At 38.8% G+C, this 233005-nt stretch overlaps 1 protein-coding gene and 1 long non-coding RNA gene across 2 annotated transcripts; one reads left to right on the top strand and one right to left on the bottom strand.

Annotated features, from left to right (window-relative positions):
* Positions 1-23559: 23559 nt before the first annotated feature.
* On the bottom strand, positions 23560-47673 carry LOC115895508. Its single transcript, XR_004055708.1, has 4 exons — positions 47642-47673; positions 46693-46826; positions 31425-31469; positions 23560-23805 (listed from the first exon to the last, which is right to left on the bottom strand). It is a non-coding gene; the product is annotated as an uncharacterized LOC115895508 (long non-coding RNA).
* A 967-nt stretch (positions 47674-48640) lies between these two features.
* ROCK1 (Rho associated coiled-coil containing protein kinase 1) lies at positions 48641-202928 on the top strand. Its single transcript, XM_010354888.2, is given in 34 exon segments — positions 48641-48799; positions 88587-88668; positions 102309-102409; positions 102961-103018; positions 103021-103097; positions 106395-106570; positions 107651-107735; positions 109014-109158; positions 109493-109631; positions 112183-112274; positions 124892-125051; positions 130392-130452; positions 134116-134204; positions 138447-138495; positions 145933-146068; positions 147291-147382; positions 147486-147732; positions 161338-161444; positions 163287-163437; positions 167531-167691; positions 170394-170578; positions 172087-172156; positions 174914-175008; positions 184220-184385; positions 185534-185627; positions 185878-185966; positions 186805-186993; positions 187673-187832; positions 194798-194868; positions 195081-195169; positions 197084-197162; positions 197285-197546; positions 198529-198736; positions 201272-202928. Coding segments are annotated over 34 exon segments (4062 nt in total). The 5' UTR covers positions 48641-48706; the 3' UTR covers positions 201276-202928.
* Positions 202929-233005: the final 30077 nt, after the last annotated feature.

Below are 233005 nucleotides of genomic sequence, written 5' to 3'. Positions count from 1 at the left end.
ACGGGGTTTCACCGTGTTAGCCAGGATGGTCTCGATTCCAGACCTCATGATCCGCCCGCCTCGGGCTCCCAAAGTGCTGGGATTACAGGTGTGAGCCACTGTGCCCAGCCGAATAAAAATATTTTTAATATCCTTTGGGGGCAGCAGTTTTGCCTTCCTTCCTTTTTTTCTTCCTGTCATTTCTGTGTGCTGATGTGGCTAATTTTTTTTTTTTTTTTTTTTTTTGAGATGGAGTCTCACTCTGTGGCCCAGGCTGCAGCGCAGTGGTGTGATCTCTGCTCACTGCAAGCTCCGCCTCCCGGGTTCATGCCATTCTCCTGCCTCAGCCTCCTGAGTAGCTGGGAGTACAGGCGCCCGCCACCACGCTCGGCTAATTTTTTGCATTTTTTAGTAGAGACGGGGTTTCACTGTGTTAACCAGGATGGTCTCAATCTCCTGACCTCGTGATCCGCCCGCCTCAGCCTCCCAGACTGCTGGGATCACAGGTGTGAGCCACCGCACCTGGCCTGATGTGGCTAATACTAGTTTGCATTCCCTGAGCACAGAGCAGATGCCAAGGTTACTTGTGATGAGAAGTGAACTAATATTGTGCTGAAAAAAATTCACCTGGAATGTCTGCCTCATGTGTTTTCATCATAAGAACTTACTTGGCCTACCTTGATAATTGGATGCTATTTTATTCTACATATGCCATCTATATTGGGCCTTCAGCAATTGATGTTGACTATTTAGCTAAATAGGAACAGAGACTGGACCTCATTCTACTCATCATTGCAGCCTGAGAATTTAGCAGAGTATGACATAGAGTAGGCATTCAATAAATATTAAGGGATGAAGTGACTTTGGTTTAGTTTTTCTCATCATTTACACATGCAAATGAATAAAGAAAACTGCATTGAAATAGTTCATGCTAAAATTAGTTGCCCTTCCTCAAACACACCATGTTCTGTGTATCTGCCTGTATTTCCACCCATTGTTTACTCAAGTAGAACTTCTTTTAGCCAACCTTTTACCTATACCTTCCTACTTTAGATTCCTACTTAGCCCTCAATTTTTAGATGAAACAAAATTGTGATGTTTCTTCCTACACACGGTGCACAGCATCTCATGCAGACTGCTCTCTTATGACATTGTGATGGCTTATTGGCCTAAAAGGATGCTCTCTCTCTAATCTATTCATACCTTAAAGGAAGGTGGGATGGTTAATTTTATATGATGGCTTGACTGGGATACAAGATGCCCAGGTAGCTGGTCAAGCATTATTTCTGGGTGTGTAGAGGGTCTATCTGGAGAGATTAGCATTGGAATAAGTGGACTCAACAAAGCAGAAGGCCTTCCCCATTTTGGGTGGGCATCAGCTAATCTTGAGGACCTGAATACAACAAAATTGTGGTGGAAGGTTGAATTCATTGTCTGACTGACTGCTTAGGCTAGGACATTTATCTTCCCCTGCCATCAGTGCTCCTGATTCTCAGGCCTTTGAATCTGGTCTGGAATCTACACCATCATCTTATTGGCACTCGGGATCTTTGAACTACACCACTGGCTCTCCTGGGTTTCCAGCTGGTAGATGGCAGATCATGGGGCTTCTCAGTGCCCATCATCACATAAGCCAATTCCTCATAATATATTTCTTCAGCTGGGCGTGGTGGCTCACACCTGTAATCCCAGCACTTTGGGAGGCTGAGGTGGGCGGATAACCTGAGGTTGGGATATCGAGACCAGCCTGACCAACATGGAGAAACCCCGTCTCTACTAAAAATAGAAAAATTAGCTGGGCGTGGTGGCACATGCCTGTAAGCCCAGCTACCCAGGAGGCTGTGGCAGGAGAATTACTTGAACCCTGGAGGCAGAGGATGTCGTGAGCCAAGATCGTGCCACTGCATTCCAGCCTGGGTGACAGAGCGAGACTCTGTCTCAAAAAAACCCCCAAAAAACAAACAAAACAAAACAAAACAAAACAAAACAAAACATGGCCGGGCGCAGTGGGTCATGCCTGTAATCCCAGAACTTTGGGAGGCCGAGGCGGGCAGATGACAAGGTTAGGAGTTCGAGACCAGCCTGGATATGGTGAAGCCCCGTGTCTACTAAAAAAAATACAAAGATTAGCTAGGCATGGTGGCACGCGCCTGTAGTTCCAGCTACTCGGGAGGACTGAGGTAGGAGAATCTCTTGAACCCGGGAGGCAGAGGTTGCAGTGAGCCGAGATCGTACCACTGCACTCTAGCCTGGTCGACAGAGTGAGACTTTGTCTCAAAAAAAAAAAAAAAAAAAATGCATTTCTTCGTATACGGATTAACAAAGATATATTCTATTGGCTCTGTTTCTCTGAAGAACCCTGACTGATACAGTAGGAAACGTATCTTTTCATCATTGTATAGTCCCAGTCTTAGTTTGGGTCTGATTTGTTGAGATCCACACCATTTCAACAGAATAGAAATCCATTTTCTTTCACATTCCAACAGGAAAGTCAGATACCTTAATCAATCAATTGGGATAAAATGTGACACATATTATAGTAGAAATATAATAATTTCCATGGGAGCACAAAGAAGGGAATGGTTATTTCTTCCTGGAGATTAGGATTAGGCTATATACAGGAGGTAACATTTGACCTGGCCTTGGGACCTTAAAAAAAGTTCATCAAGTGGATATTCTAGAAGAGATAACAGTATAAGCAAAGAAAAGAAGATTTAAAACTACTTAATAAGGCAGTGGAATTCTGATTCCAGCCAAGATGGAGTAACAGGAAACAGATTTATCCTCCCACCTGAAACAACTGAAAAAAAAAAAAAAGACAAAATATATGAAACACTGGTTTGAAGATATTAGACACAGGTAACACAGGACAGTGATTGGTTCAAGATGGAAAACAAGTAAGATGAGCCCTATGATTGTCCCAGTTTACCTAGAGAGAGTTTCCTGGCCATGGCTCGGGATGAGGGAACTTAGACAGAGCCCATTGGTCTTCCTGAGTGGAGGAGACTCCCTTATCTGAGAGTCTCAGGAGGCCAGGATTGTAGAATTTACAAAGAAAAGTACCGGGGCTGCAAAGAGAAAGAACTCCAGGGCCCGAATCCCAGCACTTTGGGAGGCAACCATCAGACGACCCGATGATAAACACATCCTGCCTGCCTCTGCCAGCATCTGTACATGTCATTTGGGGGCGTGGGGATTAACCCACACTCCTCACTACCACAGTCACCCACATGCACAATCCAGGGGCCTGAGGACAGACCTGCCTCACCCACTGCTGCCACTGCCAGTGCCCATAAGTATCATCCAGTGGCCTGGGGATTGACCCATCCCATCTACCACTGCCAGGACTTTCACATGCCTTTCCAGGGGACTAAAGACAGTCTCAGCCCATTCACCACCACTGCCGGTGTGCACCATCTGGGGTCCTAGGGATAGGCCACTTGGTGACCATGCACACCTCTTGGGGACCCAGGAACTGGCCCACCCAGCCTGCAGCCACCACCACCAGCAGCACCCACCCACACATGCCACTTGGGGGCTTGGGGACTGGCCCATCCAGTCCAGCACTGCCACCATTGGCATACCACGTGTACTTGTCAGGGGCCTGAGGGTCAGCCTGCTGTCACTGCTGCCACCACTGATGCCATGCATACTACCCAGTAGCCTGAGGATCCATCCACCTGCCTACCCCACCACTGCCACCACTGTCACCCAAGCAAGCTGCCTGGAACCCCAAGGACTGGCCCGCCCATGACTGCCACCACTGGTGCCCATGTATGCTAGCCAGCTGTGATGCTTGGGCCACTGACACTACCACTGGTGCCTGAGGACCAGACCACCTGGCATCCCCATCTTCAGCAAAGTCTTGCCACAGCCTTTATTAACCATAGCCCAAATCACTGAGGAACTCGCAGATGCCACTGACAGTGATCATAGCCATAGAAATTATATGGAAGCTATACTACCGCACCCACCAAGAATCAAAGCCAAAGCACCCTACCCAACCAACATTATAGATACATCTGTAGGAAAAAGTTTTTCTTATAAAACTGGGAGAAGAAACTGTTACACCAGATGTGCAGATATCAATGTAAGGACAAAAGAAACATGAAAAAGCAAGGAAATGTGACCCCTCCAGAGGAAAACAATAATTCTCAGCCAGGAATGGTGGCCTATAATCCCAGCACTTTGGGAAGCCAAGGTGGGAGGATCACTTGAGCCCAGGAGTTCAAGACCAGACTAGGAAACATAAGGAGACTCTGTCTCTACAGCAAAGTAAAGAATTAGCTGGGCATGATGGCACATGCCTGTGGTCCCAGCTACTTCAGAGGCTGAGGTGGGAGAATTGCTTGAGCCCAGAAGGTTGAGGCTGCAGTGAGCTATGATTGCACCACTTGTACTCCAGCCTGGGCCACAGAGTGAGACCCTGTGTCAAAAAAGAAAATAAAGGCAGGGCGCTGTGGCTTACACCTGTAATCCCAGGACTTTGGGAGGCCGACGCAGGCGGATCACCTGAGGTCAGGAGTTTGAGACCAGCCTGAGCAACATGGAGAAACCCCATCTCTACTGAAAAATACAAAATTAGCCAGGCGTGATGGTGCATGCCTGTAATCCCATCTACTCAGGAGGCTGAGGCAGGAGAATCGCTTGAACCCAGGAGGCAGAGGTTGTGGTGAGCGAGCTGAGATCGCACCATAGCACTCCAGCCTGGGCAACAAGAGTGAAACTCTGTTTAAAAAAAAAAAAAAAAAAAAAAAAGATAATTAATGATCTAAATGAGAAATTGAACAAATAAATGGATGTCATGAAAAAGAACCAGCTGGGCATGGTGGCTCACATCTGTAATCCCAACACTTTGGGAGGCCGAGGCGGGCAGATCACGAGGTCAGGAGACTGAGACCATCCTGGCTAATACGGTGAAACTCCGTCTCTACTAAAAATACAAAAAATTAGCCAGGCATGGTGGCGGGGGGGCCTGTAGTCCCACCTACTTGGGAGGCTAAGGCAGGAGAATGGCGTGAACACGGGAGGCGGAGCTTACAGTGAGCTGAGATCCGGCCGCTGCACTCCAGCCTGGGCAACAGAATGAGATTCCATCTCAAAAAAAAAAAAAAAAAAAAAAAGAGAACCAAACAGAAATCTTGGAACTAAAGAGTTTAATGAATGAAATAAAAAATACAACCAAGTGCTTCAACAATAGACTACATTATGCAGAAAAATTTAAATAATTTCTAAACTTGAAGACAATTTTTAAAAATAACCTAGTCAAGAAGAAGAAGAAATGAAGAAAGCTTGCATGACGTTACATATGAGACACTATAAAGTGATCAAATATTTTAATTTTGGAGGTTCCAAAAAGAGAAGAGATAGGCAAAGTCATAGAATACCCATTTAATGAAATAATAGCTGAAACCTCCCAAGTCACACAAGAGATCTAGACATCTAGATACAGAAAGCTCAAAGATCTCCAAATAGATTCAATTCCCAAAGGTCCTCTCTAAGGCACATTATAGTCAAACTGTCAAAAGTCAAAGACAAAGAAAGGATTCTAAAAAGAGCAAGAGAAAAGCATCAAGTTACATATAAGGGAATCCTTATTAGACTAACTAGATTTCTAAGCAAAAATCTGACAGGCTAGGAGAGAATGGGATGATATATTCAAAGTGCTGAAAGAGGCCAGGGCAGTGGCTCATGCCTATAATCCCAGCACTTTGGGAAGCTAAGATGGGAAAGAAAGTCAACAAAGATTGGATTTAAACTGTACTTTAGACCAAACGGACCTAACAGACATTTAGAGAACATTTTATCTTATAGCTGCAGAACCTTCTTCTCATTGGCACATGGAACATTTTCCAGGATAGATAATATTTTAGGCTGCAAAACAAATCTCAACAAATTTTTAAAATCAAAATCACAACAATCATATCAAGCATCTTCTCAGACCACAATAGAATAAAAATAGAAACCAATTAAAAGAGGATCTTTGAAAAGTGTACAAATAATGGAAATTAAACGACATGTTCTTGAACAGAAGTCAAAAATTTCTTGAAACAAATGAAAATGGAAACACGGCCGGGCGCGGTGGCTCAAGCCTGTAATCCCAGCACTTTGGGAGGCCGAGACGGGCGGATCGCGAGGTCAGGAGATCAAGACCTTCCTGGCTAACACTGTGAAACCCCGTCTCTACTAAAAATACAAAAACTAGCCGGGCGAGGTGGCGGGCGCCTGTAGTCCCAGCTAGTCAGGAGGCTGAGGCAGGAGAATGGCAGTAAACCTGGGAGGCGGAGCTTGCAGTGAGCTGAGATCCGGCCACTGCACTCCAGTCCGGGCAACAGAGCGAGACTCCGCCTCAAAAAAAAAAAAAAAAAAAAAAAAGAAAATGGAAACACAACATACCAAAGCCTATGGGATACCTTAAAAGTAGCACTAACAACAGGTAACAATAAATACCTTTTTGATGTAAGCAGCAATAAATACCTACATCAAAAAAGTAAAAATATTTCACATAAACAACCTAACAATGTACCTCAAGGGGCTAGAAAAGCAAGAACAAACCAAACCCCAAATTAGTAGAAGGAAAGAAATAATAAAGATCAGAGAAAAACTAAGCCACATAGAGACTAAAAACGAATACAAAGGATCAATGAAATTAAAAGTTGTTTTTTTGAAAAAATAAGTAATGGGACTTTCTTTCCCATCTCAGCTTCTGAAAGTGCTGGGATTACAGGCATGAGCCACTGCACCTGGCCTCTTTTAACACTTTGAATATAAGAAAAAAAAGAAGGAAGATCCAAATAAATAAAATCAGAGATAAAAAAGGAGGCATTATAACTGATACCACAAAAATACAAAGGATCATTAAACTATTATGAACAACTATATGGTAATAAATTGGAAAACCGATAGGAAATGAATAAATTACTGAACACATACAGCCTATCAAGATTCAACCAAGAAGAAATAGAAAACCTGAAAAATCCAATTACAAGATTAAATTAGTAATAAAAAGTCTACCAAAGTTCTGAAAATTTTACCAAAGTTATAAAAAGTTAACAACAATTCTTCTCAAAGTATTCCAAAAAATTGAAGAGGAGGTAATTCTTCCTAACTCATTCACAAGACCAGCATTACCCAGACACAAAAACCAGACAGGGACACAACAACAAAAAACTACAAGCCAATATTCCTGATGAATGTAGGTGCAAACACCCTCAACAAAATGCTAGCAAACCAAATCCAACAACACATTAAAAAGATGATAGGCCGGGCGCGGTGGCTCAAGCCTGTAATCCCAGCACTTTGGGAGGCCGAGACGGGCGGATCACGAGGTCAGGAGATCGAGACCATCCTGGCTAACATGGTGAAACCCCATCTCTACTAAAAATACAAAAAACTAGCAGGGCGAGGTGGCGGGTGCCTGTAGTCCCAGCTACTCGGGAGGCTGAGGCAGGAGAATGGCATGAACCCGGGAGGCGGAGCTTGCAGTGAGCTGAGATCCGGCCACTGCACTCCAGCGGGGGCGACAGAGCAAGACTCCGTCTCAAAAAAACAAACAAACAAACAAACAAACAAACAAAAAAACTGGAGGCATCATACTCCCTGACTTAAAAATATACTACAAGGCTATAGTAACCAAATCAGCATGGTGCTGTTATTAAAAACAGACACATAAACCAATGGAACAGAATAGAAAATCCAGAAAATCCACACATTTACAACCAACTAATTTTTGACAAAGGCATGAAGAACCTTCAATGGGGAAAAGATACCCTCTTTAATACATGGTGCTGGGAAAACTGGATATCCATATGCAGAAAAATGAAGTAGATTTCCTATCTCTCACCATATGAAAAAATGGATTTTAATGTACAACCTGACCCTGTAAAACTACTAGAAGAAAGCACAGGGAAAATGTTTCAGAACATTGATCTAGGCAAAAATTTTATGGCTAAGACTTCAAAAGTATAGGCAACAAAACCAAAAATAGACAAATGAGACTATACTAAGTGAAAAAGTTCTGAATAGCAAATAAATAGTCAACAGAGTGAAAAGACATCCCTTAGAATGGGAGAAAATATTTTCAAACTATTTATCTGACAAGGGACTAATATCCAGAATATACAAGGAACTCGAACAACTCAACAGCAAAATAACAACATGTAATAATAATAATAATAATAATTAAATTAAAAAGAGGTAAAGAATCTGAATAGACATTTCTCAAAGGAAGACATACAAATAGCCAACAGGTATATAAAAAAATGCTCAATATTACTAATCATCAGATAAATGCAAATCAAAATCACAATGACATACAATCTCACCCAGGTTAAAAAGCCAAAAAGTAACAAATGCTGGCTCGTGTGCGGAGAAAAGGGAATTCTTTTTTTTTTTTTTTTTTTTTGAAATGGAGTCTTGCTCTGTCACCCAGGCTGGAGTGCAATGGCATGGTCTCGGCTCACTGCAACCTCTGCCTCCCCAGTTCAAGCGATTCTCCTGCCTCAGCCTCCCGAGTAACTAGGATTACAGGCGTGCACCACCATGCCTGGCTAATTTTTGTATTTTTAGTAGAGACGGGGTTTCACCATGTTGGCCAGGATGGTCTCAAACTGTTGACCTCATGATCTGCCCACCTCGGCCCCCTAAAGTGCTGGGATTACAGGTGTAAGCCACCACGCCTGGCCAGAAAAGGGAATTCTTATACACTGTTGGTGGGAATGCAAATTAGTACAGTTACTATGGAAAACAATATGGAGGTTTCTCAAAAAAACTAAAAATAGAACTACCATATGATCCAGCAATCTCACTGTTGGATATTTATCAAAGGAAAGGAAATCAGTATGTCAAAGGGATATCTGCACCCCCACGTTTATTGCAGCGCTATTCACAATAGCCGAGATACAGATTCAACCTAAATGTTCATCAACAGATAAATGGATAAAGAAAATGTGGCATATATACACAATGAAATGCCATTTAGCCATAAAAAGAACGAAATCTTATTATTTGCAGCAACATGGATAATCATTATGTTAAATGAAATAAGCCAGGGTCAGAAAGACAAATATCACATGTTCTTACTCATATATGGATGCTAAAAATGTTAATATCATGGATGTAGAGAGTAGTATGATAGTTACCAGAGGCTGGGAAAAGTGGAGAAGGGGATGAAGAGAGGTTGGTTGGTGGGTACAAACATACCATTAGAAAGAATAAGCTCTATTGTTCAATAGCGCAATAAGGGGACTATAGTTAATAATATATTGTATATTTCAAAATAGCTAGAAGAACAGATGTGAAATGTTCCTAGCTCAAAGAAACAATAAATGTTTAAGGCGATGGATATCCTACCTACCCTGATTTGATCATTACACATCGTATACATGATCAAAATACCACATGTACCCCACAAATAAGTGCAACTATTAAGTATCAATAAAAATTAATTTTAAAAAGCGATTTCTTCACCTGGTACTAAACATTCTCAAACACACCACAGATAAATAAAAATGGAATTAAAAAAATGTTCAAGTAACCCATAAGGAAAGAATTTAAAAAGAAAAGAGAAACAAAAATCAAAATAAACAAAAAAATAAAATGGTAGATTTAAGACCTAAAATAACAATAATTACATCAAATGTAAATGAACTAAAACACCAATGAAGACTCACTATAAAGCTACAATAATCAGGACAGTTTGGTACTGGTGAAAGAACAGACAGATAGCTAAACAGAAGAGAACAGAGAACTCAGAAATAATCTTTATAAATATAGTCAGTTGATCTTTGATAAAGGAGCAAAGACAATTCAATAAAGAAAGAATAGTCTTTTCAACAAATGGTGCCAAAACAGCTGAATATCCACATGTTAAAAAAAAAAGAACGTAAACATGTATCTTACATCTTTCACAAATAAAATGGATCAAAGATGGCCGGGCGTGGTGGCTCACACCTGTAATCCCAGCACTTTGGGAGGTCAAGGCGGGCAGATCACGAGGTCAGGAGATCGACCATCCTGGCTAACATGGTGAAACCCCCTCTCTACAAAAAGAAATACAAAAAAATTAGCTGGGCATGGTGGCAGGTGCCTGTAGTCCCAGCTACTTGGGAGGCTGAGGCAGGAGAATAGTGTGAACCCAGGAAGTGGAACTTGCAGTGAGCCTAGATCGTGCTACCGCACTCCAGCCTGGGGGACAGAGTGAGACTCAGTCAAAAAAAAAAAAAAAAAAAAGGATCAAAGACCTCAATGTCAAATGCTACAACTATAAAACTCTTAGTGATAACGGGGCAATGGTGGGAGGGGAGGGGCAGAATCTAGATGACCTTTGATATGATGATGATTTTTAGATACATCAAAAGCACAATCAACAAAGGAAAGAATTGACAAAATGGACTTCATTAAAATTAATGACACTTGCCCTGCAAAAGTATTGTTAAGAGAATGAGAAGGTAAGTCATAAACTGAGAGAGTATCTTTGCAAAGCAAATAACCGAAAAAGGACAGATATTCAAAATATACAAAGAATTATTAAAATTCATCAATAAGAAAATAAACAACTCAATTTAAAAGTGAGCAAAAGACCTGAACCGGGTGGGTGTGGTGGCTTCACATCTATAATCCCAGCACTTTGGGAGGCTGAGGCAGGCAGATAACTTCAGGCCAAGAGTTCAACACCAGCCTGGGCAACATGGTGAAACCCCATCTCTATTAGAAAAATATGAAAATTAACCGAGTGTGGTGGTACTCACCTGGAGTCCCAGCTACTCTGGAGGCTGAGGTGGGAGGATGGCCTGAGCCTGGGAGGTGGAGGTTGCAGTGAGCAGCCATCATGCTACTGCACTCCAGCCTTGGTGACAGAGTAAGACCCTGTCTCAAAAATCAAACAAACACTGAATGGATACCTCACCAAAGAAGACATGCAGATGGCAAGTGAACATATTAAAAGGTGCCAATATCATGTGTTATTAGGAAAATGAAAATTAAAACAACAGCAAGATACCTCTATATACCTATTAAAGAGCCAACATCCAAATTCACAACACCAAACGCTGGTGAGAATATGGAGCAACAGGAACTTTCATTGGTGGGAATGCAAAATGGTATAGACAATTGGGAAGACAGTTTGGTAGTTTCTTATAAAGCTAAACACACTCTTACCATACAATCCAGTAATTGTGCTCCTTAGTATTTACTCAAATGGGCTGAAAACTTATGTCCACACAAAAGCTTGCACACAGATGTTTACTGCAACTCTATTCATAATTATCAAAAGTTGGAAGCAACCAAGAGATCCTTCAGTAGGTGAATGGACAAGTAAACTGGTATGTCCAGACATAGGAATATTATTCAGTGATAAAAAGAAAAAGAATAGGCCGGGCGCGGTGACTCAAGCCTGTAATCCCAGCACTTTGGGAGGCCGAGACGGGCGGATCACGAGGTCAGGAGATCGAGACCATCCTGGCTAACACCGTGAAACCCCGTCTCTACTAAAAACTACAAAAAACTAGCCGGGCGACGTGGCGGCGCCTGTAGTCCCAGCTACCCGGGAGGCTGAGACAGGAGAATGGCGTGAACCCGGGAGGCGGAGCTTGCAGTGAGCTGAGATCCGGCCACTGCACTCCAGCCTGGGTGACAGAGCGAGACTCCGTCTCAAAAAAAAAAAAAAAAAAAAAAGAAAAAGAAGGCCAGGCTGGGTGGCTCATGCCTGTAATCCCAGCACTTTGGGAGGCAGAAGCAGGTGGATCACCTGAGGTCAGGAGTTCCAGACCAGCCTGGTCAACATGGTGAAACCCTGTCTCTACTAAAAATAAAAAAAAAAAAAAAATTAGCCAGGAGTGGTGGGGCGCACCTGTAATCCCAGCTACTCAGGAGGCTGAGGCACGAGAATCGCTTGAACCAGGAGGCAGAGGTTGCAGTGAGCCGAAATTGCACCACTGCACTCCAGCCTGGGGCGACAGAGTGAGACTCTGTCTCCAAAAAAAAAAGAAAAGAAAAGAAAAAGAAATCAACTGGGTGCAGTGGCTCATACCTGTAATCCCAGCACTTTGGGAAGCCGAGGCAGGTGGATTGCCTGAGCTCAGGAATTCAAGACCATCCAGGGCAACATGGCAAAACCCCATCTCTATAAAAAATACAAAAATACAAAAATCATTAGGGTGGCACCTGCAGTCCTATCTACTTGGTCCAGGATCATGCCACTGCAATCCAGCCTGGGTAGTAGAGTGAGATAGTTTAAAAAAAAAAAAAGGGAAATCAACTATTGAAAAACAAAAACAAACAAAAAATAGAGGAGGCCGGGCATGGTGGCTCCCGCCTGTAACCCCAGCACTCTGAAAGGCTGAGGTGGGTGGATCACCTGAGGTCAGGAGTTTGAGACCAGCCTGACCAACATGGAGAAACCCCACCTCCACTAAAACTACAAAATTAGTCGGGCTTGGTGGTGCATGCCTATAATCCCAGTTACTCGGGAGACTGAGGCAGAAGAATCGCTTGAACCCAGGAGGTGGAGGTTGCGGTAAGCCGAGATGGCGCCATTGCACTCCAGCCTGGGCAACAAGAGTGAAACTCCATCTCAAAAAAAAAAAAAAAATATATATATATATATATATGTGTGTGTGTGTGTGTGTGTGTGTGTATAGAGGTATCTCGCTGTTGTTTTAATTTTCATTTTCCTAATAACACATGATGTTGACACCTTTTAATATGTTCACTTGCCATCTGCATGTCTTCTTTGGTGAGGTATCCATTCAGTGTTTGTTTGATTTTTGAGACAGGGTCTCACTCTATCACCAAGGCTGGAGTGCAGTAGCATGATTGCTGCTCACTGCAACCTCCACCTCCCAGGCTCAGGCCATCCTCCCACCTCAGCCTCCAGAGTAGCTGGGACTCCAGGTGAGCACCACCACGCCCGGTTAATTTTCATATTTTTCTAATAGAGATGGGGTTTTCTAATAATATGTGTATGTATGTATACATATATGTATATGTGTATGTATACATATATGTGTGTGTATATATATATAGAGAGAGAGGAAACTTAAATGCATATTACTAAGTGAAGGAAGCCAACAATCTAAAAAGGCTACGTACTTTTTGATTTCAATTATATGACATCCTGGAAAAGGTAAAGCTATGGAGATAGTAAAACAGATTGATGGTTGCCAGGGGTTTGTGGGGAGGGAATAATAAATAGGCAGAGTACAGAAGATTTATGGGGCAGTGAAATTATTCTGTATGATACTAAAAAAATTCCATAGAACATAAAACATTGAGTGAACCTTAATGTAAACTATGGCTGATAATGTGCAAGTGTATGTTCATTGACTGTAATAAATGTGTCATTCTGGTGTGGAATGTTGATAGTGGGGGAGGCTGTGTATGTTGGGGAGTGGGAGGGGTACAAGGGAACCCTTTGTACTTTTTGCTCAATTTTGTTGTGAATATAAAACTGTTCTGGCTGGGCATGGTGGCTCATGCCTGTAATCCCAGCACTTTGGGAGGCCGACGTGGGCGGATCCCAAGGTCAGGACTTCGAGACCAGCCTGGTCAATATGGTGAAACACCATCTCTACTAAAAATACAAAAACTAAAAATAAAAAAATAAGCCAGGCGTGGTGGCGCACACCTGTAATCCCAGCTACTGGGGAGGCTGAAGCAGGAGAATTGCTTGAACCTGGGAGGCAGAGGTTGCAGTGAGCTGAGATTGCACCACTGCACTCTAGCCTGGGCGACAGAGGGAGACACCATCTCAAAAAAAAAAAAAAAAAAAGTAAAACTGCTCTAAAAAATAAAGTCTATTAAACCAAAAGCAAAACACAATATTAAGAAGGCCAATGGAGCCACCATAAAGAAAGCAAAACATCTAGATCAAGGGACAGCCTCGTTAAATTTTAAAACAATGAGGACAAAGAAAAAAAAAATCCTAAAACTTTCCAGAGAATTAAAAAACAAAAGTGTCAAGAATCAGAACAGGGCTGGGCGCAGTGGCTCATGCCTGTGATCCCAGCACTTTGGGAGGCCGAGGTGGGTGGCTCACTTGAGGTCAGCAGTTTGAGACCAGCCTGGCCAACCCGGAAGGTGGAGGTTTCCGTGAGCCAAGATCATGCCATTGCACTCCAGCCTGGGCAACAAGATTGAAATTTCATCTGAAAAAAAATCAGAATAGCACTGGACTTCTCAATAGTAACCTTGGATGGTAGAAGACAATGGAGCAATGCCCTCAAAAATCTGAAGGAGAATTACTTCTAAATTAACATTTCATACCCAGCCAAAGCAACAGTCAAGTGGAAGAAGAGGAAAGTAAAGATGTTTTCCATCATACAAGTTTCATAGAAAAGAGACAAAGAAAATCACCAGGCAGTTGATGATTCGAGTTCACTAGGCATAATGGAAATTAGTCCAAATGGAAGTAGGAGGATAGCAGGCTTAAAAAGAGATGTCTCCAAGGGAAAGGTGAAATTGATAGATAAGTCAATGTGTGTGAATTTATCAGGGAAGAAATAATATAGGTATACAGAAAATTAAATAAACAAGGCAATAATTAACTAGAAGAAACGCAAAAAATTATGAAAAATGCAATCATAATACACCATAAATTAGATGTGAATAATTAACACAGTTTAAATACTATATATTGCTAACCAAAAATTATGTGCAGGGTGTATATTAATCCAGGTGCTTTAAGAAGCATACACCAAGAAGGAATTAGATGTGAGAGAACATGGAGAAGAAGCTGAGGGAGGCTTGGAGAGCCATCACACCTCTGTGCATGTCTATGTGAGTGAAGGAGAGGAGTTTCATAGTCTATAATCAAAATCTAAAGAAAGGTCAGCAAGCACATTGCAAAATCCTTGAACTACAGCTGTTGGCCAGAGGAGCCCTGTCTTCCAGGCATGAGCCTTCCTTAGTATGTCTGTTATACTCAGTTTTTAGTTAGGAGCAGCCTGTAGGAAGCATGGCCCCAGTGTGCATGGCAGCAATGGATTTCAGAGCCCACAGTCGACTGTCAATTATGTTCCCTGCTGTTGGAGAAATGAGAGGCATATTATCAGGGCTACTCTAGGATGGATCTAAAGACTACCATTTTCTATTTAAGCCCTGTAAAGCTATTGGACTTTAAAAATTAGATGAATGTATAGTTTTAATAAAAATAAAATATTAATGGGCACCATGGCATGCACCTGTAGTCCCAGCTACCCAGAGGCTGAAGCAGTAGGATCACTCGAGCCCAGGAGGTCAAGGGTGTAGACAGCAATGATCATGCCTGTGAATAGCTCCTGCATTCCATCCCAGGCAATATAGAAAGACCCTATCCCTTAAAATAAATGAAATAATTCCAGTCTTCCAGGTTGGTTAAAAAAAAAATAAATGAAACGTTAAAATGTCAAAAGGAATTTAAAACTGCTATTTGTGAGTCATTTAGGGTGCTTTACAGCATGTCTAAGCTTGATTTCTTAGCCACTCAGATATGCTTCAGATTTTCAAAAATTTTCATACTTCTGTCATGTATTATAATAGATGCTGTAGAAGGATTCATGTAGAAGAATAACATACTTCTATTAAGATAAAAGAACTATATTCTGTCAAGGGGGCAAAAAATAACAAAAAAGCATAGATATACTCATGAGGTATACAATGTGAATATATACACCATATGTTTTTGAAAATCCCTTAAAAGTATAAGTCTTTGGTGGCTTATACTTGATACCAGAGAAGGGAATATCTTCCTAGCTTCCTCTTTTAATACAATTAAAAATAATACAAATTCTTTACTTGTATATTCACACACACATGAATACACACAAACACATTGTGTGTATTCACAGATTATGAAGTCAGACACCCAAGTTAAAATTATGTTCTGGGCCGGGTGCGGTGGCTCAAGCCTGTAATCCCAGCACTTTGGGAGGCCGAGATGGGCGGATCACGAGGTCAGGTGATCGAGACCATCCTGGCTAACACCGTGAAACCCCATCTCTACTAAAAAATACAAAAAACTAGCCGGGCGAAGTGGCGGGCGCCTGTAGTCCCAGCTACTTGGGAGGCTGAGGCAGGAGAATGGCCTAAACCCAGGAGGCGGGGCTTGCAGTGAGCTGAGATCCGGCCACTGCACTCCAGCCTGGGCGGCAGAGCGAGACTCTGTCTCAAAAAAAAAAAAAAAAAAAAATTATGTTCTGTCACATATCTAGTTCCTGACATGGCACAAGTTAATTCATATTCTGAGGCTCAGCGTCATTATCTGTAAAATGGAGATATGTTAGTGGATTATGTTAAGTAAAATGAGATAATCAGATAAAATCTAGAATTGTACAAGGCACATAGGCTTTACTAAATCTTGATAAATATAATAAATAGTCATTAGAATTATAAATATTAACTATTAGGATTATATTCATCCAACACCTGACTCTGATGTTTTATTCAAGTTATGAAGTTTAAAATAAATGTCTAGGCCGGGCGCGGTGGCTCAAGCCTGTAATTCCAGCACTTTGGGAGGCCGAGACGGGCGGATCACGAGGTCAGGAGATCGAGACCATCCTGGCTAACACAGTGAAACCCCGTCTCTAGCAAAAAATACAAAAAACTAGCCGGGCGAGGTGGCGGGCGCCTGTAGTCCCAGCTACTCGGGAGGCTGAGGCAGGAGAATGGCATAAATCCAGGAGGCAGAGCTTGCAGTGAGCTGAGATCCGGCCACTGCACTCCAGCCTGAGCGACAGAGCGAGACTCCGTCTCAAAAAAAAAAAAAAAAAAAAAAAAAAAATGTCTTAGTGAAATACCTATATTTGTCTTTTAATTACAAAAAACATAAAAAGTTCTTTTAATTAACATTTTAAATCTTTTGGAGTGCTTCAATTTAAAAATCTGGTCATTAGTTTTTAATAGAGAGCAACTGAATAACGAATACTGATATCCATTCCGAAACTGGAATATGAATTCTCATATTTTTAAATATGAATAGTTTGTAAACTTATATGTTTATTTCTTTGTGTTTCTATCTTTCACAAACGCCAATCCTTCGTCACTATGAATGTATTTCTTCCTGTCCCAATTGCCTGTTTAATGCAAAACGTGCAAAACTCCTATTTATTTAGAGTGCAAGCAATTGAGAAAATCAAATAACTGAAAATCTCCTACACTTCATATTTGCAAGCAATCCGCCCACCTTGGCCTCTCAGGGTGCTGGGATTATAGGCATGAGCTACCAAGCCTGGATAATAAATTATCTTAAAATATAATTTGTTATATTTTAATTATTTTTGTCAACCTCACATATTTCAAAAAAACACACATACCTTATATGCAGACTTTATTATTATTTATTATTATTATTATTATGGAGTCAGAGTGCAGTGGCATGATCTCGGCTCACTACAACCCCTGCCTCCCAGGTTCAAGCGATTCTCCTGCCTCAGCCTCCCAAGCAGCTGGGACTACAGGCACGTGCTGCCACGCCTGGCTAATTTTTTGTATTTTAGCAGAGACGGGATTTCACCATGTTGCTCAGGCTGGTCTTGAACTCCTGAGCTCAGGCAATCTGCCCACCTCAGCCTCCCAAAGTGCTAGAATTACAGGCATGAGCCACTGCGCTCAGTGCATACAGACTTTAAAACTATGTTTTGCACAGACGAATTACACAGTGAGGCTATATCTGCAACTGGCCTTGTCTGCAGCTATATATATATAGCTTGCAAATATGAAGTGTAGGAGATTTTCAGTTATTTGATTTTCTCAAGTGCTTGCACTCTAAAATATATATATATATATATATCTTGAGCTACAGTGATTAGATATGAATTCTGAGAACTTCCACACTGGTATCTAGGGGCAATATATTTTATAAATAGTGGAGCAAAGATTTTTACCTTTTCAAATTTAGTCTTTAAAAGATGTACCATGTATATTCGTGGAAATATTTTGTGTACTTAAAATACCTTTAAATAAACACGGCTACACAGAAAATAATGTGGATGGATTTGATCATCTTGTTGAAAATAGAAAGCAGAGGAGAAAATATAAAGGATAAAGGACTTTTAAAAATAATTTACTGAAATGCCAACTGCCTCTCTTCATAAAGGAAACAAGCAATTGGAAAGAAATATAAGCCAAATAAACATATCAACTTTTTCAATTAAAACTAAATTATTAAGGTGAATAAATCATATTGGTGCATATAAAAAGCAACATTAACAACTAACATTTACTTAGAATTTTGCAGTTTATTAAATTCTTTCCAATCAATTATCTTATTTCTCAGAACAATTCCCTGCGGGAAGCATTATAATCCACATATGCCAGAAGAGAAATTTGAGACTCAGAAGAGGTACTCCCCATTTCATCAGTTAACATTTCTGCCAAATCTCACCAAAGACAGTGTTCTCTTTCTTTAGCAGTAAGGACTGTTTTCTGATTCGTAGTATTGAGTTTTTCTGTTTTTTTGTTTTGTTTTGTTTTGTTTTTGAGACGGAGTCTCGCTTTGTCACCCGGGCTGGAGTGCAGTGGCCGGATCTCAGCTCACTGCAAGCTCCGCCTCCTGGGTTTATGTCATTCTCCTGCCTCAGCCTCCCGAGTAGCTGGGACTACAGGCGCCCGCCACCTCGCCCGGCTAGTTTTTTGTATTTTTTAGTAGAGATGGGGTTTCACCGTGTTAGCCAGGATGGTCTCGATCTCCTGACCTCGTGATCTGCCCGTCTCAGCCTCCCAAAGTGCTGGGATTACAGGCTGGAGCCACCGCGCCCGGCCGAGTTTTTTTGTTTTTGTTTTTAAGTTTTTTTTAGACAGGAGACTGAGGTGGAAGGATTGTACACACACACACACACACACACACACACACACACACAAACAATTACCCAGGCGTGGTGGCACCAGCTCCTGGGGAGGCTAAGGCAGGAGGAACGCCTGAGCTGGAGAGGTCAAGGCTGCAGTGAGTTGTGATGGCACCACTGCACTCCAGCTTGGGCAACAGAGTGAGACCCTGTCTCTAAAATAAATAAACAAAAGTGTGTATGTGTGTGTTTTTAAGGAAAATAACAGTCATGAATAAGTAACGAGGGATACTATTTCCTACACCAATTACACAGCAAGCTATGCTGGCTTACGCTGCCTTGTTAGGACTAAAAACACCCTAACAAAACTCTGCACTATCCTGAGGTCCAGAAATAGATATCAGTTGATCCTGGCTCCCTCAGGAATTTAGGTTGGCATTTAGGGAGTGGGAGTGTGTGTACTCTGGCATTAGGGGTCACTCTGGTAGTCCTATTGATGTTTGCTGGGAGAACATTAGTTTCCAAGAAGTATAAGACAAGATAGCAGGCTAGAGGTCCCAAAATGCAAGGAAAAACACAACAGAGGGTTTTGTACAGGATTTCAAACTTCAATCTACGATTCCCACTACCCGCCATAGAATGATTTCTAAAATCTTTCTCTTTTGCTAATGTGAGAATTCCTTGTATTTGGAGGTTATATATTTCAGTCACTATACAGCTTTCCACTTGTTGTGCAAGTCAGATAGTTCTGTTTTTAGAAACATGTAAACCACTGTAGTTTCTGACTAAATTAGATTAAGATATGTGACTGGGGAATGTGAGATGGAGTACTTCCAGTTCATGAATCTGGATAGCTTATATTAAAGGAGATTTGGAAAAAGAAGTAAAGTTTGAGTATCCCTTCTCCAAAGTGTTTGGTCCAAGAAATGTTTCAGATTTTGTATTTTGTATTTTTTTTAGATTTCATAATATACACATACACATAATGAGATATCTTGGGCATGGGACCCAAATCTAAGCATGAAATTCATTTATGTTTCATATACACATTATATACATAGAATGAAGGTAATTTAATACAATATTTTATTTTATTTTTATTTTTTTGAAACTAAGTCTCACTCTATCACCCAGGCTGAAGTGCAGTGGTGCCATCTCAGCTCACTGCAACCTCTGCCTCCTGGACTCAAACAATTCTCCCATCTCAGCCTCTCGAGTGCGTGGGACTACACATAGACACCATCATGCCCAGCTGATTTTTTGTATTTTTAGTAGAGACAGGGTTTCTCCATGTTGGCCAGGCTGGTCTTAAACTCCTGACCTCAGGTGATCTGCCTGCCTTGGCCTCCCAAAGTGCTGGGATTACAGGCGAGAGCCACTGTGCCTGGCCTAACACAATATTTTACATAATTTTGTTCATGAAACAAAGTTGGGTACACTGAACCATCAGAAAGCAAAGGTGCCCCTCTTGCAGCCACCCATGTGGAAAGTCTGTAGTGGTTTGGCATCACCGTCATTCCTGACTCTGAATTCATATGCTACCAATAAACAATCATTTTCTTACGCTTATTCACACATGAGTACCTAATAGAAAAAAAAAAGACATAACATTAATACTGAAAATGATATGACATATCACTAATGGCGAAAAAATAATGTGCGTAGGGTAACAAAACAGCACAGCAGCACCACCAGAATACTTGGATCAGCTGTTCAACAACAGCATGAAAAACAGCGGCAGGCTTTCAATCTCAACCCACCATGCTGTGTTTTGACTAAAAGGTAACTGTATACTGTATTTTATTTTTTTTAGGTGAGAAGAAACATTAGAAGCAGTCAAGAGACCAGCAAGTGGGTCCTCTAGGGATGAGGAGGCATTCTGAATAGACTGGGCTGTACTCCTATGTTCTGACTGCAATCCATCCATGGAGTCAAGTGTGGAATTTTCCATTTGTGGTGTCATGTCAGCACTCCAAAAGTTTCAGATTTTGGAGCACTTCGAATTTCAGATTTTCAGATTAGGAATGCTCAACCTGCATTATTATGAATAAAGTGAAACATTGCATAATTAAAATGTGTAACACATTAAAGATGTAACAATCCTAAATGTGTGTGCACCTAACAATAGGGCTTCAAAATACATGAAACAAAAGCTAAAAGAACTAAAGGAAAAATAAAGAAATCTGCATTTATACATGCAGACATCAACACTTCTTAGAAATCAATAGAAGAATTTAATTACAAATTAGTAGGATATAAAAGAACACTACTATCAATTAAGTTGACCATATTAGCTTTTTTAAAATAATATTTTACCCAACATCAACAGATTACACAATCTTTCCAAATGTACATGGGACATTAACCAAGCTAGACCATACTCTGGACCATAAAAGAAATATGAACAAGTTTAAAGAGTTAAAAGCATACACAGAATAGGCAATTTCATAGAGACAGAAAATAGACTAGTGGTTACACGAGGTTGGGGGAAATGGTATGCTATTGTTTAACGAGTGCAGAGCCTCTGTTGATGATGAAAATGTTCTGGAAATAGTTATAATGGTTACACAACATTGTAAACTGTGCTTAATGCCACTGAGTTGTGAACTTGAAAATCGCGAATTTTATATCATGGTTATTAAAAAAAAATTCACTGAGGAAAAAAATCCATATACATAATCTATTATCTCACCAGCACAGGATTAAACAAGAAAACAATAGGACGATATCAGGAAAATCCTCAAATATTCTGAAATTGAACCACATACTTCTAAATAAACCATGTGCCAAAGAGAAATTTCAAGCATATTAGAAAATATTTTGAATTGAATAAAAATAAAAACAAATAAAATAAACAAAAACACATTTAAAAAATCAAAATTTGTGGACTGCAGCCAACAAAGGAAAACTTACAAAACAGAATGTATATATTAGAAAAGAACAAGTGTGTAAAAATAATAGTCTAAGCTTTGAGCTTAAGAATCTAGAAAAAGGATGAAATAAATGCAAGCATGTAGAAAAAATGAAATAATAAAGATAACAGTGGAAATCAATAACATTGAAAATTAGGAAATAATAAAACAATGAAATAAAAAGCCGATTCATTGAAAAGACCAGTAAAACGTATAAACCTTTAGCCAAACTGACCAAGAAAAAAGAGAACAAAGGCAAATTACCAATATTAGGAATGAAAGAGAGGCCATCACTAGAGACACTACCAACATTGTAAGGACAATAGGGGAATATAATTTAAAAATTTATTCTCAGAAATATAATAACTTAGAAGAAAAACACAAATTAACAAAGCTCCTTCAAGAAGAAACGGGTAACCTGAAGAACTTTGTATCTACTTTTAAAAATTAATTTGTGGTTTAAAAGTTTTAACAAAGAAAATTCTAGATTTCCCCAGTGAAGACTTAGGATATTTAAAGATATAACAATTCTACATAAACATAGAAAATAGTAGAGGACAGGACACTTCCCAGCTCACTGTATGAGTCTAGCACTACTGTGACAGTGAAACAAGCCAAAGGAAAGAGAAAAGAAAAAAATAAGAGAGAGAGAGAGGGAAAGCCGCACACACCCCCCACAGACGTGAGAGAGAGAGATAAAGAATATAAACATAGACACCTAAAATCTTCAAAAATGTTGGCAAATTGAATCCAGCAATTTATTAAAATAATAACACTTAATGACAAGTTATTCAAGAAATGGGATAATGTTGGTTTAATATTTAAAATGTATTTAAAATTCAATGTAATTTACCATATCAACGGAATTTTAAAAATCATATGATCATCTCAATGCATGAAGAAAAAACATTCATACTTTAATTTCTAAAAAGCCCACCAAACCCAGATGGGAACTTCTCCATTTTAATAGAGGGCATATGTAGCTAACGTAATGATAAATGACTGAATGGTTTCTCCTAATATCAAAAACAAAGGAAGGATGTCCACTCTCATTGCTTCTATTCAACACTGTACTGGAAAGCAAAGCCAGTGCATTAAGACAAGAAAAAGAAATAAAATGAATACAGATTAAAAAATGAATAATTCTGTCTCTATTGGCTGACAACATGATCATCTAAATAAAAAACTCCAAGGAACATATAAAACGTCTACTGGAATGAGCAAGTGAATTTAGGAAAATCACAAGATATTTTTTCTTTTTTTTTTTTCGATTTTATAAACTACAAAACCCATCACTTGTAAAAATCAAAGGATTTAACGTCAATATACAAACACCAATTGTACTTCTATAAACTAAGAACTGTCATATATTGAAATTTGAAGATAATACTATATATAAACAATATAAAAATATGAAATATTTGTGTATAATCTAACAAAATATGTGCTAGAAATTCCAAATTATTGATGTAAGAAATAAAAGAAGTTAGGCTGGGTGTGGTGGCTCATGCCTGTAATTCCAGCACTTTGGGAGGCCAAGGCAGGCAGATCACCTGAGGTCGGGAGTTCGAGACCAGCCTGACCAACATGGAGAAACCCTGACTCTACTAAAAATACAAAATTAGACCAGCATGGTGGCGCATGGCTGTAATCCCAGCTACTTGGGAGGCTGAGGCAGGAGAATCGTTTGAACCTGGGAGGCAGAGGTTGCGGTGAGCCAAGACTATGCCATTGCACTCCAGCCTAGGCAACAAGAGTGAAACTCTGTCTCAAAAACCAACCAACCAACCAACAAACCAACTAACCAACCACCCAACAAACAAACAGAAATAAAAGAAGACTTAAGTAAATGGAAAGTATATGGTGTTAATGGATTAGAAGACTCAATATTATTAAGATGTCAGTTCTTCCCAAATTGATTTATAGATTTAATGTAATCTCAATAAAAATCCCATTAGAGTATTTTGTAGAAATTAGCAGGTTGGTTTTACCATTTACATGGCTGGGTGTGGTGCACACAGTAGTTTCAGCTACTCAGGAGGCTGAGGCAGGAGGACTGCTGAGCACAGGTGTTTGAGGCTGTAGTGCACTGTGATCGTGCCTGTGAATAGCCACTGAACTTCAGGCTAGGCAACATGGCAAGACTCCCATCTCTAAAAATAAATAAAATTTAATTTAAAAATAAGACAAAATAATAAACAGAATGTACATGGATAAGCGAAGGACCTATAATAGCCAAAACAATTCTGAAAAATACAAACAAAGCTGCAGCAGTCACACTTCTTGATTTCAAGGCTTTTATAAATCTAGAGTAATCAAGACAGCATAATATTGGTAAAAGACAAACATATAGATCAGTTGAATAGAACAGAGAGTCCAGAAATAGACTCACACAAAATTGCTCAATTGATTTTCAATAAAGTTGCCAAAGAAATTAAATGGTGAAAGAACAGTTTTTAGCAACTGGCAATCCAATAATTTGAGATCCATATGCAAAAACAAAATGGAATTATATTTCTGTTGTTGATTTCTTTTTTTTTCTTTTTTTATTATTATTATTATACTTTAAGTTCTAGGGTACATGTGCATACTGTGCAGGTTTGTTACATACATATACTTGTGCCATGTTGGTGTGCTGCACCTCTGTTGTTGATTTCTAACGTAATTTTATTATGGTCAGTTAAAATGGTTTGTGTGGTTTCAAATTATGTAAATTTGTTAAGATTTGTTTTTGTCCTTCATGTATTTTGAAACCTTCTTATTAGATGTGTACCCATTTAGGATTATGTCTTCTCCAAATTCCTTTTGATTATTTTTTGCATGGTATATCTTTTTCTACCTTTTTACTATTTATCTATTTAAGTCTTTATAATTAAACTGGCTTTCCTGAGGACAGCACATAGGTTTTTTAAGCCAATATAGTAACTTTTATCTCTTAGTTGCCATGTTTAGATCATTTATATTTAATGTAATTATTGGAATGCTTAGATTTAGTTATATCATTATATTATGTATTTTTTGTTTGTTCCGTCTGCTTTTTTGTTTCCCTATTTTCCCTTTCCCTTTCTGCCTTCCTATTGGAATGTTTGGATAGGTTTAGTATTCTACTCTATTTTACATATTGCTTTTTGGTTCTCTCTCACTCTCACTCTTTCTAGTTGTTCTAGAGCAGGGTTTCTCACTCTTAACACTATCAATATTTTGAAACAGATAATTCTTTGTTTTGGACCAGATAAATCTTTGTTCTGCATTGTGCAATGTAAAATGTTTAGCAACATTTCTGACCTCTACCCACTAGATGACAGTCACACGCCTTTCTCCAGTTATGGCAATCAAAAATGTCCTCTCGACCCCAATTAAGAATGACTGCTCTAAGTAGTACAATAGAAATACTTAACATTTCTGGGTCTACTTAGAGTAATGTTTTACTGTTTAAGTAATATGCAGATGCCTTACAACCATAAAGGTCCTTTAACTTCCTTCCTTTATGTTATAGTTGTCATATATATTAAATCTACAGAAGCATTAAAAACCCCATAGGACAATGTTAAATTTTTCTTTCAAAATTTTTTTTTCTTTCAACAATTATGCATATTTTAGGCCGGGCGCGGTGGCTCACGTCTGTAATCCCAGCACTTTGGGAGGCTAAGGCGGGTGCAACTCGAGGTCAGGGGATTGAGACATCCTGGCCAACATGGTGAAACCACGTCTCTACTAATAAGACAAAATTAGCTGGGCATGGTGGTGTGTGCCTGTAATCCCAGCTACTTGGGAGGCTGCGGCAGGAGAATAGCTTGAACCATGGAGTTGGAGGTTGCAGTGAGCCAAGATTGCGCCACTACACTCCAGCCTGGGTGACAAGAGTGAGACTCCGTCTCAAACAACAATAACAACAAACAACAACAACAACAAAAAACAACTATACATATTTGAAAGAACTAAAAAGGAAGAAAAAGGCAAACAATCTTTTAGATTTACCCAGCTATTTACTATTTTTGCTGTTTTTCATTCATTCCTAAAGTTCCAGGTTTCACCTAGGATTATTTTGCTTCAGTCTGAAGAACTTCCTTGCACATTTCTTTGAGTTAGCTATGAGTTTTCTTAGTTTTCCTTAATCTGAGAATATCTTTGTTTCTCCTTCATGCCTGAGGATATGTTTGCTGGATATAGAATGCTGGCTCGACAGTTTTGTCATAATTTTATAGATGTTGTTCCACTGTCTTCTGGCCTCCGTGGTTTCTGATGAGAAGTCCAGCATCATTGTTAACATCATTGTTCTCCTATATAAAACGTGTCATTTTTCCTTAGCTGCTTTTAATATTTTTTTCATTACATTTAGTGTTTAGTAATTTCATTATAATGTGTTTGTGCTTTTCTCTGAGTTTATTCTATTTTGGGTTTGCTGAACTTCTTAAATCTGCAAATTGATGTCTTTTTCTCCAAGTCTGGGAAATTTTCAGCCATTATCTTCAAATGTTTTTTCCATACCAGTATCTTTATAGGACTCCAGTGTTATCAGTGTTAGACTTTTGATATAGTCCCATGAGTCTCTGAAGTTCTATTCAGTTTTTTTCCAATCTTTTTCTCTTTGTTATTCAAATTGGATGACTTCTATTAATCTATCTTTAGGTTCACTTACTCTTTTCTCTGTCATCTTCATTCTGCTATTGAACCCATCCAGTAAACTTTATTTTACTTATGCATTTACTTTGAGACAGGGTCTCACTCTGTCACCCAGGCTGGAATGCAGTGGCACAATCTTGGCTCACTGCAGCCTCCACCTCCCAGGCTCAAGTGATCTTCCCACCTCAGCCACCTGAGTAGCTGGCACCCCAGTTACGTGTCATTATGCCCAGTTAATTTTTTGTATTATTGGTAGAGACCATGTTGCCCAGGCTGGTCTTGAACTCCTGACCTCAAGTGACACGCCTGCCTCAGCCTCCCTAAGAGCTGGGATTACAGGTGTGAGCCACCGTACCCGTCCCTATCCAGTAAATTTTAAATTTCAGATATTGTATGCTTCAATACTAAATTTTCTATTTTCTTTTAAAATGATCTTTCCACTTACTTAACATGTGTTTTCCTTTACCTCATGGAACTTATAGTATCTATTTTAAAGTCTTTATCTGATAATGTTACCAGGTGTGTCATCTTGGGGTTGGCCTTTGCTAATTGTCTCTTCTCTTAAGTACTGGTCAGGGCTGGGGTTGGTGGCTCACACCTGTAATCCCAGCACTTTGGGAGGCCAAGGCGGGTGGATCACGAGGTCAGGAGATCCAGACCATCCTGGCTAACACGGTGAAACCCCGTCTCTACTAAAACTACAAAAAATTAGCCTGGCATGGTGGCGGGCACCTGTAGTCCCAGCTACTTGGGAGGCTGAGGCAGGAGAATGGCGTGAACCCGGGAGGCGGAGCGTGCAGTGAGCCGAGATGGCGCCACTGCACTCGGGCCTGGGCTACAGAGCCAGACTCCGTCTCGGAAAAAAAAAAAAAGAACTGGTCACATTTTTCCGGTTCTTTGTTGAGTAATTTTGAATTGTATTCTGGACTTTTTGAATATTAAATTGTGTGGATATGAGTCCTATCAAAATCCTCTAAGGGATGTTGTTATTGTTACTTTATGTTATCATTTTAGCAGGCAATCACTCCAGTTAGCTTCAGACTGCAAGTTTTTTTTTTTTTTTTTTTTGAGACGGAGTCTCGCTCTGTCACCCAGGCTGGAGTGCAGTGGCCGGATCTCAGCTCAAGCCTGTAATCCCAGCACTTTGGGAGGCCGAGGCGGGCGGATCACGAGGTCAGGAGATCGAGACCATCCTGGCTAACACGGTGAAACCCCCGTCTCTACTGAAAATACAAAAAAAATTAGCCGGGCATGGTGGCAGGCGCCTGTAGTCCCAGCTACTCGGGAGGCTGAGGCAGGAGAATGGCGTGAACCCGGGAGGCAGAGCTTGCAGTGATCCGAGATCACGCCACTGCACTCCAGCCTGGGCGACAGAGCGAGACTCCATCTCAAAAAAAAAAAAAAGAGTTTTAATTGCCTGGATCACTGCTACTAAGAAGTTCTGCACTTGAGGCCTGCCCTTGGGGCACAGCCACAGGAGAAAAGAGGGAAAAATGAAAAATCATTGTCATATGTGTTGCTTCTTCAAGTTTTGACTCCACATCACTATTTGCCTGTTTTATTTACTTTCAAGAGTCGTCAGATTTTTTTTTTTTTTAAATTTTGTCCTGAGTTTTTAGTTATAATCAGCAGGAGATATAGGTCATAGTGGATGTGCTCCATTTTGATCCGAATAGGAAGTCATATCCTGATATTCGATGTAAGAAAAAATTTTGGCAGGGCATGATGGTTCATACCTGTAATCCCAGCACTTTGGAAGGCTGGGGCATGCGGATTGCCTGAGCTCAGGAGTTCGAGACCAGCCTGGGCAATATGATGAACCCCTATCTCTACAGAGAAAAAAAAAAATCATTAGCCGGGTATGGTGGTGTCCGCCTATGATTGCTTGGGAGGCTGAGGTGGGAGGATGGTTTGAGCCCAGGAGGTGGAGGTTGCAGTGAGTTGAGATTGCGCCACTGCTCTCCAGCCTGGGTGACAAAGTCAGACCCTGTTTCAAAAAAGAAAAAGAAAAAGAAATTTATTTTTGAGGATATTTGTAAGGACGTATGAAATTCATATAATGGAAGGATGAAGTCTTGGAGATCACATAGGTCAGTGGAACTCCCTCAGTAGTTGCCTAGGGTAAGAAGGGGGTAAGAGTGCTAAGTATAGACAATATTCATCAAGTGTATTCTTAAAATAACTGACCGAAGTCAGAACTCAAGAATTCCGGTTATGTTGAGATCTTGATGTCTTTTCTCATACTCTTCTTTAGTGGGTAGCCTTGCACAAACACCCTCCAATGATGTCTAGGATCACTGTTTAGACATTTTGCTCCTCAAAGCTCTAGGCATTCCACGGAGCAGTTTCAGGGCCAAAACCAGTGGTGTGTGGGTGGACTTGTGTTATTAGCGCCTGCTTCAATTAGAGCAGCCCACTTTGATCTCTTTTTCATATTGGACTGCAAGATGTCATAACATGATTTACAGTGGTAAAAAAAATAACAAAAAAAAATCATAGAAAATCACCAGTTTACAGTAAAGAGCCTGGGATTGGATTGATCAGCAGCAGCAGTATATGATGTTGCTTTCCAGTTCTTCTCTGATGCTTGTAAAACAGCTGACACACTAGATAGGAAGTAGTGATGACTCTTCAGGGATTGCCTGGGACACTAGGGAAGGTTTAGAGCAGACAACATGTTTCTGTTCCCTTGCATTTAAAGCACTTGTCTGTATGCTGAAAAATGCAAAATTAGCTGTCATTGGCTTCTGTGCTTCACTCCCTTACTACCAGAGTAAACCAGTTCTGCTTGATGACCTAAAGCTATCAAACAAAGATGATACTAATTTTATCTTTTTGGAGAATATTTGCTTTTTATAAGAGACTCCTGAGAATGGTAAATTCTTTACAACACAAATAAATTGAATACTTGCATTTAAGGTATCAGGTTAGTGGGAGAAGAGACTCTTCCTTGATTACCTTATAACACACAGGTTATATAAAGTAACTTAAACAATCTTGGACCCATCTGTTAGGGCTAGGGTGGTGGCTGAGTATTAATTACACCTAATAGTTCTCCCAAGCTTCCAATAAATACTCATAAAGTAGTATCAAAAAATGAAAATGCACAACACACAACAACCTGTGAAACAAAAGATAAAAGTCAAACATAGAGGAGAATCCTAGAAGTATTTCTATTATTAAACTCTTAGTAGAGTCAAATTAAGAAACAGAAGTGCAGAGTCTTGCTGTGTTACCTAGGTTGGAGTGCAGTGGCATAATCATAGCTCACTGCAGTCTTGACCTCCCAGGTTCAAGTGATCCTCCCATCTCAGCCTGCTGAGTAGCTGGGACCACAGGCATGTGCTAGTGCACCCAGCTAGTTTTTTTTGTTTTGTTTTGTTTGTTTTTTTTTTTGTCTTTTTTGTAAACAAAGGGTTTTGCCACGTTGCCCAGGCTCAATCTCCTGGGCTTAAGCAATCCACCCACCTCGGCCTCCCAAAGTGTTGGGATTACAGGCATGATCCACCATGCCTGGCCTCATATAGCATCTTTTGAATTAGGAAAACACAGCTGGAAAATAGGTAAAAAGAATTCTCTTTTATATCTCCCCTCACTTCCCCTGAGTGCCCGTAATTTGGGAACACAGAGTTTCAGTTAATGAGAAGACTAGGCAGCCATGGCTTTCACCGTGTGAAAACTGATTTCTGAATGGTCAGAGTGTCCCATCCCGTCATTAACAGCACCTTTTAGCCAATTCAGGTTCTATAATTCTCAGTGCATAATAGGCTAGGATAAAGAGAATGGAGATCTTGGGATACGAAGTCCTCTCAAATGGAGATCTTGGGATACTATCCACCTTGAATATGAATTTCAGGTGGGGTAAAGGTAGAGGAACCATAAAGGTGATACAATCTGGGGAAGAGTTACAGTTTTCATTCACCACTCAATGGCATTAAAGGATAAATACGCTTAAAATTCTATGCTTCTCTAGGTTAAACATCTTCCTAATATAGAATTAGGAAGAGACTATTTCATTCCAAAAAAATGACACAAGATAAATGCTCATTAAGCAGTAAAAACTGGCTTTGCATGTCAAATCATGAGCCTATTAGAGAAGCGTCCATCAGTACCTAAGTTGTTATTTTTTTTTTGTTTTTTTGAGACAGAGTCTTGCTATGTCACCCAGGCTGCAGTGAAGTGGCACAATCTCAGCTCACTGCAACCTCCGCCTGCTGTGTTCAAGTGATTCTCACGCCTCAGCCTCTCGAGTAGCTGGGACTACAGGTGTGCACCACAACACCCAGCTAATTTTTTTTTTTTTTAATAGAGATGAGGTTTTGCCATTTGCCCAGGTTGGTCTCAAATTCCTGAGTTCAGGCAATCCACCTGCCTCAGCCTCCCAAAGTGCTAGGATTACCGGCATAGGCCACCGCACTTGGCCAGTACCTAAGTTAGATGTACTAAATAGCAAAACTCTGTACCTTATCTGTTTCCAAACTCTAGGCCTAGATATTTTCCCTCCAATTCAAAGACGAGAAAATAAGGAAAAAATAGTGGAGGCTAAGGAAAAAAGATCTATAGTATAAGACAGATCTCCTAAGAACTCAGAAAAGTCTTCATCTAATACTGATTTTCTACAGGCAGAGGAAGAAATTTTAGAAAGATTGTTTATTTTAAAACAAAACCTGTATGTCGACTGACAGGTGAATGGGTACACAAAATGTACTATATACATATAATGGAATATTATTCAGCCTTTAAAAAGGAATGAAATTCTTTTATATGCTGTATTATAGGTGAAACATTAAGACACTATGCTAAGTGAAATAAGCCAGACAGAAAAGGACATATATTGTATGATTGCACTTATATGAGCCGCCTAAAATAGTTATATTCATAGATAGAAAGTACAATAGTGGTTGTTAAGGGTTGCAGGGAGAGAAGAATTGAGGAGTTAACAGGAATAGAGCTTCACTTTGGAAATGTTCTGGAGATGAATGGTGATGATGATTGTACAACAATGTAAATGTACTTAATGCCACTTAATTGTACACTGAAAAATGGTTAAAATGGTATATTTTATGTCAAGTACATTTTACCACAATAAAAAATGCAAAAAAAAAAAAAAAACTATGAAAAACCAAAGAAGTCACAAAAAAGTACATACCGTATTATTCCATTTCCATGAAGTTCAAAACCAGGTAGAATGAATCTATGGTGATAGAAATCAGAACATTGATTACTTTTGGTGGGTAAGGTTTGTGGGAAGGGAAAGTGAGGAAATATTTGGGAGTATTGAAAGTGTCCTATGTCTTGACTTGGGTACTGTTCACCCAGGTGTATACATATGTAAAAGTCCATTGAGTTGAACACTCAATATGTATGTTTTACTAAATATACATTATATTTATATATATTATATGTAAATGTATTATATATAGTATATAACAGATATTATATCTAATTATATATATTACATCTGCACCTATGAAATACAAACAGGCTATTAAAAAGAGAGAGCAGTCTAGGCCAGGTACAGTGGCTCATGCCTGTAATCCCAGCACTTTGGGAGGCTGAGGCTGGTGGATCACAAGGTCAGCAGATCGAGACCATCCTGGCGAACATGGTGAAACCCTGTCTCTACTAAAAATACAAAAATTAGCTGCGCGTGGTGGTGTGCGCCTGTAGTCCCAGCTACTCAGGAGGCTGAGGCAGGAAAAGTGCTTGAACCCAGGAGACGGAGGTTGCAGTGAGCCCAGATTGCACCACTGTACTCCAATCTGGGTGACACAGCGAGACTCTGTTCTCAAAAAAAACAAAGAAAAAAAAGAGAGAGAGAGAGAGCAGTCTAAAATGAGATGAAAACAGATTGAGATTAAAAACAAAAAACAAAAACAAACAAACAAAAAAACAGGCTAGAAAAGCCTTCAAGGAAATCAAAATTTTAAAAGGCAGTAATTATTTGAGAGGCTGTGGCAGGAAGGATCACTTGAGGTCAGGAATTTGAGACCAGTCTGGGCAACATAGCAAGATCTTGTCTCTACAAAAATTAAAAAAAAAAAACAAAAACTTAGCCAGGGATGGTGGTGTGTGCCTGTAATCCCTGCTACTCCAGAGGTTGAGGTGGGAAGATTGTTAGAGCCCAGGAATTTGAGGCTGCAGTGAGCTATCATCACATCACTGCACTCCAATCTGGATGATAACATGAGACTCTGTCTCTAAAAAAAATTTTTTAAATAAAAATTAAAATGCAGTAACTCAATAACATCCATTTTGGGAACAGTTTATAGCAGAATTGCAGATCAAATCATGAAGTACAAGAGTTTACTAATAGGTAAAAATAATTTCTCAGTGCAGAAAATTAAATTCATGTTTCAGAAGACAAACTTGGAAGTCTTCCCAGAATGCAGAAGAAAAGAAAGAAAAATAAAAACAGATAAGGAGGACAGAGATAAGACCCTAAGTATTGATAACTGATGTTCCAAAAGAAGAAAATGAAATAAATGGAGCATTATCAATAAACTAATATATGAGAAAAACATTTTACTGAGGAGAAAAAAGAACCAAGTCAGAGTTCTCTCTTTCAGAAAAACGTTATAAGAGATCCACTTCTGGGATTATACCAGTGAAGTTTTTGAATTTCAGAAATACACAAAGAATCTTACAAGAGCTAAGTTGGAAAATGTTGCCTATAAAGTAGCAAAGCACAGATTACTTTTTAACTTTTTCTCAGTGGCACTAAGTCTAAAAAAGAAAATGGAAGGCCGGGCGCGGTGGCTCAAGCCTGTAATCCCAGCACTTTGGGAGGCCGAGACGGGCGGATCACAAGGTCAGGAGATCGAGACCATCCTGGCGAACACAGTGAAACCCCGTCTCTACTAAAAATACAAAAAACTAGCCGGGCGAGGTGGCGGGCGCCTGTAGTCCCAGCTACTTGGGAGGCTGAGGCAGGAGAATGGCGGGAACCCGGGAGGCGGAGCTTGCAGTGAGCTGAGATCCCGCCACTGCACTCCAGCCTGGGCGACAGAGCAAGACTCCGCCAAAAAAAAAAAAAAAAAAAAAAAAAAGAAAATGGAGCAAATGTAACGAATTTTTAGAAAACTGTATCTACCCATGTTGTCACTGATGTGAAGACAATAGGCATTCTTACCTATGCAAGATTTCACCTAAGTATTATTCATTTTAAAATTATTGAAAGTTTTACTTTAGGTTGCCCAAAATGAGTCAAAATTAAGATTCAAGAAAGCAGATTTCTAGGACTAGAAATAAACATGCGAATTAAACATACAGAAAGAAATATGAACATTAATCATAGTTTAGCTACAAATTTGAATTAATATTGTAAAACTTGGAAAAAAAGGTTATAGTGTTTTTAAAAAGAAGAGAGAAAGATAAAGTTTGAGGCAGCAAATGTGCAAAGTTTCTCATCCAAATAGAAAGTTACAAAAGTTATAATTTTATTTTTAAATTTATGATCAGAGACATGTATGGTCAACACTGCTTATGTTTCAAGGTAATTATTAGCATGCTAACAAGTAATGTTTTAATCCAAAATCCAAATCATTGCAGAAGCAAGAGGAAAATAAGGTCAATGTTACATAGCAAATTATAGAAAGCAAAAACAACAATTAAGAAGAAATTTTTTACAAAAGAAAGAAGGAGGGCAGGAATAGTGACTCATGCCCTTAATCCCAGCACTTTGGGAGGCCAAGGTGGGAGGATCGCTTGAGCCTAGGAGTTCAAGACCAGCTTGGGCAACAAAGTGAGACTTCCCTGACCCCACCCTACCTGCTCTATAAAAAAATGGAAAAAAATTAGCCCAGTGTGGTGGCAAGTGCCTGTAATCCCAGCTACTCTTGAGGCTGAGGCAAGAGGATTGCTTGAGTGCAGAAGTTCCAGATTAGCCTGGGCAACAAAGTGAGAATCCATCTCTACAAAAAATAGAAAAAATTAGCTGAGTGGGGTGGCTGGACCCTGTAGTCCCAGCTACTCTTTGGGAGGATCACTTGAGCCCAGGAGTTTGAAGTTGCAGAGAGCTATCATCGCCCCACTGCATTCCAGCCTGGGCAACAGAGTGAAACCCTGTCTAACAAATATATGTATACTATGGATATGATTGTGTACCTATGGGAAGAATAAAAGAAACTGAATACCCATTTCCTTTTGTGAAAGGAACTAAGTGGCTTATGGAGGCTTTATTTATTTTTATGGTTGCCTTCCATTTATGAAAGATGCTTTTTCATCTTCCATCATGGTATAAAGTTTTTAAGTCTAAAAAATTATACAATTAGTAGAGGAAGAATTATAATAATACTTTTCATTGTATACCCCATTGTATCTTTTAAATTTGTGTGATCATATACATATACTAATTGTTTGAATAAAGATAGTATAAAATTTTCAGAATATGGATTGGAACAAGAGACACTTCTTGATCTCTGTTAAATTCACTGTATGTGTATGATGTTGAAGTTGTTGTATTTGGTTTATATGTAGAGAAAAGTAGAACAAGTTGATTTTAAGGACATGGGGAAAATAATAAAGTAGACGTATTTGAAAAGATGAAAACCATTTAGGCTTGAAAAGATGAAGAACATGCTTGGTTCATTGGAGCTTCGCATGTCCTGGTTTTAGTCCCTCGTGGTGCCCAGCTATACTTTCTGCTGTTGCTTAAATTGGCTGAAGTTGGTTTCTGTTTCCTGCAACAACCACATCAAAATACCTAAAACCTTGGTGATACAGTTATAAATAGGAAAATCCTAAATAAACCATTCAAAAGTAGCAGTATATTGGGATGAATGTGTGTGTATTTATCTCTAGACCTACGAGGGTAACATAATATTACCCTTGTAACATAATAGTTATCCTTGTAACATAATATTGGAAACTTCCTTTCTTTTTCTTTTTTTCTTTTTTTCCTTTTGAGATGGAGTCTCAGTCTGTCGCCCAGGCTGGAGTGCAGTGGTGCAATCTTGGCTCACTGCAACCTCTGCCTCCCAGGTTCAAACAATTCTCCTACCTCAGCCTCCCAAGTAGCTGGGATTACAGGCACATACCACCACATACCACCACAAAAATCTTTGTATTTTTGGTAGAGACAGGGTTTCATCGTGTTGGCCAGGCTGGTGTCAAACTCCTGGCCTCAGGGGATCGGTCGGCCTCGGCCCCCTAAAGTGCTGGAATTACAGGTGTGAACCACTGTGCCTGGCCTGGAACTTTCTTTATATGATACATATGTCAATCATTAGCTATACAATAATGTCAACATATACCAAAAAAGCAACTGATAAAATATTAAACAAATTCCTAACAAAGCTTCAAAAGCAAATTGGATAGATAATTTTAGATGGGACTCAGCATAGTTTTAACTGCAGTGATAACATTATTCTATGTCAATTATCTCTGTAGTCTAATTACTGCCAGAAGAAAGTTCGAGTTTGGTGCACTAGCATATATTTTTAACACTTTCCTAACACTTCCTCATGTCCTTTTTTCCCCCCACTGAGCAGTTGGCATTAGGCTCAGTGCCTTTTTTTTTTTTTTGAGACAGGGTCTTACTCTGTTGCTCAGGCTCAAGTGCAGTGGTGCAACCATGGCTCACTGCAGTCTTGACTTCCCAGGCTTAGGTGATCCTCCCACCTCAGCCTCCCAAGTAGCGGGGCTACAGATGCTTGCCACCACGCCTGGCTAATTTTTTATATTTTTTGTAGAGATGGGGTTTTGCCATGTTGCCCAGGCTGGTCTCAAACTCCTGGGTCTGCCCACCAGGGTCTCCCAAAGTGCTGCGATTACAGGCATGAGCCACGGCACTCAACCAAGCTCAGAGCCTTAAGCAAGGAACAGTAATAGAATGTTACAACATTGTTTTGTGTTATTTTATTTATTTTTATGGTTGCCTTCCATTTATAGAAAATGATTATGTTTTTCCATCTTCTATAATGGTGTAAAGCTTTCTTTTTAGTGGAATTTAAATCTAAAAAAATTACACAGTTGAAGAAAAACATTAAGTAAATAAAATCATATGTTGTAGTAGATATGATGTTAGTATTTAACTGATGTCCATACATCAGTGAATAGACAGACACTGTCTTAACATGATAGCGAGTATTTATTTTAAATCAAAACTTAACATGTGCTTAAATATGAGTTGTTTCTGAGGAAAACTGACAAAAGACAAGGATACCTGTTGTCTGTCTCTACTGCTATAGTTAAAGAACTGAGACCTGAAATAGATGTGAGGTATGATTACTGGTAAGAAAGAAACCAAACCAAATGTCTAAACATATTTAGACATACATGATATTTTGTCAAATTTAAGATTTTCTTTTTCACATTGTAGACTCTCTGAAATTGAGATACATCTCAAAAATGATAGCTTGTTAGTGACCTTTCCTTTGGTGGTATGTAAAATAATTATATATCTTATAATTGATATTGTTTTACATTAAAATATGGTAGTTATCAATAAATCTTTAAAAATTTCAAAATGGGAAAATTTTATAGACACAATAAGTTCAATAAAATGGCTGGGTAAGAGATGCTAAATATATCATAATCAATAATCATGAAATAATCAAAATAAAAGTCCTTTGAGAATGACAACAAAATTTTTAGAATATCCAGAAATAATCTCAGCAAAAAATCTGTGTGGCCCAAGTGACAACATCTATAACATTTTGTTAATATTTTTAAACATTTTTGGGCTGGGTGTGGTGGCTCATGCCTGTAATTCTAGCACTTTGGGAAACTGAGGCAGGCAGATCGCTTGAGCCCAGAAATTTGAGACCAGCCTGAGTAACATAACAAAAGTCTGTCTCTACAAAAGAATACAAAAATTAGCTGGGCATGGTGGCAGGCACACGTGGTCCTAGCTACTCAGGAGGCTGAAGTAGGAGGATCACTGGAGCCCAGGAAGTCAAAGCTGTGGTGAACAGTGATTGTACCACCGCACTACAGCCTGGGTGACAGAGTGAGACCCTGTCTGAAATAAATATAATTTTTTTGAATAAAAGTTACCAATTACTGATTGGGAAGATGGAATAGCATAAACATTTCTTTTCAAATTAAATTATAATTTAAAATATTTTCAGTTAAAATGGCAGTGGAATGGGGGTATAGTGAGGAAGAACTTGAAAAGTTATTCTAAAAATCATATGTAAGAATAACAAGTTAAAATAACTTTTTAAAGAAGAAGACTAGATTTTCTGGGCTATCCAAACACACCATGTGACTATAGTTATATTACTAAACTAGTAGAATAAATATATTTACAATGAAATAGAAGAGAGCAGGAATATAGTTACACATAATTCATCCTTGTTAATGAAAGTCTAATGAATCATTAAGACAAGCTTATTTAATAGATGGTGTTAATAGAATTGTTTAGCAATTTGAAAAAGTACAACAGATTCTCACCCTATTCAATACATCAAAATATATTCACTTATAATTAAAAACAAAATATGGAAAACCAAGCCATAGTGGGAGAGTAGGGGGACAAAAGTAAATAGAAATACAAATATATTAAGCCTATGGAAAGTGGAAGGACTTTGGAAAGTGGAAGGATTTTTTTTTTTTCTTTTTCTTTTTCTTTTTTTTTTTTTGAGACGCAGTCTTGCTCTGTCGCCAGGCTGGAGTGCAGGGGCGGCAATATCGGCTCACTGCAAGCTCCGTCTCCCCGGTTCAAGCGATTCTCCTGCCTCAGCCTCCAGAGTAGCTGGGACTACAGGCATGTGCCACCGTGCCCGGTTAATTTTTTGTGTTTTTAGTAGAGACGGGGTTCACCATGTCAGTCAGGCTGGTCTCAAACTCCCAACTTCAGGTGATCCGCCTGCCTCGGCCTCCCAAAGTGCCGGGATTACAGGCGTGAGCCTCTGCGCCCGGCCGGAAAGTGGAAGGACTTTCTAAACATAAAAATAGCAAAAGAACTGCTCGCTTGGGCACATATACTATAATTGAACGATACAGAGATTAGCATGGCTGCTGTGGAAGAATGACACAAATTAAATTGTTTAAAAAAGTAAACATTTTGGTTGTCAAAAATATACTCAGAATTTAAAAATAAATAAAAACATTGGTAAAAATGTGCAATTAATAAGAAAAAGGTTAGTATTTTATTTATATTCATACAAATCAATAAGAAAAATTCTAAGAGTCAATTGATGAATAAGCACAGAATGTAAATTAACAAAAAAAAAAAAAAACCAAAAACGACTAATTGGCAAACATATGAAACACATATCCAATCTCATAATAATCAATGATATGCAAATCAATACAACAATGAGTTCAGATGTAAATACCCAGTGCTGAGGAAAAAATAATAAAAAGATGCACAAGCTGGGCGCGGTGGCTCACATCTGTAATCCCAGCACTTTGGGATGCTGAGGCAGGCGGATTACCTGAGCTCAGTAGTTCGAGGCTAGCCTGGCCAACGTGGTGAAACCCCGTCTCTACTAAAAATACAAAAAATTAGCCAGGCGTGGTGGTGCGCCTGTAGTCCCAGCGACTCAGGAGGCGGAGGCACGAGAATCACTTGAACCTGGGAAGTGGAGGTTGCAGTGAGCAGAGATCAGCCACTGCACTCCAGCCTGGGCAACAGAGTGAGACTCCGTCTCAAAAAAATAAATAAATAAAAATAAATAATAAAAATAAATAAATAAATAAGAAGGCATGCAACTATTAATAGTGGGAGTGTAAACTTGTATTACCAAATTAAACAAACAAAAAAACACTCCCTTTCTTTTGGCCAGAACCGCCATTTTCCAGTAATTCGCCAAAATGACGAACACAAAGGGAAAGAGGAGGAGCACCCAACATATGTTCTCTAAGGCCTTTTAGAAAACATAGAGGCCGGGCGCGGTGGCTCAAGCCTGTAATCCCAGCACTTTGGGAGGCCGAGACGGGCGGATCATGAGGTCAGGAGATCGAGACCATCCTGGCTAACACGGTGAAACCCCGTCTCTACTAAAAAAATACAAAAAACTAGCCGGGCGAGGTGGTGGCGCCTGTAGTCCCAGCTACTCGGGAGGCTGAGGCAGGAGAATGGCGTGAACCCGGGAGGAGGAGCTTGCAGTGAGCTGAGATCCGGCCACTGCACTCCAGCCTGGGTGACAGAGCGAGACTCCGCCTCAAAAAAAAAAAAAAAAAAAAAAAGAAAGAAAGAAAACATAGAGTTGTTCCTTTGGCCACGTATATACGAATCTGTAAGAAAGGTGATAGTGTAGACATCAAGGGAATGGGTACTGTCCAAAAAGGAATGCCCCACAGGTGTTACCTTGGCAAAACTGGAAGAGTCTACAATGTTTCCCAGCATGCTGTTGGCATTGTGTTAACAAACAAGTTAAGGGCAAGATTCTTGCGGAGAGAATTAATGTGCGTATTGAGCACATTAAGCACTCCAAGAGCCGAGATAGCTTCCTGAAACGCTTGAAGGAAAATGGTCAGATAAAGAAAGAAGCCAAAGAGAAAGGTAGGCGGGTTCCGTGGAAGCGCCAGCCTCCTCCACCCAGAGAAGCACACTGTATGAGAACCAATGGGAAGCAGCCTGAGCTGCTGGAACCTATTCCCTATGAATTCATGGTATAATAGGTGTTCAAAAAAATAAAAGACCTCTGGACTGTAAAAATGTTTCTCTTCGTTGAGTAGAAGTGTGGTGTCCTCTCCCCAAAAGAAATATTTAAAGCAAATTTTAATTGTGCCCTAATTCATTATGTAGTGTCTTCACTATTCAAATTTAATGTATTTCTTGCTGAAATATGTGGGGTAGCTCATTGTGCAACAAATTACTCAATTGCTTAGAAAATGGCTAGGTATTATGTATGAAATATTTGTACTAGTTTGAAGATAGTCCCTCTAAATCATCAAGGAAGAAATAAAATTATTTACAAAAAAAAAAACCACCCAATTTTATGTACAAAGATGTTTACAGTAGCATTATTTATAGATGAACAGAGTAATGGTTAAGCAGACTATGGTAAATTTCTAGAATGGTGTATTATGCAGGCTTGAAAAGTTACAATTAGAGTATATATAAGACTGTACGCTGTAAAAAAGTATACAGTAATTACACAAATAGCATATAAAATGAACAAACAATTGCAGAGGGAGAAAAAAGATGAAAAGGGAAACTACAAAAACATCAACAGTGATGGTAATTGGGTGGTGGGAATATGGGTGATTTTTGTTCTCTGCTTACTTTTCCATATTTTCCAAAATTTTAAAAATAAGCATGAACTATTTTTACAATGAAAAGAAAAACATGAGTATTGCTTTTAAAGTCCTAGCCTATGCCCTAGGGAATGTATGAAGCAGCAAAGACAAGAACACATAAACAAAAACAAATGTATAAATTCAACTAGCAGAGTATTTACACTGCAAATAAAAAGGGGTAAAGTGTATGAGTTATCATGGCTATTAAGAAAGAATAGAGACTGTAAGGGTAACATTTATATAAATATGGGTGGGCATAAGGAATCAGTGTCTCTCTTCCAGTTAGAGAGATTTTTAGGGAGGAGGTTACATTTTAGGAGGTATTTGAATGATAGAAGGGAGGGGAAAACAGTGAAATGTCAGAAACATTTTTCTGTTTCCAAGTGTTTGGTATGGAAGTCCGAAAGTTGGGACTGAGATGAGTGATAAAAGTTATACAAATAAAAAAGAGAAGTAGATACTGAGTGACGAGCCCGTCACTGCCAAAAAAAGGCAATTCACCAGTTTAGGAACCTTAAAGAGGAAGATGTAAGAACCCAAAAAGCGATAGGACAGAAAGTACACTTGGTCTTGGAACTCAGTGGAGTGGTGCTGGGTGGGAGGGGGAAATTTGGATAGGAAGCTGTTACAAAAAAAATGAGAAACAGTATGTAACCAGCTATGTGTATCTCCTTGATCTGGGCTTCCTTCTCTTATTATGGCCATATACCAACTATCTCAGAAATTCCACAAACATAACAGCCCCCACTCTTAGAATAAATTGTAATATCAGCCATTTGCATGCTCAGGATTGTGAGTATAACAGTAGGGTTCCAAAATGGCAATGGCATAAAGCAGGGAAGTAATTGTTTCACAAAAATCCATTTTCCTCTATTTCTTCATTCTGTTTCTAGGGTCAGTGCAAGTATTTTTGCAGTTGAATGGAATAGCAGCTTCTAAGAAATAAAAAACAGATGTTAGAGGAAGGCATTCCAGGGTGAGTCAGGAGAAGCCTTAAGGGTACTCTGTGCTCACAGCTTGCCCTACACTTTTCCTTGCTGTAATCTTGATAGATACCGGCATCCCCAACTCTGTATAGGCAGCCTCAAGGCCATAGTAGATCTAAAAATGTCAAAATACATTTACTCCCATGCCTGAATGTCCCATGGAAAGAAAAGCTTGACTGATCTCAAAAGGAGTACTCTTAGGTAAAGGAACATACTCTCTTGATTTGCTTTTCAAATCTAGGAAAATATATACAGATAAACTACTTATGGGCAAATATTAATCATATAAAACCAACCTGTTAAAACGAAATGAACTTAATTTTTTTTCAACTTTCTGTTTACTAAGGTTGTTCAGTATCAAGTGAAGTTACTCCATATGAAAAAAAAAGGTAGTGCCCTTTGGAAAGTTATATTAAACATAATAAGTATCATAGTTTCTTGGAAATGTTAGCTAGAGTTTCTATAGAAACTTAGCCACATCACATTGTTAACACGTGTGTGGTATGCATTTTTGAAATAACATGCAATTTATAGCACTGAATTAAAATTGATGTGTGATTGTACCTGCATTTTTGGTATGTTTTTGAAATAGAATAAACATGATTACCTTCTAAATTGAGGAAATAGAAAAACATAGGTAGAATGTATTTATACAAGAATATGATAATTTTGTAATAACTTAAAACACCTGAAATCATTCTTTAATTTGTTTTAAAAGCTTTTACATTTCTTTTGGACAGTTTCCACTGAAGTGAAGATTAACATGAGTTAGTCTGTCATTCCTTTACCAAGGGTCTACTGTGGGCAGCTTCCTTTTATAGTGGGTAATATAAAGAAGTATAAAAGGCATTCCCAACATATATCTCTCTATATATTTACTTATGATTAATTCTTTTCTGAAATTCAACTGTTTTGTCTTGTATTGCTGTAAAACTATGCCAAAACCGGCCGGGCACGGTGGCTCACGCCTGTAATCCCAGCACTTTGGGAGGCCGAGACGGGCGGATCACGAGGTCAGGAGATCAAGACCATCCAGGCTAACACGGTGAAACCCCGCCTCTACTAAAAATACAAAAATTAGCCGGGCGTGGTGGCGGGTGCCTGTAGTCCCAGCTACGCGGGAGGCTGAGGCAGGAGAATGGCGTGAACCCGGGAGACGGAGCTTGCAGTGAGTGGAGATCGCGCCACTGCACTCCAGTCTGCGCGACAGGGAGAGACTCCGTCTCAAAAACAAATAAACAAACAAACAAAAAAACACTATGCCAAAACCTACTGTCTCAAAGTACCAACCATTTTATTATTTGCCCATGATTCCGCAGTACGGGCAGAGGGCTTGGAGGGATCAGCTTGTTTCTTATTCTATGTGCCACCAAAGCTTGGGGGCTGCTGGAATGGGCCATAGTCTGGGGTCTCTGATCTCAAGGTCTGTAGGATTCCTTGGTTGTTTTTCATGTAATCTGCTCATGTGGTTACTTAGCTTGGGTTTCCTCACACCACGGTGATCTCAGTTTAGTCTGACTTCCCAGAGCATAAAACTGTTAGCTGCCAGGCACCCTCAGAGCTCAGGCCTCCTGCTGGCACAGTGCTACTTTTGCTGCACTGTATTGGTTAAAGCAGGTCACAAGACCCCAGCCCAGATTCAATGTGGGAAGGAATGCCACAAGGGTGTCAATATTGGAGACATAGTTCAGTGGGGGCCATCTTTGGAGGCTAGCTAACACATCAATGTTTATTAGAGAAATTCACGAACAAAATACCAAGCCTATTTCCTACCAAATGACCAAAAGCAAAGGAATGCTCAGCTTAATTGTCTTTTACTATACAGAAGTCTACACCCAAATCTTTCTGATGTTTCCATGGTCTCTCCCAAATATGCCTCATTCAAATTCTTTCAGCACTGCAGTCTCTTCCTTAGGTTCTAGTATGACTCTCATATACACTAAATGTTTCCAGATGCCCGAATTCCAAAATTCAGAAAAATTAAGACATAACTAGTTTAGTCTATATATTTACAGAGAGTTCTCAACTTTGTAAATTTTTTTTTATAATTATTTTTTTCTTTTTTAGAGACAGGGTCTTGCTCTGTCACCCAGGCTGGAGTGCAGTGGCGCTTGGTCCTAGCTCACTGCAGCCTTGAACTTCTGGGCTGAAGCGATCCTCCTGCCTCAGCCTCCCAAGTAGCTGGGACTATAGACACGTACCGCCATGCCTGGTTAATTTTTAGATTTTTTTTGTAGACATGGGGATTTCGCCATGCTGCCCAGTCTGGTTTGCAACTCCTGAGCTCAAGCGATCCTCCTGCCTTGGCTTCCCAAAGAGCTAGGGTTACAGGCATGAGCCACCACGCTTGGCCAACTTCGTAATTTTTTAATTGCCAATTAAGAACATTAAAAAATGTACCATCTACTATTACTCTTGCTTCTTAAAGGAAAGTATGTTTAATTTTTTAAAAAGTAACAGAATTTCATACTAAAGGACAGCCTTCAGTGTGAAACTGGTTACTTTATGAAAACTTACTACATATCTTTATTGTTCTTATTTTGCTGCAAGTCATGAAAATCCCACCAAGGACTGCCACTGGTTCCTGGATCCAGTGTTTGGGAATCCCTAGTCCATTCAGTGTTACTGAACATTTTCAAGGCCTTTAAAAACATTTTTTTTAAAAATTTTTTGAGACAGAGTCTGGTTCCATTGCCCAGGCTGAAGTGCAGCGACATGATCTCAGCTCACTACAACCTCTGCCTTTCAGGCTCAAGCAATTCTCCCACCTCAGTCCCCTGGGTAGCTGGGACTACAGATGCCACCATGCCTGGTTAATTTTTGTATTCTTTTGTAGAGATAGGGTTTCACCATGTTGCCCAGGCTGGTCTCCAATTCTTGAGCTCAAGTAATCTGCCTGCCTTGGCCTCCAAAAGTGCTGGTATTACAGGTGTGAGCCACCGCACCCACCCTTCAAGACCCTTTTCATTCAACCTGCTAAAATCATTTCACATCTTTACCTAGGGACCGTAATCAGATTGATGATATTGCAAATTCTGTAACTCCCTCATTTACATGGAATCATTTAAATCTGTGCTAATGTAAATAATCCAATTGTTAAATACTTGTCACTGTATTAGGACTGGATAGTGTAAACATAGCCAGTAGCTATGAATGGGGGGTTCTGTAGTTAGATTGTCTCTATTCCAATCAGGGTCTGAGTAAGTATTAACAACATATCTCTCTGCACTTCAGTTTCCCCATCTGTGGCATAGTTTTAAATTGATCATGTATAAAGTGTGTGGAGTAGTACCTAGCACATGGTGAGCACTCAGTATGTTTGTTATATTATTATATTTATACGTGGCATCAGTATTTTGTACTTACATGTAGGATTTTAACATACTCTACTTTTTTTTTTTTTGAGATGGAGTCTCGCTCTATCGCCCAGGCTGGAGTGCAGTGGTGCCATCTCTGGTCACTGCAAGTTCCGCCTCCTGGGTTCACGCCATTCTCCTGCCTCAGCCTCCCGAGTAGCTGGGACTACAGGGGCCCGCCACCACGCCCAGCTAATTTCTTGTATTTTTAGTAGAGACGGGGTTTCACCATGTTAGACAGATGGTCTCGATCTCCTGACTTCGCGATACACCCACCTCAGGCTCCCAAAGTGCTGGGACTACAGGTGTGAGCCACCGCGCCCGGCCCATACTTTACATTTTAAGGGTGATCTCAAATATCCACAATACTTTGGAAAAGATTAGTCACAATTAGACGATAGAATTTTAAGGTTGGAAGGGAACTTTATTTTGTTTTTATTTATTTATTTTTCTGAGACAGAGTCTCGCTCTGTCACCCAGGCTGGAGTGCAGTGGCGCCATCTCGGCTCACTGCAACCTCCGCCTCCCGGGTTCAATCAATTCTCCTGCCTCAGCCTCCAGAGAAGCTGGAATCTTCAGCCTCCAGAGAAGCTGGAATTAACAGGTGCCTGCCACCACACCTGGCTAATGGAAGGGAATTTTTAATATCATATGATTCCACCCTATTATAGGTGAGGATCTCTTTATTAAAAAAAGTTGACCAGGTGCAGTGGCTCACGCCTGTAGTCCCAGCACTTTGGGAGGTCGAGGAGGGTGGATCACCAGGTCAGGAGTTCGAGACCAGCCTGACCAACATGGTGAAACCCTGTTTCTACTGAAAATACAAAAACAGGCCAGGGGTAGTGGCTCATGCCTGTAATCCCAGCACTTCCGGAGGGCAAGGTGGGTGGATCACCTGAGATCGGGAGTTCGAGACCAGCCTGACCAACACGGATAAATCCCATTTCTACCAAAAATACAAAATTAGCAGGGGGTGGTGGCGCATGCCTGTAATCCCAGCTATGCGGGAGGCAGGAGAATCGCTTGAACCTGGGAGGTGGAGCTTGCGGTGAGCCGAGATCGTGACATTGCACACCAGCCTGAGCAACAAGAGTGAAACTCCATCTCGGTACAAAACAAAACACCAAAAATTAGCTGGGTGTGGTGGCACGCGCCTGTAATCCCAGCTACTCCGGAGGCTGAGGCAGGAGAATTGCTTGAACCTGGAGGCGGAGGTTGCAGTGAGCCGAGATGGCGCCACTGCACTCCTGCCTGGGCGACAAGAGCAAAACTCCGCCTCGGAGAAAAAAAAAAAAAAAGTTAATTCAGAGTCCATCTATCTTATGGCAGAAGATAACTAGTGATGTGTTACAATCATGAGAAGAGCCTTGTAGGTAAGTAAGCTATATGGACTCCACATATATTTCTAGTAGTTCTGCCAGGTTGGTTATCACTTCCACTTATATTTATCAGTGTCATTCATGTATTGTCTTAACTACCTGTATTTTTTTGTATGTGTCTAAATAGAAAGCAACATAATGTTCACCGTTCTCTGAGAACAAAATTCCTAATACCTAAAAATGGTAATAATAATTAAAAAAAGACAAGCAGGGTTTTAGGAAATTTATTTTAGGGCAACTGCTAGATTTATTTTAAGCCCTACGCTTAAAAATAAATCTAATTCACATGACCTAAAATGCTGGAGCCAAGAAAAGTCACTGCAAAGGCATTTAATGAAATACCTGGTTTGTCTGGTTGTCTTTGCTATGATTTTTGTATAAACCAAGAACGTCCTATCTTGATATATACAGTGGATTTTATATCTAAATATTTCTTGTATTTAATAAAAATATAAATAGACTTTTTTTCAAACAATATAAGATTATCCTAACTTCTGACTCACATCGTAAGGTTGGTGGACTGTTCAGATGCTGTACGATGCTTTTTATCCCGATGCTTTTTGGTTCATCTGTAGCATTTTCCATCATGGGGTAAAAGATCCACATTTTCTATTTCTAGTGATCCTTCATTTGATTTCTGAGCAAAAATAAAGTTTGATTAGAAATACATTAAGGTAGATTTCCTGCTGAAACCAGTGAAGAACATAACTTTATCAGCGGGGGTGAGTGACAAATCTTTCACCTTTCCTCACACCACAGTCAGTGAAGCAACGAACTAGGAGAAATGCCTATTATTCTCATGCCCTACGTCAGTTCTGATAAAAATCACACTTACGTTTCACTGAATGTTTTGACATTGAAACGACAGCATTACACGTCCAGGAGAGAACTACAGTGGGGGTGTTAATGAAGTAAGATAACTAATATGAATGACTTAAAAATATTGATTTTTTTCCACGGGATTATTTTCCTTTAAAAAAATTAAATTGAGCTTAACTTCTATTGACTGTATCTTCCGGAGTCAATATTTTATGGCTCCCCTGACACACACGCCTGGCGTGGGAGGGTTGAGCGCTTCGAAACTTTCCCAGTGATTCGTAAATGGGTTCAAGGCTAGGGCTCCGGAGGGCTATCCATGGAGTACCACCGAAAACCAAACGCCACCGAAAACCAAACGCCACTAAATGCTGGTACCTGCCCACGAAAAGGCTTCCTGCCTAAAGAAGAACGTATCACCCCATCCTAACAGTAACAAGGAGAACAAGCACTCTCTCGTCGTCAGAAGTCTCTGGACTGGCTATAACCCAGAGGAAACAGAGCTGGGGCATCTGCCGGGACAGCGACCAGAAGCAGCCAGAGCTCCGCCTCTGTCCGGACCTCCAAGGCGGCTCCAGAGCCCTGCAAGGCTCCTCAGAGCCGGCCAAGGCTAGGACCCTACCGGCAGCTGCTTACCCCACGTCGGCTCCTCCCAGCGGTCCGCCTTCTCCGCCCGCCTGCCCGCAAGGCCCCACCCACCTCACCGCCCCGCCCCGCCCCGCGGAGGCGACAGCGTGCGCGCGCGCGCGCGCGGGGTCCCGGCTAGTTCCCCTTCCGAGCGTCCGCGCCCCGCATGCGCAGTCTGCGCCGGCGGTCTCCGTTTGTTTGAACAGGAAGGCGGACATATTAGTCCCTCTCGGCCCCCCTCGCCCCACCCCCCAGGCATTCGCCGCCGCGACTCGCCCTTTCCCCGGCTGGGACCGCAGCCCCTCCCAGGAGCTCCCCCATCAGCAGCCGCCGGGACCCAACTATCGTCTTCCTCTTCGCCCGCTCTCCAGCCTTTCCTCTGCTAAGTCTCCATCGGGCATCGACCTCGCCCTGCCCCACCGGACACCGTAGCAGCAGCCCCAGCAGCGACGGGACAAAATGGGAGAGTGAGGCTGTCCCGCGGGGAGCAGCTCGTGGCCGAGACTGATCGGTGCGTCGGGCCGGGCCAAGTAGAGCCGGGGACGCGGGGCTAGACCGTCTACAGCGCCTCTGAGCGGAGCGGGCCCGGCCCGTGGCCCGAGCCGCGGCCGCAGCTGGCACAGCTCCTCACCCGCCCTTCGCTTTCGCCTTTCCTCTTCTCCCTCCCTTGTTGCCCGGAGGGAGTCTCCACCCTGCTTCTCTTTCTCTCCCCGCTCCTGCCCATCTCGGGACGGGGACCCCTCCATGGCGACGGCGGCCGGGGCCCGCTAGGCTGAAGCACCTCGCCGGAGCGACGAGGCTGGTGGCGACGGCGCTGTCGGCTGTCGTGGGGGCTGCCGGGTGGGATGCGACTTTGGGCGTCCGAGCGGCTGTGGGTCGCTGTTGCCCCCGGCCCGGGGTCTGGAGAGCGGAGGTCCCCTCAGTGAGGGGAAGAAGGGGGAACCGGGCGCACCTGGTGACCCTGAGGTTCCGGCTCCTCCGCCCCGCGGCTGCGAACCCACCGCGGAGGAAGTTGGTTGAAATTGCTTTCCGCTGCTGGTGCTGGTACGAGGGCATTGTCACAGCAGCAGCAACATGTCGACTGGGGACAGTTTTGAGACTCGATTTGAAAAAATCGACAACCTGCTGCGGGATCCCAAATCGGAAGTGAATTCGGATTGTTTGCTGGTGAGTAGCGCTGTTCTCTTTTGCTTGTCTGGGGTTTTGCATGTCTTTCCTTCCTCTTGCATTACTCTGGTTCGCTGCAAAAGAAAGTCTCAGGTGTGCATAATCGTCTTGGAAAACGCTAGATTTCTGTTTCCTGAAGAATCTTGGAGTACCATTAAAATCTCATGGCGTGGTCCTATTTGCCATTTGACTGGCTCTGTACTACTCTCTGAACTTTTAATTCTGACTCAGTTCATGAGTACCCGAAAGATGCTTACAAACTGCTATTGCAGGCATCCTATAAAAAGTTATTACGTCAGAGTTACTGCAACGTATGTAGTTTGTTGAATGGCAATCGTAGTAATATTAATCTTTTTGATCAGTTTGACAGTTAAATTGAAAAGACAACTTTGCTTTTTTTTTTTTTTTTTTTTTTTTTGCGATTTAGCTCCTAGGGGTTTAGTTTTTAGCCTTGAAAGTGACAACGGATAATTGATATTGAGCAAGTGATTTTTGAGCCAAAATTTCATAGGTGATTTGAGTTTGAAGGAACTTTTGGCTGAACTATTGTAAAAACCCAAGATAATTGGTCATATGTCATTACAATGTTAACTTATTATATTATTGGTTACAAAAGTACCGACCATACAGTTATTGTAACTTTTTGGTGGTGTGGCACTTAACATTGTCACTTTTAAAACATTCTAAAGAGGGTTTTATGACATGAAAAACCAAAATCCCATTTTAAAAATAGTTAAGTGGTTGATAACCTACAGTTATCTGTAAATAATTGGAATTCTTAGGTTTGATACATTTCCTCTGTAAACGAGTTTCTGAACAACTAAGGGTTATATAATATTTCTCTTTTAGTCCAAACAAAACCACACAATCTCTAAAAATAAGGTTTCAGGGAGTATGTATATGGACAGGATTTCACAAAGTCTTCAGTGAAATAATGTTAGATATGCTCAATTTTGGGAATTAAGATTAAGGAAACAAAATAATACCATTCAAAGAAATAATACAATTCAAAAATCCCATCTTGAATCAAAGGAAAATTAATGTAGATTGTTTAAAATTAACGTGCATATTTTTCCACGTGTATGGGCTTTACAAGAAGCTTCTCAAAACTTTCAGAATTGTTTTAAGCATCCCTGACCAGGAAATAAGAGTATTGTGGGTTGTTAGAAATGTCTTACCACATTATGGATGCTCTTCATATTGAGAAATAGTAAAGAAGGTTGATGCACAATGGATTTTAAAACATTTTATTAAACGAGATAAGTGGAAGGAATTAGAATATATCTTTCTAGTAAGGATTTCTATAACTTCTAAGAAGTCTGATTTATCTTTTAATATTTATCCAGTTTTCATGTATTTTTGAGTTTATTTTGCTTTTCGATCTCCTTATTACATGAGATGGTGTTATAAGGAGGGTTTTGTAGCTTTCTTTTTTTTATTTTAATCATCTTCTAGCCTCTTACTATAGCTTCATTTGGTGGGGACCTTTATTTAGATGTGGAGGATACAAGGAAATATAAGTCATGGACTCTTTCCCTGAGAGTCCAATCTATTTAATGGAAGACAAAACCTTATCTCACATATATACACAGAAACAAAGCCAAACAGTTCACAGATTGAGAAACGTGATAAATTCCAGATGATTGTTTAGATAATGTATGCTCTTGGAAATTGAGAGGAAGAAGTCACTGTGAATTGAGAGAGCCAAAGTATGTTTTATGATGGATGGGTAGGATTTAGATAGAGGGTACTCAGGAGGAGTGGAAGATAACGTGAATAGAGGATGGAGGCATGAGTGGCTATGACAGGTCTGGGGAAACAAGGAAGATAAGGTTGGAAGGAAAGATTAGGGTTAGATTGTGGAGGATTTGATTGGTAGGCCGAGGATTTTGGACTGCCTTTACAATGTTGTGGCTGTTAAATATTTATAAATAAGACCGTGCTAGGATGAATGAAGAAGATGAATCTGTTGTGTGGAAGATGGGTTAGCGTGGGAAAAGATTGGAGAGGTGGTGAGATTGGATGGTTTTAAAAAATTATTATTGTAATAGTCCAGAAATGATTGAAGCCCAAAATTGGGGCATGAGAATGAGAAAAGAAGAATTAATGGAACTTTATTGGCAGGCTTGGGGAAAAGAAGGGGAACCAAAGAGAGAGGCAGTAGTCAGATGACCCTAAAAAAGTTGAGCCTGGATTATGGGGAGAATGGTAAAAATAGCAAAGTCAGGTTTGGAAATTGCTTGGCTTTGAAGAATAGGCCTACAGATAAATTCAATTTTAGATTTGTTGTGTTTGAGGGGATAGTGGAACAATCATGAGGAAATGACCTGTAGACTGTTAGAGATACAGAACTGAGCTCATAGTTACAGATAATGATTTGGAAGTCATTTGCACAAAGGTGCAAGTTGATACGATGATAAAGGGAGAAACAGTGGAGGGAAAACGGTGAAAGATGAAGGTTGAACAAGGAGGAAGAGTGGAGGAAGTAAGCAATCAAGGCCTCTGGAGTTAGGACAGCCAGGTATCATGGAGGCCGACACTTCTAAAACAACATTTTGAAAAAGAGAGTAGTCAACAGACAGATTTGGTTGTTTTTTTCCCCTTGAAATCTTATAATCTTGTCCCCTTTTAATGTTTAGTTCCACAGCGTTTATTGATAGCTGTTACTGAAATATTATTAGCCTATCAATCTGAACTTGGTAAAGACTGAATTTTCCTTTTTTTTTCTGAGATGGAATCTCACTCTGTTGCCCAGGCTGGAGTGCAGTGGTGCGATCTTGGCTCACTGCAACCTCCGCCTCCCTGGTTCAAGTGATTCTCCTGCCTCAGCCCCCGTGAGTAGTTGGGATTACAGGCGTGCACTACCACACCCGGCTAATTTCCGTATTTTTAGTAGAGATGGGGTTTCATGTTGGCCAGGCTGGTCTTGTACTCCTGACCGCAAGTAAACTGCCCGCCTCGGCCTCCCAGAGTGCTGGGATTACAGGTGTGAGCCACCGTGCCTGGCCCAAGACTGAATTTCCTTTGGAGACAAAAAGTCCTTTTTTTCCGGTTTTGTAGTATCTAGCATGAATTTTCTTTGCATGATGTCTTATGTTTAACATTGAGCATTCATTCATTCATTCTGTCATTCAGTGTGACCTATCAGGTGACTTCAACTTTTTCAGTGAGTTTGTTCTTGTTCTCCCCTCTCTGGACTTTGGACTTCTCATATATTATAGGAGCAAAACTCCTTTTACATTGGTTGCCTTTCTCTATTATTTTGACTTTTGCTGATTTGTTTAACTGATACTTACTTATTAGTGTGTATTATGTGCCACAGGCAATTTAGTTCTAGGGTTTTTTTTTGTAATCCCAAAAATAAGGTTTTCAAATTATTTCTTCTCTACCTCCTTTACTAGATTCATGCTTAGAAAAGGAAACTTCCAAATCTTTTGGTTTCAGAAGTTTGCTGATGTATGTCCTTTTAACTACCTTACCCACTAAACAGCTTTTTTGTTGAGACACTAATGATGAATAGCATCTGTAATCTGAAATTTGAAATTCGAAGGGCTCAAAATCTGAAACTTTTTGAGTACTGACATGATGCCGCAAGTGGAAAATTCCACACCTGACCTTGTGCAGTGAGTTGCAGTCAAAACTTTGTTTCATGCACAAAATTATTAAAATATTGCATAAAATGACCTTCAGGTTGTTTGTGTAAGGTATGTATGAAACGTAAATGAATTTCTTATTTAGACTTGTCCCCATCCCCATGGTATCTTAGTATATGCAAATATTTTAAAATCTGAAAAAGTCTGCAGTCTGAAACACTTCTAGTCCCAAGCATTTTAACAAGGGATACTCAACCTGCAGTAGTGTGGAGTAATGTAGCTGGAAGAACTCTGGTAAGTGGGTATCCAACCTTTTCTGGAACACCTATAATTTTTTTCAAGAACTAAGTAAGTTCAGTCCTTCATATTATGTATAAAAGCTAAAATAGTCTGCAGATATTAAGCTATATTATGATAACCATTCGCTTGTTTCCTAGAGCATTCAAATTAGTCAGCTTTGCTTTTCTGTAAGTCATATTCTTTCCAGTGTCCTAATAGTTGTCCTTCTTACTGTCCATGTTACAGTTTATAAGGATTATCGGGAGCTATTTCCCTTTTTCTGACTTCCTTATCTTCTCATTATTTTGTTTAGGGCCTGTAATCATTTCTCAGTGATTTTAAGTACCCTTGAAAACAGAGTAAGGGATAGAGTTTAGTTAAGTCTGTTTAATCTTTGCAGAGGAAAAGATGCTTATGATTTGTAAATTAAAAAGGAAAAACAAGGCCAGGTACAGTGGCTCATGCCTGTAATCCCAGCACTTCGGGAGGCCAAGGCAGGTGAATAGCTTGAGCCCAGGAGTTTTTGAGAGCAGCTTGAGCAACATGATGAAACCCCGTTTCTACCAAAAATGCAAAAAATTAGCCAGGCATAATGGCATGCGCCTCTGGTCCCAGCTTCTGGAAGGCTGAGGCCAGAGAACTGCTTGAGCCCAGGATGGGGAGGTTGCAATGAGCCGAGATTGTGCCACTGCATTCCAGCCTGGGCCACACAGTGAGAACCTGTCTTAAAAGGAAAAACAAAAGTGGTTGGGAGGGTTATGGATATATTTGTTTTGAAGTTTGACATACTTTTCCTGAAAATACAGCTATCCTGCTTGTAGCATATTTATTAGCACACTGCTTCACGATGCCAGTTAAGAATATGACCTTTCCACTTTTCTTCTGGCTGGTGAAGGTGTAGCAATGGGTGAGTGGAGGAGATGGAAGGGAACCAATGTTAGTCGAACAGTGCATGTTGAGTTCTAATACTGTGCCGTTCCTTTTGTACATGTTTGTCACTACTATTTCTCATTAGGGAGTTGTTCAGAATGTGGAAGATAAACGTAAATGAAATTTCTGGTGTTAGTATTTGAGTTTTTCTTCCTTTAAATTATCTTCCTGGGCTCTCTTGACCTAGTGCTTTCCCATCTTTTCATTCTTTTTTTCTTTGCCTCAATCTTTGGCCTATAATGCTTACCTTTGTCTTCACTCTCTTGGAGAATTGATCCATTCTTACAGCTTCAATTACTGTTATCTCTATGCACATGATACCCAAATCTTTATTTTTAGTCTTTTGTTTCAAACCGTAAATATCTGACTGCCTTGTAAGCATCTCTACTTGGATGTCATGTTAGTCTCAAATCCCTCATATTCCAAAACAGGCTTCCTCCCATAAACTTACCTGTTTTGTCATTAATTCCACTATTGTCCCTGTCACTAAACTGGAATTTTTGTTGTGAACTTTTTTGACAGTGTTAGTCCACTCATTGGGTTATTACAGCAGATTTTGGGTAGCATTTTAGAATCTAGATTATTGCTGTCTAATTCCCGGGACGCCTTGCCAGTTGAACTGATCAGTTTTGGGGATATATTACTCTTGGAATGAAAAGACCTGAGGTCATTAAATCTTTGAGCCTCAAAGTTGTATCTCTGCCAGTGTTCCTAATTTGTGTGTTAATAGGTGTTATTAGTATCAATTGCATATCTGGTTAGTTTGGACCAGACTTTTTTGGATGTTAGTATGTTGAAGGAACTTCTTTAAAAAAAAAACAAGTTACGGGCCGGGCGCGGTGGCTCAAGCCTGTAATCCCAGCACTTTGGGAGGCCGAGACGGGTGGATCACGAAGTCACGAGATCGAGGCCATCCTGGCTAACACGGTGAAACCCCGTCTCTACTAAAAAATACAAAAAACTAGCCGGGCGAGGTGGCGGGCGCCTGTGGTCCCAGCTGCTCGGGAGGCTGAGGCAGGAGAATGGCGTGAACCCGGGAGGCGGAGCTTGCAGTGAGCTGAGATCCGGCCACTGCACTCCAGCCCCGGCGACAGAGCGAGACTCCGTCTCAAAAAAAAAAAAAAAAAAACAAGTTACTCTCCTAATTCATTTTTATTCATTCAGCAAATCTTTGTATAGGGCCTAAACTTGGATTGAAATCTAGGCTCTGCCATGTATTTGCTGAAATATTTTAGGGGGTTATTTTAACCTGTCAATGCTATTTCATCTTCAGAAAAATAAGAGGGGATAAAAGTACTAGATTGTTGTAAGAATTGAATAATACAGTCAAAACAACTATCACAGCATTTGGTATTTAGTAAGCAATTGTAATATGTCATATTTATAATATTTCTGTTAGATACTAGTCAGTGTGCTCAGTCTAGAAGTTGATGTTTATTGTCTTCTCTAAGTGCAGAGTAATTTATCTAGCACCTCAAACTGCTCATAAATTCATAATCTAGCTGTGCATTATTGACATCTAAGCCAATTGTAACTGAAAATTGAGACATTTATTAATAGATTGAATAAATGAGGAGGATCTTTTACAGACTGTTTATTTGTTTAGTCATGATTTATAACATGGTATCTACTTTGTGCCAAGGTTTTAGTTGGATATAAAAGGCAATTGGGAACTAATTTATGGAGATTGAGTTGTTATCTTGTTCTCTTTCTGTATGTATCTTTTATACTTTCAGTATGTGTTCTGTAAATAGGCCCTCTTGCACTACAGCCACCCTGTGGATGTGTAGAGAGGTGGCTCAGAGTAACAGCTGAGATATGAATTAGTTAATTCATTAATCTTTTGAGTCAGAAATGTTTTTAATCCAGAAGAAGGAACTACATGTAAAATTTTATATTGAACAAAGAGTAAATTCTCAGTTTTAGATTAGATTTTGCATAATTTTACACTAGTTTTACTTCATGATTGTAAGTTTTGGTGTTATGGATATATGGTGAAAACTGCAGATTCTATTATGATAATTGATAGAAAAACCCGCTTACCAGGAAATACTACATACAGAGTTCTATTGCTGAAGATAATCCAATAGCTCTACTTCTCCATTCTCATCCCCACTAAAAAGGGGGCATATCCATTTAGTTTAAGTCCACAGTATAGCTGTTGGATACAACACACATGTGTTCAAGAAGATGAACAGATAGTACCGCAATTCACAATGGAAAGTATTTATTCTTAAAAATATGCCATTGGTGTGGTGTTGTGAAAATAACACAGGACTGAAATTCAGAGCATAGTCTTGTTTTACTGTTAACTCTGTGTGATGAAGTACATAATTTTTCTTATCTAACCTTCAGTTTCCCTATTTGTAGAACAAAGGTTGGACCAGATAGTTGCTGATGTCCCTTGTATCTCTGAAAATTCTATTATAGGCCTGGCATGGTGGCTCACACCTGTAATCCTAGCACTTTTGGAGGCCAAGGTGCATGTATCCCTTGAGCCCAGGAGTTTGAGACCGGCCTGGACAACAGAGAGAGACCTCGGCTCTACAAAAAAAATAAAAATGTTACCTGGGTGTTGTGGCTTCCACCTGTAGTCTCAGCTACTTGGGAGATTGAGGTAGCAAGATTGCTTGAGCTCAGGGGGTTGAGGCTGCAATGAGCCATGTTGGTGCCACTGCACTCTAGTCTGGTTGTCAAAGTGAGACTCTGTCTCAAATAAATAAATACATAAATAAATAAATAAAATAAAAATTCTATGAGACTTTGTTTATTACACTTCAATTAAAACTTCAAAAAAAATTGTCATTGATTTATTATTTAAGAAATAAAACTTAAACAGTTAAATGATGTTGGGGTAGAAATGTAAGATTGTCAGCCATCTTTAGTAAGTGCTGTTTTTGGAACTAGTTCCTACATTAATTTCAATAGTTATATTTGGCATTAGTTTTTGAATTTGTAACTTATGTTCATAACTGTAGAGGTTTGAACAGAGGAAGTATAATTTTTCATTTGTTTATCTATTAAGATGTAAAGATATAGTTTTCTTCTCTAGTATACTTGCCCTCTCTGTTTGGGATTATGAAATATAGAGTATATTTTTTTTTTTTTTGAAGCGGAGTCTCGCTCTGTCGCCCGGACTGGAGTGCAGTGGCCGGATCTCAGCTCACTGCAAGCTCCGCCTCCCGGGTTTACGCCATTCTCCTGCCTCAGCCTCCCGAGTAGCTGGGACTACAGGCGCCCGCCACTTCGCCCGGCCAGTTTTTTGTATTTTTAGTAGAGATGGGGTTTCACCGTGTTAGCCAGGATGGTCTCGATCTCCTGACCTCGTGATCCGCCCGTCTCGGCCTCCCAAAGTGCTGGGATTACAGGCTTGAGCCACCGCGCCCGGCCTAGAGTATATTTTTATTACAGTTCCTAAACAATAGGAAGGTAGATGTTCAAATTAACGTCCAAAGTCTGATATGTCAGGGAGGCGAGAGGTTATCTTACACTTGTGTTGTATTTTTAAGGGTAAGCCAACCTGTGCCCCTCTTAATTGATTCTTACTTCTGATACCAGATTTTTGGCCAGAAATTGAAAATTTTCTCAGATTGTTGTCTTGAACTACTTTTTTTTTTTTTGAGACAGGGTCTGGCCCTGTCACCCAGGCTGAAGTGTGTTGGCACGATCTCAGCTCACTGCAACCTCCACCTCCTGAGCTCAAGCCATCCTTCTGCCGCAGCCTCTTGAGTAACTGGGACTACAGGCATGTGTCACCTTGCCTGGCTAATTTTTGTATTTTTTTTGGTCGAGATGGGGTTTTGCCATGTTGCCCAGGCTGGTCTCAAGCGAGCCATTGGCCTCAGCCTCCCAAAGTGCTAGGATTACAGGCGTGAGCCACAGCACCCATCCCTCAAACTAATTTTGAAACAGTGCACTGCAATTAACTTTCCCTTTTCTCTTTTCTGTTATTCATTCATTCATTCATTTGACAAATGTTTATTTGGTGTATTCTGTGTGCTAGGAATTCTGCTATGCAATGGAACACCATGGTGAATAAAAACAAACATGCCCCGCTTTCATGGAATTTATAGTGTCAGGAAAAGGATTAATTAAATGTCTATCACACTAAGATAGGTGTGGGATAAGGTGAAGGGCAGGTAAGAGATGTGATCATGACTTTCCTTTAAGGTTTAGTTTACTTGTAGTAAAGCCATTAAGTGTATAGTTTTCAGATATGAGGCTGTAGATTGTCTGTATCAGATTCACTTGAGGCACTTGTTAAAAATGGAACCTGGCATCTTGCCTAGACAAATAAAATCACAATTTTTTGGGATGATTCTTAGGATTTGCATGAGATGTGGCTTCTTAGACACACGCAAGTTTGAAAACTGTAGTTACAGTGGAAAGTGTGAATTTTCATTCTGTTTGGTAATTTTATAATGAAAAATTTCAAACTTACACAGAAGTAGGGAAAATAGGATGGTGAACTGTTACTCAGATTTTGCAGTTTTCAAAATGTCATCACATTTGATTTCATTAATCACCCTTTTTCTTACCAAAATATTTTAAAGTAAATTCCATATATTGTCATTTCATCCTTACATACTTCAATAAGCATCTTTGAAAAAAAAAAAAAGACATTTTCTTACATAATCATAATGGCCATTATCATGCCTAGCAAAATTGAAAGTGCTTTGGTATCATTAATTCCCAGTTTATATTCAGATTTCTCTGATTGTCTGAAACAGTGTCTATTTTACAGTTGCTTTATTAGAATCGGGATCCAAAGTCCAAATGTTGCTTTTCTTTGGTTAGGTCCTTTAAGAGTCTTTTAAGTCTCTTCTTAATATAGAGAAATCTCATTCCCCCAACTTCTCCAACTCCCCTCCCCCTGCATGTTGAAGGAACTAGGTCAGGGGTATTATACAGGACCTTGTTTTACATTCTGAATTTTTCTTTTTACTTTCCTGATGATATAATTTAACTTCTTCCTGTATTTTCCATATTTCCTATAGTAGGTAGATCTAAAAACTTGATTTACTTATTTCAGATTTCTAGTCAGCGGTACTTAATAGATTGTATTTTCTTTTGCCTCACATGGGGGTGCATAATGTCCGGCTAGCCTGTAGTGATGCTAAGGTTGATCATTCTGTTCAGGTGGCATCAGTCTGTGGTAACTTCCCGTAAGAATCCTTCATTAACCTCTCATCTAATGGTTCCATTCATTCATGATCTTTAGCCGAATCCCTGTTATTTCATTAGGGAATAGCAAAATAATGATTTTCTAATTCTGTTATTCCTTTCACATTTATTAACTATAATTCTTCTGTTAAAAGTAGAACTTTTACATATTAATATCAACTAGGGCTATATGTTTACCATGAAATACAATTCATGAAATACAGGATGAATGCTTCAATCTTTTCCTTAATTGCCACTTTTTATAGCAAGGTACTTTGGAGACTTATTATGGTAGATATGCCACGAACTGGGTAATTTGAGGGAAGTTTAAGTAAAGGACTGTTTACAAAGGTGTAGATAGTATTTAAGGAAGCCAAGCGGGTAGGGATAGTGCAGTACTCTGTGACTGGCCACAGTGAGGAGGAGAGTTGCGATCGCCTCTAGGCCAGCAGGAACAAGGGAAGAGGAGAACAGCTGAGGAGGGCAGCTCTATGGAAGAGGGCTGTCTGACAGGCAGTGTGGTTTCAAGTAAAGAGGAGCTTGTTGATCAGATATTAAGGGAGGCAGAGGAATATATCCCCTACCCTTATTCTCCTCTCTCCCTACATACAGTCTCCTTCTGAGGTCTCCCATTACCTGAAAAGCTAATATGCATAAGAGCCTGTTGATATGATCCACGTGAGTCACAAACAAGACACAACCAACATTTATTTATTTCGCTGTCTTTTTTGTTTTGTTTTTTATTTTTGGCATCATTATAAACACATTTAAAAATACTTTTGGTGTGTTTCAGTCAATTTATGTCATCCTTGCTGATACTCAGCTTGTTCTGTCTTTGGCTAATGGGGGCTTCTTCAGGTTGATTCTCGTGTTATTTGTATATGACCCTAATTATCTTTGATAGAGCATCCTTGTTTTTTTTTTTTTTTTTCTGCAATAAGGTACTCAGGCTCATCTTGTACATTTCTTGCCTCAGACCTGGAAATCAGCCATTCCTCCAGGAAACTCTTTCCTTTTGGTGGGGAATGCTACTCTTTACTACTGGTTGAAATTGTTTCTTGTCCTTGTTCAGTGAATAGAGCTATGATGTTTTATTTTTGAAAAGAAGAAAAAGTGCTTTATGCTGATTATTTCACCAACTTCATGTCAGTTAGACTCTTTCATTTTAGGTTTTTGCCCCCCTCCGTACTTAAAAAGTGCTTTCTTTCCTTTTTGATTTAATTTTTTTGTGTGTGTATGTGAAACATTTACATGCTTTTTGGTTGGTTTGGGTTTTTTTGTTTTTGTTTTTGTTTTGAGACAGTCTTGCTCTGTCGCCCAGACTGGAGTGCAGTGGCACTATCTCGGCTCGCTGCAACCTCCACCCGTGCAGTTTCCAGCAATTCTTCTGACTCAGTCTCTCCCAAGTAGCTGGGACTACAGGCATGTGCCACCATGCCCGGCTAATTTTTTTTTTTTTTTGAGATGGAGTCTTGCTCTGTCGCCCAGGCTGGAGTGCAGTGGCCGGATCTCAGCTCACTGCAAGCTCCGCCTCCCGGGTTCACGCTATTCTCCTGCCTCAGCCTCCGGAGTAGCTGGGACTACAGGTGCCCGCCACCTTGCCCGGCTAGTTTTTTTGTATTTTTTTTTTTTTTTTTTAGTAGAGACGGGGTTTCACCGTGTTAGCCAGGATGGTCTCGATCTCCTGACCTCGTGATCCGCCCATCTTGGCCTCCCAAAGTGCTGGGATTACAGGCTTGAGCCACCGCGCCCGGCCAATTTTTGTATTTTTAGTAGAGGCAGGGTTTTGCCATGTTGGCCAGGCTGGTCTTGAACTCCTGAGCTCAAGTGATCTGCCTGCCTCAGCCTCCCAAAGTGTTGGGATTACAGGCATGAGCCACCACGAAAACAGGCCTGGCTTGTGTTTTGAGACAGGGTCTTGCTCTGTCACCCAGGCTGGAGTGCAGTGGCATGATCACAGTTCACTGCAGTCTCTTCCTCCTGGGCTCAAGCGATTCTCTCACTTCAGTCTCCTGAGCAGCTGGGACTATAGGCACGTGCTACCACGCCTGGCTAATTTTAAAAATGTTTTGTAGAGATGGGATCTTGTGGTGTTGCCTAGGCCAAGATCAAACTCTTAGCCTCCCAAAGTGTTGGGATTAAAGGTGTGAGCTACTGTGCCAGGCCCATTTACGCGGTTTGAAAGTTAAAACTATACAGGATATATTCAGAATATTCTTACTTTGATCCACGTCTCTCTACTCTGTTCTTTTCCCTTTACTCTTTCTTTTGATTTGACATTTCAGTGTTTATTCTTATAAATATAAGCAAATATATATCCATATACAGATATACATAGATATATACATAGATATGTTTATATTCTTTTTTTATCATTTGTTTACACAAAAAGTAGCATGCTACATATTGGGGTATGATTTTCCTCATTCCTTTTTATAGCTGCATCCTGTTCCATTTCGTGAGTGTTAGCATTGTTTATTCAGTCTCTCATGGATGGACATCTGAGTTGTTCATGCTATTAGTAACTTTGCTCATAAGTCATTTTATATTTTTAGCAGTGTGTCTTTGGAGTAGATTCCTAGAAGTGAGATTGCTGGGTCGAAGACACGTGCATATATAATTTTGCTCACTGTTAAAATAGTCTCCCTCTCCTAAGAGTTGTGCTATTTTACATTTCCACTAGTAATATATGGGATTGTCTGTTGTCTTCACCAACAATATGTTGTAAGACTTTTGAATTTTTGTCCGTTTAATAGGTGACAAAGTGGTATCTCAGTATAATTTTAATTTTATTTTCTATTTTTTCTATTCTGATGTTAATTTTAATTTCTGTTCTTCTCATGAGTAAGGTTGAACATCTTTTCATGCTTTTTTTTTTTTTTTTTTTTTTTTGAGACGGAGTCTCACTCTGTCGCCCAGGCTTGGAGTACAGTGGTGCGATCTCGGCTCACTGCAAGCTCCGCCTCCCGGGTTCACACCATTCTCCTGCCTCAGCCTCCCGAGTAGCTGGGACTACAGGTGCCCGCCACCTCGCCTGGCTAGTGTTTTGTATTTTTTAGTAGAGACGGGGTTTCACCGTGTTAGCCAGGATGGTCTCGAACTCCTGACCTCGTGATCCGCCCGTCTCGGCCTCCCAAAGTGCTGGGATTACAGGCTTGAGCCTCCGCGCCCGACCTCTTTTCATGTTTTAAGGGCCATTTGAATTCCTTCTGTGATCTGCCCGTACATATTTTTCGTTCATTTTAAATTTCTTCTCAGTTTTTAGAAGCTCTTTACATGTTAGGGAACTTAGCCCTTTTTCTGTGGTAAAATGCAGATTTTTTATTTTTGCAATTTTTCATGTTTTAGACTTTGCTTCTGCATTTTGTTACTTTGCCGCACAATTTTTAAATGTCTCCAAATTATCAATCTTTTTTTGCTTCAAAATTTTGAATCATAGTTAGAAAGATTCCCCCTATGTCCAGATTATAAAGGAATTCATCCATATTTTCTCTGATACTTAACGTTTTTTTCCGTTTTTACTTTGACATCTATTTGGAATTTATCACGTATGGTAAATTTTGAGATACATCCAATTTTATCATTATTCAATAAATGGCTATCTGGTTATCTCCACAGCATTTGTTTTAAAATGCGTGTGTTTATTGGTTGGCAATGCCACTTTCTTCATATATTAAATTTCCATGTGTACTTGGGATTATTTCTAAACCTTCTATTCCGTTGGTCTCTGTTGCTTTTTCATGTGCTAGTATCACACTGTGTCAATAATAAAGGCTTTCTAATATCTCTCCAGCTTTTAAAATGTCTAGTAGGGCCATCTCCACCCCTGCCCTCCCATGCACATACACCATCATATAGAAGCCCATGGGTGTTTTTTTTTTAGGGATAACTAGCTTCCAACCCTGGCTTTGTTGTTTACTAGCCCTTGGTCCTTGGACAGTTTACTAAAGCACTGGGATACCATTTATCCCATCGCTGAAATGGGATTATGATGCCTACCTTATACTGTTGTAAGGATTACATGACACCAGCAGAACTGCCTTGTCAGGTATCTGTCAACCTCGTAGATAGTTAATATATACACCAATTTCTAAGAATATAGGCCTGGTATATATATATCATTCACTATATATAGTGAAAGAAAAACTGAACTAGGAATCTACAGCCCTGAATTCTACTCTTGATTCTGTAAACTGAAAAATTGTATTGCCTTAGATGGATAATATCTCTTTCTGAACCTTGGTTTTATTTAGGAGTATAATGCAAAATTCACTCATCAAAACCATCTCCAAGTTAATTTGTCTTTAAGTAAGAGTCTATTTAAATTCTCAACCTCTTCAAGAAGTTATAGATATATGCTTCTATTTGTTCTTCCTTTTTTTTTTTTTTTTTTTTTGAAACAGAGTCTTGCTCTGTCGCCCAGACTGGAGTGCAGTGTGGCCTATTCTCGGCTCACTGCAAACACCGCCTCCTAGGTTCAAGTGATTCTCCTGTCTCAGCATCCCGAGTAGCTGGGATTACAGGTGTGTGCCACCACGCCTGGCTAATTTTTGTATTTTTAGTAGAGACAGGGTTTCACTGTGTTGGCCAGGCTGGTATCGAACTCCTGACCTCAGTGATCCTCTCGCCTCGGCCTCCCAAAGTGCTGGGATAACAGGAGTGAACTACCGTACTTGGCCCTTCTATTTGTTCTTTAAATGATTGCTTGAATTGTATTTTCTGTAACAGAAAGAAAAATAAAATGTTCCTCTGATTTTTGTCATCTACCCTAAAAGTATTTCCTCATCTCATCCTGATTCTATTTCTTCTGATCATTTCTGATAGGCTCTTAGTTAGGGAGGCAGCGTGACATAGTAGTTAAGAGCGTGAATTCTGGAGTCAGACTGGGATTTTTGACTCCCACCCAGGTCAGCCACTTGTTAGCCCTGTGACTCTGGGTAAAGTTCTTAAGAGGAACTCAAACACATCACCTTCATATCATAGACCCTCCTAGAACTCTTAAGAATATTAAACGTGATAATGCATGTAATGCTTTGCAGAGTTCCCAACATTTAGTAGATGTTAACTGTTTTTAATCATCATTGTCATTATATATCCTTATGATTTGTCCTTGGGAGAAACTACTTTTGATCTAAGTGGATTATAATCTACCTCACAGCTCTGCAGGCCAGGTTTTTATGTAGTTGTGTAATCTTGGACAAGTTACCTAACTTTTTTGAGTCTGAATATATTTTAATCTGCAAAATGAGAATCATGATAATACATCATAGGTTTTAATTAGGAGGATTAAATGAAATAATTGATAGGTGGTGCCATAGTTACATACAAGTATTAGTAGTTAATTCTTTTCCTTGGTTTACTTTTATAGTATAGGCTTGATGAAGGTTCCACTATAGGCAAAAGTACTACTTGGGGGTAAAGTAGAGTGGGATACTTTATTTGAAATGTTCCCTGAATCTGATCTTTACTTTTTGTTACTGCTGCGCTAACCCAAATCCAAATTTTTCAACCCAACATTCTTGGATTTGTGGGACAGCCTAGCAGCTTCCCAATATAATCTATACTACATCTTTTTCTTAACTTTAGTGCTTTTTGTCATGTGGTCTCAGTGTACCTGTTTACTTAGTCTTTATTCCCAGCATTTCCCAAAATAGACTGTGCTCCACTGGATTTTCTTGCTTTCTGTAGTGTCTCACCTGCTCTTTCCTACTTTTGCTGTCATATTTCCGGGACCTACCTTTCCCCCATGTCCTTCTCACACAATTTTCTCATCTTTATAGTCTGACATAAATCACAGCTGTGTTAAACTGTTTTCTTTTTTGAACTCTTGTAGTCTCATGAAATTTAGAAATTGATCATAGCTTTCTTGTATAGGGCTATTTTGTTTGTTAATCTTACCTAATGAGAATTCCTTGAGGGCTAAGCATAGTAATTCTAGACATCAGTGTTCAGTAGGACTTGATTGTTGTGAATGATTATCTCCCCTTTCCCCGTTCCCTTGTTTTTTTCCCGTTCTTTCTCTGAATTAGTTGACCATAGCTATGTGGTATAGGGCTATCTTGTTTGTTAAACTTACCTAATGAGAATTCCTTGTGGGCTAAGCGCAACAATTCTAGACATCAGTGTTCAATAATGCTCATTAATTGTTGTGAATGATTATCTCCCCTATTTCCATTCCCTTGTTCTTTTGCTTTCTTTCTCTGAATTATTTAGGACTCTTTCAATTGTAAGTGATAGAACCCAACATAAATATTTGTAGACAGGCTGTGCATGGTGGCTCATACCTGTAATCCCAGCACTTTGAGAGGCTGAGGCAGGCAGATCACCTAGGTCAGGAGTTCAAGACCAGCCTGGCCAACATGGTGAAACCTCGTCTCTACTAAAAATACAAAAGTTAGCTGGGCGTGGTGGCGAGCGCCTGTAGTCCCAGCCACCACTTTGGGAGGCTGAGACAGGAGAATTGCTTGAACCCAGGGGGCAGAGGTTGCAGTGAGCCAAGATTGTGCCACTACACTCCAGCCTGTGTGACAGAGCAAGACTGTGTCTCAAAAAAAGGAATATTTGTAGACAAAAAATAATTTTAAAAATGCTTTATTTTACACTTTTATGGGAACATAGTAGATGTATGTATTTATGGGGTACATGTGATGTTTTGATACAGGCATCCAATGTATAATAGTCACATCAGGGTAAATGGAGCATCTGTCACCTACAACACTTGCCATTTCTTTTATTTATTTATTTATTTTTTTGAGACGGAGTCTCGCTCTGTCGCCCAGGCCCGAGTGCAGTGGCGCGATCTTGGCTTACTGCAAGCTCTGCCTCCCAGGTTCACTCCATTCTCCTGCCTCAGCCTCCCTAGTAGCTGGGACTACAGGCGCCTGCCACCATGCCCGGCTAATTTTTTTGTATTTTTAGTAAAGATGGGGTTTCATTGTGTTAGCCAGGATGGTCTCGATCTCCTGACCTTGTAATCCGCCCACCTCAGCCTCCCAAAGTGCTGGGATTACAGGAGTGAGCCACTGCGCCCGGCCAACACTTACCATTTCTTTATGTTAAGAATGTTTTGATTCTACTCTTATTTTATTTTTTTAATTTTTAATTTTTGTAGGTACATAGTAGGTGTATGTATTTATTGGGTATATGAGATGTTTTGATACAGGCATGCTGTGTGTAATCACATCATGGAAAATGGGATATCCATCCTCTCAAGCATTTATCCTTTGTGTTACAATCCGATTATTCTCCATTAATTATTTTAAAATATGCAGTTAAACTATTATTGACTGTAGTTAGCCTGTTGTGCTATCAAATACTAGATCTTATTCATTGTTTTCTAGCTAGATTTTTTTTTTGTACCCATTAACTCTCCCCCCTGTCCCTTTCTCCCCTACTGCCCTTCCTATCTCTGTCTCCATTAGTTGAGTTGTTTTGAGTTTTAGATCCCACAAATGAATGGGAACATGCGAGATTTATCTTTCTGTGTCTGGCTTATTTCACTTAACATAATGACCTTAAGTTCTATCTCTGTTGTGCAAATAATAGGATTTTATTCTTTTTTATGGTTGAATAATACCCCATTGTGTGTATGTACCACATTTTGTTTGTGCATTCGTCATGGACACTTAGGTTGCTTCCATATCTTGGGTGTTGTGAATAGTGATGTGTTAAACATGGGAGTGCAGATGTTTCTTTGCTATACTGATTTCTTTTGAGTATGTACCTAGAAGTGGGATTTCTGGATCCTATGGGTAGTTCGATTAGTTTTTTGAAGAACCGCCATACTGTTCTCCATAGTGGTCGTACTAATTTACATTCCCATTAACATTGTAGGAGAGTTCCCCTTTCTCTACATCCTGGCTTGCATTCATTATTGCCTCTTTTGGATAAAAACCATTTTAACTGGGGTGAAATGATATCACATTGTAGTTTTGATTTGCATTTCTCTGATGATCAGTGGTGCTGAGTACCTTTTCATGTACTTGTTTGCCATTTGTGTGTCTTTTTTTTTTTTTTTTGAGACAGAGTTTCGCTCTTGTTGACCAGGCTGGAGTGCAATGGTGCACTTTCAACTCACTGCAACCTCCACCTCCCAGGTTCAAGCGATTCTCCTGCTTCAGCTTCCCAAGTAGCTGGGATTACAGCCATGTGCCACCACTCCTGGCTAATTTTTTTTGTATTTTTAGTAGAGATGGAGTTTTTTCATGTTGGTCAGGCTGGTCTTGAACTCCTGACCTCAGGTGATCCGCCCGCCTTGGCCTCCCAAAGTGCTGGGATTACAGGCATGAACCACTGCGCCCGACCATCTTTTTTTTTTTTTTTTTTTTGGAAACAGGCTTTTATTTTGTTGCTCAGGCTAGAGTGCAGTGGTGCAGTCATGGCTTACTGCAGCCCTGACCTCCTTGGCTTAAATGATTCTCTCACCTCAGCCTCTTGAGTAGCTGGGACTACAGGTGCATGCCACCATGCCTGGCTAATGTTTTTTTTTTTTTTTTTTTTTTTTCTGTAGAGACAGAGTTTTGCCATGTTGCCCAGGCTGGTCTCAGACTCCTAAGCTCGAGTGATCCTCCTCCCGAAGTGCTGGGATTATGGGCATGATGTATGTCTTCTTTGGAGAAGAAATGTCCATTCAGATTCTTTGCCCTTTTTTTTTTTTTTTTTTTTTTTGAGACAGAGTTTCGCTCTGTCGCCCAGGCTGGAGTGCAGTGGCCGGATCTCAGCTCACTGCAAGCTCCGCCTCCCGGGTTCACGCCATTCTCCTGCCTCAGCCTCCCGAGTAGCTGGGACTACAGGCGCCCGCCACCTCGCCCGGCTAGTTTTTTGTATTTTTTAGTAGAGACGGGGTTTCACCGTGTTAGCCAGGATGGTCTCGATCTCCTGACCTCGTGATCCACCCGTCTCGGCCTCCCAAAGTGCTGGGATTACAGGCTTGAGCCACCGCGCCCGGCCTCTTTGCCCTTTTAAAAATTGGATTATTAGATTTTTTTCCTCCTGAGTTGTTTGAGCTCCTTATATATTCTGGTTATTAATCCCTTGTTTGCACATATTTTCTCCCATTCTTTGGGTTGCCTCCTCACATTGTTGATTGTTTAAAAAAGAATTTTGGATTCAGGAAAACAGTCTCATTAAAGGTAAAGATTCAGTTGAACTTCAATAAAAACCAGAACTTGGGCTTAAATATAAGCAAGGCTCCTTCTCTGTGTTCTCTTATGTTTTTCTTTATGTTGGCATCATTCTCTCAGATTGTAGACTGGTTTTAGTCATGTGCAAAATATGGCTGCCTACAGCACTGGAACTTTATATCTAACAGCTTCAGCTTTGACCATTGACTTCAGATCTTTGGGTCTTGAGTATAATAGAGCTCTGGAGGAAAAGATTCATTTAGTTACATTTAGGTCAGGTGCCCACTCCTTGACTAGACTGATTTTTTTTTTTTTTTTTTTGAGATTGAGTCTCGTGCTGTCACCCGGGCTGGAATGCAGTGGCGTGATCTCAGCTCACTGCAGCCTCCATCTCCTGGGTTCAAGCAATTCTCCTGCCTCAGCCTCCTGAGTAGTGGGAACTACAGGCGCACGCCACCATAGGCTCATTTTTTTGTATTTTTAGTAGAGACGGGATTTCACCATGTCAGCCAGGATGGTTCCAATCTCCTGACCTCATGATCTGCCCGCCTCGGCCTCCCAAAGTGCCGGGATCACAGGTGTGAGCCACCGTGCCTGGTTCCTTGACTAATTAATTGTGATAAGGCAGGTAGGATCACATGAGAACTGTGAGAATGGGGAGGCAGTTCACAGGAAAATGAGGGCAGTAGGGCAGGGCAGACAGTGTCGTAGGTGTACATTATGCTACTCTTTCTTCCCTCTTTGTCCTTTGAGAAGTCATATACACTCTCCTAAAGTGCAGTTTTCTCAATCTATAAAATGGAATTAACAATAGTTTATTTCATGGGGTACCGATGAGGACTAAATGAGATAATTTAGAAAGCAGCATTTGAAACTTTACAAAAACAGTAGAGTAACCTGGTGATAAGTGGCTGTACCTTGATCTTTCACCAACGTGCCCTGTGCTTATTTGGCCTGGCCCCAAAGGTTTTGCATATGATGTGACTGCAGCTGGTTTTCCAGATCTGCTTCTTTGGTGTTGTCCACCAGAGAACTTGTGGTTACAAGACAAGTGCTAGGAGCGTCCAAGACTATTTGTTCAGGCACAGTGGAAAAAGTCTTTTCTTCTTACCTTCAAATAGAATCTCTAATTGATCTGACCAACTTAGGTATTATGTACCCATATCTGAATCAATCTCAGTCAAAAGAATGGTGTGCTGATGAGCATAGGTCTGCATCATGTGCTCCAGTCTTGAAACTGGGGAAGAGCCAGCTTATACCAAGATACATTACAGTTGCATGAAGGAGGAGTGGAAATTGGAGTTCATTTACCGTTATTAAATTACCTGACATTAAAATAAATATTGCCAGCTATTTGCCAAATTTCAACTTAAGACCACCAACTGAGATAACACTTGGTCTTTTAAGAGAGGGATACCTGTGTGCTGCGTTGCCTTGATGCTGTGTCATAGTGAGCATTTCCAGATTCCTGTTTATGGATCCAACCACATTAGAACCAAATGAAGATTCTTGTGATTCATCACTGCTCCCCCGTATGAGAATTGAAGGAAAAGTCTTGCCTCCCATTTAATAAATTATTTTCTCTTAAAAAATGTGATTAAAAAATGCCAGCCTATATGAAGAGGATGAGCATTTTCTGACATTTGCTAAAACGAAGCTGTGTTGGGTTTTTTTTTTTTTTCAAGACGAGGTCTCGCTTACCCAGGCTGGAGTGCAGTGTTGCAATCATGGCTCACTGCACCCTTGACCTCCCAGACTGAAGCAGTCCTCCCACCTCAGCCTCCCGAGTAGCTGGGGCTACAGACCTGTGCCACCACAACTGGCTAACTTTGTTGAATTTTAGTAGAGATGAAGTCTTACGATGTTGCCCAGGCTGGTCTTGAACTCCTGGGTTCAAGCAATCCTCCCATCTTGGCTTTCCAAAGTGCTGGAATTACAAGCAGTGCCTGGCCGGTTTTGTTTCATTTTGTTTGGTTGATTTGATTTTTTTAGTGGGGAAGGGAAAATCCAATTTGATACAGAAGCCAAGTGAAGAGATTCCCTCAATCATCATTGTAACTCCCCCAATACCTTGTTCCTTCACCTGTCAAAAAGAATGGATTGGCTGTTTTCTTTAGTAATTTATGAAGACATTATTTTAATGTGAAGAGGCTATAAAAGAATAGTTTACAATTGGTCCATGAATAGCATGGTGGTTAGAGGTGCTGACTCCCCTAATAATTGAAAATCTGCATGTAACTTTTGATTCCCCCCCAAATTTAATAATTTTTTATTTTATTTATTTATTTTTTGAGACAGTGTCTTGCTCTGTTGCCCAGGCTGGAGTGCAGTGGCACGATCTCGGCTCACGGTATCCTCTGCACCCCCGCCCACCCCGGTTCAAGCGATTCTCAGCCACCACGCAGGGCTAATTTTTATATTTGTAGTAGAGATGGGATTTCACTGTGTAGGCCAGGCTGGTCTCGAACTCATGGGCTCAAGTGATCCACCTGCCTTGGCCTCCCGAAGTGCTGGGATTACAGGTGTGAGCCACCGTGCCCAGCCCCAAATTTAACAGTCAACAGCCTTACCAATGTAAACATTCAGCTAGCACATATTTTGTGATATATATACGTATTAATTTATTTTTTGAGATGGAATCTCTGTCACCCAGGCTGGAGTACAGTGGCATGATCTTGGCTCACTGCAACCTCTGCCTCCTGGGTTCAAGTGATTCTCCTGTCTCTGCCTCCCAAGTAGCTGGGACTACAGGTGCATGCCACCACACCTGGCTAATTTTTGTATTTTTAGTAGAGACGGGGTTTCACCATATTGGCCAGGCTGGTCTTGAACTTTTTACCTTGTGATCTGCCCACCTCGGCCTCCCAAAGGGCTGGGATTACAGGCATGAGCTACCGCACCCGGCTGTAACATATCTTATATACGGTATTCTTACAGTAAAGTAAACTAGAGAAAAGAAAATATTAGGAAAATCATAAGGGAGAGAAAAGATATTTACTATTCATTAAGTGGAGGTGGATCTCATAAAGGTCTTCATCTTCATTATCTACATGTTGAGTAGCTGAGGAGGAGGAGAGATTGGTCTCTTTGTATCAGGGGTGGCAGAGAAGGAAGAGGCAAAGATGGAAAGGGAGGCAGGAGAGGCATACTTTGTGTATATTTTATTGAAAAAAATCTGCATATAAGTGGATCTGTGCCGTTCCAATTCATGTTGTTTAAGGGTCAATTGTTACAGAAAAACAGGTATTTTCACAGATTAAAAAGGTTTGGAGGCCGGGCGCGGTGGCTCAAGCCTGTAATCCCAGCACTTTGGGAAGCTGAGACGGGCGGATCACGAGGTCAGGAGATGGAGACCATCCTGGCTAACACGGTGAAACCCCGTCTCTACTAAAATACAAAAAACTAGCCGGGCGAGGTGGCGGGCGCCTGTAGTCCCAGCTACTCCGGAGGCTAAGGCAGGAGAATGGCGTGAACCCGGGAGGCGGAGCTTGCAGTGAGCTGAGATCCGGCCACTGCACTCCAGCCCAGGCTACAGAGCAAGACTCCCGTCTCAAAAAAAAAAAAAAAAAAGGTTTGGAAATTTACTGTTCCTATGAGATTAATTTTTTTTCCCCAAATGGTAATAAATTTTGCTTACTTGGCTTTTGGGCTTCTGATCTATTGTACTTTGAGATACTGATGCTCTTACTTGTAAGCTCTGTGAGAACAGGTATCTCATTGTCTTGTTCACTGTTGTATCACTGGCTCTTAGAGCCCTGCTTGACACGTTGTAAGTTTTCAATAAACATTTATTTGTTGTTGAATTTCTAGAAAATATCTTTTGCTTGTTTGTTTCTGTAACAAAAGCCGAAGATGGTTGACATCATGTTAGGAAATAGGATATAATTGATAATTTATTTAAATGTAAACTATCTATCTGGGGGATAACATTTTAAAACTACAAGAGGTCTATATGAAAATACAGATATTCTGCTCCCCACCCCAGTACCTCTTGAATTTTGAATGAAGGACGAAAAGCCAATAATGTGTTTTTTTGTGTGTACGTTGTTTGATACAGGGTCTCAAAAATGAAGGGAATCACTTTATTTGGCTTCTGTATGCAGTGATGGGATCATGATTCACTACAGCCTCAACCTCATGGGCTTAAGTGATTCTCCTACCCAAGCCTCCTGAGTAGCTGAGGCTACAGGCATGCTAATTTTACCTGGCTAATTTTTAAACTTTTAATAGAGACAGGGTCCCACTATGTTGCCCAGGCTGATCTTAAACTATTAGGTTCAAGGGATCCTCCCGCCTTGGCCTCCCAAAGTGTTGGGGTTACAGATGTGATGAAATGTATCAACATTTGGCTACATAATTCAAGGAACTAGTATTTTCTAAGTGACCAATCAATGCGTGATGTTATAAAATCATCCATGAATAAAAGATCCATTCAAAGTAGAAGATAGACCAATAAATTTTAATGTTGCAAACTGGTGCAAAAAGTTCTGAAACCATTGATATAATTTCAGATTCCATAATGCCCTTAATCTTTAAGAAATACCACTTGTCAAATTTGATGTAGTAGAAAAGAATTTCCGGTTATCTGAAAAGGCTGTTAACGTACTCTTCCCTTTTCCAACTACTGACAATCTCAGACTTAACAATGGTTCACTTTATGACTTTTCCACTTTATGGTGGTGTGTGTAAAAGCTATATACATTCAGTAGAAGCCGTACTTTGAGTACCCATACAACCATTCTGTTTTTCACTTTCAGTACAGTATTCAATAAATTACATGAGATATTTGACACTTTATTATAAAATAGGCTTTGTGTTAGATGATTTTACACAACTGTAGGCTGATGTAAGTGTTCTGAGCACATTTAAGATAGGCTTCGCTAAGCTATGATGTTAGCAGATTAGATGTGTTAAATGCATTTTCAACCTGTGATATTTTCAACTTACAAGTGGTTTATCAGGATGTAACCCCCACCCATCATAAGTCTGGAGGCATCTAACCATATCTGTGTGAAGTTAGATTTTCATGCTTCAAACCAAGACAGTGTATTACCATAGATTGAATGCAGATGTAGATATGAGTGTCCAATTGTCTTCTATTAAGCTAGATGCTAAAGAGATTTATAAAAATGTAAGATAATGCCATTCTTCTTCCCAATTAAAAAAAGTTTTAGGCCGGGTGTGGTGGCTCACGCCTGTAATCCCAGCACTTTGGGAGGCGGAGGCGGGTGGATTGCCTGAGGTCAGGAGTTCAAGACCAGTCTGGCCAACATGGTGAAACCCCGTCTCTACTAAAAATACAAAAAAATTAGCTGGTTGTGGTGGTGTGCCCCTGTAATCCCAGCTATTTGGAGGCTGAGGCAGGGGAATTTCTTGAACCAGGGGAATTTCTTGAACCAGTGGAGGTTGCAGTGAACTGAGATCGCACCACTACACTCCAGCCTGGTCAACAGAGCAAGACTCTGTCTTAAAAAAAAAGTTTTAATAAAATATGTTATTTGTAATAACATATAATGGGAATATTTTTAAAAATTCCTGTCCTAGTTTATTTCTGCTGCTGTAACAGAACCAAGACTGGGTAATTTATAAAGTACAGAAATTTGTTTTCTCATAGCTCTGGAGTCTGGGAAGACCAAGATCAAGGCACCAGCAGGTTTGGTTCTCTGATGATGGTCTAGTCTCTGATCCCAAGAAGGTGCCTGGAAAGCTGTATCCTCCAGAAGGGAGGGGGACAGTGTGTCCTCACATGGTAGAAGGCAGAAGGGCAAAAAGGGGCCAAACTCCCTAACAAACGTGTTCATCATGGCATTAATATATTTATGAGGACTCTGCGCTCATGACCTTTACACCTCCCCAAAGGCTCCACCTCTCAACACTGTTGCACTAGGGATTAAGTTTCCAATAAATGAATTTTGGGGAACACTTTCAGACCATAGCAAATTCGTTCAGATGATCCCTTTCTAGTTTCTTGAGAAAGGAACTTAGATTATTAATTGAAAATTATCATTCTTTTTCTTTTCTTAAAAAAATTTAGTTTAAGACAGGGTCTCACTCTGTCACCCAGACTGGAGTGCAGTGACGTGATGATAGCTCACTTCAGCCTTGACCTTCCAGGGCTCAGGGTATCCTTCTGCCTCAGCCTCTCCTGGGTGGCTGGGACCACAGGCATGCGCCTTGATGCCCAGCTAATTTTTAAATATTTTGTAGAGACAAGGTCTTTCTATTGTTACCCAAATGGGCCTTGAACTCCTGAGCTCAAGTGATCCTTCCACCTCAGTCTCCCAAAGTGTTAGGATTATTGGCCTGAGCCACTGCGCCTGACCATCATTACTCTTTTCTAATCATTTAATGCTATACATTTTTTCTTTTCGCAGTGATTTAGCTGCATTCCACAAATTCTGGTGTTGTATTTTCATTTTCCTTCAGTTCAATGTATATTTTATTTCCTTTGAGGCTTTCCCTTTGACCCAGAAATTATTTAGAAATCTGTTGTTTAGTTTCCAAGTGTTTGGAGATTTCCCTACTGTCTTTTTCTTATTTATTGTAGTTTGTACATTTTGGTCAAAGAACACATTCTGTTATGATTTTAATTCTTTTTCATTTGCTGAGGTTTGACTTATGACGCACAATATGGTGATCTGTCTTGGTAAGTGTTCCATGAGCACTTGTAAACGATGTGTATTCTGCTGCTTTGTGATGGAATGTTATATAAATGTCAATTAGATCTTGTTGATTAATTGTGTTAAGTTCTTGATGATTTTCTGCCCAGTTCTATCAATTGTTAAGAGAGAAGTATTCAAGTTACCAACTAAATTGTAGATTTGTGTATTTCTCTTTGCATTTCTGTCAGGTTTTACTTCACTTATTTTGCAGTTCTTTTGTTCTGAGCATACATGGTTAAGATTGTTGTGCCTTCCTGGTGGGTGGACTCTTTTGTGATCATGTAATTTTCCATTCTGTGCCTGGCCGTTTTCTTTCTCTGAAGTCTGCCTTGTCTGACACTAATATAGCCACACCCGCTTTCTTTTGATTAATGTTTGCATGGTAAATAATTTTCCATTCATTTTCTTCCAACCTACCTTTGCATTTTAAGTGAATTTCTTGTCTGTGGATGGGTCATGTTTATGTATCCAGGTCTGCCAATCTGTTTCTTAATTTGAATTGTTGTCTAGACCATTTATATTTAATATAACTATCGTTATGTTAGGGTTTAAATCTGCTGTTACATTCTTTTTTTTTTCTGTCTTTACCTCCCTGTTTTTTGTGTCCGTGTTCCTTTTTTGCCTTCCTGGGCCACTTGAACATTTATTATAATTCCCTTTTGACTTATCTGAAAGTGTTTTTGTGTGTGTATATCTTTGTGTAGCTTTTTAAATTAGTTACTCTAGGTATTAAATTAAGCATAGAAAACATCATATTATATTGGTGTTGACATTTTGCTAGTTCAATTGAAAGGTAGAAATTTTTCCTCCTTTTTGTCATTTTACCCTTGTTTGTGATATATTCCTGTTTAATATCTTCTTACATGCATTGAGAAACAAGCAACATTATAATTTTTGCTTTAACTTTCGAGAGAAGAAAAATGTATTATCTTTTCCCATATTGTTACATTTTGTTCTTCTTTTCTGATATACCAGATTTATTTCTTTCATCATCTTCTATTTAGATAATTTCCTTTAACCATTATTTTAGAATGTATGCTTGAGACAGATCTCTTAGTTTTTCATTATCTGAGAATGTCTTGATTTTTTTTTTCAGTGGATGTAGAATTCTGGTTTGACATTTTAAAAAATTGGCTTAGATTTCTTTGGGTGTGTCCTGTTCTGATGTTTGGTCAGCTCCTTCAACCTGTAGGTTTATGTCTTTTGCCAAATTTGGGGAATTTTTAGCCATCATTTATTTTAGTCCCTTTTAGCCCCATTCTGTTTTTCTTGTTTGTCTTCTGGGCATACAGTGATACAGATGTTAAATCTTTTGTTTTGGTTCCATGGAAAATGAATGATTCTCTTCATTTTTTTTCTATGATCAAGGTCTGGTTATATGAGAATTTGTATAAGAATTTCAAGAAAATAACAATTAGCTGAGTTTTAAAAAATTATTTTCAGGCTGGTCGCGGTGGCTCACGCCTGTAATCCCAACACTTTGGGAGGTCTAGGCGGGTGGATCACTTGAGGTTGTGAGTTCAAAACCAGCCTGTCCAACGTGATGGAACCCTGTCTCTACTAAAAATACAAAAATTAGCCGGGTATGGTGGTGCATGTTTGTAATCCCAGCTACTCAGGAAGCTGAGGCAGGAGAATAGCTTGAACCAGGGAGGTGGAGGTTACAGTGAGCTGAGATCACGCCACTGCCCTCCAGCCTGGACAACAGAGTGAGACTCTGTCTCCAAAAAAAAAAAAAAAATTTCATACTACTACTAACTAAAGAATGTATGACGTGTATTTATTTTTCCCCAAAGTAACAAATTAGATACTTAAAAGAATCATTTGAGAAATAACAAACTCTCTCTCCCCAGAGTCTGAACCATCTGAACTTCTTCAGTTACTCATGCCAGGAGAAAACTTTGATTGTGTTCACCCATACCTAGAAACCTTTAAGGCAGTAGGAAGGAAATCATCCTTGATATTATCTGTGAATATATTTTTGTGACTCGTTTGGATAAATCTTTAAAAAAGAAAAAACAGTCCTGTGTGCTTGTTACTGATACTATCTTGTTTTACAGATGAGAACATTGAGGTGGTGATGGGTTGAATAACTTGCTCAAGATCACATGACTGCTAAATATTCTAGCTTGGAATATGAGACAGAACGCCATTTCTGTAGAAGTATTCTCTTACTTTACAAGGTTAATGTCTTAACTTGGTATCTTAAGCCTGTTCTCCCTTACATCTTTTGGAACCTTGTTAAATCATTTATCTTCTATAAAAATGTCTTTTCTACCTAAAAATGTTTCATCAAGTTTAAGTTTTAAATCATGCACACTTCTAATTTTTCTCATTTAGCCATTTTTCTCATTTCTTCATTTTCCATTAATTTTTCAATGGACCGTAAGCTGGTATGTGCACCTTCTCCTCTGATGAAGCATTCTACTTAAGATTAATAACGCCCTTAAAAAATTGGCAGTAAAATATACGTTAACGTGAAATTTGCCTTTTTTTTTTTTTTTTTGAAATGGGGTTGTCCAGGCTGCTCTCAAACTCCGGGGCTCAAGTGATCTTCCCACTTCACTTTCCTGAGTAGCTGGGATTACAGGTGCGCGCCACTACATCCGTCTCCATTTTAACTGTTCTTGAGTACAATTTGGTGGTGTTAAAGTACATTCACAATTTTGTGCTTTCACCAGTATCTGTTTGCACTATATCAGTCTGTTGCAAACAAACTGTGTATCCATTAATAAATAACTCTTTATTCCCTGTCCCTCCAGCCTATGGTAATCTCCATTCTACTTTCAGTTTCTACAAATTTGCCATTTCTAGGTACTGTGTATAAATGGAATTGTACAATATTTTTTCTTTTTACTCTGGCTTATTTCATTTAGCATAATATTTTCAGATTTCATCTATGTTGTAGTATGTGTCAGCATTTCCTTTTTTAAGGCTGAATAGTATTACAGTGTATGTACATACTATCTTTCATCCATTCATCTGTTGGTGTACAATTGTGTTTCTACCTTGGGCTATTTTGAATATGCTGCTGTGAACATTGGTGTACAAATATCTGTTCAAATCCCTGCTTTTGGTTCCTTTGGGTGTATACCCAGAAGTGGAATTACTGATCATGTGGTAATTTTACGAGAAACGGATACACTATTTTTCACAGCAGCTACCCTGTTTTACATTCCCCCCAGCATTGCAAAGGGTTCCAGTTTCATTGCATCTTCTCCAACACTTGTTCTTTTCTGATTTTTTTTTTTTTTTTTGAGACGGAGTCTTGCTCTGTTGCCCGGGCTGGAGTGCAGTGGCCGGGTCTCAGCTCACTGCAAGCTCCGCCTCCCAGGTTTAAGCCATTCTCCTGCCTCAGCCTCCCGAGTAGCTGGGACTACAGGCGCCCGCCACCACGCCCGGCTAGTTTTTTTGTATTTTTTAGTAGAGACGGGGTTTCACCGTGTTAGCCAGGATGGTCTCGATCTCCTGACCTTGTGATCCGCCCGTCTCGGCCTCCCAAAGTGCTGGGATTACAGGCTTGAGCCACCGCGCCCGGCCTCTTTTCTGATTTTTTAAACCAATAACTATCCTAATGAGTGTGAAGTGATGTTTCATTGTGGTTTTGATTTGTATTTCCATAATGATTTATGATGTTGAGCATCTTTTCATGTGCATATTGGCCATTTCTGTCTTTGGAGACATTTTTATCCAAGCTTTTGCGCATTTTTAAAATGAGTTGTTTTGACTTTTAGGAGTGTCCTACATATTTTGGGTAATAATCTCTTATCAGACATAGTACTTGCAAATATTTTCTCCCATTCTGTGGATTGCCATTTCACTCTGTTAATAGTGTTCTTTAGTGCACAAAAGTTTTTAATTTTGATGAGGTTTAGTTTGTTTTTTCTTTTGTTGCCTGTGTTCTTGGTATCATGTACAAGAGATCATGGTCAAATTCAATATCCTGAAGCTTCCCCCTGTGTTTTCTTCTAAGCATTTTATAGTTCTAGCTTCTACATTTTGGTCTTTGATCCCTGTTGAGTTAATTTTGGTATATGGTATATTGTGGAGACTCAAATTTGATTCTCTTGCATGTGGATATGCAGTTTTTCCAGCACCGTTTGCTGAAAAGACCGTCCATTATTGAATGGTTACGTCACACATGTTGAAATTAATTGACCATATGTATGTGTGGGTTTGTGGTCTTTTTTTTTTTTTTCCTATTCCATTTGTCTATACAGTTGACCCTTGAATAACATGGGGATTAGGGGCACTGACCACTACCCTCTCCCCATGCATTTGAAATACATGAAATACATACTTTTTAAATTTCCCCAAAACTTAACTACTAATAGCCTACTGTTGACTGAAAGCCTTACTGATAGCATAAAGAGTTGATTAACAACATGTATTTTGTATGTTATATGTAAATATATATACTGTATTCTTGCATAAAGTTACCCAGAGAAAAGAAAATATTAGTAAACTCATAGGGAAGAGAAAATATATTTACCGTTCATTAAATGGAAGTGGATCATCATAAAGATCTTCATACTCACCATTTTCACATTGAGTAGGCCGAGTAGAGGGAAAAGGAGGAGTTGGTCTTTCTGTTTCATGGGTGGCAGAGGTGGAAGGAGGTATAAATGGACTCATGCAGTTGAAACTTACGTTGTTTGAGCACCAGCTGTATATGCTTGTCCTTATGCCAGCAGTACACTATTTTGGTTACTGGTATTAGTTTTTAGCTCCAGAATTTGTTTCTTAATATAGTTTCTTTGTCTTTGTTGACATTCACATTTTGCTCATATATAATTTTCCTAGTTTCCTTTAGTTCCTTTTCTGTGTTTTCCTTCAGCTCTTTGAACATATTTAAGAGTTTTTAACGTCTTTATCAAGTCCAGTGTCTAGGCTTCTTGGGTATGGTTTCTGTTCATTTATTTCATTCCTCCCAGCCGTGTTTTTCTGTTCCTTTGTATATCTTGTGGTTTCTTTATGGAAAATTGGCCATTTAACTGTTACAATGTGGTGATTTTGGAAATCAGATTTCCTCTATTCTCCAGGGTTTGCTAGTGGTATGGCTTTGATGAGTGGAGGAACACTAGGTTCTTTGTCTCAAGTCGAATTAGAAAAAGCTACACTGGACACACGTGGATCACATACCGAAAGGAAGGAGCACACTTTTATTCTCACTTCTCTTTCTGGATGGGTAACAGATCATCTTCAACATGCACTCCCCTGGAGTGTATTTTAAAGCACTGGTGGCACGCAAGCCCACAGGGAGTAGTTCCCCAGAGCTAAAGTGGGCTCCAGAGGAGCAATCTAAGACAGCTACTGAAGTGCCAACCCTTCCCGTTCCCCTCTATTTGTACCATCAGCCCCACCATCTCCAGTATATCCTACTCTCCCCTCTTCATTCTTACCCCTCCAGGAAATGCTTGATGGGAATGATGCCATAAAGGTTCAGGTTTCCTTCTCATTGCAGGACCTTAAGCAAATAAAGGGAGACTTAGGTCAATTTTCTAATGACCCTGATAGGCGTGTAGAAATTTTCTGAAATTTAACTCAGGTTTTTATCTCACGTGGAGGGATGTTGTGTTGCTGCTAAGTCAAACCCTCCCTGCAACTGAAAAGCAGAGAGTTCTGCAAGCAGCAGAAAATTATGGAGATGAACAACATATCTCTTATAGCAGACCAAGTTAAAAAAGAGGAGAAAAAGGAAGGTGAGGAAGAGGTAGAAACTTCACTCCCACAAGGAAGGGAAGCAGTTCCGGTTAAATAACCCTAATTGGGATCCCAATAACTCAGCAGATGAATGGAAAAGGAAGCACTTTTTAAGGTGTATAATAGAAGGCCTATGGAAGACCACAGCTAAACCTCTCAGTTACTCTAAAGTGTCCATGATAGACCAAAAACCAGACAAGAATCCCACAGCTTTTATGGAAAGGCTGAGAGGGGCACTAATAAAGCACACCTCTCTATACCCCGATTCAGTTGAGGGACAGCTCATCTTGAAGGACAAGTTTATTACACAGGCAGCTCCTGATATTAAAAGAAAGCTACAGAAGCAAGCAATAGAACCAGATAGCACCCTAGAAAGCCTCCTGAGAATAGCCACTTCAGTCTTTTACAATAGGGATTGGGAGGAAGCCTGAGAAAAGGAGAAGTAGTACAAGAGAAAAACAGAGGCTCTAGTAGCAGCATTACAATCTTGTAAAGTCCAGAATCCCCAAGGTGCATCCTCTAGCTGTTATCAGTGTGGTTAGTCTGGGCATTTTAAGAAGGAATGCCCAGGAAGCAAGACGAAGCCACCTCAACCCTGTCCAGCCTGTGGTGGAGACTACTGGAGACAGACCTGCTTTGGTCTTTTGTTCTGGGTTCAGAACTAGTCTCACAGATGGTCTAGCAGGACTGATGGGTCCTGGAGCTCAAACCCCTGGCTCCAGCAACTCAGACTGCCATTACAGCACAGGTGTCCCGGGCTTTCCTGCTGGACAAGAGCTGCAAAACACCTTCCAAAGGACCCTTTTTTTTCTATCTGCCTAAAATACTTTCCTAATAACTCCTACTACACTAGGTTTTCTCTCTCCCTCTCCCTCTCCCTCTCCCTCTCCCTCTCCCTCCCCCTCCCCCTCCCCCTCCCCCTCTCCCCCCTCCCCCTCTCCCCCCTCCCTTTCCCTCTCTCCCCTCTCTGTCACCCAGGCTGGAGTGCAGTGGTGCCATCTCAGCTCACTGCAGCTCCCCGCTCCCGGGTTCAAGCGATTCTCGCGCCCTAGCCCCCCAAGTCGTTGGGACCACAGACGCACACCACTACCCTGCCTAATTTTTGTATTTTTAGTAGAGACGGGGTTTCGCCATATTGGCCAGGCTAGTCTCGAACTCCTGGGCTCAAACGATCCGCCTGCCTTGGCCTCCCAAAGTGCTGGGATTACAAGCGTGAACCACCATGCCTGGCCTGTTTGTTTTTTCCAAATGGCTATAGTCCATTTGTTTTGAGACTTTTCCAAATTGTTTTTGCAAAGACTATTCCTTACTGTGGGTGATTACTGAAGTCTTGATTCCTTTAGCTTGTATTCAGCTAATGTTTGGGCAGAGATTTCCTTGAATGTCAGGTGCTCCAATACATACCCAGAAAGCCTCAGAAAACAAAAAGAGAACCACCTCTCAGTCTTTGCAGATTTGCCCTCTGCTGGGGTACTCCTTTACCACTTAGCTAGGCTTGTTCTGAGTTCAGGATGAAACTCAGATGAGATGAGAGCTTAGGATCTTCTCAGGATTTTTCTTAGCATGCTTCTTTGCCTGGGCTTCACATGGCTTTTTAAATTCTCCTGTATACATGGCTGCTTTTGAATCATCTCATTTCCCAAAGAGTCTCACCCTGCTTCTCCTCTGGGCCTAGATGGTCTATTCTTTGTGTTGTGTCCACTAGTCCTCCCTACTTCCCCATCTTTTACCTCAGGTGTATCAGTAGGTTTTGTAGTTAGCTTCCTTGTAGCCTTTATGAGCAGCGCCTGCTGCTTTTCCTGCCTGTATTCTGAATGATGTGAAACAGAGTTTAGGTCTTGCCTTAGTCTTTCAGGTATCTCCCATACAAGATAGAATGAACATACACAGTATGGTCTTATTCTACCCCCTTGGGTTCAAGGTTTGGGGGGGTGGTAAGAGGAGGAACCAGTCTACTACCTGTTCAAGACTTAAGACTATCCTTAGCGGGTGGGACAAGAGCAAGTAACCTGCCGTAACAGTTTCCTACCATTTGGGATAGCTTTTACTTGATTGGATATTTGCTTGTTTGCTGTAAACCTAAATTTTCCAGAACTTCTGCAGACCTGTTTCTGATAGCTTGTTACTTTTGATGTTTCTGTGGGTGAAGGAGAGCTTGGAGCTTCCTAGTCCATCAATTTGCTGACATCTGATAGTGACTTAAAATAAATTATGGCTGTGTGTGTGTGTGTGTGTGTGTGTGTGTGTGTGTACCAAGAGGGGAGGATCACTTGAGGTCAGATGTTTTAGTCCAGCCTGGCCAACATGGTGAAACCCCATCTCTAATACAAATACAAAAATTTTTATGTGTGTGTTTATTTGTACACACACACGAAAACATATCATAAAACTTAGCATTTAACTGTTTCTTTTTTGTTTGAGACAGTCTCCCTCCATCACCCGGGCTGGGGTGCAGTGGCACGATCTCGGCTCACTGCAACCTCCACCTCCTGGGTTCAAGTGATTCTCCTGCTTCAGCCTCCTGAATAGCTGGGATTACAGGTGCCTTCCACCACACCCAGCTAATTCTTGTCTTTTTAGTAGAGACGAGTTTTCACCATATTAACCAGGCTGGTCTTGAACTCCTGACCTCAAGTGTTCCTCCCGCCTTGGCCTCCCAAAGTGCTGGAATTACAGGCGTGAGCCACCTAGCCCATTTAACTGATGCTAAATGTATAAATCTGTAGCATTAAATCTTTCACGTTGTTATGCAACCATCAGTGATGTTTAAATGGGAAATGATTTGGCTCTTTTGCATTCTCTATTCTGTTTGACTGCCTGAGATGTTTTAAATTCATTCTTAAGGCATTTCTGCTTTTTAAGTTCCTTCTCAGCTTCATTGGTACTATTCTTTCTGTCTTTCTTCTCTTCTCTGTGTCCTCCTCCACTGTTTTTGCTCTGTGTACTTCTTTTGCTTTTCTTCCTTTTCTTTCCTTTTTTTTTTTTCGAAACAGAGTCTCGCTCTGTCACTAGGCTGGAGTGCAGTGGCGCGATGTTGGCTCATTGCAACCTCCGCCTCCCAGGTTCAAGTGATTCTCCTGCCTCAGCCCCCCGAGTACCTGGGACTACAAGCGGGCGTCCCCATATCCGGCTAATTTTTTGTATTTTAATGGAGAAGTGGTTTCTCCATATTGGTCAGGCTGGTCTCGAACTCCAACCTCAGGTGATCTGCCCGCCTTGGCCTCCCAAAGTACGGGGATTACAGGCGTGAGCCACTGCACCCAGCCTACTTTGTGTACCTCTTAAATGTTAGTGTTTCCCAGGGTTCTATTCTTGAGTCTTTCTCCACTCTCCCTGTTTATTCTTGTTGGATAATTGCATATGTTCTCACAGATTTAAGTGTGCTCTCATGACTCCCAAATCTATATTACAGTCCCAGTCTCTCTGTTAAACCCAAACTTATATCCAGTTACCATCTAGTTATCCATGAAATGATATCCCAAAGGACCTCAGATTTAGTGTGTCTGAAATATTTGTCTTCTCTCCAAATTATATTATCTGCCTTGTTTAATGAAGTTGCTATCTACTTACATCAACTTGAAGATCATATAATCATTTTCAACCCTTCCTGTTCCTCTTTCAGTTATTCATCAGATTCTTTTGCTTCTAATGCCCCGTTCCTGTTTCCCCAGTTTTTCAGTCTTTTATCCTTTTATGCTTGTATTACCACAGTATTCTCCTAGTCACTTTCATCTCCACCTATCTCTTTTGCTTTTAATTTATCATCTTTATCATTGACAGTCTACTAAAATAAAAACCAGTCATGCCACTTCCCTACCGCAGAAATTCCTATGGTTCCAAATTATCAGAAGATAAATTCTTCTCCTGGTATGTTATACCTTTAACATTCGCTACCTCATTGTCACAGCTTTGACTCCTTCTCCTTCATCTCCTTTTCACCTTTCCCAGTCCAGAACATTCTACTCTCATTCTCTGAATTCTCCTTGCTTTTCACTTCTAGATTGCCTTGCCCCACTTCTGTCTTATTCCTTCATAATTCTGTTCTTCAAGGTTCAGCTCAAATTTCATCTTCTCTGTAGAGCCCCAACAGCCCTTTCTCTGTTTATGTAGTACCTACTACACTCGATATCCTATATTTACTTTTTCTACCTACTAACCTCTGAACTCTCAGAGACAGGAAGTATTTTCTTTTTCTGCTTTCCTGCAGAGAGGAGGCAGATTTAGAAATAAACAATTACAGTATAACAGCTAAATACATAATTTCTGTAATAGCACAAAGGAGGTCATATAACATTGCCTCAGGGCACTGGGGAAGGCAGCACAAAGTAAGGGACATTTTGAGGCAGTCTTAATGTAAGAATGTTCACATTCCAGCTGGAGAATAGAGCAGGTGCAGAGGTTCCATAGGGTAGAGTGAGCCTGGCTTATTTGGGAAATGGCTGGTAGCACACTGTGGCATAAGCCCAGCTATGTACATGTAGAGAAACAGGCTGGACAAAGGTGTGATTGGAAACTGATTGGGAAGAGCCATTGTTTGTTGTACTAGATAATTTGGAACATTATTTACTTATTTATTGATTATAAATGTCCTGGGCAGCATTGACATGGGTATAGTAATGTCACACTAGTTAAACAGATATTAATTGTATTTAATATCAGGTTGTTAAAAGTCCCTAAGGAAATTCTGTTTTCATTTTCATAGCTGTGCTTAATTTTGATGAATTATTTCTTTATGAAGTGAAGAAAGATTGATTGATCGACTGATTGGTTTTTAGAGACAGGGTCCCACTCTGTTACCCGGGCTGCGGTGCAGTGGCGTAATCATAGATTACTGTAGCCTCGAGCTCCTGGGCTCAAGCGATCTTCCTGCCTCAGCCTCTCAAGTAGCTGGGACTGCAAGCATGTGGCACCACGCCCAGCTATTATTTTTTTTTTTTTAACTTTTATTTTTGTGGAGATAGGGTCTTGCTATGCTGTCTAGGCTGGTCTTGAACTCCTGGCTTCAAGTGATCCTCCTGTCTTGATCTCCCAAAGTGCTGGGATTACAGTTGTGAGCCATGACATCTGGCCTAAGGGACTTAGTTAAAACAACATTTTACTACATATACCAAAAGCATTTTCTTTAAATGGTATATTCTCTCTTATTAGAGTTTGTCAGCACTCTTTAGTACCAGCGGTCAGTCCATTTTAGAAGTAGTTTGGTTTTCAGAAGCCCCAGTTTTGCTGCCATAGTTTTCAGTGAATTTTGAGGGTGGGGTAGTGTTTCTCCAAAAATATGTCTATTAGGTTTAGAATAATAAGCATTTAGATTTTGAAAATTTACCTAAAAATGAATGTTTCTTATAATAGTGTAACTGTCCTTTCCTTGTTAAATTCTCATGCCTTATAATGTGTTATTTTTAATGGATTTAATCCTAAGTGATGTTTTACTCCTGACTTATTTTTGTTAATTCAGATCTATCCAGAAAACTAAAGTTTGCAGTAGTGTTGAATAATTTTCTTTTGCTTCTGCTTTTGCTTCAACTCTGTTGTGGCATAACACAACAGGCCTCTACCTCCTCTTCCCTCTGCTCCCCCTCCCACCCATATCAGTGCTTCTCAGGAAATGTGAAGTGTTTTTACTTTAAAGATCACTGTAAAATGTTATACTTTTAATTGATTATGCCTGACTTTGTGTGTATATGTGAAAATACTTCTCTTATGTAACTACCTTCTTTTAACATATAACTGCTACAACTGGTCTGCTACCCTTGTTCAACTATTAGTAGCAAAGAATTTAATTACTGTAATTTTTTGACATTGATTGGCCCCTCTGTTATATATTTTCTCCTCCACATTTTTTTTTCTTTTTCTTTTTCTTTTTTTTTTTTTTTGAGACAGAGTCTCGCCCTTTCACCCAGGCTGGAGGCATGATTTTGGCTCACCGCAACCTCCGCCTCCCGGGTTCAAGCGATTGTCCTGTCTCAGCCTCCCAAGTAGCTGGGATTACAGGTGCCCACCACCACCATGCCCGACTAATTTTTATATTTTTAGTAGAGATGGGATTTCACCATTTTGGCCAGGCTGGTCTCTTAACTCCTGACCTCAAGCAGTATGCCTGCCTCAGCCTCCCAAAGTGCTGAGATTACAAGAGTGAACCACTGCGCCTGGCCTCCTCTACATTTTTAAATTGATGATTAAGCTATATGATGGACATGTTGTGAAAGTAGAGGGTAGTTTTGCTCATGCCTAAATCATAAAATTAAGTAAAGGACCAGTGGAAGTATATCCTCTGATCATCATTCCTCGTGAATTGTTTTTGCACTTGGATGAATGTTAACATTCCGAGTCCTGGTACTAGAATTTGGACTTTTAGGAAGTGTGGAAGTCTTATTCTGCATTATTTTATGGAACTTCAGAGTATTGAATAAAAGATAAGATTCCTGTGTCATTTATAGTGGAAAAGCTGCACAACATTGCTTGCATTGTGCAGCTTTTCCACTGCATTAAAATGGAAGCCTGCATCCCTCTCTCCCACCCCAGAGTCTTGACTCCCCTTGGAAACCTCAGTTGGTGTATGCTTTCGTTAAGGTAGAAGAATACATTCTTGCCAACTTTATTTCCCTAATAAAGGCACACAAGTTTTGCTTATGGGTGATGCTGAAAAGTAATAGACTATCCCGTGGTATTGTAGAATTAAAGTGTATGGTGCCACGTCCAAACACTTAGTGACCATATGTAATTAGTGGAGGCAGCTCATTTTTCGTTAACAAACACATGATCAGATACTTGGACACGCAAAACTCAGATGCCCATATGTAACAACAACAACAAAAGTACTTCAGATTACTGCACTGGGGAAGGGTTTAACATCATGACCTAAGATTTACTTTTAAGGTTTTATGACCACATGACTAAAATGTCTATTTTCTGTGTAGGTCATTCCTGTCAATAGGGAGACTAACATTGAGAGCTTTCAAATGTCAGTAACAGAAATAAAAGAGAGAGAAGTGAGACTATTAAGGTCCAGACACTTCACATATTAACTCATTTAATTCTTACAAATCTGTTATGTGTTGTAATCATTATCCCTCATTTTACTAAAAAGAAAACTGAGGCTCAGAAAGGTTATGTGACTTGTCCTCCCAACAGTATCATGTTAAATATACTGTTTTTTTCTTTAAAATGCTTTTGCCTTGTTCTTTATTTTTTTAATGTTTTGACCCATCTGGAACTGATTACATTATTAAGCATCACGCAAAAACCATTCTTTCCCATAGTGCTGTTCAGTTATACAAACAACATTTACCAAAGAGTAAGACTTTGTAATGAAGATTGCTTGGGATTATCTGAATGTTCTTCCAGTTCCTGCCATGTGGCAGGCTATAGTCTGAATAGATGCTTTCCCATTTCAGTACTGCTTGGTATACCTTCACACTGCCATGCACTTGCTTAGATAATATTTAAATATCCTCTTAAAAGCAAAAGCTCGGCCAGGCGTGGTGGCTCACACCTATAATCCCAGCACTTTGGGACTCTGATGCAGGAGCAATTGCTTGAGGTCTGGAGTTCAAGACCAGCCTGGGCAGTATGGTGAAACCCTGTCTCTACACAAAAAGATAAAATTTAGCCAGGCGTGGTAGTGTAAGCCTGTAGTCCCCGCTACTCTAGAGGCTGAGGCAGGAGGATGGCTTGAGTCCAGGAGGTGGAGGTTGCACTGAGCCAGCATTGCACCACTGCACTCCAGCCTGGCCAACAGAGCAAGACCCTTTAAAAAAAAAAAAAACAGAAAAAATGCAAAAGCTCATGTGTGTCCTTTACTACTAGGTTTACCTAGAAAGTGCCTCAAAGAAAGAAAGAAGACCCATGAAAATCCAATACATTTTTATAATTAAAAATGTATATAGCTTGCATTTGTGATTATGAGGTATCTATTTTATATTAAACCTCACATTTTATTATTTAGCTGTTACCTTGTAAAATATTTATAGTAACAAATGTAGGTTTTTGATGTCTGTGAGATAAAGATAAATGCAGTAGTAAGGAGAAGTAATGCAAAATAAAATTTCATGTCCTTATTAGGGGAAAAGCTCATGGATTGAAATCACTTGCAGCCAATCTGTGGTAATTTTCTTGCCCCTGGGCCCGCCAGACTTAGAAGGTAAAAAGAGCTACATATGAAATGAAAACAGCTTTTCTCCCAGTTCTCTCTCATCTAATCTTGTAGAGGGTGTTAAATGTACACAAGATGTATTAGGGGACATTAAATATTAAAGCATGTATTTTATTATTTCATAAAAAAGGAAACTTCATAATGTGATCCAAAAAACTAACCATTGTTTGTTTGTTTCTTTAGGATGGATTGGATGCTTTGGTATATGATTTGGATTTTCCTGCCTTAAGAAAAAACAAAAATATTGACAACTTTTTAAGCAGATGTAAGTAATTTTTTGTGGAGGTTAATGACAGACTTCATATAACTACATTTTGACTTAGATCATTCAAGCCCTTATTTTTTCTTCTATTTACTTTTTGGTGATTTCATCAATGATTTCTACATAGAGTTTAGTAGGAAGTGTGTAAGAAGCAGTTTGGATGCCTGTTAGGAGAACCAAAGTACTTTGAAGAGAAAGGGATGAAAAATAGCTAAAATAAGTATTCAAAAAACTGTGCATTGAGTTTGAATAACCGCACATTGAGTTTGAGTGACTGCTGAGATATGAGAATTTTTCTCCATGAAAGCTGTTTTATATTTAAATTTTACAGATATTCTTTTCTGAAGGCTCCTTTTTAGATTGGATATTATAATTTAAAATTTTGATTAACTTATAACTTCAAACTTTTAATCTTAAAGAATTAGTAAGATTTAGATCATAAAGTCCTTCATTTATTTCTGTTTCTAAACTATAAATGTTGATACATATAAGTTTGATTGGTTTTGGTGTTATCTTTCAATTTTGGTTACATGTGTTTTGTTACAAAGATTTTATTTTTCTAAATAGTCATGTCTTTTTGATTTTTAAAATCATTTCTATACTTTGAAATCTTGTATTAGAATTTTTAAATTTTATGTTCTTTTAGTTTTTCATTTTTTAAAAATTTATTTAGTTTTATTTGAGTTTTTGAATATGGTTCCATATTCTGAACTGAGAAGTTTTTAAGTATAAAAGTTTTAATTATTTCTCATGTCCTATGGACATATTAGTAAAATTTTATTAATGTTTACAGTTGCTTACCTCCCTACCTGACAACATAGTGAAGGAACTAAAAAGATGGAGAGGCTTGACTGTTTATCTTAATGGTAGCTGGCGTTTACAGAGATGGTGTAGATAAGGGGTAAATACTCCTTAGTACAAAGGCAGAGGGTGGGGCATTTTTTTTTTTAAAGTAATGGCTAGCAAGAATGAAATACGTACTTCCTTAAACTTAGCTACTTTGTTGCTTTCATAATGTTAAGTATGCTTGTATATTATATTTTATAAATAGAGACATTAATGCTTTAGTAGAAATAAGTAAAATAAAATTATAAATCTAAAGTAAACTGTTTTAACTGGTAAACCTGTACAATTTATTTTAATTTTTAAATTGGAGAAAAATGCAGAGAATAATATAACAAAATTTTAGGGAAGTCAAATGTAGCAGGTAAAAATCATGACCAAGGATAGTTTATGCCAGGATTACTAAGTTAGTATAAAATTCAAAAATCAATTAGTTTAATTTACCATATTAACATACTTTAAAAAGGAAATTTAGTAGATGCAGAAAAAGCGTTTGGTAAAATTTAATATCCATTCACAATTTAAAAATATCTGTCTGCAAACTAGGAACTGAAGAAAGCTTCCTTTCCCCAATAAAGGGAATCTACAAGAAACCTACAGTTCAGATTTTATCTACTTGTTTAAGACAAATGCTTTTCCCCTAAGATGGGAAAAGGCAAATCTGTCCTCTCTTACCACTTTTATTTGACATCATCTTACAAGTTCTAGACAGTGCCATCAGGTAAAATAAAGAAAAGCCATACAGATTGAGAAGGAAGAAGTAAAACTTTCTCAATTTAGACAGCATGATTTTCCGTATCAAAAATCCTCAAGATTCTGCAAAAAAGCTACATGAACTAGTAAGTTTGTTAAGCAAGGTTGAAAGTTAGAAGATTAATATCCAAAAAGCAGTTGCACATACATTTATTAATAACAAGCAATTGGAAATTGATTTATTATAACAAATACAGCACCATTTACAATAGAAGCAAAAACATGAAAAATTTAGGAGTAAATTTGACAAAATATGTGTAAACCTGTATACTGAAAACTATACAGCATTGTAGACAGAAATTAAAGAAGACCTAACAAGATATTCAGTGTTCATGGATTGGACAATTCAGCATTAAAATGTTAACAGTCCCTGAATTAATTGATCTATAGAGCCCGTATATTCTCAGAACCTTAGCAGACAGTTTTTTGTATAAAGTGACCAGCAATTCTTTAATTCATATGGAAATGCAAAGGAAAATAGATAAACTGGGCATCATCAAAATTAAAAACTTTTATTTGTGCTTCAAAGATACTATCAAGAGTGAAGGCCAGGCACGGTGGCTTTCACCTGTAATCCCAGCACTTTGGGAGGCTTAAAAATGCATTTTAGATTCCTGCATGTTGTCCGTGTTGTGTGAAGTAGTAACTTGTTCCTTTTTTCCACTAAATTGCAGAGCAACCTTCTATTGAATGGATGTACCTTGGTTGGTTGGTTCATTCCTCTGTTGAAGAACATATTTGTTATTTCCTGTTTGGGGCAATTATGAATAAAGCTGCTGTAAATATTCGAGTACAAGGTTTTGCATGAATTTAGGTTTTTTTGTTTTGTTTTTTTTTTTTTTGAGATGGAGTTTCACTGTTGTCACCAGGCTGGAGTGCAATAGTGCGATCTCGGCTCACTGCAACCTCTGCCTCCCAGGTTCAAGCGGTTCTCCTGCCTCAGCCTCCCGAGAAGCTGGGATTACAGGCATGCACCACCATGTCTGGCTAATTTTGTATTTTTAGTAGAGACAGGGTTTCTCCATGTTGGTCAGGTGATCTCAAACTCCCGACCTCAGGTGGTCTGCCTGCCTCGGCCTCCCAAAGTTCTGGGGTTACAGGCGTGAGCCACAGCGCCTGGCCATGAATTTAGTTTTAAATTGACTTGGGCAGATACGTAAATACACAGAAGTAGGATTGCTAAGTTGTTTGCTAAGAATAGGTTTAACTTCTTAAGAAACTGCCAAACTGTCTTCCAAAGTGGCTATACCATTTTATTATACATTCCCACCAACAATGAATGAGAGTTTCTGTTGTTCTGCATCCTTGCTGCATTTGCTACTGTCAGTTTTCGTTTGCATAATGTCTTTCATAGAGCAAAAATTTTAATTTTGTTGAAATCTAACTTATAAACTATTTCTGCATTGGTTGTGCTTTTTGTGTCATGTAAAAATCATTGCCAAACTCAAGATTGATTTTTTAAAGCAACTTTATTAAGTTATTTACATACTATAAAATTCACCCATTTAAAGTGTACAATTCAGTGAGCTTGAGTGTATATATATTTACAGAGTTGTGCAACCATTACCACAGTTACTTTTACAACATTTTCATCACTTCATAAAGTAACCCCATACCCATTAACAGTCAGTCTCCATTTCTCTCCAGGCTTCCAGCCCTAGGCAACCACTAATCTAATTTCTGTTTGTATAGATTTGCCAACACTATTAACTTTAAGTCACTCTCTTTTTGCCTAAGGCTTCTAGCCTTAGGCAACCACTAATCTATTTTCTGTCTCTATAGATTTGCCAGCTCTACAGAGACATTTCCTATGGATGGAATCATCAATAAAATGGTCTTTTGTGACTGCCTTCTTTGGCTTAGCATGTTTTCATTGTTCATCAGTGTTGTAGCATGTGTCGGTATTTCATTCTTTTTAATTGCCAGTAGTATTCCATTGTATGGATGTACCACATTTTGTTTATCTGCTCATCAGCTGATGGACATTTGTATTCTATTTTGGCTTTTATGAATAATGCTGCTATGGACATTTGTATAGAAGTTTTTGTGTAGACATATGTTTTTATTGTTCTTGCGTAGATACCTAGAAGTGGAATTGGTGGGTCATATGGTAATTCTATGTTTAACATTTTGAGAAACTCAAGATTGATATTTAAATGTATACTTTTATTACTTTGGAGTAAATATATGTGGCTTTTCTGTTGTTCCTGAATAGATAAATGCAGTATGTGTTTATCTCCATTTGCATATAATGTCACTAAGTGTTTTTAATATTTCAGTAGCATCAAGTACAAGTATAGTCTGTATCCTTAAGGATTGTGGGGACATACAATGTAATAGAAGAAACAGACCTATATAAACAATCCCAGTTCAGATTGTTAGGTGAAATATAGGGAAATAATGTTGTCCCAGAGAAGGGAGTCATACCTTGTGCTCAAGAGGGAATCAGGAATGTCTAAAGAGGAGGTAAAAGATTAGATCTTGTTTAATAGTAACTTGGTCAGGTAAGGTGGTGGGGGAAGTCATTTTAGGTTAGTGATAACATCTGCAAGGGCACAGAGATGAAGTAGCATGGCTTATACAGGTAATTGCAAATAACTAGGCATTGCTAGAGCATAGTTGTGGGGAGTAGCTTATGTAGAAATGTAAGACTGGACAGTCACTAACAAGATCAATTTTTTTTTTTTTTTTTGCCATGTTGTTGAGGAGTTTGAATTTAGGAGTCTGGATTTTTAATTTATATTTATTTTTTGTTAGTCTGTTTATCAAACTGGATTATTCTGTGTGTATGTGGGTGGGTGGATGCGTGCATATGTGCCTGTGCAGTCAAAATGTAGCACATCTTCCTAGAGCATGATTTTATTTGAGCATTTGGACATTAAGTAATTTTCTTAATTAAAACCGTGCTGGGTGCAGTGGCTCACATCTGTAATACCAGCACTTTCGGAGGCTGAGGCGGGTAGATCACTTGAGCCCAGGAGTTCGAGATTGGCCTGGGCAACATGGCGAAACCCTGTCTCTACAAAAATACAAAAATTAGTTGTGCATTGTGTTTGCCTGTAGTCCCGGCTACTTGCGAGGCTGCAGTGGGGTAATTGCTTGAACTCCGAGGTGGAGGTTGCAGTGAGCTGAGATTGTGCGACAGAGACCCTGTCTCAAGAAAAAAGAAAAAAAAATCAGATTTTTATGGAATTGAATATAACATTCTTGTTAATTTTTCAAGTAAGTTTAATTTGTGAGCTTTTAAGGGCTGCTTTCACTACTCTAAAAGTGTGGTGCAATGTATACTGGGCTTTTTTAGGCAGAGTAGCAGTATTCTGGTCAAACAGTACGTGGTACTTAATGTTTATTACCATATTTTACCTATTCTGACATTTAAAAAAATTTGAACATTTTTGAAATTAGAATGTGTCTTGGAATCTCTAGTGGTACATAAAGTAATGGTACATTTTGTAATCTAGGATCTCAGGCTAGGCAAAAATACATCTTTTTTTTTTTTTATTAGAAAAGCAAGAAAGGGTCATTATAAAAAACTTAAAATATATAGAAAACGTGGCAGAATAATCTGTAGTCTCACCAAACTCAGAGATGACTGCAATTATTGTTTTGGCATATTTTCTTCTGGCCTTTAAAAAAATTCATATCTGTATATCAGTATATAATTATGTTTTTAGAAAATCAAGTTCATATACTGTATGCAGTTTATTCTATTCTTTGCACAACACTGTATGCTGAACATAATTCTATGTAATTATTCAACACAATTTTAAATGTTGCCTAATACTCTATTATATGTATATGAAATTATTTACTCTTTAAAATTGTAAAAACTATTTTATTGTAGAAATCTTTGTCCCACGTTGTGTCTCATTTCCTTAGGATAAATTCCTAGAAGTAAAATTCACTGGGTATAAAGTATGATTTTTATTTATTTTCAATTTAATTTAATTTTTTTCTTGATACAGAGTGTTAGTCAGTCACCCAGGGTGGAGTGCAGTGGCCTGATCTCGGCTCACTGCAACCTTCATCTCTGAGTTCAAGTGATTCTTGTGCCTCAGGTGTCCACCACCATGCCCAGCTAATTTTTGTATTTTTAGTAGAGACGGGGTTTCGCCATGTTGGCCAGGCTGGTCTTGAACTCCTGACCTCAAGCAATCCGCCCGCCTTGGTCTCCTGAAGTGCTGGGATTATAGGTGTGAATCACAGCACCCGGCCAATTTTTAAAACAGTGTTAGGAAAAATCATCCATTTGCTTTCTTGAAAATTAGATCCAAGAGTTTATATGTGATAGAAATCCTTTTGAATTTTTGGTAACCCAGAAGCTATAAGTTAGCCTTTTTGTACCGGTCCTTTTGCTAACTTGTGATCATTTGGAGAATGGTTAACTCTAAACTACTAGCTCTAACGATTAGCTAGTTAGTGGTTGTCAAGACTGTGGTTCCTATTTATGACTCAATTTGCTCATTTCATTTCTTGCTGAATATGTTGTATAGTAGTATTTCACTTCTCTGAATCTTAGCTTTCTGCCAGCTTCACCTGACTCAATATAGTTGACAATCAGAAATTGCTAAAAGGGTCTAGGTGGTCACAACATCCTATTTGGAGGTTTTAGAATGAATGAGAACTTACCAGATTTATAATTTTGCAAGTATTATTTTGTATAAAACTAATTTTGTGAATAACAAAGAGGTCGAAATCTGCCATAGGAAAAGATAAAACAGTTTAAGAAGGATTGGAAGTTCTGAGAAGTTTACTGTTTTAGGTAAGGTGTCCAGGGGAGGCCTTGCTAAAAGGTGACATTTGAAAAAAGAGTTGAAGTAGTTGAGGGAGTTAGCCATGTGGATGTCTCAGGGGAGAGAGTGGCATACAGAGGAATAGCTAGTACAAAGGCCTGGAGGGAGGAGGAGAGTGTACCTGACCTGTTTGAGGAACATCAAGGAAGCCAGTGTCGCTGGAGAGGACTAGGCAGGGGAGAGAATTGTAGGATGATATCATAGAAGTAAGGAAATAGGGAGGCTAGGTCATGTAGAGTCTTGTAGGCCATTGTAAAATCTTGGGCTTTTGCTCTGGGTGAGATGGCAAGACATTAGAGACTTTTGAGCAGAGAAACGACATGATCTGACTTGTGTTTTAAGAACATCACCCTGTGTTGAGAATAGACACAGGGAAATCAGTTGAGAGTCTATTGCAGTAATCCAAGGAAGAGATGATGGTGACTTGGTCTAGCATAGTAGCAATGTAGAGGGTGAGAGTTATCGGATTCCAGAAATATTTCAAAGAGAAAGCCAACATATTTTCATGAGAGATATGATATGGAGTGTAAGAAAAAAAGGAGTCAATAATGGCCCCTCGGTTTTGTCCTGAGCAAAATTGAGACATCAGCCAAAGTGTGAGACACATAGGTGTAAGTTTTGGGTGAGAATATGTCTTCAGTTTTTGGCACGTTAAATTTGAGGTGTTTTTCAAGAGAGGATATATTTTGAAAGTAATTGAATATATATGTTTGAAGTTTAAGAGAGAAGTCTAGACTAGAGATAAAAATGTGGAAATTGATATGTAGATGGTTTTTAAAGCCAGAGAAGTGAGTGTAGATAGAGAAGAAGTCACCATCAAGGACTGAGCCTTGGAATGCTCTAGTGTTAAGAAATCTGAGAGAAGGGGAGGAACCAGCCAAGGCAACTGAGACTACCGAGGTTGAAAAGTAAAATCTTCAGTATTATTGGAAGAATGTTGTGTCCTGAAAGTCTGGTGAAGAGTATGTATCAGGAGAGAGTGATCAAACCGTTAAAGCCACTGATATATCAAGATGAGAGCTGAGAATTGACCATTGGATTTAGCAACATGATGCTCGTTTGTGACTTTGACAAGTAGTTTTAAAAGAAAGGTTAAGAGCCAGAGCCGATGGCCGGGCGCGGTGGCTCAAGCCTGTAATCCCAGCACTTTGGGAGGCCGAGACGGGCGGATCACGAGGTCAGGAGATCGAGACCATCCTGGCTAACACGGTGTAACCCCGTCTCTACTAAAAAATACAAAAAACTAGCCGGGTGAGGTGGCGGGCGCCTGTAGTCCCAGCTACTCGGGAGGCTGAGGCAGGAGAATGGCGTGAACCCGGGAGGCGGAGCTTGCAGTGAGCTGAGATCCGGCCACTGCACTCCAGCCTGGGCTACAGAGCGAGACTCCGTCTCAAAAAAAAAAAAAAAAAAAAAAGAGCCAGAACCGAACTGAAGTGGGTTTTAGAGCAAATAAGAGGAAAGATTTTAGTCACAGAAAGTGTAGACAACTTACGAGAAATTTTGCTGCAGTAGGGAGTTGAGTAATGGGACAGTAGCTGCTGAGAGAAATGGGATCAAGAGATTATTTTTGTTTGTTTCTCTAAGATGGGAGAGAAAACAGCATGGTGGGATCCAGTTAGGAAGGGGAAAGCTTAGTAGTAAAGGAGAAAGGGGAGAATTGCTTGAGCAATGTCCTTGAACTACAGTAATAAAAAAGGATGACATCTAGTGCATGAATGGAGGGTTTGACTTAAGATAGAAGTAGTCTCCCATAGTAAAAGGTGAAAAGACAAAATATATGCTTGTACATGCCGATAGGTAAGTGTATAAGTGGTGGTGAGTCCGTGGTAGTTTTCTTCTGTTTCGTTTGTTTCAGGGTAGTAGCCAAACAAGATCATTAGCTGTGAATGAGGATCAGTGGGAGAGCTGTAGGAGGTGTGTGAAGAAAGAAGAAAACTTGAAATATGTCTCTAGGAGAGTGGGAGAGTGACTAGAAATTTAGGATTGCCAAGTAGAACTAAAGGCCAACTTGATGTTTGTGATTATGAATTTTAAAATAGGATCAGTCATTGTGATTTTACGTATTTATCGAGACATATTTAACTGCATGGGTGCTGACATAGAGTAGTTGGAGAGTTGGATTTAACTGTAATAGAATTGTTGTTTTGCCAAACTAAGTAAAGTGAGGCAGAAGAGAGCTCATGACATTAAAGGTATATGCAAGGGAGTGATTATAATAATTGACCATGTAAGCTGGGTAGGTGGGAAAGAGAGGCTATCAGTGCAATGAGGGAAAGTACGAGTGAAGTAGGATCAATGGATCGGAGGTCCTGGTGGGGCTGGGGTTGTTGGAGTTAAGATACTAGAGGAACTAAGCAGGAAAGCTATAAGAGAGTGCTTAGAGAATGTAAATTTTCTAATTGAAATTGTGGGAAGATTGTAATTACTAGTAATGACAAGGTCTAGTATGTGACCATGGAAATGAGTGACCAAGGTAACATAGAGGACAAGATCATTGAAGGAGAGAGAAGTATAGGTGTTGAGAGGCCAAGGTACTGTAAGTATTGTCTGTGGGTACATTAAAGTTATTAAGAATTGAAACAGGAAAATATTGGAGAGAAGTTCAGTAAATCAGAAGTAAAACTGTCTAGCAATGAGACGTGGTGACCTCTGAGAGTCAGTGGATGACAGCAACAATGAGAGGTGGGAAGTACAACCTAATGAAAATCAAAGCTAGCAGATTTAAGGGTGGGGATGTGGAGATCTCCCATTTTCAGGGTCGGTAGTCTAAGGCATGTGGATAAGTAAAGGTCCCCACTTGAGAGCTGTGGGGAAGCAGTGCCCTCAGAGGGCCACTGGGTTTTATTAGAGCAGGAGGTGGTGAACTACAGCCCACAGGCCACATCTCACTCACCACTATGGCTCATGAACTAAGCATGTTTTTTGTATTTTTTTATGAATGTTTATGTATTTTTTATGATAAAAAAGTCAAAAGAATAATATATTATGAATGTGACATAATAGGAAATTCAGATTTTAGTGTCCATAAATAAAGTTTTCTTGGGATGTTGCCATACTTTAAAAAGTGTATTGTGTGTGGTGGCTTTTGTTCTACAACACCTAAACTGAGTAGCTACAACAGAGACCATATGTAATTCTCTCCTCACTTCACACTGCTGCTCAGCACAGTAGACATCACAGTGATGCTGTTACAGCTTGAGTTTTGAGTGCTGTAAGTACCACCATACCACATTTTATTTTCTATTACCAGTGCATATGCATTGTGTCAAAGCAAGAAGAGAACAGTATACTTGAAATGTTGTCTTTTTTTCCTCTCCCCTAAGAGGCTGTCGCACAGGCAGGAGTGCAGTGGCACGTCCATAGCTCACTGCAACCTCGAACTCCTGGGCTCAAGCAGTCCTTCTCCCTCAGCCTTCCAAGTAGCTGGGACTACAGGTGCATGCCACCATGGACCTGGCTAATTTTTAAATTTTTTGTAAAGACAAGTCTTGCTGTGTTGTCCAGGCTGGTCTCGAACTCCTGGCCTTGAGCAGTCCTCTTGCCTCCATCTCCCAAAGCACTGAGATTACAGGTGTGAGCCATCATGCCCAGTCCAAATGTTGTCCTTTTGAAGCATAATGGAATATGCATTATTTTTATCAAGTTAGGTGACAAAGCATTTTTTTAAATTGTGCAGTGACAGTGTAGCTGTGCTAAAGGAATACAGTGTACATTGGACATTCCCAGACTAAGCACTCACTATGATCTTCCCGACATAGGACAGCAACAGTAAGAAAAAAGAGAAAATTTTAAACGGAGTATCTCATCCCCGTAAAATTTCTTCATAAAGAAAAATGATCATGCAGGCTTAACAAAAATAAAAAAAAAAAAAAAAAAAAGAGGCTGCAATGTTATGTAAGCATACAAGTGGTGTATTCACTAGCCGAGCAGAGAAAGCTGTTCACTGATGGTATATGATTGCAGCAGCCAAACAAATGTGTACAGAAAGAAAAACTTGCCTAAGACTGTTAGCCTTTGGGCAAGAATAGCTGCTCAAAGAATTGAGGGCATTGGGAGTGGCATCAATAGTCAATTAAAAAAATAACCAATTTTGAGTTGTTTTCCTTGACTCGTGTTTATTTAAGGAATCAATGCAGAGTTTGAAGTGACTGAAGAATTAGCCTAGAGTCTCCCCTTACAGACTTGGGAAAGCTTGGTCTTATTTTCTTTAGAATATGTATCACAATGTGAAATTAAGTTACATATTTATTTATGTACTTATTATTTCTCTTTAGAGCAGCAGTCCCCAAACTTTTTGGCACCAGGGACCAGTTTTGTGGAAGATAACGTTTCTATGGACAGGATGGGGGTTGGGGGGTGGCAGACGGGATGGTTTTCTGAAACTGTTCCACCTCAGATCATCAGGCATTAAAAAAAGATTCTCATAAGGAATATGCAACCTGGATCCCTTGCATGTGCAGTTCACAATAGGGTTTGTGCCCCTGTGAGAATCTAGGACGACTGCTGATCTGACAGGAGATGAAGCTCAGATGGCAATGCTTGCTCACCCACTGCTCATCTCCTGCTGTATGGCCCAGTTCTTCATAGGCCATGAACCGGTACAGGTCTGCGGCTCAGGGGTTGGGAACCGCGTTCTAGTGCATGCATTGTTTTCCGTCTCAACGGAGCCATAAGCCTACAAAGTTCAGGCTATATAGTACCCCTAGACCAAGAGTGGGTTTCTTTCATGACTACTTTACAATAAATAGGCTTCTGTTTAAGATCCTGAGATTTGGGTGGGTGTGAATACATAGTCCTGAGTGTTTGGGAAACTAAAGTCTAATGCTTAGAATTTTACCATTAAGTTCTTGATTAATTCTAGGTTGGACCATTGGTGAGATGAACTGGGAAAACTAGGACCATAGAAACTCTGAGTTTGACGGAAAGCCATCCAAGCAGAGGCACTTACACTTACTAGCACGTAAACCTGCATTAGAACAAGCTAAAATCCAAGGCAGCAGAACATAGATCTTTTAGATTTCAAATGACTTGTCTGCAGCCTTTGTCAAGACTCTACAGCCTATTCTAGCTCAAATAGCTAGATTCAAGAATCTTTTCTCAACCTCACAGACTATTATATTATCCAGGTTCAGAACTTTCTGTCTCATCTGGGGTATTACAATACTCTTGAAATTCTCCCCACCTCCTGTTTTGCCTTTATTGAACTCATCTTCTACATATTCCCTAGAGTAGTTTTCCTGAAATGTAAGTTTGACTATGTTGTTTTGTCCACCGTAATTCCTTTTCATGGCTTCCTGCCCATAGTAGTGGTGTTTCTCAGTTCCTAGCAGATTCCAGAGGATTCTTCAGGGGCTGTAGATGAGGCTCTGTCTCTTCTCTGACACCTTTAACCTCCTTTAGAACAGAGCAAAACCTCCTTTAGAACAGAGCAGTTTCTTTGATCTATTTTATATAGAGAGCTACTTTAAACTTTAATGTGAAAACTTTAATATGTAAATAACACTTAAATAATAGTGTTATTACTATAACTACTGGCTGACAGGTAAAGTTCAAGCTCTTGAACTTATCTGGGGATGTCAGTCCTTACTACAAACTTGAGACTCCAGCAACATAGAACTTAGATATAGTTCCTCTGTGCTTGGTTTACATTGCTTGTCTGCTTATATTTGTTTGTTCTTTCATTTTTTTGAGACAGGGTCTCACTCTGTCGCCCAGACTGGGGTGTACTGGTGTGATCTTGGCTCACTGCATCCTTCACCTCCCAGGCCTAGGTGATCCTTCCACCTCAGCCTCCTGAGTAGCTGGGACTGCAGGAAACTGCCACTGCACCCAGCTAAATTTTTAAAAAATATTTTTTGTAGAGACAAGGTTTCATCATGTTTCCCAGGCTGGTCTTGAACTCCTGAACTCATACATTCCGCCTCCCTCAGCTTCCCAAAGTGTTGGGATTACAGGCGTGAGCCACCATTGCCTGGTCTGTTCTTTCTTTCATTGTCTATTGCCTAGCTAACCACTACTATTCAGTTTAGACTTGTTTCAGGTACCATCATTTACGGAGTCTTCCTACCTATCTCTCACCCCAGCAGGCTTTGGTTAGGTGTCCTCCTTAGTACTCAAAAAACTGTTTATATTCCTTATTACATTATTTTCAATTCTTTTTTTCATTGTTTCTGTTTCATTTGCTGTTTGAACTCTTAAAGAATAGGAACTACATTTTAAAGTTACCTTTATTTCCAGTGCTGTACAGCCTGATGTGTGGTAGATACAAATAGTTGTGCAGTGAATTAATTGATTATTGTTTATCTTTCTGATGCATCTTGCAGTGAATATGTAACCTAAAATTAAATGTTCTTATAACTTTGTAGAAATTTGCTCTCTGTTGCTGTATTTATTGGTCATAAAGTACACAAACACTTGACTTTAAATTTGCATTTGAAAAGGAAAACAAGAATATTAATACAGCTCTTATTAGGAGCTAGAACTGAAGTTTAATAGCTGCTGTGTATTTTATACAACTCTGAAATGTGAAGCTTTTCCATGTAATCTCATGCCAGTGTTGACCCATGTGAATTAAAATAGCCCTAATTTAATCTATGACCAAATTAGGAATTAGAGTATCTATCCAGTGGGGATTTGTGAATTACTGTAGTTTGTAGTATGACAGGTTTATATAAATAATTGCAGTGATTTTCACTGTGTGTTTCAAGTTAAAATCTAGGTTCAAATAGAGAAGTGTGATGATATAAGTATTAAAGATTGCCAGTTGGAAAATTTACTGTATTTTTTTTTTTTTGGTGTATTTGCCTTTGATATCTTAAATTACATCTTTTTTTAAAGGATCACTAAAACTGACCTTATTTATAAAAAGAAAAATTTATTCTAGCATTAAAATGTCTACTCATGTTTCCTAAATTCAGATTTGATGTGTACTTAAAATACCAGGAACTAATTAGCTAATTATTCTCAACTTTTGTTTGTAGTGTAATATTTGTTTTTAAAACATTCTATTAAGTCATATTTTGATTAATAAAAACCTTTAGTAGCTATAATGAAGTTATTCTGGAATTTGTTTTAAAAAATCTTAGCAAATTGAACATTTATCTGTTTTATAGCTTCAAGTTTCACCATATTTTCAAATAATTCTTAATGAAGTTTGTTGTTTTTCATTGTTTCTTAAGAACTCGAATGTAAAATAAGTAGTGCTAGTTGTAATACTTTAGTGATTTAAAATGATAAGCTTTTCTTTTCATACAGATAAAGACACAATAAATAAAATCAGAGATTTACGAATGAAAGCCGAAGATTATGAAGTAGTGAAGGTGATTGGTAGAGGTGCATTTGGAGAAGTTCAATTGGTAGGTTATTTTAATGAGAATAAAAAAGGACTTTATTAAATTAAAATAATCCACTTGTGTGTTTAACATATTATTTGGGAAAATACTGTTTTTATAGAATTGTTGCTTGAAGTTCCTTTAGACATTGTTGCCTAAGGGTATGAAAACCTAGTGTCAAATCCAGCCATAGTGGGAAGTGTTTTCCCCAAGTACCTATGGCAGAGAAGAAGTCTCAGGCGTCAGAAGATAAATCTTTGCTTGTAATATTAGACTAAAATGCAGTAGAATAGTAAGCTTTATAAATAGGAAGCAGCTTACATAGCAGGATGGAGGGGGGAACGTATCTTATAATATAGGAAATAAAGATTTTTTTAAAACATTACTTCTGATAATTAAGTCTTGACGTTAGCTACTTGGAATAATTTGGCAGAAGAGAAGAAATAAAAATAACTGAAACAGTAAAGTTTAATTATTTAACAAGTATTAAAAGCACTTAGTAAATTGTTCTGTGAAACCTTGAGCTTTAAATGTTAACAAAAGGTTCATTATTTTTTCCCTTTTCAATTTTAAAGGTAAGGCATAAATCCACCAGGAAGGTATATGCTATGAAGCTTCTCAGCAAATTTGAAATGATAAGAGATCTGATTCTGCTTTTTTCTGGGAAGAAAGGGACATCATGGCTTTTGCTAATAGTCCGTGGGTTGTTCAGGTATGACGTTGCTGCTCTTTCATTATTGCTCTATTAGTTTGTAACTAAACATATCTGAGAAGCTTAGTTTGTGTTTTAGAATAGTAATAGAGAATTTACTGGCAGTTACAAAATTGTCTGATTACCTTTTAAATCTTAAAGTTTAATTATATTGAATCATTTCTAGAAAGAAAGGCCAGAACAAAATAATTACGCTTCTGTAGAATTTATATATAGGAAATTTAATGTAAATGTAGAATTTGGGCTGGGCATTATGGCTCAGGCCTGTAATCTCAATACTTTGGGAGGACGAGGCAGGAGGATTGCTTGAGCCCGGGAGTTTGAGACCAGCCTGGGCAACATGGTGACACCTATGTCTACAGAAAATTTAAAAAAATTACTGAGGCATGGTGGTACACGCCTGTGGTCCCAGCTACTTAGGAGGCTGAAGCAGGAGGATTGCTTGAGTCCAGGAGGTTGAGGCTGCAGTGAGCTGTGTTCACATCACTGTACTTTAGCCTGGGCAACAGAGTGAGACCCTGTATCAAAAATAAAAATAATAAATAAATATAAAATTTAAACACAGAATTTTAAATTAGATATTTTTAAATACAGAAGATACAGAAAACTTAATCTACTTAGATTTGAGGGAAGTCATATATTATTAAAATTTAAATAGATACTTTTATTTAATATCGATTTTTTTTTTCCCCAGACATGAGGCTCTCATTGTGTTTAGCTGTCTCCTCATTTATTTGTCTCTTATTTTGTGAAGAGGAGATAATAAGGGAAAGGAAGGGAAAGTGAGAGGAAACCAAGTTAAGCTAGGTCACCAAATAATACTTGTCTTTAGGTTTTCAGTAGAAAGAAAAATAAACTAGAAGCCAGTAGTTTTAGGTCCTCGTCTTGATTGCTATAGGCCTTTCTCTGAAGCTATGGCCATGTTACTTAACATCTCTGGGCCACAGTTTCCTTGTTCATAAGTGTGAAAGTTGTCTTTGATTGGTTATGTTCAATTGTGGAGGTACCTTAGGCAAAATCATGGGGTCAAGTGGGGTTTTGGGTAGACTATAATTCTGAGTTTTCTCTCTGCTTTTATGAGTTCAGCTTCATGTTTTATCTGTCCTATGTATTGGGGTCCTTAATGCAAAATGTCATACGGGGGAAGTTAAACTGGGCTAGACCATTTCTAATTTTCTAACTTGTATTTGTGATTTATTTATTTATAATATATAATGAAATCTATCCTTAAAAAGCATAACAGTAATTGGAATTAAAAGGATATGAAAAATGTTGAAGGTTTATGCCATAGCACTTTTTTTTTTTTTTTTTTTTTTGAGACGGAGTCTTGCTCTGTCACCCACGCTGGAGTGCAATAGTGTGATCTCGGCTCACTGCAAGCTCCGCCTCTGGGGTTCATGCCATTCTCCTGTCTCAGCCTCCGGAGTAGCTGGGACCACGCCCAGCTAATTTTTTTTGTATTTTTAGTAGAGATGGGCTTCACTGTGTTAGCCATGATGGTCTCGATCCCCTGATCTCGTTATTCGCCCGCCTCAGCCTCCCAAAGTGCTGGGATGACAGGCGTGAGCCACCATACCCAGTCACCATAGCACTTTTCAACTTGAAATGTCTATGTTTTTAACAACTGTGTAGATCAGAGTTTCTCAGGCCTAATACTATTGACGTTTTGGGCCAGATAATTCTTTGTTGTTGGGGGCTATCCTTTACATTATTCCAATTACTGGTGTGTTTATTTAGGATGTTTGGCAGCATTCCTGGCCTCTACACAGGAGATGCTAGTAGCAACTCTTCCCTCCTCACACACAGTTGTGACAACCAAAAATATGTTCACCACTGGCTAACAACCACTGATACATGCATGTTCAGTGTCTGTTAGTTCAAAGATATGTGACATAATTGTTAATTTCAGGGCTATTTACAATTTAGGTATTCAGAGCTTTATTTCTCTGGAAATATTGTCTATAAATAGGGGTAAAACTGTCACCAAATTAACAATATTTCTTTATGGGGCCCAAATGACCAATTGTGTACTTTAATCTGGGATAGTCATGAAATGCCACTTTGTTGCTTATCCTTCCCTCTTCCCCCAAAATATGATTTTTACATTAAAATAACTGAGTCTTGTCCAGGTGTGGTAGTCCCAAGCCTGTAATCCGAGCACTTCGAGAGGCTGAGGCAGGAAGATCACTTGAGGGCAGGAGTTCAAGACTGGCCCCCCTACCTCTACAAAAAAATAAAAAATCAAAACAAAATAACTGAATCTATAACTACAATTACTAAACACTGTTGAAAAAAATGAAACATTAAGAAGATTTTAAGACAAACATCTGGGTAAATTACAGATTATCTTCTCTGGGGCTTATTTTTATTTTAGTTTAATTCTGAACTTCTTATATTTACTTAAAATGTTATTTTATAAATTTGGCCTTTTTATTTGATCCCCGGTCACATACTATATTTATGCCTGATATCCTCACTAATTTCACATTAGTGGATTTTACTGTTACTATTTTAGCCCTAGCGGCTGCCTTCCTCCTACTTTTGTGTTGTTGCTGCTCCTCCTCCTGACTGTTGTCATTTGTTGAGCATCTATTGCACTAAGTGCTTTCTGTATTCGGTAATCTTTTTTAACAACCCTCAACCCTGAAAGACAGTTAATCTGTTAGGTGCACTGTTACTTTATGGATTAATTTATGATTTGGTTCATTAAGCCTTTATTAAGCAATTGCTAACTGCCAGGCATCTGGATACTTGACTAAGCAACAGGTATAAAAGTTAAAGTACAGTCCTTACAGTGTTTTAGAAGAGATTATAGTCGCAGAGACTTGGGTAGGTTAAGCAAATTACTATTCACACAGCTAATAAGAAACAGCTGAAACTAAGCCAAATTTATCAAAGACTTCTTGAGCATTGTGATATTGATATAAATTTAATAGTAGACCTCACTGATGCACAAATAAGAAGTATAGTATTTCTCTGCCTAGGAGATTTGTATATTTACTGAAAATATTACAGTTTGAAAAAATTCTCAGTAAAGGAAATTCAAATAGTATAGAAAGTTATGAAGAAAGACTATCTCCATGTAACTCTTCTGAATAATCAGGTTATAGTCCTTTTGCATATACAGGGGTCTTTGTAGCATTTATGTTTGTCTTTTTTTTTTAACTAGACTTGCAACTTCTGTAATTTGATTAATTTTACTTAAATCTTTTATTAGTATTTTTGCTACTTTTTAAGTGAAACAATTTTGTTTAACATTAATGAATATGTTTTGTGTGGTTTTTTTTGTCCGTGTAGCTTTTTTATGCATTCCAAGATGATCGTTATCTCTACATGGTGATGGAATACATGCCTGGTGGAGATCTTGTAAACTTAATGAGCAACTATGATGTGCCTGAAAAATGGGCACGATTCTATACTGCAGAAGTAGTTCTTGCATTGGATGCAATCCATTCCATGGGTTTTATTCACAGGTAAAGATAAAAGTGCTTTAAATTTTCTCATTTGTTGAAGGAAATAGCTAAAAAATAACTTTAACATTTCTTACTCTCAATTCACCCATTCTTCTGTATGACATGAATGATATTTCAGAACTCAAGACTTTGGCCAAGCGCTGACTCACGCCTGTAATCCCAGCACTTTGGGAGGCCGAGACAGGCGGATCTCTTGAGCTCAGGAGTTTGACACCAGCCTGGGCAACATGACGAAACCCATCTCAACAACAGGTGGCATGCACCTGTGGTCGCAGCTCCTTGGGTGGCTAAGGTGGGAGGATCACTTGAGCCTGAGTGCAGAGGTTTCAGTGAGCTGAGATTTAGTCACTGCACTTCAGACTGGGTGACAGAATGAGATTCCATCTCAGGAAGGGGGAAAAAAAAGAACTCCAGACTTTGAAGTTTATAATTTTAGCATTTCAGTTTAATGTTGGTATAAATATATTCTTTAATATCCCTTAATCTGATCATATAGCCTTTAAATGGTATTCTGAAAAGTAAAAATTGTAAACTAGTTTTCTAAGGTATGTGCCAGGAGTTAAACACTTTGATGTTAATTTTTAAAATACGTAATTTAATTTGCTTTTAATTAGTGAATACATCATATTTATTCATAGACGAATAGTTTCATTTGTTGTACAAACACTGCTGGAATCCTGTATGCAGTTGCTGTGCCTACATATCAGGGATCAAAAATGAAAGCAACTTAGACCCTGCTCTGGGGTTTTTTATGTACTTATCTATCTCATATGTTTCAATCACCTTTTGTGTCTGAGTGTTGTATTTTTGATGGTCAGTCTCTCTTAAACGATTTGATTTTCCCTCTGAAAGAATCAAACTCTGTTTAAAAAGGAATATATATGTTTTCTTCTGAGGAATTAACATATAAAGAAGTTTCCTTGATGAAATTTAATTTATAGATGTGGTTAGAGAACGCATACAGATCCAAGATGGCCTTACCTAGATTGAGGATGCTTGACCTAAAATAACTGCCTCATACAATTTTTACAGTGTCTAATCTGTTTCAGAAAATACTGTACTATTTTTTCCCTCCCGCAGAGATGTGAAGCCTGATAACATGCTGCTGGATAAATCTGGACATTTGAAGTTAGCAGATTTTGGTACTTGTATGAAGATGAATAAGGTTAATTAACTAGATTTTAATTTAGTTTTTGCTAATTCAAGATAGATGCTTCTTTAGAAAATGGTTTAAGAATTTACTAACCATCGCTGGACTTGTCCAGAATTGATATGACCTTATTTGTTGAACTAGATACCATGGTTTCAATGTGGTATTAGTAACTTGTTAGTGATTTATTTTTTCCTCTCTATTTAGGGTAAATGTGGATTGCCAAATTTACTAAATCCTTCATAACAACTCTAATATACACTGCTGGTAACTAGGAATGGAATTAGCTTAAACGTCACTAAATACTTCTGCCAGTGTTAAAATTAGACTTTCATAAAAATTAGATTTCAGTAATGTGTGTATTTTTTAGTGTTTTACTTCTGTTAACATATAAAAAATTTTACTGCTTATTTTAGGAGTGAGTCTTAAAAGATACCCATCCTCACTATATAATACCTATCCTCACTATACAATAAATATATAATAACATACACAGCTCATTTAGCTGTGTATGTTATATTCACTGTTTATATTCCTTCACTTCATATAAACAGTGAAGGAAACACTGCATGAGAACTGTTGTGTGAGCATTTAGTTATAATTCTGTTTCATTAATACCAGCAAATATAGGTAACAACGAACAAGTCTCTCAGGTTTGGTGGGGGAGGGCAGTTAAAATTCACAGTCAAATAGATATTCAGTGTGCTTTACACTATTATGCCCTTTTCCCATACATATGCGCCCCCATTTTATATTTATACAGTCAACTTTTGTATGCTTCTTTTGTAGTTTCAAACATAGTTAAATAGCTATTTTAGTAAAAAATAAGGAAGTCAGCATTTATACCACTATGTTGTAAAATGCCCTATTCTATAAACTCCCCAGTGTATTTGCACTGGCCTGTGTACTTGTTCTCAGCAGTTAAGATGATACCATGATACTGGCACAACTCGGGGAATAATAAATGGTGGCAGTATGTCTTTCTAGTGAGCATTCTTACAAAATAATCACTGGTGTGTGTATATATGTGAATACACATATAGTGTGTGTGTATATGCATACACGTGTATACACATACATACATTATATGGTATATATGTATATGGTGTGTATATAGTGTGTATATATATGATTAAGCTGTGTTAATTTTTGTCAGGTTTCCATTAAGTTTTAATATATGATATTTTATAGCTCAAAGATTTGGAGTCCCATAGCTTATATTAATAAGAAAGTCATTTTAAATAATTGAGACTTTATATCCTAATTCAAAATTTGACCTGCCGCTCTTTTTAGGAAGGCATGGTACGATGTGATACAGCAGTTGGAACACCTGATTATATTTCCCCTGAAGTATTAAAATCCCAAGGTGGTGATGGTTATTATGGAAGAGAGTGTGACTGGTGGTCGGTTGGGGTATTTTTATACGAAATGCTTGTAGGTGAGTAAAGGAGGATTTTATGTCTCTCTATTATAGTTGTTCATCTCAAAACTCGCCACTTGGCTCTTTCTAATATAATATTTATTTTCTTAAGCAATCTTGATTTTGTTTGTGGGTAATAAACATGATCCAAACCTGCTTTGTATGTGTTTTTAAAAGCATTTAGAGGCTTAGAGCAATTTTATGATGTGTTCTTTTTATATATTAGGAATATGTTTTTAGTTTAATGCATACCTAATAATCTTTTTAAATGGGTAACTTTGACTCGTCCTTTGAAACTGACTTTTTTCAAATGTATTTCATTTTGCTTTTGTTTTCTTTGTTGATTTTTCAGGTGATACACCTTTTTATGCAGATTCTTTGGTTGGAACTTACAGTAAAATTATGAACCATAAAAATTCACTTACCTTTCCTGATGATAATGACATATCAAAAGAAGCAAAAAACCTTATTTGTGCCTTCCTTACTGACAGGTAAATAATTTTAAAATTGAGCCTGTATTAATTCTGAGGACTTCTCATCTTCTGCTCCGTTTTTAAGGTCCATATCTGAGTTTCTACGTGTAAATTGTTAGAATTTTTATATGCTGCCATTCTCAAAACCGTTAATGACGGTGAGACCTGAGATAATTTTATGATATTCTAGATGTCTTTTGTGGATCTCAGCTCACTTATCATACCTAAGAAATTGTGATGATAATATAGTCTTGGCTGATGGCTAAATTAGATGACTTTTTCTTTTATTGTTCAATTTTTAACTTGGTTAATTATAAAAATTACAGTGTATTTTATTGAATCTAAAAAATTTTTTTAACATAACATCTCTGAAATTAGAGAACATCTCACAGTCAATGGTGTGAGTTGGGAGCATTCTTTTTCCTAGTGGTATAAAAATGGTGATACACCTTATACTTTAAACCATTTTAGATTTGATGATGTATGGTATATGGTTGTTGAAAGAGTCAATAGTATAAAGCCATTTTTAAAAGTATACTACCTTTTTTCTTCTAGACATAATAGTTGGTGTTCCATCTTGTAGATTCAACAAGCATTTTAATATTTGTCTGCGTTTTTGAAAGAAAAATGACATATTATGTATACCTTTGAAGTTTACTTACGAAATTTGAAAGTGAACCAGATGTATTAGTAAGATTATACTTAATGTTTATGATTGTAAATTGTTAAATATTAGGGAGACCTAGTACTTTTAAATATGTTTCAAGTTGATATTTGCTTTAACTTGCCTCCCTTCATTATGTCCTTTAGAGCTTGAAGTATGGTTTTTCAAATGTTTACTTTTTTTTTTTTTTTAAATAGAGGCAGGGTTTTGCTCGTTGCCTAGGCTGGTTTCAAACTCCTGGGCTCAAGTGATCCTCCCACTTCAGCCTCCCAAAATGCTGGGATTATAGGCGTGAGCCACCCGTGCCTGGCTAATTTTTACATTGATTGATTGATTCATTCATTGAGGCAGAGTCTTGCTCTGTCGCCCAGGCTGGAGTGCAGTGGCGCGATCTTGGCTCACTGCAACCTCCACCTCCCGGGTTCAAGCGGTTCTCCTGCCTCAACCTCCTGAGTAGCTGAGACTACAGGTGCCTGCCACCATGCCTGGCTAATTTTTGTATTTTCAGTAGAGAGGGTTTCACTATGTTGGCCAGGCTGGTCTTGAACTCCTGACCTCATGATCTACCTGCGTTGGCCTCCCAAAGTGCTGGGATTACAGGTGTGAGCCACCGTGCCTGGCTGATTTTTACATTTTAATATAAAGAATTGTACTATGCTGTTTATTAAGTGCTAGGGATATAGTAGTGAGGAAGATACAGAGCCACTTCTCTCAAATATCTCATAGTCCTTTGGGGGAGTTAGATGAGCAAATCAGACATTTATAGTACAGACAGCTAATTACCATGAGGTAAGTACCATGTGCCAGAGAACCATGGAGAGGTTTTCTAATCCAGTTTGAGAGTTTGTGAAAGCTTCTTGGAAAAATTGTCACATGTCTAAGCCAACTTATCTTTTAGCTTATGCAGAAACTTAGAATTTAGAGTATTTTCTTTATTTATAAGCACTCTACTAGGGAAAAAAAGGTGCTGACTTTCTTTTTCCAATTCAACTAAAATCACATTTTTAAAAACTTTTTGCTCACCAGGAAAGAGGCTAGTATCAGTAACTTGTCCAGTGAAAGCTCTGAATTTTGTGGCAGTATCAAGAATTAGTAGTCACTGACTTTTGAGTGATCAGAAATAATTAATAGATTATAAATTGGAAATTCAAAATTTAAAATGTGTTTCTGGAGGTTTTTGGTAGCATCTGGTATTACTGCCTAAGTAAAGTTTTGGTTGGGGAAAAAAAAGCATAACTTTACCACTGTAAGAAAAAAATAAACATACACGCACAAACAACTGTCAAGAAAATGCATGGTGCTTTTTTCATTTTGCTAATGAAGTAAGGTGGTGATCAGTTGGGATTTTTGTTGTCAGTGGAAAAGTCATGGGTGTTTTTTGTAGTTATTCTTTAGTTTTCTTTTCTTTTTTTGAGGTGGAGTCTCACTCTGTCTCACGGAGGCTGTAGTGCAGTGGTGCGATCTCAGCTCACTGTAGCCTCTGCCTCCTGCGTTCAAGCGATTCTCCTGTCTCAGCCTCCCAAGTAGCTGGGACTACAGGCGTGTTCCACCACACCCGGTTAGTTTTATATTTTTAGTAGAGATGGGGTTTCACTGTGTTGGCCAGGCTGGTCTTGAACTCCTGACCTCAGGTGATCCACCCCACCTGGGCTTCCCAAAGTGCTGGGATTATACGTGTGAGCCACCGCGTCTGGCCTTTCCTCATTTTTCTTTTAAAAAAATTCTTTAATGTTCTCTATCTTTAACATATTTTCTATTTGGGCTGAAATTATGCTGACAATATAATTTCACCTTAGAACTGTATTTGTCCTGCACAGATTTAATATTCTGCCCACAAATAAACCTGGACAGGTTATAATAAGATCTCAAATGATTAATTACGTTTCTCCTTCTGTCTTTATTCAGGGAAGTGAGATTAGGACGAAATGGTGTAGAAGAAATCAAACGACATCTCTTCTTCAAAAATGACCAGTGGGCTTGGGAAACACTCCGAGATAGTAAGTTATTTTTTTCTTGTATATGTTAGTGAATATTTGAAAGTAGTTGTGATAATTTGTTGGAACTACATTGCTAAATATTTTTGTGTCTGATGAAAATCAGAAGCCGCAAATGCTATGTGGGAATTGTCCTAACCTATTAATTTGATAATATTGGGAAGATTATATTGTTACTCCTCTTATGTCCCATGCAGGATACCCAGATGAATTATAAATGTAATGGATTTAGACTTACCAGTCATAATTTTACATTTGATCTTTGTTGAATTGCTCTTTATTTTAGGCATTAGTTATCTTATTATGGAGGTGGTCAATAAGTAGTAATGAGATTAAAATATATGTTTTTGTGAGAAGACAAGTTATTCTCTTGTTTTTGTTAAAACCCAAAATATAAGAAGGTTCTATTATTAATTAATGCCAGAATTCAATTTAATTTTATTTATGAGTTTATAGGCTATTTTGATATACTTGATTCCCTCAGGCTTTTGCAACTTGCAATTCAGAAACAAAAATGTATTTTAAGAAGCTAATTTTCAGTCAGTTTAGAACACTTTCTTATTTTTTAAAAAAAGTTAAAATTATAAGATGATTCACAGAAAACTTTCTGCAATATAGCTGAATCAAAATTATCATGGCATCAAAGGCTGTCATCATCTTTGTGGATTTGGGAGGTAAAGAATTCATCTTTCCCCTGCTGACATCTTAGGATTTTTTTCCCTGTTCATTTATCAGAGAAAAGATAATGTATCTCAGTCCCTAACTTGCTGCCATAAGAATAGCAGTGAACAGTAACAATGGAAACGAACTCAACTACCTCGTTCTAGAAAGTTACACATTAGTTGTCTTAAGGCCTGCCTATCTAGTTGAGACAGTGAAGGATAGTACTTTCCAGAGAGAAGGAAATCTTGTTAATTCTGATGAAATAAATCATGTAGGTTTGCTAATATTAGTGAAGCATTCCAGTTATCAAATATTTTAAAAGAACAGTTGTATTGCCTTCAAGTACTATAACACAGTACTTACATTGTGCTGAGCTATAAAATTGTCTAAGGAGGAGAAAGGGAAAATAAATTCTCTGGAAATTAAGAAATTATACAAGGAACATCATTGAATGACCAGCTGTTTGAGAAGCTGTAAGAGCAGCTTGACTTTAGGAGAATTTTATTAACAATCATATACTAGGAAATAAGGAACTACTTCCTCTTCAGAATTAAATGTGACATAATTATTATCTTCATGCTGCAAGTGAAATTGTTACATGACAAAGAGATGATCAGGGAGTGAGAAATGGTTACATTGAAACACTTTTTGTGTTTTTATTCAGGTTATCTTCTTAGTAAAGTTTAAGAAGGCTGAAGATGTGCAAATATTATTATAAATCTGAATAAAACTTTGAAGGGGACTGAAGAAAATACAAAATAATCTTTTGTATTGCTTTAAATTCTTTTTTTTTTTTTTTTTTTTTTTTTTTGAGACGGAGTCTCGCTCTGTCGCCCAGGCTGGAATGCAGTGGCCGGATCTCAGCTCACTGCAAGCTCCGCCTCCCGGGTTTACGCCATTCTCCTGCCTCAGCCTCCCAAGTAGCTGGGACTACAGGCGCCCGCCAACTCGCCCGGCTAGTTTTTTGTATTTTTAGTAGAGACGGGGTTTCGCCGTGTTAGCTAGGTTGGTCTCGATCTCCTGACCTCGCGATCCACCCGTCTCGGCCTCCCAAAGTGCTGGGATTACAGGCTTGAGCCACCGTGCCCGGCCTAAATTCTTTTTCAAAGTTAAGCAATGCACAAATAATTACAGAATAACCACACAATAAATCACCCTCAAAAGTAATAAAGATATTTTTCCTTTTATGTATTGAAAAACTGATCACTTCAAAGAGGAGGTAATTTAGTCAACAATTATTTCTTGAACACCTGTTATATATTGAGCACTGTTCAGTTTCAGGCAGTGGGAAAACAGCAGTGATGAAACTAACAAAAGTTTTCTTTCTCCCTTCTGGAGTTCATAGTCTTATGGAATTAGGGAGTCCAGATCAGTGGCATTTTATTATATTGCTGTACCTCCTTCATAAAACTGCTTAAGATCTGCATTGTCTATGTTAAATCTATGTAGTCAGATTTAGCATACTTAATAGCATTTTGGTAGTTTTTCCTAATTCCAAGAGGTCCTGTTTTGTGGTTATTGGAAAAAACAAAGAAAAATTGAAGTCTGTAGAACTTATTGTTCTTTGCTTCCCTTCCCCTCTTCCTACCCTTTCTTTACTTCCCACCCCTAAAATACCAAGAATTCTTTTATTCTGAACTGACCTCTTTGACCTGCTAAATTTTTAAAAATTATGTAACAGTTATAATTCCTTTTAATTTTTTTTACTTTCCATTTTCTTTGGCAAAATTGCTTTCTAATACAAATAATAGTGGTTTTTTTGCTATTTTTACCACTTTACATGTCTCCACGTTGCAATGGCAATTAATCTTCACCTTGTGTTCCTTGGTGGTGTGGGAGCAGGACACAAAATAGCTTGATTTTTGGCAGAATTTCCTTGAGCTTCCTGATCTTGTTCACCCTTAATTCAGTGGCACAAAGTATTAAGATTGTAACACTATTTTTTCCACTCATTTGAGATAAAATTGAAGGAGTGACATGAGTAAGATTAAAGATAGGAGAAAGACATAAAAAATGAAAAGACCTAAATTACTTACTACAGGTCATAACTGCAAGCAAACAACAATGTCAAAATTCAGATCTAAGTCTCTTGACTCCAAAGCCTTTGATCTTTGAAATACCATGTACGATTTAAAGATCTTTACCTGTTCAGTATTACATAGATCAAAAATGGAAGGAATCGACGATTGTTGGCAGTTAAATTTTGGGAAAAAGAAAATAACATTTACTACATATTTAGCCTACATTATTAATAATACTGTTAGTATTTAACATAGTATTAATTTCAAATGAAATAATAAATGGCAAAGGATTTTGCAAGTTGCCACATATTTAACATGTTATTAGTAATGATTAATAATGAATAGGGCCAGGCGGCTCTATTCTACAGTGGTCTACAGTGTTATACAGTATTATACAGTGGCTCATGCTTGTCATCTCAGCACTTTGGGAGGCCAAAGTGGGAGGACCTCTTGAGGCTAGGAGTTTGAGACAGCCTGGATAATGTTGCGAGACCCTATCTCTACAAAAGAATTTTAAAATTAGCCAGGTGTGATGGCACGCACCTAAGTTTCAACTAGTCGGGAGGCTGAGGTAAGAGAATCACTTGAGCCCAGGAGTTCAAGGCTGCGGTTAGCTTTGATCATGCTACTGCATTCCAGCCTGGGCAACAGAACAATAACTGTTTCTTTAGAAAAATTAATAATACTACATTAAATATGTGGTAACTTACAACACACTTTGCCATATATTATTATCTCATTTGAAATAAGATATTGGTGTTACTTAATCCACCTGTAGCTTGTGGGCAACACACAAGATGCTAACAGTGGTAATACTTCTGCTAGCTCAAAACTCATTGTATACACACATATATATTATTCTAGGTTCTGTGGGTTAATCAAAACCAGTACCCTCTCTGTTTGAATTTTACATTCTTACGGGAGAGATTATCAGTGTGGGCTTTGTGAATAAAGAACTTAAGGCCTACCAAGTTTCGGGACTCTTTTACTTAGGAGTTTAGACTTTCTGAACATTATAATGGATTTTTAAAAAATAAATTATCTCTTTATATTGTGATAAAGTATGCGTAAGATAAAATTCCTGGGCATTTTTAACTATACAAGTCATATTGGCATTACATACATTCACATTGTCTTAAAACATTACCACTGCTGTGTCCAGAACTTTTTCGTCATCCTATACTAAACTCTTTCAGTTAAACAGTAACTTTCCATTTCCCTCTCCCCTCAGCTCTCAGTAATCACTATTCTTTCTATCTCTGAATTAGACTACTCAGGGTGTTTCATTTAAATAGATTACTGTAATATTTGTCTTTTTGTGACTGGTTTACTTCACCTAGCATAGTGTCTTCAAGATTCATTCATGTCATAGCATGTATCATAATATTCCATTGTGTGGATATACTACATTTTGTTTATCCGTTTATCCATTAATAGACACTTAAGATTGCTCTGTGTTTTAGCTATTGTGAATAACAAACAGTAGAGTACAAATACCTGCTTTCCATATTGTATTATTATTATGTATTATTCCATATTATATTTTGTATCCATATAAGTGTTATATATATGGATATTTCCGTAATATCCCTGTTTTCCATTAATTTGGGTATATACCTATAAGTGGAATGGCTAAGTCATATGATAATTAATTAATTAGTTTTGTAGAGACAGCCTTGCTGTGTTGATCAGGCTAGTCTCAAACTCCAGGGCTCAAGAGATCCTCCTGCGTCAGCCTCCCAAAGTGCAGGGAGCCACCATGCTCAGCCGTATGTTTAATGTTTTGAGGAAATGCCATAAAATTCACAATGTTTGCACCATTTCACATTCCCAGCAGCAGTGCACCAAAGTGCTGGGATTGCAGACGTGAGCTACCACGTTCAGCCGTATGTTTAGTATTTTGAGGAAATGCCATAAAATTCACAATGTTTGCACCATTTCACATTCCCAGCTGCAGTGCACCAAAGTGCTGGGATTGCAGACGTGAGCCACCACATTCAGCCATATGTTTAATTTTTTTGAGGAGACGCCATAATAGTAACCCCAACGTTTGCACCATTTCACATTCGCAACAGCAGTGCACATGGGTCCAGTTTCTCCACATCTCCAACATTTGTCCTTTTCTGTTTTGTTTTGTTTAATAGTAGTCATCCTAATGGATGTGAAGTGGTATCTTATTGTGGTTTTGATTTGCATTTCTCTAATGACCAGGAATGGTAAACATCTTGTCATGTGCTTATTGGCCATTCCTATATCTTCTCGAGAGATTTCTATTCAAGTTCTTTGCCCATTTTAAAATTTGGTGGTTTGTTTTTGTTGTTGTTGTTGAGTTATAGGAGTTCTTTTTAAATTTTGGATATTAATCTCTTATCAGATACATGGTTTGCAGCTATTTTCTATTCTCTACACTCTGTTAATAGTGCTTTCAAGCACAAAATTTTTAATTTTGATGAAATCTGGTTTATTTCTTCTTTTGTTGCTTGTATTTTTGGCTTTGTATTTAAGAAATCATTGCCAAATCCAGTGTGTCATGAAATGTCTTACCTATGCTTTCTGTGAATTTCATAGTTTCAGCCAGTATGTTTAAGTCTTTGACCCGTTGTGAATTACTTTTTATATAGTGTATAGTAAGGGTCCAATTTAACATTTTTGTATGTGGATATCCAGTTTTCCCAACACTATATATTGAAAGGACTGTCCTTTCCCTGCATTGAAAGTTGTTGGCCCCTTGTGTCAATCATTAAGCCATATACATGAGAGTTTATTTGTGGGGTTTTTGTTGTATTCCATTGGTCTGTATATGTTTGTCTTTATGTTGGTATCACACTGTACAATTATGGAAGCTTTGTAGTAAGTTTTGAAATCAGGAAATGTGAGTCTTTCAACTTCGTTCATTTTCAAAATTGTTTTGACTATTTGGGATCTCGTGAGATTTCTTATGAATTTTTAGAATAAGTTTTTACATCTTTGCCAGAAAGGACATTGGGATTTCGATGGAGATTGCATTGAATCTTTAATTCATCTTACCATCTTAACAATACTAAGTTTTCGAGTCCATGAACGCAGGATGTCTCCCCATTTATGTAAGCCTTCTTTAATTTCAGCAATGTTTTTAAGTTTTTGGTGCATAAGCCTTACATCTCCTTGGTTAAATTTTTTCCTAGGTGTTTCTTTTTGATTTTTTTGAGACGAGTCTCGCTCTGTCGCCCAGGCTGGAGTACAGTGACTCAATCTAGGTTCACTGCAAGCTCCGCCTCTGGGGTTCATGCCATTCTCCTGCCTCAGCCTCCCGAGTAGCTGGGACTACAGGCGCCCACCACCAAACCCGGCTAATTTTTTTACTTTTTTTTTTAGTAGAGACGGGGTTTCATCATGTTAGCCAGAATGGTCTCAATCTCCTGACCTCCTGAACCCCCCGCCTCCGCCTCCCAAAGTGTTGGGATTACAGGCGTGAGCCACCACGCCTGGCCTTTGATGTTATTTTAAATGGAATTGTTCCCTTAATTTTCTTTTCATATTGTTTATTGCTAGCATATAGAAGTAGAACTTTTAGGTCGGGCGCGGTGGCTCAAGCCTGTAATCCCAGCACTTTGGGAGGCCGAGATGGGCGGAACACGAGGTCAGGAGATCAAGACCATCCTGGCTAACACGGTGAAACCCCGTCTCTACTAAAAAATACAAAAAACTAGCTGGGCGAGGTGGCGGGCACCTGTAGTCCCAGCTACTCGGGAGGCTGAGGCAGGAGAATGGCGTAAACCCGGGAGGCGGAGCTTGCAGTGAGCTGAGATCTGGCCACTACACTCCAGCCTGGGCAACAGAGCAAGACTCCATCTCAAAAAAAAAAAAAAAGAAAGAAGTAGAACTTTTATTTCTGATCTTGTAACCTGCAATTTTGTTGAATTTGTCTATTACCTCTAATGTATTATTTTGTAGCTTCTTTAGGATTTTCAATATTAGGATCCTGTCACCTGCGAATAGAGAGAGTTTTACTTCTTCCTTTCCAATTTATATGCCTTTTATTTATCATTCTTGCCTAATTACTCAGACTAGAGCTTCCAGTAAAGTGTTGAATAGCAGTGGTAAAAGTAGGCACCTTGTCTGTTTCTGGTCATAGGAGGAAGCTTTTAGTCTTTCACCACTGGGTATAATGTTAACTGTGGGATTTTCATTAATATCCTTTATCATATTGAGGAAGTTCCTCTCTATTCCTTGTTGGCCAAGTGTTTTCAATCATGAAAGGGTGTTGTGTTTGTCAAATGCTTTTTGTATGACAACTGAAATGATCATATGGGTTTTTTTTCCTTCATTTTGTTTTGTTTTTTTAATAGAGTCGCTCTGTTGCCCAGGCTGGAATGCGGTGCCATGATCTTAGCTCACTGTATTGTTGAACTCTCAGACTCAAGGGATCCTCCTGCCTCAGCCTCCCGAGTAGCTAGGAACACAGTCATGTGTCACCACACCTGGCTAATTTTCTTTTTATTTTCTGTAGAGATGGTGTCTTGCTATGTTGCCCAGACTGGTTTCAAACTCCTGGTCTCAAGCCACCCTCCCTTGGCCTTCCAAAGTGCTGGGGTTATAGGCATGAGCCACTATGGCCCTATTATGATTCTTTATTTCTTTTAAAATAAATTTTGGCAGTCTGTGTTTTCCAGGAATGTCTCTATTTCATCTAAGTTATCTAATTTGTCACTGTAGGCCGGGCGTAGTGGCTAACCCCTGTAATCCCAACAATTTGGGAGGCCGAGGTAGGTGGATCACTTGAGGCCAGGAGTTTGAGATCAGCCTGGCCAACATGACAAAACCTGATCTCTACAAAAAATACAAAAAAAAAAAAAAGAACCAGCCAGGCATGGTGGTGCACTCCTGTAGTCCCAGCTACTCCAGAGACTGAGGCAGAGAATCACTTGAACCCAGGAAGCACGGATTACAGTGAGTTGAGGTTGCACCACTACACTCCAGCCTGGGTGACAGAGCAAGACTCTGTCTCCAAAAAAAAAAAGAAAAAAAAAAGTCGCTGTACGATTATGCATTGTATTTTCTTTTTACTTCTATGTGGTTGGTAGTTATGCCCCTACTTTCATTTTTTATTTTAGTTGTTTGTGTCTTCTGGGTTTTTTTCCCCTCTTAGTTCAGTAGAAGAATTGTCAATTTTGCTGATCTTTATAAAGAACCGATTTTTAGTTTTGTTAATTTACATTATTGATTTTCTATTCTCAGTTTTATTTCTATGCACTCCAATCTGTATTCTTTCTTTCCTTTTGCTAGCTCTTAGTTTAATTTGCTTTTCTTTTTATAGTTCCTTGTAGTGTCAAGTTGGGTTATTGGCTTGAGATCATTGGTTTTTAGTATAATAGACATTTATAGGTAAAATTTCCACCGGAGCACTGCTTTCATTGACTCCCATACATTTTGGTATGTTGTTTCATTTTCATTTGTCTCAAAGTATTTAGTCTTCCCATTTTCATTTGTTTCTAAGTATTTAGTCTTCCTGTGATTATTTCTTTCAGTCACTGGTGATTTAAGAGTGTTTTGTTTAATTTCCATGTATTTGTGAAACTTTCAGTTTTCTTCCTATTACTGACTTCTTGGTTCATTCTCTTGTGGTTAAAGAAGATACTTTGTATGATTTCAGTGTTTTAAAACTTTTTAAGACTTGTTTTTTGGTTCAACTTATAATCTGTCTTGGAAAATGTTCCATACACACTTGAGAAGAATGTGTATTCTGCTGTTGTTGAGTGTTCTGTACACGCCTGTTACGTCTAGTTGGTTTGTGAAGTTGTTAATATCTTCTATTTTCTTATTGATCTTCTATTTATATGTTCTATCCATTGTTGAAAGTAGGTTATTGAAGACACCAACTTGTGTTAAGCCATTTTTGCATTGCTATAAAGGAATATCTGAGACTGGTAATTTATAAAGAAAAGAGTTTTAATTGGTTCATGGTTCTGCAGGCTGTACAAGCATGTTGCTGGCATCTGCTCAGCTTCTGGAGAGGCCTCAGGGAGCTTTTACTCATTGCAGAAGTCAAAATGAGAACAGGCCCATCACATGGTAAGAGCCAGGAGCAAGAAAGAGGGTGAGGGGTACGATGACACGCACGTTTTTAAACAACCAGATCTGGCAATAACTCATTCACTGTCTTGAGGACACCACCAAGGGGATGGTGCTAAACCATTCTTGAAAAATCCACTTCTATGATCCAGTCACATCCCACCAGCCCCCGCCCCCCAACATTGGGGATTACTTTTCAACATGACATTTGTGGGGACAAGCTATAAAACTGTGTCAGACTATTATTTTAGAACGGTTTTTTTCCTGCATTCATGTCTATTTTTGCTTCTTACATTTTGGGGCTGTGTTAGATGCATACATTTTTATAGTCATTATATTTTCTTAATGGATTGAGCCTTTTATCAATTAATATGCAGTGTCCTTTTTTGCCTCTTTTGACGGTTTTTTATTTAAAGTCTGTGTTGTCTCATGTTAATGTAGCCACTTCAGCTCCCTTTTGCATGGAATATCTTTTTTCCTCCATTACTTTTAACCTATGGATGCAGGTCAAGTAACCTTTTAACCTATGTCTGTGGATCTTAGGCGAGTCTCTATAGACGGATACAGTTGAATCATTTTTTTATTGCATTCTACCCATCTCAGCCTTTTGATTGGTGAGTTTAATCCATTTAAATGTAAAGTGAATACTGATAAGAAAAGACTTCTGTCATCTTCCTGTTTTCTATGTCATATATTTCCTTTTTATTCCTCAGATAATACATTATTGCTTTCTTTTGTGTTTAGTTTTTTACCCTAGTATGCTATTTTGGTTCCTTCTTTTCCTTTTCTGTATATTTTTTAGTCATTTTCTTATTAATTAACATGGAGTTACACTTAACATTCTAAATTGATAACAATCTAGGTTGAATTGATACCACTTTACTTTGAGTAGCTTTCAAAAACTTGCTTCTATTTACATTTATCTAAATAGTTACCTTTACTGATACTCCTTTTTCTTCTTCATGTGGCTTTGAGTTAAGACAGTTTGATTATGGCATGTGATTATGATATGTCTTCATGTGGAGTTTTTGGAGTTTTTCATAGTTGGCATTCAGCTTCTTGGATGTGTAGATTTATATATTTTACCAGATTCGGAAAGGTTTGGCCATTATTTCTTCAAATAGTCTTTTTGCCCCTTTCTCTCCTTCTGGAATTCCCATAATCTGTGTGTTGGTCTGGTTTGATGCCACAGTTTCCTTAGTCTCTGTTCACTTTTTCATTATTTTTCTTTCTGTTCCTCACACTTGATAATTTCATTTGTCCTATCTTCAAGTTCACTGATTTTTTTCCTCTGCCTATTCAGATCTGCTGTTGAAGCTTTCTAGAGAAATTTTAACTTCAGCTATTGTACTTCTCAGTGCTAGACTTTCTATTTGGTTTTATTTTCTATCTCTTTCATGATATTTTTTCTTTGTTAAGACATCATCTTCTGGGTACTTTGTCTATAGTGTTCGTTTGTTTTTTGAACACATTTAAGAGAGTTTAAGGTTTTGTTGAATAAATCTAATGTCTTGGTTTCCTCAGTGGTGGTTTCTATCATTTTCTATATTCCCTGTGAATGGCCTATACTTTCTTGCTTCTTTACATGCTTTGTAATTTTTTGTTGTAAACTGGACATTGTTTTAAAGCAGCTGTATCCTTCTAAGAAGGACATTTTGGATATTACAGTGTTGTAACTCTGGAAATCAGATTCTTCCTCTTTTACCCAGGGCTTGCTGTTGTTGCTTGTTGTGGGCTGTGATAGTGACTTTTCCAAACTATTTTTGCATTGTCATGTGTATTCACTGAAATCTCCATTTCATTATCTCAGCCAGTGACAGAGATTTCCTTAAATGCCAAATTTTTGTATCCTCTTTCTTCATTAAACACTCCCTGCTTGTTACTAGTTTTTTATTAGGTTCCAGAGTTCTCAGAAAGTTGCTCTGGTAGTTTTTGTCAACTCAGCATTTGTTTCAGTGGAGGTATGATTTCTTTGTGTTCCCTACTTTGCCATTTTTGACAACATCTGCTGGATTCTTTTTTATGGAACATGGTTTCTAAATTAACAGTTATTTAATGAAGGCATATTTTTAAACAAATATATACTGATGTTTATTCTGTAAAGTTATCTTTATTCTTATTAGTTCTGAAGTGATTATATGGCATTATATAAAGCCTAAGTAAGCATCTTAATTTAGAAGCAGAAATAATTACTTTTATAACTCTTCCAATATTTTCCCCACGTGTGTCTCAGAATTTAAACAGGTGAGAGTTTGTCATTTTAGAACTACTGTGAAATAGTGTCATTTATAAAAAGAGTAGGTCCATCAGAAACAGCAAGAGAAAATGCAGCACACTTATTCTGCTTCTCTCTTTCTGATATAATTTTAAAGCAGGTTTTCTGAGCCTTAGCAGTTGACAAATGATTCTTTTTGTGGGGATTATCCTAAACTTAAGGATGTTTAGTGGCATCCCATGACTGTACTCATTAGGTGCCAGTAACACCTTTTTTCCATTAATGAGAACCAGAATATGTACCCAGACGTTGCTGAATGCCCTCCAGCAGGCAAAAGTGTCTCTGATTGAGATCACTTTTAACATAAAATTTATGCCAAGACCATAATTCACTTTTGTGTTTCCCAAGGGCGGCAACCGTTTGTGTTTTCCCCTCATTTTACAAATGCTAGAAAGCTAGCCTTGTCTAATCAGTTCTGTTGGCCATTCAGGAAAGTGGAATGGTGGAAAAGCTCAGATCTCACTCTCTTGTTACTGTTAGTACTATGGCTTCATTCGGGTAAATGTGTTGTTTTGTTTCCTAAATATTAATTTACTGTGTCTCAGATGGCGCAACAATAAGTATTTCTTGCCTGAAATACCCAGATGATTGAAAAGAAAACTGATTCCTTTTCCCTAAAAGAACATGAGGTTGTTGTACCTAAAATAATTTTTTAGTATTTTGATGATCATAATTCAGGGATGTTTTATTATACTACAGTATCTTTAAGCTAAAAAATAAATTTTCTTAAACTTTTATTTTCTTAGAATTTATTTTTAGATGTACCTCTTGTAACATTCAAGTCCCAGAAGTAGATGTTAGTAGTATTAGTTTTATATAGTATTTTCTCCTATGTTATGAATATTTAAACGTTGTCACATATGGTTTTATATTATTAAGTATATGTAAGACTTGGTCCATATCAAATTTATAATTCTTGAAGATGTCATGTCCGTTTTTTGTATTACTGCCCTTTTTTGTTAACAATGATAGCATAAATACCTCACTGCATTAGTCTTAATCACTTGATTCTAGAGGTAGCTAGTCTGAAAATACAATTCCAAATCCGTTGCTCCTGTGGCTTAATCTTATGGAGATATTGGGGTGGGAGAGAGGAGTATTGATCATCTGGATTCTGAGTGAGTAAAAATATTTCAGTACCAAATTATTATGTCCAGGAAGCTAAGAAGTAACCTTAATTTCTGGTTTACTATAAAGCAGATTAACCAAAAAATACTATATTTAAAGATAAACAATTTTTTCAAGTACGGTTTGTTATGCTTTAGTTTCTGAAAAGTTTTTTCTGTAGTCCTGAATGCTTTTGTGTATTTATTGGTACATTCTAAAACAAACCTTAATAAATGCTTCATTTGTAATAGTCAAGTTAAACCCAAGGTATAGATAATTATAGGTGACTTTGAAGATAATTGTTTCATAGAATTTCATAATGATCAATTATCAGTTGATTTTTAATCCTGGCAAAGCTTAGTATAATAGGATTCAAGCCAGGTAGAATTTGTGGTTTGCAAACTTTTATAAGAGAGAAACCATCAGTAGTTGGTATGGAATCTGCTTCACTTTACTTGTATTTTAAGTTTGAAATGAGCAACTAATTTTGTTTCTGTTTTTAGCTGTAGCACCAGTTGTACCTGATTTAAGTAGTGACATTGATACTAGTAATTTTGATGACTTGGAAGAAGATAAAGGAGAGGAAGAAACATTCCCTATTCCTAAAGCTTTTGTTGGCAATCAACTACCTTTTGTAGGATTTACATATTATAGCAATCGTAGGTAAGTATGCTAAACAGTGATTGTAGGAGTAAGTGCCGATTTTGTTCTTAGAAATATCTAAAAATCATTTTTAAAGTAGATTTAATGGTATATAAAGATATACCTTATGCAGTTTTTCATTGATGCATGATATCTCCAGTATTTCATATTTAATTTGTCTTGGACTCATCCGTGTTTAGGACACTGTTTTTCAAAATATTTTTGCTAAATGATATACTATATATCCTCAAGTTACAACAATTAATAGGTCAAAAGATGCTATAAATACTGATATTTTGATCTGTAGACTTATGGTTTATAATACATTTTGAAACAACATGTAGACTTTTTTTTTTTTTTTTTTTTTTTTTGGAGATGGAGTCTTGCTCTGTCACCCAAGCTGGAGTGCAGTGGCACAATCTTGGCTCACTGCAGCCTCCACCTCCTGGGTCCAAGCAATTCTCCTGCCTCAGCCTCCCGAGTAGCTGGGATTACAGGTGCTCACCACCACACCCAGCTAATTTTTGTATTTTTAGTAGAGATGGGGTTTCACCATGTTGGCCAGGCTGGTCTTGAACTCCTGACCTCATGATCTGCCCGCCTTGGCCTCCCAAAGTACTGCGATTACAGACATGACCCACCGTGCCTGGCCAGTATGTAGACTTTTCTTTTCTTTTCTTTTTTTTATTATTATTGTTATACTTTAAGTTCTAGGGTACATGTGCATAACGTGCAGGTTTGTTACATATGTATACTTGTGCCATGTTGGTGTGCTGCACCCATCAACTCGTCAGCACCCATCAACTTGTCATTTACATCAGGTATAACTCCCAATGCAATCCCTCCCCCCTCCCCCCACATGTAGACTTTTCTAGCATTATCATCACCATATTGATGCTATCAATTTTTAGCTCTTCAAAAATTAAGTAATTCCTCCCCAAACCCATTTAATTTACCATGTGTTATAACATGTAGTATTACCTCCACTGTGACCTTGGACAAATAACTTTGGCCTTTTATGCCTCCATTTCCTCAAAAATAGGGATGATGATAATAACAATAATACTACTTGCCTACTTACCTCACAGGATTGTTGTAAGGTGCCAAGACCAGCGGTACTAGAGGAGTTAAAGACACACACCCACAAATATAGAGGTGTGAAGTGGGGAATCTGGGGTCTCACAGCCTTCAGAGCTGACAGCCCGGAACAGAGATTTACCCACATATTTATTAACAGCAAACCAGTCATTAGCATTGTTTCTATAGATACTAAATTAACTAAAAGTATCCCTTATGGGAAACAAGGGATGGGTGGAATTAAATGAATAGGTTGGGCTAGTTAACTGCAACGGGAACACACCCTTAAGACACAGTTCTCTCATGCTAATCGTTTGTGGCTTAAGAATGCCTTTAAGAGGTTTTCCGCCCTGGGCGGGCCAGGTGTTCCTTGCCCTCATTCCTGTAAACCCACAACCTTCCAGCTTGGGTGTTAGGGCCATTAAGAACATGTTATAGTGCTGCAGAGATTTTGTTTATGGCCAGTTTTTGGGGGGCTTGTTCCCAACAGTAAGGTTTAAGTAAATTAAAACACAGTACAGCACTTAGAAGAGTGCTTTGCATGGTGTAAGCACTCAGTGTAACTATTATTATCATTGGTATGAGTTCATGTTAGCTTTACTCTAATGTACTTGAGATTTAAGTTAAACATTTAACATTATTTTAGTGTGCTGAGCATTTGTTCATTCCACAGATATCTTTGATAACTTATTATTTGTCAGGTATATACTAAGCACCAAATTGCATGGAGAAGGATGAATAAGATACAGTACCTTCTCTTGAGAGGCTCACATTTGGTGAGAAACGGATAAATTGTACAATGTAGGTTGGTAAGAACGACATAGTAGAAATCTCGGTCAGGCACAGTGGCTTACGCCTGTAATCTCGGCAGTTTGGGAGGCCGAGGTGGGCGGGTCACTTGAGGCCAAGAGTTTGTGACTAGCCTGGCAAACGTGGTGAAACCCTGTCTCTACTAAAAATACAAAAATTAGCCAGGCGTGGTGGCGCATGCCGGTAATCCCAGCTACTTGGGAGACTGAGGCAGGAGAATTGCTTGAACCTGGGGGACGGAGGTTGCAGTGAGCCAAGATCATGCCACTGCACTCCAGCCTGGGCAATGGAGTGAGACTGTCTCAAAAAAAAAGAAAAAAAAAAAAAGGAAGGAAGTGAAGGAAGGAGAAATCTAAACAAAGTGCTATACCAATATAATGCATTGAACTATATAATAACACTTACTGGGTGGGTTAAATCTGCTTTTAATTATCTCAAAAATATGTACTTCTAATCAAATTATACTCCTTTGGAATGGTATCAGATAACGGATTTGCTTGGAGTAAATTATTACATTTGAGGTCTTTATAACTAATCTTATTTTAAAGTGAAGAGTCTTGTCATTTTAGTATTAGAGCCATTCGGGTTAAGCTGAGAAATCAGAAGGACAATTTAGTCTGGCTTTTTGAAACTTCTTCAGTAATTCACTGTAAGATAGTACTTAATACTTTTTGTTGCATCATCAGTGAGATAGCTGGCACTTACCTTTTTTTCCTCCCTAACACTCCATGAGTATAATATTTTAACTATTTTCAATTAACATACATATACAGAAGAGCTTCAGGGTGATTTTTGCTGAAGCATTCTTTTTTTTTTTTTTTTTGAGACAGAGTTTTGCTCTTGTTGCCCAGGTTGGAGTGCAATGATGCAATCTTGGCTCACTGCAACCTCCGTTTCCTGGGGTCAAGCCATTCTCCTGCCTCGGCCTCCCAAGTAGCTGGGATTACAGGCATGCGCCACCACGCCCGGCTAATTTTGTGTTTTTCGTAGAGACAGGGTTTCTCCACGTTGGTCAGGCTGGTCTCGAACTCCTGACCTCAGGTGATCTGCCTCCCTTGGCCTCCCAAAGTGCTGGGATTACAGGTGTGACCCACCATGCCCAGCCTGCTGAAGCGTTCTTTAACTTTTTGTATTCTTATCAATTATTCTTTGACTTGGTTTCTGAAACACTCAAGTTGTTGATAATAAACAACCTCCAATGTTTTTGTATTTTCTGTAGTAGAGTCCAGCAGTTAATAACCTTAAGTTTCTCTGTATAATGGTAACCTTGAGTTACATAAACATTTATTCTACTCTTTGTCCTACATTATCATGCACTTGGTTATGTTCTCTAGTTTTTCTTTGAATTCATGTTTTATGGCCCAAACTAATTTTTAAGTTTCTTAAAAGTAGAAATTATACTGCTTTTTTTTTTTTTTTTTTTTTTGTGAGATGGAGTCTCGCCATCTTCCAGGCTGAAGTGCAGTGGCGTGATCTCGGCTCACTGCAAGCTCCACCTCCTGAGTTCACGCCATTCTCCTGCCTCAGCCTCCCGAGTACCTGGGACTACAGGCATCTGCCACCACGCCCAGCTATTTTTTTTTTTTTTTTTTTTGTAGTTTCGGTAGAGACGGGGTTTCACCGTGTTAGCCAGGATGGTCTCGATCTCCTGGCCTTGTGATCTGCCCGCCTTGGCCTCCCAAAGTGCTGGGATTACAGGTGTGAGCCACCGCCCCCAGCCATATATACTGTGTTCTTAATTGTCAAAGCCCATTGACAAATATATGTAGTATTTTTTAAGTAATTACTACATGAATAGGCAAAGGTACAGTTGCTCTTAATAAGAAAGAACCAACAATATATATATATATTTTTTTTGAAACAGAGTCTCGCTCTGTTGCCGAGGCTGGAGTGCGATGGTGTGATCTTGGCTCACTGCAATCTCCGCCTCCTGGGTTCACGTGATTCTTGTGCCTCAGCCTCTGAGTAGCTGGGATTTCAGATGCGTACCACCACGCCTGGCTAATCTTTGTATTTTTATTAGAGATGGGTTTCGCCATGTTGGCCAGGCTGGTCTCAAACCCCTGGCCTCAAGTGATCCACCCGCCTTGGCCTCCCAAAGTAATCCCATCAAATTACATGTGTGAGCCACTGCACCTGGCCCTGGCAAAAATATTGATTAGCCTTATTGTAATATGTAAGCATAATTTAGAATATACAGATATGAAATAGAAAACCTCTGAAATTCTTATCCCTGAAATCCAAATATACTTTTAATACCAAGGGCAGAAATAATTGTTGCTTAATTACAGCAGAATTAAACATGATTTTTAAAATAGCCTTAAGCTGTATTCCTAATATAGTAACTCCTATTTCTTAAAAAGTTACCTAAATGACCAGATTCTGTGTAAAAGCATCAATATAATATGCAAATGTACCTTGATAGAAAATGACAGAAGTTGGAAGAATTAATGTATACAAGTGATGTCCTTAAATTTCCCTTGCTGCATTCAAGCTTTTATTACTAATTTTGCAAAAGACTAAAATGTCAGTCTCAATTACGTAACTTGTTAAGTTTAGAAAATATCTTAGAGACGAAACAGTCTCATCTAATTTAGATTTCACTGGCATTGCTATATGCCTTATTTATATTACATAAGCAGAATCTCACATTGAATTTGTGAGATGCTTAATAGTCAATGGAATTAAATTGCACTACATCCAGAATTTGTCAATTGTTATATGGGACTTTTCCTCTATAAAACTGCTACATAGCCCCTATTATTGTCTTAAAGTTGTCTGAATCTCCATTGGATCTGAATAATTTTTCAAGGAAAACCTAGGAAGTGGCATATTTCTAGCTGTTTCTTTTATAGTGCCATTATACTGTGTATTTTTATTGATTCTTAATGGATTCTGTCATTCACTGATTTTTAAAATTTACTTAAATTGTTCTTTTGGAACATTATTAATATCTGGTGTGTTAACAGATGCCTCCAATAGCTATGAAGTGTACGATAACTATTTGATGTCCTTTTGCGAGAGCTCTACTGGTTAATTGGGATGCTGACTGTAGTGGTGGTGATGGTAGAAGTAGTGATTATAGTAGTTGTAGCCATAGTAATTGTAGCATGGTGGTGGTAGTAGCAACACTAGCGGCACTAGGACCTTACCAGAAAGCCTAATCTGAACTAACTTGAGACTTTGTTTTTTATTTATCTTACTTGGTATGAATATTCTTATGTTTTGCTACAAGAATATTAAGTCATATGTTTACAGGCTGCTACTATTTTTAGACCTAACTGGGTGTTTTATTTAATATATGTATCATTTCTGAATTATGTTTATAAAAATTATGAGCCTATACTTAATTTTTAAAAACAAAGCTACTGTAACACTGAACATAAAATAGGCATGTAGTATTTATTATTGGTTGTTACGGGATATTAAAGAGGTTTTTGTTTTGTTTTCTTTTTAAACTTTTCTTTCCCTCAGATACTTATCTTCAGCAAATCCTAATGATAACAGAACTAGCTCCAATGCAGATAAAAGCTTGGTAGGTATTTTCTTAATATTAAGAAAATTGTTTTTAAAATTGTTTTGTGGGTAATATATTTGTGTGTATGATAGTAAATTTATGTATTGTTTGTGAAGCTGTGGTTAGCTGAACTTAGATTTTTATGACACTTTTATCTCCCGTCTCCTTTTCGGTCTGATTTTTTGCTCAAACATCAAATGAAATAATATATTTGGAGGCAGTTAGTAAACTAAATTGTTACACAGATTGACAGAGGTCATCTTTTTTAATCTTTGGAATCAGGAACTATGATATATCAGTGTGTCATTAAGGGTCTTGATAGGCAAACAGATCACATGTTCAAAAGATTTAAACGAGAGTTTTGTGTGTATGGTAAATATACATAACATGAAATTTACCATTTTAATCATTTTTAAGTGTGCAGTTCAGTGGCATTAAGCACCTTCACATGGTTGTGCAGCCATCACCGCCATCCATCTCCAGAACCTTTTCATCATCCCAAACTAAAAATCTATGCCAATTAAACAATAACTCCTAATTTCACCCTCCCCCCAGGTCCTGGTAACCACCATTCTACATTCTAGGCACCTTATATGAATGGAATGATACAATATTTATCCATATGTGACTGACTTATTTCATGTAGCATACTGTCTTCAAGGTTCATCTATATTGTAGTATGTATTCAGATTTCCTTCGTGTTTAAGGTTGAGTAATATTCCATTGCGTACATATATATACACACACATACACATACATATATATATACACACGCACACCATATTTTGTGCATTTATTAAGTGAATTGTTTAATGAAGGGATGATTAACAAGCTGTGAACATCAGTAGAGGGAAACAATAAAGCGTACTAAAGCACCCATGTATGAACAAGAGTGGGAAGCCATTGCCCTATACTGAAGGAGCCAAGAGAGAAAACCTTATTGTAGCTCAGAGAAAGCCTGACATCATAGAAGAGGAATATAAAACATAGAACATTGCAAGAACCACAGTGAAGCACAAAGGGTGTAGGGAGAATGAATATTTTTTTTTTTACCTTCAGATTTCTGCTGGTGTCTCCTGTGGGTTGAAACCAACCTTAAAGTCATAGGGCTACAGAGTAATACAGGCAATGCACTCTAGATTTTAAGGCAAAGAAGAGCAGAGGATGAAATTTCAAGGTTAGAAGCGAATGGGGGAAATGGAGAATAACCAGTATAGTCAGCATCATCTTAATTTGTCCACTGAGAAGTAAATTACTCTCAAAAATAAATTTTAGTTGAGTTCTTTATGTTGTTTATATAGCTCATGTTCTGAGACAGAGGTAAAACAAAATCTTACTTGCTTACATTTCAGAAGGTCCTTTTGGGTTAACAGGAATTTTCTGAAAAATATCCAGAGTAATTATCTGTCCCTTCCTAGAGCATTCTTTGAACTTTTTGTCTACTATAGCCTACATTTTTTGAGGGGGCACAGAGACGTTGCAAGCCTACATATTTTTTTTTTTTTTTTGAGGCAGAGTCTCGCTCTGTCGCCCAGGCTGGAGTGCAGTGGCCAGATCTCAGCTCACTGCAAGCTCCGCCTCCTGGGTTCACGCCATTCTCCTGCCTCAGCCTCCCACGTAGCTGGCACTACAGGCGCCCGCCACCTCGCCCGGCTAGTTTTTTGTATTTTTTAGTAGAGACGGGGTTTCACCATGTTAGCCAGGATGGACTCGATCTCCTGACCTCGTGATCCGCCCGTCTCGGCCTCCCAAAGTGCTGGGATTACAGGCTTGAGCCACCGTGCCCGGCCCAAGCCTACATATTTTTAACAGGAGAGGAAGAGGTAGCAGCTATTTTTAAAAAGCTGATAATGATTCTTTTCTTTATCCTTGATATATTGACTTTTAAATACAAGAGAATGTGGTGAAAAGGGAAAATGAGAAAAAGGTGAAGGAACTACATAAATACCCATTTGCTGTTAAGTTCATCTTTTAAATTTTAATCTCAGTAGAGCTGTTTGGCAAGTTATGTATTGCTAACAAGGGCTCAAAAATCTTTGACCTAGGTAATAATAAGAGTTGCTGTAAGTCAGCTCTCACTGTATTACTTGACTGTAGAGTTAGAAGTACCTTTGGCCTTCAAAAATATTCAAAGGATTCATGTTTTCTTTGGGCGGATTTTGTTTAGTGGTGATTACCGTAAGTTTGTCAGTGGTTGCTACCTTTATCTTTTGCTCTAATAATATCAAGGGGGAAATACTAATTATTTTAACCTAGAACTAAGTACAAAATCAACTAATTTAATTTTCCTTGAAAACCTTTTAGCAGAGATACTAATGAACAACTTTGCAATTGCCAAATACAATGGATGATTTTCAGCCCGTGTCTTATTTTTCTTCTTTGCTGTATTTGACACTGACTACTTCCTTCTTCTTTGGAACTTCAGACTTTTCTAACTCTTTTATGGTCCTATTGTTTCCCTCTTTTTTACCTCCCATATTTTTGAATTTTATTTATTTCTCAATCCCCTTTTCAGGATCTTCCTCCTTTGCTTACTTTCGATTATTAAACATTTCCCAAAGTTCAGATCTTGGCTCTCTGCTCTTTCTCTGTAGGTAATCTCATTCATGTCCAGCTTGCTCTTCTGAGCTCCAGCCCTGAATCTTTCTCTCTCTTCTGTATACTTCTCAGGCGTATCAAACTAGGCCAGAGCTAAACTCATTGTTTTCCTGTCCCCATTCCCTCCCTAGCAGTGTGTTGACTGTCTCTCATAATGGTATATCTGTTCTAACTTCCAATTGATTTGGTCATACGTTATGCTTTCTAACTGATACCTTTATCCATTACTTCCTCATCATTCCTATAGACTCTGCCTTTTATCAGATCCATATTCTCTTATCTGAACTGTTTTGATAGCTTTTTAACTGGTTGCTCTTCTTAGAACTTCACTGTCCTCTAAGCTTGTCATTCACCTTATTATTGTAGTGATGTTTTTGAGGTGCCAGCATTATGTCATTTCTCATTTAAAATGTTTATGGGTTAAAGTCCCTAACTCCAATTTGTGCATGCAAGCATCATTACCTTCTTAGACTTAAAGTGAGTTGTTTTCCTGTTACGTTCTGTGCTCTGCTACAGTGCTTGATTTCTTTCCGTTTCCCAAATGTATCGTATTTTCTTCTGCCTTTCTACATTTGGGCTCATTGTTCATTCTAGCTAAAATGCCTTCCTTGTACCACCTGCTTTGCTTTATCAGATTATCAGTTCCTCTTACCTTTTTAGGCCTCAACTTAAGGATTATATATTCTTGACAGAGTTAGAAGTGACCTTTTCTGTCCTTCGGAACACTCTGTAGATAATTTTATTATTGTTTACCAAAGTCTGTTGTAATATTTTGTGTATATTTATTTGAGACGTTGTAGGTTCTTTTTTCTCTTCCAATTTAACTTTGCCTCACTATGTAACTATTTGCTTCATGAGAACAGGAACCAAATCTTTTTAATTTTTGTAATTCTAATGGCCTAACATTTAGTAGATGTTAAGAAAATGCTTGTTAAATTGATAATAAAAAAATTGAGATAGAAAAGAGGTAAGATTAAACTAAATTATTTTCTTAAAAGGTTTAAAATATTAACATAGACTTGATATTTTAAATGTCTAAATATTCTTAGTAGAATGAATTTTTGTTTTTGTTTTAAATTAAAGCAGGAAAGTTTGCAGAAAACAATCTATAAGCTGGAAGAACAGCTGCATAATGAAATGCAGTTAAAAGATGAAATGGAGCAGAAGTGCAGGTGAGAATATACTTGAAGTTTTTCATATTAAAAGTTTTACATACCAAATACTTATTTGAAAGCTTATACCCTGCAAACATCTGAAAGTAGATAGAAAATGAGGATGTAAAGATTACTACTGATAATACATTCATGATATGTCTCGGCTAGAATTGAGAAGTTGTATTTATGTTGGCTTAGTTATAGATGTATTTTCCTCAGAATATTTGAAGTACATTTGTTCCTGGCAGTCTGTATTCTTTTTTTTTTTTTTTTTTTTTTTCTGAGACAGAGTCTCACTCTGTTGCCCAGGCTGGAGTGCAGTGATGCGATCTCAGCTCACTGCAAGCTCCACCTCCCGGGTTCACGCCATTCTCCTGCCTCAGCTTCTCCAGTAGCTGGGACTACAGGCACCTGCCACAATGCCCGGCTAATTTTTTTTTTTTTTTTTTTTTGTATTTTTAGTAGAGACGGGGTTTCACTGTGTTAGCCAGGATCTCCTGACCTTGTGATCTGCCTGCCTCGTCTTCCCAAAGTGCTGGGATTACAGGTGTGAGCCACCGCGCCCGGCCAACAGTCTGTATTCTTAAAAAACTATAATGCTAATTCATTTAGTTGCCTGACTTACTGCTTTTTTCTCGTTACATAATTAGCTAACTAAAAAGGCAAATTAGGCTGGGCATGGCGGATCACTTGAGGGCATGAGTTCAAGACCAGCCAGGCCAGCATGACAACTGCATCTCTACTGAAAATACAGACAATTAGCTGGGCACAGTGGTGTGCACCTGTAGTCCCCGCTGCTTGGGAGGCTGAGACATGAGAGTTGCTTGTACTGTACTCAGGAGGGAGAGGTTACAGTGAGCCGAGATCACGCCATTATACTGCAGCCTGGGTGACAGAGCAAGACTCTGTCTCAAAAAGAAAAATAAATAAAGGGGAAATTAGTTTACATTAAATAAGGTGCTTTTTGAAATGTAAAATGTTGAAGATTAAAATACATTAAATTTTTGATGTGGCCATTCTAATTTCCACTGTGGTTCTCTGGAGCAGTAACTCAGAGTATTTTTTTCTGTGGGTCTGATTTCAGCATGTTATTGGCATTAGACCCACAGAAAAAATATCTTTGAGGTATGCTCAAGATTAATTTAAATAACCTATCTTAATACTGAATTACTTATCAATTATAAGCAATACTTTTTTTATAATTATTTATGTTTTTAGTGAATAGTATTGAATAAATGAAATGCAAAGGTAACACAAAAAGTATTCAACAAATAAAATTGGGAACACTGGTAATTTTGTGACAGAGCAGGTGGGGGGTTTGGTACGAAACAGGTAAAATTCTCACTTTTAACCATTCTTTATAGATTATATGGTTAAGTGTATAATACAAACTTTTTTTTTTCTTTTTTTTTTGAGACGGAGTCTTGCTCAGTCACCCAGGCTGGAGTGCAGTGGCGCGATCTCCACTCACTGCAAGCTCCGCCTCCTGGGTTCACGCCATTCTCCTGACTCAGCCTCCCGAGTAGCTGGGACTACAGGCGCCCACCACTATGCCCGGCTAATTTTTTTTTTTGTATTTTTAGTAGAGACGGGGTTTCACTGTGTTAGCCAGGATGGTCTTGATCTCCTGACCTCGTGATCTGCCCGTCTCGGCCTCCCAAAGTGCTGGGATTACAGGCGTGAGCCACCACGCCCGGCCAATACAAACTTTTTTTTAAAAAGGTATTTGAATATTATTTGAATATAAGCAAATAATTAACTGATCCCAGGGTTTGGAAAGAATTTCTAAATATAAAATATGAAAATAAGGGGAAGAACTGGGTAGATACTGTTATATAAATGTTGAGAAGTCTCTACATCCAATTTTTTTTTTTTTTTGAGACAACGTCTCACTCTTGTCCCCTAGACTGGAGTGCGATAGCGCGATCTCGGCTCACTGCAACCTCTGCTTCCCGGGTTCAAGCAATTCTTCTGCCTCAGCCCCCCGAGTAGCTGGGATTACAAGCACCAGCCACCACGCCCGGCTAGTTTTGGTATTTTTAATAGAGACGGGATTTCACCATGTTGGCCAGGCTGGTCTCGAACTCCTGACCTCAGGTGATCCACCCGCCTCGGCCTACCAAAGTGTTGGGATTACAGGCATGAGCCGCCACTCCCGGCCCCCAAAAAATTTTAAACAAAATTAAAAGACAACTGACAAACTGGTAGTAATGGTGAGTAGGGATCAGTTTGAGGAAGTAATAAGAATGGCTGAAGTGGCTAATAATCATGTGAAAATGTATCACCTCAAGGAAATAAAATTGAGATGAAACTTTTAAAAAGTATGTATTGAATTGGTAAATAGTTTTTAAAATAAAAACCTAGTGCTAGGGATTGTGGAGTGATATTTACTTGCATGTCTTTAAATTCTCTGCATTCAAATCATTTTAGTTACAGTCATTTATTCAATAAAAATTTCAGTTAAAGTGTCAAGATAATGTGCTTGTCAACAATATAGTACTGAATAAATCAAGACATGGCCCCTCTCCACAAGGAGCTTGTAATTTAGCAAGAAAAATAAGTAATTATCAAGAAGTGTGGTATGTATTAATTGGGGAGAGAATAAAATTATACAGGAATATCAGGAATACATCAGGAGATGCCTGTACTGTTTTGTCAGAGATAAGAGAAAGCTAAAACCAGAAGAGTCAATGGAAATTATTTGGAGAGGAGTGGAAGGAAGTGTTAGGGTCCAGGAGGTGAGAATCTGTGAAGGCCGTGAGGTAAGAGACCTTGACTGGCCTGTAAGATGTGAGGGAAGGAAAAGCCTGAGATGAGAGTGGGGAGGATGACAAGGTCTAGATTGGGGAGGATTCTTTTTTTTTCTCTTTTTTTTGGGGGGGGGACTAAGAAATTTGGAATTTATTTTAAGTGTGATGGAAAAACACCAAAAGTCATTAAACTAATAAGTAAAAAATATATATTAAATTTGCTGTTTCAAAAGCAGCATTTGGGACTTTATTCAACTAAATGGGAGTGAGGGAAGATGAGTCAAGGATGATTCCTAGGTGATGTCATTTACTTAGGGACTTTAGAAGAGAAGCAAATTGGTATTGGGGTGGGTGTGTGCAACGGAGGCAGTAAGTTCCATTTTGGAGATGCTGAATGAGGTTTTTGATGAGACATCCATGTGAAAATGTTGCATATATAGGTTTTGAAGCTCAGAATTACGTTTTGAACCAAAGAAAGCAAATTGTAATGAAGATAATACACTGAGTGTTGACAAATGGTGCCTTAACTGATTTGATATATGCTACCTTTCTCTTCGTTTACTTTATCCTGTATTAAAGGATAAATAGCTGATTTTTGAGTAGTGGTAAGTATTGCATGATGGAGTTTAGGGATACTTAACCTGAGATCCATAGACCTCCCCTAAAGAGTCCATGGATGAAATTTGAAGTCTTTAAACTTGGATGAGAAAAGGTGAATGTTTTCTCTAACTTGTAACTTAATTTTAGCACTTGTTTCAATTCTGAGCATAGGCAGCAATTCAGTCATTAGCAGTAGTTGTTAATTTTTATTACCAATAGAAATTATAGATGTTTTCTTATTACAGTTGTGACAGCTATCTCTAAATATCATTTATGCTCATCAATACTTTGAAATTACTGCCACTAGATCTTGTAACATAATATATTAAAGAAGCATATATACTACTGAATTATACATGTTTTTAAAAAGTTTATTACTGAATTTTAATATAATTGGCTCCTTTTTTTTTTTTGGAGATGGACTCTCACTCTATCACCCAGGCTGGAGTGCAGTAGCACGATCTTGGCTCACTGCAACCTCCGCCTCCCAGGTTCAAGCAATTCTCCTGTCTTGGCCTCCCAGGTAGCTGGGATTACAGGCGCCCGCCACCATGCCTGGCTAATTTTTAAAAATTTTAGTTTTAGTAGAGATGGGGTTTCACCATGTGGGCCAAGCTTGTCTCGAACTCCTGACCTCAGATGATCCACCCACCTCGGCCTCCCAAAGTGCTGGGATTAACATATATGAGCCACTGCACCTGGCCTAATTTTCTTTTAATCATATATAATTTTTGTGCTTCAAAAAATATTTTGAAAAAAGGCCATAGGCTTCACTTGACTGCCAAAGAGATCCATGGCACCAAAAAAGGATACAAAACTCTAGCAGTGGAAAAGTAAGGAATGTGAGTGTTTAACACTGGGCAATAGGAAATAAATGTATTTCTGATCTGTATTGCTTTTGTTTTTACAGAACCTCAAACATAAAACTAGACAAGATAATGAAAGAATTGGATGAAGAGGTACTTTTTGTTTCCTAATCAGAAGTTTCCTTTTTGAGATTTTTCCCTCTTTCAACTTGTTTCATTTCCTGAGAAAATTGTATTTGAACTCTATAGTTTGAAACACAAAACAGAGCCAGAGAATTGTGATGAGAGCCTTACCTTGGAACTGCAGTTTCAAGTGGTACAGATTAGATTATAGTTTAGTTTCCTTTGTACAATTGTATTCTACAGCCATATTGAAACTTTAGTATGTAAATTTCAGTTCAGTGGTTCTTGATGGTTGAAATGTGAGAAAGGAGCCAGAGAAGCAAGCGATCAGAAGTTGAATCTCAAACTGTATCAGAAAGAGATAGACAAATAAGGAAAAGAAAGAAACACAGTTTAAAATATTTTTAAAAGATTAACACTGACATAATCTCATATAATCAAATGGGAAATATATTGATTTTAGAATGTTCATCTTTTCCATGGTTACCTGTCAAAATTTTTTTATTATCAAAGAAACAATAACAAGCATTCATAATTCAGATGTTTGTTTGCAAATATGTAATACATTTCCATTCCTCTTAGTCAACTTCTAAATATATTTCTACTGTGTCTATGAGTCCCATGAAAAGAAATACACTCTCTATAGTCTTCTCCTAATATATTATTTTGTCCTTTTTTAGGTTTAATCTCTGATAGTTTTTATGCTGTGTTAATTTTTTCTTCCCTTATAGAATGATATCTGTCAATGGCTTGCTTTCTTTCGTGGGTGGCTTTGGATATCCATGTAATCATCTAGGAAGATTTAGATAGCATTTTACTAACTTGCCTTTGTATTTAGCCTTAGCAGTATATATTTGACTCTGAATGTTTAAGGAGTCCTTTTTTGCATTTCTTCCACTTACATTTAACTTTTAAAACACAGATAAAATTCAAATGTGCTAGATTTAAGTTATTCATTTTTCCAAATTAGAAGTAGAGAGGGAAATTTGAGGTATGAGATTAAAATAGTCTCACTTCTAGAAAGATGGAGTAAAAGTACCTTTCCGTATTCCTCCCAATAAGGACAGCTAAAAACCCTAAACATTAAACATAAAGCAAACATAAAAAGATTTCGAAAGGTGGAAAGAAGGCAAACCAGCCTGGGTTACTTGTGTCCTGAGAAACAACACATGGATGAATCTTCAGGGTTTTCTTTTTGCTGCGTGTATCCTAGACAGGGTGCCGGAGAAGCCAGCAACCTCGAAATATCAACAATTGCAGACAAAGCTCCAAAAAAAGCTAATTTCCTTAGCCTAAAGACCAGAAAAGGAGCAGGCTAGCAAGTCAGAAAACTTATACTATCACTGCTTTTTTTAGCCAAACACCACAGAGAAACGGTAGCCCCATTCTTAACAGCAAAGGCTGAGTGGGAAGTCTAGATTTCCATCTCCACTATGCTGTAGCACACCGCAACTTCCAATTAGAATAGTGTCAGAGAAGGCCCAGTAAAGGAATTTTCGTCTCCCGTGGGCAGTAACAAACCTTCCTTCTCTCCCCAGACAGCATAGCAGTGACCATGTGGGGAATCTACACTTACACTCCCAGCTGGCAGTAATGGGGTGCCCCTCCCACTGCCTTCTGGGTTGGTTTCAAAAGAGGCATGGTAGGGAGTCAGAACTTTCGACTGAAAATAACAAGCTCCCCTCCACAATGCAATGTCATCTGTGGGGGCCACATGAGGAGCAGCCATGGTGCACTCGGTGGAGGCCTGGTAGAGCACCAGAACTCCTGCTTCTACCCAGCAATGATAAGGATCTGCTCCCTTCCCTACCTGAGGTGTCAGTAGAAGCTGAGTGGAAAACCTGGACTTCTACAAACTCCACCTGGCAGAAAAGAGGCAGCACCCCCCTAGTTTCACCAGAACAGTGTCAGAGGAGACCTTCTAAAAGAGATTTTAAGTAAGATCCAGAATGTTGTAAGATAATGTCCAGGTTTGAATAGAAAACTACTCATCATCATCAGAACTAGGAAAATTTTAACTGGAATGAGAAACAATAATAAACTAATACCAACGCTCAGACGACACAGATGTTAGAATTATCTGACAAGGATTTAAAGGAATCATCATAAATATGTTTCAGTGAGCAACTATAAACATATAAACAAGCAAAAAAATAGTCTCAGAAAGACATAGACAGTATAAAATAGAGCCAACCAAAAATTGCAATAACTGAAATAAAAGTCTCAATAGATGGTGTCAGCAGCAGAGGGAACAATGCAGAGGAACGAATCAGAGACCTTCAACAAAGAAAAATAGAAATTATGCAGTCTGAACAACAGAGAGAAAATGGTCAGAAAAAAGTGACAGAGCCTCTGGGACCTGTACAACCATAACAATGAAATTCTCACATTCGTATCACTCTAATTACTAAAGGAGAGGCGAAAAAGGGGGTGGGAAGAAATGATGATGGAAAATTCAACAAATTTGACAAAAGACCTGAACTAACAAAAGACATAAACCACCAAGAAGCTTAACAAACCACAAAAAGTGTAAACCCAAAGATATCCACACCAAGACACAATAGTCAGATTTCTGAAAATTAATGACAAAAAAGAAATCTTAAATACAGGGCACACCTTACCTAGAAAGGAAAGAACAGTGTAAGTGACAGCTGATTTCTTACCAGAAACCATGGAGGCCAGGGGGAAGTGGCATGACTTTTTCAGGTGCTAAAAAAACAAAAAAACAAACCTATCAACCCAGAATTCTGTGTTCAATTAAAATATCCTTCTCAAATGAAAAAGAAAATGACAACATTCTCAGATGAGGAAAAACTAAGATAGTGTGTCACCAGCACACCTTCCCTAAAGGAATTGCTAAAAAAAATTCTCTAAACAGAAAGGAAATGATAAAAGAAGGAATCTTGGCCGGGAGGGGTGGCTCACATCTGTAATCCCAACGCTTTGGGAGGCTGAGGCGAGCAGATCACTTGAGACCAGAAGTTCAAGACCAGCCCGGCCAACATGGCGAAACCCCATCTTAAAATACAAAAAAAATTAGCCAAATGTGGTAGCGCATGCTTGTAATCCTAGCTACTCAGGAGGCTGAGGCTAGAGAATTGCTTGAACCTGGGAGGTGGAGGTGGGAGTGAGCCAAGATCGCACCACTGCACTACAGCCTGGGTGACACAGCAAGACTGTCTCCAAAAGAAAAAGGAGGAATTTTGAATTACCAGGAATAAAGAAAGAGTAAAATATGGGTAAATACTTTTTTTTCTCCTCTTGATTTTTTTATAATAGGCAGTTGAAGCAGAAATTATATTGTCTAATATGATTCTCTGTGTATGAGAAAAAATATTTTAGACATTATAAACAGAGAATAATAGGTCATAAAAAAAGGTAAAGTTTTTAGGTCGAGTGTGGTGGCTCATGTCTGTAATCCCGGTGGATTGCTTGAGCCCAGGAGTTCAAGACCAGCCTGAGCAATGAAGTGAAACCCCATCTCTACAAAAAATACAAAAATTAGCCAGGTGTGGTAGTGCACTGCCTGTAGTCGCAGCTACTAGGGAGGTAGAGGTAGGAGGATCACTTGAGTCCAGAAGTTGAGGCTGCAGTGCCATAAGCATACCACTGTAGTCCAGCGTGGGTGATAGAGTGAAACCTTTTCTCAAAAATAAATAAAAAAGATAAAAATTTAAAAAAGAAAGGGGAGGTTTTTATACTTTAACTGGTAAGATGCCAATACCAGTAGAGTGTGCTATATATTAAGCTATGCATCTACAATGTAGTATCTATGGCAGCCACTGAAAGGCCTTACAAGGAGATACATTCAAAAACACCGTAGGTAAATCAAAAGGAATGCTAAAATAATATTCAGGTAACCACAGAAAGACAGGAAAGAAAATGTAGAAATAACAGAGATCAAACAAAAATGGCAGATTTAACCCTAACATACTACCAATAATGACATTAAATGGAAATTGAATGGAATACCAATCAAAAGAGGTGGTAGGCATAGATTTTTTTAAATCCCCCATTTATGTATCTGTCAGAAACTCTTCAAATATAACAATATAGGGAAGTTGAATATCAGAAGATGTAAAGAGATAACATACAAATATTAAAAAGAAAGCAGCAATATTGACAATGTTAATACCTTAACGTAGACTTCAGAGCAAAGAAAATTACCATGAGCATAGAGGAATATTACATAATGATAAGAGTTAAGCCACCAAAAAAAAAAAAAAAAAAATCCTAACTGTACACTACACAAAAGAGCTACAAAATATGTGAAGCAAAAGTTAATAAAACTGAAAGGAGAAATAGACCAATCCATAATTATTGTTGGAGACTTCAACACCCCTAAGAATTACCAAACATAGGAGAACTCAACCACACTGTCAGCCATCAGAATTTGTTCAACATTTACAGAACTCTCTGCTTAACAGCAGAATATGCCTTCTTTTCAAGTGCTTAAGGAACACACACCAGGTTAGACTACATGCTAAGCTATAAAACAAACACATTTGAAAGCACTGAAATCATACAGAGTTTCCTGACCAAAATGTACAGATGAGAATAACAGAAAAATCTGCAAACACACGGAAAGCAAACAACAAACTTCTAGATAATCCAGAGGTCAAAGAAGAAGTCTCAGTGAAAAAAATACATTGGAATGTTAATTATGTCTCATAAAACTGCTATGGCTCTTCATCTTTAAAAAATGTTTGAACAATGAAGTGAAAATACATCATCAGAATTTGTGAGATGCTGTTAACATAGTGATGAAGGTTAATTTATAGCACTAAATGCCTACCTTAGGAAAGAGGAGAAGTCTGAAATCAATAATAAAAACTCCTGCTTCTGGAAACGAGAATAAGAAGAGTGAAATAAACCCAAAACAAACAAAAGGAAGGACAAGTAACAAGAAGAGCAGAGAATAATGCAGTTAAAAGCAGAGAAACAGTAGAGAAAAACAGTGAAACAAAAAACTGTGTGAAAAGATCAACAAAATTAACAAACCTCTAGCAAGACTGATAAAGGAAAAAGAGAGGACACAAGTTACCAGTATGAGGAATGAAATAGGGCTAGGGCATATACTATAGACCACATAGGTATCAAAAGAATCATAAGGAAATACTGTGAACAGTTCTAAACACAATTAAGACATTTAGATGAAAGGGACTAACTTCTCAAAAAACAAACTACCACAACTCATACAGTGTGAAATAGGTAATTTCAGTAGCCCTATATAAGTGTTAAGGAAAGTGAATCCATACTTTTAAAACTTTTTAGATAATATGGTTGACAAATAAACATATGAAAAGAGGTTCATGTAATTAGTCATTTGGGAAGTGCAAATTAAAATTACCATAAAATATTACTCCATAACTATGGAAAAACAGTAAGTTTTAAAATTATGTCAATAACGAACTGGCAAGGATATGGAGAAACTAGATCACTTGGACATTGCAGATGGGGATATGAAATGGTACAGACATTCTGGAAAACCAATTGGCTGTGTTCCTGAAAAACTAAACATGTACCTACTATGTGACCTAGCAATTGTATTCTTGGGCATTTATTCCAGAGAAATGAAAATTTATATTCTCACCAAAACCTGTACACTAGTGTTTATAATAGCTCTATTTGTAATAGCCAAAAACTGAAAACAATCAAAATGTTCTACAGTAGGTGAATGGTTGAACAAACTTTGGTACATTTGTACCATAGAATAGCCACAAGAAGGAATAAACTGTAGATACATACAATACATAGATGGATTTTAAGGACTTTATGTTGAGTTAAAAAAAAAAAAAAAAAAAAAAAAACGTGTCTTGGCTGGGCATGGTGGCTCGGGCCTGTAATCCTAGCACTTTGGGATGCCAAGGCGGGCAGATCACAAGGTCAGGAAGTTGAGACCATCCTGGCCAACATGGTGAAATCTCATCTCTACTAAAAATACAAAAAAAAAAAAAAAAAAAAAACTGTCTCAAAAAGTCATGTATTGCATAGTTCCATTTATATAACATTCTCAAAAAGACAAAATTATAGAAATGGAGAACCATTAGTTGCCAGGAATATGGGTGGTGGGAGAACAGGGATGGATGTAGCTATAACTAGTGACTGGAAAGAGATTGTTGTGATGACCAGTTCTGTATCTTCATTGTGGTGGTGCTTACATGAACCTACATGTGTGATAAAATGACAGAACTGTACACACCTTATACCAGTGAGAATTTTCTGATTTTGTTATTGTACTATTGTTACATATAACGTAACTACTGGGGGAATCTGAGTGGAAGGGCACTTGGGATCTCTCTCTACTATCTTTGCAACTTTCTTTGAATGTATAATTATCTAAAAATTAAAGTTAGAATGATGAACTCTTAGAAAGACCTTGAATGATTTATGTCCAATTTTTGCTTAAAGATGAGAAAGCCCAGAAACACTATAAAACAGGTTTCCTAATGTGGAGTCTTAAAAAGTGAAGCATCAAAAACAAGATTTACTGGTAGTGGTAACTCAGAAAGGTACACTTTTAAGTTGTGAAAATGTGGGTGTTTTAGCCTGGGTACAGTGGCTCATGCCTATAATCCCAGCACTTTGGGAGGCTGAGGCAGGCGGATCACTTGAGGTCAAGAGTTCAAGACCAGCCTGGCCAACATGACAAAACCTGTCTCTTCCAAAAATAGAAAAATTAGCTAGGCACAGTGGTGCATCCCTGTAGTCTCAGCTACTTGGGAGACTGAGGCACGAGAAACACTTGAACCCTGGAGGCAGAGGTTGCAGTGAGCCAAGATTGTGCCGCTGCACTGCAGCCTGGGCAACAGAGTGAGAATCTGTCTCAAAAAAATAAAAAAAAAAATAGACAAAACAAATTGGTATTTTAATCCTCCTCTCTCTGGTGGTTTCTTTTTCTAAAATAACAATTTCCTTGATTGCTTTTTAATACACATTGGTGGGTAGATACCTAGAACATCTTAGATAAGCAAGTTGTTGACAGAGATAGGATTAAGGGAGACATCGAGGAAATGGTGAACTCATTGCACATTCTGTACCATCTGGTAATGTTTGAACTTTTCATCACTTTATTATCAGATGATCCTTTCATGTTTCATTCCTTAAATTTGGGGTTGTTATGCCAAAATATTGGTAACACAATATGATTGTCTTAAACTTAGAGAGCGGCTTTCAGTCTGAAAAGATTCACAGGGTTGTATTTTAAATTTTTGGAGCCAGAAGTCTCTGAAAATTTTACCTATCAAGTTCAAGTAAGCAGATTCTCACTGTCTTCTTAAAAGGCAAGCTACTTAGAAAGTTGTATTAGGAGATAGGAGATACTATTTGCTTTTGAAACAGAACATTTGTCTTAAGTGTTTGTCTGTTTTTTTTTTTCTTGTTTTTTGTTTTTAAGAACAAAATACTCTCTTAAATGAATGACGAGAGTATTAATCACAATGGTAACTTTTGTCATTATAATTTCAGGGAAATCAAAGAAGAAATCTAGAATCTACAGTGTCTCAAATTGAGAAGGAGAAAATGTTGCTACAGCATAGAATTAATGAGTACCAAAGAAAAGCTGAACAGGAAAATGAGAAGAGAAGAAATGTAGAAAATGAAGGTGAATTGTCACTACTTTTGAAAAATGATAAAATTTCTAACACTGTCATGAGGTTGTCTTTAATTTAGTGTCCATGATATGTACATAAAGCTACAGTCCTAAGACACTTTATAAGCTAAATAACCCAGATCTCAAGTTAAATTTATAACATATTAAAGTAAATAGTAAGTAGTGTTTAACTAGAGTAGTGATTGTCATCATGATGTGCTCCTGGGAAGCTTTAAAGAGTACTGATGCCTAAGTCCCAGCGATTCTAATTTAATTGGTCTAGATATGTGGCCTGAGTATCATCATTTTTTACAAGCCCCCTAGGTACTTCTAACAAGCAGCTGCGTCTAAGAACTGCTAAACTAGGATTTCTTGTGTTTTAATGCCTGTTACAAATATATTTAAAATACCTTTCTGCACCCATTGATGCACTGATTTCACTTCCATAAGTTATTTTACACACATACTCATACTGCAAACTGATATATACACAAGGCTATTTATTGTAGCATTGCTTAAAATGACAAAAAAAAAAAAAAATGCAGTCAATGTTTATATGAAACACAATGTAATACATATATGAAACATAAAGGTAATCAATGCTATAATAAATTTTAGTACATCTATATGATAAAATACTATGCAGCTTATAAAAAAATCATCTCCTTAAATACTGGTATAAAACAATCTCTAAGATATATCTTTAAGTGACAAAAACAAAGTACAGATTGCTTGTGTTTAAAACAAGAGTACTTGTCTATATATGCTTAAATTAAATATATATTAGGGAGGAGAGTCAGTTAAGGGAGACTCACAAGGAACAAAAATGACTAAATGGAGAAGGGAAGCCTTATACTATCTACCATTTGATACGTGTTAAATTTTGTATTAAGATATTGAATTATCAAGCAATTGATCTATTGAAAAATAATATTAAAACTAGCTTTATAATTACACTAACAGAGTGATCTTATAAAGGGAATAAAGGAGTTGGAGTTGGAGATTTACAATAGTGAGAAGAAATCTGTTTTTGCACTCTGTATCATAAAATGATGTTCTACTTTTTAATGAATTTAAAATGCAAGTACTTCCAAATTGGAATTTGGCTTTGGGAGTGGACCTAATGTAGCTGACTGTTATGGCCTAAGACTAAATGTCATTTTTTAAAAAAGGATTTATATGTTTCCACTATGAAAATTTTGTAATTTCTATATATTATTCTTTCATTTTCTAGTTTCTACATTAAAGGATCAGTTGGAAGACTTAAAGAAAGTAAGTCAGAATTCACAACTTGCTAATGAGAAGCTGTCCCAGTTACAAAAGCAGGTAAGTGTTTCAAATGAGGTTCCTTTTTTTAAAAAAATGTAGATAATTAAATTGTATTGCACTTTGGTCAGAAACCTATTTTCTTTCTTTCTTTTTTAAATAGCTAGAAGAAGCCAATGACTTACTTAGGACAGAATCGGACACAGCTGTAAGACTGAGGAAGAGTCACACAGAAATGAGCAAGTCAATTAGTCAGTTAGAGTCCCTGAACAGAGAGTTGCAAGAGAGAAATCGAATTTTAGAGAATTCTAAGTCACAAACAGACAAAGATTATTACCAGCTGCAAGCTATATTAGAAGCTGAACGAAGAGACAGAGGTCATGATTCTGAGATGATCGGAGACCTTCAAGGTAATATTTTTTTTTATTGTGGTAAAATATGCATAACATGAAATTTATTATAACATTTTAACCATTTTTATGTATACAGTTCAGTGGGATTAAATGCAGTTCACAGTGTATGCAACTGTCATAAGTGGAATCATATAGTGTTTGTCCTTTTGCGTCTGGCTTTTTTCACTTAGCACAATGTCTTCAAGGTTTATCCATGTTGTGTGTGTCAGATTTTCCTTCCTTTTTAGGGCTCAGTAATATTCCATGGCATATGTATACCACATTTTGTTCATCCACTCATCTATCAATGGAAGGAATATTTTATAATTTTTATTTTTAATTGTCAAAAAATATATAACATAAAATTTACCATCTTGATCATTTTTAAGTCTAAGTTAATATATTTATGAACATATTATCCTCATAAAGAAAATGACTTTGGTGAAACCAGAAATGGTTGCATTCGGCCGGGCGCGGTGGCTCAAGCCTGTAATCCCAGCACTTTGGGAGGCCGAGACGGGCGGATCACGAGGTCAGGAGATCGAGACCATCCTGGCTAACACAGTGAAACCCCATCTCTACTAAAAATACAAAAACTAGCCGGGCGAAGTGGCGGGCGCCTGTAGTCCCAGCTACTCGGGAGGCTGAGGCAGGAGAATGGCGTAAACTCGGGAGGCGGAGCTTGCAGTGAGCTGAGATCTGGCCACTGCACTCCAGTCCGGGCGACAGAGCGAGACTCCGCCTCAAAGAAAAAAAAAAAAAAAAAAAAGAAATGGTTGCATTCTTTTTTATTTACATTTTTTTGAGATAGGAGCTCTGTTGCCCAGGCTGGAGTGCAGTGGCATGATCACAGCTCACTGCAGACTTGAACTCCGGAGGTCAAGCAATTCTCCCACCTCAATTTCCTGAGTAGCTGGGACTACAGGTGCATGCCACCATGCTCAGCTAATTTTTGCATTTTTTGTAGAGACGGAGTTTCACCATTTTGCCCAGGCTGGTCTCAAACTCCTGGACTTAAGTGAAACACCCACCTTGACCTCCCAAAGTGCTGGCATTATGGGTATGACACACCACACCAGGCCAGCATTCTTTCTCTTTTAGGATAATGCCTACATTTGTATCACGTTGTAATTTCTTCGCCCTCACAGGTACTCCTGCGGGGTAGGTAATGTGGATATTTTTCAGTTTTACAGGTAAATTAACCAAAAACTTCATTTGAAAACTTGCCTAATTCATAAAGGTTTTACTCAAAGTGAGACTAATCCAGGCAAAGAGGATTATCACTATTAAAACCTAGGAATTCCTCATGCATTGTTGGTAGTAATAGAAACTCAGTTGCAGAAATAGAATCCCATTACGCATTAAAAGTTATACACGTTGGGAACGTTTGAACTGGAGATACTGACAGTCTTCGTGAATCTAAGAGGCAAAAGATTGAGTATAACTAACAGTGAATAAATGAACAGTTTTTAAATAGTAATAAAATTCAGTTTGTTTTCAAAAAGATTCCTGGCTTTACGTACTCACATATTTTTCTATTTTCTATTCCTGTTAGTAGCAGCATCCATACTACCTAATCAAAACAAACATGCATGGAAGTTGCCAGATCTCTCAGGAAAAAATTGGAGGGAGGAGTTCATTTTAACCTTAGTTAGAGTTGGGAACATAGTTTCAGGTCCCTTGGGGCTTGATGATTAGCTATAATTCAGTGGAGAGAGGTCAGGGTCAGCTTTTGTGACTAAGGAAACAGAAAATACGATCTCCTGTTGGTTCTTAGTTGAGGAGTGTTGTGCAATCATATTTCTCAGGGACCAGGCTTAAAATAGATCTGAATATAACTAAGAAAGTAACCACTTTATATGTAATAGGAAAGTCACAGACTTCCTTAAATTGCTTTCCTAGGCCTTTTTATACAGCTTATTAGCTGTTTGAAAGTCTCTTCATCTCCCTTCTATGTCTGTAAACCAAGGAGATAAGAATAGGTTACCTCTAATAAATCTTTCCAATTCTGAAATTCTTGTAAGTTTGTGATCTGTATTTGACTGAGCTTTGAGCTCCTTCCTTCAGAGGCAGAGATCATCCATGTACTATCAACAGTGGTTTTAAACTGTGTCTATTTTTTAGATATCAGTTAAAGTTAAGGAAAATTTGTAGCATGATTTATTGTTTGTTTATCCTTTTTCAGTGTTTCCTTTGTTTAGTTTGGAACTTAAATGTGAAAAAAAGCTCACATACACTGAAATAATGCACACAACTTATGTGAGTTTCAACATACATATAAAAGGGCATTGTGGTTTTTTAAAAAAATCACAATGTTTATATTACTCTTTTCTGGTCTTTAAGAACTTTCAGGCTTCTCAAGTATAAATTTAGTTTGGGATGATGGGCTTCTGGCAGAGTCTTGATTGTTATTCATTAATGGAGTGTTCTCCATATATGACCTCTGTTGAATAGTCTTTTTTATTTTTTACTTTTTATAACCCTTTAAAGTATAAAAACTATTCTTAGCTTGAGATCTGTACAGAAACAGGCGGCAGCCCGGACCTTTGCCAGTGCCTGGACTAGTGAAACAATAAGGCTGCCATTGATGACAGGGAGAGTTTCCAAAAGTTCAGGCTGTAGAGGCTTAATGAAAGTGATCAAAATGTTATGGAGGATTGAAAATTTTAACTGAATTGATAAGCTCTCATATAGTAAGTTTATCTGTGATTCTTCAGATTGAATGGCAAGAAACAATTTTTTTTAATTAACCATTTTTAAAAGTCTGGTTTTTTTTTTTTTTTTTTTTTTGTATTGTTTGCACCAGAAGTGCTTCAGATTTTGGATTTTGGGCGGTTTGTGAGAATATTTGCATTATGAGTATCCCAAATCTGAAATCCTTGAATGTCATGTCAGTGGTCAAAAAGTTTCAGAATTTGGAGCATTTGGGATTTTTGGATTTTCCGATTAAGGATGCCTAACCTGTCCTGTAGTGACCTCTTGTGTACTCATCATTTAGCTTCAGAAATCTTCATTTGGTAGCCAGTCGTATTTCATTTGATACCTCTACTTCCCCTTCCCAGTCCTCTGACACTGAATTATTTTGAAGCGCATGTCAGGCACCATGTTGTCCTTTTGTAAATACATCCTAATTTGTAAATATTTCATTAGCTTAAAGATAGGGACTCTTTTTTAGAAAGACAAATATAACTACAATGTCATTATCAAAGGTAGAAAATAGGTGACAGTTATTTAATGTTATAAAATATCTAATTACTGCTTAAATTCCTCTAGTAGTCTCATAATTTGTTGTTATTATTGCATTTATTTTGCTTGAATTTGGATCCAGAGTTTGGACATTGCATTTCATTAATAACGTCCCTTAAGTTTATTTTAATCTGTATTTTCCTCCTCCCTTTTGTGTTTTTGCTATTGTTTTTGGTTAAAGGGTTGAAACCAGGGTTTTTTTGGTCCTATGAGTGGCTCCCGTTCAGAATTTTACTGATTTCATCCACTGGTATCATTTAGCATGTTGCTGTGTCCACGATAGTACTTTAAACTAGATGTTAAATCTAGAGATGTGATCTACTTTGGGTAGGACTTTGTCAAGAATACTTATAAGTAGTAGTATTTAGGTACCAGGAGATACATAAACATAAAATCTGGGCTGGGCACAGTGACTCACACCTGTAAAACCAACACTTGTGGGAGACTGAGGTGGGTGGATCTCTTGAGCCCTGGAGTTTGAGACCAACCTGAACAACATGACGAAACCCCATCTCTACAAAAAATACAAAAATTAGCCAGGTATGGTGGCACGCACCTGTAGTCCCAGCTACTTAGGAGGCTCAGGTGAAGGATTGCTTGAGCCCAGGAGACAGAGGTTGCAGTGAGCCGAAATCGTGCCACTGTACTTCAGCCTGGGCAACAGAGAGAGACCCTGTCTCAGAAACAACAACAAACAAACAAATATAAAACTTAAAGTCTGGCTGTATCTTTTTGTGGTGTTAGTAGCCATTGATGATATCATTGCCTAGGACCTTTATTTCCTTAGGAATTTGCAGTGGTGATCATCTATTTTTATCCTTATTCATTTGTTAATTGGCATACTACTCTAGAGATAAACATTTCTTCATCAATTATATAGTAGTTACTTTGAGGTACAGCTTATAAAAGAAAGTCAGGTTAAATACTTAATTATTTGTCAGTTTTGGGAACAGTGAGTTATTTCCCAGGCATCCTCCAAAGATGATTAGTGAATTTTTAAAATGTATCTATGAACTCATGAATTTTAATATATTTAATATATATTAGCCCTTTGCATTCTTCTTAATGATGCTCACTTGAAGTTTAGTAGGAATTCTTTAAGTTTAGATACTACCCTAGTAGTTTTGGATAGCATCCTTGCTTTTTGATATGCATAGATTTTGCAGGTTATTTTTTGGCCCAGACTTGGAATCACCCATTTGCCTAGGAACTCCAGTTCCTTTTGTAGCGTATGACATTCAGGGTCTGTAACCTGAATTCTATGGGTACTCACTACTGTTGGGTTGGTCAATGTTAGTAGGTTGTTTTAATGGACAGAGGTAGGGAACAATTTTTTTGTAATTAATAATTTCTTATTTATTGTGATCAGGAACTATTAAAATATTTTTGTCTCTTCTGTCAAATTTTAAAATGTGTTTTAAAAGTTTTCACTATCATTGTGAGTTTTTTTCTCATAGCCTCCCGCGTATTTCTTTTTTCTTTTTTCTTTTCTTTTTTTTTTTTTTTGAGACGGAGCCTCACTCTGTGGCCCAGGCCAGAGTGCAGTGGCATGATCTCGGCTCATTGCAACCTCCAGGTTCAGGTGATTCTCCTGCCTCAGCCTCCCAAGTAGAAGTAGCTGGGACTACAGGCACGCGCCACCATGCCCAGCTAATTTTTGTATTTTTAGTAGAGACAGGGTTTCTGACCTTTTGTGTTAGACTTCCTTCACTTAGCATAATGTTTTACAGGTTCATCCATATTGTAGCATGTGTCAGTAGTTCATTCATTTATGGCTGAGTAATATTCTGTTATATGTATATACCACATTTTGCTTAGCCATTCATCTGTTGATGGGCCTGTGGATTGATTCCACCTTTTGGCTTGTGTGAATAGCACTGCTTCAACATTTGTGTACAAGTATTTGTTGGAGTACCTGTTTTTAATTCTTTAGGGGTGTATATTTAGGAGTGGAATTTCTGAGTCTTCTTGTAATTCTTTTTTTTTTTTTTTTTTTTTTTTTTGAGACAGAGTCTTGCTGTGTCACCCAGACTGGAGTGCAGTGGCCAGATCTCAGCTCACTGCAAGCTCCACCTCCCGGGTTTACGCCATTCTCCTGCCTCAGCCTCCTGAGTAGCTGGGACTACAGGCACCTGCCACCTCGCCCGGCTAGTTTTTTGTATTTTTTAGTAGAGACGGGGTTTCACCATGTTAGCCAAGATGGTCTCGATCTCCTGACCTCGTGATCCGCCTGTCTCGGCCTCCCAAAGTGCTGGGATTACAGGCTTGAGCCACCGCGCCTGGCCTATCTTCTGGTAATTCTGTGTGTAACTTTGGAGGAATTTCCAAAGTGTTTTCCACAATGGCTGCACCATTTTACATTCCTGTCACAATGTACAGGATTCCAGTTTCTCCATATCCCTGCCCACACTTGGTATTTTCCTTTTTTCAGTTATAGTTACTCTAGTGGGTATATGGTGGTTGTCCCATTGTTGTTTATTTTGATTTTCATTGTCCCTAATGACTGATGATGTTGAGCATCTGATATCCAGTTGTCCCGGCAACATTTGTTGAACAGACTATTTCCTCTGTAAATGATCTTGGCATCTTTGTTGAAAATCGATTGGCAGCCAGGTGCAGTAGCTCACACCTGTAATCCCAGCACTCTGGGAGGCTGCATTGGGTGGATCGCTTAAGCTCAGGAGTTTGAGTCCCGTCTGGGCAACATGGCAAAACCCTGTCTCTACTAAAAATACAAAAATTAGCTGGGCATGATGGCACGTACCTGTAGTCCCAGCTACTCAGGGGACTGAGGCCGGAGGATCACTTGAGCCTGGGAGGCAGCGGTTGCAGTGAGCCAAGATTGCTCCACTAGACTCCAGCATGGGCAAACAGAGTGAGACCCTGTCTCCAAAAAAAAAAAGAAAATCAATTGAATATAGATATAATGCATCTATGATATTCTGGATTCTCAACCCCATTCCATTGGTCTGTGTGTTTGTCCTTATGCCAGCATGTACCACACTGTTCTGTTTTGTTCACTGTAGCTTTGTAGCAAGTTTTGAAATCAGGAAGTTTGAGCCCTCCAAGTTTGTCATTGTTCTTCAGTATGTTTTACGTATTCAGGGTTCTTTGCAATTCTATATGAATTTGAGGATTGGCTTTTCCATTTCTGCAAAAAAGATCTTTAGAATTTTGATAGCGATTTATTTGAATCTGTAGATTACTTTATGTAGTATTGCCATCTTAACAATATTAAATCTTCCAGCCAGGCGCGGTGGCTCACGCCTGTAATGTCAGCATTTTGGGAAGCCAAGGTGGGCAGATCACTTGAGCACAGGAGTTTGAGACCACCCTGAGCAACGTGGTGAAGCCTGTCTCTACAAAAAATTAAAAATTATCCAGGTGTGGTGGTGCACGCCTGTTGTCCCAGTGCTCCAGCCTGGCTGACAGAGGTAGACTTTGTCTCACAAAAACATCAAAACTAATATTGTCTTCCAATCCATGAACAAGGATATATTTTCATTTATTTAGATGTTTTAAAATGTGTTTCAGCAGTGTTTTTGTTTGTTTGTTTTTAGTTTTCTATATGCAAATTTCTTCCTGGGTATTTTATTCTTTTGGATGCTCTTGTAAATGGAATTTTCTCAATTTTCTTTTTGGATTGTTCATTGAGTATGATGTTAGCTGTGGGTATTTCATGAATACCTTGCTTTACGTATTTTTAATGCAGTGTTTTTTGGTGTGTAAGATTTTGACTCCTGTATCTTCTGGGTGGATTTAAAATTTGTACTATAAATTATATTAAATGTATCTGACTCTGAGGCTTTTTCTTAATGTGCATTTTCTTCTTCTTATATCTTGTCCATTAATTTATTTTTAATTTTTGTCTATTCTTGGTGGGACTCAATGCCTTTTTGTAGATTATGCCTTTTTGTAAATTTTATATTTTGTTTTGGCATTTTAACATATTTAAATTAGTTTTTTGCTAAAACAGTGATATTTCAGCAAATGGTATTTGCCATGATGAATGAACTTTTTAATGTATTATAGAATTTGGTTTGCTAGCATCTTGAGGATTTTTGCATGTGTGTTCATCGTGAATATTGGCCTATAGCTTTTTTGTTTGTCTTTTAAAATGTGTCTTCATTTGGTTTTGGTATCAAGGTAATACTGGCCTTGTAGAATGAGTTGGGAAACATTCTCTCCTCCTCTCTCTCCTCCTCTGTTCTTTGGAATAGTTTGAGTAGGATTGTTATTTGTTCATCTTTAAATGTTTGGTAAGGGCTGGGTGCGGTGGCTCACGATTATAATCCCAGCACTTTGAGAGGCCAAGGCGGATGGATCACTTGAGGTCAGGAGTTCCAGACCAACCTGGCCTGGCCAACATGGAGAAACACCATCTGTACTAAAAATACAAAATTAGCCAGGCATGGTGGTGCCTGCCTGTAATCCCAGCTACTCGGGAGGCTGAGGCAGGAGAATCGCTTGAACCTGGGAGGCGGAGGTGGTAGTGAGCCGAGATTGTACTGCTGCACTCCAGCCTGGGCGACAGAGCAAAATTCTGCCTCAAAACAAACAAACAAAACAAACAAACAAAACACAATGTTTGGTAAAATTTAGCAGTGAAGTCATTCAGTCCTGGGCTTTTATTTGCTGGAAGACTTTTTATTACAGCTTAGATCTCATTACTTGTTATTTGTCTGTTTAGATTTTGAATTTCTTCATGGTTCAGTCTTGGTAGGTTGCATGTGTTTGATCTTTATTATTTATTTTCTTCTACTAATTTTGGGTTTGATTTGCTCTGGCTTTTCTTGTTCTTTAAGATGTATCATTAAGTTGTTTATTGAAAGTTTTTCTACCTTTTTGATGTAGATGCTCAGAGCTATACGCTTTCCTGTTAGTACTGCTTTCACTGTATCCCATAGGCTTTTGTATGTTTTGTTTTCATTATCATTTGTTTCAGGAAGTATTTTAATTTTCTTCTTAATTTCTTCATCAATCCACTGGTCATTCAGGAGCATATTCTTTGATTTCCAGGTATTTGTATTGTTTCAAAAATTCCAGTTGTTGGCAGGCCATGGTGGCTCACGCCTGTCATCCCAGCACAGGCGTGTTTGGGAGGCCGAGGCAGGTGGATCACTTGAGGTCAGGAGTTTGAGACCAGCCTGGCCAACGTGGTGAAACCCCGTCTCTACTAAAAATACAAAAATTAGCTGGAAGTGGTGGCGGGCACCTGTAGTCCCAGATACTTGGGAGGCTGAGGCAGGAGATTCACTTGAACCCGGGAGGCGGAGGTTGCAGTGTGCCGAGATCATGCCATTTGCACTCCAGCCTGGGGTACAAGAGCGAGACTTCGTCACACACACACACACACACACACACACACACAGAAAATCCACTTTGTTACTGATTTCTAATTTTGTTTCATTGTGGTCAGAGAAGATAGATACATAATGTAATTTTACTTTTTTTGAATTTTTCAAGACTTGCTTTGTGGCGTAACATATGGTCTGTCCTTGAGAATGATCCTCATGCTAAGGAGAGTGTATATTCTGTGGCTGTTGGATGAGATGTTCTGTAAATATTTATGAGGTCCCATTTGGTCTGTAGTGCAGATTAAATCTGATGTTTTCTTTGTTGATTTTCTGTCTAGATGATCTGTCCAGTGCTGAAAGTGAGGAGTCAAAGTCTCCAGGATTGTCTATCCCTGTCTTTAGCTCTAACAATGTCTGCTTTATATATCTGGTTGCTCCAGTGTTGGGTGCATCTGTATTTACAATTGTTATATTCTCTTGCTGAATTGACCCCTTTATCATTACGTTATGACCTTTTCTGTGCCTTTTTATAGATTTTGTCTTGAAATCTGTTTTGTCTGATACAAGTATAACTACTACTGCCCTTTTTTTGTTTTCTTTTTTTTAATTGGCATGGAATATCTGTTTCCATCCCCTGTGTTCTCTGTGTATGTCTATGTGTACCTTTGTATGTGAAGTGTGTTTCTTGTAGTCAACAGATCACTGGGTTCTGTTTTTTTGTTTGTTTGTTTGTTTTTTGGTCCATTCAGCACTCCATGTCTTTGGATTGGGCAGTTTACTTCATCAGCATTCATTGTTATTTTTAATAAGTAGGGACATACTCCTGCCATTTTGTTATTTTATTTTGTTTTATTTTATTTTTGTGATTGTTTTGTGGTCTTCTCTTCCTTCTTTCCTTCCTTCCTGCTTCCGTTTAATGAAGATGATTTTCTCTGGTGATAGGTTTTAATTTCTTGCTTTTTATTTTTTGGGTATCTGTCTGTTGTATGTCTTTTGATTTGAGGTTACCATGAGGCTTGCAAATAATATCCTTAACCCGTTATTTTAGACTGATGATGACTTAACAGTGATTGCATTAACAAACAAACAAGCAAAGAAAAAAACTAAGACAAACTCTACACTTTAACTTAGTCAACCCTGCATTTTAACTTTTCGTTGCTTCTATTTATAATCTTACTGCGTCTTGGAAAGTATTGTAGTTGTTATTTTTGATCAGTTCTTTTAGTCTCTCTACCCAAGATATGAATAATTTATACACTGCAATTACAGTGTTACAATACTGTTTTTCAGTGTACTTATCATTACCCTATGGCCACCACCCCTGAAACTGTGCTGAGTCAGACCTAAGGCTTCAGCCTTAGAACCTTCTTGTGCTTGAATATTGATATCTTTTTCTAGGTTTGGGAAGTTCTGAATTATTACCCTTTGAGTAAACTTTCTTCCCCTATCTCTCCTTCTGCCTGCTCTTTAAGGCTAATAACTCTTAGATACTCTCTTTTGAGGCTATTTTCTATATCTTATATGCATGTTCCATTCTTTTTAATTCTCTTTTGTCTCCTCCGACTGTATTTTCAAATAACCTGTCTTCAAGCTTACTAATACTATCTTTTGCTTGAACATTTCTGCTGGTAAGAGACCCTGATGCATTCTTCAGTATGTCCGTTGCATTTTTCAACTCCAGAATTTCTGCCCAATTCTTTGTACTTATTTCAATCTTTGTGTTAAATTTATCTGATGGGATTCTGAATTCCTTCTTTGTTTTATCTTGAATTTCTTTGATTTTCCTCAAAACAGCTATTTTAAATTTTCTGTCTGAAAGGTCTTATATCTTTGTCTCTCCAGGATTGGTCTGTGGGGCATTGGTCTTTCGTGAGGTTATGTTTTCCTGAATGGTCGTGATGCTTGTGGATGTTTGTCGGTGTCTGGGCATTGAAGAGTTAGGTATTTATTGCAGTCATTGCATTCTGGGCTTGTTTGTACCTGTCCTTATTGGGAAGACTTTCCAGGTATTCGAAGGGACTTGGGTGTTGTGATCCAAGTTTTTGGTCACTGTAGCCATATCTGTATTAGGAGGCACCCCAAGCCCAGTAATACTGTGGCTCTTGCAGACTCTTAGAGGTACCATGTTGGTGGTCTTGAGTAAGGTCTGGAAGGATTATCTGTATTATAATGCAGAGACTCTTGTTCTCTTCCCTTTCTCCCAAACAAATGGAGTCTCTCTGGGCTGAGCTGCCAGGGAGAGGTGGGGGAGGGATTACACAATCACCCTTGTAGCCACCACCCCTGGCACTGTGCTGGGTCAGACCTGAAGCCAGCACAGCACTGGGTCCCACCCAAGGCCTGTGGTAACTACTCCTTGGCTACTACCTAGGTTCACTCAAGGCCCTAGGGCTCTATAACCAGCAGTTAGTGAAGCCAGCCAGGCTTGTATCCCTCCCTTCAGGGTGGTGAGCTCCCCCTTGTCCCAAGTGGATCCATAGATGCCATCTGGGAGCCAGGGCCTACAGTTGGAAACCTTAGGAATCTACCTGGTGCTCTGTTCTACTGCAGCTTAGTTGGTACCTAAGCCATAAGTCAAAGCCCTTCCCATTCCTCCCTCCCTATTCCACAAGCAGAAGAGTCCCTCCCTGTGGCCACCACTGCTCCAGGCCTGCAGCAGATGCCCCCTGGTGACTGCCGATGTTCATTCAAGGCCTCAGGGCTCTTCAGTCAGCTTGTGGTAAATGCTGCCAGGCTTGGGACTCTCCCTTCAGGGCAGTGGGCTCCCCTCTGACCCAGAGCAGGTCCAGAAATGCCGTCCAAGAACTAGAACCTGGAATTGGGGACCCCAAGAGCCTGCTTGCTGCTGTGCCCCACTGTGGCCAAGCTGATACATATCACTAAGCTGATTTTTGGTTCTTATGAAGGTGCTTTTCTGTGCAAATGGTTGTTCAATTTGGTGTTCCTGCAGGGAGGACAATCGGTGGAGGCTTCTATTTGGCCACCTTTCTCTGCCTCCCCGTATTTTATTTTTAATTGACACATAATAATTGTCCGTACTTATGGGATGTTCTGGTACGTGTATACAATGTGTACTGATCAAATTAGGGTAATTAGTATATCCATCTCCTCAAACATTTGTCATTTCTCTGTGGTGAGAACATTCAAATTCTCAAAATCTTCTAGCTACTTTGAAATATGCAGTATGTTATTGTTAACTATAGTCAGCCTGCTGCATGGTGGGACCATTTTCACTCTTCAGTGCTGCTTTTGGATAAGCAGAAGGTCTTAATTTCTTGTATTTGATGTAGTTCAGTGTATCTAGTTTTTTCTTTATTGTTAGTGCGGTTTTTAGTGTGGCCTATTGAAAAAGTCTTTGACTAGATTATGAAGTATTATCTCCTATTAGCTTTTAGAAATGTTATTGTTTTAATCAACTTAGATTATGATACCTGGTATTTGGGCCCTTATTCCTCCCACTGTGTTTTTATATTTTCTGTATATAAAGCTTCTTTGTTTTCATGTATTGCACAGGTAAGTTCTATTTATTTCTGACATTTCTTTTCAGACAAAGGAGGAAAATAAACTATACTTAATTTGTCTCTTTCATGTGGTTGTTAGGAATCTTGCGTGGATTCAACCCATATAGTTTTATTATCTTGTCCTCCTTAGTAAACTGCTTCTACATGAAAAGTTCAAAGATTAATTTGAATTACTGTCTTTGTACAAATTTTTAAAAATGATTTTTAAAACAGATTTTCTCCTAGAACTCCTGGGCTCAAGTGATCCTCCCACCTCAGTCTCCCAAGTAACTGGGACTACAGGCTTGTGTCACCACACCCAGCTGATTTTTGTATTTGAGACAGGGTTTCACCATGTTGCCTAAGCTGATCTCAAACTCCTGAGCTCAGGCAATCTGCCTGCCTCAGCCTCCCAAAGTGCTGGGATTATAGGCGTGAACCACTACACCTGGCCCATTTTAAAGATAATTATATCATTTATTTTTTAAATTATAATTTCTAAATAGCACTTCAACATTTAAACATCTTGGCACATTTGCTTTATCTGTGTCCATACAAACACACACATACTCTGTATTTTTTGGTCAATGATTTGAAAGAAAGCAGCAGGTGTTTCTTTCTCCTACATGAACATACTCCAACATGAAAACATCTTGAGTGTGTAAATAAAATTATTTATTTCATTGTTCTCTAGGTCTAGAACTAATCTAACAGATATGCATTATCAGGTGCCAAAGACTTAATATTTATTTGTTTATTAAAGAACTACTTTAGAAACCCTGAAATATGGGAGGTGACTAGAGTACATTTGAGAGTGGGGCAAGTACAGTAAGTCAAACTGTACTTTGAGTAGTACAGAATTTTTACTGGCCCTTCAGGTTCTTCATCTGTTTTCCTTGTCAAATCCTAGGCCACTTTGAATCACAAAATATGAAAATATAATTTTTATTTTAAGCTAGACAATGTAAGTATATTAAGTTAGATTCTACATGTATTAAATTTGTGTGTTTATTAAATACTTATGCCTTAAATACTTGTAAGGTTAAAGCATGTTTTAATGAGTAGACAATTACTAAATATATGAGTTACTACCATTGCAAGGCATGAACAATCAGGTAAGTTAAAACTAAGCTTTGTTAGAGTACTTGAATTCCTTAAAAACAGTTTTCTATGAAAATAGAGTTTGGCTCCATTAAGTTTAAAAGTAATTTTATTAAACACTACAGTGTCTGGCACATATGTACCATTTAATACTTGCCTTAATTGACTAAAGGCTCTCACCTTCAATGTCGTTAGAAGGAGCACTCAGTAAGGACTTGGATCTGATTTCTAGCTGAAGCTGAGGCTTCATCTCTTTGGCTACTTGTAAATAAGGAATGTGCACTAGATTATATCCAATTAGCATTAATATTTTTATTCTGTATCTTGTGTTTATTGTGAAAACACTTAATAAATTTTATCGGATCAGGAAACTTAATACATTTAAAAAAACAACACATTTTTTAAAAACTAAATTGTCACACTGAACAAAAAGACTTCTTTCAATGACTATAGACTTGAACTTTTTTCTCACTTGATAGCTCGAATTACATCTTTACAAGAGGAGGTGAAGCATCTCAAACATAATCTCGAAAAAGTGGAAGGAGAAAGAAAAGAGGCTCAAGACATGCTTAATCACTCAGAAAAGGTAATTGATTTAACATATACCAATTATTATAAACTAGTAATTACTGATTATCATAGACTACTAGATGGTTTTATAAGATAGCATTTATTCTTAATGTTTATATAGTTACATTTCTAAAAGTGTTTATGTTTGATTGGTTGGTATGTGGGGATGTATGTATGTCTTATTTAGGGTTTTGTTGTGTTATTTTTGTTTGTTTTTACCCTAGAGAGCATTAGATGTTTCATGTTAACAGATCATCACAGATTGCTTTGATTTGGAAATACCTTTTTATGAAGTATGTTTCCCTATTTTCTTTGTACATGAGTAAGATGAATGTGCTGTGAGGGCCTATGAAGAAGGAAAACAACAGATCAGTACATGGTAGACGATGAGTAACTGTTCTGTTTTGCTACGGTTAGCAAAATAGAAAAGAGCATAAAGTGATTGGCCTTTGCATTTAGAATTTTCTTAACAATAAAAATGTCATTGGTTATTCTCTGTATATACCTTGCTAAGAGTTAGATAGATGATGTAGAGATACAGCTGTCACTTTTTCAAAGCCTCTCTGTAATGTTGGAGGTTCATTAGAACCTCAGGCAAATTATCAGAAAAGCCACTGACTTACTTATCTTGTCCTTTGGACATGTTTTGTCACAATTAGAATAGTTTTTGATGTCCAAGCTGGTGTAAATATGGACTTAGGATAAAAGAAGGAAGAGTAGAAAAGGGTACCCAAACAGAAATGGAATATATTTTGACTCATTTTTCCTTTCTATGTCAATGGACTTGCCACAGGATGCTTTGTGGTTTGGTTTGTTTTGTTTTGTTTTGTTTTGTTTTGTTTTTGTGAAAGCAAAGTAAATGAGGATATAGATGCAAATGTAGATAAAGATCAGTTAGTATATTTTTTTAAGTGGTACCAGGCCAGGCAAGGTGGCTCATGCTTGTAGACCCAACACTTTGGGAGGCTGACACAGGAGGATTGCTTGAGCCCAGGAGTTTGAGAATAGCCTGGGCAATGGAGCAAGACCCCATCTCTATAAAAAAAATGCTTAAAAATTAGCCAGGTGTGGTGACACAAGCCTTTAATACTAGCCACTCTGGATGCTAAGGCTGGAGGATAGCTTGAGCCCAGGAGTTTAAGGCTGCAGTGAGCTAAGAAGGTGCCACCGCACTCCAGCCTGGGTGACAGAGTGAGACCTCATCTCTTTAAAAAAAAAAAAAAGAAAAAAGAAAAAAGAAAAAAGATGGTATCAAAAATTTTTAAATAAACGGAAAATTTGACTTACTCTTTTCTTTTTTTTTCTTTCTTTTTTTTTTTTTTTTTTTTGAGACGGAGTCTTGCTCTGTCGCCCGGGCTGGAGTGCAGTGGCCGGACCTCAGCTCACTGCAAGCTCCGCCTCCTGGGTTTACGCCATTCTCCTGCCTCAGCCTCCGGAGTAGCTGGGACTACAGGCGCCCGCCACCTCGCCCGGCTAGTTTTTTGTATTTTTAGTAGAGACGGGGTTTCACCATGTTAGCCAGGATGGTCTCGATCTCCTGACCTCGTGATCCGCCCGTCTCGGCCTCCCAAAGTGCTGGGATTACAGGCTTGAGCCACTGCGCCCGGCCGACTTACTCTTTTCTGATCTTAGCAATGAACTGTCCTGAACATAACCACCAGCACAGCTTTGTTCTGCCCTCCGCCATGGTTAATGATTCAAATGGGAAGGGAGGGTTATCTTTTGCTTTTAATTATATGTGTTTATTGTGATTTTTAAAATAAGGCATCTTATCTCTTCCAGAATATTAAATGTAAGATTTACTAACATGCATGCCTTCTGCACAGTTTATTACATGACTCCTACTCCCATTTTACAGGAAAAGAATAATTTAGAGATAGATTTAAACTACAAACTTAAATCATTACAACAACGGTTAGAACAAGAGGTAAATGAACACAAAGTAACCAAAGCTCGTTTAACTGACAAACATCAATCTATTGAAGAGGCAAAGTCTGTGGCAATGTGTGGTAAGTGTCAGTTTTATTATTTTTACAAAATTGGCTTCAAATAGTGACTAGAGAAATTTGGTGTTGATCAAAATTTTATACTGTATAACTCGTAGAAATTATAATATAAATTACAGGCCTGGCACAGTGGTTCACACCTGTAATCCCATCACTTTAGGAGGCTGAAGCCAGTGGATCACTTGAGGCCAGGAGTTTGAGACCAGCCTGGCCATCATGGTGAAACTCCGTCTGTACTAAAAATAAAAAAAAATTAGCCAGGTGTGGTGTCGCACGCTTGTAATCCCAGCTACTGGGGAGGCTGAGGCAGGAGAATCGCTTGAACCGAGGAAGCAGAGGTTGCAGTGAGCCAAGATGGCGTCGCTGTTCTCCAGCCTGGGCAACAGAGTGAGACTATGTCTCAAAGAAAGAAAGAAATTATAAGTTATAATCAAGGAGAGGGTGCCTTCCTTTTGATACTTTCCTTTTTTTTTTTTTTGAGACAAAGTTTTGCTCTTGTCTCCCATGCTAGAGTGCAATGGTGCAGTCTTGGCTCCGTGCAATCTCCGCCTCCAGATTCAAGCAATTCTCCTAATTCTCCTGCCTTAGCCTCCTGAGTAGCTGGGATTACAGGCACCAGACACCATGCCCAGCTAATTTTTGTATTTTTAGTAGAGACGGGTTTCACCATGTTGGCCAGGCTGGTCTGAAACTCCTGACCTCAGGTGATCCACATGCTTTGGCCTCCCAAAGTGCGGGGATTATAGGCATGAGGCACCATGCCTGGCAATGCTTTCCATATTTTAAGATCACAATTTCACCTCCTTGTTCCCTCAGTTTACTACTCTGTTTCCTATAAAAATTAGTGGAATCTGTCTTTTCTCTGTTTTTTAGTAGCCCTTTCCTTGATTTGCTTTATGATCCATTCTGGACCTCATTGTCTGTTAATTCATATGCTATCTTGCTTTGTACCCTCAATTTTCTCATTTCTTTGTAATTCCATCCACTGTGTTATGCCTCCAAACACAACCCTAGTTCAGACCAGCCAGCCACTTTCTTCAAGCAGTTGAGTGTTAGTCCAATGCATTATCTGCAACCTGAGTTGTCGATTTTTTTTTAATTTTTAAAAATTACTTATTTTTGGTAGAGAAAGAGTCTCACTATGTTGTCCAGGCTGGTCTTGAGCTCCTGGGCTCAAGGGATCCTTCTCCCTTGGCCTCCCAGAGTGCTGGGATTACAGGCATGAGCCACCATGCTTTCTTTAAACATATCACTCATAAATTTCTTCTCCCAGACTTTTATTTATCATCTCAAGTTTCCTGTGCTGTTTCTTTATCACTCCAATTTTAGGTGAACTCTATTCTTATTTCACAAATAAATAATGAAAGCATAGGTGTGAACTCCTCAAAATCTAGTTTTCTTGTCAATCTATCCTACTTCTTTACCTGTCTTCATTATCTTCACTATTATCTTAAAGGAGGGTAATCTCCTCTTATCTCATCTTAACTTCTTATCTCTTTTTCTTTTCTGTATCCTCGACCTTTTTACTTCCATTATCTTCTTTCTTACTGTAAACATGAACAAGTTTCCCATCTTAAATAGACAAATCCATGCAGCAATCTGTGATCCTTACTAATTACTACTGTTTTATTTCAGATAAAATAATAAAATAGTCAAATTCAATGGTGTCAGATTCTTTATGGAAAAAAAAATTTTAATATCTAAACTTCTAACAAATCTTTCTTCGCCTTCTACTTATTCTTAACCTACTACAGTTTGGATGTGTTGGCATCTTAAATTATTTTTCCTGAAAAGAAAGCTCATAATCTTATCCATCAAACCTGCTCTTATTCTTTATTCTCACTAACCTAGTTAATGGCCATAGGGTCTTTATGAGATGAGCCAAGGCTTTGGAATCAGACAGATCAGTGGTGCTCTGTAACTATTTTAAGTTAGATGAAAAATGGATGTAAAGTGCCTGTGCATAGAAAGTTTTCAGTAGCTATTATCTTGGTTACTGAACATCACATCCTCATTTTGCCAAGAGTTGTTCTATTCATCAATCATTCTCACTTAGGTTAGAACAATTTTCTTTTTTGGTCAAATCATATTTTGTTATCCTTAAAATCCTTTAGTGGCTTTTCATTGTTTGCAGGGTACCTTTCAAACTCCTTGGATATACTGAATCTTTAAGTTGACACCTGTCTGTCTTTGCAGTCTTCTTGGTCTACACTTTGTTGTGTGTACCCTGTGCTTCAGCCATATTGAGCTACTTTTATTTCTTTCACTTAATTACTGACTGCCTACTACAAGACAAGGCACAGCTGGGAATATCGCAGAGCATAAAACTGATAGGAAGCCCGGAGATTACATTCAGATGGTGAAGATAGACCAAAAAAAAAAAAAAAAAAGAATTCATAAATGAAAATATGTACAGCTTGTAATTATTAATGGGAAGGAAATACACATTAATATCATTGTTTTGACTTGGCACTGCCCTAGATGGGGGTTCTGAGGAAAGGCCCTCTGAGCCCATAATATTTGAGGTAAGAACTGAAAGTCAAAATGAACCACCTGTTAAAGGAGCTAGAGAAAATACATTTCAGGCAGAAGTGATAGTAAGTTCAGTATTCTTATTCTAAGATTTGTATGAAGGCACTAGTGCATTTTAAGCTTCTGGGATGTGTAATTTATATTTTTAAAATATCATTTCTGCTGCTCTGTGGGGAATGCTTTCAAGAGTGAGAACAGTGATAAAAAGGGAGATCAGTTAGAAGGCTATAGGCCATCAACACTGGTAGTAGTAGAGAGAGAAAGAAGTCGAGGTATAGAGGACAAGAGTTGGTGATGAATTGGATAGAAAAAGACCAGGTGTGGGGACTCACACCTGTAATTCCTAGCACTTTGGGAGGCCGAGGCAGGCAGATCATTTGAGGTCAGGAATTCGAGACCAGCCTGGGCAACATAGTGAAACCCCGCCTCTACTAAAAAATACAAAAATTAGCTGCGTGTAGTGATGCGCACCTGTAATCTTAGCTACTCAGGAGGCTGAGGCAGCAGAATTGCTAGAACCCAGGTGGCGGAAGTTGCAGTGAGCTGAGATTGCACCAGTGCACTTTGTCCTGGGCAACACAGCGAGACACTGTCGCCAAAAAAAAAAAAAAAGACTGAGACTAACTGGGGTTGGAGTGGTTTGGGGATGGGCCAGAAGTAAAGCATCTATTGTGAATATGTTAACTTTAATAAGATTATTCGATATCTAGGTGGAGATGTTAGTCAATTGGTATCTAAGTCTGGTGCTCAGGAGAGAGAGATCAAGAGTCAGAAGAACATAGTGGATGAATTTGTGTTTGATTAAACAGAAGGGTCTTAAGAGGTGACAATTTACTGGTGCAGCTAAGTTGTAAGTTTGGGGGGAAAGATAAGTAATAGTTTATTTATATTTATTTAATAGTTTATATTTTGTCACCTAGAGGGTGGTCTTCGAGAGTGGGAAAGCAGACTTCAAATAAACTAGAATTCTGATGGGGCAACTTACTAGTTGCATGAACATGGAAAAGTTAACCTCTCAGAAGCTCAGTTATATTTCAAAAAAGGAGCCTCAGTGTAGACTAATATATTCCAGTAATAATTAAAAGAGGTATTATACTATTGGGGAATCTTATTCATCTGAATTGTATAAACTGGAGTTCCTACCGTAGCCTTAAGCCTCCTGAACCTTTTCTGGAACAGTGCAGGGTGTAAATTAATAACCACAGCCTTATTTTTCTGCTTTTACTTGATGTACCTTCATTGTTCTTTGTTGATTCACTTCCTTTCTAGCTATACTCTTCACCTTCTAGTCTGCAAAGTGGTACTGATTAATCTCTCGTCATTGGGCAAGAGCTGGGTTTAGATTCTAGATTTTATTGCTATATTATATTTTATAACTCCTTTTCTTTAGAGATTTCTACTATAGAAACAGTTTACATAACATGAGAATTTCTATAATTAATAGCTCTATTCAAGTCCCAGGATAAAAACAATAGAGATATTTGAAACCAAATTACAGCCCATATAAAGTGAAATGTATTAAAGTACTCTTTCTTTAAATGTATGTACCTTTTTGCTTTCCCAGAGATGGAAAAAAAGCTGAAAGAAGAAAGAGAAGCTCGAGAGAAGGCTGAAAATCGGGTTGTTCAGATTGAGAAACAGTGTTCCATGCTAGACGTTGATCTGAAGCAATCTCAGCAGAAACTAGAACATTTGACTGGAAATAAAGAAAGGATGGAGGATGAAGTAAGAAAAATAGTACTGACTTTGTTCATCTATTAAAAGAGAAACGATTATATAAGTTATGACTGAAGAGTTATCTATAATTTAAACACCGTGAAGGAGATTTGAATGAAATGATTGACATGGGTCTATGTTCACTGCTATATGGTTACCCCAGCACCTAGAATTTTCCTCTTCAAATAGTTATTGAACATTCACTCTGTGTAATCTATGCCATTTTTCACTATGACAGTACAACTGTATTGAAATGTCATAGTTCCTTCCCTGAAAAAACTGACCATCTGCTTTAAAAGAAAAAAAAAAGTCTTTATTATAACGCATCTTATATCCCCAAAGAAAGCATTGCTCTTAGATTTCAATAAAAGTGTTTAACTGTAGTCTTTCCTGGCTTAGATTGATAGCATGGGGTATACATTTTATAAAGCAGTTAATAAAGAGATAAAATGACAACATGTCCTGGTGGTTACTATATGTACTTTAGAAATTATTTCTAAGACCGAAAGTAGGAAAGCCTTCTCAAGAAGATGTAACATGTTACCTAGATTTTAAAGGTTGAGTAAGACTTCAAAAGGTAATAGTTTTAGAGTCAGAGTTTTATTTGCTAGAGGGAATATTATCAGTAAAGATATGGATAATAAAGTGAGTACCGGGTGGATAAGAAGATGGGTAAGTAAAGCATAAAGAGGAACTTGATAGAACTTTTAACTTTTTGAAGAAAAGAAGAAGACATGTTGAGTGGTCATGGGAGAAATTTGGAGGCCAAAGTATCGATACTCTTTAAAACTTGCATGGTTGGCCAGACACATTGGCTTACACCTGTAATCCCAGCACTTTGGGAGGCTAAGGTGAGCAGATCGGCAGATTGCTTGAGCCCAGGAGTTTGAAACCAGCCTAGGCAACATGGTGAAACCCCATCTCAAATACCAAAATCAGCTATGTGTGGTGGCGTATGCCTATAGTTCCGGCTACTCAGGAGGTTGAGGTGGGAGGATTGCTTGCACCTCAGGAGATCGAGGCTGCAGTGAGTCGAGAGTGAGACCCTATCTCTAAAAAATAAAACTTGCATGGGAGCTATAGGTGAAAGCACTTCTAGAAAAATCAATCTGGTAGTGGTATATAGAATGGACTAGAAAGAAGAGAAACTAGAGATACCTATTAAAGTTAACATGCAGGAGGAATGTACAAAATTTGAAAGATAATATTCAGTCATTTAAAAAACATAATTTTTGACTACCTACTATTTGGCTCTGTGCTAGGAGTTGGGGGTTACTGAAGTGAATAAGATATAGATATGGTCCTGACTTTGTTGGAAGTTACAGCCAGGAGGGAAAAACAGATATTAAAATAGTAACTACTGGCCAGGCGCGGTGGTTCACGCCTGTAATCCCAGCACTTTGGAAGGCCGAGGTGGGTGGATCACGAGGTCAGGAGATCGAGACCATCCTGGATAACATGGTGAAACCCCGTCTCTACTAAAAATACAAAAAAATTAGCCGGGCATGGTGGCAGGCACCTGTAGTCCCAGCTCCTCGGGCGGCTGAGGCAGGAGAATGGCGTGAACCTGGGAGGCGGAGCTTGCAGTGAGCCGAGATCACACCACTGCACTCCAGCCTGCGCTACATACAGAGTGAGACTCAGTCTCAAAGAAAAAAAAAAAAAATAGTAACTACAAGCATTGCAAATAATTAAAAAGAAAATACCGAATGCTATAGGGTTGTATTACTAATCACATTTGGGAGTTACAGAAGGCCTTGCTAAGAGTATAACATTTGAGAGCTGAAGAATGAATAAATGAAGGTGGATAAAACAAGGAGTAGCGTGTACAAGACCTGTGAGGTGAGGGAGAATTTGTTGCATTTGAGGATCTGAAGAATATGATTGGATTGTAGAGAATGGCCGATGATAGGAATAGAGTTAGAACAGATCATGAAGGCCATTGTAAACCACTGTAGGAATTTTGAGTTCATTGGTCCGAACACCTAATAAAAACTTCAAAAATATTTGTTGAGTTGAATGAAACATACGTTCAGTTTGTTTTGTTAAGCTTTGAAGGGTTGTAGAGTAGAGCATATAAACAAGTAAATTTAAGTATTCCATTCAAATGTTCCCCCAGAAATGGCTTTTTTTTTTTTTTTTTTTTTTTTTTTTTTTTTTTTGAGACAGAGTCTCACTGTCACTCAGGCTGGAGTGCAATGGCATGATCTTGGCTCACTGCAGCCTCTGCCTCCCAGGCTCAGGTGATCCTCTCATGTAGCTGGGACTACAGGAGTGTACCACCATGCCTGGCCAATTTTGTATTTTTTTGTAGAGCGAGGGTTTCACCATGTCTCAAACTCTGGGTTCAAGCACTCCACCTGCCTCAGCCTCCCAAAGTGCTGGGATGACAGACGTGAACCACTGTGCCTGGCCCAGAAATGAGTTTTATAATCACCTTGTACTCCAACATTTTCATGATGATTGGGTCTGAAAGGAACCAGAATTTTTTTCCCTCCACAACATCTCATGTCTGAAATTTGGGAATTAATTTGACTTAATAGTAAATCTACAATAATAAACACGTGGAACAATGAAGACTCTTTAAAATACTAATATTTTTTACTAGTACCGTGAATTATAATGTACTTGATTTGGTTAGTATTCTTTCAAATAATGTCTAATAAATTATTTAAGAGATTTAAGATCCCAATTATTTTTCTCATTCATAGGTTAAGAATCTAACCCTGCAACTGGAGCAGGAATCAAATAAGCGGCTGTTGTTACAAAATGAATTGAAGACTCAAGCATTTGAGGCAGACAATTTAAAAGGTTTAGAAAAGCAGATGAAACAGGAAATAAATACTTTATTGGAAGCAAAGAGATTATTAGAATTTGAGTTAGCTCAGCTTACGAAGTAAGTCTTTAAAATAACATTGTGATTTCTTTCTTTTTTGTGCTCATCATTGACTTGTGTGTTTGATATTTTACATATGTACAGATTATGTACTTAGAGTTTGTGAAAGACAGCGAAAAAGTATTTAGAAGTAAAATAATTTACTTGCAAAGGTTTTCAAGGGAGTTCAGGCTTTGGAAAGACCACAGTTTTCTCATCTGATTTTCTTGTCCACAAAAGTCATCACATTTCTTCAGGTTAGAATTACAAAAATCACAGTGCCTCGTAGGAGATGTTCAGAGGCTAGAATTAGACATGACACACTGTGCGTTTTGTTTTGTGTCTTTGGTTCATCTCAAAATGCAAAAATGTCTTTTTTCTTTTTCTGTTACTCTTGGGATGTGATATGCCTGCTTACTTGAAATGGAGAACAAGCAAGATGTCAAGATTGCTTTCACAATTTGCCTAAGAATATGCTTCACAAGTTTAATATCAAAAGTGGATATATCTTATGCCAAGTCCTGTGTTTTTATTTCCTCTGAATTTATTTTATTATATCATCACTTGCTAGCTTCATTTACAGAGGTGATTCTTGGATTAAATTGTCAGTTTTCATAAAATTGGATTTATATTGATGAAATTCTTTTCCTCTTTTAGAGCCACCATTTTCACAAAAATGTGTTTTATATTTTTTTTCTCCAAAAATACTCTCACTCAGCATTCAATGGAGATTGGTGTGGACTTTCTGTCAACCACATGCCTTTTTAGATACTGAGAATACAAAGCTGTTATTACTGTCTAATATGAAAGTCTAGCAACTAGGTTTTCAAGCCTAGCTGCTAGACTTTCGTAGTAGACAGTAAATAATTATTGAAAATCTATGTCTTCGGGTTACGTTGTGTTTCCATCTTTTGGACTCTGCTCCTTTGTGAGTTGTGTTTATATATATATTATATACATGCAGTTGTCTGTCTGTGTTCCTCCTTCTTTGTCAGTTTGTTGTTCTTGCTTTCCCTTCTTACCTGATGATTCATTTCCACAGCCCCTTTTTTGTGCTTAATTGGCCATAATGTCTAGTATGTAGTACTGAATTATTACTTATTAAACATAGTACTATGATATAAAGCACTGAACTATTACTAAATTTTTCATCCCCCCCTTTTTTTTTTACTTACCGTACAAGACATTTTCTTCCCTATTACTGCTTTTCTGTGTAAAAATTTAGCAAAAATATGGTATCAATTTTATTTTTTCATTTTGGATAGAGCCACAATTAATATTCTCCAAAAAGTGATCATCAGTAGAAAAGGGTTCTCACTACTTTTGTATAGCATCATTTTATAAGGAGCAAGATAGAACCAGTGTGGCCTGACCAAGTTAATTAGTAAAATAATAATGAGGTATGTTTTTTAAAAATAAAGATTGTTTTAGTAAACCTTTTTTATATTAGCAACTTTAACAAACTAAGAATAAATAAAGTCTAGTATAAGTAGGAGCGTTTGTTCACTTGTTTTTCTTTTCATCTGAAGACAGTATAGAGGGAATGAAGGACAGATGCGGGAGCTACAAGATCAGCTTGAAGCTGAACAATATTTCTCGGTAAGTGAGAATCATTTTTAACATACGCACTGTTTCAAAACCTGACTTACAACAAGGTATTAGATTCTTTTATGTGAACTTTTTCTTTTTAAAATTCTTTTTCAAATGACTCTTCATCTTCTAATAAACATTGTGATTTTCTTCTTTTTGTTTATCCATTTGTTTCTTGGCATATTAGGCTATCATTGGTATATGTTTTTAAATCGTAAAATCTTTTCAGGCCAGACGCTGTGGCTCACACCTGTCATCCCAGCACTTTGGGAGGCCGAGGCGGGTGGATCACTTGAGATCAGGAGTTCGAGACCAGCCTGGCCAACATGGTGAAACCCTGTCTCTACTAAAAATACAAAAATTAGCTGGTTGTGGTGGCAGGCACCTGTAGTCCCAGCTACTCGGGAGGCTGAGGCAGAAGAATCACTTGAGCCTGATAGTTGGACATTATAATGAGCCGAGGTCATCTGTGCTCCAGCCTGGGCGACAGCAAGACTCTGTCTCATAAACAAAATGAAAAACTTTTAAATATTGTTGAAAACGCTTGCTCTGGGTGTTTGCTAAATGGAATTATTCAAAGTATCTACTGCTAACTTCTGCAAAGTGATCTGTAGCATCCCATACACCTTCTTGCCATATGCTTACACAGAGCAATCATCCAGTGCCTCCAGATGTTTGGATGGATGTCAAATGACTTGCGGTGGTTCCTGTGGATTCTTCATTTTGCTTCTAGAAGATAGTACAAAACCTGACCCTGTCTCAGTTCTGATTTATTGCATTGCTTGTGGGCATTGGATTAAACAGCATTCAATTCAATAAGCTGTTATGAACCAAATTTTAAGATTTGCTTTTATTCTGGGTTTTCAAATCAGATTATTTTTCTTTTTATCCCTTCATTGATTTACTTACTTGAATTTCAGTATTTGAAGTCAGAGAGATAAGAATCTAAGTCCCAAAGGCCAAATAGATTACTTAATTTTAGAAATTCTAAATACTTAACCTAGAGTAAGCCCTTATTCTTCTTTCATTTGCTTTCCCATAGACATTTATGTATTTTTTTGCCTAGAAAAGTGCTGTTTCTTAATGTAATAAGTAAGTGTTAAAGGAGTTCTCCACAGCTGTTTGCTGGCCCTTGCTATTTTTTTCCCTTCTCTTTTTCTTTTAAAGTAAAGAGGGTAGTTAAAAAGACATAGATGTCAGAACTGGAAGTTCACTCTGTAACTTCAGCAACTAACACAAAATGAGTCTCGTGTTAAATATTTTTCGCTGGAGTTGGCAAAAGCTCAGTGAATTTTGTAAGAATCATTGTTCTGAAATAAGCATATGTTATAGATATGTTAGCAGAATACTTGATAAATCTTATTTGTGGACATTGCTTTTTCTTTTTTGTTGAGATGGAGTCTTGCCCTCTCGCCCAGGCTAGAGTGCAGTGGAGGCAATCTCAAGCTCTGCCTCCTGGTTTCACGCCATTCTCCTACCTCAGCCTCCCGAGTAGCTGGGACTACAGGCGCCGCCACCACACCTGGTTAATTTTTGTATTTTTAGTAGACACGAGGTTTCACCGTGTTAGCCAGGATGGTCTCGATCTCCTGACCCCGTGATCCGCCCACCTCGGCCTCCCAAAGTGCTGGGATTACAGGCGTGAGCCACTGCGCCCAGCCCTTTTGTGGATATTTTTTACCTGTCTCTCAACTGCCCAGTACATCCCACCCACCAAAACAGAAGTGATTTTTTTCTAACATTAGTCAAGAATTGATCTAACATTTAAATTAGTAGTGTGTGTTGAATTTCTTTATAATGTCTTCCCAAATCTGTAATATACTTTATTAAGCTATAATTTCTTTTCTTTCTTTTTTTTTTTTTTTTTTTTTTTTTTTTTTGAGATGGAGTCTCACTCTGTCACCCAGGCTGGAGAGCAGTGGCACAATCTTGGCTCACTGCAACCTCCCGCTCCCGGGTTCAAGTCTCCCGAAGAGCTGTGATTACAGGAGCGTGCCACCACGCCCAGCTAATTTTCTGTATTTTTAGTAGAAACGGGGTTTCACTGTGTTAGCCAGGATGGTCTCAATCTCCTGACCTCGTGATCTGCCCGCCTCGGCCTCCCAAAGTGCTGGGATTACAGGCATGAGCCACCACACCCGGCCATTAAGCTCTAATTTCTATGTAATATACCCATTTTAAGTGTACTGGTTAGGAAGTTTTGACAAATAGATACAACTGTGTGACCACAACCACAATCAATATGTGGAATTTTTTTTTTTCACCGCAAAAAGTTCCCTTGTGGCCCTTCACTCTACGTTTTTCCCAACCACCTCTATACACAGACAATGACTGATTGTTTTCTGTCATAATTGATTATTTTTACCTGTTCTAGAATTTCATATACATGGAGTCACACAGTGTATGCTTTTTGACATGTGGTTTCTTTCACTCGGCATATTTTTTAGATTTCTTAGTTTTACATGTTGTATGTATCAGTAGTTCATTCCTTTTTATTGCTAAGTAATATGAATTAACCAGTTTTTTTTTTTTTAACCCACGTATTGATGGATATCTGGTTCATTTCCACTTTGGAGTTGTTATAAATAAAACCATAAGGAAAATTCATGTATAAGACTAGGTGTTGATATATATTTGTATTTGTCATGGGTAAATACTTGAGAGGAATTGTTGGATCATATGTTAATTTTTTTAATTTATAAGAAACTGCCAAATTGTTTTTAACCCACCATAAACACTTACTTCTTCTTGTCACTTGTTTTGCAGACACTTTATAAAACCCAGGTAAAGGAACTTAAAGAAGAAATTGAAGAAAAAAACAGAGAAAATTTAAAGAAAATACAGGAACTACAAAATGAAAAGTATGTCCATTTTGCTTTAGAACAAGAATTAGTACTGCAACAGGCATTCTTAAGTTTTAAAATAGTGAATAGATGTGCCATTATTCTGGTGGGAATGGTATAGAACGCAATTTATTGGGCTAATTCAGAATAAATCAGATTAGGCTAAATTTGCCTTTATGGTGAAAAAACAATGCTATAAATCAACACTGTAGCAATTGCAGAGATTCATTAAACTGACAAAAAGTTGTTTGACAGTTGTTTTCAGGGGTATCTCAATTTTTATTTTTTTAATTTATTTTTATTTGAGACGGAGTCTTGCTCTGTCACCCAGCCTGGACTCCAGTGGCGTGATCTCGGCTCACTGCAGCTTCTGCCTCCCGGGTTCAAGCGATTCTCCTGCCTCAGCCTCCTGAGTAGCTGAGATTACAGGCGTGCGCCACCACGCTCGGCTAATTTTTGTATTTTTAGTAGAGACAGGGTTTCACCATGTTGGTCAGGTTGGTCTCAAACTCATGACCTCGTGTTCCGCCCACCTCGGCCTCCCAAAGTGCTGGGATTACAGGCATGAGCCACCGCGCCTGGGCTAGTATCTCAATTTTAAAAGATCTATTTATATATAAATCATGCTGTTTTTGCAAATCATTATTTTAAGTTAGATAAAGGTATTTAAGGTCTTCTTAGGATTACTATGCAGGTTATGGCCTGGCATGGTGGCTCATGCCTGTAATACCAGCATTTTGGGAGGCTGAGGTGAGAGGATCGCTTGAGCCCAGGAGTTGCCCAAGACCAGCCTGGACAACGTAATGAGATCCCATCTCTAAAAATAATAATAATAAAATATTATTATACAGGTTAATTTTCATTACATGTATATGTTTAGGGTCTTAAAAGGAGAAAACCTTATAAAGCTATTTCAAGTGTAACAGCTTCATTTTAGAATTCAGCTGACAGGTCCAACAAGATAGTAACTCATGCAGGAGTATCTCGTAGCTAGGTAATGTCAGAACATACACTAGAACTAGTTTTCCAACACTGTTATATTCTCTTTACATTTAATCACCTTTGAAAGACTGTTTGTTGTTGAAACAAACAATTACAGAAAACAGCAAAACTAATAGTTTTTATGAATTATGACAAATGTCGTCATAACATCATCATCCATGAAAGAACCTTGCTATCCACTTCAGAAGCCCACTATATCCCACCTCCTAATTATGCCTTCTTTCCTCCCCACCTCAAGAGTAATCACCATCCTGATACAGATTTGTTGAAGAAACTGGAAATTTTTTGTCCTGTAGAGGTTCCCTCAGTTGCAATTTTATTGATTCAATTTCTGTAGTTGGTTGAACATTCCCCATTTCCCTTATGTTTCCTGGAAGTCAGTAGTTATTTCTAGAGCTCCTCTGCCCAATATGGTGGCCAGTAGCCACATATAGTTACTTAAATTTAAATTCAGTTACGTAAAATTAAAACTTAGTTCCTCAGATGTACTAGTCGTATTTCAGGTGCTCAGTAGTCATATGCGGTTAGTGTCTACCATATTATAATAGATAATACAGATACAGAACATTTCTGACATCCTAGAAAGTTTCATTGGACATTTCTGATTTGGAAGCTTAATCAGATTCAAATCTGATTTTTAGGAGGAAGAAGACTAATTCATATATAACCTTGTACTTTCTGGTTTCCCTGTTTCTGTTGTTAACCACTGTGGTACTCAACGTTAGATCTTAATACATTAGGTGTTGCAAACTGGAGATACTGACTTTTATCATTCTTCATTTTTTTTTTGTTGGAATACATAACTTTTATTTTTACTAGTTTTATAAATAAACTTAAACTTTTCGTTGTTTACCTTTGTTGACTTGATTATAAATTAAGAATAATTGCATCTTTTTGCAATTAAGTTGCCTTAATCGAGTTGATTAAGTTGATTAAAATATTTAAGGTCCAGAATTGACAGTAGTTTGTTGCCGAACTGTATATTATCATAAATTTTAGCATCACAGCAGGTATCAACATACTAATTTGGTGGCCAAGTATCATAGTTAGATAACCTAATTAACTGAAAGCTAAGATAGACACAAAGCTGCATTTCCTGGTTATTCTCTGATACAGTCATACTGTAGAGTCTGGTCTGTTACCTCCTCTACCATTTGTATGGTATTGCAATATGCAATCCCAGATGTATGCATTCACTGTGAAGGGCATAGTATAGGCAGAAACCAATCTGTGATCTGAGGAACAGAACGAGAAAGTAATTAAAAGTGCCAAATATTCACTCCATACTATATTGTTTCAGAGTTGATATATTTTCCTTTTTTCATCTCTTCATCTATTTAAGACAAATATATGGATCACCACTATTGTGCTGTAAGTACTGTGCTTTGTGCAGCTATCCAATTATTAGTAAGTTAAGATTCTTCAAGTGCTTCAGAATCGAGTTAGGAGAGATATAATCAAGGTACAGTGGCTGTGCCAAAGGATATCTCACCTTACCATGTGGAATTCAGAGAACATTTCCCAACAGAGATCACAACTGAGGGAAAGTAGAATTAGCCAGGGAATGGGATGTGGGGAATAAGGGACAGTATAGGCAGAAGCCAATCTGTGATTTGAGAAACGGTAAATGGTTAGTTCATGACAGATAAGGCTGGAGAGATAAAACTAAGTCAGATTACAAAGGACTTTGTGTATCATGCTGAAGAGTTTAAAATATTGAAATGTGGGGACTTTTGTTTCTTCCATTGTTGTCTATTTATTCCCAGCACTTCAATCAGGGACTTTCAGAGCAAGTATTCAATAAATACCGAATGAATAAACGAAAATTCTAAGCTAGTGACTGACAAGTATTTTAGAAAACTCACTCTAAGGAGTGGAGAAGGAATTGAAGTAAGAGAAAGCTGCATAGATACAGGGAGTCCAGTTATATAACCACTGGAAAAACTTAGATATAAAATTATAGTGGAAGTTGGCAGTAAGAGGCAACTGCATAAAACGAAGTAGGAAGTAAAAGAAGTAGGATTTGTAGATTTGGAGGCATAGGGGCAAAGGTTAGGAAAATTTTCAGGCTGACTCTCAAGTTTCTGACCAGGGCTGTTGAGTTGATGGTAGTGCTGGTCCCTGAGCTAAGGGATGCCAAAATTGTGAGACAAGGGGAGAGAAGATTATTTCAATTTCAGTCCTGTTGAGTTTGAGGTGCCTATGGGATGTCCAGATAGAAACGAATACCACGGTATTTGGGTTTATTTATTTATTTAGAATGCAGATAAAAGATAAGAACTTGAAGCTGATTTGATAGTCTTTGCATACAGAAACCACTAATACAGAGATCTGTTAAGGTGATTATGTATCTCAGAGTTTATAAACTCATGAGTCTGTGATGCCATTGGTATAATTAGGCTGTAATTAGTGGGGTCTAAGTGCAGATATATTCATTGCGTAAGTTGTAAGGATTATAACAAACTGAAGATCTCACCTCCTCAGTTCCGGCCATTTGTTACCACATGATAACACTGGCCCAGTATGTCAAGATCTTCTGGTTTTTCAAGAGAAACCAAGAGTCTGAATTTTTATGTAAAAGGTTGACCCAAAACTATTTTAGGTGTGTGTTTGTGTGTGTGTGTCTGGAGGGAAGTGGGGGGCACTGTTGTGGACTCATTTGGTCCTCCCAGGTAGCAAGTTGTAACCCATAGTGTAGGATCAGAAGACACAAGGGCTGAGGAAAGACTACTAGCTCCTAGACTTTTAAGGAATGGGCAGAGGAAGGGAAACTAAGAAGCTACCAACAGTATAAGAGAAGATCAGAGCAGGGTGTCACAAAAGCTGGAGTAAGAGAATATTTCAAAAAAGAGAAAGTGATTAAAAGTACCATATATTGGCTGGGCGCGGTGGCTCACATCTGTAATCCCAGCACTTTGGAAGGCCAAGGCAGGCAGATCACGATGTCAGAAGATTGAGACCATCCTGGTTAACATGGTGAAACCCCGTCTCTACTAAAAATACAAAAAAATTAGCCGGGCATGGTGGCGGGTGCCTGTAGTCCCAGCTACTCAGGAGGCTGAGGCAGGAGAATGGCATGAACCCGGGAGGTGGAGTTTGCGGGGAGCCTAGATGGTGCCACTGCACTCCAGCCTGGGCAACAGGGTGAGACTCTGTCTCAAAAATATAAATAAATAAAAATTAAACTTTAAAAAGTGTCACATATCCAGAAGGGTCAAGAAAAACAGTTATAAATTGTCCATTGTACTTATATTGAAGGTTATTCATTATCTCGGTGAGAACAGCTTCTAAATAGAGATGAGAATAGATATTAAAGTAGATTGAGACTGAATGGAAAGGGTAGAACAAGAGACAGAGTATACCTAACAGCCTGATTAGCCTTCTTTCTATTCAACACACCAATTAGTCACTCTCCTACCTCCAGGTATGTACATTGCTCTTCTCTCTTCCTGGAACAGTTTCCTCCAAGTATCTACATGGCTTGCTCCTTGGCCCTCTCCAGGTCCACATCATTTGAGAAGGCCTTCCCTGAATATGCTTTTTAAATTGTATACATCCCCACCCCACTACCTTGGTACCCAGTTCATACATCCTTCCCTATTTTATTTTTGTCTGTGGCACTTATTCCCTCCTAATATATAATTTTCTTACTTGGTGTATTTATTGTTTTTGTTTTTCCACTAGAAACAAAGCTCTATGGCAGAAGGAATTTTCAGATGTTTCGTTCTTAGGTCCAATTCATTGCTGTATGTCTAGCACCTACAATTGTAACGGCAGCATTGTGATGCTCAGCAAATATTTGTTAAATTAAAAAATTCAGGAGACTTGGCTGTTATGGCAAGAAGTAGCAGTAGCTAGAGGAGAATGTGAAGGAGAGCGCTTCCTAACAGTAGCGTAAACTTGAACATATTTAAATGGACCATGGGAAGGAAATCAGAGTAGGAGCAGCCCCACATCTCTTCATTCAAGTAAAATTTTTGAGCGCACTCTGTGGGCCAGAGAATTTTCTAGGCATTTGAAATACACTTGTGAACAAGAACAAAGCCACTCTTTATAATCTTATAATCCAGAAGAATGTGGAATGATTGATGATTGAATTCTTTTACGAGATAGGAGAATAAAGGTGAGAGATTGACTTTAAATATTAGTAAAGACAGTCTTTCATTATGGAGAGTTGTAAAGGAAGTCTGGATGAATATGTAGATGCAGGTAATTTTACCCTGAACCATCTAATTCTTTCTTGCTTTTTCTCTTGCACAGTAGCATAACCAGGGATATAAATATATTCTGGGTTAAATAGGTTTTCTGGTGTTTTAAAGTATAACCCAGATACTTTTATCTGAACTTAACACAAAGCAGAAACTTCAGATAAGAACGTGTCGTGAACCTGAAGCCCTGTATTATAATAGCTGGCAGAACCACTCCCAGTATTCTTAGATTTGGCATTGGCAGCATTTCCTTTCTTTTCCTAAACTACTAACTCTACTACTTTCCTAAGAAAAGTGTTTCACATCTCGTCTCTACTCAGATCGCCACGTTTTCCTTATTCTTGTACTTAGCTAATGGCCTTGCTTCCTAAAAATCAGAAGAGAACATCTATTCTCTTTCACCACCATAGCTACTAACTTGTCTATATCAGAGTAGAGTATCACAAAAGCTGGGGGAGGAGAGTATTTCAAGAAAAAGAAAGTGATTAAAAGTGCCAAATATTGCTGGGCATGGTGGCTCATGCCTGTAATCCCAGCACTTTGGAAGGCTGAGGCGGGCAGATCACAAGGTCAGGAGATCGAGACCATCCTGGCTAACATGGAGAAACCCTGTCTCTACTAAAAATACAAAAAATTAGCCGGGCCTGGTGGCGGGCACCTGTAGTCCCAGCTACTGGGGAGGCTGAGGCAGGAGAATGGCACGAACCCAGGAGGCGGAGCTTGTAGTGAGCCGAGAACAGGCCACTGTACTTCAGCCTGGGCGACAGAGTGAGACTCCGTCTCAAAAAAAAAAAAAAAGTGCCAAATATTCAGAAAAGTCACCAAAAAGTCATAAATTGACCATTGTATTTATTTTGAAGGTTACTCATTATCTTGGTGAGAACAGCTTCTAAGTAGAGAATAGTACCTATAAACCCTGCCTTCCTTCTGATGATGTAAATGGACAAGAGCATTTGCTCTTATCTAATGGCTAATCCCATCTCTTCCTGCCTACTTAAGAGTATGACTTGGCCGGGTTTGGTGGCTCATGCCCGTAATCTCAGCATTTTGGGAGGCCCAGGCGGGCGGATCACTTGGGTTAAGAGTTCGCTACTAGCCTGGCTAATGTGGTGAAACCCCATCTCTACTAAAAATTCAAAAATTAGCCGGACATGGTGGCACATGCCTGTAGTCCCAGCTACTTGGGAGGCTGAGGCAGGAGAATCACTTGAACCTGGGAGGGGAAGGTTGCAGTGTGGCAAGATCTCGCCATTGCACTCCAGTCTGGGTGACAGACTGAGTCTCAAAAAAAAAAAAGAATATTATGACTCCAACAATTCTCTTATCTTTTCTACATCAATTTTTACCTTTCTGTAGTCATTGTCATTGTTATGTAAACATATTTAGATATCTCCTTTAAAAACAACCCTCGTACACCGGGTGTGGTGGCTCACGCCTATAATCCTAGCACTTTGGGAGGCCAAGGTGGGCAGATCCCCTGAGGTCAGGAGTTCAAGACCAGCCTGACCAACATGGAGAAACCCCGTATGTACTAAAAATACAAAATTAGCTGAGCATGGTGGCGCATGCCTGTAATTCCAGCTACTCGGGAGACTGAGGCAGGGGAATTGCTTGAACCCAGGAGGTGGAGTTTGCAGTGAGCCAAGATCACACCATTGCACTCCAGCCTGGGCAACAAGAGCAAAACTGCATCTTTTAACTACATTATCTACATAGTAGCTACCATCCCACTTTTCTTTTTTTTATAGCCAGCTTACTTGAAAAGTAACATACCAGGTACCTTCCGCCATCTTCTTCCATTCTCTCTTGAGCTCACTCCAGTCATACTTTTGCATTCATCATGCTAACAAAACAACTCTTCTCAAGGTCAGTGGGGTCTTCCTAATAGTGACTTCTCAGTTCTCACCTTATTTCATAGCAGCATTTGACTTAGTTGATTACTCTCTTGAGAAAATGTCTCCTTTGACTTCTGTGACACCAGATGCTGTTTTTTCCTTATTGAACTGGCTACTCTTTCTCAACCTCCTTTGTTCCTTTTTCCCTTCTAATTGCTGAGACCCTTAGGAGTTTGGAGTGCTCAAGGGATTACTCCCTGCTTGTTCTCATCCAGCCTTGTGGCTTTAAATGGTGTCAGAGTCCAAGTACGTTCTCCCTTGAATTCCAGACTTATGTATTCAGCTGTCTAATTGACATCTCTGCTTGAGTGTTAAGCACCCCACATTTAAAGTGTCCAGAAAAAATTCCTGATTCCCTCACTTTGCGAACTGCTCCTCCCTATCTTCCTCATTTCAGTCCTCAACAACTCTATTATTCCCAGGTGTTTAAGTGAAAAATTTAGAGTCATCCTAGACTCTTCTTTTTTTCTTGCACTCTAAATGCAATCCACCAACAAATTTTCCCAGTGTTCACTAAAAATTATGTATAGACTCTAATCACTTCTCACCACTTGTTCCATTTACTGACCTGGTCCAAACTGCCATCATCTCCAATCTTATTTCAGTAGCCTCCTAACTGGTATCTCAACTTCTGCCATTGTCCCCCTACTGTCTGATCTTAATACAGCAGCCAGAATGATCTTTCTAAAACATCAGAGTACCAGAATAAAAGTCAAAGTCCTTATATTGCCTTGGAAAGCCTTACAATATCTGTTGTTCTCTTCTCCCTACTTTTCTTCTGTCGTCTTAGCAGAGAGGCCTCCTTGATCACCCTGTAATAAAAGTGATCACATTCATAACTTTCCATATTTTATCTTGTATTATTCTCTGTGACTTACTATATAGCACATGTTCATTTTTTAAATTGCCTATACGGCCCCACTAATACATGCTCCCTAAGCCCAGGAACTTTGTTACTGCTGTATTTATTTATTTAGTTTTGAGACGGAGTCTCGCACTGTCACCTCAGCCTCCCAAGTAGCTGGGATTACAGGCACCCACCACACCAGGCTAATTTTTTGTATTTTTAGTAGGGATGAAGTTTCACTATGTTGGCCAGACTAGTCTCGAACTCCTGACCTCATGATCCGCCCACCTCAGCCTCCCAAAGTGCTGGGACTACAGGCGTGAGCCACTGTGCCCGGGCTGCTGTATCTCTTAATTCCTAGAACGTGATGCATAGTAAACATAGTGTAGTACTTAATAAACCTTCAAATAGTTGTTAAGTGAATGAATGAATTTTCTGTGTGTGCATGTGTGTGTGTGTCTTTACTATATGTCTCCCTCTGTCCCTCTTGAGGCTTGAGGCAGAAAGTTTGAATTGTAATACTCAATAGAAAATAGGAGGTGGACATTACTCATTCAGAACATATTTATTGAGCCCCTGCTCTGTTCAGGGACTACAGTAGTGACTAAGAGAGCTTATCCAAGAGAGGCTCTTCTAGAAGAGTAGGCAAACTGGAGTTACCTCATCTTGGTCTGAATGTCAATTCTGAAATGTTTTAGTATCATTTCCAGGGAGTGTTGTCAAATTAGTTTGTAGTGATTTGCAAATCTCTTAGAAGTTTTCATAATCTCTTTGAATTTTGGAGCTGGAAGTGACTAGTTTAACCATCTCATTTTACAGATTTGATGAAACTGAACTACAGGAAGTGTAAGGGACTTGGCACTTTGTGCACATTGAGTGTCTCTACTCAATTAGTTAATGACAAAACAGAAATAAAGGTCTGGGTCTAGCCTGCTGATTTGCAAGTCAATGACTTTTCCACTATGCCATGCTGTCTTCCATTCCAAACCCACAAGAAATGTCTTTTCAAGAGCAGACTATTTGCTGTTGCTTTATTACCTTTTTTAGTTAAGCACAATATCAGATAGAAAACTAAATAGTTCTTTTATAATTTTTCAACATGTGAGAGGTTAAATTCATTACTTTTATAGAAAGTTTGCAATAGATTTAAATTTATTTTAAGCAATAAAATAATTCTTTTTATCATTTATCAGTTAATTGTGTTTTTAAGAATATGATTAAGGTGGAAGAATGAACTGAGTTTGTTTACATCAATTTCTCTTAAAAAATTGTTGCAGAGAAACTCTTGCTACTCAGTTGGATCTAGCAGAAACAAAAGCTGAGTCTGAGCAGTTGGCTCGAGGCCTTCTGGAAGAACAGTATTTTGAATTGACTCAAGAAAGCAAGAAAGCTGCTTCAAGAAATAGACAAGAGATTACAGATAAAGATCACGCTGTTAGTCGGGTAAGTGTGATAGTCAGGTAAGTCATATAAAATTTATTTAAATCACAGTAGGTCACATCTTAAAGTATTAGGGTAAGTGTGTGTGCAAATGTATTTACTTCTGTGTTATACATAGTGGTCATTCTGTACTCAGGTATAAAATAGTTTGTATAATACCAAACATTTGTTAATTATTGAAATTCTTGTTCAAGATATTGGGCTTTTGTTTGTATAGGTACAGAACCGATGCAATATTGGGCTGTTTTTCTTTCTGGCTATAGATCTTATTAGTTATATTTCATATGAAGAAATGGCTTAGTTTAAATTCATTTGTTGTTCTCTTAATACATTGCAACTGACTTTTTATGGGCCAGAATTCTATGAAATATAGAGAAACCATTTGGGAATGAGGAATTCTTGGGATAATATATAAATCCATTATAAGAAAACCAATACTCCAAACAATGACCTATTCCTGAAGTTTATGCTATAGTCTGTATAGAATCATGGGACTAAAAAGAGGAGTTAGATTTTTCTTCTAAAGCCGCTATCAATCACTCTGGGTTCCAGTTTTGCCTCTAAGAAGTTATATGGTCTTGGCAAAGTTGGCTTTAACTTCTCTAAGCCTCAGATTTCTCATCTGTAAAATAGAAATAATAATACCTCTTCCACATGATTGTTACGAGGATTAAATAAGACAGTAGACATAGAATGATTAATATAACATATAACACAGTAATGATTATACATTACTAAAAGTAATCTATAAATAAATGTTTTTATTGTTTGCATCATCAGTATTCAGATAAAGATACTGAAGTCCAGAAAAATTATGACTTGCTCAGGGTCACATACTAGGTTAATCGCAGAGCTAGAACTAAATACACATTTCTTAGTTTGCAATCTAGTTATCTTGCCATTACATATGCCCCCCTTTCGTTCATATATATATCTATATGCATAAACTGAAATAATTTTTGGAAGCTGTTAACTACTTTTAAATATTTTTGATGTAATTATATCTACATATTTTAAGCTGGAAACCAGACGTTTGCTGTAGTTGAGCAGTGTCTGACTTTTCTTTATCAAGCAGTGTATTTAAAGGTTATTGCCTGAAATATGAGAATAGCAAAGAGGCTGGAGCTTAAACTTTTGTGTGCTTTGTTCAGCTTGAAGAAACAAACAGCATGCTAACCAAAGATATGGAAATATTAAGAAGAGAGAACGAAGAGCTAACAGAGAAAATGAAGAAGGCAGAGGAAGGTGTGTAGAATTTTTTAAAAATCATCATGTTAAATCAAATTCAGTGATTTACCTTTACCTATGTTTGTGTTAGGTTTCTAAGATACCTGTTTGCATATATTAAGTAACTTCTGTAGCCTTAAGAATTATCTTAATGAAGTTACTGAAAGTTAATATGTAGTGTATACTCATTTGAATAATTAAGGACATTGTTAGTTTGAAATGCAGAAATTAATACCATACAATAACATTTAATATAATTTGTTGACAGAATATAAATTGGAGAAGGAGGAGGAGATCAGTAATCTTAAGGCTGCCTTTGAAAAGAATATCAACACTGAGCGAACCCTTAAAACACAGGTATACATGCTTTCAATCTTTTCCACATGTTCATTTTTGAGTTAATCGTTGCTCTTTATGCACTTTTTCCTAAAACCAAGGCTTATAAGGTTCAAACTTTTCATCAGAACAAATAACATAAATTCTCTCCCTGCTAACTATAAAAAACTTACTTGTGAAATAGGATTTCCAGGCCAGGCGCGGTGGCTCATGCCTTTAATCCCAGCACTTTAGGAGGCTGAGGCCAGCAGATCACTTAAGGACAGGAGTTCGAGAGCAGCCTGGCTGACATGGCAAAACCCTAGTCTCTACTGAAAATACAAAAATTAGCCGGGCATGGTGGTGCACTCCAGTAATACTAGCTACTCAGGCGGCTGAGGCACGAGAATTGCTTGAACCCAGGAGGCAGAGGTTGCAGTGAGTAAAGATCATGCCACTGCATGCCAGCCTGGGTGACAGAGCAAGACTCGGTCTCCAAAAAAAAAAAGAATAGGATTTCAGTTAAGAAAGCTAACTTGCCTAGTAATATTGTATAGTTGTAGAAGATAAGAGTATGTGGCCAAGGCATAGAAGCTTTATTTGCTAGTGTACCCAACATCAGAGTAGGATTAGCATACTCTTGATTCAGTACTGGGTTGTAAAGTTAACCAAAGAAAGGCTCCTGGTTCTTACATTTGAGTAGTGTGATAAATCAGTGTTAGTTACTCGTGCTACCAGTTATCATGTCTCAACCATCATTAAGTTGTCCGAATTTTCATACACACAAAAAGTCCTGCTTCCTTATTTTGAAGAAAAAAATACATTTTAGTATTAAATTGGATGACTACACTATTGATCTTTATTAATAATATTTTAATAGGCTGTTAACAAGTTGGCAGAAATAATGAATCGAAAAGATTTTAAAATTGATAGAAAGAAAGCTAATACACAAGATTTGAGAAAGAAAGAAAAGGAAAATCGAAAGCTACAACTGGAACTCAACCAAGAAAGAGAGAAATTCAACCAGATGGTAGTGAAACATCAGAAGGAGCTGAATGACATGCAAGCGGTAAGGTTTGTGTGTGTATGGACACGAGTGTGAAGGATTATTTTCTTAAATTATTTCTGTATATACTTGTTATCTATTTATCTTGTTTAGATTGGGAACAATCAAGGGTTCCGCCTGTTTGGTTTCATTCTGTAATTGGGATATGGCTGTTTTAATATTAACTGTAATTGGGGTAGAGGTTTTGAAGTATTGTAGCTTATTTATTTTCTCTAGTCAAGACTCACTTTTTTGAAATCAAAATAACAAGCTTAATTTTTTGATACCTCTTGGCTTGTTAATAGAACAAAATTGAGAACCTGGTCTCGGGCACTTAGATCTAAGCTTTTTAGCTCCATCAATTATGGTTTTCTGAAGTTTTCTGTACCTTTAAAGCTACTTCATTTGGAGCCAGAAAAGCATTTTCTATTGTAACTTTTTTTTTTTTTTTTTGATGGCTTATGTTTGAAAACAAAAACAAAAACTCTTTTTAAGGCAAGTAGAAAAGGAATTTGTCCGAGCAATGTATTACTGAGAACCTGACATTTCTGTAGTGTATCAAAATCTGTGGTAGCAAACATTCATGAAGTTTACTGTACATTTTTAGTATTAGCAATTTAAATTACTTTATTATATTTCAATTAATAATGTTGGAAATTGTTTTAGCTTGATTATATATTATCTTGATACTTTTCAAAATTAGCAATTGGTAGAAGAATGTGCACATAGGAATGAGCTTCAGATGCAGTTGGCCAGCAAAGAGAGTGATATTGAGCAATTGCGTGCTAAACTTTTGGACCTCTCGGATTCTACAAGTGTTGCTAGTTTTCCTAGTGCTGATGAAACTGATGGAAACCTCCCAGGTAAGAATAATTCTGTATCATTCAAACATGTATAAATGTCATGGAAATTAGTGTATATTTCTTTCATTTGGGTTTCTACCTCCTTGTCATTCTGTCCATGGATTCCTAAGAAGGAATTCTTATTTCTGATAGCCAAGGCCTGATGATGATTATACACTTGGTGTATTTTATGGAGTAGAGCAGTTGTAAGCAATCTTAGCCTATTTGAATAGACCTAAGAAGCTTTACCTGAATAAAAACCATAAGAGGTTTATGAACCTATTTTGAGCAGCCTAAGTCCACAGTGAGAGTCAAAGCTGCTACTACACATCTCGCTATTTTTTAAAAGTTGTACATTTTTGTCAGTAATAGATCTTTAGCATTTTATGTATTCTTGTGCTAAAACTAGGAACTGTACTTTATCATCAGAATCACAGCAGCTATGTATAGAAGCCTATCTAATGGAGTAGTGATCAACTTCAGTCAGACTTTGTTAAGTTTAAAGTTTGGAGAAATAGATAAAAGGGGTTGGGCAGTGCAGTAAGAGGCCAGGGGTGTCAAATAAAGGCCGGAATGAGTGGCTAAGATTTCAGACTTTTTTCTGTGTCTTCTTTTTCCCAGTGGAGAATCAATTTAAAAATAAACACAACTTCATTCTTGGCTTAATCATCATGTAAACTACAGTACATTTATGTACTTTACAGAGATGAGAAATACACATACTATAAGTTCAATTTAGAAGTAAAATGAATAGGTTATCATTATTAAAACATGCATTTACATATACACAGAGTCTTAGTTCAGAGTCTTGGAAGTTTTGTATACATGGTCATAAACTGGAAAATAGATTTTAATTAGTGTATTTTCTGAATAATACATAAATAGGAAGATATTTATGAAGCAGCATGTTTGATATTATAGGGATTCTATTTTAACAGATATTACTTGTTATTGTGACTTTGATATAAGGAACTAGATGAGTCACTCAGAAAACTTTATAGTATCTTTCTTGGTCAAGAAAGTGGGACTCAAAGTGGGAAATGAATTCAGCTCCTCTCTGTATGCCATGTGATCCCTGGCCTCATTCTTGTGTGGCTTTGCTAGGTCAAAATCAGGTATCTGGGAATGAAAAGGCAGTGAAGAAATATTTCTTGTTTTAGTGGTCAAGGAACTCTTCTTTTTACCTATTTTTGGCTCTCTGAAACTGCCTACCTCTTGAGAAACTTGCAGGTACACATGATTCATTATTGGAGAATCGCTTTGGATTTAATAAGAACCTCTAGCTTTAGTAGTTGAACATCTTTATAAAGTTAGACTTAATCATCACTAAGGATACAACTTTTAGAAGTGTTTGGCGGCCGGGTGCGGTGGCTCAAGCCTGTAATCCCAGCACTTTGGGAGGCCGAGGCGGGCGGATCACGAGGTCGGGAGATCGAGACCATCCTGGCTAACATGGTGAAACCCCGTCTCTACTAAAAAATACAAAAAACTAGCCGGGCGAGGTGGCGGGTGCCTGTAGTTCCAGCTACTCGGGAGGCTGAGGCAGGAGAATGGCGTAAACCCGGGAGGCGGAGCTTGCAGTGAGCTGAGATCCGGCCACTGCACTCCAGCCTGGGCCACAGAGCGAGACTCCGTCTCAAAAAAAAAAAAAAAAAAAAAAAAGAAGTGTTTGGCTACATTCTTTCAATTGTTGAACTGAATTTGTAGGTTAGATTCCCACTTCATTTACCCTGAGATACTTCTGGAGTTACTTAGTATAGGAGTTCTTTATGTATATATGTATGTATGTATATACGTATGTGTGTATGAAACAGTCTCACTCTGTCACCTAGACTAGAGTGCAGTGGCGCAATCTTGATTCACTGTAACCTCTGCCTCCTGGGCTCAAGCGATCCTCCCACCCCAGCCTCCTGAGTAGCTGGGAGTACAGGTGCGCATCACCACACCCAGCTAATTTTTTTAACTTTTTGTGGAGATGGGATTTCACCATATTGCCCAGGCTGGTTTTGAACTCATGAGCTCAAGCTATCCACCTGCCTTGGCCTTCCAAAGTGCTGAGATTACAGGCATGAGCCACCTGCCTGGCGACCTTATACTCTCTTTAGTGTCAATTCAAAATTCTGACCAATTTTATTTTTATTCCACCCATTTCTCTTTAACTATTTATAATGCCTTATACGTACCTTACTTTTCTTAGTATTGAGTTAAATATGTCAGAAATGGACACATTATTAGTGAATGCTAGTTAAAAGATTTGAGTTGCAAGATGAGCTGGTGGGACTGCTAATGAGGCAAGTGATGAATTTTACCCACCATCGTGGCTGATTCAGAAAGGCTAAGCTCATAGTGCCATCAGCTGGCTTCATTGGCAGACTTAGGCTGGGAATCCATTTAGATTTCAGAATCCTGACCTAATAAATTGACGTATTGAGCAAAGAGATTTCCAAATGTTTCTACTAGCTCTATTTTGAGTATATTTCTTAGAATATGAGTGTACTTTCAGGAATTTTGTTGTTAAGGTTATCAAAGTCCAAACCAAGTGGGGCAGGGAGTACTGGTGGCCATTCTCCCTTGCTAGAAAATGAGGCCAGTTAATACTCTCTTCCTATTACTGTGTTCTTCATTTTGAGACTTTATAGAATCTCAACAGTGCTGAACCTTGACTTTCATATTGGAAGTAGAAATTAATGGATAATCTTTGTCAATATTATTTACCTCTCTGTGGGGCAGGTATTTTGCTAGTAAATTGAAAATCTGTATTAAATCCACCATTTACTAGATCCTCAAAAATGGTCCCTGGCAAATAAAGTGAAGGTTTTGCAGTCATATCTAGGAAGAATTGTTAAAGAATGTTGATGTTCATTCTTAATATTAGATAGTTACATATCATTCAAGTGTCTAAAAAATGTCTTGAAGGTAATGGCTAATGATTAATTTTTACTTCAGTTTACAAAATTAATAAATGAATATACATACTAAAAAGGAGAGAACTTTGAATAGATTAAGTTTACTCCACAGTTAAAATAATGGCTTTTTGAAATATGGGTCACGTTTTTCAATTTTTTTTTAAGTAGTTGGATGGATGAACTGACACTGCAACTTTTATTCTCTTAGATTTCATCATTCAATATAAAGATTATAATTTAATTATCTTGTACATCTAGAGCACAGCCTCTATGAATCCTCAGTGGCTATTTTGTTATTAACTAGCTTAAATCTTAAATCTCCCCTCTGAAATTCCTATTCTAAAAACCTTATTAAAAAATGTTACTCCTTCTCTGACTTATAACTCTTTGAAGTTCTTGAAGTCACCTTCATTCTCTTAATTCTTTTATGTCTTTATCCTCTCTTTGGTTCTGTAGCAGGTTGTGGACTACCACACAATGTAAACATAAAGATTACCCTTAGGGTTATGGATGCCTGTTGCTTAGATGACAAAAACTTTTATGTGATAACTGTTTCTTTTCTTCATTGTTTCTCTTTCCTTCTTTTGGAACTGTTAACCTAGACATCTGAAGAGAATGTAGAAATAGATGAGGCATTAGGAAAACTTGGTATTGATACTCCAGTAATATTCATGGTCTCTTATGGATTATTTGTATCATACCCTTTTCCATCCAGCTTGACCTTAGATTATGTAACTTAAACCTGAAAATGGTGGATCACTTGGTGTGTTTCCCAATATTTGAATATATGAAGGTTTCTGACTTTGCCCAAATCTACAGTGATTTGAAGTTGGTGTATCTGGCTTGTTGAGTGTTGACTTAATTTTCTTTTTTATATCACTTTTGAATTTAATTAAAATATTTTGAAATGGTTCTCTAGCCCTGTTTCTTAAGCAGTATGTTTGTGGTATAGCTAAATAAATTAGGTTGTCTTCAGAGGTTAGTTCTGATGTTTAAATTGGCTGTATCGAGTATTGATGTACATATAGTTAGACTATCTCTTATTTGGGTAAAGAAATCGCTGATATTGTAGTAATATACATCTAACTTCTTATAAGTTAAAATTGCTCTACAAATATATTGTATAAAATTTGGAGCCAAGTTGTTTTTGTACATATGTAGAATATTATTAATGATAATCCAGACTTAGAGGTTCTCTCAGTGGGAGTTTCATTTAGTTATCTGGAGAAGCTGTTTTCTGTGCTTGTGATATAAAAGATGGAATTTACAGCGTTATACCTCCAGGTCACCACTGAAGTCACAGGTAGTCCCGATTTTAGAGGAGGTCTTTATATATTTTAAAAACTGGTAAGTATATTATCTTGCAACTATGGTAGGAGTAAGGAAAGGAAACACAGGAGAAGCTAGTATGTTTTTTTCTTTTTATCTGTTATTATTGAGCTTAGTTCAGTTGCTTCTCTGAGGAAATTCACCAGATGGAAAAACTAAAATTTTCTCCCATGACTTTGTTGTAAATTGGCAAAAACTTTCACATATTCTTGACACCTTTATTTTCATTCCAGATTTCTTCATTTAATTTATTTTCTCCCTGGGCCTCTTCATTTAATTTAAATATAAGCAAATGTAGAATTCTGGCTTATTTGACTCAAAAATTCCCTTGGTATATAAAATTTCTAAGGAACACTGAAATGACATATAAAGCCATACCATATAACAACTTATTGAAGATATATTAAAGAAAACTGGCAGGTTAACCCACATCTAGAGAAAGAAGGCATAAGTATTTTTGACATTTATTGTCACAAAGAAATAATGTGAAAGTGTAGGGTATTTTGGCATACAAAATTTTGTGTAAATGTCAAGATTTAAAAGGCTTTTATATCTTTGTTTTTGGTGAGGAATTACTGATACTAAACAACTTTGTATTATCAGATATTAAGACTACTTTTCATTCTCACTAATGTTCATCTTAATGTTTTCCAAACTACACTTTAAAACCAGAGCTGCAATTTCTGCCACACTAATGGGAAAATTTCTGGCAATAACTTTTTTGCTTTTATAAAATAAAACATTGGTGAATGATCAATATGTGATCAGCAGTCTTTTGCTTGTTATTTAGTATAAAACTGCCTGTTTGGTTTTTAAACTGTAACCATTAAAGTCACCAAGGATGACTTTAATTGGCTAATTCAGAAGAACGAAGAATTGCAAAATAATCAACAAATATCTGTCATGTACCTCCTCAGTGTGTCATTTGCCATGGGATATATAAAATCAAGTGTTAAGATATAGTCCTTGCTCTCACAGAACTTACCAAGGAACTACCTAACCAACAAAATAATTACTTCATGAACTAAATCGCAGCAATTAAAGCTAGGTGCTGTGGTACATGCCACTGCTCAGGAAGCTGAGGCTCAGGAGTTCGAGGCCAGCCTGGACAACATAGCAAGACTTCATGTCAAAAAAAAAAAAAAGGAAAAAGAAAAATGTTGGGAGAAGAGAGGGATCATTTTGAACTAAAGTTATCTCATCATTTCCTCCATTTTAACAATTTATATGAAGAGGAATAACACAAGCAAAGGAGTGGAGACATTAAGTACCTGGTGGGAGTAGAGGAAAAAAATATTTCCCACAATTCAGTCAACTGCAAAGCTTGTTTGGGAACAGAATAGTGTTGTGCTCTAGAAACATAAGCTCAGAAGTTAGACTGCCAGGATTTGAAACCATAGAGCTTTGATAGATACTGATAGAGTTGCCTTGCCCAAGTCAGTTTACCCTGCTAAGCCTTAGTCTCTTCTTTTGTAAGTGAAAGATGACAGTAGAACCTAATTCCAAATTCCTAGGAATATCCTGTGTTCATGGACTTATACATAGGTTAAATATGAGATATTATAAAGCATGTGGCAAATAATAAATTTATAAATAAATCAGCAAATCAGTAAATGTTACCTATTGTTAACTGTTGCTGTAGGACTGAGTTTATAGCTTGTGAGTTATATGAAGGGGGACAATATATATTCCCCTTAGGATTATCATTTGAGTGATAGTATAATCTCATATTTTAGTGTCATACTTTGAAATTGGTTACTTTTCTATTCTTTTGTGTTTCAAATATAAGGTAGATATAGAAAATAGTTAAATTGAATGGATTTTCTTATTTCCAACCTAATCTAAAATAACCATTTCTAATGGAGTTGTCTTTATCCTCCAGATATTTCTAGTAAACATTAGTTATATATAAACAATAGTGATAATTATTATAGAATGCCTTGATCAAAGAGTCAAGGAATTCCTGGTATGCGCGTACTAGTTGAAATAATGATGGTAGACCAAATGGATTCTGTGTTTTTACCGTTTATCAAATTGTGACATCACAAACTTAAGAGGCTTTAAAACTCTTTAGTTTGAGTAGAATTGTAATTGGACTTACCACTAGAGTTAAGTGCTCCCTTCAACCAAATTTGGACGATTTTATTGAAATTGTTACAAATTCAAATTGAAGTTGTTTTACCAAAAAGCGTAATCAGAATATTGTACTGAGAAAACAAATAAAATACTTGTCTCTTATTCTTTATATCTAGTTGATTCTGCCTGCATTCCTTATTTATTTATCTTCTATTCTTGTCTTCTGTGAGTAATAGGACACTTCTATACTTTTGCTTGCTCTTGTGTAAATCATGGCTCTGATTTGTTCCACTTGCTGCATAATGTTTTTCTTTCTTTTTTTTGCTGATTATTTTTATATGAATGTTAAATGATAAAGTCTTCTACATCATATCCCATTTAAGCTGCAATCCATTCCAGTCTTGCCTGGCTCTAAGGGTATTGTTACTTCATTCTTTTGTAATTGAGTACTAAATGTTAAATTGTATGGGAAAAGTGGCTTGAAATTTTTTTCTGCAATATTTGTATGGCCATTAAAGTTGATTTGTGTGATTGAAGCATGGAAGAGCAAATTATAGCACTTATTCATTTAGTTGTGTTCAGTTGCTTGTTGCTGCATGCTATCAGACAACTTTTAATTGTTTTTCTTTTGTTACAATTTAAGACTGACTAATATATATATTCTTTTTCTCCTAGAGTCAAGAATTGAAGGTTGGCTTTCAGTACCAAATAGAGGAAATATCAAACGATATGGCTGGAAGAAACAGGTACCATATACCTATTTATTTTCTAACTGGTATTTTGTTCTATATTTTACTTTGAAGCATAGAACTTATATTAGCTACTTTTTTACTTTTTGTTAGCATTGATTTTACATTAATACAATATAATCTAGATATTAGTGGCAAATAGTATGCTTTTCACTTTAAACCAAGTTAATGTTGCTCTTATAACTCTTCCCCCTTTTTTCTTATTTCAGTATGTTGTGGTAAGCAGCAAAAAAATTTTGTTCTATAATGATGAACAAGATAAGGAGCAATCCAATCCATCTATGGTATTGGACATAGAGTAAGTTGCCTTTGATTGAATTTTAAAGGGGTTGAGAGCTAACTTTTGATAATTATTTTTAGACTTAAAATTTATTTTATATTTTGTGTTACTTCAACACTGTTACCTACTTTTCTGTTTTTCTTAAGCATAAATGTTGACATTATATTAAATCTTTTTTTTTTTTTTTTTTTTTTTTTTTTTTGAGACGGAGTCTCGCTCTGTAGCCCAGGCTGGAGTGCAGTGGCCGGATCTCAGCTCACTGCAAGCTCCGCCTCCCGGGTTCACGCCATTCTCCTGCCTCAGCCTCCCGAGTAGCTGGGACTACAGGCGCCCGCCACCTTGCCCGGCTAATTTTTTGTATTTTTTAGTAGAGACGGGGTTTCATCATGTTAGCCAGGATGGTCTCGATCTCCTGACCTCGTGATCCGCCCGCCTCGGCCTCCCAAAGTGCTGGGATTACAGGCTTGAGCCACCGCGCCCGGCCTATATTAAATCTTTAGCAAAATGTGAGAAGGAAAAATGTATATACTTATTTCATGTATTTGGAAGACAAATTTTTTATTTCAAGTGTTTAGTAGTTTAACTTCAGAGAGCATTTCAAAACGTATAGTCAGCTGTGTATCAGTGGGTTCCATATCCACAACTGTGGACAGAAAATATTTGAAAGAGGGCCAGGTGCGGTGGCTCACACCTGTAACCCCGGCACTTTGGGAGGCCAAGGCAGGTGGATCACCTGAGGTCAGGAGTTCAAGACCAGCCTGGCCAACATGGTGAAACCCCGTCTCTACTAAAAATACAAAAATTAGCTGGGCGCAATGGCGGGCACCTATAGTCCCAGCTACTCTGGAGGCTGAGGCAGGAGAATCACTTGAACCCAGGAGGCAGAGGGTGCAGTGAGCTGAGATTGCACCACTGCACTCCAGCCTGGGCCAGAAGAGTGAAACTCCGCCTGAAAAACCATTCTCCTGCCTCCTGTCTTTCTCTTTCTCTCTTCAAAATCCCCAGAGGATTTTGGTATCCTCCAGGGTCCTGGGACCAGTCTGCCATGGATACCGCGAGACAACTGCGTACAATCATGTCATCGCCAAATAATGAGTTTCACTTCTTTCTTTCCAATCTGTATGCCTTTCTCACATGTATAGATTCGTATGGCTACCACCACACTCAAAATACAGAACAATTCCATCACAAGCGTCCCTGTGCTACTCCTTTTGTAGCCAAAAGGCAGCTTCCTTCCTCCACCTCTCCCTAATCCATACCAACATTAATCTGTTCTCCATCTCCATAATTTTGTCTCTTCAAGGGTGTTATATGAATGGAATCAAATAATGTGTAATCTTTTATGATCAGCTTTTTTCCCATTGAGTATAATTCCCTTAAGATCAATCCATGTATGATTTGTTTTTTTTCTTACAGAGTAGTATTCCATAGTGTAGATGTATCACAGTTTGCTTACCCATTTATTTGGGTTGTTCCTAGGTTTTGGTTATTATGAATAAAGCTCCTATGAACATCTATGTGGAGGTTTTTTTAAATAGATATAAAGTTTTATATGAATTTTTGTTTCTTGGAATTAAAGGCCCAGCAGTGCAGTTTGCTGGGTTATATGGTAAGCATATGTTTAGTTTTCTAAGAAATTGCCATATTCTTTTCCAGAGTGGCTCTGTAATTTTCCATTCCATCAGCAGTATATGAATGATTTACTTTCTCTGCATTCTCACCAGCATTTGGTGTTATTACTATTTTTATTTTTTTCAAACTCTGATAGATGTGTAGTGACACTCATTGTGGTTTTAGTTTGCATTTCTCTAATAACTGATGATGTTGAATATCTTTTTATGTGCTTATTTACTACCTGTATGTCCTCTTTAATGAAATGTCTTTTACAATAAATGAATTTTTGTAAATGGCCTATGTTTATTTTCATTTTAGTAAACTGTTTCACGTTAGACCTGTAACCCAAGGAGATGTGTATAGAGCTGAAACTGAAGAAATTCCTAAAATATTCCAGGTAAAAATCTGAAGTTATAATTTTAAAGAATCTAAGTCCTAAGTGTTTTTGTGAAGCAAATGTAAAATATACCAATGCTTAAGATTTTAAAAATCTTTTCCTTTCACCATTCCTGAATGTAGATACTATATGCAAATGAAGGTGAATGTAGAAAAGACGTAGAGATGGAACCAGTACAACAAGCTGAAAAAACTAATTTCCAAAATCATAAAGGCCATGAGTTTATTCCTACACTCTACCACTTTCCTGCCAATTGTGATGCCTGTGCCAAACCTCTCTGGCATGTTTTTAAGCCACCCCCTGCCCTAGAGTGTCGAAGATGCCATGTTAAGTGCCACAGAGATCACTTAGATAAGAAAGAGGACTTAATTTGTCCATGTAAAGGTAAGGCATGGTAATTATTGTTACAACTTATAACAAATTTAGTTTTAAGTCTCAATGAAATAACTTATGTGTATTAATTTCTATACCAAGTTGAAAAGAGATTATAAAAAGTAATATTTTGACACTGGTGGAGCAATGTGCAGCTATTTACAGATTTAGCTTTTAAGAATGTTTTTATTTATTTTTATTGATTGAGATACAGTCTCACTCTGTCTCGCCCAGGCTGGAGTGCAATGGCGTGATCTCAGCTCACTGCAGCCTGTGCCTCCCAGGTTCAAGGGATTCTCCTATCTCAGCCTCCTGAGTAGCTGGGACTATAGGCATGTGCCACCACACCTAGCTAATTTTGTATTTTTAGTAGCGATGGAGTTTCAGCATTTTGCCCAGGCTGGTCTTGAACTCCTGACCTCAGGTGATCCACCTGCCTTGGCCTCCCAAAGTGCTGGGATTACAGGTGTCAGCCATTGCACACCCGGCCAACAGTGTTTTTAAAGAGAATCACCCCCTTGTGAACAAACAAAAAAAACAAACATGCCACTAAGAAATTACCCCAAGTTGGAGAAGAGAGCAACAGGTGAGTTCCACTCTATTCACCCCTTAGTTTTTCCTCTTCTTTTTGTCTGGCATTCACAGCCTGGATCAGCATGCATGCTGTATCATAGACAGAATATTTTCTAGTTTAGCAGAGGTAGCTTGAGGGAAATAATACAGACCATAGCTATTTTCAGATAAGAAACTTATGTTCTTTAAATACATTTATTTGTTTTACATTTTATATTTCTGATTTTACTTAATTAGTTTGACTAATTTTTTAAAAAATTTCAGCCTTATTTAACTTAAGGAGAATGAGATATTGTTCATGCTTAATTAAGCATATTAAAACTTTTAGAACCTTAAGAACTTGAAAAACTATGCATTTGATAGGTTGGATTTAAAAAACGGTATGACTTTAATTATGCTTTTTTTTTCCTCCTCAACATAGTAAGTTATGATGTAACATCAGCAAGAGATATGCTGCTGTTAGCATGTTCTCAGGATGAACAAAAAAAATGGGTAACTCATTTAGTAAAGAAAATCCCTAAGAATCCACCATCTGGTTTTGTTCGTGCCTCCCCTCGAACACTTTCTACAAGATCCACTGCAAATCAGTCTTTCCGGAAAGTGGTCAAAACTACATCTGGAAAAACTAGGTAAGGATTGGAAATGCTGACCTTTTTAACAATGTGAAAGTGATTGGATAACATCTATTAAAATCAGACATCTAATTGTTCTTTTCACCACAGGAGGGCATCATTTTTAGGTCTTTGTATATGACTTACAGTGACTTTATAAATTAGTTTGACTTATTCTTGTTAGAATTTAAAAATAATAATACGTGCAATATTATATTTATTTAGTTCTGTCTAATTTTGTCATAAGTTGCTGTACATGGCATAGTTTTAGCCCTTAATGCTTTAACCAACTTAATTTTTTTAATGCAGAAATTCATATAAAACTTTTAATCATCTTTTCTATTTTTTAACTGTGTTGGCATAGTTTTCTACAAAAACTAAAATTGTTTTTCTCTTTTTTGTTAACTTCCCATACTATCCCAACATACAAAATTATTTGGTATTATCAGTGACTATTTTTTTAAATTATTTTACTTTAAGTTCTGGGATATACGTGCAGAACATGCAGGTTTGTTACATAGGTATACATGTGCCATGGTGGTTTGTTGCACCCATCAACCCATCATCTACATTAGGTATTTCTCCTAATGCTATCCCTCCCCTAGCCCCCCGACCCCCCGACAGGCCCTGGTGTATGATGTTCCCCTCCCTGTGTCCATGTGTTCTCATTGTTCAACTCCCAGTTATGAGTGAGAACCTGTGGTGTTTGGTTTTCTGTTCCTGTGTTAGTTTGCTGAGAATGATGGTTTCCAGCTTCATCCATGTCCCTGCAAAGGACATGAACCGATCCCCCTCCACTGCCCCCCCTTTTTTTTTTTTGAGGCAGAGTCTTGCTTTGTTGCCCAGGCTGGAGTGCAGTGGCGTGATCTTGGCTTACCATAACCTCAGCCTCCTGAGTAGCTGGGACTACAGGTGCATGCCACCATGACTGGCTAATTTTTGTATTTTTAGTAGAGATGAGGTCTCACTATGTTGGCCAGGCTTGTCTCGAACTCCTGATCTCGTGATCCACCTGCCTCTGCCTCCCAATGTGCTGGGATTATAGGTGTGAGCCACCACGCCCAGCCGAACTCATCCTTTTTTATGGCTACATATCAGTAACTACGTTATTACAAACAAAATTCCCAGTTAAGTCCTACTTCTTTTGTTGTTTAACTTTTTTTTGTTTTTTAAGAATCTTACTCTGTCACCCAGGCTGGAGTGCAGTGGCGGTGCTAGTCTCAGCTCACTGCAACCTCCACCTCCCAGGTTCAAGCAATTCTCTGGCCTCAGCCTCCCAAGTAGCGGGGATTACAGATGGATGCCACCATGCCTGGCTAATTTTTGTCATTTTAGTAGAGAGAGGGTTTCATCATGTTGGCCAGGCTGGTCTCAAACTCCTGACCTCAAGTGATCTGCCTGCCCCAGCCTTCCAAAGTGCTGGGATTACAGGCATGAGCCACCACGCCTGGCTGTTTAACTATTTTTGATGAACTTTTTTCCAAAAATATCTTTTATGCCATGATAAACAATTATAAGGCATAACCATTCATTCATTCATTCATTCATTCATTCATTTTGAGACAGAGTCGCTCTGTTGCCCAGGCCAGAGTGCAGTGGTGCAATCTCAGCTCACTGCAACCTCTGCCTCCCGGGTTCAAGCTATTCTCCCACCTCAGCCTCCTGAGTAGCTGGGATTACAGGCACACACCACCACACCCTGCTAATTTTTGTATTTTTAGTAGAGATGGGGTTTCACCATGTTGGCCAGGCTGGTCTTGAACTCATGACGTCAGGTGATGGACCCTCCTGGGCCTCCCAAAGTGCTGGGATTACAGGCATGAGCCACCGCACCCAGCAATTAACTCTTTCTTGGAGAGAAACTATGAAATCTAATCTCATTAAGTTCTCATTTTACTCATTAGTAAATAAGGCTCAGAGAAATTAAGCAGTTTGCTCAATCACAGAGCCAATGGATTGGAAACCATTTCTGTCCAATTCTAAAGCCTATGTTGTCCAATTCCAATGCCTCTATTCTACCACATACCAGCTTCCCTAGAGTGTACTCCCTAGATTAATAGGGCCACTCGAATCTAGAAGCTGAGACCTAACACTGATTGGCCTCGCTGCCAGTGTCACCCACATCTTCCAAGCAGGCTTAAAGCCATCTTGAATTCATCTCCTTTGTTCATTCCCTATTGTCAGTAACCAGGCCTAATTCTTTGAAATGACTTATATCCTTTCCTTTCTCAGCCACCACACTATGCCAGGTATTACCACATCACTGCTAACCTTAATTCTGTAGAATGCTATGTCAGCCTTCTCCTGAGCATAGGGTGTAAACTGGATCTAAAGTGATTTGAAATGGGATTATAGCTGAGTAAGAAAATGTGGAGAAACAAAGAGGAGAGAATACTAAGTATATTTTTCCTATTCTTTGTTTCCCAAACTTTGTGTAATTGTTAATTATTGTATGTAAAGATAATGTATATTTACTTTTCCTCCTAAGTTTGTTTCTTGTATTTTTAAACAGAGTGCATTTCTTAAATTAGTTTTTTTCCCCCTCCTCAACAGTTAACCATGTGACCGAGTGCATTGTGGAATCGTGTGGGATGCTACCTGATAAACCAGGCTTCTTTAACCATGCAGAGCAGACAGGCTGTTTCTTTGACACAAATATCACAGGCTTCAGGGTTAAGATTGCTGTTATTCTGTCCTTGCTTTGGCACAACACACTGAGGGGTTTTTTTATTGCGGGTTTGCCTACAGGTAGATTAGATTAATTATTACTATGTAATGCAAGTACAATTGGGGGAAAGCTTAGGTAGATATATTTTTTTAAAAGGTGCTGCCTTTTTGGATTTATAAGAAAATGCCTGTCAGTCGTGATAGAACAGAGTTTTCCTCATGTGAGTAAGAGGAAGGGACTTTCACTTTCATGTGGAGCGGCCATCACTATCAAGATCAGCTCATGGAAGGAGTAAAGAAAATATCTCAAAATGAGACAACCTGAAGTTTTTTTGTTTGTTTGTTTGTTTTTTAAATGACTTAAGTTTTTGTGCTCTTGCAAGACTATACAAAACTATTTTAAGAAAGCAGTGATATCACTTGAACTTCAGTGCCTTCACTGTAGAATTTAAAAGCCTTACTGTTGATTGCCCATGGTGGACTTGATGGAGAAATTAAATATCTTTCATTATGCTTTAGAAAATACTGTATATGTTTCAGCAAGTTTGGGGAATGGGAGAGGACAAAAAAAATTACATTTAATCTATGCATTTTTGCCAAGCCATATTGAGTTATTTTACTACTAGAGACATTAGGAAACTAACTGTACAAAAGAACCAAGTTTAAAAGCATTTTGTGGGGTACATCATTTCTATAATTGTATAATGTATTTCTTTGTGGTTTTAAATGATAAAGACATTAAGTTAACAAACATATAAGAAATGTATGCACTGTTTGAAATGTAAATTATTCTTAGAACACTTTCAGTGGGGGTTGCATTGTCCTTTTAGTGCCTTAATTTGAGATAATTATTTTACTGCCATGAGTAAGTATAGAAATTTCAAAAAATGTATTTTCAAAAAATTATGTGTCAGTGAGTTTTTCATTGATAATTGGTTTAATTTAAAATATTTAGAAGTTTGTTGGACTTTCATAAATTGAGTACAATCTTTGCATCAAACTACCTGCTATGGTAATGACTTTATAAAACTCTGCAAAAAATGTAGAAGGTTGCACCAATATAAAAAGGAAATATGGCAATACATCCATGATGTTTTCCAGTTAACATAGGAATTACCAGAAAAATACTGCTAAACTCTTGTCCAGTAACAAGAGTTGATGCATATGGACAGTATGATTTATTGTTTATTTTTTTAACCAAATACCTCCTCACTAATTTATAATGGCTTTGCAGTAATGTGTATCAGATAAGAAGCACTGGAAAACTGATCGTCTCTAGGATGATATGCATGTTTCAAGTGGTATTGAAAGCCGCACTGATGGATATGTAATAATAAACATATCTGTTATTAATATACTAATGACTCTGTGCTCATTTAATGAGAAATAAAAGTAATTTATGGATGGATATCTTTAATTTTGACTGCAATGTGTTTTCTCATGGCTGAAATGAATGGAAAACATACTTCAAATTAGTCTCTGATTGTATATAAATGTTTGTTAAATTCCACGGTTAGATTAAAGTATTTTTTAAAAGATAAAACGCGGTCTTGGGCTCTAAAACAAGAGTGGGTATAGTTCACATGAAAAGCTGGCTAATGTGTGTTGGAAAACAATTCTCCGTGGGTCTCTTGCATTTCTGCACATCAGGGAAGCAGAGGCTCTGACAACCTTTCTTTTGACTATCTTTTCCAAGGATATTTATGTAGTGAACAGCCTTGGAAGATAGAGTGTCTCCCTTGAGAGGATGTCGGGTTCTTTTACTGTCCAGTATAATAAAGATAACGTCTCCCACCTATAATGCAAACCCACTGTGTGCTCAGCACCCACCTGGGCCACTATGCATTGCCCACATGAGACTTAGAAGGCAAAGGAAACTAATGGAACATGAAACTCATGCTGTTTTTGCTGTGCTGTGAATGAAGTCATCTGACTCTGACCCAGGGGTCTCATCTCTTTTGTCAGGATCCATGAAACTGTGACCAGCAGCATGCAAATAGGATAAAATCTCAGCACAGTTCCTGACAGTGTCCTTACTACCTTCTCAGACTCGTCACCATTACCTAATATATTAAGGTCCAGTTGCAGAGAACAGTTAATACTAATTAGTTTAAGCAAGAGAAGACTTTTAAATGACATGCTAATCTGAACTTAGAGTTGTTGAGAACTGAGAGAGCTTTGAGGAATCACTCCCAATGCGACACTGCAGAACCAGGTCAACCAGGAGAGCTGCTTCCTCTTCTAAGTTCAGGAAACCACTCACTCCCAAGTATACCAATATTGAGAGGGTCCAGATAGTGCCGTAATCAGGAAGCCACACTACCACTGCTGGTTCTCTGCAACACTTGTCAGGCCTGCTACGATCTACCCCCAGTTAGTTGCTTTGTACCATTCCTCTTGCCACTTAAGAACCTCAGAAGAGGCACTTCCACACTGCCTCAGAAAAGGCACTTCCCATGACCCTGCTTGCTGGCATTAGCACAGCCTGCATCTCACACCTGCCTTCTCTAGGTGCATCAACTTGGTCAAAACTAAATCACATCTAGACCCCTAGCTGCAAGAAAGTCAGAAATACAGCTTCTAGCTTTCTCTCTAATTTGTTGCAGGAGGACACACTAGGAGTGTGGAATGAAGGTTCAGCATTGAGTTAGCCCATGCACCCGCACCTGTAAGCTTCTCTGAGACCAGGGACTCCATCCAGCTTTGGGCTACAAAGAAAACATAGCCACTGTCATTATTCACACGTTCACTCTGATCACCTGTCATTTGGGGTTTCAGCTTAAATTAACCTGTTCACCCTTCATTTAAAGTAAAAAAAAAAAAAAAGAAATGACAAACTCATAGTTACTTGAGTTTGTAATTCATAGTTACTTTCACAGTTCTACAATCAATCTGGAATTCATTTGTGAGGTAGAGATCAATAAGTATTTTTTTGGCTTTCTCCCATATGGATATTCAGTTGGTACTGCAGTATTCATTTAAAAGACTCCTGCATTGTAATTCAGGTGAACAATCCATTGGTGTATTTCTCTATCTTTGCCAGTATCACAGTTTTAATTACTGTAGCTTTATAATAAGATTTTATATCTATAGTGGAAGTCCAACTTTGTAATCCCTCCAAATTGGCTTGGCTATTCTTGACCCTTTGCATTTCCATATAATTTTTTTTTTTTCTCTCTCTCTCTAAGACTAAATTTCGCTCTTGTTGCCCAGGCTGGAGTGTAGTGGTGCAATCTCAGCTCACTGCAACCTCCGCCTCCCAGGTTCAAGCGATTCTCCTGCCTCAGCCTCCTGAGGAGTTGGGACTACAGGTGCCCACCACCATGCCCGGCTAATTGTTGTATTTTTAGTAGAGTCAGGGTTTCACCATGTTGGCCAGCCTGGTCTTGAACTTCTGACATCAGGTGATCCACCCGCCTTGGCTTCCCAAAGTGCTGGGATTACAGGCATGAGCCACTGCACCTGGCTGCATTCCCATATAAATTTAAAAACAATCTACTGAAAGATGTGTGTAAGACCTCCACCAAGAAAACTGTAAGACATTTAGAGAAGTTTAAAAAGACCTAAATAAATGGAATTTTTTTTATAAATGATTTTTAAACTTGATCATTAGGTTAATAAATAGTCATATTCTGACAATCTTATGAGATTATATTGCCCAGGGTGGTCTCTAACTCCTAGCCTCAAGCAGTTTTACTCTCTCATTACAGGTGTAGGCCACCATGCCTGGCCTGACACTTGGAAATCTTGATCACAATTGTTCTTTGCTTTTATAATGTTTACTGTTCAAATCAGTTTCTGGTTGGATAGTATGTATATATAAAGCCATGCTCAATGCCCTAGATATATTTACTGCCAAATCTTTTATGCTTTTAGTGTTTTTTTCTGGACAAGATCTATGCTTATTGCAATAAATTAAACGCAAAGAATATTCTAGTAGAAAGTCAGTCTGCACTTCCTAAACCCCACCCTACCCCACCAATTCCTTCATAATTGTTATTAACAGTTAGCTGTGTTTTCTAATGGATTACCTCCAAAGTATATGTAACTCAGATTTTTGTGAGGTAGGAAAAGAATAACATTAATTCCGCTTTACATATTGAAAGTCTAACATACAAAGAGATTAAATGTCTCCTTTCTTTTGCCAAATGTTAATGAATTGTCTTGTGAGAATTAAGATATGATACTTTCTCCCAAGCTATCCTGTTTCCCATGAAGTGTTTGAGATGTTGGAGATCCAAGGGAAAAAATATAAATGCTTTGAAATAAATTTCATAATTCAAAGATTGTGAATAAAGTGACACTTACATGTTAATCCTATAAATTGGTTTATTGTACCATGTAGGATGGTTTGGCTATTAAATTTAATTAAGTAGTTCATTTGCCTGGATAACTGTGAGTGTAGAATCTAACATTTACTTAGACTAGTTGTTTAAGAAAGTCTACAACCAACCAGGTGCAGTGGCTTACACCTATAATCCCAGCACTTTGGGAGGCCAAGGCGGGCAGATCACGAGGTCAGGAAATCGAGACCACCCTGGCTAATACAGTAAAACCCCGTTTTTACTAAAAATACAAAACAAAATTAGCCAGGTGTGGTGGCGGGTGCCTGTAGTCCCAGCTCCTCAGGAAGCTGAGGGGGGAGAATGGCGTGAACCCAAGAGGCGGAGCTTGCAGTGAGCCGAGGTTGCGCCACTGCACTCCAGCCTGGGCAACAGAGCAAGACTCCATCTAAAAAAAAAAAAAAAGTCTACAACCAAATAACGTGGCAGAAATGTAATATGGACCCAGCTGGGTAAAAGGAAATATTTTGGACCTTCCTTCTACTTAGGCGGAATGGATGCTTCTGGTTTGGTTTGGTTTGTTTCGAGATGGAGTCTTGCTCTGTTGCCAGGCTGGAGTGCAGTGGTGCGATCTCGGCTTATTGCAACCTCCACCTCCCGGGTTCAAGCAGTTCTCCTGCCTCAGCCTCCCAAGTAGCTGGGATTACAGGCACCTGCCACCATGCCCAGCTAATTTTTGTATTTTTAGTAGAGACGGGGTTTCACCATGTTGGCCAGGCTGGTCTTGAACTCGTGACCTCGTCATCCACCCGCCTCGGCCTCCCAAAGTGCTGAGATTACAGGCGTGAGCCACTGTGCCCAGCCTGAATGGATGTTTCTTAGATTTACTCACTCCTGGCCAAGGTGTCATTCATGGTGGTTGATGTAAGTTCTGTGCTATGTGCAACACATTTGCTAACTGCTGAGGCCTAATTCTCATTCAAAATATGTCAGTTAATCACAAGAGGGGCCATCTAAGAGTAGGCATAAAGGAGGTCAAAACTAGAAAAGAAAAAAAAATGTTTCCACTATATTATTAACCTCAAGATTTTGAAATTAAGATGTTTCAAGTTTAAAACTTAACTTTCACCTTTACAAAAAGTATCCTATTCTCAGCTCTACAATGTGTTACCAACTATAGGTATTAACATCCCTACTGTATGATGGGACGATTTTAAATGTGTAGGCCAGGCACAGTGGCTAACACCTGTTATCTCAGCACTTTGGGAGGCCAAGGCCAGTGGTCACTTACGTAGTTCAAGAGCAGCCATGGGTAACATGGCAAAACCCTGTTTCTACCAAAATACAAAAAAGTAGGCAGGCATGGTGGCATGCACCTGTGGTCTCAGCTACTTGGGAGGCTGAGGCGGGAGGATTGCTGGAGCCCAGGAAGTTGAGGCTGCAGTGAGCCATGATTGTGCCACTGCACTCCAGCCTGGGTGACAGAGAGACTGTCTCAATAAATAAATAAAATACATAATATTCTGTTCTAGGGTGCACAGCTGTAAACCTCAATTTTCTAGATGGAATGTGAAGGTAAACTAATTTACAGCTGAAATAAAAAACAGTCATGAATTTACATCCTGACTTACTGGGCATTAGTATATTTCATATATTGTAATCTGTTATTTAGGGGGAAAACTATTTGCTTTCACTGTCATGGTATGGAAAAAATGTCTTGGTTTTTTAAAGTTTATAGTATGAACTCATCATGCATTTATAGTAGGCAGAAATATAGATACAAATGAACATTTTATCAATACAAAATAACACAAATACAATAATAGGTGTCATTTTTTACTGGACTGAAAGCCTCTAGCTGACTACCTTCATAAAGGAAACATTAAATGAATTATGAGCTTTATGAACACTATAGATTATTTTTCCTTTATGATAATGTCATTTAACAGAAACTTTATTCACTAAAATTCATCTGTAGGCATTGTTCAGTTGGATATATATAATATGTTGTATGTTGTCATTTCATAATATTCAGAAACTAATATTTGCTATTACAGAAATTTTTATTTTTCCTTTTTACACCATATATACATAACATCCTGTGTCATCTACAGCTCACTTCTATGGTTCTGACTATTCAACAAGAATTCCTAGGTCCTGTATACTATATTGTTATTCTAATTATCCATATAACTATACTTCATTAAACACTGCTATTTGTGTATGGGCTCATTTATTTTACTAAGTTCATTCAATACTGATATTTTTTAATTCTGCCAAAAATATAAAATGCATTTTTATACCTGCTACCCAGAATGAGCAAATACTGTCTTTGTATTTCCTTTAAATTGCTTTTTTTTAAAGAAATAAAAATTACAGATTTAACCAAAGACTTCTGTGTTCTGCCTTTCCCAGTTCTATTCTCTTTCCTTCCCCCTTAAAAGCCATAAATAACTGCTGTTAATTTGATGTGTATTCTTCTCATTTGTATTCTATCCCTTTGCTAAAACCCTTGTATCTATATAAAGCTGTTTTATATGGCTTCTACATTTATATAAATGGCATTACACTTTTCACATGTAATACTCTGTAACTTGACTTTTTTTGTTTTTGTTTGGTTTTTGTTTGTTTTTGTTTTTGCTTTGTTTTTTTTGGTTTTTTTGTTTTTTTGTTTTGTTTGTTTTTGTTTTGTTTTGTTTTTAAGATTTTGTTTTTGTTTTGTTTAAGGTCTTGCTCTGTTACCCAGGCTGTAGTGCAATGGTGTGATCACAGCTCACTGCAGCCTCGACCTCCTGGGCTCAAGCGATCCTCCCCGCGCACCTAAGCCTCCCAGGTAGCTAGGACTACAGGCGTGTACCACCATGCCTGGCTAATTTTCTTAGGGGTTCCACTGTTGTCCAGGCTGGTCTTGAACTCCTAGACTCAACCAGGCCTCCCACCTTGGCCTCCCAAAGGGCTGGGATTACATATGTAAGCCACGAAGCCCTGCCTCTATAACTTGTTATTTTCATCAATATTATTTATATCATTTACAATCTGAAGAGTATTTACGTTACAGGAAATAGTATAGCAGAACTGTTGTAACAGTTGTCTCCCACATTTAAACATTTTGTTCATGTAATGCTTATTATTGTAGAAACACTGTAATTGGTTTTAAATCAGCTTCATTATTTTTGTACTTTCTAAACAGAATATATTCACACAAAAAAAACTTTGTCAAACAAACTATAGGTTAAAATATTTTGTATCATAATGTTATATCTATTGCAACCAGGCTTTCAAGAAAGTGCATTTACTGTCATAGAAAAAAGGGAACATCTTCATAATCATGTGCCTGAAATTGTATTTCTCATTAGCTCACTTGTTTAATGAATGAATCTATTACATTAATTCACACTTGCACCACAAATACTCAAAAAGTAGAAACTCTCAACTATTCTCATGTTAATCATATTATTCTTACAAATTATTTATGTGATCAATAACTCCTCTAACTATAAAAGAGGCAGGCCAACCTAGAACAAACATGATAATTAACAAGGAAACTTCAGAGTCAGAAACAACCAGGATTCCTACTATTATTCAACGTTTTTCTGAGATAAATGCAGCAAAACACAAATACATATTACACGTATTGGAAAGAAGCCACAAACCCATCATTACTTGCCAGTCATATGATTGCTTACCAAAAATGTTCCAAACAACTAGTTGAAAATGATTAGAACTAGTAAGGGACCTTAGTCATATTTAGCCTTCTTATTTGTTTTGTTAGGCTCATATCATATTTTTAAAATATTGTTTAGTTGCTAATTTATCTTTTTTGAGATGTGTGTTAGTCCATTTTCACCCTGTTGATAAAGACATACTTGAGACTGAGCAGTTTACAAAAGAAAGACATTTAACGGACTTACAGTTCCAGGTGGCTGGGGAAGCTTCACAATCATGGTGGAGGGTGAAAAGCTTGTCTCACATGGAGGCAGACAAGATAAGAAAGCTTGTGCAGGAAAGCTTCCACTTATATAATCATCAGATCCCGTGGGAGTCACTTACCTCCTCAAGAACAGCACAGGAAAGACATGCCCCCATGATTAAACTACCTCCCACCAGGTCCTCCCACAATGCGTGGGAAATCAAGGTGACATTTAGGTGGGGACACAGCCAAACTACATCAGTCCACCCCTGGCCCCTCCCAAATCTCATGTCTTCATATGTCAAAACCAATCATGCAGTTGGGTGCAGTGGCTCATGCCTGTAATCCCAGGGCTTTGGGAGGCTGAGGCAGGCAAATCACCTGAGGTCAGGAGTTCAAGACTGGCCTGACCAACATGGTGAAACCCTGTCTCTACTAAATATATAAAACTTAGCCAGGCATGGTGGTGGGCACCCATAATCCCAGCTACTTGGGAGGCTGAGGCAGGAGAATCCCTTAAACCTGGGAGGCAGAGGTTGCAGTGAGTTGAGATCATACCACTGCACTCCAGCCTGGGACTCAGAGCAAGACTCCATCACAAAAAAAGAAAAACAAAGAACAAACAAACAAAAAAATCATGCCTTCCCAACAATCTCCCAAAGTCTTAACTCATTTCAGCATTAACTCAAAAGTCCACAGTCCAAAGTCTCATCCGAGACAAGGCAAGTCCCTTCCGCCTATGAGCCTGTAAAATCAAAAGCAAGTTAGTTACTTCCTAGATACAATGGGGGTACAGGCATTGGATAAATACAGTCATTCCAAATGGGAGACATTGGCCAAAACAAAGGGGCTACAGGACCCATGCAAGTCCAAAATACAGTGGGGTGGTCAAATTTTAAAGTTCCAAAATAACCTCTTTTGACTCCATGTCTCATATCCAGGTCACGTTGATGGAAGAGGTGGGTTCCCATGGTCTTGGGCAGCTCTGCCCCTGTGACTTTGCAGGGTTCATCCTCCTTCCTGGCTGTTTTCATGGCTAGTGTTGAGTGTGGCTTTTCCAGGCACACAGTGCAAGCTGTCAGTGGATCTACCATTCTGGGGTCTGGAGGATGGTGGCCCTAGGCAGTACCCCAGTAGGGACTCTGTGTGGCGGCTCCAACCTCACATCCCTTCTGCACTGTCCTGGCAAAGGTTCTCCATGAGGGCCCCACCCTTGCAGCAAACTTCTGCCTGGGCATCCGGGCATTTCCATACATCTTCTGGAATCTAGGCCAAGGTTCCCAAACCTCAGTTCTTGACTTCTGTGCACCCACAGGCTCAACACCACGTGGAAGCTGCCAAGGCTTGGATTTTCCACTCTCTGAAGCAACAGCTGAAGCTGTCTCTTGGCCCTGTTTAGTCATGGCTGGAGTGGCTGGGATGTAGAGCACCAAGTCTTTAGACTGCACACAGCATGGGGACCCTGGGCCTGGCCCACAAAACCATTTTATCCTAGGACTCCGGGTCTGTGATGGGAGGGGCTGCTGTGAAGGCCTCTGACATGCCCTGGAGACATTTTTCCCATTGTCTTGGGGATTAACAACTTACTTATGCAAATTTCTGCAGCCAGCTTCAATTTCTCTGCAGAAAATGGGTTTTTCTTTTCTATCACATTGTCAGGTTGCAAATTTTCTGAACTTTTATGCTCTGCTTCCTTTATAAAACTGAATGCCTTTAGCAGCACCCATGTCACCTCTTGAATGCTTTGCTGCTTAGACATTTCTTCCACCAGATACCCTAAATCATCTCTCTGAAGTTCAAAGTTCCATAAATCTCTAAGGCAGGGGCAAAATGCTGACAGTCTCTTTGCTAAAACATAACAAGAATCACCTTTGCTTCTGTTCCCAAAAAGTTCCTCATCTCCATCTGAGGCTACCTCAGCCTGGACCTTATTGTCCATATCACTATCAGCATTTTGGACAAAGCCATTCAACAAATCTCTAGGAAGTTCCAAACTTTCCCACATATTCCTATCTTCTTCTGAGCCCTCCAAACTGTTTCAACCTCTGCCTGTTACCCAGTTCCAAAGTTGTTTCCACATTTTCCGGTACCTTTTCAGCAACACCCCACTTCTGGTACCAATTTACTGTATTAGTCCATTTTCACACTGCTGATAAAGACATACCTGAGACTAGGCAATTTACAAAAGAAAGACATTTAATGGACTTACAGTTCCACGTGGCTGGGGAGGCTTCCCAATCATGGTGGAGGGTGAAAGGAATGTCTCACATGGTGGCAGACAGGATAAAAGAGCTTGTGCAGGAAAACTCCCTCTTCTACAATCATCAGATCCCATGAGAGTCATTCACCATCATGAGAACAGCACAGGAAAGATCTGCCCCCATAATTCAACTACCTCCCACCAGGTCCCTCCCACACGTGTGGGAATTCAAAATGAGATTTGGGTGGGGGCACAGCCAAAGCACATCAGATGGAGTCTCACTCTCTTGCCTAGGCTCAAGTGCAGTGGTGCAATCTCAGTTCATTGCAAGCTCTGCCTCCTGGACTCAAGTGATCCTCCCACCTCAGTCTTCCTAGTAGCTGGGACCAGAGGCACATGCCACCATGCCCAGCTAATTTTTTGTATTTTTGGTAGAGATGGGGTCTCGCCATGTTGCCTAGGCTGGTCTTGAACTCCTGAGCTCAAGCAATCTGCCCACCTCGGCCTCGAAAAGTGCTGGGGTTACAAGCAAATAGTTGCTAATTTTAAAAATGGAATACTTCAAATACAAATCTGATTTCCAATAACTGTTTCTCAACAGTAAGTTTGGTAACACAGGGCCAGAGGCCTGCACAGCAGCAATATCCTGTCGCTGTTTTCTGAGAGAGAGTATGCTTTCTATTTCACCCAGTCCCTACCTGGACCATGTATTTGTGTTTTCTGTCTCATGTTTTAAGATCACCTGAATTTTCAGTGCTGACAAAAAAGGTAACAATTGGCAGATGATACATACAAATATCAAACTGCTATATGGCAAATAACTCCAGAAACAAACTTAAACTATAAATGTCACTGAGAAAAATACTTGAAACATGAGAGAAAAAGGTTAAAATTCTAAAAATCCTGTAAATCAATGGATTTTTTTAAAGTAACCCTATAGAAAAAATGAGCTAAAGTTGATGAACAAGCAATTAATTTTAGAAATACAAATGATTTCGTGCTGCTTGCTTGGTTAGGTAAAAAATAATAATATAAAAAAAAAGATCCCCACAATCAGTAATGTGCCCTTTAAAAACCCCTTGAATAGTAATCTCTATTTTTATAGGCTTCAGATATATTAATTATATGTCTAATACATTATTTTAGCGTTTAAAAGGTAAGTACAAGAAGATACACGGTTACAAGCGAAGTTTTACGGTTGCTTCGGGTGTCATCCTGCTGCTGCCTATAGAACATTTTTAACCTCTTTTCCAATTTCTGATGGATTTACAGCCACTTTTTTTTTAAAGCCTCGGGGTTTTACAGATTCCACCTAATCATCAGCCTCACTTTGAAAGATCATCATTTCATATTGCAACTACATTTCACACAAAATCTCCACTTCAGGTCTGAAGTAGCTCCCTGTTAAACTGAACTTCTGCAGATGCGATTCCCTCGTGATACTGGCACTATTGCAGGCCATATTTTTCTACTTTTAAGTAATACTGTTGGCATCTAAGCCATGTGTTTTAGAAAAATAATCCTTGTGGCCGGGCGCGGTGGCTCAAGCCTGTAATCCCAGCACTTTGGGAGGCCGAGACGGGCAGATCACGAGGTCAGGAGATCGAGACCATCCTGGCTAACACGGTGAAACCCCGTCTCTACTAAAAACTACAAAAAACTAGCCGGGCGAGGTGGCGGCGCCTGTAGTCCCAGCTACCCGGGAGGCTGAGACAGGAGAATGGCGTGAACCCGGGAGGCGGAGCTTGCAGTGAGCTGAGATCCGGCCACAGCACTCCAGCCTGGGTGACAGAGTGAGACTCCGTCTCAAAAAAAAAAAAAAAAGAAAGAAAAAAAAGAAAAATAATCCTTGTATTAATTTTCTGTATTAAGACAGTGCTAGCCTCAACCTTAATAATTACAGTGATTATCTCAACTTTATATATGTAGAACAAATCAAGACTTTATCAATGTGGTTGAGAATTTTTAGGGTCTGCAAACCACCTTAATATAGTTTTGTTTCATCACCATTACAGCATGGGTCTGGAAGGCTAGATTAGGCTGTGGTATCACTCCCTCAAATCTCAGCCGCTTACAAAAACAAAGGTTTATTTCTCCCTCATACTATGTGTCCATTATAGGTCAGCTGCAACTTTGATTTGTGTCCTATTCACTCTGGGACATAGGGTAATGAAGTAGCCTCTCTTTCAAATATTGCCAATCATCATGGCAAAGTATAAAAGGACATGGATGACCCATGAGCTAGTTCTCAACACTTCTGCCCAGATATGGCACCTAGCACTGCCAACTTGCATTTCATGGTCATAGCAAGTCATAATGTGTCCTGAGTTGGTGGGTTCTTGGTCTCCCTGACTTCCAGAATGAAGCTGCAGACCCTTGTGGTGAGTGTTACAGTTCTTAAAGATGGTAGTCTGGAGTTTGTTCCTTTAGATGTTCAGATGTGTCCACAGTTTCTTCCTTCTGGTGGGTTCGTGGTCTCGTTGACTTCAGGAGTGAAGCTGCAGACCTTTACCGTGAGTGTTACAGCTCTTAAAGGTGGCGCCTCTGGAGTTGTTCACTCTTCCCGGTGGGTTCGTGGTCTCGCTGGCTTCAGGAGTGAAGCTGCAGACCTTTGCGGTGAGTGTTACAGCTCATAAGGCAATGTGGACCCAAAGAGTGAGCGGCAGCAAGATTTACTGCAAAGAGCGAAAAAACAAAGCTTCCACAGTATGGAAAAGGACCAAAGCAGGTTGCCACTGCTGGCTCCGGCAGCCTGCTTTTATTCCCTTATCTGACCCCACCCACATTCTGCTGATTGGTCCATTTTACAGAGCGCTGAATAGTCTATTTTACAGAGAGCTGATTGGTCCATTTTACAGAGAGCTGACTGGTCCGTTTACAATCCTTGGGCCAGACACAGCGTGTTAGAGAGAGAAGTTCTCCAAGTCCCCACTAGGTTAGCCGGATACAGAGTACCAACTGGTATATTTACAAACCTTGAGCTAAAAACAGAGTGCTGATTGGTGCGTTTACAATCCTTGAGCTAGACACAGAGTGCTGATTGGTGTATTTACAATCCCTTAGCTAGACATAAAGGTTTTCCAAGTCCCCACTATCAGGAGCCCAGCTGGCTCCACCTAGTGGGTCCTGCACTGGGGCTGCAGGTGGAGCTGCCGGCCGGTCCCGAGCTGCGCCTGCACTCCTCAGCCCTTGGGCGGTGGATGGGACCTGGCGCCATGGAGCAGGGGGCGGCGCCCGTCGGGGAAGCTCAGGCGGCGTGGGAGCCCACCACCGTGGAGGGGGGACTCGGACATGGCGGGCTGCTGGTTGCTCTGATTCATTACAGGCAAAACCAAGAAACTATGGCAAATTTTACAGTTAATGAAACTATCTGAATAAAAATAAAAAAGATTTGATAAATAGGTGTTTAGTGGAAAATAAAGTCTAGGAATGACTAATGTAAGAAATATTAGACTAAACATGATGAGCTTTTTTGTGGAATCAAAAAATCTGAATGTGGCCGGGCGATGTGGCTCACGCTTGTAATCCCAGCACTTTGGGAGGCTGAGGTGGGCAGATCACCTGAGGTCAGTATTTCAAGACCAGCCTGGCCAACATGGTGAAACCCCGTCTCTACTAAAAATACAAAATTAGCCAGGGGTGGTGGCGCATGCCTGTAATCCCAGCTACTAGGGAGTCTGAGGCAGGAGAATTGCTTGAATCCGGGAGGCAGAGGTTGCAGTGCGATCAGGCAACTGCTCTCCAGCCCGTGTGACAAAGCAAGTCAAAAAGAGAGAGAGAGTGGCGAGGGAGAGAGAGAGAGGGGGGCGAGAGGGAGAGAGAGAGAGAGAGAGAGGCGAAAGGGGGAGAGAGAGAGAGAGAGAGAGAGAGAGAGAGAGAGAGAGAGAGAGAGAGAGAGAGCTGAATGTGAGGATCAAAAGTAAATTGAACTCCTGACCTTAAGTGATCTGCCTGCCTCAGCCTCCCAAAGTGCTGGGATTACAGGCATGAGCCACTGCGCCCAGCCAAATTGGGAATGATAAAATGTGATTGAAAAACGGTCTGTTGTTTGGGGGGTGTCCACGTCTTTTCCCGCTGTTTCCCTCCCACACACCCTGCACACCACCAATCTTTGTTAAAATGTGTGTAGGTTTCTAGGAGAAGAGCAATTCTCATCTTGTTGCTATGGTTCCCAGGTGAGTTGCTAGTAGGAAAACCAGAACACTGTTATTTTTGACAGAGCATGTTGTGATGCTAAGAAATCACTTGACTGCACAGGAGCAGATTTTAAACCAATATTTCTATTGCTGCCACCTAGCTGTCCACTTTAATTTTCTGCTTCAGTGTTTTAAATCTTGCTCCAAAGCACATGATATACAAATTATTGTTTATCTCATTATGTATTTGTTAAAGAAAATAAAATGAAATTATATATATATATATATATATATATAATTTTGTTTTTCTTTTTTTGAGATGGAGTCTTGCTCTATTGCCCAGGTTGGAGTGCAGTGGTGTGATCTCACTACAACCTCTGCCTCCCAGGTTCAAGAAATTCTCCTGCCTCAGCCTCCTGAGTAGCTGGGATTACAGGTGCCCACCACCACATCCAGCTGATGTTTGTATTTTCAATAGAGATAGGGTTTCACCGTGTTGGCCAGGCTGGTCTCGAACTCCTGACCTCAAGTGATCTGCCCAGCCAAAGTGCTGGGATTACAGGTGTGAGCCACTGTGCTCGGCGAAATTTTATATTTTTAAGATGCACTACTCAATAAAACGAACTTCAGGACGTGTGCTGATACTTAAAACAGAAAAAAAGACCAGGCACAGTGGTTCATGCCTGCAATCCCAGCACTCTGGGAGGCCAAGGTGGGCGGATCCTTTTAGTCTAGGAGTTCGAGATCAACCTGGGCAACACGATGAAAACCCACCTCTATAAAAACTACAAAAATTATCCTGGTGTGGAGGCACCTGCCTGTAGTCCCACCTACTCAAGAGGCTGAGGTAGGAGGATCACTCGACCCTGGGAGGTCAAGGCTGCAGTGAGCTGTGATTGCACCACTGCACTCCAACCTGAGCCACAGAGGGCCACAGAGCAAGACCCTGTCTCAAACAAAACAAAACAAAACAGAAAAAAAATGAATTAAATAAAAGTAACTCACATCTGAGTTTGTGAGGATACTGGCATATTGGAAGTTTATGAGAATCTCAGCCTTTCATTTCAAACTAGGCTGGAGGAAGCATATGTGTTTTCATATTGGAATCATAAAACCTTTCTTCCAGAGTCATCCAAATTATTTTCCAGAACCAAATAAATGGCCCCCATCTCAGTGTAAGAGCTATGAAATCATCAATTTCAGAAATTTAGTAGAGACCTTTTCACATTTAAGTATATAGTACATATATAAATTGTACTAGATAGCCTAATATTTAAAGATATTAGTAGGCTGGGCACAGTGGCTCACGCCTGTAATCACAGCACTTTGGGAGGCTGAGGCGAGAGTATCACCTGAGGTCAGGAGTTTGAGTTCAGCCTGACCAACATGGTGAAACCCTGCCACTACTAAAAATACAAAAATTAGCTGGGCATGGTGGCACGTGCCTGTAGTCCCAGCTACTCAGGAGGCTGAGGCATAAGAATCGCTTGAACTCAGAAGGCAGAGGTTCCAGTGAGCCGAGATCGTGCCACTGCACTCCAGCCTGGGCCACAAAGCAAGACTTCGTCTCCAAAAACAAACAAACAAACAAAAATATTAGTATAAATATGCACAGGCCTCAGTTTTAAGTACCATAATTTGAAAAGATGCCAGAATAGTTATTCTTGAGTTAAATATTAACAAAATAGTTGCTTTTTTTACCATAGTGTCAAGAGTATCATATTGAAAAATTATGTACATATATTATTTTTTTGAGAGAGAGAGTCTTGCTCTATCATCCAGTCTGGAGTGCAGTGGCGAGATCTCAGCTCACTGCAAACTCTACCTCCCAAGTTCAAGCAATTCTTGTGCCTCAGCCTCCCAAGTAGCTGGGACAGCAGGTGTGCACTACCACACTCGGCTAATTTTTGTATTTTTAGTAAAGATGGGCTTTTGCCATGTTAGACAGGCTGGTCTCCAACTCCTGGCCTCATGTGATATGCCTGCCTTGGCCTCCCAAAGTGCTGGGATTACAGGTGTGAGCCACGGGGCTCAGCCTGTTTATATAATTAAAGGAGGGTAATGAAGAAGCAGGAACTGGGGTTGTAGTGGGAAACTAGTTAAAGATTGTATGGCTCACTCCATAGTGATTGTACTGTTGGGCTTGCCAAATATAATATAAATATAAATATAAATATAAATAAGTGCAACATAATGTTCTTGACCAATTCTCTTTGGATGGCGGGACTCATGATTGGGGGCATGTGTGGTTTTTCCACCCACATCTGTTTTGCCTTTCTTCTGGTCTCAGCATCTCAATTTTTGAAGGATGGGAGGAACTTCCTTTGTGCCATTGTGTCCTGGTTTTGTTTTTTTAAGAGACAGAGTCTCTCTATATTGCTCAGGTTGGACTCAAACTCTTAGGCTCAAGTGACCCTCCTCCCGCAGCCACCTGAGTATCTGAAGCTACGGGCGTGCTCTACTGCACCTGGCTTGTGTTCAGTTTTGACTGTCAGTTGAGGTAACTCCCTTAATTTGGTGGGGCCATGATTTTCGGCATAACAGTTGTGGTTGTTAATTTTATGTGTCAACTTGACTGGGCCGTGGGGTACCCAGACATTTGGCCAACCATTAATCTGTGGGTGTCTGTGGGGCTGTTTCTGGATGAGATTAACATTTGAATTGACTGTATATCTATCCATATAATGTACCAACAAGAAATTACTTGACCACACAGGAGCACTAAAAAAAAAAAAAAAAAAAAAAAAAAAAAAGCTGTCAAGCTGCAAGAACACATGGAGGAAACTTAAATGCTGTATTAATCCCTTTTCACGCTGCTAATAAAGACATACCCAAGGCTTGAGCAATTTACAAAAGAAAGAGGTTTAATGGGACTTACAGCTTCAGGCGGCTGGGGAAGCCTCATGATTGTCGTGGCGGATGGCAAGGCGGAGCAGCAGGCAAAGAAAGAATGAGGAAGACGCAAAAAGGAAAACCCCTGACAAAGCCTTCAGCTCTGGTGAGACTTATTCACTGCATGAGAACAGTATGGGCGAAACCGCTGCCATGATTCAATTATCTGCCGCCAGGTCTCTCCCACAACATGTGGGAATTACGGGAGTACAATTCAAGATGAGATCTGGGCGACGACACAGAGTCAAACCATATCAAAGGCATATTGCAAAGTGAAAGAAGCCAATCTGAAAAAACTATACACTGTAAGATTCCACCTAGATGATATTCTGGAAATGGCAAAACCATGGGGACAGTAAGAAGATCAGTGGTTGCCTGGGGTGAGGAGTGGGGAAGGGAGGAACAGGTGAAGCACAGAGGCTTTTACTGGGCAGTGAAACTACCATTTATGATACTGTAATGTTGGATATATGACATTATACACTTGTGACACCCATAAAATGTTCAACACAGAGTGAACCCTCTTTTTTTTTTTTTTTTTTTTTTTTTTGAGACGGAGTCTCGCTCTGTCGCCCAGGCTGGAGTGCAGTGGCCGGATCTCAGCTCACTGCAAGCTCCGCCTCCCGGGTTCATGTCATTCTCCTGCTTCAACCTCCCGAGTAGCTGGGACTACAGGCGCCCGCCACCTCGCCCGGCTAGTTTTTTTGTATTTTTTTTTTTTAGTAGAGACGGGGTTTCACCATGTTAGCCAGGATGGTCTCGATTTCCTGACCTCGTGATCCGCCCGTCTCGGCCTCCCAAAGTGCTGGGATTACAGGCTTGAGCCACCGCGCCCGGCCGTGAACCCTAATTTAAACTATGAACTCTGGGCTGGGCGCCGTGGCTCACCCCTGTAATCCCAGCACCTTGGGAGGCGGAGGTGGACAGATGGTTTGAGTCCTCAAGTTTTGAGATCAGCTTGGGCAACGTGGTGAAATCTCATCTCTATAAAAATGCAAAAGCTAGCCAGTTGTGGTGGCACGTGCCTGTAATCCCAGCTATTCGGAAAGCTGAAGTAACAGGCTCACTGGGCCTGAGAGGTGGAGCCTGCAGTGAGCTGAGATTGCACCACTGCATTCCAGCCTGGGTGACAGAGTGAGACCCTGTCTCAAGAAAAAGGAGAATAAACTATGGACTTTGGGTGATAAAGATGTGTCAGTGTTGGTTCATTGATTATAACAAATGCACCCCACTGATAGGGGATGTTCATGGTGTGGATGGCTGGGAGTGGGCATATGGGAATTCTTGGACTTAACACTCAGTTTTTCTGTGAGCCTAAAACTGCTCTAAAAAAAAAAGTATATTAATTTTTTTAATGAAGGAGAAATAAAGAGTTTCTTAGACACACAGACACACACACATGAAACTGAGGGGTTCGTTTAGTCAGCTCTGCCTGCCCTGCTTGCTTTTGATCGCTTGCTTTTGCTTGTTTGTTTTTTCCTTTTTTCCAGAATGTTGAAGGCTGCAATAGCGAAGGCCTCACCACTGAACGCTGAAACTTAACCTTCGCTGGCTACTTTATAGATAACATCCATAAGTCACCATAGTAATGGTTGCTTCAGTTTTCCAGAAATGTGGGCCAGCTCCTGTCAAACTGTTTGAGATCACTGACCCTTCAACTGGGCCAAGCACAATTGCCCAAGAGGTGGCCTTTTGACTTCAGAGGGCCAAAAACTCCACCCTCAGATCAAGCTAATGCCATCATTTTCTGTATATATGCCACATGAATGTCATGAACCCAGCTATGCTTGTGCATCATGAACCTGTTACTTTATTTTTTCCCCTGCCAATCACCTTGCCCCATGCCTTAGATCACTCCACTTTCCTAACCCATAAACATCCGGAAGCCTCATTTTCATGGAGGTGGACTTGAGAGCTGTTCTCCCACCTCCTTGCTTGATGCCCTTGTGAATAAATCTGTTCTCTTTTGCAAAACCCATCTTCACTGTGATTGATTCACTGTATGCAGGCAGAATGGACCTGGACTTGGCTGGGAACACACACACGCACACACAGACACACACACACAGACATGCGCACACACACACAGACACGCACACACACACACTCTTGCAGATGGACTAAAAAATGAGATAAAAATTCCCCATAGACCAGAAATGGAAGCAGGCAGAGGTGACAAATTTTGCTCTTGTAGGATAACAGATTAAAATGCTCAGCATGGCTGGGTGCAGTGGCTCACGCCTGTAATCCCAGCACTTTGGGAGGCCAGGTGGGAGGATCGCTGGAGCCAAGGAGTTTAAGACCAGCCTGGCCAACACGGTGAAACCCCATCTCTACTAAAAATACAAAAATTATCCTGGCGTGGTGGTGCACACCTGTAATCGCAGCTACTCAGGAGGCTGAGGCAGGAGAATTGCTTGAACCCGGGAGGTGGAGGTTGCAGTGAGCTGAGATCTTGGCACTGCACTCCAGCCTGGGTGACAGAGAGAGACTCTGTCTAAAATAAAATAAAATAAAATAAAATAAAATAAAATAAAATGCTCAGCTTGAAAAGGTGAATAAGAGTGGATAAATACTTACAACCAGAGGCAAAGGAAGAATTGCCCCACTCATGAAACAGGCTGAAAATAACAACAAAAAATACATAAATAAGCAAAAACAAAAACTAAAAGCCTTGTCTCTCTGTGTGGAGCTGTGACTCCAGGAAGATGGGAGAGTAATGGCAAAGCTATTGTGACAAGTAACTGAACTGAACTGACCCTTGGCTTAGTGACTGGATGTGTGATATCCCAAATATCAACAAGGAGCAAGAGACCCCAAACACCAGGCTGGAGAACGTCAGCAAAGGAGCAGAAGACAGGAGGGATGAAAACAGTGAGTCATCCTGCAAATTAGACGGTCCCCCAACCATATGAATGGACCCCTTCTCTCAGCTAAGGACATTCCAGAGTTAACCTGATGAACTAGTTCAGGCCTCCAGAAGACGGGTTTGGGTATACCTCATTACACCTCTCCAGCATTAATATCGACACAGACCTTAAGTCTGATAAGAAACATTTACAATCTATTCTCTTTGAAGTCTGCTACTTGGAGGCTTCATATGCATGATAAAACCTTGGGCTCCACAACCCCTTATCATAACCAGACATTCCTTTCTATTGATAACTCTTTCTTTTTTTTTTTTTTTTTTTTTTTTTTGAGATGGAGTTTCACTCTTGCTGCCCAGGCTAGAGTGCTTTGGTGGGATCTTGGCTTACCGCAACCTCCACCTCTTGCGTTCAAGCGATTCTCCTGCCTCAGCCTCCTGAGTAGCTGGGATTACAGGCATGTGCCACCACTCCCGACTAGTTTTATATTTTTAGTAGAGACAGGGTTTCTCCACATTGGTCAGGTGGGTCTCAAACTCCCAACCTCAGGTGATCCACCAGCCTCAGCCTCCTAAAATGCTGGGATTACGGGCATGAGCCATCATGCCCGGCTATTGATAACTCTCGACCAATTGGCAATCAGAATTTTAAAATCTACCTATGATCTGGAAGGCTCTCCCTGCCACTCCGAGTTGCCCTGCCCTTCCTCCCTTCCAGATGGAACCAGTGTACATCCTATATGTATTGACTGATGTATTATGTCTCCCTAAAATGTATAAAAGCAAGCTGTACCCCGACCACCTTGGGCACATGTCATCAGGACCTCCTGAGGCTGTGTCTTGGGAGTGTCCTTACCCTTAGCAAAATAAACTATCTGAATTGATTGAGACCTGTCTCAGATACCTTTGGTTCACAACAGGGAGCCTAACAATGGGGAGATCATCATGCAGTCTCACCTGAACTCTGCCCTGCCATTAAGCTTACCTGATCATTACTAAGCCTGGGACCATCAGATGCTGTGCACCTCCTGATCCAATGAAACATGAAGCACACAGCATCATTCTTGGAGTATTTCTGTAAAAAAAGCTTAGCTAGAATGTAATCAAGTCTCTACAGCTAATTTCTTTTACAAGAAATGTAGGGGAAAGCAAGGTAAATGGTGCCACAAAGCAGCAAAGCAACAACTCCAGAATATGGGACATTTCAAATTATGGAATGGCTTACCTGGCTTTTCTAAAAGTCAGTGGCATGAAAATAATGTAGTGGGGTAAAAGAAAGGCAGCAGCAGCTGGGTGCGATGGCTCACGCCTGTAATCCTGGCACTTTGGGAGGCCGAGGTGGGCCGATCACTTGAGGCCAGGAGTTTGAGACCAGCCTGGCCAACATGGCAAAACCCTATCTCTACTAAAAATAGAAAATAAAAAATAATTAGCTGGGCGTGGTGGTGTGAGCCTGTAATCCCAGCTACTCCAGAAGCTGAGGCAGGAGAATCGCTTGAACCTGGGAGGTGAAGGTTGCAGTGAACCAAGATTGCTCCATTGCACTCCAGCTTGGGTAACAGAGCACGAGTCTGTCCAAAAAAAAGAGAGGCAGCAGCTTTATTTCAAAGGTAACTTAAGAGGCATAACAAATGTAATCTATGGATTTCATTTGGATCCTAACTCTAACAAAAAAATTATAATCAACAAATAAAAACAAACAAGAAAACCAGCAAAAAACCCACCATTTTAAAAACAACAGGGGAAGTTGACTATGGTCTACAAAATAGATAATACCAAGAAAATATTGTTAATTTTGTTAGGTAAGATAATATTATAGCTATCTAAGAAAATAATTCATACACTTTTAGGGGTGGTTAACTGAGGTTCTTAAACAAAGAAAAAGAGGGAAAGAATAGATGAGACAAATGGGCAAAACTTGAATTTTGTAAAATATTGATGTGGGAATACAGAGGTTCATTGCACTATTCATTATGCAACTGTCATAATGATTTTATTCTAGGTGAATTTTGTTTTATGTAAAAGTCTGTAAAAGATGAAAATTAGGCTGGGAAATTATTGTTTGAAATTTACAAAAATTAAAAACCATAACTCTAAATGCAAGGCATGATCTTGGACTGAATCCTGGACTAGAAAAAAAATTGCTATAAAGGACATTTTTGCAAAATGTTCTTTGAGTAAAGTCTATAGATTAGGTAATAGTATTATTGTATTAATGGTGAATATCCTGATTTTGGTAGTTGTCCTATGGTTATACAAGTGAATATTCTTGATCTTAAGGAATAACAGTGATTTATTTAGAGCTAAATATACATCATATCTGCAACTTACTCTCAAATGATTAAGAAAAATATCATGAGTGTCTGGGTATAGATTTATATCTATATATATCTATAACTATATATATATCTCAACTATGGTGAAATGTTAGTGAAGGGTAAACAAGAGCTCCTTGTATTACTCTTGCAAACTTACTGTAATTTTGAAATTACTTCAAATAATAAGTTAAAAAATAGTAATGACAAAAATATTAGTTTGAAGGGATCATAGTCTCTTCAAAACACCAATAAATTATGAAAAGAAAACAAAAATATTACACATGACAGGACAATTATGAAAAAGAACCAATAAGCAATCTTGGAAGTGTAAAATAATCATTAAAATATAAAACAATAGATGGGAAAACTGGTTGACTGGACAGAGAGAGAATTAATGATTTGGAAGAGAGTACTGAGAATTCAAACATAATTTACCATAGAGATAAAGAGATGAAAGAATATAAGAGACCAGGTAAGACAAATGAAGGATGTAGAATCTTCAACAGGCCAGGCGAGGTGGCTCACACCTATAATCCCAGCGCTTTGGGAGGCCAAGGCGGACAGATTGTTGAGCCCAGGAGTTTGAGACCAGCCTGGGCAATATGGTGAAATCCCGCCTCTACAAAAAATACAAAAAATTGGCCAGGCATGGTGGCGCAGAGAATTGCATCACTGCACTCCAGCCTGGGTGACACAGTAAGACCCTGTCTCAAAAAAAAAACAAAAAAAAAAAAAAAGAAGAAAGAAAGAAAAGAGAAGCTTCAATAAAAGCCCAATTGTAAGATGACAGCAAGAATACAAAATTGTGTTAATTTTTAAAAATATGAACTATAAGAGAAAATTTTGGCGGGGTATGGTGGCTCATGCCTGTAATCTCAGCACTTTGGGAGGCTGAGGCAGGAGGACTGCTTGAGCTCAGGAGTTCCAGACCAGTCTGGACAACATGGTGGAACCCTGTCTCTACTAAATAAATAAATAATAAAAGAAATTTTTATTAAAAAAAAAAAGGTAGTTCCAAAACAGAGAATAAGCAGCATCCAAAAACCTAAGTCTCAGCTCAAAAGTTTACTCCTAGTACCGAGATGGATAAATTAAATACACAGCTGAACATGCTACATGAAACTGCATAATATTAAGAACAAAGAGAAAATTCTAAGAGTTATTAGAGAAAGAAGACCTTATCTACAAGGTAACAACAAATTAAACTTAACAAAAAAGTTTCATCAGCAATAGTAAATGACAGAAGACAATGAAGTATCTTCAAAGTGCTCAGGAAAATTCCTGCCAATCTATTAATCTCTACTCAGTTAACCGATCATCAAGAACAAGATTAAAATACATTTTTAGACATAGATAGAATAAGTGAGGCTATCTAGTACTTATGCAAGAGAGTGCATCACCTACCTATCCTGACTGAAAGTACTGTTAATATAGCTAATGTTAATAATGTGAAATAATGTGAACAACGTGAAATAATGTGAAATAATGTTAATACTGTGAAAGAATTCGTTCCTCTCAGCAGCAACATCTTCAGGAGGACTCATTGCCTGAAATCACTACTGTTCCCCAACCCTCTGGGGCTTCCATCATTTTTGTCCATTTCTTCTTAATTCTTTTGTTTGTTTTTGAGATGGAGTCTTGCTCTGTCGCCCAGGCTGGAGTGCAGTGGCGCGATCTCGGCTCACTGCAACCTCCACCTCCCGGGTTCACGCCATTCTCCTGCCTCAGCCTCCCGAGTAGCTGGGACTACAGGCGCCTGCCACCGTGCCCGGCTAATTTTTTGTATTTTTAGTAGAGATGGGGTTTCAATTGCACCATGGTCTCGATCTCCTGACCTCATGATCCGCCTGCCTTGGCCTCCCAAAGTGCTAGGGTTACAGGTGTGAGCCACCGTGCCCGGACTCTTCTTAATTCTATAATATTCTTAGTTTCTGTTGTTGAAAATACTTCACTATATAAGTAATGGTATAGCTGAAAGACATTGGAAGTGAAGGAGATAAAAAGGGAAGGGAAGGCTAAAAATTCCAATTTTCTTATCTTACCTAACAGCAGTCAGGAAACACTCTAAGATCAATAGAACAAGAAATGGATAGTTAAAAAATGTGCAGTGAGGCCGGGCACGGTGGCTCACTCCTGTAATCACAGCATTGTAGGAGGCCGAGGCGTGTGGACCACGAGGTCAGGAGATAGAGACCATCCTGGCTAATACGGCGAAACCCCTTCTCTACTGAAAAAAAAAAAATTAGCTGGGTGTGGTGGTGCACTCCTATAGTCCCAGGTTCTCAGGAGGCTGAAGCGAAAGGATCACCCGAGCCCGGACGCTCAAGGCTGCAGTGAACTGTGATCACACTGGGCGAGAAAATGAGACCCTGTCTCAAAAAAAGAAAAAAAGAAAAAGAAAACAAAAAAGTAAAAGTAACCAATAAAATAACTAAAACCTAATTATTGAAAAGTGGGAGCCAGGCATGGTTGCTCATACCTATAATCCTAGCACTTCGGAAGGTTGAGACAGGCAGATCATTTAGATTAGGAGTTCAAGACCAGCCTGGGCAACATATTGAGACACCCCCCCTACATATAGTGAAAATTAAAAAATTAGCTGGGCATGATGACACGTGCCTGAGGTCCCAGCTACTTGGGAGGCTGAGGCAGGAGGATCACTTAAGCCCAGGAGTTAAGGCTGTGGTGATCCATGATCTGGCCACTGCACTCCAGCGTAGGTGACAGAGTGAGACCCTGTCTCTAACAAATAAAATAAAATAAAATTGAGAAGAGGGAAGAAGAAGGGGAGGCGAAATAAAACATCACTGACCCACATCCTTATTATGTACACTGGGGTTCAACAGATATTGCTTACACTTCATACAATTAAATAGAATTATAAGCATATTACTATTATGATTTTTTTTTTTTTTTTTTGAGATGGAGTCTTGCTCTGTCACCCAGGCTGGACTGCAGTGGCGCGATCTCGGCTCACTGCAAGCTCCCCCGCCCAGATTCACGCCATTCTCCTGCCTCAGTCTCCCGAGTAGCTGGGACTACAGGCGCCCGCCACCATGCCCGGCTAATTTTTTGTATTTTTAGTAGAGACGGGGTTTCTCCGTGTTAACCAGGATGGTCTCGATCTCCTGACCTCGTGATCCGCCTATCTCAGCCTCCCAAAGTGCTGAGATTACAAGTGTGAGCCACCACGCCTGGCCCAAGCATATTATTTAGAATTATAGATGTGATCATCAGGAGACCTAAAATCAGAAAGAATTAAAGTCAGTTGCCGGTGAGCAGTGAGATTGTAGGTGGAATGAGACAGGAGAGCTTTGTTTTTCTTTAAATGTTTTCCTGTTACTGTTTGAATTGTAAAATTGTATGGGCATTACTTTACTAAATTTTTATTTTTATTTATTTATTTATTTATTTATTTATTTATTTATTTGAGAAAGAGTCTTGCTTTGTCACCTAGGCTGGAGTGCAGTAGCAGAGTCTCAGATCATTGCAACCTCCACCTCCCGGGTTCAAGTGATCCTCCTGCCTCAGCCTCCCAAGTAGCTGGGACTACAGGCATACGCCACGATGCTGGCTAATTTTTGTATTTTTAGCAGAGATGGGGTTTCACCAAGTTGGCCAGGCTGGTCTGGAACTTCTGACCTCAAGTGATCCACCTGCCTTGGCCTCCCAAAGTACTGGGATTGGAGGCGCAAGCCACCTCACCTGGCCTGCACAGACATTTCAACATTATTTTTCTTCTTTGTGATGAATAGTAATTTTAAGAAGATAGAAAACCCCACCTAATTGAGACTAGTATTTTAACCCTTGCACTCAGGCTGTCTGTAATCTCGTCCCATATTGCCAGCCACCTTATCTATTGCCACAGCCCCACATAGAGGTCCTCCATTCTGCTCTAGTCTCCCTCCTACCACCCATATGCATAGTTGTTATGTATTTTAATTTTTTTCTACTTTTCTACTTTTTTTCTTTTTTTTTGAGACAGGGTCTTGCTCTGTCACCCAGGCTGGTGGGCAGTGGCACGATCTTGGCTCACTGCAACCTCTGCCTCCCGGGCTCAGGCAATTCTCCCACCTCAGCCCCCAGCTAGCTGGGACCATAGGCGTGTGCCACCATGCCCAGCTAATTTTTGTATTTTTTGTAGAGACGTGGTTTCACCATGTTGCCCAGGCTGGTTTTGAAGTCCTGGTCTCCAGTGATCCTCCCGCCTCAGCTTCCAAAAGTGCTGGGATTACAGGTGTGAGCCACCACACTCAGCAATTGTTTTCTACATTTTCTGATAGACTGTGAACTCCTGGAATGCAGGGTCCCTAAGTAGACAGTCAATAAATAATTATTGAATTGATGAATTTGATTGCTTTGAGATTTTGCTTTTTTTTTGAGACAGTGCCTTGCTCTGTCACCCAGGCTGGAGTGCAGTGGTGCAATCACGACCCACTACAGCTTCGACCGCCTGGGCTTCATTAGTCCTCCCACTTCAGCCTCCAGAGTAGCTGCAACTACAGGTGTGCACCATGAAGCACAGCTAATTTTTTATTTTTTGTAAAGACTTTGCTGTGTTGGCCAGGCTTGTGTCATGCTTCTGGGCTCAACTGATCCTTCCACCTCGACCTCTCAAAGTGCTAGGATTGCAGGTGTGAGCCACTTTCTCCTCCTCCTCCTCCTCCTCCTTCTTCTTTTATTTTATTTATTTATTTATTGTTTTGAGAGTCTTGCTCTGTCGCCAGGCTGGAGTGCAGTGGTGCGATCTTGTCTCACTGCAACCTCTGCCTCCTGGGCTCAAGCAATTCTCCCACCACAGCCTCCTGAGTAGCTGGGACTACAGAAACCCGCCACTACACTCAGCTAATTTTTTGTATTTTTGTAGAGATAGAGTTTTGTCATGTTGCCCAGGCTGGTCTCCAACTCCTGAGCTCAAGCAATTCACCTGCCTTGGCCTCCCAAAGTGCTGAGATTATAGGCGTGAACTACTGTGCCCAGCCAGGTTTTGCTGTTTCTATATTTCTCTAGAACCGTCCTGCCCCCAACTGCTTCCCACCCCCTTCAATTTCTTTATTCTCTGAATTCCTATTACTAATACCCTCAACCCATTCATTCACCAAATATATAGAATACCTATTTCACGCCGAGTCTGTACCAGGCCTAGGAGACACAAAGATGAACAGCATAGATGCAGGCACTGTCCGGACACGAAGGAGATAATATGCAGATAGCAATCTAATGATAATTATTAAAGTGCTTCAGAGTATGATATGACCTTGTATTCTCCAATTGAAATGATCCTCAAATATTATTGAAGGAGCTGCAAAGAAGTATTCATAGTCTAGATGGAAAGATAATATAACTGCCAGGGCAGTGGCTCACGCCTGTAATCCCAGAGCTTTGGGAGGCTGAGGCGAGCAGATCACTTGAGAGCAGGAGTTCGAGACCAGCCTGGCCAACATGGTGAAACCCTGTCTCTACTAAAAATACAAAAAATTAGCCAGGTGTGGTCGTGCCGGGTGTGGTGATGGGTGCCTGCAATCCCAGCTACTCAGGAGGCTGAGCTGGGAGAATCTCTTGAACCTGGGAGGCAGAGATTTCAGTGAACCGAGATCATGACACTTCACTCCAATCTGAGTGACAGAGTGAGACCTTGTCTCAACTAAAAACAAAACAAAACAAAAACAAGATAAGAAAGATAATAACTGCTCTATACACATAAAAGACAGTAAATATTAAATGTTTAATGTCAAATATAGTAAATATTAAATGTTAAAAGATACTATATATTTAAAGATGGTAATAAAATGTTGAGTGATACAAAAAGCAGTTGCTTAAATAAGCAGAGAAAAGTTCACGGTTTGTATCATGGAGGTGAGAAATAAGTAGAGAGGAATTGGGAAGAACATTCCAAGGTAGTAGCATGGGGAAAACGATGGAAGGTAAGAAAGCACAGTATCTTCAAGCATCATTTAATTTTTTTGTTTTGAGACAGGGACTTACTCTGTTGCCCAGGCTGTAATGCAGGGGTACAATCAGAGCTATCTGCAGTCTCAACCTCCTGGCTTAAGTGATCCTCCCACTATAGCCTCCGGAGTAGCTGGGACTACAAGCGTGCATCACCACACTCGGGTTTTTTCTGGTTGTTGTTATTGTTGTCGTTTTTATAGTAGAGACAAGGTCTTGCTATGTTGCCCAGGCTGGTCTTAAACCCCTTGCCTCAAGTGATCCTTCCATCTCGGCCTCCCAAAATGCTGGGATTGCAGGTGTGAGCCACTGTGCCTGGCCAAGTGTCATTGAATTTGAGGTAATATAGGTAAAGAAATGTTAGGGATAAGGCCAGACAGTTTATTCATGTCCAGTTGTAGAGATTTTTGTTTCTAAAAGAAACGTTTTGAGAGTGAGGATTGCAAATCATGTATTTCTGTTTTGGCTTTAATAATGAAAACTTTGGGAATTGAACTTAGCCTAGAACTTAGCCTAATCATGTGCAGATATATAAACAGATGAGTGCATCTGCTATTTGTTCTGTTGTGGTTTAGCTCTATCTGATCATTATTCCTGACATATATGCTCTCAACTAGCTATTTATACCTTACAACTCTAGGAAGGTCCAGGGACAGATATGATCATTTTCATATTACAGTTGAGAAAACTAAACCACCAGGAGTTTGATCACTTGTTTTAGAAAAACTTTATAAGCTTGAAGATTATTGACAAAAGAAACCCCATCTGCATGGCAGAGACTGCTGGTTTTCCATGAAAATCCATTCTCTCCTTCTTGCGTCATAATAGGATTAGGACGTGTATATCTGTGACAGGTTAGAGACTATATTTCCCAGATTTGCACACAGCCAGGCATGGTCACATAACTGTTTTCACCAGTGAAATGTGAATGGGAGTGATTTGGGCACATTCCTCCCATTCCTCTTGCTTAAAAGGAAATTGCTGCCTTGTACTCTTTTTGTCTTCTATTTCTTCTTCTTAGGGCCTGAAACTTGGATGTACCTGAAACACATCTTCAACCAAGTAAAAGATAAGCCCCTTCACAGCTTACTACTCAAAAGGGTAATTTTCAGACTGAGTATTATTGTTTCCTGAGAGCTTGTTAGTATCTTAGACTCCACGCAGGGCCTAGGAAATCAGAATCTGCATTTTAACAAGATCCCAGGTGATACACGTTCACATTCACCTTCAAGAAGCACTGCTTTAGCGGGTAGCAGAGGAGCTTTACAGATGGAATGTTGGTCTGTAAACAACCTCATGATACAAGTACTTACTTGCTCTTCCGTGGCTCCTGCATAATTTTCTATCTTCAATAAGCAACTGAATCTGGCTGGGCACGGTGGCTCATCCCTGATCCCAGCATTTTGGGAGGCTAAGGCGGGTGGATCACTTGAGGTGTGGAGTTCGAGACCAGCCTGACCAACATGGAGAAACCCCATCTCTACTGAAAATACATAATTAGCCGGGAGGGGTGTCACATGCCTGTAATTCCAGCTACTCTAGAGGCTGAGGCAGGAGAATCGCTTGAACCTGGGAGACAGAGGTTGCGGTGAGCCAAGATCACATCATTGCACTCCAGCCTAGGCAACAAGAGCGAAAACTCTGTCTCAAAAATAAATAAACAAATAAATAAATAAGCAACTTAATCTTGTGGCCCCTTTGCCATAGCAGCCTAGCATTCACCTAATATAATTTGCATCATCTGTTGATCCAAAACTAGGTTATGAATTCATTTAGGAAATACTTTAAAAAAAATATTTTAGGAGACTGGGTCTCAGTCTGTTGCCCAGGCTGGAGAGCAGTGGTGCAGTCATGGCTCACTGCAGCCTTGAACTTCTGGGCTCAAGTGATCCTCCTACGTCAGCCTCCCAAATAGTTAAGATTACAGGCGCAAGCCACCCTGCCTAGCTACTGTTTTTAATTTTGTTTCGTAGAGACAAAGTCTCTGTTACTTAGACTGGTCTCAAACTTCTGACTTCAAGCCATTCTCCTGCCTTGGCCTCCCAAAGCACTGGGATTACAGGTACGAGCCACCATACTTGGCCAGGAAATACTTACTGAAAATCTTCTTAGGCAAATTACCATTCTAGGTTATAGAATGTATGTGTGTGTGTGTGTGTGTGTGTGTGTGTGTGTGTGTGTGTGTGTGTGTGTGCGCGCATGCGCATGTGATGTGTGTGTGTGTCTAGGATCCAAAATTATTATTATTATTATATATATTTTTTTAAGACAGAGTCTTGCTCCGTCGCCTAGGCTGGAGTGCAATGGCATGATCTCAGCTCACTGAGATCATCCTCTCCCTCCCAGGTTATCCTCTGCCTCCCAGGTTCAAGTGATTCTCTTGCGTCAGCCTCCCGAGTAGCTGGGACTACAGGCACCTGGCATGAAGCCCAGCTAAGATTCATATTTTCGGAGAGGGGATTTCACCACGCTGGCCGAGCTGGTCTTAAACTCCTGACCTCAAGCAATCCGCCAGCCTCGACCTCCCAAAGTGCCAGGATTGCAGGCATGAGCCACCATGCCCGGCAGGATCCCAGATTATTTAAGACAGGGCTTATAGTTTATTATTTTTTATTTTTTTTTGAGAAAGTCTCGCTCTGTCACCCAGGCTGGAGTGCAATGGCACAATCTTGGCTCACTGCAACCTCTGTCTCCCAGGTTCAAGTTATTCTTCTGCCCCTGCCTCCCAAGTAGCTGGGATTACAGGCGCATGCCACCATGCCAGGATAATTTTTTGTATTTTTAGTAGAGCCAGAATTTCACCATGTTGGCCAGGCTAGTCTTGAACTCCTGACCTTAAGTGATCTGCCCCACGTCGGCCTCCCAAAGAGCTGGGATTATAGGTGTGAGCCACTGCGTCCAGTAGGGTTTATATAATTTATAATTTAGTAGAGAGAGAAGAGGGAAACATAGGAATATTAAACTATAAGTGCTCTAAGAAAGTGTAGTGATATTTGTTGTTTTTTGTTTTATTATTTATTGGCAGTCCTTGGTAGACAGAATAATACTTCTACAAATATGTCCATG

This window comes from Rhinopithecus roxellana, chromosome 21 (assembly GCF_007565055.1).
Source record: "Rhinopithecus roxellana isolate Shanxi Qingling chromosome 21, ASM756505v1, whole genome shotgun sequence".
Lineage (NCBI taxonomy): Eukaryota > Metazoa > Chordata > Mammalia > Primates > Cercopithecidae > Rhinopithecus > Rhinopithecus roxellana.
Note: the sequence above shows the minus strand (reverse complement) of the source record. Positions and strands in the feature narration are given on the sequence as shown.